We start from the raw sequence: 288,358 nt of genomic DNA on the forward strand, positions 1-288,358 counted from the left end.
AACCAATCCATCCCCAAGATTACATCGAAATCCATTACTGGTAGAGGAACCAAGTCTACTGGGAGAATCTTTCCATCCACTACTACTGGGCTACCCGGAAAAATCATATCTACATCTATGTTGTCACTAAGTGGGGTAGCTACAGACAAAGGGCATTCTAAAGTTGTAGGGTTTCTACCCAATCTCATGGCAAACACAGGGGAGACAAATGAGTGCGTAGCACCTGGATCTATTAAAACACGAGCCTCATAGGAACAGACCAAAGAATACACCACAAGCGCATTTGAAGCTCGAGCATCCTGATGGTTCAGGGTGAAAAACCGAGCTTGACCCCTACCCTGAGTGGCGTAACCACGACATCGACTTCTACCTCTGACCGCCTCCAAATCCACATCCCCCTTGTCCTCGGCCTGTTGGCCCCCACTGCCATGCGGAAGCACCGGATCTGATTGACGAGGAACATTTGCAATAGAACCCTGTGACCCCATCTGTGACTCACTGAACACGGGGCATTCCCTAGCAAAGTGACCTGGTTGGCCACACCTGAAGCATACTCCTGAACCCATCATACAAGGTCCTAAATGTCCTCTTCCACACTGTGCACAAGGTGCCAAGGAGGATCCTGAACTAGACCCAGAACTGTACCCCGAACTGTGACCACTGCTGGATCCGTACCCTAGTCTGAACCCTCGGGATTTGTGTCTAAAACCACTCCTCTTGTTCCTACTTCTTCCTCTGAAATTACTCTGGCTACCACTATCTGGAGCACCCATATGGGGAACACCTGAAGAACCCTCTGCTTTATTTTTCTTTGCTCTTCCGCTATCATCCGCAGCATAGCTAATCTCTATCTGTCTGGCTCGATCAACTACCACATCAAACAACTGATCAGACATCATGGCCAGGTTTGCATACCTCCTGTCAAGCCCCTTTAGGAATCCCTTCACCTTCATAGTTTCTGTAGCTACTGTTGTAGGGGCATACCTGCTCAATTCCAGAAATTCTGTAGCATATTCATCTACAGACCTGCCATTCTGTCTTAAGGCCTCAAAGGCCCATTACTTTTGGTCTGTGAAACTTTCTGGTACAAACCGGTTGATGAACAGTTCCACAAACTGAGTCCACGACAAACCCTCCATCCGAGGTAATATGTAGTCATTCATCCATTGTCTGGGCATAGGCCCCATGACATGCTGCATACACTCTATAAGTCTTCTATCAGTTAACTGCAATTCTGTTCCTGCCTGTTTGCAGGAATCCAAAAACCGATATGCATCATCTGACACATCATAAGTACCAGGCATCAACTTCTTAAAATTGATTATCTGTTTGTAAGGTTCCCCTCTTGGCGCGGTGGACTGCTGCTGCTGTGGAGGGTGGACCATATACTGCGCCATCATGTCAATAGTTCTCTGCAACCCAGCTAGAGTAGCTGCCATGGGGTCCATGGGACCCTGTGCCATGACATCGATCTGAGCTGTTGGCGGTGCTCTTCTACTTGAGCGACTCTAGGCCTCTACCCCGCCTCCTCGGGCGGGCACCTCATCTGGTGACACCTCGTCAGCACATCCAGTTACAGTGCGATGGCGACTCTCCTGATTCTACGCATTTTCCTGAAATTCAACAGTATTAGCCCATAAAATTCAAAACTACACATTACATAGCTTTATAGACTCATATTTACACACAATATATGAAGCAGAAACTAGAAGCAAAGATGACAATGCAAGACGAATGTGGACCCTATTTTTCCTCATGTGACTCCTAGTAGACTCTTCCTAACACTTTAGATGAACATTCCCTAAGAATCTGGAGCCTAAGCTCCGATACCACATTTGTCACGACCCAACCTATGGGTCGGACCGGCACTAGGACCTGGGCCAGCCTAAAGCCCCCAAGGCCCGTAGTAAGCCTAACTATTCATTAATCCAACTTTAAGGCCCATTTGGGCCCAATTTCAAGAAATCAACCGGACAGAGTCCGGCCATAAAGTGGACCTTTCAACGGGGAGTTTTTGACTCACTCGATCTGTAAACAAAATATATCATCAATTGGGGAGCTCAGCTCACCCTCCACATACTCAAATCGACATAAAGATAAATGGAAGCTCAGCTCCCTCATCCAGTCCATCAAACATGCATATAATAATTCTACAAGTTCACATAATAATTTATATTACAGACCCGAATCATTTAAATATTTCTAACACATGCGGAAACTCTATAAGTAAATAAAATTACACAAATATTGATGAACAACCTGCAAAGGAGAAAAGCAGGTTAACCACAATAAAATCCTCCTGTAGCCTGAAAAAAATGTTGAACAGGAGTGAGCGTTCGACTCAGAGAGTAAAATATCAATTTTAACCATAATCTCTATAACTATCTAAAACTAATGCACCCTGTAGAGTGAAATGCAACACCAGCAATAATTTCACATCATAATATCAAAAAGGTAATTTGGAGCACTCACACACCCAATAATATCAATCATAATATATGGAGTGATCCCTATCTGACTCTCTTAATTCCAATCGTGCGTGAAGAACTCAGCTCGGACTTCCACTTAATAACCAAATCGGGGTCCCAGTGAAGAACTCAAGCCGTGTCTACCCCGAAGGACCGGGTCCCAGCGAAGATCTCAAGCCGTGTCTACCCGTCCTATCCATAGTCCACACCACAGCACACTCACGCCAACGCACGCACACTGCTCCAAATTACCACAACAACATACATGGCACTTTCACAGTTATGAATGCAACATAAATCGTGCCTAAAGTTTATCTACATAGATATATGCATATAAGTGATGCATGGGCATGCTTGAACATATAATAATAGTGAAATTACAATTAAAATTAATATTTTACTCATAGACTTGACAATAGTCACTGTGGCGGCTGGGCGGAGGAAGAAGGCTGTCCCGGCTCACCTGACAATTACATTACAATTATTTAATACAAATGACTCAATACAAATCAAGAAAAGACCAAATACGTCCTAAGTCGTGCCGAAAATCCGGCAGAGTCTCCCCTATACCTAGGACCTACCCAACCTGCAAAAGGGCTCAAAACACACTTCTATATTCGCAACTCATACAGCCACAATTCAATCACATCACACAGCCCCTCATGGGCCCATCAAATCAGTCATCCATCACAATATGTAAAATTTCAATTTAGTCCTTATAATTGATCATTTTTGCAAAAACTACCCAAACAAGCTCTAAAAATTCTAAAACTTTTCCCCGCGGTCCTTAGCAATATTACTAGGCTATTGCAAAAAGAATCATAATTTTCTGAGCTACCACGAATATTTTATGAATTTTTAATCCTATTTAAGTACTAAAAAATTATGAAAAAGTAAGGTTCGGGTTTACCTTTGCCGATTCCGACTTCGGGAACGCGCTCGGGATGTCTGACAATGGTGGGGTGGCCAAAACCTCGATCCAATTCGGAGACTTTTCCTGTAGCGGGTCTGTCTGGCCTGAAATTCACAGACCCGGACAACTGTCGAATTTTCGTGAATTGAGGATACCTACACGAAGCCCACAACACGGGGGTTAGTACATAAATTTTACGGAATTTTCTAAGCTCATTTAATGCTCGGAAAAATACTGCGAAGTTCCGTGGGATCCACCGAAAAACGGTGTCGAAAAAATTCGAAATTTATGTCGCCGCGAAGCTCTCGACGAGTGGAGCGCTCTAGTACTCTCGGTTTTCTCGTGGGGTTCACGGTTTGTGAGAAATCTAGCCCAAAAGTCAAAATGGGCTAAAACTTCCCGGACAAAAATTGGACAAATCGCTCGATGGATTTCGGTGTTCTTGGTGTCTATGGAAAGCTTTTGACGAGTAGATGAGTTTAGACACAAGACTCGGTCCGATTGGTGGCTGGATCGGCCAGATTTTGGCCAGGAAGACGAACGGTCGCGCGCGTACGCGTCGCTTCAGGAGCTGTTTTCCGGCGTTCAAAGCGGCGGCCGGCCGTGGGGGAGGAGTGAGGCGGCGTGCCGGCGAGCTGGGGTGGCAGGGGAGGTGGCAGCGCGGCAAGGGGAGGAGGGAGGAGAGAGAAAAAAAGAGAGAAAGGGAGGAGGAGAAACGCGCATGGGAGAGGAAGAAAAAAGAAGAAGAAGGCCGGTCCCATTCGATCGGTCCGGTTCGATTCAGCCGGTTCGATTCAGAATACAAAATTTTAAATTTTTTACTCTGCCTCGGGACCGAAAACGAGGTCCAAAAATTTCGAAAAAAATTCCAAAAAACTCAGAAAAATTCGTATACTCCAAATATATTTTTAGTTTTGCCACGTGGTCTTTAAATAAATTTTTAAAAATCATCAAAGTTTATATTTTCGGAAAATCGAACCCGATTTTTAAAATCTGAAAAATCTCAAATAATTTCTTAAAATTTAAATAAAATTAAAATATCAATAATACTCATAAAATAATAAAATTTAAAATTTTGGGGTGTTACATTATTGGTTTATCTTCTCCCCTTTCCTGCATTAACAAGCACCAATCAAACTAACATATCATAACTATTTCCTTTTTCTTACAAAGATCATTCTAAAATTGTCATTTCTCTAATAAAAAGATTTTATCAAGGAAAATAAAATTGGAAATTTTGAATAAATTAATTTCTAGTTTTTCAATTTTTTACTTGAAAATGAAAAAATAGCAAACTTCTGTCACACCTTACCCCTCTGTAGGGCATAACATGATCCCGTAGAATACCTAATGAACTACCGAACTTCACCTACCGATAACTCATTAAGTACCCTACAAGGGATTTTAAAACAATTTTCTTATTTTTAATAAGTAGTGAGCATTTCTAATAAGTATTTTAAACATGTAATTAAGTTGAAAGCTAATTGGAAATTTTAGCCCATTTTATTTTTCCACAAATTTTATAAAAATTTTGACAGAGTTCCCTTTGTATTTTGAGAAAACAGTTCTTCAAATACCTGTAAAAAGCACTTCTAAAAATTTTCTCAACAACTACTTCAATTTCAAACTCAATCTCAAACAATTTCTCAACACATTTATCAACTTTCAATTTCAAATCCAGTATCCAATGATCATCAAAATACTAATAATCCATTTCATTCAAATTAAATGAAATAGTTCCATTCATATTTCATTAGAAACAAAACAATTTAAATAGATCATTACAAAATTTACATTAAGAGAATTTCAAACTACAATATATATTACAACTATATACAAATTTTATACAACTGCTCAAGACTCATTTTTACATGCCCATACATTTATGTGCAATTTATACATCAAAAGAAATATTTACAATTAGGGTATAAATTATACCCGAAGACTTTAGGCTGAATGATCCTCAATCTTTAGCAGCTCAGTCTGCTGCTCCTCTAGTCTCTGTATCTGCGACAGCAATAAAAGCTATCGCTGAGTACTAGGACTCAGTGGTGCAAAACATACTAAAATAATCTTTATGCAAAAATAAAATCACATTTATTCAAAAATTTGACTAAACATGAGCATTAAACACAAAACATGAATTATGAAATTTTAATGCAAACCAAGTTCATTTCGAAGTATCAAAACACATTTCATAAAACCCACAGTTAGATCATGCCATTCGAAACAAATAGAATCTCAATAGCCAGAGGCTAAAGAGAAATCACATCACAATGCTAGCTAGCTCAAATATATGGATATCCATTCACATCCTCTTCTACTGGCACACCTCAACACTTCTTCAGAGAAGGAATCAAAATTCGAAACTAATTACCCCCACTAGTCGTGCTAGTGAGGTATTCAAATATATGGTCATGACACTGTGGTTTCAAAACTTATCTTAACAATTTGCTAAATATTGCCATTTCAAATATACACAATAACTTTCACAATTTAAATCAAACATCCTGAATAAGATCACAATAAACTTTCAACAATTCAAAGCAAGAGTAAAAATGCATATTTCATTCACTTTATCAATAACTTTTAAGGCATAGTAGTGTTGTGCACAAACCTCAAGCGAGTCATCCCTTAGCCTCGACTCGGTTCCTCGGGTTCCTTCCCGATATTCTTTTCAACTGAAACACACAATTTTACAATGTTTCAGTACTAGAACTTAACACAAATCCAAAATAAATTTAGCTTCATATTTACCTAGTTCTAACGTGTTAAATTTGACGTTCTCGAAATTTTTGTGTTTCGGGTTACTATTCACTGCACTATTCAAGTCAAATTGTTGACTTTCTAAGGCTTAATAGGTATGGGAATTCCAAATTCACCCACATACCACATTTTGGTCACTAAACTTGTTGGTTTTGGTCATTTTCTCAAAACTTAGGTCTTTTAGGCAAAATTGCCAATTTTCGGTTTTGGAGTCCTAAGTTGCACTGTTTTATTGGCCCTTTTACTGTTGGAATTTGGCAAACCTTCCTTCATAGAAAATGTTCCTTATTGTCTTAAGTGTATTCTTATTTTTGGATCACCCCAATTGGAGTTTTGTAGCTCAAGTTATAGCCAAAATACAATTACTATTCACGTGCACTGTTAATGCTGCAATTTAGGTTCTGGCAAATTTTTTATCCAATTTCATTCAATAATTTGATCAAGTTAAGTCCATAATTTGGTCTAATTTCCTTCATACGAAATATTCTACTACGTCTTAGGTTTCCATCGGTTCAAGAATCGCCTAAATCGGAGTTTTCTAGAGAGAGTTATAGCCATTGGAACTTTACTGCTCAAATGGAAATCTGCAGTTTTGCAGGTTCAGTAACTCAATTTTGCTCAATCATTTGATTAGGTTAATGGCATAATTTGGGTTGATGTTCTTCATGAAAGTTTTAGATCTATATCTTATCTAATTACTGGTAAAATTTCAAGTCATTTTGACCTTCCTAGCTCGAGTTATGACCAAATGAAAAATTACTGTTCATTTGGTCAGTTTGTGCAGTGACAGCCTGCTCTCATTTCACTTTGGTCAATTGGTTCACTAAGTTTTGGTCAGTTTTTGGCCATGGTTCCTTAATGAAAATTGTGCTATTTTATGTCTATTTTCATCCCCAATTGGTGATATATCAATTGGACTTGTAAAATTTCTGTTTTGGTCCTTCAAAGTTGGCTTGGTCATGCTGCCAGCAGCATGACCATTTGCCCTCCGAATTTAACTTTCATTCTCACAATTTCCACACATCTCTTTTGGTCATTATTGACCATTTTTTATCTCAAAATAGACCAAAGTCATCATTTAAGCATTTCTCCAAAAATTTGCCTCAAAACCCTAGGTCTCCAAACCCTAATTACACTAAAATGTTGCATTTATTCCCATTTATGCATTTCCAACTTACTACCATTCTCATGCAAGCTTACTAACACATTTAATTCATTCAAAATACATCAAACTCTCCCACATCCATGGCTGGCTGAAATTCCCTTTGGTCCTCTACAATTGTTTTCTTTTGATTTTAATTAAATTTCTAGATTACTCAAACCATAAAGATAACCAATAAACTAAAATTTGCAATTTAGATTGCTTACGTCACTTGAAATTCCTCTTCCTCAATTTTCTTCTTTTTTTTTCCTTTCCTAATCTTGCTCAAACTTCCTTTCAAGTGAAATCAACAAGGTTTAAGGTTGGTAAATAAATTTTCTAGGTTGGGATTTAGGGTTCTTCAAGCTCAAAATGAGCTTTAATGGTGGTTTAAGTGAGAGAGATTTGGGAGAGGGAAGGGAGGCGGCAAAAGGGAAGAAGAAGAAGTGATTTTTTTGTTTTTTTTTTCTTTTCTTTTCTTTATTTATTTTAGTTATGGAAGACCACAAATTTTTCAATTAATTTATTAAATTAATTAGTCTAGTTATGGCATCATGCATGAGGTCATGCATGATGTCATCACCTTTTTACTTTTTGATTTTTTCCTTTTTTTTTCTATTTTTCTATTAGTTCTTTAATTTAATTCTCGATTCCGAAATTTTCTTTTCTCCGATTTTATTTGACAGTTAGGTCAGGAGTCAGCTCTCGGGGTCAATTGACCAAATTGCCCCTCGCCGGTTCATCCCGGTTTGCAAATAATTCCATATTTCTTTCGGTTCCCTGACCTAATTATTTGACTGACTTAACAGTTCTTTTTCGTGATTTTCTCTTTTCCACTGTGTCCATAAGGGTCCTAAGGACCGCAGCGTCACTTTTTACGGTTCGAAATTTGAGTTTAAAATGACTTCGCAGTCATTCCCGAGAAGGTCACCCATCGCTGTGACTCTCGGCTCGTTTAACTTCTTTTGTTCTGTTTTTCTTATTTATACTTAACTAATTGAACATTACTAATTATTTGTATTTGTGGCTTATCTAGTTGTCTTAAGTGTGGTTCTAATCCCCTTAACTGTCCGGACCGACACCGGTCACCGGAACAGTGAAATCTACCAAGCTATGTAAACGAGGGTGTTACAACTTCATCACAATATAATTAAAAACAATTAAGAAATGAATAAAAATATAATTTTACAATTTACAATAGTATGAGGTGTAAGCATGTAACAACCCTAATTTTTAAATTTATTATTTTTGGATAAATATTGATATTTTATTTTATTTGAATTTTAGGAAATTATTTAAAATTTTTCGGATTTTAGAAATCGGGTTCAATTTTTTCGAAAACAAAAACTTTGATGATTTTTAAAAATTAATTTAAAGACCACGTAGTAAAACTAAAAATATATTTGGAGTCTACGAATTTTTTTGAGTTTTCTAGAATTTTTTCAGAGTTTTTTGGCCTCGTTTTCGGTCCCAAGGCAGAGTAAAAATTTAAAATTGTATATCCTGAATCGAACCAGATCGAATCGAACCAGATCGAATCGGATCGGACCGGCCGAATCGGGCCGGCTCCTTTTTCTTCTTCTTCTCCTCTTCCCCCCCGCGTTCTCCTCCCTCTCTCTCTCTCTTCCGTTTTCTCTCTCCTCTCATCTTCCCTCGCCAGCCAGCGGCCTCCCCACCTCGCTAGCGCGCCTCCCTAGCCACCCCAGCTCGCCCACCGTCGCCTGGAATGCCGAGAAACGTCGCGTGAAGCGACGCGACGTGCAACACACCGCTTCATCTTCCCGGCCAAAATCTGGCAAATCCGGCCACCGATTGGGCCGGGTCTTGTGTGTAAACCCATCTACACCTCGAAAGCTTTTCATAGACACCAAGAACACTAAAATCCATCGAGCGGTTTGTCTAATTTTTGTCCGAAAAATTTTAGCCCATTTTGACTTTTGAGCTAGATTTCTCGCAAATCGTGAACCCCACGAGAAAACCGAGAGTACCAGATGGCTCCACTCGTCGAGATAAATTTCAAAATTTTTCGACACCGTTTTTCGGTGGGTCCCACGGAACTTCGTAGTATTTTTCCGAGCATTAAATGAGCTTAGAAAATTTCATAAAATTTATGTACTAACCCTCGTGTTGTGGGCTTTGTGTAGGTATCTTCAATTCGCGGAAATTCGACAGTTGTCTGGATCTGTAAATTTCCGGCCAGATAGATCGGCTACCGAAAAAGTCTCCGTATTAGATCAAAATTTTGCCTACCCCACCATTGTCAAATGTCCCAAGCGCATCCCTGGAGTCAGAATCGACATAGGTAAACCCGAACCTTACTTTTTCATAATTTTCTAGTGCTTAAATGGGATTAAAAAATCCATAAAATATTCGTAGTAGCTCAGAAAATTATGATTCTTTTTGCAATAGCCTAGTAATATTGCTAAGGACCGCGGGGCAAAGTTTTAGAATTTTTAGAGCTTATTTGGGCAGTTTTTGCAAAAATAATCAATTATAAGGACTAAACTGTAATTTTACATATTGTGATTGATGACTGTTTGGATGGGCCCAGGAGGGGCTGTGTGACATGATTGAGTTGTGGGTGTATGGTTGGTGGATATAGATGTGTGTTTTAAACCCATTTGCAGGTTGGGTAGGTCCTAGGTATAGGGGAGACTTTGCCGGATTTTCGGCACGACTTAGGACGTATTTGGTCTTTTTCTTAGTTTGTTTTGAGTCAAATTTATTAAATGATTGTAATAAAATTATCAGGTGAGCCGGGACAGCCTTCTTCCTCCACCCAGCCGCCACAGTGACCGCTGTCAAGTCTGTGAGTAAAATATTGATTTTAATTGTAATTTCACTATTATTATATGTTCAAGCATGCCCATGCATCATTTATATGTATATATCTATGTAGTTAAACTCTAGCCACGTTTTATGTTGCATTCACAACTATTAAAGTGCCATGGATGTTGTTGCGGTAATTTGGAGCAGTGTGCGTGCGTTGGCGTGCGTGTGATGTGATGTTGGCTATGGATAGGACGGGTAGTCACAGTTTGAGATCTTCGCTGGGACCCGGTCCTTCGGGGTAGTCACAGCTTGAGTTCTTCGCTAGGGCCCCGATTTGGTTTATTAAGCGAAAGTCCGGCTTGAGTTCTTCGCTGGCACAGGTTGAATTTAAGAGAGCTGTATACGGGATCAGCTCGCATATATTATGATTGATATTACTGGGTGTGTGAGTGCTCCAAATTACCTTTTTGCTATTATGATGTTAAAATATTGCTGATGTTACATTTCACTCTACAAGGTGCATTAGCTTTAGATAGTTATAGAGATTATGGTTAAAATTGATATTTTACTCTCTGAGTTGAACGCTCACTCTTGTTCAATATTTTTCCAGGCCACAGGAGGATATTTATGAGGTTAACCTGCTTTTCTCCCTCGCAGGTCGTTTATTAATGTTTGTATAAATCTGTTAACTCTTAGAATTTTCACATGTGTTAGAAGTATTTATTTGATTTAGGTCTGTAATATAAATTGTCAATTTGAACCTGTAAACTTATTATTTTATGCATGTGTGTTGGGCTGGATGAGGGAGCTGAGCTCCCATTTATTTTATGTTGATATGAGTATGTGGAGGGTGAGCTGAGCTCCCCAATTGATATATATTGTGTTTACAGGTCGGGTGAGTCAAAAACTCCTCGTTGAAAGGTCCATTTTATGGCCGGACTCTGTCCGGTTGAATTCTTGAACTTGGGCCCAAATGGGCCATAGAGTTGGGTTAAGAAATAGTTAGGCTTACTACGGGCTTCGGGGGTTTAGGTTGGCCCAGGTCCTAGTGCCGGTCCGGCCCATAGGTTGGGTCGTGACAAATGTGGTATCAGAGCTTAGGCTCCAGATTCATAAGGGAATAATTGTCTAAAAGAGTCTACTAGAAGTCACATGCGGAAAATAGAGTCCATATTCGTCTTACATTGTCATCTTTGCTTCTAGTCTCTGCTTCATATATTGTGCGTAAATATGAGTCTATAGAGCTGTGTAATGTGCAGTTTTGAATTTTGTGGGCTAATGCTGCTGAATTTCAGGAAAATGCGTAGAAGCAGGAGAGCTACCACTGCACCAGAACCAGATGTGCCTGACGAGGTGTCAGCACAGGATGAGGCACCTGCCCCGAGGAGGCGAGGTAGGAGGCCTAGAGCTGCTCAAGTAGAAGAGCAGCTGCCACCAGTTCAGGAATAGTCTTTTGTGGCCTCGGGTCCCATGGACCCAATAGCAACTACTCTAGCTGGGTTGTAGAGAACCATCGATATGATGGCACAGTATATGGTCCACCCTCCCCAGCAGCAGCAGTCCACCGCACCAAAAGGGGAACTTTACAAACAGATAATCAATTTCAAGAAGTTGGTGCCTGGTACTTATGATATGTCAGACGATGCATATCGATTTTTGGATTCTTGCAAACAGGCAGGAACAGAATTGCAGTTAACTAACAGAAGACTTATTGAGTGTGTGCAGCATATCATGGGGCCTATGCCTAGACAATGGATGAATGACTATTTATTACCTCGGATGGAGGGTTTGTCGTGGACTCAGTTTGTGGAACTGCTCATCAACCGGTTTGTACCAGAAAGTTTCAGAGATCAAAAGCAGTGGGCCTTTGAGGCCTTAAGACAGAATGGCAGGTCCGTAAATGAATATACTACAGAATTTCTGGAGTTGAGCAGGTATGCCCCTACAGCAGTAGCTACATAAACTATGAAGGTGAAGAGATTCCTAAAGGGGCTTGACAGGAGGTATGCAAACCTGGCCATGATGTCTAATCAGTCTTTTGATGTAGTGGTTGATCGAGCCAGACAGATTGAGATTAGCTATGCTATGGATGACAGCAGAAGAGCAAAGAAAAACAGAGCAGAGGGTTCTTCAGGTGTTCCCCACATGGGTGTCCGGATAGTGGTGGCTAGAGTAATTACAAAGGAAGACGTAGGAACAAGAAGAGTGGTTTTAGACACAAACCTCGAGGGTTCAGACCAAGGTACGGATCCAGCAGTGGTCACAGTTCGGGGTATAACAGCTCTGGGTCTGGTTTAGGATCCTCCTTGGCACCTTGTGCACAGTATGGGAGAGGACATTCAGGACCTTGTATGATGGGTTCAGGAGTATGCTTCAGATGTGGCCAATAAGGTCACTTTGCTAGGGAATGCCCCGTGTTCTGTGAGCCACATATGGGATCACAGGGTTCTGTTGCAAATGTTCCTCGTCAGTTGTATCCTAGTGCTTCCAACATGGCAGGCAGTTAGTTTAGTGGCCAACAGGGCCGAGGACAAGGGGGATGTGGATTTGGAGGCAGATCAGGAGGTAGAAGTCAGTACCAGGGTTCTGCCACTCAGGGTAGGGGTCAAGCTCAAGTTTTCACCCTGACCCACCAGGATGCTCAGGCTTCCAATGCAGTTGTGGCAGGTATTCTTCTAGTCTGTTCCTATGAGGCTCATGTTTTAATAGATCTGGGTGCTACGCACTAATTTGTCTCCCTTGTGTTTGCCATGAGATTGGGTAGAAACCCTACAACTTTAGAATGCCCTTTATTTATAGCTACCTCACTTAGTGACAACATAGATGTAGACATGGTTTTTCCGGGTAGCCCAGTAGTAGTGGATGGAAAGATTCTCCCAGCAAACTTGGTTCCTCTACCAGTAATGGATTTCGATGTAATCTTAGGAATGGATTGGTTGGCAACTCATTATGCCACTTTAGACTGCAGGAACAAAAAGGTGTATTTTCACATACCTGGTGTGGAAGAGTTTAGCTTTGATGGTAACAGGAGCGTGGCTCCATATAATTTGGTGTCAGCAATTAGTGCTAGAAAAATGTTGAGGCGTAGATGTCAAGGGTATTTGGCATTGGTAAGAGATACATCTGTAGAAGGTGTCAACATGGAAAATGTTCCTGTTGTCAGAGAATTAATGGATGTCTTCCCTGAGGAGCTTCCAGGGTTGCCACCAAGAAGGGAAATAGAGTTCTGCATTGATGTTGTGCCAGGTACAAACCCCATATCAATGCCGCCTTACAGGATGGTGCCAGCAGAATTGAAAGAGCTAAAGGAGCAACTACAGGAGCTTTTAGACAAGGGTTTTATACGTCCGAGCACTTCACCCTGGGGCGCTCCTGTTCTATTTGTGAGAAAGAAAGATGGGTTCTTGAGGTTGTGTATTGACTATAGACAGCTGAACAAGGTGACTGTGAAGAACAAGTATCCACTTCCTCGGATCGATGATCTGTTTGATCAGCTCCAAGGGGCTAGATTCTTTTCCAAGATAGACCTACGATCAGGCTACCATCAGTTGAGAATCAGGAATGAGGATGTGTCCAAAATGGCATTCAGGACAAGATATGGTCATTATGAGTTCTTGGTGATGTCCTTTGGACTTACTAATGCACCAGCAGCCTTCATGGACTTGATAAACAGGGTGTTCAGGCCATTCTTGGACCGTTTTTTTTTATCGTATTCATAGATGACATTTTGGTATACCTTCGGACCAAGGAAGAACACGTGTGGCACTTGAGGATGGTGTTGTAGACTTTGAGGGAACACCAGCTATATGCCAAATTTTCAAAATATGATTTTTGGCTAGAAAGCATCTCATTCTTGGGACATGTGATTTCTAGTGAAGGTATTCAAGTGGATCCCAAGAAAATTGAAGCTGTAACTGATTGGCTTAGGCCTACAACAGTCACTGAGGTACGAAGTTTTCTGGGTCTAGCTGGCTACTATAGGCATTTTGTGCAAGATTTTTCCAGGATAGCGGCTTCCCTAACTAAGTTAACTCGAAAGAATGTTCCATTCATTTGGACAAATGACTGTGAGGAGAGTTTCCAGAAGCTTAAGGAGTGTCTAACCACCACCCCGGTGTTGACACTACCGATGAGTGATGAAGGACATACCGTGTATTGTGACGCCTCCAGAGTTGGCTTAGGGTGTGTTTTGATGCAGAATGGAAAAGTAATGGCTTATCCTTCAAGGTAGCTGAAGAGGCATGAGCAGAACTACCCCACCCATGATTTGGAAATGGCGGCTGTAGTCTTTGCACTAAAAATATGGAGACACTACCTGTATGGTATGCGAGATATACACCGACCACAAGAGTTTGAAGTACATCTTCCAACAGAGGGATTTAAACTTGAGACAGAGGAGATGGATGGAGCTTCTGAAGGACTATGATTGCACCATCCAGTACCACCCTGGGAAGGCCAATGTAGTAGTAGATGCTTTGAGCAGAAAATTTTCTGGCAGTTTGGTGCACATTTCAGTAGAGAATAGACCATTGATTCAGGAAGTACATGAGTTGATGGATCAAGGTTTAATCCTAGATCTTTCAGATGAGGGGGTATTGTTGGCTCATTTTTTAATGAGGCCAGACTTGGTAGACAGAGTTAGAGTTTCCCAGCACAGAGACCAACAATTGATGAAGATCATAGAAAGAGTACAGCAGGGTGAGGGTGGTGAGTTTGGATTTGCCAATGACGGCGCCCTTATGTAAAGTTCTAGGATATGTGTGCTCGATGTGGACAATCTCATAAATGAAATCATGCGAAAGGCACACTATACACTGTACAGTGTCCACCCAGGTTCCACCAAGATGTATCATGGTGTGAAAGATAGCTATTGGTGGAATGGCATGAAGAAAGACATAGCAGATTTTGTGTCCAAATGCTTGACTTGTCAGAATGTAAAGTTTGAATACTAGAGACCGTTAGGGAAGCTGCAAGAGCTCCCTATCCCATAATGGAAGTGGGAAATGATTACCATGGATTTTATGACTGGGCTGCCTCATACCACCCGAGGATATGATTCGACATGGGTAATTATAGACCTCCTAACTAAATCAGCTCATTTCTTGCTTGTAAAGACTACATATTCTGTGACCCTGCTTTACATTCGAGAAATAGTCAGATTGCATGGAGTTCCTACTTCTATAATATCTGACAGAGGGCCCCAGTTCACTTCTCAGTTTTGGAGGAAGTTGCAGGAAGCACTTGGCACACAGTTAAACTTTAGTACTGCTTTTCACCCTCAGACAAACGGATAGTCCGAAAGAACAATCCAAACACTGGAAGACATGCTTCGCATGAGTGTTTTGGATTTTGGAGGTTAATGGGATGATTAGCTAGCTTTGGTGAAGTTTGCCTACAACAACAATTACCATTCTAGCATAGGGATGGCACCCTATGAGGCACTATATGGAAGAAAGTGTAGGTCTCCTCTGTGTTGGGTGGAAATGGGAGAAGTGAAGGTGCATGATGTAGACCTAGTGCAATAAACTTCAGAGATAGTTCCTTTAATCAGGGAACGATTGAAAACAGCTTTTAGTAGGCAGAAGAGTTATGCAGACCCCAGATGGAGGGATATAGAGTTTGCAGTAGGCGACTATGTATTCCTGAAGGTTTCTCCGATGAAGGGAGTCATGAGATTTGGAAAGAAGGACAAGTTAGCACCTCGGTATATAGGACCTTTTGAGGTTACTGATAGAGTTAGAGCAGTTGCCTACCGGTTGGAGCTACCACCCAACCTTTCTCATGTTCATCCTGTGTTTCACATCTCTATGCTCAGGAAATACATTCCTGATCCTTCTCATGTACTACAGCCAGATGTAATACAGCTGAAAGAAAACTTGACGTTTGAGGAGCAACCTGTAGCCATAGTGGACTACCAAGTGAGGCAGCTAAGATCAAAACAGATCCCTATGGTAAAGGTTTTGTGGAGGAGCTAGTCAGTGGAAGAGTGCACCTGGGAGTCAGAGCGGGACATGCATAGCAAGTACCCTTATCTGTTCAATGTGTAATCTTGTACTTTATTCTGCCTTGTGTAAAATTCGAGAACGAATTTTCTGTAAGGGGGAAAGAATGTAACACTCCTAATTTTTAAATTTATTATTTTTGGGTAAATATTGATATTTTATTTTATTTGAATTTTAGGAAATTATTTAAAATTTTTCAAATTTTAGAAATCGGGTTCGATTTTTCCGAAAACAAAAACTTTGATGATTTTTAAAAATTAGTTTAAAGACCACGTAGCAAAACTAAAAATATATTTGGAGTCTACGAATTTTTCTGAGTTTTTTAGAAATTTTTCAGAATTTTTGGGTTTCGTTTTATGTCCCAAGGCAAAGTAAAAATTTAAAATTTTGTATCCTGAATTGAACCGGCCGAATCGAACCGGACCGAATCAGACCGACAGAATCGGGCCGGCTCCTTTTTCTTCTTATTCTCTTCTTCCCGCACGCGTTCTCCTCCCTCTCTCTCTCTCTCTCTCTCTCTCTCTCTCTCTCCCATTTTCCCTCTCCTCTCACCTCCCCTCGCCCGCCAGCTGCCTCCTCAGCCTCCCCACCTCACCGGCGCACCTCCCCAGCCACCCCAGCTCGCAGGCCGCCGCCTGGAACGCCGGGAAACATAGCGCGAAGCGACGCAATGCGCAGCACGCCGCTTCGTTTTCCCGGTCGAAATCTGGTAGATCCGGCCATCGATTGGGCCGGGTCTTGTGTCTAAACCCATCTACACCTCGACAACTTTCCATAAACACCAAGAACACCAAAATCCATGGAGCGGTTTGTCCAATTTTTGTCCGGGAAGTTTTAGCCTATTTTGACTTTTGGGCTAGTTTCTCGCAAACCGTAAAACCCACGAGAAAACCGAGAGTACTAGACCGCTCTACTCGTCGAGAGCTTCGCGGCAATATAAATTTTGAAATTTTCTGACACCGTTTTTTGGTGGGTCTCACGGAACTTCGTAGTATTTTTCTGAGCATTAAATGAGCTTAGAAAATTCCATAAAATTTATATACTAACCCCCGTGTTGTAGGCTTTGTGTAGGTATCTTCAATTCACGAAAATTGGACAGTTGTCCGGGTTTGTGAATTTCCGGCCAGACAGACCGGCTACCGAAAAAGTCTTCGAATTGGATCGAAATTTTGGCAACCCCACTATTGTCAGACGTCCCGAGCAGGTCCTCGGAGTCAGAATAGACATAGGTACACCCGAAACTTGCTTTTTCATAATTTTCTAGTGCTTAAATGGGATTAAAAAATCCATAAAATATTCGTGGTAGCTCAAAAAATTATGATTCTTTTTGCAATAGCCTAGTAATATTGCTAAGGACCACAGGGCAAAGTTTTAGAGTTTTTAGAGCTTATTTGGGCAGTTTTTGTAAAAATGATCAATTATAAGGACTAAACTGTAATTTTACATATTGTGATTGATGACTATTTGGATGGGCCCAGGAGGGGCTATGTGACATGATTGAGTTGTGGGTGTATGGTTGGTGGATATAGAAGTGTGTTTTAAACCCATTTGCAGGTTGGATAGGTCCTAGGTATAGGGGAGACTCTGCCGGATTTTCAACACGACTTAGGACGTATTTGAACTTTTTCTTAGTTTGTATTGAGTCAAATTTATCAAATGATAGTAATAAAATTATCAGGTGAGCCGGGACAGCCTTCTTTCTCCACCCAGCCGCCACAGTGACCGCTGTCAAGTCTGTGAGTAAAATATTGATTTTAATTGTAATTTCACTATTATTATATGTTCAAGCATGCCCATGCATCATTTATATGTATATATCTATGTAGTTAAACTCTAGGCACTTTTTATATTGCATTCGCAACTGTTAAAGTGCCATGGATGTTGTTGTGGTAATTTAGAGCAGTGTGCGTGCGTTGGCGTGCGTGTGATGTGGTGTTGGCTATGGATAGGACAGGTAGTCACAGCTTGAGATCTTCGCTGGGACCCGGTCCTTCGGGGTAGTCATGGCTTGAGTTCTTCGCTGGGGCCCCGATTTGGTTTATTAAGCGAAAGTCCGGCTTGAGTTCTTCGCTGGCACATGTTGGATTTAAGAGAGCTGTATAGGGGATCAGCTCCCATATATTATGAATGATATTACTGGATGTGTGAGTGCTCCAAATTACCTTTTTGCTGTTATGATACAAAAATATTGCTAATGTTACATTTCACTCTACAGGGTGCATTAGCTTTAGATAGTTATAGAGATTATGGTTAAAATTTATATTTTACTCTCTGAGTCGAACGCTCACTCCTGTTCAATATTTTTCCAGGCCACAGGAGGATATTTTTGAGATTAACCTGCTTTTCTCCCTCACAGGTCGTTTATTAATGTTTGTATAAACCTGTTAACTCTTAGAATTTCCGCATGTATTAGAAGTATTTATTTGATTTGGGTCTGTAATATAAATTGTCAATTTGGGCCTGTAAACTTATTATTTTATGTATGTGTGTTGGGCTGAATGAGGGAGCTGAGCTCCCATTTATTTTATGTTGATATGAGTATGTGGAGGGTGAGCTGAGCTCCCCACTTGATATATATTGTGTTTACAGGTTGGGTGAGTCAAAAACTCCCTGTTGAAAGGTCTATTTTATGGCCAGATTCTGTCCGGTTGAATTCTTGAACTTGGGCCCAAATGGGCCATAGAGTTGGGTCAAGGAATAGTTAGGCTTACTACGGGCCTCGGGGGCTTTAGTTTGGCCCAGGTCCTAGTGCCGGTCCGGCCCATAGGTTGAGTCGTGACAAAGCATAAATAATATGCAAGCATACTCTATCACTAATTTTATTTATTTTTATTAATTTAATGGTATTAGGGTTTGGATTTTTTTTTCTTTAGTTAATTTTTTTTAGAGTTTATATAGATAGTGGCGGAGCTAGATATTACATTTTGAGGGGTTGAATATAAAATTAATAGATATAATTTTATATAAAATAATTTAAAATGTTTCATTAATTTTTAAAAAAAATTTTAAATATTATGTATTAAATAATTATCTTGTTTAATATATTACATATTCAATAAATGTTGTCTAAAATTTAAAGTAAAATTTCACTAATAATTTAATTATTATGTATTATGTTTAACTTTAAATTCACAAAATAAAAATAGCATAAAGAAGTGATAGAAAAAAATATATACTTTTTTAATGAATAATGAAAAGATTTAGTATAATATATAAATTTATTTGAATTTTCAAATAAAATAAATTAAAATTCTCGTAAATTAAAAAATATAAAAAACTATTACATATATATAATTTTTAAAAAATTTATTAGATAATGTTCACTAAATTACAACTCTAAATATGTTGCTACTTTTTATAATAAAATCTTAAATATTATTCAAGTCAGTTCTAGTATTCAAAAATTGATTTTTTTTTTTTATAATGTTTTGAATATTATTTTTAAAAATATTAAAAAAAAAAAGAAAGAAAAAAACACAATTTCATAAGAGCCACAGTTCCAAGCGGAGCCTTGCTTAAAATTTAAAAACAGAGCCCGCAACTCCTACGGTCCTACCCATATCTTACGTTAGGCTTAGGGTTTCACCTTTCGATCTTCAAAACCCTAATGGCGGCACCGGCAATCTCCCGGCCCAGATCCTCCAAAACCGATTCTTATGTCGACAATAAGCGCAAAGAGGACATCCGCCATGCCAACATCGTCGCCGCTCGAGCCGTGGCGGACGCAGTCCGGACCAGTCTGGGACCCAAAGGTATGGACAAAATGATTTCCGCCGCCAATGGTGAAGTAATCATCACCAACGATGGCGCTACAATTCTCAACAAAATGGAGGTCCTTCAGCCCGCCGCCAAAATGCTTGTCGAGCTCTCAAAGGCTCAGGACGCCGCTGCTGGTGATGGCACCACCACCGTCGTCGTCATTGCTGGCGCGCTTTTGAAGCAGTGTCTCTCGCTTCTTTCCAGTGGAATCCACCCCACGGTAATCTCCGATTCTCTTCATAAAGCATCTATTAAAGCTATCGATGTATTGACTGCCATGGCTGTCCCTGTGGAGTTATCGGACGGGGAATCCCTAATTAAATCTGCAAGCACTTCTTTGAATAGTAAAGTCGTGAGTCAGTATTCTACGCTTCTAGCTCCATTAGCGGTAGATGCAGTTCTCTCTGTAGTGGACCCTGCCAAGCCCGATTTGGTGGACTTGAGGGATGTTAGGATAGTGAAGAAGCTAGGCGGGACTGTGGATGATACGGAGATGGTTAAAGGCTTAGTTTTTGATAAGAAAGTGAGCCATGCAGCTGGTGGACCAACACGAGTTGAGAACGCGAAGATTGCAGTGATTCAATTCCAAATTTCTCCTCCAAAGACTGATATAGAGCAGAGCATTGTGGTTTCTGATTATACCCAGATGGATAGGATTTTGAAAGAAGAGAGAAATTACATTTTGGGTATGATTAAGAAGATTAAGGCGTCTGGCTGCAACGTATTGCTGATTCAAAAGAGTATTTTGAGAGATGCTGTCACGGATTTGTCACTGCATTATCTGGCCAAAGCCAAGATTTTGGTGCTTAAGGATGTGGAGAGAGATGAGATTGAATTCATAACCAAGACCTTGAATTGCTTGCCTATTGCAAATATTGAACATTTCAGAGACGAGAAGTTGGGGTATGCAAACCTTGTTGAGGAGGTTCCTCTTGGAGATGGCAAGATTGTAAAGATCACTGGGATTAAAAATATGGGAAGGACTAGTACGGTGCTTGTTCGGGGCTCTAATCAATTAGTTATTGACGAGGCAGAGAGGAGCTTGCATGATGCATTGTGTGTGGTTAGATGTTTGGTAAATAAGCGGTTTTTGATTGCAGGCGGTGGGGCTCCAGAGATTGAGTTATCCAGGCAGCTTGGGGCTTGGGCAAAGGTGCTGCATGGGATGGAAGGTTATTGTGTGAAATCTTTTGCAGAAGCGCTGGAGGTCATACCATATACCTTGGCAGAGAATGCTGGGTTGAATCCCATTGCAATTGTGACTGAGCTGAGAAATAGGCATGCTCAGGGGGAGATCAATGCTGGCATCAACGTCAGGAAGGGCCAGATTACAAATATCTTGGAGGAGAATGTGGTGCAGCCACTGCTTGTGAGCACAAGTGCAATCACACTGGCAACAGAGTGTGTACGGATGATTTTGAAGATTGATGACATTGTTACCGTTAGGTAGTTTCAAACTGGAGGTGGAATTTGCTTGACAAGCTATGCTTTGTTTCTGTTACATCTTTAACTAGTGGTGGTGGTTGTCTTTGGAAGGTTCGTAGCTAAAGCTTTTGATGATTGTTGTGTCTGGTTGGTTTATCTTTTACATGCTTTTAGAATTGATTACTATTGTTTTGTAGCTCCTGATATTCTAAACTTCAAGTTTGTGAACATTTTGTATTTGGTACGTGAAAATCTCTTTGAATAGTTCTGTCTTCTATACTAGTTGCGCTGAAATGAATACCTGCTGTGTATTAACTCGAAGACAATTCAGATTGATCCATCAAGCAGGTAATTTTCAAGTTTTACATGTCCAGAAAACACTTCTGATATGGTTTCCCACTTGAATGATGTCCTTCTAGTTGTGGATGGTAATGTCTGAATCGTGTATTTAGTTAATCTAGCCTGCAATTAAAAGATATGTGCGGTGAAACTTACAAATTCAGTTTCTAGCTTAGATTTTCAAATCAGTTTTGGGTTGTCTTAGCATCTGGTTTTTGGAATTCCACGGTATACTTGTGCTATTTCAAACCTTCCAAGTGTCTTTAAGCCTTTTTAATTACTCTGGGGTAATGGTGATCTAAAGCCTCACATTGTGAAAGAGCGAAGAGGTATTAAGTCTTGAGCCGAGTGCTTGGATTTGTTCATTGGTTAACAAGCAATTATCTTTCAGTAATTATTTGTGCGGTTGTGCCACTGACCACAGTGAGCATGTATCATGGAGAAGTTGCTTTTTTCATGCCTCTGTTTTTTGACAATAGAGTGCGGCAAGGCGATTCGATCACAGTAAACACTTTTTAGCCATCATAAAACTTACTCACTTTATTCATTTGGTAATGAAATTGATATGAACCTATGAGAATTACCTCTATATTTGACTTGGGACCTTAACTCCTGAGCATAAACACAATAATGGGATCCATATAGGATATTTTTTTTTGGTTAAATGAAAATTTGCTTTATTTTGATAACTGTATAAATCATAATCTATTCCCTGTGCATCATAGTTGTAATCAATTCTTGTGTATCGATTAATCTCGTTAAATTTCCGAGGTACCAATGAACACTTGTTTTGTTTCAAGAGGGTATTGGATTTATTTTAGTACATGGGATGTTTTTGTCCGTGATTGCAAGACTCTCTTTTACGTCACTAGAGATTGTCACGAGAGGATTAAGCCACAATCGGTGATAAGAATATTATTGCACACTCATTTTACAAAATTAAGAAAGTACTAAGCGTGCATACATATAAGGAAATAGCTGGAGCAATTATGGAAGTAATTAACTAAACACACTACTAATGTCCGTTTTATTCCGCAAACATGCACATTTTTTCCTTGTTATATTAAAGCATTTTATTCTCAGATATTGAAATCTCATCTTCATCAATCATCGTATCAATAGAGCTTCAGTCCCCATAATCGACAAATTGGTAATCCACGATAAGATTGCCCAGGGCATTGCCTGTTCCCAGGGCATTGCCTGTTCCATCTGTATCCAGTTGCTGGAATACGATGCAGGCCTCCATTGCTGCACTGATCCACAATTCTCATTGTTGCTTCAGCTCCGGTCCCAGTATTTGTCACCTGCAAGCCAATCAAATTTTCTTGATTATATTTGTACTTAACTACTAGTTCTACGCTGATCTATTCACAATTCTTTGATTTTGTGAAACTGTACTATTTAACTAGTTAATTAATTAATGTCATACCCTCAAGCACCTGCCACAAGCTTCTTGGCCTTGGGGTCCAACTGGTCCACAAAAGGCAGTCCAACCATATTTACTACGCCAATCATATGGTTTGTCAGCATCCCATGTTGAGCAGTAGGAACTTACAATAAGCAAGTCCCATCCATTATCCTCAGGGTTATAGAAATGGTATGCAGCTCTCACATTAGAAGCACTTTCACCTTTATCGTTAGGTCTAGCTTGCGCTTTCTGTCCATGGCGATGCTCTTGGGCAATGGCAGTAGCGACAAGACAGAGAAGGAGCATATATATGCATAGGCACATTAACCTAGAACATGTAAATCACTGTCATGTTCCTGAAGCTTGTATAGAACTCATGAAGCCAAACGCTGTGGCAAACTTTAATTTAACACAAACTTTAATTTAAAAGAGTAATGCTTTCTTTTAAATTTATTAGGATAAATATCATTCTCTACAGCAATTGAAATAGATTCTTACAAGCTCATGTTGTGCATAGTTGATATATATGGATCAAATTGGAATTATTGAGTGGCTTCAAATAGAAGGAATTGGGTTCATCCCAATGAACAAACCTGAAATAGGGGTACAAGTAAATAAAAGACCACATCATTACATAGTGAAATCTTGAAAATTGGCCTGCGCAGAAACATTTTCTTTTGAGAAAGTGGAGTGGAGATACTCATTATGGGAAATGGATCCTAAAACAAAACCAATGGTGCTCTCTTGGAGATATCATCATTACATATTTAATGCAAGTTAAAAATTGAATTTTTTTTTCTTTAAATGGTAAGTCAATGCATAAGAATAAAAATTCAATTTAAATAGATTTAATTAAATTTATGAGCCATGTGAATTAAATATTATAATATTTGAATTTAGTTCAACTCGATTTATTTTTTTAAGTATTGTTCAACTAAAACTCATTCATTGTCAAACAATGAAAAATTATTTCTATGGTTAGTATTCTCTGGAGAATTTGAATAGGACGCTTATTGTACTCATTCCGAAGATTGAGAAGCCACCTAGTATTTTTCAGTTTAGGCCTATAAGTTTATGCGATACTGTATAAAGTGCTTACAAAAGTTATTGTTAATGGGCTAAAACCTATTATGGGAAAGTTGGTTGGAGCGGCTCAAGTTAGTTTTGTACCTTGGCATCACATTTCGGACAATATGATGATTGCGCAAGAGGTTGTTCATTCTCTTCGGAACAAGAGAAGAAAGGGATGATTATTAAGGTGAACTTGGAGAAAGCTTATGATAGGTTGGGTTGGAGTTTTATCAAAAGCACCTTGGAGGGTGCAGGCATCCCAAACATTCTTGTTGATCCCATCACGAGGTGTATTACTACTTCTTCTATGAGGGTTTTATGGAACGGGGACTTAACAGATTTCTTTCGCCCCAATAGGTGTGTTCGTCAAGGGGATCCAATATCTCCTTATATTTTTGTGTTATGCATGGAGAAACTGCCTCAAGGAATATTGGATGCAGTGGAATGTAATAGCTGGAATCTTATCTGGGGGAGGTCCGCCAATTCCGCATCTTTTTTTTTGCAGACGATCTCCTTTTTGTTAAAGGTACTTACAGGTAAATGGAGGTGGTTATGGAAGTTTGTTCCAAATTTTTGAGCGCTTCAGGGCAGAAGGTTACTGTGGTGAAGATTTTATCAGGAATGTAGTAGAATTTGTAATTTATGTGGTTTTCAAAAAACTAATGACTTGAGGAAGTATCTTGGAGAACCCCTCTTACACAATCGGGCAATGGCAAGGAGTTATGATTATATTTTACATCGGATTAGATCAAAATTGTCAGTTTGGAGTGTTAGGAATTTGGCTCTAGCAGGCAGGATTACTTTGGCAAAACCAGTTTTAATGTCTATACCAGTTTATGATATGCAAACTACAACATTGCCAATCTCTGTTTGCAGAGATATAGAGAAACACTGTCGCAAATTTATTTGGGTTTGGTCTGATGAGAAAAGAGTGTTCCTCTTGTCAAGTGGAATGATGTTTACCAGCCAAATGAGAAAGAAGGTATGGGATTGAGGTATGTTGATTCTATTAATAATGCCTTTCTCATTAAGTTGGCTTAGGGTATTATGAGCAGGAGGAATGACTTATGGGTAAGGGTGCTCAGGGCAAAATACTGCTTATCTAATGAGTGGTTACCATGTTCTTTTAGAACTGCAAATGACTCTTGGTTGTGGAAGGGTATAAGTAGAGTTTGGGGTCATGTGATGGGAGGTTTAAAGTGGGCAGTTAGGGAAATGAGGCATATTCACTTCTGGGTTGATGATTGGGTTGTTGATTGTGGTCCTCTTCTTAATTATGCTATTATTCCTATAACGGAAGAAGAAGCTTAGCGGAAGCTTATTTCGTTTGTAAGTCCTAATGGGAGTTGGGATAGAAACCAATTTGCTCAGTTTCTTCCCAACTCTGTTTTGATGAAGATTCTCCTTTTAACGTTAGTTATTCTGATTCCATCTGTTTGGGGTATACCAGGAATGGCATGTTTTCAATTAAATCTGCTTATGAGGCTCTGGCTCAAGGTTGTTGTGTAGCTAGTTATCGCAAATGGAAGATGATTTGGAGCTGGGCAGGGCCAAAAAGAATCAGTTTTTTTTGGATTGTTCTGCATGGTCGCTTACTGACAAATGTTGAAAGGCATGGACGGCACTTCTTCGGGGATCCTTACTATCCTTGCTGTCTGTTGGATTATGAGGATTTGGACAACGAGTTGCGTAGATGTGTTGCGGCGAAGAAATTTTGGATTTCTTTAGTGCCTGCTAATATTTTATGCAACTTCTTTGCGGACAGTGTGGAGAGTTGACTTATTAGAGTAATTTGAATCTTTTAGTGGAGGGTATCAGTTGGAGTGTGCTATTTGGCATATCTTGTTGGATGTTGTGGAAATGGAGAAATGGAGTGATTTTTTAGAAGGATTTTATCAGGCCAAAAGATTGTAGCAATGTTGTTATTTCCTGCTTTCGTGAATTCATGTCTGCGGCTGAATTTCTAGCTGACAAGGGTATTTTGTTAAAACAAAGAATTTGTGTTTGGATTAGGTGGGAACCTCCTAGTTGTGATTGGCGTGAGGTGAACACTGATGGGTCCTTCCTTAGTAATAGCAATAAGGCAGCTGCTGGTGGCCTAATTAGGTCCCATACTGGGGCTGGGTTGGGTGGTTTTGCTGCTAACCTCAGAAGCTATTCGATTTTAATGGCTGAAATGTGGGGGGTAGGGTATTTCTTGGTCTTCAACTTGCTTGGACTAAAGGTTTTCAGAGGATTATGCTGGAGACTGATAGTCAAATGGTTGTGCATTGTTTGGAGAAGGATTCGGGCAGTGTTAATGGCTATACTAAATTGGAGTTGACTAGAGACTGAGTGGTTGACCTTCATTATTTCTATAGAGAGGGGAACTCCAATGCAGATAGACTTGCTGGTATGGGTCAACAACTACCATTGGGTGATCATTATTTTGATGTCCCTCCGCAGGAGCTCCATGGCTTGTTGCTGCATGATGTTAGTGGTGTAGCCAATGCTAGAAACTGTGTCATGTGATTCTGTATTCTTTGTCCCTTTCTTTAAAAAAAAAAAGAAAAAGAAAAAAAATATTTTCGTGTGTATATATATATATATATATATATATATTCGTGAAATTACTGGTTTCAAGAATCTTTGATGAGATGAAATCTTACAAATCCCTAGTTTTATGTTGGAGATCAAGAAAAGAAGTTATATTCTCATAGTTTAAAAGGGAAGAGTACATGAAATTGTGGCTTCATGAAATTTTAAAGAGGAGAAGACAATTTTACAAATCCTTAGCTTTCTGTTGGAAATCTTACACACATGCATGAGACCTAACAATTCCTGCATTTCTCACCTAAAAGATCTCAATACATCATTAAATGCATGCAGATCCATGACAGAATAATTAAATAAACTCCATTCTTTCTTTGCTTTTATAATCTTAATATATAATTCTTTGTAAATAAAATATAATAATGGACAACTTAATTCATATACCAATTAATGTAACTTAATATAAAAGGTATTTAATAAGGTTAATCTAAATAGTGAAAGTATATAAATCCTTTTCTTTATTAATTATAATTTAATTTGTCACTTAATAAATTATTATTTATTTTAAATATATTAAGATAATGAGAAAAATACACTATTAAAATTGCTTTAAGAATGAAATTTACTAGTAAATTGATCTATAAATATCTTTAACCGTACGTAAATATATAAAAAAGAAAAGTTTTGACTTCTTCTAATAATATAATACTTATGAAATATGTCTTTAAAATTTTATAAAATTATGAAATTTGCAAGGAAATTAAATAATTTAATGATATGAACACTGAAACAGAGCCTGTAAGTGTACTGAAGTAGATGCGATGCAAAATTACGACCAGACAACATAAAATAACACAATTCATGAATGCCCCCAACATCAAGCACATGGGCATGCTCCCTCCACCTTATCACCTTCTTCATCCACCTCTCCTTCATTTTGCCACCTCAATCACATTTAATTTTATACATTTTCTGATATTAATTAAAAAAAAAAAAGAAATTAAAGCTTGTTCATGATATTTAAAAAGTCTTGTAAACATCTCCTATATATATTATTATTACTCCATGTCTCTAACAAATCCCCGAATAAAAATTAAAAAAAAATTAAAAATAAAAGAAGAAGAACAAGAAACCATGATACAAAACATCCAAACTAGGAGCTCCATTCCTCTTGAGCGGATCTGCTTTCCTTTGATCCATTTCTTCTTCAGCCTTCAGCTCCTGTTCTTGCACTTCTCCACAGCTCTAGGAGCTGTGAAAAATTAAAAAAAGAAAATCAGTTAAGCTATTACCGAGTAATTAAGATGAAAATTTTGATCAATATACAGATGATAATGTATATACTAACCAAGTCCGATTGCCTCTGACCCCTTCATTATCCTTAATCGTTTACATGAATCCACGAACATTCTGCCAAAAAAATAAAAATTAATTAGTGATTCTTAATAATGAAATATTTTTAGAATTAATCGACTGGAAAATCAATGAACTTACTCCCATGGCACATCTCCTACAAGCATCCAGTCTCCATCTTTGTCTTCATAAGTTGGGACGTACTCAGAACCATTCAATAGGTCTATCAATTTGCTCTCGTTCATGAAATCTTTCACTCCTTGCGATCCACAGTTGCCTTCAAAAAAACATTCACTTTCATAATAAGATCAATTTTGTTTTGTGCTATTATATATGTATATAAATTTATTTTATTACAGTTCACTGTTTAATTTATTTTATTACCAATGGTAAAGGATCTGAACATTTTGCCTAAGGCATCAGAGAGTTCTTGGTAGCTCTTGTACAATTTCAAGTCCACTTTTCGTAAGTATGGCGCTCCATCCATGCTCACCTTCACAAATGCTACACCACCGCCACTGCTGCTACCCCCGGCAGCCGCCTTTTCTCCATCTTCATTGCTGTTTTTCTGTACAGACATGACATTCTTTCGGAATGATCGAATTGGTGGCCAACCCACGACTTGTGCCCTGAAATTATTTTTCTAACTCTATTATTAATAATATAAATCAATATTTTATTTTAGGTGTGAAAAATAGAAATTAAATAAATATGTAATCAATGGTCAACAAAAAGAGCGGAATTATTTTTTTTTTTAATTTGGTGAATTCGTACTACTGAATTATTTTATTCACACGTTTGTTTGGTTGCTTAGCTGTAGACTATCTATTACGTTTTCCCTTATCCTGAATTGTTTGGCTGTCGAGAAAAGTAAAGATTCCTTATGTTTTGTTCTTTTTCTCTGCTCCCGACAACCAAATCCAAAGCCATTAAAAATCCACATTTCAAGGAAATTAATCAATTCTGCTTTTCATGTGGAACAAATTATTAAAAAAGAAATTAACTCCATGACTGTTGAATTTATCAGTTTCACTGAAACGTTCTGCATCTCTGATATGATAGGTGATAAACTTTAAAGATCTACTTTCCAATAAATTCTCAAAACCGAGTTTTTATTCGTTAAATCGTATTCAGAGCTATAAAGTTATGAGCGAAAAATGGAACAACAGCAAGGTAAAATTAAGGAAATCAAGAGAAATCATGGAAAAAAGACTTACTTGGCTGGAGGCTTTGTCGGATCAGCAGAGGAAGGAAGAACATCAGCTTTCTCCTTCATCTTCTCCTCCCCAATATCATTCCCTGCTGACTCTTTGGTGGAAAGATTAAGCTTCAAATCCACTAGAGTCTCTGAGAATCCTCTCTTCCCATTACCCTTAGCAACCTCACCTTCAACTGCATTGCCTCCAGGTAACCCTAGACGCAATTCAGTCTCTTCAAAGTTAATCGTAGCATATTTGTCATGCTCTGTGCTCCTTAAACTAGTCATCTCGCTGTCGAAAACCCTAGTTTCAGCGTCTGCTTTGCTCTACACACACCAGTTTTTGTTCTTGATATCTCTTGGCTTTCGTGGTCTATAGAATTTGAGGTAACGCAATAAAAGTAAAATACATGAAAATGCCAGAAGAAGGGCCAAATTAGCTATAGTGTGATAACATAAGGTTATTTTTTTTTTGGGAATTGTTTTAGACGGGTTAGATGGTGCCACGCGGACGGTTCAGGTTGTTCGACAGTTCATGGTTTTGTCTGGAGAATGATGTCATGGATGACGCCGTTTTTCGAATGATTGTGGTGAGGTTAGTGGACAGTCCATGTTACCTCTCAATTTATTATTAATTTATATTTGAATACATGAAACAATAAATATTAAAAATATTAATCTTAATTTATATTAATATATTTTAATTATAAATAATTTTTTAAAAAAAATATTAAGTAAAATTAAGTAGAGTTGAAATTAGGAGATTGGCATTGAAAAAGAAAAGGTCCATTACTCCAATGGAATTCTATATATAGAAAACAAATACGGGTGTCAATGTCGTTCCAAGGTTCCATTCAAAATCTTTTCAATCTTCTCGTTTCTGCACTCCGTGCGGTGACCGTTGAAGCACCTGCATATTTAAAATATGCACTCAATTAATGTTAATTCAACTTCTTTTATCTTTATTTTTTCATTACCTAATTAATGACAAAATTAATTATAATAAAATTAGATCATACGTGATGAAGAAATTATAAGTATAATTTCTGCTATTAAAGTGAAACCCCTGCACCTAGAGATGAGTCCAAATTCTGCAACTATTTAGAGACCAATACTATCATTACCCATCTGGCTTTGCATGAAGTTTCGAGGAATCAAGTGCATACATGTGGAGCAGAGGCAAGTTTGTCAAAGTATGAAAGTCAGCAAGGCATGTGATTTTGAGATTGATTGGTAGAAAGTGTATATATTTTGTTGTGAGAGATCACTGCATCCTACCTCTGTACACTCTGCACGTGTTTTGCTTCATGAATCAACGGCTTCTATCCGTGCATATTGTCAGTGAATATCATTTCATACATGAATTTTATTAAAAAGATATTTATAAAATTTTAAATTTTTAAAATATTTTATAATATACATAATTTTTATAAAATAAAATAAAAATATTATTAATATTCAGCGTAAATTATAATCACATTAACATATTTATAAGAATTAATATGTGTAATGTAAGATATTTATACGAGTTAATTAATGTGTCATAAAATATATTAAAATTTTAAAATGTCACAAATTTTTTAATAAAATTTAAAGGTATACTTTTATATTTAACCTCATGGTGCATAATTTGGTCTCTATGGATATGGTATTTGACTAATTCATTAATTGTTGTCCGAACAAAGAGATATTTCGATATATAACATAAGAGACAAGAAGCATGTGGGCTATGGTCAACTTGCAGATTAGCGAATTAATGTTATGGATGTATGTGAATGTAATGATGGTAGATGGTCATGGCCAGCAAGAAGATTGATGAGAATTAAATATAAGAGTGAAAAGACGACAAAACACAAATATAATAAAAAGAAATTGGGATGTAAGGAGTGGAGCCCACTTTTCAAATAAACCAAACTAGGGACTGGAGAGGGAGGCCCATGCCAGCCAATCCCAACACTGAGATGTCCCCTCGTGTGGGCTGGACCCACAAAGCCTACTGTAACCTTTACCCATCAGACCCCACACGTGTGCAGTTTCTGCAGAGAGAGTAACAGCCTAATTGGTGTTCAACTGTGTGGGTCGCCAATCACCATCTAACACATACACTACACGTGTGGATATTTACAGTTCCGGTTTCCTCCTCCCCCAATTCAAACACATTTTACACAACAGAGAGCCCTTCTCAGTCCTTTTTCCTTGCAACCCAATCTATACCGTTCACTTTCCAATCATACTCTGCCACCTCATTACCCCAAAAGTCCCTCATTTTTTTCCCTCAAAATAAAAAAAATTTATATAATTATGATAAGTCTCACATAAATTTATTATAATTAATAATTAAAATTAAATTTTATACATAAAAATAAAAATTTCAAAATAAAACTCGTGCACTAACAATTTTTATGATAAATTTTAATTTATTGTTATTAAAAGAATTTAATTTAAATAAATTTATAAAAAATTTCATTTATTTATAATACATAGACTGAAATAAATGTGTTTTTTTATATTTATTATTATTTATAAAAAATAAATACAATTAAAATAGAGGCAGTTTGGTGATTAATAAAAAAATTATTAAATAAATTAAATTCATGCAAAATTATTTTTTTTTAATATGAATTAATTTCTTTCAAAATAATTTTTTTAATTAAAAGAATTAAATTATAGCAGTTTTAAACTTTCTAAACATAATATTTAATTAACTACATATCAATTGAATTGAATTTTTTCACTATTAGAATTTTTATACGTATTTTTAAATTTCACAATATCAAAAGAAATATTCAATTGTTATCTCCTATAGTCCTATTTATTTCAAGAAAAATAATTTATATATGAAAAATATCAAATTGACCTATAAAAATTGAAAGAAAATCAAATTTAATTAAAACTAAAAAAATTCCATGAGTAATTCATTATAATTGAATTAACAGAAAATAATGCTATATATATTTTATATTAATTAATTAATAACAAAAATTTATTCATAATTATTTTTATTATAGAAAAAGATAATAAATATGATTCATTGTTAATAAAAGAATAATTACAAACTAAATATCATCAATAAAATAAAAAAAATGTAAATAATATATTATATTAAAATTACAATTAATATATTAATTAATAACAATTTAAATATTTCAATTAATTTATTATCAAAACAATAAAAATTGAAGTTATAGTAAAAATTTTGGAATAAAATTTGTTCATTCAAAATTATTTTAAAATTAAAATCGAACAGACAATAATGTGGTGTGATTTAAAGCCTTTTCCTCTACCTTATCTAGACAGTGTAAGTGTATTGAAATCGGACGTCCATGTCTTGGCATTTAAAACCTTAACGTGGCAATGTTGAGTTCACGAGCGGATTTTCTCCCTATTACTCTAACATCATTTTAATCATAGAAAGCGATCCTAATTTTAAAACACTTCATTCTTTCCACTGTTTAAACAGGCATTATCTTTTCAATTATTAAAAATTTTTAATTTAATATTATTAAATTTTTTAAAAAAAAGTATGGTGATGATGATGATAATTAGCTGGAGGGGGTTATCATGGGACCCACATTGAATGGGGTCCAGATTGGCTAGCCATAATTGTAGGATAGGCTATCCTAGCCAAATACTGTAACAAAAACCTCACCGTAGATTCTATTTTATTTCCTTAATTATTTTGTTTAAAAAAATATTATATTTATACAAATATCCAAAATACCTTAAATTTTAATTTTATCGTAAAGTGCAATATTTCCTTTCAAATCAACATGTGTATAAATGCAATAAGTAAAATATGTCTTCCTCTTTCTTTCATTTTTTAATAAAAAAATTATAATTATAGTGAATCATTCATCAAATTCTAATGTCTATCTTGTTAAGACAAGATTTTGTGGGATAGGATAAGGATTTTGCTTTGGCTGCTATATATGGTCATCTAACCACTTATTATCGATTTAAAATATATATATTGTCATCAAGTTCAGTAACTATTATAATAATAAATAGTTATTAAAATAATTAAAATTACTAAACGTGACCTACTACAATATTAAAATAAATTTTGTGCCCATCAGACTAGTTTGGTATAAAGGTTAGTCAGTTGTTGTAATACATGTCAACGTCATAAATTTCCTAAGCGGTTAGGGTTACCCCAAGTTTCAACTAACATTATCGGAAATGAGAAATTTAGACAAAATTATAGACATTGTGTTGGCAGTGTCAATTCAACCCCGCAATCCAAAAGCAAAACAACACCTTTAATCAATGCTTAAATTTTTCAACCTAACATGATGAAATCTTATCGCAATTAGTATTTTGGATTCGCTTTTCAACCATACAAGCCATAATCATTATTAATTCAAGTGTTTCTGTGCTTTTTATGTTAATATATATATTTAATATTAATCGAATATTAATAATAAGGTCACACACCCATGCCATGGGTATCAAAGTGGGGCCAGGTAACATGGGATGCACCCAACCTCCAATGTTGATCAGACGGTGGATGTATGTTCCCGCGGAATCATTGGGTGCATGATGGTCGTCGGATCAGGAGTCACGGTCTTCAATATGGGCGGCTAAGCATTGTCCGAAGGCTGTCCCCAAATTGGAAGGACAATTTCCTTTATTTTGCTGTTCATGTGACAAACACACTTTGCTGCCAATGTCTAATTTCGTGCGCTCAGATTCCTTACCCATTTTTCAACCAAAAATTTTAATAAATATATATATAAATTACGCTTCTAAAATTTAATTTAAATATATATATATATATGTGTGTGGACTATAGATTATGGTTTAACATTTTTGAAATCCTTGCTAATAAAAAATCATTTTATATTAATTAAATTTTAATTAGAGTAACTATTATTTTCAATAATAAAATATTTTTTTTAGTTGCAAAAATATATATTATTTTAATGTGATAAGAAGTAAAATGGAGGTGGATTGCACGCGCTTTGAGTGATGTTGAAAACAGGTGTTCTTGTTTTCGTAAACCATGTCCTTCAATCAACAACTTTCCATCTATAAAATAACTTGCAATTTCCTTTAGTCTTGTCACATACTTTCTCTTCATCATCTTCTTCTTCTTTTGAATATAACCTCACCGGCAAAACAAGAATTCGGTAGCTACATCAATCTCAACCTTCCTTCATCTGATATATATCAAGTATCTAGAGGGAAAACTCAATTGCTTGATGTAGAAAAATTTCTATTTCATGATTCTTGCATAGAAAACAGATCGAAATATAAACAATGGCATTTCAGAGAGATGGTGATCTTAACCTTGAGGCTACAGAGCTCAGGTTAGGCCCTCCGGGCACCACCGAAGAGCCGGAAAAGCAAACCCATCCTACCACTACTGCTAAGTGCAACAAAAGATCTTTGCCTGACATGAACGAGGAATCAGCAGGCTCAAGGACGAACAACTCTAATGTCTCCAATGAGAAAAAGCACGACCGAACTTCTCCTCCCACCAAGTAAGTCTTCTTCTTTTTCTTCTTCGTCTTCTTCTTCAGTTTATAAGGTTTTTCCTGGTTTGGATTTATGGACTAATAACTATAGGGTTGATTTGTTGTGTGTAGGGCACAAGTGGTAGGGTGGCCACCAATCAGATCTTACCGGAAAAACTGTCTTCAAGCAAAAAAAATGGAGGCTGAGGCTGCCGGAAGTGGAATTTACGTTAAAGTTAGCATGGATGGTGCTCCTTATCTTAGAAAGATCGACTTGAAGGTCTATAAGGATTATCCTGAGCTCCTTAAGGCCTTAGAAGACATGTTCAAGTTCAAAGTCGGTGAGTATTCTGAGAGGGAAGGGTATAATGGGTCAGAATTTGCACCTACATACGAAGACAAAGATGGTGATTGGATGTTGGTTGGAGATGTTCCATGGGAGTAAGTTCTCTATCTCTCAAATCTCACAATTAATTATTAATCTCCTTGTGTAAAATTAATTAAAATTAATAATCTATAAATTAATCTTTTTTTTTTCTTGAATGTACAGTATGTTCATGAATTCCTGCAAGAGGCTGAGAATTATGAAAGGTTCAGAAGCTAGAGGCTTGAGTTGTGCTGTGTAAATTAAAAGCTCCTACCAGAAATATAAATATAAGAAGAAGAAGAAGATCGATAAGACCATGCATATGCATCTTCATGAACAAGAAATATATCCTTTTTGCCGGGGCTTCCACGAAGAAAAACCTGGATCTGTTTTTCCCAGAAAAAAAAAAAAAAGCAAAAAAATTCTTGATCCAGTTTTTTGTTTTTCAACTTATGAGATTGCAAGGTGAAAATTATAGGGAATTTTTAGGAGATCTTCGAAAGAAGATCACAGATCTGCATGTATAGTCTGGTATATATATTATGTACAAATATTAACGAGTGATGTATTTGTATATCTTCCAAAAGTTTTTTCATGCATGCAGCAATGAAATAATTGAATTATATATATATATTTACACTTTCTCAATTATCCTCTTATGAAATCATTTCAAATTAAATCAACCCAGCTGGTTAATAATTGTATTATTTTTTACACCATATTAGATTATTTTGTACATGTAATTAATAATATAATATTGTAATTTGAGGGATAAATCTATCTTTCAAATAACTTTTTTTGAAAGATAAAAGAAAAATTAACCAGTTTATCCCATAATCGACTCCAAATTACTCAAATGTGTCTAATTATCATTATTACTTCTAGTTAATTAGTAGTTACCATATCTCCATCATCCACGAATTTAGATTATATGACACATAACTATAATTAATTTTTTAATAATTTAATTTTAAGAAAAAAAATAAAATAAATAATACAACTATTTGAAAAATAAAATTACTGGATTGCCACCGTAAATGAAAAATTAGATTTCTAATGTAGCTTGGCAATGGTTGAATTTTGAATGGGTTAGTATGCAGAATTTAGGGTTCTGTTGGAACTGGAAGCCGGCCTGGGATGGGATCCGGTGATGGATGTGGCCCAACTAACCCGCATGTTGGGCCTCACTTTTGGATTATACACGCCTATCTCCCTCGCATTTTCTCTATCCTTTATGGCGTTTAACACTCGATTTAAATTAGGCGTAGCATGATTTATTAATATATTATATTATATTATAATTTATTAATATATTATATTATATTATATAATATATTTTTGTTTGTATATTTTTTGAAAAGCGAATCTAAGGGCTTGTTTTATATGAATAAAATTTAAGAAAATAAAAATAAATAAAATTATAAGAAAATTAAAACCTTTATAGAAAAGAAAATTATTATTTTCATTATGAATATTTCTCATGGTATGTTTTGTAGAATAAAAAGCTGAAAAGGAAAAATAATGGAATTATAAGAAAATTAAAATATTTATGAAAAGAAAAATTATTATTTTCCTTAAAAATATTTTCTTTAAAGAAAATTGTTACATTTTTACTATTATATCCACATTAGATAAATAAGGTTATATTAAAAAATAACTATTAGAGGGAGATAAGGACATAAAGGGGAAAAAAATAAAATTTAATATTATTTTCCATTCTTCTCCTCACAATTAGAATAAACAATAAATACACTCAAAATATGTTTTTTAGCATTTTTGACACAAATTCTCATCATTTTTTTTATTCTTATAAAACAGAGGAATTAAACTTTTATTTTTCTCTTTATTTTTTTTAACAAAATAAAAGAATTATCTTTTTTTTTTCCATATTTTCTAGGCCTAAATCAAAACAATAAATATAAGCCAATAGAAGATAATATAGTTGGTCCTCTAATTCTTACATTTTTAAAGTGTACAAAGAGTGGAAAGGGTTGCATTTGAGTTTTTATTTCCATTTATCCATTGTTTTATATCCTTTACAATGAGAATCAGAGAAAACAATTTTACCATTGAATAATAGATATGACAATTTTTACCCTCTTGAATAGAGAATTTTCAACCCATGAATATTGATAGGCATAAATTGTTTTAGACTCAGTTTAAAGTTAAAATTGAAAAGATTTGAATTTTCTTATTTAAAAAATTTATTTTAAATAATATTAAAAGATGAATAAAAAATTAATTAATAGTTGAAAAATTATTAAAATATATTAAATTTAATTTAAATGTTTAATTATATAACTAATATATTTTAAAAATTATTTTTTAATATTAAATTTTAGAATAATATCAAAATTCACTCTGCATTAATTTCAATAAAATAAAATAATTATTGACAATGAAATCTGTCTTGTTATTTATAATTTTTTATTCTTTAAAAAGTATATTTTATTTTCAGTTCAGGTTTAACCTAATGATAAGATTGATAATGCTCTAAATTCAATCTCTCTCTAATAAAATGTACATTTGATAATAAAAAATATATATTTTATTCTCTATATATATTATTTTTTAAAAATTTTTTATAAGCAAATGTAAATTTTATTGAAGGAAAAATAAATAGAAGGAATGAGAGCTCCATTCTAAGCCCATGTCAAACCAACAAGAATATATGAAAATGCCTATCTAAATTTATTAAAAAAAAAATGAAAATATGAAATCCATATTTAGAAAATAGAGGGGAAAGAAAAAAGATGGCGTGGCGAACAGGTGGGAGGGGGACCCATAGCTTGGAAAGTTGGATCATATATAGGCTATAATGGGTGCTTTTTTTGCACTCAGGAATCAGAAGACAAGAAGAGGGGTTAAATTCCATCTCCAAATCCACGCCCCCCTCGTACCCCCCCAACTCAACATACAGAAACCCCTCCTCTTTTCCCTCCTCTATCCCACCCGAACCCTAGATTCTAACATTTTCCATATGCAGATCTGATAACGCACTTCTCCCCCAATTAAAGACCCTAACTTTGGAACCTCTAACAACCGGACTAATATGGCCGAGTTAGGGCAGCAAACGGTCGACTTCTCTACTCTTGTGAGTCGTGCCGCCGAGGAATCTTTCCTCTCCTTGAAAGAGTTGGTTGAAAAATCCAAATCCTCTGACCAGTCGGATTCCGATAAGAAGCTTAGCCTCTTGAAGTACTTGGTTAAAACCCAGCAACGTATGCTCAGACTGAATGTTCTCGCTAAGTGGTGCCAACAGGTAAGTGGCTTAGGCAGCTGTGTACCCAATTAGAGTCGCTAATTCTGAGTTTAGGGTTCTTTTTTTTTGGTTGAAGACTTTGACTGATTCAGCTTCATTATATTGGGAAATTTGTGTTTCTGTCTTTCTAGGTATATTATAAGAAAAAATTTTGAATTTAGGTTTGTTTTACTGCACGCATTTTAATTTTGGATTGATTGTTCTTGCTGAATGTTATCAACTTTTGACTTTAATGATTAGATGGGTAAGGTACCATGGTGATTTGGGGGTTAGAGTGTGCCTGCAGAAATCAGCAGGAAGGTGGCCAATTAAGCAAAGGCGTTTGTGAGTTTGAGTTTGGTGGGACAAGCAATTAGTTTAGCAATTACGTTTAGGCCCAAAATCTCATTTTATCCTCCTGTGTGCTGCATACACTCTCTAGCAGATAAGATCATTCTTAATCCTATCTATTATCATGTTCCCTGACATTCATCTTAACATACACATTTCTGTCATATTTTTCTTCTAGATATAGTATTCATTAAATGCCCAAAATTCACTCTCATACAACATAGCTGTCTTGGCCATATTTTTATAGAACTTAGCACGCCCTTCGCACTTATCTATTTCATCTATCCTATTTTGATCATGAGTTACGTCATTATCATTATTCTGGATGATATAATTTAAATGCTTGAATTCATTGTATTTTGGTATCAAAATTCCATCAGATTGAACCTCACTCATTCTTATACAGGAGCTAAACTCGCAAAGTATATATTCCATATTACTTATGCATAGCCTAAAATCCTTATTCTCAAGAATCATTCTCCACAACTCTAACTTTTGTTTAACTGATTCACTAATTTCATCCACTAAGACAACAATGTAACTAATTAACTCATTCATAACTAAGGTAAACATATACGGACTCAAAACCAATATCTTATGTAAACCCACTATTATGGGGAGCTTGTCTGTATCCCCTCTCTGTTCTTACACTTGTGACCGCCTTCTCATACATGTCTTTAATGATATTTATATATTTGAGATTTGCTCTTTCCTTCGTAGGACCCACCAAAGAATTTCTTTGGGTACTATATCATAAGTCTTTTTCAGGGTCAATGAATACCATGTGCATATCCTTCTTAATATCCCTATAAATTTCCATTTATCTTCTTACCATAAAGATAGGCTCTGTTGTATATCTCCTAAATTGATTAGGGCATAAAATTTTATCAAAAAGGTAAATTGTGATCGTCACTTGTCACTGGTGATTGGCTCCAGCTGTTTGCTGGTTGCTAGTGAGTGGCTCCAGTTGGTGATTATATGTTTTCCTTATTGTTTCTTCCTTTCATGAGTTTGTGAAAGTTTTGAAACTGACTTCTAGTTTTCCGATTTCAAAACAAGCGTTAAAATTGCTTTATTTTCCCTTTACCAGCAAAACCTTTTCTGTTGAAGAATTACCGTGGGTGCACCAAACATATGGAAATGTCTATATGTTTTCTGGAGAAGTATTTTTTGTAAATAAACCGATCCTTAGAAGGAAACTGTAAATATGCTTGGTTATTGACACTGGCTAGATCTGAAAGAATTGTGAATTTAAATTGTTTATTTTTTAAAGAAACATCTTCACATAAGGTCATATCACTAAACTAATATGAAGAAACTTCCAAAAGTAAGCATAATAAAAGAGTAGATATCAACATTTGTGGTATTTATAATTGGAGAATGGAATACTGTCATATTCATCAATTGGAAAACACGTCATTGTAAAGAGAACTGAAGCATCATTTATGAGTGAATATTGCCAAATTTACTGGAGGAACCAGAATAAGTCATAAAACCAACGGCATAGACCATTGTGGAGAGTGGAGATCAGATAGATGGGTATCGATGCTCAAAATTTTATTTGATTGTTTTGGTTTGGCTTCAATCAGTATTTTGTATCTCAACTGCTCAAGTGTTCCTCCATATATGAGGTGGCAATTACTTGTCACATTCATATCATGTTAGTGACAAACTCGATAAATTGTAAGTGGAACCATTGATGGTGTTGGCTCCTTCCCCATGACATGAGATCACGAATCCATGTCCTTTGTGATTATACTGACATATTGAATGATTGGTTTAGACAAAATTGGACAAATTGCAAGCATAGACAGTTAGACATGTTGTTCTCTACTTGTCATTGTTTACTTTTGTATAGTCTTAAACGTAGCCTTGAACATCTGGAAAAGAAACAGAAATTTAGGAGAAAAGTCAACTTGCTATTCTTGTCCAAATCAAATGCACCATAAAAGCATGAGAAATTGTGAATGATCTCTGTTTATCAACGTTTCTGGATTTTGAAAAGTAATACCTTTATTAATGGAGTTTTGTTCTAATCTACTTTTCTGCTCAGTTTCATGTATGAGTGAGGTATTCATGTTCTTTTGTTCTTCAGGTTCCTTTGATACAGTATTGTCAGCAACTTCAATCTACCCTATCAAGTCATGAGGCGTGTTTTACCCAAACTGCAGATTCATTGTTTTTCATGCATGAGGGGTTACAGCAAGCTCGAGCACCTATCTATGATGTTCCATCTGCTATAGAAGTCCTCCTTACTGGATCTTATCAGCGTTTGCCGAAATGTATGGAAGATGTAGGTATGCAGAGCACATTAACTGAGGAGCAGCAGAAGCCAGCGCTGAAAAAGTTGGACGCACTTGTGCGTTCTAAGCTACTTGAAGTTACACTCCCAAAGGAAATATCTGAGGTGAAAGTTGCTGATGGTACAGCATTACTTCGTGTGAATGGTGAATTTAAGGTGTTAGTTACACTTGGTTACCGAGGGCACCTATCAATGTGGAGGATTTTGTATTTGGAGTTGCTTGTTGGTGAGAGAAGCGGACTTGTGAAACTGGAAGAATTGCGACGGCATGCTTTGGGAGATGATTTAGAGCGTAGAATGGCAGGAGCAGAGAATCCATTTATGATATTGTATTCAGTTCTCCATGAGCTTTGCATTTCACTCATTATGGATACTGTCATAAGGCAAGTACAAGTACTACGTCAAGGAAGATGGAAAGATGCTATTCGGTTTGAGCTCATATCGGATGGGAGTACTGGATCTACACAACTAAATCAAGATGGAGAAACTGATTCAGCTGGTCTCCGAACACCTGGGTTGAAAATTGTATACTGGCTAGATCTGGACAAAAGCTCTGGTACATCTGATTCAGGGACATGCCCTTTTATAAAAATTGAACCAGGACCAGATCTACAGATAAAGTGTGTTCATGGCGCTTTTGTTTTAGATCCAGTAAATGGTAGAGAGGCAGAATTTTCTCTTGACCAAAGTTGCATTGATGTTGAAAAGTTGTTGTTAAGAGCAATATGTTGTAATAGATATACTCGTCTGCTGGAAATTCAGAAAGAGCTGGGAAAAAATGCTCAAATCTTTCGTGCGGCTGGTGATGTTCTTCTTCAGACCCACATGGATGAACATGATGTTGACTACAAAAAGGTCAGTTCACATTTATTATGTGGTTGCTTGGTGCACGAGTTCTTAATGGTTCTCTACAAAAGAAACTGTTACAACATAAAGCGTGAAGAAATCTGTTGTTTAATATTTTAATTAGGTATATTCCTACTGCATATTTAAGATTATAATCTTTGTAAACTGAATTATCCGGTTTAAGAGATGAACCTGTAAATGCTTTAGTGCAATATTACTGAATTTCATGATCTCATATTTACTGATCATACCTGAATTTGTTCTTTTGCTTTCAATTTGTGTCTGCAGAAAGAAACTAAAACTGATGGCAGGGAATATGAGGGACAGGAAGTACTACTTCGTATTCGTGCCTATGGCTCATCATTTTTTACACTTGGAATAAATATAAGGTAATAACCGCCTCCCCCACCCCATTCATCAGCACTAAAATATATAGAAAATTCTTAGCCTTTGTAAATATTAGATTAACAATAAATTGGCAATTATATTGCACAAGTCTGTAGAATCAAAACCACTAAAAACATAAACTTATTGGTTGTACATTTACCATTTATCACATATGATGCCAATCATTTTGAATTCAAATTTCTGTCTGTTAGGTTGGTCTGTTTCAGAGATTCTAAAATAAAATGTAATTGCTTTTTGGTTAGAAACCATATGCTGAGAAATGGTTATTTCTCTTTTATATATGATGATGCATGAGGACGCAAATTTACCTTTACTGTAAATTACCCATTTTCATTTTGGATGCGCAGGAATGGCCGCTTTCTTCTCAGTTCATCCCAAAGTGTGCTTACTTCCTCAACATTGCTAGAATATGAAGAAGCTTTAAATCAAGGAAGTATGACTGCTGCTGAAGTTTTTATCAACTTGAGAAGCAAAAGCATTTTGCATTTATTTGCATCTATTGGCAGGTTTCTTGGCCTTGAGGTAAATGTTGTACCCCACCTCCGCACAGCTTTCTTTTAATTCAAATGTGAACATTTTAGAAGGAATAAGGATTATGGTACTACATTTAGAAATGCCATCAGTTAGTAATGAGTCTCTGATGTGAAAATTTCAGGTATATGAACAGGGTTTCACTATTGTAAAACTACCTAAAAGCCTTTTGAATGGTTCTACCATGTTGGTAATGGGGTTTCCAGATTGTGGGAGTTCTTATTTTCTGCATGTGCAACTAGATAAAGATTTCAAACCTCTGTTCAAGTTGCTGGAGACTCAGCCTGATCCGTCTGGGAAAGGTCATTCTTTTAATGATTCCAATCATGTGATGCGCATAAAAAAAGTTGATGTCAACCAGATGCAGATGTTTGAAGATGAGTTGAATCTAAGCCTACTTGACTGGGGAAAATTGACTGACTTTTTACCTGCTGGGGGTTCCAATCAGACTTCTGAACACAGCCTTCTTTCTGAATTCAGTCTCGAGGGTCCCATGCAAATTGCTGGATTTCCTATATCAAGTTTTTCTTCTATTGTTGATGAAGTATTTGAACTTGAGAAAGGGGCGTCAGCACCTTCATTTCCTCTTCAGAATCTTACATCTTACAATGCATCTCCTGCTTCTCGTTTTGGCTCTGTTCCGATTAATCTTCATGCTGCTAAAGCTGGAAATCCCTCTCCCAAGTGGGAAGGAGGTCTTCAGGTATCTCAGATGAGCAATGTTGTAAAAGTTTCAAGTACAGCTTCCCATTATAATGGTTCATTATATCCATCAAACAATCTGAAAGGTCCGATACACTCCAATTCATATGGTTCACTATCTTCTGGTTTAGGAAGGGGCACAACTGTAAAAAAGTTATCAGCTTCAAAATCTGATCAGGATTTGGCTTCTCTTAGATCTCCACATTCTGTGGAGGTTGGTTCTAGTTCCTCAGTTGATGAAGATCATCTGAGACTGCTGAATGAGACATCAATGGATGCCCTATCAGGGAGTAGATCATCCCGACTATTATCTCCATCTCAGTCTACTGGCCCTCGAGCCTCAACACCGGGTGCAAAACCCAGTGGACTGAGAAGCTCCCCTACTGGGCCTCTAGCTGGTTCAGTTAGAGGTACTGGATCAAGCTCATTAGCCACAACCCCCGTATGTAAGATACTTTCTCTGAGTATATTCTACTTTTGTGGTACATTAACTTATTTCACTTAAAAAAATTGCAATCTTTTCAGCTCAGGCAGCAGGAGACACTGCAGTCTTTCATGGCTCTGGTCATAATGTTTCCAAACCTGACAAAAATCCAAGAAAACGTACAGTTTCAGATATGTTAAATTTGATTCCGTCACTCCAAGATATTGATTCTAAGGCAGGATTTTCAAAGAGGAAGAAGACCTCAGAATCAACGCTCTCTCAGCAGCATTCATCGCAGATGCTTGTATCGTCAGAGATGATGTTTAAAAATGAAGGATACAGTTATGGAGATGTAATAGCTGAAGCAAATAAGGGAAATGCACCTTCAAGCATTTATGTCTCTGCTCTTCTACATGTGGTTAGACATTGTTCAGTTTGTATTAAACATGCCAGATTAACCAGCCAGATGGATGCTCTGGAGATTCCATATGTTGAAGAGGTTGGACTGAGAAATGCATCCTCAAATATATGGTTCCGACTTCCATTTGCCCGAGGCGATTCATGCCAGCACATTTGCTTGCGGCTTGGTAGACCAGGAAGCATGTATTGGGATGTCAAAATTAATGATCAACACTTCCGAGATTTATGGGAGCTTCAGAAGGGCAGCAGCAGCACACCTTGGGGCTCTGGAGTTCGTATTGCCAATACGTCTGATGTGGACTCCCATATCTGTTATGATCCAGAAGGTGTTGTTCTGAGTTATCAGTCTGTTGAGGCTGATAGCATAAAGAAGTTAGTAGCAGATATTCGAAGGCTTTCTAATGCTAGAATGTTTGCCCTTGGAATGCGTAAGCTCCTTGGAGTAAGACTGGATGAGAAATCAGATGAAAATAGTGCAAACTCTGATGCTAAAGTGCCATCTGGAGGTAAAAGTGGCGTTGAGGCAGCTGATAAGTTATCAGAACAGATGAGGCGGGCATTTAAAATAGAGGCAGTTGGACTAATGAGTTTGTGGTTCAGTTTTGGGTCTGGAGTGCTGGCTCGCTTTGTTGTTGAGTGGGAATCTGGTAAAGAGGGATGCACAATGCACGTTTCTCCTGACCAAATATGGCCGCATACTAAGGTGAGTTATTGTTATTTATCTTGGTCATTTATTCTTCTGTCTTGGGGCTCTAATTTAAAACTTGCTACCATTTTCCTTTTCCAATATAGATTTGGATGTGCTTGATGAAATTTCAGTAAGGCATTGTTTTTTTGTGTTGCATGGCTTTTGTTGATCTAGTGCCTTCTTTTTTTTGAGTGGTGGTTTGATATTGCTTTTTCTATTAAAGGGATATGAACTTATATGTCTGGACTTCGATATTCTGTGCAGTTTTTGGAAGATTTTATAAATGGTGCTGAAGTTGCATCCCTTTTGGATTGCATTCGCCTCACTGCAGGACCATTGCATGCTCTGGCAGCTGCTACGCGTCCTGCACGAGCTGGTCCTGCTCCGGGTGTCCCTGGGATAACTTCAGCTATTGCTTCTATGTCAAAACCGTCAGGGTATGTGCAATCCCAGGGAGTTTTGCCTAGCAGTTCTGCTAACAATATTACCCAGCCAACTTCTGGCCCTGTAGGGAATACCGTTGCATCTACTGGTACTGTTCCTCTTGGGAATATTAGTCTTCATGGTACTGCAATGTTAGCTGCAGCTGGTCGAGGGGGCCCTGGCATTGTTCCTAGTTCATTGTTGCCAATTGATGTTTCTGTTGTGCTACGTGGTCCATACTGGATCCGAATTATTTATCGCAAGCATTTTGCAGTTGATATGAGATGCTTTGCTGGAGATCAGGTTTGGTTGCAGCCAGCAACACCACCTAAGGAAGGCCCAAAAGTTGGAGGTTCACTACCTTGTCCACAATTTCGTCCTTTCATAATGGAGCATGTTGCCCAAGAATTGAATGGATTAGATCCGGGCTTTGCTGGTGGTCAACAAACAGTTGGGCTAACTAATTCTAACCCCTCAAATCCAGGTTCAAGTTCTCAGTTATCAGGTGCTAATGGAAATAGAGTTAACTTGCCTAGTTCTGCAGTACTTTCTAGGGCAGCTACCCAAGTTGCTGCTCTAAATCGGGTTGGAAATGCAGTTCCGGGATCTTCAAATTTGGCTGTCATGAGCTCAGGATTGCCTATACGTAGATCCCCTGGTGCTGGTGTCCCTGCTCATGTGAGAGGAGAACTAAATACAGCCATTATCGGTCTTGGTGATGATGGAGGGTATGGAGGTGGCTGGGTTCCTCTTGTGGCTCTTAAGAAGGTTCTAAGGGGTATTCTTAAGTATCTTGGAGTGCTTTGGCTATTTGCCCAGTTACCAGATCTTCTGAAAGAAATCCTAGGATCAATCTTGAAGGACAATGAAGGTGCACTCTTGAATTTGGACCAGGAACAACCAGCCTTGCGCTTCTTTGTGGGGTAAGATTGTAAAAAGAGTTCTGTTTAAATTTTCTTTTCTCCCACAGTTAATAAAAAAGAGATTCAATTATTTGTGGAGTCTTGCTGCTTGTTCATTAGTTAGTCACTTGTGTGCTCACAAGTATCATTAAATTTTTGAAGGCATTAACATTGCTTGCAACTTATTATTCTTTTTGCAGAGGCTATGTATTTGCTGTAAGTGTCCACAGAGTTCAACTTCTTCTTCAGGTTCTCAGTGTCAAACGCTTTCATCATCAACAGCAGCAACAACAGCAACAGAACTCCGTGACTTCTCAAGAAGAACTTACTCAATCTGAAATAGGAGAGATATGTGACTATTTCAGTCGCCGTGTAGCATCAGAACCCTATGATGCATCTCGTGTTGCATCATTCATTACCCTTCTCACCTTGCCAATATCAGTATTGAGAGAATTTCTAAAATTGATTGCATGGAAAAAAGGATTGACTCAGGTGCAAGGTGGAGAAATAGCTCCTGGACAAAAACCTCGTATTGAATTGTGCCTTGAAAATCATGCTGGGTTAAATGAGAATGACAACTCTGAGAATTCATCTGCAGCTAAAAGCAATATTCACTATGATCGGCCCCATAGTTCTGTTGATTTTGCACTTACTGTTGTTCTTGATCCTGCACATATACCTCATGTTAATGCTGCTGGTGGTGCTGCTTGGTTGCCCTATTGTGTCTCGGTGAGGTTGAGATATTCATTCGGGGAAAACAATAATGTGACTTTCCTTAGCATGGAAGGAAGCCATGGAGGAAGAGCTTGCTGGTTGCGTGTTGATGAGTGGGAAAAATGTAAACAGAGAGTGATTCGAACTGTTGAAATAAATGGATGTTCCACTGGAGATGTTACCCAAGGAAGATTGAGAATCGTTGCAGATAGTGTGCAAAGAACACTGAATTTATGCCTCCAAGGGTTAAGAGATGGCAGTGGAGGAGTTGCTGCAAGTTCTGGGGCAACATGAATAAATGCTTTCCTGCTGATGGCGTAGATCTTTGAAATAGTTGAAGGTGGATTTTAATTCTCTTTGGGTTTTGTGTAGATTTGTCAGTGTGGCATGTCCATTTCCAGTTTGGACAATTTTGTAACTGAAGAAACTGGCAGTGGGCAGTTATGGGGATGGGAGGGAAGTCATAATAACATTTCTCGGGGAAGTGTTTCGCAGGGTTCAACATTGTATCAAGGGCCTTTCTTCTATTCTTGTTAGCTAATATAATCCTCTAATGAGTAGGATATGTAGAATAATTTTGAAGATAAGGGTATGATTGTAGCTGCTGTTTTTCATTTGTACAGAAATCACAATTGCTGTCTGAGTGGGCAAACGTTTTAAAAAAAAAAAAATAACTCAAGATGCCCAAGGTTGTTATCCTCTGTTTTTGTCTTCAATTCAATTTCTCGAGTGGAGAACAGCTTCCATACTTCGCCACCGGTTCTGGCCTGAATATGCGATGCAGGGTTGAATAATGAACGAACTGGAATTGAATTTGGCTTTAGTTTATTTAAACTGGTTCTGATTTTGATCTGGGTTCCAATGGTTTCGGAAACTGTTACATGCTTCAGTTTTTTATGGTTTCGGAAACTGTTACATACTTCAGTTTTTACATCCATTTTGAAGATAAATTACTACTTAATATTTGGACATTGTAATTATGTATGATTTTGTCCCTTAATTTTATAATTAATTGTAATTTCATTTATCGACTTATTCTCATCATTCCTCTTCTCTCTCTCTCTCTCTCTCTCTCTCTCTCTCTCTCTCTCCCTCTTGAGAGACGAAAAGATAAAAACTAAGGTATAAAATCATAAATAAATACAAAATTAAAAAATAAAATAAATAATTATAATATGTAGAAATTAAACAAAAATTTATTTTAAAATACAAATGACAAAATAAATGAAAAGATTTAAATGAGTGACAGGAAGTAAAATCAAGGACTAAAACCTAAAGTCTAAATGATAAATTAAAAAAAAAAAAGGGTCAAATTATGAAAATTCCTATTTAGGATTAGAAGGATGAGACTGAAACCAGCCCCCTAAGGTTGAAGACCGGTCTGGGTCTACAAATTTTTTTATGAAGATCAGTCCGAATTTAACTCAGATCAAGCCCAATCCGGTGAACCAACTTGTAACTAGATCTACAGACGCTCCATGTTTCTAAGATACACTTTCAGCAACTAAGATGAGCATGGTGAAGGATTGTTGGCTCACAGTGCCGCATGTGAAGCGCAAAACAGTTGTGCCTTCCATTTACTTCTATAAAACAGCCAAGTTCTCACCGACTGTCACCAGAAAAGAATGCATCTTGAATACACCTACAATAGTGTATTTCAGCTGAAACAACACATGAGAATGGGACAATGCCTCAGTACGCAGACAGTATCTATAAAATGTTCAGCATCTATGTTGTTGAAGAGGCTGAAAGAAAAAAGCTCTGTCAACATGTGTCCTGTAATGGATGCATAGATTCCCCAGGAACATCAGCCCCTAACTTCAGTTCACTTGACAAACAGTTCAAAATGAGCTTTACCTCTGTCCATCTAGGGTGCCACTTATCTGCAGCCAGAAAATTGTGAATAACTCCATCAATAACTAGACTACTGCAACCAGCTGTCTTCTTCACTCCTCTGCTTTCCATGCTCTCTCTAATCTTGTCAGAATAACTCCACCTTCCATTGGCAGCATATATGTTAGACAACAGCATGTATCCGCCCTCTTCCTCAGGTTCTAACTTTAGCAGCTCCGCCAAAGCTCTCTCCCCCATTTCCATGTCTCCATGAGCTCGACAAGCATTTAGTATTGACCCCCAGATAGATCGACTTGGTTTCATGGGCATCCTTTCAATGACATCTTTTGCCTCGGCCAACCTACCTGATCGCCCTAAAAGATCCACCAAACATCCATAGTGCTCAATTCTTGGTTCCATTCCATATTCTTTCATACAATTGAAGGTTTTAAGCCCTTGTTCTACAAGTCCACTATGACTACAAGCTGCAAGAACAGAAACAAAAGTAACCTCATTTGGACTTGCATATTCTTGCATCTCTGAAAACAGTTCCAATGCTTTGCTTCCATAGCCATGAAAAGCAAATCCAGTAATCATTGTTGTCCATACTATGACATCCTTTTCAATAATTTCTCTGAAAACCAAGAAAGCCTTTTCAACACTTCCACACTTGCAATACATGTCAATCAATGCTGAACCCAAAAGAGGATCTATTTTAATGTGCATTCTAATTATCCAGCCGTGTGCCCACCTACCATGATCCAGAGCTCCAATTTCTGCAGCAGCTGAGATCAAGCTAGCCATTGTAACATTGTCAGGTGTAACATTTTCCACCACCATATCATTGAATAAGTTTCTTATCATTGTAAAATCACCTCTACAGGCATAACCAGCAATTAAAGAATTCCAAGACACAAGATCCCTAATAGGCATTTGATAAAAATATGTCCGTGCAAGCTCCAAGTTACCTGCCTTGGCACATCCTGCAATTATGGTGTTCCATGAAACAATATCCTTTTCTGTCAATGCAGAAAATGTCCTCTGGGCAAGATCCAACTCTTGGCACTTTACATACATATCCAAAAGAGCATTACCCAATATCAGATTTGATGAAGTCATGGACTTCCTTCTTTCTATCCATGCATGAACAGCCTTCCCAAATTGTGCCTCTTTCAATTGCCCACAAGAAACAAGAAGGCCTAACATGGTAAACTCATCAGGTTTAAGGCCTAAAGCGATCATTTCATGAAGCAGTTGTACAGCTTCTAAACTATATCCTTTCTTGGCATAAACAGCTATCATAATGTTGAACGAAACAACATCAGGAGCTAGCATCTGTTCAAATAGCTGATGTGCAAGCCAAAATAGTCCATTTTCTAAGTACATCATAATGAGAGAATTTTGCATATATCTATAGGTTGACAAACCCAGAACAATGGCATGGCAATGAATTTGCTTCGCTTCCAATACATGTTTAGCTGCAAGGAGTAGGTTAAGGAGTGTGTGTTTATCTGGCTCAATGCCAGAGCTCAGCATAGAATTATAGACAACAAAAGATTGACTAGTTGCCAAAGTTAGTGCAGAAATCATGGTGTTGTAAATATACAGGTTAGGATTAGGAGTAAAGTGATTAAAAAGAAGTAAGGCAATATCTAAATTCTCAGGGTGTGAAATTGCTGAGAAAAAAATGAGTCTACTCATGGGAAATGTTTGACCAATCAGATTGCTTCTCATCATCTGCCCCAAAATCTGTTTGAAATGATCCCTGGTATTGCTTTTCTCAAGCAAAAGAAGAGATGGGTGATTAAGTTCAAGGGAAACAGTAGGATCCCAGTTAGTCTTCTTACTTCTTGTGGCAGTACTGAGAAATCGAATAACTCGTCCACAACAATACATAAATGTTCAAAAACTATGTACGAGAAACAACCACCACACTGATTTTCAGGATTCTTGAGTTTTATATTCAACATAACTGAATTGAAATGATCATTCCAAAGAATGTGTAGCATTAAGCAGATAATCCCACGATTAAAAAGACACAAACATTTAAAAAAAAAAAAAAATCCCCTTTATCAAATGGCAATGGTATGTACCGGCTTAAAACTTCAAATAGGAACTGCATCAATGGTTGATGAAAAAAGATAGAAATATAGCAATCAGTGGCTCTCTTTCATGCTTAAAACCTAGCTTGAAGATACCAAGATGAGGAAAAGCGGAAAACCCTGTTGTAGGATCCGAATTTCTGGACAATGAGCTGTGGAACGAATCGGGTCCTTAAATCAGATCAGGTTTGGACTCTGTTTCATTGGATTATTTGAATTGTGGCCCAAAAACGCTATCGGCCCATCACACGTCTCATTAAATTCTTATAGTTCTAATTTCAATTAGCATTTATTTTCTTCCTTTTAATTCACTAGAAAGTTCCTACGGCATCGTTTCGATATTTTCAAATATCTAATCTCATTTAATTCTATTAAAATAAATTTAAAATTAGTTAACTTTAAAAATAGTATTCATATCAAATTTAAATTGAGTTGAGGCAAGTGGTAGACTACAACAGGTAACTCAAAACTGACTTCTCTACGAATTCTATTGGGAAGCCCATTCCAGAGTTGATCTTTTAACCAAATTCGGCCAACTTGATAAGTGTGCTTGATTACCCAACTTTCCAAATCCAAGGTCTTGATCATATGGATGTAACAGCCACAAGCTAGCGGTGCACAAGGCAAGCGAAGGTGCCACTAGCCCACAAGATTAAATGGGCTGCTAGGGACAGGTTATAGGCATCAACAACTGCTACATATTTATCACAGCTTCACAAGTCATCCATACACCAGTTCCCACCTAAAAAGGTATAAAAAGAAACGCCCAAGTGCTCCATTCACGTTTCTTCAAAAAAAAAAAAGAAAAAGAGGGGGGTTGAGGAGGGGGGGGGGGGGGGGGGGGTATGGGGGGGAAGAAGTAAAGAAGAAGAAGAGACCCTACAAACAATCTAACCACCATGTTCGACCCAAATCTATTTTAGTTAAAATTTTTTATTTTATTGAATACATTAATTTCTCCAGACAAAAAACCTAGGTCAGTGTTTGTTAATTTTCTTTTTTTTTTTATTCAAAATTTTTAATATTTAAAATATAAAAATTAATATTTTATAATTAAAAATTAATATTTTATAATTAAAAATTCAAGAAAATAACATTTTATTTTTTTAAGAAATTAAGAGTGCAAGGAATGATTCTAAATCTACTAAACTTTTGAATCAAGTTAAACTAGGCAAAAACTAAACTTGAATTAATTGGACCGACTTAATACCGAAAAATAAGGAGTGATTTGAAATTTCCTAATTATTGTCAAAACATGAAGCTTCCAACACAGCTTTATAAGACAAACTACAATTATCTATTTCAACTTGCATAAAAAGTTCTCCAAATAAATCGTACACAATACCCATCAATCCCTTTTGAAGGGCCCTACACTTCCACTATCTGAAAGAGAAATGATATAGTTCTCAGTGCTAATATATTTGGTCATTCTCCACTTACCCCACCACAGATATTGAAACGGGCAGCACATCAATGGAGCTTTTGAATACTTTGGCTTGGCTTGCCTTGACCATACATATAACACCAAGTGCCAGTGATTTTTCTTCCTTGACATGAAAATGACTCCTTTGACAAAACTAGAAAAAAGCGAATGAACAGTTGCAACCGACTGGGATGTGATTTTTGTTTGAAACTTCAACTGGGTGTTGCTGTAACTATGGGACCCAGATGCCTCCTGGGAGCGATTGATAAGCACGTGAAGGTAACTCTTGAGGTTTATGATGGAGCGTTTGATTCAGGCTTGACAATTGATGGTCCATCTGGTGGGTGAGTTAGGAAGATTGCCGACGCAAGTGATATGGGCATGATGCAAAGTGCCTTGGATTGAAGGAATTGCATAGCAGCACCAATGTCTTCTTCCATTAACTTAGCTACTTGATGCTCGGTGCCATCATTTGACCACTTCTCCCAAGCTTGCTGATTTGCCCCTTCAATGCTCTCTCCCTTGAATCACATTCATTTAAGAATTTAATAAACTGCACAAAATTTGGACAGAAGGGAAAAGTACCACGTGGACACATACATCTAAAGCACAAATAACGCAGGAGTTACAATTCTTCCAACTTATTACCTCAACTGATGATAATGGAACATCAGCTACAAGCTGAGCCACTGCACCTGCTGCCCCCAGTCTACTCATGCTCAAAACCTGTTGGTAATTGTTATTAGAACCTATTCTAGAGGCCTTACCTAGTAATGCAATCAAGAAAAACAAAAGTATTTCATTTCAAATGTGAGAAGAAATAAGTACAATAACATGTATCCATTTCTACTCCCTATTCAATAATGACTTAACTGCATTTTCTGAGATTCTGACACCAAGGAGTCATTTTCAGGAATTCAATTATGTCCAGGGTATTCAATATGATAGGGCCCAACCATGACATGAGGACCTACCAAGACTTTTGAGAACATGTGATGAACAACTTGTTGGAATCAGTTATCTTTTGGATAGGCAATCTTTTGAATCAGTTATCTTTTGGATAGGCAACATAGTCCCACCCCCCCCCTCTCTTTTTTTTTTTTCCTTTTTTCTTAGTCCTAGAAACCAAAAATATGATTTCACATTGTTAATGTCTATATGATTTAGTTTTAGATTGTCCTTCCAATTTTAATCAATAAAAGTGGGTGCCAAGATTTGATCTCTAAACCTTTTGATCTCTAAACCTTTTGATCCAGCAGGCTCAAATCATATCATGAAACCATCCAACCTAAAAGTTCAAGCTTGTAAATGCTTGTTCCTAAACTTTCTTTAAATTTAGGACACTAGTAAGGCTAAATCATATGTACATTAGCACAGATAATACAGGAATACAATCAATCTCCTATTGATAATGAATCTGTCGGTACTTTAAATTTTAATACCTTCACTTGGAGCCTTAGAAACTTCACATAATCCACAATTTCATCAAGCATGGCTGCTCTATCTGTCTGCATAAGAAATTTGGAATATATTAGCATATAGTTAATTTCAGTTTAAGAAAACATGTGGACAGGTAAAATGGATTTAATAGCTTCAAAAGGAAATGGACAGCTTTAGTTTGTAAACTTGCAACTCACATGAAATGAATGGATGCTAAGGTGGCGAGGCCAAAAAAGGATCGAGGTTCCAGTAAAAATTAAAAATAAAAGCAGAAACATATATATACACATAAAGTCATAAAGAAAGTGGCCTATATCTTCCAGTCAGATCATCTCAATTTCCTAAAATCATAGTATTCATAGGAACCTTATAAAACTCTCCTCCTTACTAATCCAATTTGACAACCAACTCATAGGAAAGTAACAGCAAGCAACTACAGTTGAATGCAAAAGTAACTACATCAAGGATATACTAACCTTGTTGGCAGTAGGCACTAACTCCTGCAAAGCCTTCATTCTCTCTGCAATCCTTTCCCTACGTAACTGGACCCAGAAGATAAAAAATCAAAAGCTGGAATAAACTACAGCAATGCAGAACAGCTATAAAAATTGTGAAAGAGTTGCACTCATTCTACTACTGCAACAATCAAGAATCTTTTAGAACAGTACAAATAGTCCTAGATTTCAAGAATAAGGCAAGGAATCTTCAAGCAGAGTTTTGATATTGAATCCTATAGCAAGTGGAAACTATGAAGATAATAGTCCCATTATCAGATATGCTCTGAACACACATATATACCTTAATTAATTCTCTGTCATGAGAAGCTAAAAGCTTTGAAACTTGCAAGTTATACATATTCATTGACTTCCACAAAGTAATATCAGTGAAGAAACACCAGATGATTCAATGACAATGAAGCCATGTTACAGGAGATTCTACAAGAGTAAAATGCCTGAATCTTTTTATTTTATTTCTTCCTTTCAACATGAAATGCTGCATAATGGCAAAACCTTCAGCATGTTACACGCTACATGGACACAATTGTGAATTCTTGCACCATTTGGAAGGACTTTTGCTGCAAGAAAAACTCTACATTTACGGATTCTAGAAACAAATGGAAATAAAGTTTACCCGCTCAGCAATGCTGTGAGGATCAGTGGCTTGTCCTCGTCTTGCTCGTACCCTTGGGCGAATGGCCGGCGGGTGTGCTACAGCAGAAACTGCTCCTGGTGTTGGCTGACCATGAAATGGCTGCATCAAACAAAAGATTTAAATCTAATCACAAATACAATGCAGCAGGAAAGAAAAAGGATGAAATTATCTATTAAGTAATGTCTACATCACCAACTTAAGAGAAATCAGCATTTTGAAAACACAGAACTACCTTTTGCAGGCCATTTAAATACATATGACCTCCAAACTATTATGTTACCGTGTTGGGATATCAGCATCATGTAAACAAGCAAAAGCATAAAGGGCACATTGACTGATGAAACTCATCCTACCAAAACCAAAGTACTTGTCTCTATTCTAAATCATTTATTCACATATTCAGTATCCCAAGTTCATACAATTTTTTTTTCCAGTTTTGTCTTTGTCAGTAAGTTCCAACATTCAGTGAAGGAGGATATCCAATCATCTAACATGCTTGTAGCTTTCCAAATTGCAGTACTTATGAATCACATCGGTCATGGAAGAAACATACAAATTAAAAACGATTTTGCATCTCAGGTTCAAATTTCAGCCGAATAAGATTGAGAGGAAATTTTTAAATGGAGAAAACTATCCCTTTATATTACTCAAAATTCAATTTACTATCCGAATGAATTAGACCAAGAGAAAAAATGCTACCTGACGTGGCAACATCCCATTTCATATCCATGCTTGAGACTTGTGTGAGGATGCTAATGTTATACAATTAGTATTAGCAGGTGGTATTAAAATGGATTCAATGAGTTTTAAGTTTGTTCTCAGAAAATCATGCCAGAAACCTGCAAATTGATTGAAGTATAAGTCAAACTTTTTCTTGACTATATACTCAACAAGGACAGGTGCGCGTACTCCCCACGGGCTACTGCAATTATAGCAGCGCGTAGCTATTCTTCCTTTTTGTATCAAATTGACATGGATTAAAGATTACCACTATGATTCTACTAATACCGAGGCTGAAAGAGATGTTCATCCAAAAAAAAAGAAAAACTGAAAGAGAAGGCCCGCACGTTTGATAATACTCGCGCGTGCATAACTATTCTGTATGTCAGGACTATCTCAAGTCGTTATCCCAAGCTATCTCAATGCGCGTGGAATGCACAACCAGCTATCAGACCAATATTATCCAAAGTTCCATTCTTGATTAGAAATTAGCATCACCGCCATTCACAAAGGGGAAAAAAGTTGTCTGTCTTAAGAAAATGGAAAGCAAGAACATGAAAGCGATTCCATTTGAGATCCTAGCAGACACAATATGGAATACCAAGAATAGCCTTGGAACATTAGACTATGGGAAAAAATTCGTGGCAAAGAAGAAGAAGGGCATTTTATGCTTTGGCCCAGCACACCAATTTTTACCTGGTGGAGCTGAGGTGCACCAGGTGGTGGAGGTGGTGGTGTTGGGCGGATTGACTGGGTTTGCAACTGTCCAAACGTTGGGAACAAACTCGCAATGTGAACAGAATTTCTCTCCTGCAAATAAAAAAAAAAGTAGAATTACCCATCAGCAAATACTCCACAATTTCTCATCTTTCCTTTCAAAATTTTACTCTGGTAGGTAATATTGCTGATTCTGAATTATGAGTTCATGGGCTGAACGAAAAATTCCCAAGAAAATGATACTGAGTTGAAGGAACAAAGATACAAGGAGAGGAGCAACTCCTGGGCAAAGTAGTGAATGCAAAAAAAAAAAAGCAGTATTTTTCCCTGAAATGGAAGACATTCATATCTGAATATGTTCGAACTTCTAAAGAAATCCAAAACAGACAGCCCACACGCCAATCCCACCGCAAACAAAACCTAAAACATGACAAACCAAATGCTTGTCCAAACACCAGCATAGGGTAAGCATACAGACAAACACATAAATCCACTTAAAACCCAACATTAAGTTATAGACAGATGGAGAAGGCAGACAGTAGACAAAAGACAGCAAAAACAGCAGCGTTCAGACAAAGAAACAGAACAAGCTAGAGAGAGAGAGAGAGAGAGAGAGAGAGAGAGAGAGAGACTTACATTGATTCCAGAAGTTGTAGAAGCATTATTACTGGCATGATTATTGTTATCCAAAGCACCACCACCATCTTCTTGTTGCCTCAAAAAGCCATGATGCTCTAAGTTCAGCCCTAAAGGCATCATTCCCATATTATTAGTCCTCAACCCACCACCACCAGGAGTCCCCAACTGCAAACCCATCATAGGCATGGTGGACCCCACCACCTCTCCTCCACCGGTGTCACCACCACCGCCATAGCCCGGCTGCACTGCCAAGATCTGCTCAAAGAAATCATCTCCTAGTCCCTCAGGTGGAGGATTTCCCGCCATGCAAAATTGCAAAGTAATAAATAGAGACAAAACACTTGTAGTGTGCTGTAATATAAATGGTAATAATGGCAAGAGCGATTATATTTTTTTAGTGTTTAGCAGAGAAAAACAGAAAGTGTGGATAGCGTCCCTTCCTCTGTTGGCTGTGTTTGAAAAAACCCAAGAAAAAGAGACTGTTGGTGAATTGGGTGGCAGATCCTGAACCCAATACCGGGGAAGCGAATTGGGGATTCCAAGATGGTTTATGGGAATGGCTGGCTGCCCTTATTTTGAAGTTCCTGTTTGGAGAGAGAGAGAGAGAGAGAGAGAAGAGGAGTGGGGGGGTGGGGGGCCGGAGGCCGCTTTGAAAATGCTGCAATCTCTTTTTGTTTGTTTTTATTGGTTTCCTGCTTTTGGTTCTGACTAGTGCTGCTGTGAGTGCTCTCAGCGGTGTGTGATATGGCCTTTTTTAAGGGACACCTGAGCGAGTGGGAAAGTTTTAATTTTCCTTTTCTACATGTACTCTTAAGTTCATGCCTAGGCATTGGGAAAAAAACAAAGGTTAGTAGTTCTCAATTTACAAGGTATATTTTTGGGTAAAATTGCATGCAATCTATTTTACTAATATGATATTTAGAATTAATTACAGTCTTGAATTTTATGTCGAGTCATTAATTTATGTTTACTCGTATAAATTTCACATTATAAGCGTGAAAGTATGTTAAGTATCATGTTTACTAAGATATTTAGTATAAATTTTATCTTCTAAATGTTCAGCCTTAAGAATAAAAGAGCGTGCTACATCATTCATCCGTTGAATATTAAACAAAAATATTTCATATATAACTCGGTAAATCTCTCTATAAAATGTCTTTTGAAGTAGAGTTTATTCATTTATTTTATATATTATGAATTATGAAATAGTGAAATACATAAATTCTTTCTTGAATTTTAACAAAAAAAAAATCTTATAATATACTGCACTTTTAAAACGTCTCATGATATGCCTTAATTCCTATAAACGTCCTATAACACACTTTAATTTTTATAAAATGAATTTAAGATATTCTTCAATTTGCTAATATAATGATTTATTGACTAAAATTCAAAAGTTATCTTAATTTCATTTTACGGTATACCATGGAGGGTTTATAAGAGTTAAAATGTGTAGTGGATTAAAAATTATGAGTGTCATGAAAATTTTTTTAATAAAATTTAAGTGTAAAAAATGAGCAATTACTTAGCCATATGCACTTGCAATGTATGTGACTCACCATTTTCAATACTATCTAACGTTTATGATATATGATTGAGGTTCAGAAAAGTAAATTTTTAAATATGTTAATTAAAAAAATATTTAATATATTTTAATCATAATAATTTTAAAATAATAAAATAATTTTTATTTAAATTTTTTTTAATAATATTTAAAATAATTTATTTTTAAAAATTATTATTATTATTTTTTATCTTTCAACCTCAATTCCAAATATCTATGCCCAAATGTTTCTAAAGCCCTTACACTTTCCCATCTATAATTTGAGTACTTGCAAGAGTTTTTCAGCTATTGATTAATGCCCATCTTTAAAGAGCTAAAGTTAAGTTTTCATCAATCTTAATTAGCTAAATTATTAAAAATATTTTATTTTTTTAAAATATTATTGAAAATTTAATTAATAATAAATTTAATAAAATATAATGATTTAATTAATAATTATAATAACTTTTTTAATTGAATTTTAATGACCATCAACCATCAACTATATTTTCTATAATTTTATATTCTAAAATTTACAATTATATTATAACTTAATTATCTTTTATAAAATATATTAATATAAAATTAATTTACTCATGAGTCTATAAATAAGTTAATTCAAGAATATATAAATTAAATAAATCAACTTACAAATTTATAAATAAGTTGGTTTGCAAATCTATTTAAGACCAATTTAAGCTTATTAATATAAGACCAATTTATTGAGTAAAAAAATTGAGTAAAGTCAAGTAAAGTTTTTAAACAAGGTTTGTATTATAAATCTCTAATTATAAATTAAATTCGAGATAAATGTAATTTAATAAACAAAACTCACCTATTATATCACTTGATCATAATTCTTATAAATTGAAATCCATTTCAACATTTTAATTAAAGCTAACACATTACAAGTGAGATTAACTAGAAAGGATGATATGTTCAATTCAATGATCAAAACAAACAAAACTTTTCAAGAGAAGGAAGAATAATTTAAAGTTTTGCTATTGCACATGATAAGATAATGATTAATTAGGATTGAAAAAGGCAAAGGAATTTTGCTATACTCATACCCTGACTTTGCTTATGATTAAAGTCTAAATGAGATTCATATTGTTCTTTTGGTTGTGGGTATCAAATTGATTTGTAAATATCATCACAAGCAAATGACATCATTTTCTCTCTCATTGCAAAAATAAAGATAATGGGAAAATGTATATTGCAATTGTCCTCTTACATGTGATGTTAGCATGACCAATTTTAGAGCTAAAGGAAAGGAAAGGCATTTGTTAAGAGCTTGTTTTATCCACCAATTCTTAGTGGGATTTGATAAGTGACAAAAATCATATACTCATTCCTCCAATTTTATACCATACAACAGATAAAAGTTTCTCTCTCACCAACTTTTGCCCTTCAGGCTTTATCAGTTCTTTACATTTTTAATTTTTTTTCAAAAGTAGTGTCTTTGTTTGATAAGGTCAATTAACACCAATCCCTTGTTCCTCTGGAAAGTTCACTCGGTGTATTGCCAAAGGTGGTTCAATTATTTAACAAATCATAACAGATGAAGCTGCTTTAAATTAATTCAACTTGGCTATATTTTACATTTTTATATTTCTGGTAGGCTTATTATTGGATTGCTAGTGTTTAAAGTGTTCCATCTTAAAGACTTGTCGTTCATTTTGGCCCTAGTTGGGAAATTCATTTAAATAAAAGTAGGTCAGAAATGAACTGTGAAGTTTGAATAAGCTTAGATACACCCTTAGGCTTCTTTTCAAATGTTTGAAGAAAAGACATTCCCATATTTAACTTTGAAATTTATATAGAAGATTTCAATTTTAGGTTGATGTCCTGAAATTAATAGGTCCTAAGTTCAAATTCCACTAGCATTGAGTTGATTAAATTTTCCCATTATTTGGTTGGTTGTTTTCTCACTGATCTACACTGCAACAAATAAATTGATATAAACACATGGGCATTGAATAAGAAAGTTGGGAAAATTGTATCAACCTCATATTTCTACAGACTCATACACTCTCCTTTGAGCTTGAGATTTCAACATCTTGTTTCTTCTCTTCACCGACTGCTGTAGGTTTTTCTCCTGGGCTTTCTGATACTGAATCAGGCTCCTTCTTAAGCTCAGATTCAAACTCTTTTGCAGCCTGCAAAATTACAGTGATTATATGCATCTATATTCCAATAATCATAAACAAAATGAACACTGCTCAGAAAAATTCAGAAGTAACTTTTAAACCATTAACTGGCATTACCAGATATAGCATTGACCCGCAGCATATAGGTTCAGAAATAGGCTTAAGAAAGAAAACATCAATACACTAAAGTATCTTTAGAGGGCAACAGTAAGAAAATCTAATTCCTTCCATATGCATGGCTGCTTACTAGCAAGCATATGATGTAAGCTACAAGAAATTTACAAATATCATTCCAATATTGATCAGTCAATTGCCATTTGGCTAATAGCTTAGTGGTCAATTGTGTGTAACATAACGTAAGAGTTTAACCACCACATCCTCTGTCCCACCCCTTGAATAATAATAATAATAATGATGATGATGATGATGATGATGATAAATTAATAACATTTCTGGTTGGAATAGGATTTGAAATGAACTCACTAAGCTCTTTCTTTGTGAGTTTTAACTGCAATGAGACTGTTATGGAAAGTCAATCACTATATTATTTCTCTGTATATTTTGTATTCTATATTCCTATTTAGGATTTCTTATTTAGGATTTCTTCCTAATTAGTAGAACACAATTATAGGAATCAATTGTATATATATACCCATGTACAGATTAATTGAAATCAATGAGAATCATCTCCTTCTACATGGTATCAGAGCAGGTCATCAATCTAGGGTGACTATTTGTTCTCACTACCCAGCTCAGGAGAGACCTTGGCCGCCAACCGGCCGTTTCAACCCTGATCACCCCTTCATTCCACCATTGTGTGCTGTTGCCTGATCCAGTATAACCATTAAAGGATTTCTGAGGTTTGGCTCCCAGATCCTATTTCAGTATTTGCTTGATTTCTGATTTTGGGTTATTTTGCTGCTATAAGCACTTTGGATTAGCGTTTTAGTTAGTTTTCTTTGTCTCAACAAATGGCAGACAATAAGAATGTTATTTCTGATGTGATTCCGGTGATGACTAAGATCACGGAACACAAACTTAATGGTTCGAATTACCTGGAGTGGAGTAAGACTGTTAGGGTTTATTTGCGTAGCATTGATAAGGATGATCACCTTACTAAAGATCCACCCACTGATGATACACGACAAACTTGGCTAAGGGAGGATGCTCGGTTGTTTTTGCAGCTTCGGAACTCGATTCATAGTGAGGTAATTAGTTTAATTAATCACTGTGAATTTGTTAAGGAATTGATGGATTACTTAGATTTTCTGTATTCTGGTAAAGGGAATATCTCCTGTATTTATGATGTTTATAAGGCATTCTACCGTGCTGAGAAAGATGATAAGTCTCTCACGGCTTATTTTATGGATTTTAAACGAGTATATGAGGAACTTAATGTATTGTTGCCTTTTAGTCCTGATGTGAAAGTTCAAAGAGCCCAACGGAGCAACTGGTCGTTATGAGTTTTCTTGCGTGCCTTCCTTCGAGTATGAGATCGCTAAATCTCGATTCTCTCCGATTCGAGATTTCCTCTTTGCATGAAACGTTCACACGGGTCCTTCGTGCAGAGTACTCAATCTTCACACCGCCAAGAGTGCTCTTATTAGCCGTAATCCAAATGGACAACAGTGGTAATAGAAGAGGAAGTAGAGGAGGAATTACAGCAATGTAAGTAATCAGCGTAATGGAGAGGCTAGTTCTAATCAGGACTCAAGAGGAGTCATTTGTTATTATTGCCATGAGCCTGACCATACAAAATATAATTGTTCGCAACTTCAAAGAAAAAATCAGCGATCACAGATAGTAAATATGGCAGCAGAGAATTCTACAGTATCTTCCTCTGAGAAAACTATTTTGGTATCTGCAGAGGATTTTGCACAATTTTCCCAGTATCAGGCATCTCTAAAGCCTACCAGTTCCTCACATCGCGATCATTGAGTCGTAAATCCACTACATGCCTTGTGTCTTCTTCATCCAAATGGGTTATTGATTACGTGCAACAGATCACATGATAGGTAATTCTAGTCTTCTATCCGGTCCTAATCTCACTTCCTCTACTGTTACTTTAGCTGATGGTTCTACTTCTTGTGTCATGGGTTTTGGAACTGCGAACCCGACTTCGTCAATTTTTTTGTCTTCTGTTTTGTGTCTACCAAAATTTTCTTTTAATCTACTTTCTGTTAGTAAACTTACTCGTACCTTAAATTGTTCTGTTTCCTTTTTTCCTGACCAATGTTTGTTTCAGGATCTTACGACTAAAGCATTATTGGTAGAGGACGCGAGTCAAGTGGTCTCTACTTTACGGAAAACCATGTACCGCGTCGCTTGTTTGCTCCAAAGACCTTAACACCTCTTGAAGCTCATTGTAGATTGGGTCATCTTTCTTTGTCTACCATGAAGAAGTCGTGGTCCTCAATTTCAGTCTTTATCGCACTAGAATGTGAGTCGTGTCAGTTTGCAAAACATCATCGTTTGCCTTCTGTGTCTAGAGTCAATAAACGGGCTTCATCTCCTTTTGAGTTAGTTCATTCTGATGTTTGGGGTCCTTGTTCTGTTACATCTAAAACTGGATTTCGTTATTTTGTTACTTTTGTTGATGATTACTCTCGTGTTACCTGGTTATATTTAATGAAGAATCGTTCTGAGTTGTTTTCTATCTTTTGTGCCTTTTGTAATAAAATCAAAACTCAATTTAATATTTCTGTGCGCATATTAAGAAGTGACAATGCCAAAGAATACTTTTCAGCACAATTTCAGCCTTATATGACACAAAATGACATTCTTCATCAGTCTTCCTGTGTGGATACCCCATCCCAAAATGGCGTGGCCGAAAGAAAAAATCGTCATCTTCTTGAGGTAACTCGTGCTCTTCTTTTTCAGATGAAAGTACCTAAACACTTTTGAGCGGATGCAGTTTCTACAGCATGTTTTTTTATCAATCGTATGCCGTCTTCTGTCCTTAATAGGGATATTCCTTATACTACTTTGTTTCCTACAAAATCTTTGTTCCCTATTGAACCCCGTATTTTTTATTGTACCTGTTTTGTGCGTGATGTTCGTCCACAGGTTACTAAATTGGATCCAAAATCTCTCAAATGTGTCTTCCTTGGGTACTCCCGGCTCCAAAAAGGGTACCGTTGTTTCTCTCCTACTCTTAATCGTTATCTTATTTCACATTTTTTGAGTCCACTCCATTTTTTCCTCCATCATCTGTGTATGAGAGTCAGGGGGAGGAGGATGATCTCTTAATATATACTGTCCAACCAATGTCTAGTCCTCTCCCATAGCCTGTTCCTTCTGTCTCTAGACCTACTCGACCTCCCGTTGTTCATGTTTATTCCAGGAGATTGGAGATTCCTGACTCAGATCCTCCACCAGCTACTTCGTTGGGAGATCCTGTACCTCATACTGATCATGATTCTGATCTAGACTTATCCATTGCTCTTCGTAAAGGTAAACGTTCATGTACTTACCCTATCTCTTCTTTTGTTTCTTATAATCAATTGTCTTCTTATTCTCGGTGTTTTGTTACTTCTTTAGACTCTGTTCCTATCCCTAATACTGTTGATGAGGCACTGTCTCATCCTGGCTGGTGTGATGCTATGAAAGAGGAAATGGAGGCTTTAGATGCTAATGGTACATGGGAACTATTGCCTTTGCCCACTGGTAAGAAAGCTATTGGTTGCAAATGGGTATATACAGTAAAGGTAAATCCTAATGGTTCTGTGGCTAGGTTAAAAGCACGCCTTGTAGCAAAAGGATATGCTCAGACATATGGGGTTGATTACTCTGATACTTTTTCTCCTGTAGCTAAACTTACTTCTATTCGCTTGTTTATCTCTTTAGCAGCTACATATGATTGGCCCCTACACCAATTGGATATCAAGAATACTTTCCTTCATGGTGATCTTCAGGAGGAGGTGTATATGGAGCAACCACCTGGGTTTGTTGCTCAGGGGGAGTTGGGTAAAGTTTGTAGGCTTCGAAAGTCTCTTTATAGCTTGAAACAAAGTCCCAGGGCATGGTTTGGGAGATTCAGTGAAGTAGTACAGGAATTTGGTATGCAAAAGAGTAAGTGTGATCACTCAGTATTTTATAGGCAATCTGAGGCTGGTCTAATTCTCTTGGTAGTCTATGTGGGTGACATTGTCATCACTGGGAGTGACTCTGCAGGTATTTCATCTCTTAAAACCTTCCTCCAAACTCAGTTTCAGACCAAAGACTTGGAATTGTTAAAGCATTTCTTAGGTATCGAAGTTATGAGAAGTAAGAAGGGTATTTTCTTGTCTCAAAGAAAATATATCCTCGATCTATTGACAGAGACAGGAAAATTAGGTGCTAAGCCTTATAGCGCACCAATGACTCCAACTTTACAATTGTTAGCAGGGGATAGTGAGTTGTTTGAAGATCCAGAGAGATACAGGAGATTGGTAGGAAAATTGAACTACCTTACAGTCACTCGTCCTGACATTGCTTATGCCGTTAGTGTGGTAAGTCAGTTTATGTCTTCCCCAACTATTGCTCATTGGGAAGCCTTGGAACAAATCTTGTGTTATCTGAAGGGTGCTCCAGGAAGAGATTTGCTATATGGTAATCAGGGGCATTTGAATGTTGAATGTTTTTCAGATGCCGACTGGGCTGGATCTAAGGTTGACAGGAGGTCAACTACTGGATATTGCGTTTTTATTGGAGGAAATTTGGTGTCTTGGAGAAGCAAGAAGCAGAGTGTAGTTTCTCGATCTAGTGCTGAATCCGAATACAGAGCCATGGCACAATCAGTATGTGAGGTAATGTGGATACTTCAATTACTAGATGAGACAGGTTTTAAGACCTACTTGCCTGCGAAATTGTGGTGTGATAATCAAGCTGCTCTTCATATTACTTCTAATCCGGTGTTTCATGAGCGGACCAAACATATTGAGATTGATTGTCACTTTATTCGTGAAAAGATTCAACAACAGATCATCTCAACAGGGCACATCAAAACTGGAGAGCAGTTAGGAGATATTTTCACAAAAGCTCTGAATGGAGCTAGGATTGACTACATTTGTAACAAGTTGGGCATGATTAACATCTATGCTCCAACTTGAGGGGGAGTGTTATGGAAAGTCAATCACTATGTTATGGAAAGTCAATCACTATATTATTTCTCTGTATATTTTGTATTCTGTATTCCTATTTAGGATTTCTTATTTAGGATTTCTTCCTAATTAGTAGAACACAATTATAGGAATCAATTGTATATATATATACCCATGTACAGATTAATTGAAATCAATGAGAATCATCTCTTTCTACAGAGACAGTGCAACTCTCTTGGGCACTAGCTTTAATGATTCACCGTGTGATTTCACCAAATGACATGTTTCCAAGATCCATAGTATCCATCTTTAACTTGCCGCAAAATGTCATGCTACCTATGGCTTTACTATTTATTGCTTCAATATTTATGGTATTCTATACAGCTCACAAGCAATTGACCATGCTGTCCCAACACAAAAAATTTTGAAAAAAAATTTATTATTTTTGCAAGATGAGTATAACCAATGCACTAAAAAAGATTACCATTTGAGATTAGCAAATGACTACCACAAACTATAAAAGCACCCAAATCCTGGAGTATGTAGCTTGAATCCTTGTTACTTGTTAGTATATGTCACCCCAAAAAAATCCACAAATACTTAATACAATTTCTTAAAGATAGAACACCACAAATCTACTAGGGTCCAATTCCTTCATTATAGAAGTCATCTACTATCATTGAAAAATGGCACTAAAAGCCACAATCATTGCAGTACGATACCATGTAAAAGCAGAGTGTTTAAGCACACCACAGCATACACATGTTAATTTGCCCTCAATAACCACATCAGTGTTAACAAAATCGAAAATGTTTATTTAAGTCTGAAAGGCCTTAAACAGGAGCAAAACATTGCCACATAAAAGTCATGAAGTGATTCCAGGCACATAGATCTACAGCAAACCTTTTCTATCAATATTAAGGAGTTATCAGTATTATTAATATAATTTCTTTGTCCCCAGAAACAAAGGAATAAGAACCTACTTGCAAACAGCAACTATTATAATCGTCATTCATGGTCCCCATTGCTTGTCCATGAAAATCAGCGCTCCAAATCCATTATTCAAAGCCAAAATTTTCTTTGTGTCCATTAAGAACAGTTTCACTAATATTTAGGGTGGATAATCACTGCATGCAAAACTTTGCTTATCCCAAAACAAGTTTTGCATCTGAAAGGGAGGAGTCAATAAACAAGTTCCTTTCATTAAAGTCAGTCTTTAACTGGCAATTGAAAGTTCAAAGTTCTAACCTCTCTCTCTCTACAGATTGGTACTCAGGAAGTGGTTATGGTGATTTATGAATTATCACCAAGTATGAGTTTACAAAGCAATGGTACTGACATGTCAATGTTCTACAGTCAGAAAGGCAAAGGAATGTGAGTTGATATGTTACACCAAGCTAGAGCTTTATCCACTTATACACACACAAATGGAAAGAGGCAAGCGGGCAATCGAACAAAGTCATTTTTGTATATACATATAATGAAAGTAGAAATGTGAGTGTATTTATTCACTTTCCATGCTCCCTGTTATCTTATAGAAAGGTTTGTTTTGGGTTTGGAAAAAACAAGAAAGACTTGTTAGGGTTTCAATGCAGTTATGACCAACTCGGTTAACTTATAATATGGTACATGGTTAGTCACTGTTGTTTCAATTTACTCCCTAACTTTGTGCAACTTTAGATTGAAAACTAAAGCAAAGAGGGAAGACCTTCAACAACATGGAAGCATCTAAGATGGGTGAAAAAAAGGGAGAGAAGGCAAGGAGCTAAAGAAAAAGGAGGATAGAAGGGGCATAGGATTTCTGTTCCAAATTCTCTGACTACCACTCAACCAAAAGTTCTTATCCATTGTAGAGGAAAGTAGTCCAAACATCACCACAATTCTGCAGAGCAAAAAAAAAAAACAACTCCCAATGACAACAAAAAATAGATAATCAACGAGCACTAGCATGGCCATTGATTCAGAGCTTGAAAACTAGAAGGAATTACCATGTATTGTATGTTGATTGATCACATTTCTAATTGCCGGGTTTCAGCTTGTTTTAGTGTATAGTCCTTGTGGTATGCAGTAGTGCATGTAGATAGAAAGGATAGACCAGACTAAAGTCCATCACTTACACCCACAAACCAGAAATCTCCAATGAAATGAATCTTAATGCAACTATTTGGGAAATTGAACCACAGCTTTTTGTCACATCAAAATCACATTGCAGAAACATGATGCAATTTTCTCCTTTTATCCAGCTGATTCTCCCCACCCACACCCACACCCACACCCCTCTCCCCCTCCCCCTCCCTCCTCCCTCTCTTCAAAAAAAAAAAAAATCCAAACCAAAATTAAACTTAATACAATCATCAAACTCAACTGGCTTTAGTCGCTATTTCTACGGAAAACCTAAACAGCAAAACCTCAAAGAAATAAACAATGAACAAAATTCATAAACTTAATAACTACCAACTGACTTGATGCAAGTAATTCTTAGTCTTTTCCTCTACACAGAAACCCCAATAGCATGACAAACAATGTAAAGTTGAAAACTTTCTATCCTATAATGGTAAACAAAACAGACCCACATGAAAAGACCAACCTGTTGGAAGCTCTTGACAGTCTTCCCAATACTCTTCCCCACTTCAGGCAGCTTCTTGGGCCCAAAAACCAAAGCAACCACTCCAGCAATCACAACCAACTCAGGCACTCCGAGACCAAACAAAGCATTGCAAGTGAGACCCTTTCTGGTTTTCTGAGTTCTGCTTCTGGTTTTACCAAGAACCAGAGCATTATTGCGAGACTTGTTGGTCGCATTCAACAGAGCGGCCCCGTGAAACAAGGTGGAATGAGAAGAAGAAAAGGGGAGAGCAAGTGGGGACATCGAGAAGGAGAGTGTTACAGACGAAATCTCCATGGTTCTGATTCTGTAATCTATATTTTATTTTTTGGGAATGGGTTTTGGAGATCTTGTTGGGTTTTGTGTGTGAGAGTCTGAAGAAGATAGATGGGTGGGATATGGCTGAGTGGAGAGTTATAGATTTTCGCTCATATGCCTTATGTGCCGGTTTGGATATCTGGGATTACAGATTACCTCTACTTTGACCATCATAGACAAATAAAAGCTTCCATTTTTGTTAATATTATTTTCTGATTCAATTAAACATAAATAATTTGTATCAAAAATTTAAAAATTAATAAGAGTGTTAGTTGTTTGGCCATTTGAATCAATTTTAGTTTGCATTTGATTTTGTTTTAGTATAATTAATTTTAATTAAGACTTTAATTTAAATTTTTCAAATTTTAAATATAATTTTAATATTATTAAATTAAAATTTATTTTTTTATTTTAATGGTGGAATGTATTAATTTAGATCATGAAATTAAAATAACAAAAATGGAATCAGTTAATTATGGGGAATTTTTTTTTCAAACATATGTGGAAACTTTGTTAGCCATTCTAAAACTGGAAATTGTGTTCAGTGGCAAAGCAGGGGATAATTGTTGTGTTCGTGGAAAACTGCCAAGAAACCTAATGAACTTTCAAGCATCAAAGAATGCATTTTCACAATTCACATCACATGTTGTCTATCTTAACCTCCCATTCTTGAATTCATGCACATGTATGAACTCCCAAGATTTAGGTGCCTCTCCCTCTTACGCTTAAAGCCAAAAACCAAACACCAACCCAACAAAATTCTTGCCCAATTAATCATCCATGACCTCAAATCACCTACCCTTTTGGCCAAGCTAATAGAGCAATATTGTTCTTTATCAAGCACACGCCGAGCTCAGTTGATATTCTCACACTTTCACTACCCAAACCTGTTTCTCTTTAATACTTTAATTAGATGTACCCAACCTCAAGAGTCGATACATATTTTTGCTAATTGGGTTTCCAAGCATGACTTAGTTTTCGATGATTTTACGTGCCTTTATGTTCTTGGTTCTTGCGCTAGATCTCCTTCATCGTCAACATTATGGCTGGGGAGACAAATACATGCGCAAGCCCTTAAATTTGGATTTATGTCAAATATATTGCTGGCAACTACATTTATACATTTCTATGCAAATAACCGGGATATTTGTTCAGCGAGAAAAGTGTTTGATGAAATGACTAAGAGAAGTTTGGTTACGTGGAATGCAATGATAACCGGGTACAGTTCACAGAAAGAGAAGGCCAAAGAATGTGCCCGTGATGCGCTACTGTTGTTTAGAGACATGGTGGTTGATCTTTGTGGAGAGAAACCAAATGATACTACCATGGTTTGTGTTCTTTCGTCAAGTTCTCAAGTGGGGGTGCTTGAAAGTGGCGTTTGTATTCATGGTTATATAGAGAAGACGATTTGTAAGCCTGAAAATGATGTTTATATTGGCACTGGTTTAGTTGATATGTACTCAAAATGTGGGTGTCTTGATAGCGCTTTAAACATCTTTTCTGAAATGAAGGTAAAGAATGTGTTGACTTGGACAGCAATGGCCACTTGCTTAGCCATTCACGGGAAAGGGAAAGAAGCATTGGAGCTCTTGGATGCCATGGCCGTAGGTGGTGTTAAACCTAATGCGGTGACTTTCACTAGCTTATTTTCAGCTTGTTGTCATGCATGCCTTGTTGAGGAGGGGCTTCATTTGTTTCACAATATGGAGAGCAAATTCGGGCTTGAACCTCAAATACAGCACTATGGTTGCGTTGTTGATCTTCTCGGCAGAGCAGGGCACTTAAAAGAAGCATACGAGTTCATAGCAGGAATGCCAGTTGAGCCTGATGTCATATTGTGGAGGAGTCTGTTGAGTGCCTGTAAAATTCATGGGGATGTTGTGTTGGGTGAGAAAGTGGCAAAGATGCTCCTCCACTCGCAGCAAGTAAAGAATTCTGTGGTTTCGTATTATACTGGTGAGGACTATGTAGCGTTGTCAAATGTTTTTGCTTCAGCAGAAAGGTGGGAAGAGGTGGAGATGGTGAGAAAGGAAATGAAAGTTAAGAAGATAGAAACAAAGCCTGGCGCTAGTTTAGTTCAAGCCATTAACCATCACCTTTTGGAAGTTTAAGTGTAGAATGGAGTATCAATTGGGCGGGTGATGCTAGGGATAGAAATTCAAGATGTGAACAGTAGAAAATAACTGGATGGGAAAATCATAAATGCAGAGACCGATGGAGATGGAAATAGATGGGCATAAAGACAGTATGATCAGAAAGAGTTATTGCAAGGTTCTAACAATGTAATACAGGAAAGAAAGATCCCACTTGCTATTCCCTCGAAATTGTCTGTGTAACAAAAGGAGTGAATTCATGCATTGGTTTTAGGTAAATACAAGATTGAAAACGTAGCACCTACTAGTTGACCTCTTGTAAGGACAATCCATGTAAAATTCATCAGATATAAAAGATGCTGGTGCTCAATGATCAGCAATTCTCCTGTGCTGATTTAAAATTGCAAGCTTAATCACTTTTTTGTGCCTGTGCCGTTGACATAACACTTTTAATCATTCAGGGGTTATGGATAGATTACCTGCCACATGAGAAGAGGAAAGAACAAATAATATGTTATAAAACTTTTGGTTTAAGCAATGCTTTCACAAAAACAGCCTAATGGCATCTTGTCCTGTAAGCCCTAACCATTCCAAGAAACACGTCAGCCTTGGAAAATTTGATGATTGTTTTGATGAACTATTCTAGACGGCAAGCTGCTGTCACATGATAAATTGAAGGTTAAAAATAGCTGTTTGATTCAGCATGTAGTTAAAGAATGGAGCCTTTTACATACAGCTGAACTGAAAATCATGCTAGAACAAATTGCTCCTTGACAATGTCCTTCTGTAAAACCATCTTCACACTTGGGGCCATTCTGTTTGTTACTGCTGCTCCCCATTGAACTGGGGCCCGAAAGGAGTTGCAGACCCGCGGATTCGTTTCTGCAAGTGCTCCAAGCTAGCCACTCTCTGCAAGGAAGCTGTTCGTCCCAACTTGTTCTCTGTTAGTCCTGCTGCTCCAGAATGTAGCTGCACATTTTCAACAGAAGAGACGTCTGCCAAAGCATTGTTGACTTGTGGATCATGAGTGGACATTGCGTTATTTGGAGGCTGATAAAAGTGATGCTTTGGGTCATCTTGGACAGGAACAGCAGCATCCGTTGATGTGTCAGAAGGGCTTCCATCAAAGGATGGCATGCTTATTGTGGATATCTCAGGCATGGCATGGAATATAGGATTCACCCCAGTAATCCTTTTGACTGTCTCCTCGGCCATCTTCACCTGGATAAGCAATCATCAAATGATAATATATCAGTTTTCTGCCTCCTTTTGTATGTGGAGATATTAACATACATAATATTCATGTATGTGTGCATGAATGCATGTGTTCGTGGGGGCTGGGGGGGGGGGAGGTGGTGGTGTTGTGGAGGAGAGAGGGAAGAGGGGGTGAGGGGAGAGAGAGAGAGAGAGAGTAGTGAGGCCCTACGAGCATTGAGTCTTAATCTTTAGCCCAGACGGGCAGATGAGTATTCAGCAAGCACTATTTAGGCAATTCTCCTGCCTGTTTTGGAGAGTAAACCATCTACCATGGTTCTCAAGTTTATTAACAACAATTTTAATTGACTTACCTTTGCTCTCAATGTTTCAACATCAGCTTTTAGAACTCTGTTATCGACAGCTGCCTCATTGTACTTCTGGTTAATCTCAGAGAGACGTTTTAATAAAGAAGAATTTTCAACTCCCAATTGAGCAACCTATGAACAACAAAGTTTAGTAGTCACACAGAATGAGATATTTATAAGTGAAAGTAAGTGGTCACTTAAAAGAACCAAACCTGTGTCTCAAGCTCAGTCAAATGGGCCTGTTTTCTTCTTCTTGATCGTCTAGCTGACTCTCTATTTGAAAGCATTCTGAAAAACGGCAAATGATTCACAGGGAATGAAAATTATTAAAGGCAAGCATCAGAAGAATAAAATTTATCAACTGTAATCAAATAACCAGGGAAAAACTTATAATGGGTGCATGTCTTGTTGTCATCATGTGCATTAAATATGACACCAACTACTACTTTCTGACTGCATGATATTAACCATTAAAGATAAAAGTACGTGGAAAACCTAAAAAAGACCTTCTTAGAGAAAGAAAATGATTTTGATCAAAAGGTCATTTGGGCATTATTTTAATCACGAGTGTTACATTTGACTTGCAACCTAACTCCTCCTGCATGAGATTCACACTGAGAACTCGCTGTAAAATTGGTTTTATGCATTGTCATCATATATAGTAAGAAAATAAATTTATGTTACATAAATTTGACTGGACATTCTCTTGATCACCTAGTCCAGCATGCCCGAATACATACTCTATTCTGCAGGTTTGTGGTAACAAAAAAAGAACAATTGCTACCATTAAAGATGACATCCAGAAAATATAGTCTTTCACAAAGTGTGTTTATCAAACAATTTGAACACAATTTTCCCATTGTATAGAGAAATAAAAAAGTCAATTTCAACATACTAGGAGGAACGAATATGTAATATTAGCAACAAGAGCATCAGAGACAATGGTTACCTCCTTACACGTTTTGCATCAGCAGGGTCCATATTCTCAGTTATTTCAGTTTCTCCTTCATTTTCATCATCTTCTGACTGTTCTCTTGATGATCCACTTGTTGTTGCCTTCACAGTAGCTCCAGAATTCTTTTGTGCGTTAGGTAAGGAGGAGATTCCAACTGGTCCATTAGCATCTACAAGTTGTGACCTGGATAAGTCACCTCCAGCCGCTGCCTCTGTATATGCAATTAAAAAAAAGATATAGTACAAGTATATTACTCATGAAGACATGTTCAACCTATACAAAGAAATTATGCTGAAATGAAAAGCAAACGGAAAAATGCATTATAAAAAATTTGGGCTGCTTGTGGCATACAGATGCAAATGTCTTCATATCATTGTATACTGCTAGGCAAATCCAGCAAGACTTACATTCCACAATGACCAAATTTTACCCTTCTCAACGACAACTCGGATTCTCCCAAAGATTTTTTTTTTTTTACCTGTTAAGTTTAGCCAATAGTATGAGCAAGACAAGTAATATTTAATGCTTCCAAGCATGGGTACAATGTTGGTTTGGATCTTATAAACTAACCTCTGGAAAAAGGTATTTGAAGGGAAAAGCAGTTGAAACTCTCAAGGAAGCTTACATTACATTTCGCGTTCACTTACCATTAATATGGCATGTGATGTGATGATTAGGATGACTATAAAACTAGCCGCATTTTCTCAAGTCTCACTGATTTTGCTAATTATGTAAGTTACTTTTAAAATTATAGAAGGATCCCTATTGAGAATACCTATGGCATCAAACTACTGTTGGTAGTTTCTTTGCCAATCACCACATCTAATATTTATTCAATTTATCCTTCTTTATTATAATGACTGGTTTCACATCCCGAAATGGTATGTATGTACATTTACACACATGGACATTGACTAATAGATTAAGTGATATAAACCTTTGGAAGTAGCATGAGATCCTAATTGTGAAGCATTTGAAGCCTGCGATCCACTGTCAGCTCTAGCAGAAGAATCTTGAGGTTTCTGACCAGATGCCTATTGATAAGAATATAACATATTAAATTAACCAAAATCTAACTATATAAGTAAAAGAAATTGTAAAGCACAAAGATGCCCTGAAATTTTCTTTACTGAAGAAAAAATAGAAAGTAAGATAAATGATAAAGCAAGTCGGATATACCAAGTCCAAGCTTCACCTGCAACAACTTTTAACAGTAAGAACCAAGGGATAAGAAGTGATAAAATATACCTGCAGCATATATAGAGTTATGCTACATAATCACAAGAATAAGATCGAATATCTGAATCACAATACATAACCCTGTTATGCAAACATGCATCTTAGAGCTATTGCTTATAAGTCTCGTTACTCCCATTTGCTAATAGTAAAATTTGTTCCAATTATCACTTTTATTTCATAAAATTGTGATTATACAAGGAAGCTTTCAGTGTTTGCTTTGTAAATCTGCATTTTCACATCAGCGAGCCAAAAAATAAAATAGTGACTTCTATATTCTATTTAGAATCTTGGGCTGCAGATTCTAAAATAGACATCAAGCTATAACTCTTTCACTGCAAAAGAAAATAGCTGTCATGATCCTTTTCGATCAACAATTTAAGCTATATTTTGACCATTAGTCATTCAGTTAAAAACCTTGTTGACTCATATTCACTTTGGTCAAGCTTCAACATGCTTGGCTACCTTAGCTTAACCTCTTTTTTTTTTTTTTTTTTTCTCTCTCTATTTCATATCTTTGGAATCCTACTAATGTGAGTGATACCAAAAGAGCTGCCTTTTATGACTTAGTGGGTTCTCTGATTAGTTTTGGTCAAGCTTCAGGCAAAGTTTCCTTTATACAGCTCATGTCCACTTTAGCTTTGGTCCTTGTCTCACCTCCAAAACATTTCCGCATTTCCTCTTATGATAGAAGTTACTTTCCCTAACAGACATCACAAAATGCCCATAACAAAAACCTTATAACTATCTCTAACTGGAAAAGAGAGGGATGCTATTAGAATGCCTATACGCATTCAAAAACTAAAACAGCTACTTTGAAAAGGCTAAATAAAGGCTACCGAATCAGTAAAGAACCCGTTTTTAAGTTTAACAACATTCTCCAACCTACAGAGCCCAGTACAACTATTGAACTATAACAAATACAAAACTAACAATAGCATTACTTGCTGTTTCTTTTCTTGCATTATCTCAGCAAACAATTACAACCTATAAATAAAAAGCTCCCAAAAACAATGAGAGGGAAGGGGCCACAGATAAAAGGACAAAAACAATACCTTATTTGACCACTTCCCAAACGGAGTGGCTAAGTTAAACAGATTTACCCAATAATAATAATAATAATAATAATAATGGAAACTTTTGCTTGACTATTTAAAAAAAAAAAATTACCAGGGACAGGGCAGCGGCGGCGCAAGCCAAGTTGAGTTTACTTTTCAGGAACGCCTGGTACTCCTCGGAATCCATAGGAATATTTGGAGGAGCACTGGGAGCCGCAGCTACATTAAACGGCGGGGTACATCGCCCATTGCTAAACGATGAAGATGCAGTCGTTTTGTCATTAGCAACAGAAAAAGAATCATTGTCCTTGTCCTTGATCTCAACGACTTCGCTTTTGTCGCCAGCGGGAGCTGAAGAAGATTGCGGCGAGGAGTCAGAGGCAGAGGCAGAAGCAGAAACAGCCACAACAGAAGCCTCTTGGAGAAAGCGTTGAAAGGCCCACTCAGAAGCGCTCCGGTTCATCTTGGAGGAATCATCCGGTTGAGCTGAAGGTGGCGGAGGTGGAGGCGGCGGCGGTGACCAGAACTGGTCAGAGATTTCTCCGACGGAGAATACCCTATCCATAAATGTATAGTTTGCTAACGAAAATGGTCCAATCCGGGTGTGAGATATGGGAGGAGATGGGGGTCGGCGTTGGTTTTTTTGGTTTTTACCGTTGATCTGATGTGGGTCTGAGGTGGAAGCTGATAAAATGGGGATTTAATGGTTTTTTGGAGGTGGGGGCCATTTTAAGAAAATTAATTAAATAATTATTTTTATATTTTTCAAGTGGGAAGAAAATATCCACAAGTTGCCTCGTATATAGAAATTTCATCTGTCTTCTTTGGTCCCTACAAGGAATTGAAATCTCATCGAAGGCTTCTTGCGCATATCCATCTGTTTTTTTTTTTTTTTCTAAAAATGAAAAAGAAAAAAAAGCATTTAAAGGAAAATTATAAAATACATAAAAAAATCTCTTTTATTAGCATAAATAAAAGATTTATTTTCATAATTTATAGAAAATATTGCTTATATTACTTTTTATAATTTTTATAGAATACCACATTTATGTCACTATAATTTTTTTTATGGGAGTCACTATAATGATTACTATTTTCTTGTATAATGAGAATATATATTTTTTTAATTTGAATTATTTCAATATTTAAAAAAAAAAAGATAATAAGAGTATAGGTAAATTGGAAATAGTTCATTTATGAGGTGCATCTCATAATTCCAAAACCCATTGAGGTATGAATATCTGTCTAACATTGGCATTGGTGACAGATAGGGTTGAGCAGAATTCGGTTCAAATCGAAAAATTGAATTGAATCGAGTAAATTTGGTTCAATTGGTTCTGTTTTAAAATTAAATCGGTTTGGTTTGATTTTAATTTATAAAAATTTCAGTTATTTCGATTCGGTTCGATTTTGAAGAGAAAAAAATCGGTTAAACCGAACCGAATAGTGATTTATATAGTCAAATCGAACCGAATTGATTTTTGAATTAATTTATTTTTATGAAAAATTTATGAATTATATTTAATTATATATATATATTAATTGTTTAATTTCATTGATTAATGGTTATTAGGTTCAAACCAAAGTTAAAATTAGATCAAATAACTTGAAAATCAAGTCTAAATTAAAAAATCAATCAAAAATCAAATCGATCAGTTTAAACCGAACCGAATCAAAATAAAGCGGTTTGGTTCGATTTTTCACCAATTTCGATTCGGTTCAGTTTCTAAAATTGATGGTTCGATTTTTATAATTTAATTCAGTTCAGTTCGATTTGAACCGATTGCTCACCCCTAGTGACAGATTCAATAGTAAAACTCGCATGTCCATTGTCTTTTTTTTTTAATTAATAATATATTAAATGTGAGCATAATTTTAATAAACTTTTATATTTAGGTCATAAATTTTTTTTATTAAAATTTTAAAAATTTATTTTTTATTGAATAAATTAAATAAAAAATTTAATGTGTATGTATTTTAGAAATTTTAGAAATTAATTTTTTTATTAGTTTAATTAAAAAAGTTTATTTATGACTAAAGCGTATTAAAAAAAAACTCCATATAAATATTGTATCAATCACTTAAATATTATATTTCTCCCTATTTAATATAAAAAAATAAAAAAAATATAGAGAGAAAAAAAAATTACTTATATCTCAACCAATAAGGTAAGTTCTCTATTTGTTCAATGCGTTGTAACTACAGATAAATTTTTTTAATAAAATTTAATATAAAATTTATAACTAATTATAAATAAAGATGGAAAAGAAAATAGAGAATATAAAAGAAAAAGTAAAAATTGGCCAAAGGGATAGTTTGCTCCTCGAACGACAAGTAATGCAAGGGGATGCAATGCGATCGGATTATTCGATCGAATCATTTAATTTTATAATTTGATTTGACTTATATGATTTGATTTAATTTTAATTGAATAGTGGATGGGAAGAGACGACTTTTTTTTTTTTTACGTGGCTGTGATTCGACGGCGCCGGTGGATAAATACTGAATCCGGCCCGGACACTGGTGGACCACCGCCAAGATATCATTTGGGCCCACTTTTTTTTTTCTCCCCTCAAAGCAACATCAGATTCTATTTGCTTGTCTTCCCTCCTCCATCTGGCCAACGACACTTTATTGCTTAGAGATAAATTATAAAAATTCCTTAAATGTTTATTTATTACACATTGTCATATCATATATTTTTATTATATTTTTTATGTATTTTTTTGTTATTTTAAATTATTATATTATTAAATATTTATTTCACTCAAAATTCTATGTTTTTTGCCTATGATAAAACAAGCACTAAAATGAAAAAAAATATATATTTAAATAATAAAAATTTTTTGACAGTGGAAATTTTACGGCTTTTTTTTTTAATTTGTTCATGTTAACTAAAGTGTTTTTTTTTTAAATAAAAAAAAAAAAACCACGGTCCTTCATGTTGATGCGATCTGCGTCAAGGATCTACAACAGTCTCTCCCACAGGAGAGAGGTCTCACTTAGATCGAACAAGCTCACTTTGGAGCCCGGCCCATCTCAGCATTCCATGGATCACCTGGGCCCACCAAAATTTCTCCAGTGATTAAAGTCATTCTTTTTAAGATTCGGGTTCCAGATTCTGAACGAAGCCTGCTCCTGATCGGCCCGGCCCAACATTGAGGTGGCAATGTAATGAACCTTGAGAAGTGGCATAATTTACATTTGTGGCACTGAGCTTTCGTGGTAGTTGCAACTAACTAGGAAAGAAATGAGGATATTAATCCACAAATCATTTTTGTGATATAATAAAAGAGTCCGAATGATTTGGATTTCTTCCTCTTTTTTCTAAGTTTATTTTTTCACGTTTTCTAAAAATTAGAATAAAAAAATTTTATTCACGAGTTGATATTTGAATAATGAAGACATTTGATGTTACTGAATATAATATAATATAATATTTGTAGAAAAAATTATTTAATGAGACTTCCTTTGCATAATAGTATCGATCAGAAGTAGGCATTCCCTATAAGGGTGGAATTAGAGGTTAATGAAATCATTTAATCGTGAATCTTTAGTATGGAGGATAATAATTGTTATATTTTTATATATAGATATATGAAAATAAAAAAAAAGTAGGGTAAATTTTATAGTTCGTTTTTTAAATTTATTTCATATTTTATTTTTATTTTTTAATTTTAATTTATTATTAAAAATTATAAATTGTATTTAAAAAAAATCTTTTTAACTTGCAATATGAGATTTTTAAATAAAAAAAAAAATTCTTTAAACTATAATGTGATGTCTATAAATATAATTTTAGCATTTTGTAATAAATAATTAATTCTCAATTTTTCTAAAAAGTGTTGTGATGGTATAAATATTTTTGTGTTACGTCCAAATAGTAATTAAAATGATTAGTGTATTTTGAGTGTAAGAGAAAAAGAAGTTATTTTTTTAATTTTAACTAAAAAAACTTGTTATAGCAAATTATATGAATTTTTATGAAATAAAAAATAAAATTTAAAGATTTTTTAATAATAATTTGAAATTAATGAGGAACGTGAAACACAAAATAAAATTCAATTACATACTATAAAAATTATATAAAAAAAATACTGAAATAATAATAATAATAATAAAAGAACAAGAATTTGTAGGAATTGGGGATTTGGCTTTGGTAAGTTCATGAGCTACTAAACTATGAGATATGCAGCTTCCATGTAATTTCCAATGGTCCCAACCATACAAACCTTTCAGTTTGAATGCACCTTCCCCGAATTTTCTCTTTCAGCACATGCTATTGCTAGGCCCTCCCTCTACTATTTTATTTTAATTATAATATATGACATCAACTTGCATATAATAGGATTTTTATTTAATTATTTATTTGAAATTATAAAAGCTGATTTGCTATAAATTATGATTAAATTTGACTCATTTGGATTTGGATGGATGAGTTTAGTATCCTTTCTGTACTGCCCTTAAAGAAGAGTAATTTTATAGTACCACTAGGCAAATTTAAAAAAAAAAAAAAAAAATATATATATATATATATATATATATATAGCTGATAAATGTGATATTGATAAGTGTTGGATTCAATAAAAACTTGAGTTTAGTTATTAGAAAATATATTATTATTAGAGACAGTCACGAACAAATATAAAAGAATATCTTAATATTATAAAAAAAATACATGTAAATGAAATTTATTACAACAATTTATGACATATAATAAAATAAAAAATAAATTATTTATTAAAAATTTATTATCTTATAGTATTTTAAAATCTACCTTTATTTATTTTAATTTTATTTAATAATTAAAAATATATCACTCATTTAATAAATTTAAATTTAAGTATTTACTATCTAATCAGCTACTAAAAATAAAGTACACTTTATTATCCTTAAAAATCGAATAATTTTATTAAATTATACCTGAGTTTCTTATTAAAAAATTTAACAATTTTTTTTTAGCTATAATTGTAAGAAAATAGTTAATGAGTTTATCATTATATTCTTACTGACATATGGAGAGAGAATCATGTGGAATATGGAATCTTTTAAAAATAAAGTTAGGCATAGTGCATTTTTTTATGGTGTCCTTACACAAAGCATGTGCATAAAATTTTGAATATATTTTATAAAAGATTTATATTCTATCTATTAAATTAAAAAAATATTAATCTTTAAATTTATGACTAAATAACAAAATTTCCTAACTCCAATAAGAAATTATCATTAAAAAAAAGCTCACCATTCATTAATAATCTAAATATAATTTTTAATTAAATTGAAAAAATAAATTTTTAATATTATATGATAGTAATAAATATAAAAATATGGCCATGTGGCTAAATGATATAACCTAAAAATGACATTATTGTCAACAACTACAATCTAAATTTTATTAAAATGTTGGTATGATATATGTATTTTAATTATTTTTTTTATTAATTCTAATTTTATAATTTTGGATAAGCCAAAGCTTGTTTATATCTATTTGAATAATAAATTATTATTATTATTATAGAAAATTAAAAAAAAATTTAAGTAAGAAAGATGAGGACTTTTTAAACATAACAATTATAGTATTTTTAAATTTGAAGTTCAAAGTTATTTGTTGACATTTTTTATTTAATTCAATTTCATAAGAAAAAATTTATTATTTAAGATATATTATTAAATAATATATATTTTGAGTCATTTATATTTTTAAATAAAAATAATATTTAATTATTAATATTAACGTAAGAATAAAATCGAAATGAGACCAAATCCTCTCTAGATTAACCAAATTCAACCACGCTCGGTGGTTAAGCTTTGAATGTATTAGGTGTGAACTTGTTAATAAATTATTAATAAATAACAACAATTCTGATAAGCAAATTTCGTCCCTTATCTCTCCTACGTCGCAGCTTATCTCTCTCTCTCTCTCTCTCAATCATGGGAAGTGAAATTATAAAGTATTAGTCCACCGGAAAAACAAAAAAAAAAAAGGAATGAGCGGCCTTGTTTGTCTGTTCTTTCCCATCTCCCCCCTCCCCCCTCCGTCTCTCTTTCACCTCCCTCTCTATATATAGCATGAGCATTATGGCCTTCTGAGTCACAGCCTTTTTCATTCTCTCTCTCTTTTTCAACATATCTCCTCTGCTTCCCGCTCTTACATTATCTTATTTTCTATTGCCAAGCTTCAAAAACCAAGTTTTTAAGCCTCACAGGTAAAGATCTCGACTGGGTTTTTGCTCTTCTGTTCTCTCACTCAATATCGTCTCTTCCTGGGATTTGTATACCTTTTTTTTCTTTATTGGTTTCTCGTTTCCTTTTGCTATGTTTTAAGGTCAGAAGAGGAAAATGGGCTTTGCTTTCACATCTGCGGATCCTCTGTTTTCATGATTTGTTAATTCTTTTTTCCTTTTATTTTTTGTTTCTCTGTACTTGTTTCTTCGTTTGGCAAAATGTATGTAAAGTCTAACCCTTTCTATATATTTTTTCTCTTAATTTAGTATCTTAGCTAAATTTCGTGTTCTTCATGAAATTAATGTTTAATGACATTGGTAGTTTGATTTTTGCCTTTTTATTAGCGAATATGAAATATAAACAACTTTCAGCAGTATTTTTCTTTTTTGTCAGTGATACCTTGCTCACTCTTTTTCAAGGCTTTTTCCTTTTCACTTGGTTAAAATGGTTTTTCTAATTCTTCATACCTGTTTGTGGATTAGGATTGTTTGGCTAGAATTGCTTCCTTTTCTCTTGCCTCCAGTTCTCTGCATTTTCTATAAAATTTTCTCCTAAGTAGATTCCATAAACTTTGACAGCGGTCTATTGATGGGTTGTGGGTTAGAAGCTCGAATTAGATTGTAAATACTGCTAGTTCATGAAAAAGATTTTCATATTCCTTTGAGATAGATAAGAACTGAAGAGTAATTATCACATCAGGAGTTGTGTCGGCTAGTAAGTTTACTCTGCTAATTCTTTTGAGGATCCCATATTGTAAAGCTTTTAATTCAGCAGTCTTTGATACTCAGTTACATACAGTGATTTTAACACGTTTGTGCTTTATCTGATGCATCTTGGATGTTATGTTAACTATTTGACTGATACAGTATGGGAAGCACTGAGGGAACCAACTATGGGGCTTTCACGTATGAGAATCTTGAGAGGGAACCCTACTGGCCATCTGAGAAGCTCCGAATTTCCATCACTGGGGCTGGTGGTTTTATTGCCTCCCATATTGCTCGCCGGTTGAAGAGTGAGGGCCATTACATTATTGCTTCTGACTGGAAGAAGAATGAGCACATGACAGAAGATATGTTCTGTCACGAATTCCATCTTGTGGATCTAAGGGTCATGGATAATTGCCTGAAGGTTACAAATGGTGTAGACCATGTGTTTAACCTTGCTGCCGATATGGGCGGCATGGGCTTCATTCAGTCCAACCACTCTGTCATCATGTATAACAATACAATGATCAGCTTCAACATGCTTGAGGCTGCTAGGATTAATGGAGTTAAGAGGTTAGTTGTTGTGGGTAGAGTATCCGTTGGTCTTGATCGGATATAAATTCCTATGCAAAATTGGAAATTGGAGTTCCTGTTTCTTGTTTGAAAAGTCTGATTTCTTGTTTCTGCAGGTTTTTCTATGCCTCTAGTGCTTGTATTTACCCTGAATTTAAGCAGCTGGACACTAATGTGAGCTTGAAGGAATCTGATGCCTGGCCCGCGGAGGTAGCTTACTCAGTGGTTACAACCATCCAGCATTCTTATTTCTGACTGGTAAAATAATTGAAAATAATCTAGTTTCCTTTCAATTCTTACTCTAGCCTCAAGATGCGTATGGCTTGGAGAAACTTGCTACAGAGGAGTTGTGCAAGCACTACACAAAGGACTTTGGAATTGAATGCCGTATTGGAAGGTTCCATAACATTTATGGTCCTTTTGGAACTTGGAAAGGTAACCTCTTTATGTCTGTAATTGCTTATCCATGTGTTTGATTCCCTTGCCTCTTAGATTTTGATAATTTGTCGCTTTATGGATTATATTAATTTTGTTGCTTTCTTGCATCTGTAACAGGTGGTAGGGAGAAGGCACCTGCTGCTTTTTGCAGAAAAGTTATCACTTCCACCGACAAGTTTGAGATGTGGGGAGATGGACTTCAAACCCGATCCTTCACCTTTATCGATGAATGCGTGGAAGGCGTGCTTAGGTAGCACTTCACGTTTTTATGTGGTTTATATGATTGAAATTTGCAATATTGTTCTTGAAATTTTTGGGTTTGCAATAATTTCAATACCACTTTGTTCATGGGCAGAGGAATAGAATAGATGAGAATAATCATCTGATAAAAAAGTTTGTTTTTGTCTATGCTTGTGATAGAACTGGAATATTGTATTCCTCCTTTTTGGTTCTACAAATGTATGTTCTCCACTGATGTTCATCCTGAAATAATCTTCCTTTTTTTTTTTTAGATTGACTAAGTCGGACTTCCGAGAGCCGGTGAATATTGGAAGTGATGAAATGGTTAGCATGAATGAGATGGCTGAGATTGTTCTTAGCTTTGAAAACAAGAAGCTTCCAATCCAACACATTCCTGGTCCAGAAGGTGTCCGAGGCCGTAACTCAGACAACACTCTGATCAAAGAGAAGCTTGGTTGGGCACCAACAATGAAGCTGAAGGTACCTCGCTAACAAGATCTGGTGTTGGTTACATTTTGAATGCAAGTGGAACTTACTCGGAAACAATTCGCAACAAGGCCATTTTTAATAGCTTATGTATTTTGTACTTGCTGCTTCACCAATAACGAGTCACATATGCTATTTTGCAGGATGGGCTGAGAATTACATACTTCTGGATCAAGGAACAGATAGAGAAAGAGAAGGCTCAAGGCATTGACTTGTCCATTTACGGATCATCGAAAGTGGTGGGAACTCAAGCACCAGTTCAATTGGGTTCACTTCGCGCCGCTGACGGCAAAGAATGAAGTGGTTGAAGCTACAAAGCACATTCGGTTGTGCTAAAGAAAGCCAAAATTTTCTACTTAATATGGATAATGGATTATGTGATATCACACTCAAGTTATCTATGGTTGTGGAGTAGTAGGTAGGCATTTGAGTATGGACTTAAAACTATTTGGTTTCTAGCATGTACCATGTTGCTACATTTCAGGGAAGTTACCATGCTCCCATTTTATCAGTTGTCTTGCAACCTGTTGCTTTGGTATTGTACTGGTTGGCAAAATTCTCTCATCCATGTTGAATCTTGTGGAATGGTTATGGAAGAAGCTGCAATTACGTGAATAAAATCCTTCAATTTGAGAGTGCAAATTATGCTTTTTGTGATGTTTTTAATAATCAAGTGGGCAGTGATACATGGCTCCACCATGTTCAACTTCCCTTTCCAGATTAGGAATATTCTTTTGTAATGTTTTTTATTCGAAATCAAGAAGCCAATTTCAGTATCAGTGGGCTAATATTGATTAATATCTTTTTTCTTCCACCTTTCTTAGCTTGGCTCCTGTTCAGTGAACAATTTTCACTCAAACAAGGTGCCTGCTCGTGTTTCTTATGCTTTAGACTATCCATGTGGGGATGAAATTTAGTCGCTAATTTGATGTGACAAATTCACCTGTAGATGGGTTGATGTCTGTCGGTGGCTTGGATATTCATTGTTCAGTGGTTCAGAATTAGCCGAAATTTGTAAGGCCTGAACTTCACGAGAAACACAGGGAACCCATCTAGTAACGTGGAAGCACAGAAGCACAAGATTTCCAAAAAAGTACTCCATGTACAATATAAACATTTTGTGGTTTATCATGCTAAATTCTTTGTCTGAAAACGACAACTTTAGACAATTTCCTTCAACCAGTCCATGTCTACAACAGAATCGAGCTTGAGAGATTCCCATATGGAGCCTCTTCCTTTTTTTCAAAAGGCGTTCTGCGTGTGACAAGTAATCTAGCATGATCTTGTGGCTCACAATTGATGAGCACTTGTTTCCTTGTAAAACTAATTAAGCTATAGTATAATTATTCCGAAATCAAATTTCATGTTTAAACACTGATTAGCATTAAGCACATGTATCATTCTGCTTATGCTGTGTCGATCAACATTAGCTACAAGCGAAGCCTAATGATGAAAATTTCACTAGCTGAGCTCTATGCATGTAAACTACACAACTTATAGGCATGCCATTCTACAAAATGGGAACATATGTAGCCCTTGCAAAGCCAGGATAAACCAATTCAGAATGTGACATCACATAATTCGTATACAGGCTCAGATCATCATTCAGGTAGATAATAAACCTAAGAAAGCAACCACCAGTAAATTTGAGAAATGTGAACCGTACATACTATGTCAATTCTTGTTTTTCTTTTCTATGTTGCAGGCTTTTGGTAAACTAAGCTATTCAAAGCATGTTATAGAAGAATCAAACCAAGATATAGGACTGATTTGACAATGTATAATGGTATGTATATGTTTGGATATAAATTTTTTATGTGAATATATATAAATATTAAAATGGAGAGGGTGATAATGTAATACTGCACAAACAACAATCGCTTAGCCAAACAACTCTTTATAAGATGTACCACCTTGTCAGTTGCCACTCCTCAATTGTCAAGATCACAGTAGACAGGATTGGCCTCAAGCTGCTCCGCAAACTTCTCAAGAATTTCCTTCACAAGGTCTCTAAATACATCCTCTGATTCTGCTGCACATTTTCCACTCTCTACATCAGCAAATACTGCATCATAAAGAAGAATCACTGCTTCATTAGCTTCTGATGGTGGCAAGCCCAACTCTTTTCCTTTTTGTTCCAGGAAGCCCCTGATTATTTCTGTATTCTTTTGGTCATCCTTCTTGCTACGTTTTTCCTGCAATATCTTCTCTGTGACATTGTTCAGTTGCTTCTCATCGGTCAAAAGCTGCAAATTTGTTCATTTAGAGTTCATAAGAATTTACACAAATACATCAAACATGTATTATACAATACAGTAGTTTCTACACAGTTCTTGTGTCAGGTTTCATTTTGAGCCAACAAGCTGCAGTCATTAAAATTGCTTCAAATAAAAGACCTTAACTAGCAAGTTATGAAAACATAATATTTCTTTAACTTAATATTCAATTTTTATTTGGTCTGAGCTTTCAGAATAATGTGATCATATTTTCCTATAGGACTTATTGATCAGCTGGAGTCAGTCCACTGATTACCTGTAGAACCAGCAGCATGGTAGTCATTTTTCCAAATATATTTGTTATTGGCCAGACTGAGCCAATGATCCAACTAGCTGAACCAACTTGATTTTAATTAACTGAAAAGCCAGTAACCCAATTTTATTAGGTACTTTGGTATCTCTTATATATCTATGAACGCCTGAACATTGCCAAAATCTTACATTATTTACAAACTTCTCTCACAATGTCAAATTCAAGAATACTCCCATGTTCACATACTTCCAGATTCTGAATTTATCACAAGAAAATAATGGTGAAGCCACAAGGAGCAAAAACAGGAGCAGTGTAGATAATTATTTCATTATCAGATCAAACAACACAAGACATTCAAAGAACAAATGTTGATCAATCCCACGAAAAATGAACATTAATAAACAAGTGTATTTTGCAATGCCAACATTCAGGGATTATTAACTTGAGGATAAGTTACTGATAATGATGTACCTTTCTAAGCTTGGAACCATTAACAATCTTAATGTTATGGATAAAAGCAACATGTTTTTGAGCCAAAGAATCCGCAACTTCTTGTAGAATAGGCTGAAGTAACTCAGCAAATTGTGATTGGCCCAATTCTTCTTCTCCCTCTGCTCCATGCTTCTTTAAGATGTCATTTAGCAGAGGAAATTCTGTTCAATCACAAGACACATTCATCAATATTCATGAGGTTTGAAGAACAAATTCTTTGGAAAAATAGACAGCATTGACAAGAAACACAATAAACACCTTTAAACACTTTAGTCAGAAAATGATGCTTAAGATAAGAAGTTCAAATACTATCAAGCCAGTACAACATAAATGCCAAAACCCAAGTTGATAACATCAAAACACAATCAATTCTTTACAATCTGAACACACACATTAACAACCTGTATACATTCAGCTTCAATTTGCAACATAAAGCAACAATACAAATATAAAGCAAAACACTCAAGAAGACAGCCAAAGTCACACACCAAAAAGAAATGGTTAAGGAAGCGAACCTTCGAAAGGAGGAATACCCATTTCAACTCCCATGTGAACAAGAGCATTCCTTAGCTCTCCCTTGCTGATCTTTCCCTTGTCCTTCGTATCCAAATCAGTGAATATATTCTCCGCTAACATTGCAAAATCGTCTTCGTCCTCCAAAAACAGCCGCAGAGTATTTCCATCCAAAATCGACACCACTAATGGATTATCTAAACATAATAATAGGAAAACAAAAACACATACAATTATCAAAAATATATATATATAAAACAAGATAGATAGATAGATAGACAGGTGAAAAAATTCTGTACCTTTTAGTTCATCAGCTATAGCAGTGAGATAGTCATTGAGCTTGGACGTTGCAGCTTCTCTGGTGAGTTCCGAACGCCGGAAACTGATGTCATCATCGACGTTGACGCGATGGAGAGCGGAGGACTTGAGACACTGAGGCAATGAAAGACCAAAGAGGGAATCAGAGGCTTTGGATTCAGCGAAATCGAGGACCTGAGCTCCGGTGAGAGTGACGTCGGAGTCCGGCAAGGACACCTGAAGCGATCTAAGATGGGTTCCGTCTAGGACAGTCATGCCACCTTCAGACATTTTTTTTTCTGACAGAGTTTGAAATCGGAAGCTTTGGTTTGGAGAGGACAATGACTAGAAATCGCAAAGGCTTGGAAGTGGTCTTGTTAAAGACCCAGGTAGGTGGCAATTGGCAACTGCTATGTTTTTAAGACCCTATTTGGCACTTTGATTTCACTTATATTTCAAAAATGCCACTCATGTCTTGTTTTCTAAAAAAAAATTAACTAAAATAAATATGGCAAAAATATAAAAATTTACAAAAAAAACTATATTGATAACAAAATTTCTATTCTAAGTGATTGTTTGATTCAAATTTTAATTATAAATTTAAATTCTTGATAAATCTAATTTGTATATTAATTTTAAAATTATTATTTTTATATAATTTTTGTGAATATATTTTTATAAATTTAAATTATAACCCGATTCGAAAGTTTCGTACTGCAATTTAATTTGGATAAAAAGTAAAATGTGTGGTGATAAGGAAGGGCAAAGGCTAATAGGTCTAGGCCTGAAGCCCAAAACTAATATAGTTAGAGTGCGAGGGCAACACCTCGCGGTATAGAATATTGTAATATTCTGTCATTTAAGATAAAATTATGAGATATTTAGAAAATAAAATGAACTTAGATTTTGAGAGTTATAAACGATTGTATCTTACTTTTTTTCATTATAGTGAAATTTTATTTCTCATCTTACTCATGAACGTAAATTTTATAGTCAAATCATATAAATTATGTATTATTTTTCTTCTTTTTTTTATATTATGTGATTGTAAGATTATGTATATACTTTAAATTTATGTGTCTGCTATAATAATTTTTTTTTTATATATTTATCAAATATTCTAAATCACTAGAGAAATAAAGAACTAAAAATAAGTCCCAACTAAAAATAAATATCAAACTTATTAGATATAAATTTAATAACAAAATATATGAAAATCGAAAAGAAAAATAATTTACCATTTAATTATAAATAATAAAAGAGTTATATTTATTTTTTTAGTGAGACCTAATTTAATATTTAATTATAAATAATAAATATACTTTTCATTTAGCCAATCCTTACAAATGTGATATATATGTGACACTAATAATTGTAAATTTTATTTTATTTAACAAATTTGTAATTATTTGGCTTATAAAATAAAAAGGGACTATTACATTGAAGCCACAATTTAGGTTAAAAAAAAATTAAAAAGGGACTTTTTGCTTGACTTTAGAGATCGGTTTGGTGTGTAGTGACAACGAAAGAAACTTCCAAGCCTGTTTGGTTGGAAAAAAGAAGAGGAAAAAGCTAAAACAGGGACTGGGTGTTCTCATTGTTTGGCTTTGAAGAAAATGGATGGAAGAGAATCATTATATTTTCCACATAAATTCCAAAATTTACCCCTCCATTGAATTTAATCAATGAACATTTACAAGGACTTTTCAGCCCACAGGATTTTGTATATATATATATATATATAGATGAGTTCATCTTTCATCATCTTCCTTAACAAATAAGCAAAGGAAACGGAAGGATTTGAAAATTTCTCGGAACGCCCTTCCAAACAAATCCTTAGAATAGTCAATTTGGTAATTAAAGAAAAAAAAAAAAGAAATGCAAAAGTATAAAGAGGAGTGAGGATTTGGTGGGGTCAAGTGGTGGGGAGTGGGAACAACCTCATCAATTATTTCCGGTGCATACGCGCATCCCCATTAATTTTTCTCACGAGATAAAGGGAGAACCATTCCATCTCTAAAGTTGACAAAAATGCCCCTGTTGCTTTTGGAAAGCCGAGGAGAACTAGAAATAAAAATAACGATTGCCATTGTCTGCACTATTTTGTTCAATCAACAAAAATTCAATTAATTTATATTTTCACTAAAAAAATTAATTTATATTTTAATATTAATTTTTAGTAAATAAAATAATATTCTAAGTATCTAATGACATACTATCAACCAGTGAAAGGTTAAAAATGCGTGAAATAGATTTACTGAAATACTAAAATATAGAATTAAGGAAGAAATGGGACATCAAACTATACCATTTTCTCTCGTCTGAGGGTTTGTTCTGAGGCTACATTTTTGTATTTTGTCATGTGTGGCGGTTTTGCTCTGCCCCTTTGGGTGGAGGGAGGCCCTCTCTCCCTTCCCTTTCCAATCAGTGGGTCTCCCTCCCTACCGATGGGTAGAGTTGTAAATAGCTTTTGGTTAGTAAGGATAGCGAGTGGTTAATAGTGAGGGACTTTTTATGCTGCCTTATGATGCGATCCTATGTTTTTAATTGCCTGTTTTTGCTTTGTCTGGGTCTTATGGCACATGAGAGTTGATTTTCGTAGATCTGCTCAACTCGTGAGGATCAAAGCCTTCAACACTCTCTACATCAGTGTATGCTTTGTTTTCTCTAGTCTAGCATGGAACAATTGTCTAGTGTGGCAACTTGCAAGATGTGATACAATAGATTGGCCTGTAATGTGTGAATGGGACATCGAAGAGACCCATCTTCGATGTTCTATGCCATGATGCAAATCTTTGTTTTGAGATTTTTATGTTGCCTCTCCTGTTTTATTGACCTAAAGTAACATGAGCTTTCTCTGTTTTTGGGCCCTGTAATTTGTGTTGAAGAACTCCTAACTTTTGAACTTGTGCTGCCTTTTTGATTAGTTTCTCTTGCCTGGAGCTATGCTGGAATGGCCATTGGCCATTGTTGTCTAAGTCCTCAACGATGGGAGAGTCTACAGCCACGACACTGGTTCAAGTTGGTAGCTAAATTTTTTATTCGAGTTATCTTTTGTTGCCCTAGTTCTTAGGTTTTGAGTTCTAAGCCCCTTAAGTTTTATGTGCTTAATAGTGTTGGGCTTGGGGTTTTTTAGAACTTAGAATTTTTATACAATTGTTAGGTTTTTTGGCATTGTCCTTTTATCTATATGTAATATTGGGCCTTTTTAAATAATTGTAACTCTTTAGCCTTCTAGGATATTTTAATGGTAAATAATCTTTAGGAAATGAGACATTTACATTTAATATTACTTTAAAATTTTAAAATTTTTTATTCAAGTAATGAAAAACATTTATAAATGAAATGAATTCTTGTCTGTTAAATACATTTTAAGTTATAATCAGTTTTTTTTTAATTAAATTAAACAGTGTCTGGAATAATTTTATGCATATCTCAACAAATAATTAGATTTTTAGAAGAGAAGATTCAATTTCAGTGTAAATAAATTAATTTGAAATTCCTTTAATTGTAAATTTAAAGAAAAGGAGACAAAAAAATATTTATCAATTAGGTAATGATTTCAAGATAAATGGCTTTGTGGATGTTGATTAATTTCTCTAATGTTGTTATCATTACAATATTATTTTTTATTAAATTTTAAGTGAGTTGTTACATGTTATTCCAAAGCAATTAAATAATTTCTTATAGATGAATAATGTCCAATATAGCAATGAATCCAAAGATAATGATTTGCTGCTTTTGTCTTAGAAATGAATATGTCTTGCTTTATGTAATATCATCTTAAGAAAATGGTCGAGTCTAATTCATTCAAAAGCTAAAAACGTCTAAGACTAATATAAGAAGCGCATTATCTCTACCCAAACGGATCTTAACAATTATTAATTTCTTAGGGAAAAAAAAATTAACAACAGAATCATAATGGAAGACTGCTAAAACCCATAGTATTTAAACGCCACCGACTATAGGCCTAGATCGTACACGAGACAAGTCTTCAGCAAACACACCCTAGATCGTACACGAGACAAGTCTTCAGCAAACACACCCTAGATCGTACATGGGTACGAACAATACCCAGGCATGAAAAATTCATCCTGCCGCGCGAGAAGAGAACCAAGCGTTATACAAGCAAACACTTCCTGGAAAAATTGGAAAATATCCTAGAAATGGTTGCCCTAGTAAGAACTTCTCGTCGAATGCAACCGTAGGTTTTCCCAGGAAGAAGACGAGTTCTTCACCCAATGTCATGTGGCAACCCTATCCTACCTAGCGTGCAAGAACCGCTGCAAAGCCATAAAAAGGCCATGAATGCTGAGTTTATAGCCCATTTCTTCTTTTACGATGCTTCTATATATGTATAGGATCACAAAACAAGAGTAATAATTTTATATATTAACTTGAATGAAAATGGGGTATAACAATTTTCAGAATCTGATATATTGCATGTTTTTGGTGCATTGGAATTAATAATATGCATTAAGATTTGACTTGCTCAGCTTATGATCCTGGCCAGGAACTAACTTTAATTTAATAACAAGTAGTAATTATATAAGTATTTTCACTAAAGAAGAAAAAAAAGGAAGCAAACAGCTGAGTCAGTCTATCTAGCCTCGGCCTTTTCTCTTTGTCTCCAACCATCGGAGCCCAAAACTCACGGTCATGTTCTCTTTCTGAAGAAATTTCCCAATCAGACAAAATTGCTTTTGGCTCAACACTAATCTAAAACCTGGCTGTTTCAGTCAATACGAAAAAATAAAATAAAATAAGTAGCTGATTGCATGTGAGAACAATTATTAAATTAAAATTTCAAATAATATTTTTATTTTTATTTAATTTTAATTGAACTCACGTAAAATTTAATGATATTTTATATTAAAATTTATGAATATGGATACATTTTTATATTAAAATTAAATTATTTTAAAAATATTATTTTTGAAATAATTTTCAAGAAAGTTGAATCAATTCAACTGATGTCATTGAATAAAGCTGAATGATGTTGGAAAAATAACTTAATTTAGCAAACATAAAAATGGAAACTTTAAAAACAATGAGATCATATGAACCTAAAAATTCTTGGACAGCCATTTTTTCCCATTGAAACAATGATATTGAAAAATGAAAATCAAGAGCAGTAATTATGGGGGTGCCGTGTCCATTACAAATTTGAAGAAAAAATCCCTATGCTATGCTTGGAAGCTGGGACCAAAAAATTCAATCAACCCATGACTGGAATGCCGCGTTTGATTGATTTACCTTTTGAGTATAGCCGCGATAAATAATCAAATAGATAAATTTAAAAGTTTGATAAATTAATATCAATGGCTTATTAAATATCAACTTTATTTTTAAAATTATTTTTTATTAGTTAATAATTATTTTAATTTATTTTTTATTTTCATCGTATTATCATTTTAAGAAATTTATTAATTATAAAATTTTTGTCTATTTAAAATAACTTTTTATATTAATAAATTATTTAAAAGTATAATAAATAATAAATAAATATAAAATATAATAAATATAATAATTATAATATATTATGTAATAAATTAATAATTATATATTTATTTTATTTTACATACAACAGTAACAGCTAATTTTACCAATCCTTAGCATCTATTAACTATAATCAAGCTATCAACTAAACCAAACATATCTCAATTAACAATTCATAGTTTTCTTATATAAGCTTAAGAAATAATTAACCATACAGGAAAAGTGAATCCGTGTTGAATTGGTCACCACCATATAAAATTCATCCGTCCGTCCTTTGACTGGTTATGGGCGGTTGATCATGACATTACAAATAACTAATTAATATATATATATATATATATATATATATATATATATATATATATATATATATATATATATAAAGTTTATTTTTTAATTTGCCAAGTAAATATATGAATTTCAAATCTGTATATAACTCCATTTTTATATTATTTTTATTTGAAATAAAAAATTTCATAATAATTTTCATGCATCATAGTGATCAATTGAACATTTTTTTTATTATTTTTAACAAAAATCAAATTATATACGCCAAAAATTTTAAAATATTTTTCAATTTAGACGTAATATCTAAAATTTAAATTTTTATTAATTAGTTGAAATCAAATCTACTTCCGAACTTGAATAAACCGTAATTTTTTTTAATAAAAAGCTTTCATTAAAAAAAATATAATGTAATTTTTAACTTCAAAATTCTATATTTCTCTATTTTTTTAATTAATAAATGAATATAAAATAAATTATTTATAAAATAATAATAATAATAATAATAATAATAATAATAATAATAATTATTATTATTATTATTATTATTATTATTATTATTATTATTATTATTTATAAAATTTCTTCACACCTCGTGATATGAATTCAAATGATATAAATGTTGGGGCATCCTCTACTTATGACGCGCTACATTGGAGCCCGGGTGTAGTGAAAAATATGCAAGGGTGTAGGGCGTTCACTGAAAGCGACGCGCCATGCCAGCGCCCGAGTGTGGTGTTAAATGAGTAAGGGTTCCCATATCATGGACGGGTGTGGGTAAAGAAGTTAGTCCATAGGACAGATAGTAGAACAGATAGTGGAATAAAACACAAGATAGGCATAGAGAACAATAGAAGATATCATAGAAGGAGATTAATTAGGAAGGAATAGGATATGAGGAGAATCAGGGTTGGTACCTGGAATGTTGGATCACTTACAGGAAAATTAATGGAGTTTATGGATACCTTGAAAGGAGAATGGTGAATATTGCTTGCATTCAGGAGACTAAATGGGTATGAAAGAAAAGCAAGGAAGTGGGTAATTTAGGGTACAAACTGTGGTTTACCGGAAAGGAGAGGAGTAGGAACGGAGTGGGCATAATCATAGATAGGACATTGAAAGATGCTGTAATAGCTGTAAAAAGAGTAGGAGATAGAATTATACTAGTAAAGCTAGTACTAGAAGGAGAAACAATAAATTTAATTAGTGCTTATGCCCCATAAATAGGACTAAATAGTGAGAGTAAACAAAGGTTTTGGGAAGATATAGATGATCTAATGCAAAGTATACCAAATGAAGAGAATGTTTTCATCGGTGGAGATTTGAATGGACATGTAGGAAGTGATAGACAAGGTTATGAGAATGTTCATGGAGGTTTTGATTTTGGCAGCCGAAATGAGGAGGGAAAAAGCATCCTGAGTTTTGCTATGACATACGACCTAATACTAGCAAATACCTACTTTATAAAAAGAGAGTCACATTTAGTGACTTTTAAAAGTGGACAACATAGAAGTTAAATTGACTTTCTGTTAACCAGGAAGACAAATAGAGCTTTATGCAAGGATTGCAAGGTCAATTCCAGGAGAGGCTTTAACAAGTTAACGTTGGTTAGTGGTCTTAGATGTCAAGTTTAGGAATAATTCAAATAAGGTTAGAAAAATAGTGTAGCTCAAATAAAGTGGTGGGAGTTCAAAGGAGTAAAGCAAGTGAAGTTCAAAAATGAGCTTCTCGAGTCCGAAGCATGGAAGTTGGATGTGGAGGCCAATGATATGTAGATACAGATGGCATCAAAGATTAGAAAAGTGACTAGAAAAGTAATTGAAGAGTCTAGAAGACATGGACCACCCTCAAAAGAGAGATGTTGGTGGAATGAGGAAGTACAAAAGGCAGTGAAAAGAAAGAGAAAATGGTATAAGAAATTACCTAAGTGTGATGATAATGAAACATATGAACAGTATAAGATAGCAAAGAAAGAGGCAAAAAAGGCAGTTAGTCAAGTAAGAGCGCAGGCCTTTGAAAAGTTATATGAGAAACTTATAACTAAAGAAGGGGAGAAAGATATTTATAGATTAGCAAGGAGGAGAGAAAATAAATGTCAAGATCTCAATCAAGTTAGGTGCATTAAGGATAAAGAAGGAAGAGTGTTGGTAAAAGATGAGGACATTAAAGAAAGATGAAGAAATTATTTTGATGATCTCTTTAACAATAGTCAAAGTGGTAATAGCGTGAATATAGGCTGCAGAGCAATAGAAAAGAATGTGACTTATAGTAGAAGGATTAGATCTTTAGAAGTAAAGGAAGCACTTAAGAGAATGAAAGTGGGTAAAGCCTGTGGACCCGATGGAATACCAATTGAAGTGTGGAAGTGTTTGGGAGATATGAGAGTGACATAGTTAACTAAATTGTTTAATAAGATTCTAAACTCAAAGAAAATGCCTGATTTTTGGAGGAGGAGTATTTTAGTACCTATTTTTAAAAATAAGGGAGACATACAGAGTTACTCAAACTATAGGAGAATTAAACTCATGAGCCATACTATGAAGTTGTGGGAGAGAGTTGTGGAACATCGATTACGTCATGACACTTCCATCTCTCCCAATCAATTTGGCTTCATGCCCAGTCGTTCAACTATGAAAGCGATCTTTCTCATTAGAAGCTTGATGGAGAAATATAGAGATGTGAAAAAAGATCTACACATGGTTTTTATCGATTTGGAGAAGGCTTATGATAGTGTTTCAAGAGATGTTTTATGGAAATTGTTAAAATAAAAGAGGGTATCGATTAGGTATACACAAGTGTTAAAAGATATGTATGAAGGAGTAACTACTATTATGTGCACAGTGGGAGGGGACACAAGAGATTTTCATATCTCAGTTGGATTACACCAAGGTTCAGCAGTAAGCCCTTACCTTTTTACATTAGTTTTAGATGAATTGACGAAAAATATACAAGAGAGTATCCCTTGGTGCATGATGTTTGCGGATGATATAGTTCTGATAGACGAGAAGAGAGAAAGAGTCAATAGAAAGCTAGAGCTTTAGAGAAGTATTCTAGAGTTAAAGGGCTTTAAGTTAAGTAGAACGAAGACAGAATATATACATTGCAAGTTCAGTGAATGCGGAACTGGTAATTGGGAAGGAGTTAGTTTGGATGAAGTGGTACTGCCTCAAAGTAATCACTTTAAATATCTTTGCTCAATCCTTCAAGTAGATGTGGGATGTGAGGAAGATGTTAGTCATAGGATTAAAGCTGGATGGTTGAAGTGGAGAAGTGCCACAGGAGTTTTATGTGATCACAAGATTCCCAATAAGTTAAAAAGAAAATTTTACCGTACAGTCATATGACCGGCCATGTTATATGGTAGTGAGTGTTGAACACTGAATGAGTCATATGTGTCCAAGATAAAAGTTGCAGAGATGAGAATGTTAAGGTGGATGAGTGGCCATACTAGACTAGATAAAATCCGTAATGAGAGTATTAGAGAAAAGGTAGGAGTTGTGCCAATTGAGGATAAGTTGAGAGAAGGGAGATTGAGGTGGCTTGGTCATGTGAAACGTAGACATACGAAGGATCCAGTTAGACAAGCGCTCACATTATGTTAGAGGATAGAAAGAAAATAAGGGGTAGATCTAAACTGACTTAGAGGAGAATAGTACAACATAACCTAGAATCATTATACATTTTCGAAAATTTAACTCAAAATCGTTTAGAATGGGGAAAGAGAATCCATATAGCCGACCCCAAATTCTCGGGATAAAAGCTTAGTTGAGTTGAATTGAGTTATTATTATTTTGATTTAAATAATCCAAATTAATTAATATAGTATTTAAAATGATCCATTGATAAAAAACCACAATTTAATGGCATTTAATCATTATTTGATTACATAATTTTCATATAAGTTAATCTTGATATGAAAATCATTAAATTTATCAAGATTTGCATACTCATATTCGAAGAAAAAATTAAAGCACTACATGTAACATATATAGATCCATTCTAAAGAGAAATTAATTATGTGGAAATTATTGAAAAATGTAAAATAAATAACTAACACATGTGGTTGGAGCGAAGTCAATAGCTAGCGATCCAGGCATTATCACCATTGGCTGTTATACAGCATATGCGCATCCATTTATAACTATCATCAATCTTCAATTCATGAATCTAGTGAAATGTATCTATAATTTTCTTATTTAGATTCGATTCACAGTAAAATATAAATATATGAGATTCATATATATATATTTAATAGATGAGTTATATTATATTTTAAGTTCATGATAAATTGAAATTAGACAAGAATTTTTTTTTTTATTTAGTAAACTACAGGTATCTCCTAACACACTAAATTAGGTTTAATCCTGTTAGTGCTGGTAGACTCATTATGAGGTAAAGCACTCTCAAATAAAGATTTTCTCCATTCATAAGAATCAACTATTTGATTTTGTTTAAAATACAAAATCCTTTATCACTTGTACCAATCCGTTGATAATTAGACAAGAAAAATTGATTAGTAATAACCACATCAAAATGGACTTCATAAATTTCCAACCTTAATTCTTGGCCGTACAACTTATTTCAAGACTTTTTGAGCTTCGACAGACAAAAATAACTTTGAAAATGAATACTCAAAAAGCTCCAGAAAATTAGCGTATATTACCAAAATATAAAATTCCAATACGTGTGGGCTTGACTATTTAAGTGTCTTCCTATTTCTAACCTTTGAACCCAGAGGATCATTCTATATAACTTCATTGATGGACAAGTTCTACCTACTTTGAGAAAGTGCACGTCTGAGTTGCTTAAGTAGTTGTGCCTTTGGGGGTGTGCTTTCTAATCTAATCTCAAGGTCTCTAATCAAGTTCACAGAGTAAAGATGGGAGATGTGTTAACTGAAGAGCAGATTACTGAGTTTCAAGAAGCTTTTTGTCTGCTTGACAAGGATGGAGATGGTACTGTATATTTTTTTTGTTATAATCTCAGATTCTTGGTGTGATTCTTATTATGATCTTCTAGCCGAAAGGATTTTTGTATAGTGATTGTTCACCATCTTTCGTTTTTTCATAGGGAAGTTTTTTCCTTTTTAAAGAACGATTTAGATGTCGAGATTATTAATTTCTTGATTTTATATATATATGTATAGGTCGCATTACTTTTGAGGAATTGGCGACTGCAATCAAGTCCCTAGAAGAGAATCCGACAGAAGAAGAATTGCAGAGCATGATCAATGAAGTAGATGTTAATGGCAATGGAACGATAGAGTTCGGAGAGTTCTTGAATCTTATGGCAAGGAAAATGAAGGTACCAAAAGTAGCTACGTACAATTAATATAAAATGAAAGAAAAAGAAAGATAGACAAAGAATTTAAAGGTCTCTGGCTATTATTTTGTGGCTGTTTGTAGGAAAGTGAAGCAGAAGAGGAATTGAAAGAAGCATTCAAAGTGTTTGACAAGGACCAGGATGGCTACATTTCACCTAATGAGGTTGAATAATTCTCTATCTTATATTTATATGCAGCTTTCTGTATTCTTCTTCTCAATTTTTTGTGAATGTCTAAATTCCTTTTTCTTTTTCCTCTAAATTTCACCATGCAGTTGAGGCACGTAATGATAAATCTAGGAGAGAAACTGACAGATGAAGAGGTTGAGCTGATGATCAGAGAGGCTGATTTGGATGGAGATGGCCAAGTTAATTACGAGGAATTCGTCAGAATGATGCTTGCTATCTGATCAAATCATGTTAATTATTACTTCCACTCACAGTTTCTAGCTTAGCTTGAAATAAATTAACATATCAAATCCCATTTATATGGGTCCATAGTATCATTTCTGGCTTGTCCATCAATTAATTTGTATATTTTTTTTTACGTTAGAAATCTTGAAAAGAAGATAAATTAATACAGTGGGATCTATTTATTAAATGCATAAATTTCGTATGTTATCTTGAATTAATGATAAACTGAATTTAAGTGACCTATATGCATGTCATTATATTATCTAACATTCAAAAATATGAGAGGTCTGCAAAACATTTTTATGAATGAACTTAAACTACTTGGTATTTTGTTCATTAATTGATTAGAATTATAATATACATTAATTCTTTTTTTCAACTGAAATCATAATTTCCAATTATGATAATATTAATGATTAAAGGGACAATTTATTATATATGACTGAAAATTTTGTTGACATAATTAATTGGTTTTCATATATATTTATAGGGATTAGCTTTAATACCTCTCTATGAAAGATTATAGAATACTTGTGGTACAAATAAGATAGTGCTTCCTTTTTTTTACAGAAAATGAACTCTTTTTGCAATATATAGAATGAGTTCCACATAATTATGAGAAATAATATATATAAACTAGGTGCACTTAATAATTTTTCATTTCAATATATTTGATTTTATTTATGGCTTGATGCTCAATTTATTTTTTATATTTATTAACCAAAGCCCTGAATATGAGTAGGGATCCTTGCAAGGCCAGACCTTGTCTTGACTTACCCCTGTTGGGCTGCAAATTCTAACTCATATAGGTCTCTGTGTGTGGCAAAGTATTGGAAGCAAAGTGTAAGAACTGAAAAATGCAAGTAAAACAAAGAGAATATTGAATGTAAATATAACATTGAAAGTACAAGTAAATAAAGATGATAAATTTAATAATAATAAAGTTTAAAATAAGTATAAAAATAGTATGTATATGCATGACCTTTTCAATTTTTACAATACAACTATTTTATAATTCATCTATATTAGATAAAACTATTTTTATATATTTTTTAATAATTTTTAATATAAAAATAATAAATTTAAATAAATTGTTGAAAGTGAAATTCTGCAATATAATTAATGTTTGCTGAAATTACAATGAGAAGACTTTCTTTTGTTTTAATTCCACACGCTTAATTGACCAGGGTCATTCTCTCATGGAAATTAAATTCAGTAATGGTAAATCAAGTCATTAAATTGTTCAAAGTGAACACTCATTGCATATTATAAAATTTATATATTTTTTTATTAAGTCAAGTCATGAGATTTTTTTTTTAATTTTTAAGTCTGAAATAAATTAAAAATTTGAGAAAAATTATCTTTGTGAGCTCATATTATATTATGTTTTAATTATAAAAAAGAATAAAGAATTAAAGCAACCAATAAGCTTTATTGCGACCACACATGCTTCAGGTGATGACCAGAAAAGGCATTATAGCCTTACTAGAAAAATAAGACATCTTCATAACACTTCTAGTCTTTAGATATTCCTTGTGCGTTTAATACTCTGAAAGTTAAAGATTAGTTATTCTAAACCTTTTTTCTTTCTGTTCTTCTTGTCAGCAGGAAAGAAAAGCACTCAAGACACATTTATCCATATATAGTTTACATTGATTGGAAAATTTCTAAAACTCTCCAAAGGTTTGGTGGAATATTCACTTTCACTAATAGTAGCACAGTGATTATTATGTTATGAGAAAGGCGATGGTAATATTATTCCTTGATATTCAAAATGTTCCAAACCTTTTTCCTTGGCATTCAAAATGTTCCATTCACATTTCTTCACAATATAATATGCCTGCACTCACAAATAAATGGAATTGGAAATGGAATCAGCATGGAAATAACATACTGAGGAGGTTGGGTTCCGCGTAAATATGAGAGTTTCTAACAATCCCGTTATTGGTGAAGATTTCAAAAGTTTTCAAATCAGTAATTGGCACAAGGAAAGTACTGCGCAAGTACCTGAATATATAGAGGAAGCCACAGCGAAAGTTGCCCTACTTCCTATGTGAGAATTCCTCTGTATTCTGTATATATAAACACATACCGAACCCTGTTAGATATATATTCATCGTCTTTCCAACATCTCTATTGTTTTCCAGTATCGTTATTGTTTTCCTTCCTCATAATGCCTTTGAGAGTTCGAAAGCATAACCAGACACCTATTCTTGATCCTTAACCTCTCGTCCCAGCCAAACGTAGGTAGCTTATAGCTTTCACAGTCATTTATTTTTTGAGGTTGTTTCTTTCCTTGTCCAAGAAAGTTTTGTACGAACAAACCAAGCTCTTGCGTTCACTTTCCTATGTTGCCATCCAAGTCGATGATGATAACCTCAATAGGGTCCATGTTGTTGGAATCAGATCGTTCTCATACACACATACAGATTGCAGAAGCTTATGAGGATAATGTTTAGCCTGAACTGCTATGTTTATTGAATAATGAAATGCCTAATAAATAGGCAATGGATAACAACCAAAGAGAAACAGATGCAGAAATAAATGCTACCACTTCCTACGTGCATACAAAGCACATGACCATTATGTACATGACTCTAACAACAAAAGAAAAAAAAAAGAATAAAAACTTTCTAAAGATCAGGATAACACGTTAATAGTTTTGAATCATATTTCAACACCCTCCCTTGATTCAAAACGATAAACTCCAAGCTGCTTTCTCATCTGCTCATGCTTGTATCCTGGAAGTGACTTTGTCAGTATATCAACTACTTGAGCTTCAGTGCTGCAGTACTCCAGTTTGATTATGCCTTTTGATACCAGCTCCCTGATGAAATGCACCTTGATGTCAATGTGTTTAGTGCGACCATGATGTACTGGATTTCTGGACATTGCTATAATTGACTTGTTATCACACAATACGTCAGTAGCACCCTCTTGTCCTTGTCCAAAGTCTTCCAAAATTCTTCTTAGCCATACTGCTTGACACGCTGAAGCGATTCTTGTCGCCATGTATTCGCCTCGATGAGGACAAAGTCATTGTTACTGCTTTTTGAGCTCCAGCTGACAGCTCCTGTCCCAAGGCTGAACAAAAACCCTGTAGTGCTTTTTCTGTCATCCATACAGCCAGCCCAGTCACTATCTGTGTACCCAGTTAACCTCCAGTTGGTACTTTTTCCATACCAGATTTCAAAATCAACAGTCCCTACAATGTATCTTAAGACTCTCTTGGCTGCTCCAAGGTGATGTTTAGTTGGTGAATGCATGAATCTTGATATCAAACCAACAGAAAAAGCAATGTTAGGTCTTGTATGGGTTAAATATATCAAACCTCCAACCAAGCTTCTGAAGAGTTCTCCATCTGCTGGTTCAGTTCCATCTTCCTTCTGCAACTTTTCATTCAAGTTCAGTGGCATAGGTGTTGTCTTGCAGTGAAGCATGTTAAACTTTTTTAGAAGATCACTTGCATACTTTCTCTGCGATATGAAGATTCCATCTCCCTCCTGCTTGACTTCAATTCCCAAAAAGTAATGCAGTGATCATAGATCTGACATATCAAACTCATTCTTCATGCTCGACTGAAACTCATGAATAATTGATGAACAAGACCCCATATAAACAATATCATCTACGTATAAACAGACAAACAAAAGCCCATTACCTTTCTTCTTCACATAGAGTGTTACTTCATTCTAACTTCTTGTGAATCCATTCTCAAGAAAATAAGAATCAATCCTGCTGTACCAGGCTCGGGGAGCCTGCTTCAAGCCATACAAAGCTTTCTTAAGCTTATAAACCATCTTCTCCTTCCCCTATAGAACAAAGCCTTCTGGTTGCTGCATAAACACTTCCTCTTCTAGGTCTCCATTTAGAAAAGCAGATTTAACATCAAATTGATAAACCGGCCAACTTAAATAGGTAGCCAAGGATAGAAGAATTCTCACAGTATCAAACCTTGCAACGGGAGAAAACGTTTCCTCATAATCTATTCCTTGCTTTTGTAAATACCCCTTAACCACCAGTCTTGCCTTGTACTTTTGAATACTGCCATCTGCATGGTACTTAGTCCTGTATACCCATTTAACTCCAATTGGTATTTTGCCTTCAGGTAGATCGACCAGCTCCCAGGTTCTATTTCTTTCAATTGCTGTAATTTCTTCCTTCATCGCAAATTTTCATTCATTTTTTTCTTTGGCTTCTTCAAAGGTTATAGGATCTGACACAAATAAGGCATTAGTTGTTGCATAAATATCATTTAAGGACCTGGTTTTTCTTGGAAAAGCTTCATCTGATGAATTTGAACTCCTCTACAAGGGAGATGATAGCTCACTCGAGCTTGAATCAGTACTGCTGCTTGCGACAGGAGACAATGGTGGTGTTGGTTGCTGAGTAGGCAGCAAATCTTCTTGTGTTTCAACATGAACTCCTCCTTCACTGTCTTCATGCCATATCCACCTGCTATATTCATTAAACACCACATTTCTGCTTATAAGAATTTTGCCATTCATGGGATTATACAACCTGTATGCCTTTGATTCTAAATAATATCCCACAAAAATACATTTTTCTGATTTGCCCTCCAGCTTATTGCGCTTATGAGCTTCAATATGCACATAACCAATGCATCCAAAGATACGTAAATGACTTACCGAGGGCCTTCTCCCTGTCCACAATTCATATGGAATCCATTCATGCACAGCTCTTGTTGGTGACAGATTTAGCAGATAAACTGTTGTAGCTACTGCTTCTCCCCAGAATTTTGTTGGAAGCCCTTTCTCTTGCAACATGCTTCTTGCCATTTCCATCACAGTGCGGTTCTTTCGTTCAGTGACTCCGTTTTGCTCTGGGGTGTATGGAGCTATTAATTCCCTTTGAATGCCATGTGCTTGACAATACTAGTTGAAGTCCTGTGAGATGAACTCGCCTCCTCTATCTGTTCGCAAGGCTTTGATGAGCTTCCCACTTTGCTTCTCCACAAGTGCTTTTAATATCTGAAATGCCTCAAATGCCTCTGACTTGGCTTGTAAGAAATACACACAGCTCATTCGGCTGCAATCATCTGTCAGAAGCAAGAAATAATGACTTCCTCCAAGTGTTTTAACCTTCATAGGACCACACACATCTGCATGTATCAAATCTAAGTTTTGAGGCGCTCTCCAAGACTCTCCTATAGGAAACGAGTTTCTACTTTGTTTCCCATATATACATCCTTCACATAGGTTAATTGATTCAATTTTAGGAAGGCCACACACTAACCCCTTTTCTTGCAGTGATTTTAGGGCTTTCATATATAGATGACCATACCTTAGATGCCATATCTTGGATATATCCCTCCCTTTTGTGATCATTGCATGCTTCTCCAAATGGGAAATCTCAAGAGGAAAAAGTTTGTCCTGAGTCATCTGCACCTCAATCACAACTTGATTTGTTTTTTTGTTTTTAATTACATAGGACATGCCCTCAAACAAAACTGAAAAACCAATGCTCATCAGCTGGCCAATACTTAGCAAATTCTGAGACAAACTAGGCACAAAGAAAACATTATGAATATACCTCATCTTTCCACTGCCATCTGCAACTTCCACAACTCCTCTCCCTTCTACTTGCATTTGTTTGTCATCAGCAAGTCTGACTTTGGCTTTTTAGGATTCATCCAAATCCTTAAACAATGACTGCAACCCTGTCATATGATTCGAGCAACCACTATCAAGAAACCAAGTGTTATCTGTACTTTGTGTTCCATCTTCTCGGGCCATAAAGAGTTTGAGCTTGTCTTCATCCTCCTGTTCTTCTTGTTTTTCTTCTGCGTAGTTTGCTTGCTCAGCCTTTCTCCAACAATTTGCTTTGATGTGGTCGAACCTTTTACAGTAATGACATTGCACGAAGGAGCCTTGCCCTCTGCCCCTCGTGCCTCTACCACGAAATCCTCCTCTCCCATGAGTTCTGCCTTCACCTGAATCTCGTTCTTCTTGCTCATCCACAGTTTCTTTCTGCATCGAAAAAGCTTTCTCCTCCACTTGCTCATTAGTTCAATTAATCCTTGCTTCATGAGCTAGTAGAGAACCCATTAGAACATGGTTAAATCCTTTGACTCCTCAATTGCAGCAACAATGTGATCGTACCTTGAGGATAAGCTTCTCAGAACCTTGGCTACTATCATCTAATCGCTGCACTTCTCACCAAGAGCTCGCATTTGGCTTACAATAGAGGAAACACGGGAGAGGAATTGTTGCACTGACTCCCCATTCTTCATGATTGCTGTCTTAAAATCATGACATAGGTTTTGTAGTTTCACTGCAATCATCTTGCTATCTCACTGAAACTCCTTTCGCAGGATAAGCCATGCCTCCTTTGCAATACCAAATCCCATAATTCATGGAAAGATCTCTTCATTCACCGCCTGCTGAATAAAGAACAACGCCTTTGAATCTTTCTTTCTGTTCTCTGTCAACCTTGCTGGATCATCCACCTTTGTGTATCCTTCTTCAACCAGCGTCCACAACTCTTGGGACTTGAACAGTGTCTGCATCTTAACACTCCAGAAGTGATATTTCTCTCCTGTAAAGATTGGGATGGAGGGTTGAGCAGTTGATAAAGAATTGGTTGTCATCCTCACTCAAACTCTCGTGTTTCACTCAGCCTTACCCACTCTTACGCCCAGAAGTAGAGATCAACCAGGCTCTGATACCACTTTTATTGGAATCAGATCGCTTTGATACAAACATACAGATTGCAAAAGCTTATGAGGATAATGTTTAGCCTGAACTGCTATGTTTATTGAATAATGAAATGCCTAATAAATAGGCAATGGATAACAACCAAAGAGAAACAGATGCAGAAACAAATGCTACCACTTCCTACGTGCATACAAAGCACATGACCATTATGTACACGACTCTAACAACAAAAGAAAAAAAAAATGAATAACAACTTCCTAAAGATTAGGACAACACGTTAACAATTTTGAATCATATTTCAACACGTGTCTTTGGTCAATATTGATCAGAATACACTCTCTCATATGCTAAAAGAGAAGAACCACCACTCCTTGGAGTTATGCAGGTTGCTGCAATTCTTCAGAGTGATGTGAAGGAAGGTGTCAGTGGTAGTGAAGCTGATCTTGCACATAGGAGAGATGTTTTTGGTGCAAATAAGTACAAGAAGCCATCTGCAAAAAGCTTTCTCAGCTTCGTCCTCGAAGCACTCAAGGACACAACCGTTATCATTCTTTTGGCATGTGCTATTCCGCCTTCGGCATCAAACAACATGGTCCAAAAGATGGCTGGTATGATGGAGGGAGCAATATTGTTGCTATCTTTTCTGTCGTGGCCATCTCAGCTGTGAGCAACTTCAAGCAATCCAGGCAATCTCTTAAACTTTCTGATGAAAACAGTGACATAAGGGTGCAAGTAGTGAGAGATGCAGGGCACAAGAATATATCCTTTTTTGATGTTACGGTGGGCGATCTGGTATCTCTGAAGATAGGGATCAAATACCAGCTGATAGATGGTTATTCTTTGAAGCTAGATGAATCTAGCATGACTGGTGAAAGCGACCACGTTGATGTAAACGGCACCACAAATCCATTTTTGCTTTCTGGTACAAAAGGACTGATGGCTTTGGTTTCATGCTTGTTACATCTGTTGGAATGAATACTGCTTGGGGTGAGGTGATGAGTTCTATAAGCCGCAGTTTGGATGAGCAGACCCCATTGCAGGCACGACTCAGCAAACTGAAGTCTGATATTGCAAAAGTTATACCGGTTCTTGCCGTTTTGACAATCCGTTATTTCACAAGAAACATTAGAGATGTGCTGAATTCAGTTTTTGATATTATTGCAGCAGCAGTGACTAACGTAGTGTTAGCAATTCCAGAAGCTCTATCCCTGGCTGTAACCCTAACTCTTGCTTACTCTATGAAGCAAATGATGGCTAACAATGCACTAGTGCGTAAACTCTCTGAATGTGAAACAATGGGTTCAGCCACAACAATCTGCACAGACAAGACAGCCACTCTCATTATGAACCAGATGAGTGTTTCAGAGTTTTGGCTTGGAAAAGAGCTAATCGAGCATAGTATTTCAATGGGAATGGATCCAGATTTCTCTTTGTTACTAGAAGAAGGGGTTGCTTTAAATACAACAGCCACTGTTAACAAACCACACTCTACATCAACCCCTGAGATATCTGGTAGTCCAGCTGAGACGGCAATACTCTCTTGGGCTGTCCTAGATTTGGGAATGAATATCAATGAAACAAAGCAGGAGTGTAAAATAATGTATGTGGAAGCCTTCAATTCAGAGAAAAAGAGAAGTGGGGTAATGATGAGGAAAAGCAATGAGAAAGCTATTTTCACACATTGGCAGGTATCTGCTGAGATGATATTAGCAATGTGTTCAACTTTTTATGTCAAAAGCGGGGAACTTGTGGACATGAATGAGAAAGAAAGAACGCAATTTATGGCAATAATTCATAGTATAGCAGCCAAAAACTGGCGATGGATTGCCTTTGCCCACAAAAAACTCGTAGAACAAAACAGGCAAGTCTCTGATGAGAAGCTTGAGGAAACTGGATTCACCTTGTTGGGGCTTGTGGCATTGAAAAACCCGCGTAGACCAGCGGTTGGAACAGCTGTAGAATTATGGAAGAAAGCAAAAGTGAGTGTTAAAATGATCACTGGTGACCATCCATGCACGGCAAGAGCTATAGCTATTGAATGTGGAATTCTTAATCCTGAAGAGGATATGGACAAAAAAGCAGTAGTAGAAGGTGTTGAATTCAGAAATTACTCAACTGAAGAGAGAACGACAAGGGTAGAAGATATCAGAGTAATGCAAGATCATCCCCATTTGACAAGCTTCTAATGGTACAGTGCTTGAAAGAGAAAGTCATGTGGCAGCAGTCACCGGTGATGGCAAGAATGATTAGCTTTTTACCGGGTGTATTGAAAAAGATAATTAACCAAAGAAAAAAATAATTAATCAAATAGGGATGAGCTTGAGGAAAATTATCAGAAGGGGTGAATATAAACGAGATGCTAATCAAATTAGCCGTTTTGTATTTAATTTATAATTTTTAGATTAAGACACTACATTTAATAGCGTTTTAATATTCAGACAGAGTTTAGGACATTACATATAATAGCGTTTAAATATTAGGATAGAGTCTGGGATGATAATAAAAATAACGTTTTGCATTTGTCAATTAAATGATGCTTGGACACTATTTATAAAATTAAAATGGCGTCCAAGCTTAGCAAAATTTTTTTATATTATTTTTAATTTTAATTTTAGAAATTATTTATTTTAATTTTATTATTATTATTATTATTATTATTATTATTATGACTTTTCTTAAGAAAAAAATTATATAAAATTATTTCAAGAATCGAGAATTATACTTAACTGGAATCGAAACAATGAAGAACTGAATTAAAACCGTATCAAAATTTTATTTCGATTTCGATTGCTAGGCAAACCATAAAATAAACTGAAACTGTATACCCCTAATAAAAACCTAATACCTTGGTCATTTATGAACTACTTTTTGCTCTAATTTTCTCCGGCTTACTCAATCGTATCTCTTTTGGCCGTTAATATTTAACTAAATTGGTGATTAAGTCCATTAATATTTTCACGAACAACGTATGTCATTAATTGATCACTTTTGATGTGATATAATAATAAATAATATATAATAAAAAAATTCACATATAAAATATAATAAAATAATATATAATAGAATAATTCATATAATAAAAAAATTATATAAAATTATTTCAAGAATCAAGAATTATACTGAACTGGAATCGAAACAATGAAGAACTGAATTAAAACCGTATCAAAATTTTGATTCGATTTCGATTGCTAGGCAAACCATAAAATAAACCAAAACTGTATACCCCTAATAAAAACCTAGTACCTCGGTCATTTATGAACTATCTTTTTCTCTAATTTTCTCCGGCTTACTCAATCGTATCTCTTTTGGCCGTTAATATTTAACTAAATTAGTGATTAAGTCCATTAATATTTTCACGAACAACGTATGTTATTAATTGATCACTTTTGATGTGATATAATAATAAATAATATATAATAAAAAAATTCACATATAAAAGATAATAAAATAATATATAATAGAATAATTCATATAATAAAAAAAATTATATAAAATTATTTCAAGAATCAAGAATTATACTGAACTGGAATCGAAACAATGAAGAACTGAATTAAAACCGTATCAAAATTTTGATTCGATTTCAATTGCTAGGCAAACCATAAAATAAACAGAAACTGTATACTCCTAATAAAAACCTATTACCTCTATCATTTATGAACTACCTTTTGCTCTAATTTTCTCTGACTTACTCAATCATATCTCTTTTGGCCGTTAATATTTAACTAAATTGGTGATGAAGTCCATTAATATTTTCACGAACAACGTATGTCATTAATTGATCACTTTTGATGTGATATAATAATAAATAATATATAATAAAAAAATGCACATATAAAATATAATAAAATAATATATAATAGAATAATTTATATAATAAAAAAATTTATAGAATAAATGTATAATAATGATAATAATAATAATATATAAGATTTAAATAAATAATTTTTAAAATTAAAATTAAAATAATATAAAAAAAAATTTTGGTAACCTTGGACGCCATTATAAACGGCGTCCAAGCAACATTTACTCAAAAAAATGTTATGCGTAGCTAAATTTGACAAAACGCTATTTTTATCAGCATTCTAAGATCGTGTCCCAATATTAAAATATTACTATAAGTAACTTCTTAATATAAAAATTATAAATTAAATACAAAACACTAATTTGATTAGCGTCTCACTGATATTCACCTCTTTTTTACAATTTTCCTCAACCTTGTCCCTCTTTAATTAATTATTTTTTTTCAACAGACCCGTACGATAAAAAGCTCAAGAATGATGCTCCTGCTCTTAAGGAAGCAGAAATTGGGCTTTCCATGGCAATTCAAGGGACAGAGGTGGCAAAAGAAAGCTCAGACATAATCATTTTGGATGATAATTTCACCTCTGTGGTAACCGTTTTCAGGTGGGGGAGGTGCGTCTACAATAACATTCAAAACTTCATCCAATTTCAGCTCACTATTAATGTTGCAGCACTTGTCATGAAATTAGTTGCAGCCATCTCTTCTGGTGAAGTCTTCCTAACTGAACTTCGGCTACAGTGGGTGAATTTCATTACTGGTCTAATGGGAGCATAAGCATTTTCGTCTGAGCAGCCCACCAATGAGCTTATGACAAAGCCGCCGGCAGGTAGGTCTGAGCCACTTGTAACCAAAATCATGTGGAGGAACCTTATTGCTCCTGCCTTATGTCAAGTAGTCATTTTAATTATTCTACATTTTAACGGGAAGTCCATATTTGGGGTGGATGACAAGGTCAATAATATACTCACCTTTAACATTTTTGCGCTATGCCAAGTTTTTAATGAGTTCAATTCAAGGAAGCTGGAGAAGATTAATATATTTGAAGGAATACTAGAGAATAAGCTGTTCTTAGTGGTTGTTGGATTTACAGTCATTGTTCAAGTGGTGATGGTGGAGCTTCAGGGAAGGTTTACTGGTACCACGAAGTTGAATTGGGGTCAATGGGGTGCTTGTATTTGCATTGCCGCTTTGTCTTTCCCAGTTTATTGTGTTGTGAAGTGTATTCCCATATCCTGAAAATGCATGGCTAGTTGGCTACTGATGAAGAAAATGCCTTTCTGTCCTTTTCTTTGTAGGGTAACTTTCCTATAGAAGAAAGGGGTTTTGACGCTTAGGCCTCCCGCAACTATAAAACCGTTATATATATATATATATATATATCAGTTTTATTATATAATTTTTCAACTTTTGTGATTGATGTATATTCCCATTTAAAATTTTTTTATAATAAAAAATTTAAAAAATTAGTTATAATAGTTAATTGGCGGAATGTTTGAATAGCCTCACTTATAGCTTATGTAAGGAGAAATTAAAAAAAGAGAAGAAAAACTAGCCAGTTTAGGGCTATCCAGACCGATAAACCATTAATCTAGAGCAAACTTGAATTTAATCCGAATCGATCTCGATTTAATTCTTAGTTCGAACTGCCCCTTACTGGACCTAACCCATTATCTAAAAATTTTTAAAGTATCAAAAATAGAACAAAACAAAATAAACATAACAAGGCGAGTATGGTTGTGGTGGTGGATAACGATCCACAACTTTTGGTCCAAAAAAGCTAAGCTAGCGTTTAGCCCAAATTTTACAAAAATCTCGGTTTTTCCGCCTTCCCACCCCTCTTCCACTCTATCTCTTCAATTCTTTACTCGTTAGTGGTTCCTGTTGACTTTTCGAGCTAATCAATATAAATGAATCGAGCCAAATTGAATTTTAATTTATTTAAATTTGGTTTGTTAATATTGATTCAAACTTGAACTCCAATTTGAGTTTAATTTGAACTTTAACATTAAGACTTGAGTTCGGCTCGTTTGAAATATATTAGATTCGAGCTCGACTCTCTTTAAGTTTGTTTATTATATTAACGAGCCAAATTCGAATTTGACTCGTGTCAAACTTGATAAACTTATTAAAACAAACTTGATAATGTCAAGCTTGATTCGAGTTCAACAAACTTGATCTTAAATTCAATAAGCTTGAGCTCCAGTTCGAACTCAAATTCGAGTTCAATAAGCTTGAGCTTGAGCTCCAGCTCAAACTCGAATTCGAGTTCAATAAGCTTGAGCTTGAGCTTGAGCTCGAGTTTGACTGTTATTATATATATTTTATATAATTATTTTTATAATATATTATTACATGAGTTCATAGTCATGATAATAGAAAATAACAAAAAAAAAAAACAGTTTAAAACATATTATAAGTTATTTTAGAATAACACAAATTACAATACTATCATAATTCAAGTAAAGTTAATTATTCTTTATTTTTTCAATTCAAAATTATATAGTTTTAAATCAAAATTACATAATTTTAAAATTACATTATAAATTTTATGTAATTATAATTAAATTATTATTTTATTTGTCTAATATTATTTTGATAAAATATATTACTTTTTGCATAATTAATTAATTGATACTGTTAATAAATTTTATTAATTTTTTATATAAATATATTATAATTTGAGCTTTTTAATTTATTTAAATAAGTTTAAAAAGATTAAATATATTAGATTATTTAATTTGTCAAATTTTAAATATATTAGATTATTTAATTTGCCAAATTTTATTTGGTGCTTTATACCTTTAACCAATACTCTATTTAAGATATGAATAAATTAATTTATATGGAATAAATAAATAATTAATATTAAGTACAAAAATAATTATGAAAGCACATATCTAAGTTATATTTAGAAAAAATAGGCTAGTGTTAAACTTAAATTTTAGCCTTTTAAAGGTTTACAGTTAAAAGAGAGATATTATAAAAATAGATACACGAAAAGGGATATTATAGGGAGTAATAATAATATATGGATAGATTAGTTAATATTTATAGAAAAAAATAAGTGAGAGACTGCAAAGAAAAAAAAATAATAATAATAATGATTAGATGAATTAGTATTAAACTTAGAGTTTAATCTTTTAAAAGTTCAAAACATAGAGAGAAGGAGAAAGAGAGGGATGAATTCATATTCTAAGTTATACGACCACCATCAAAATTACGCAATTAAATTTTAATTTATTTATTATTTTAATACAGATAAAATAGTTCAAAATAATTTTTATGTATTTGTTATATAATATCTTAAAGTTATTTCGCATATAAAATTAACTTAGTTTTTATAAAAATTATATTTAAAACACAAATAATTATATTTTATAAATGTACTTTTTATTTTGATTATATCATAATTTTATATGATAAAAAAATATTTAATAATATATTATTTTATTATATTAGGAACATATATTTAATATTCTGATTTTATTTTTATAAAAATTAATTTTATTTTAAAAAATAAATTATAAATAACTATATTTTATATATTAATTATATTATAATTTTAAATAATATAATTTTTATATATTATTTTTAAAATAATCATAAATAAAATAAATATATTTACAACATTATGAATTAAAATTATTAATATAAATATTTTTTATAAATGAGTTAATTTACGAACTGATAGACGAGTCTTAAAATGAGTTTATTAATGAACTTGTTTAAGAACTAGTTCACGAGCTTGTTTAATAAGCTAACTTGCAAGCTTATAAACGAGCCCATCTCGAGCTAAAGTAAAATAATGTTAAGTTTGAACTTGACTTGTTTATTAAATGATTATAAAATTCAAGCTCGAACTTGACTCGTTTATAAAATGAATCAAACCGAGTTGAGTTTTTATCGAGTCAGGCCTCAAGTAACTCATGAACGGCTTTGATTGATTTACACGGCCAGAGCCTGGGGACACGGCCAGAGATCAAATCTGTTTATGTAAGGGTGTTTAAGCTATGGGTGAGAGCTTCAGAGGACTGAGATGTTGAAGAGATCTACCCTGGTGTGTTCCCATGGAGCTCAACACGCCTAATAAGAACCATCTTATCTCCACCTCCATTTCTCAATTTGAGGTCTTTCTTCTTTAAACCCTAATCTCTCTTTCTTTATCAAATTAGTAAATCCGCTCCAATTAGACGATTTTTTCGGTTTTATAGCTTTAATTCAGCTTTTCATGTTTTCTTCTTGTTGAGGAAGTTGGCGAGAATCAAATTATGTGCTGCTCTTTAGGTTTTTCTTTTTTTCTGGTCACCATGATGTGCTCTTTTCTATAGTGGTGTGAATTGGATATGAAGTTTCGTGAGTTGGGATCTTTTAGTGATTTTTTTTTTCATTGCTCGTTTGATTGGATTTTGGAGTCCTTATATGTCCATGTTGTATTGTTTTCTCTTCCAACAGCTTTCCCTATGAGCTATTTCTACGATTTCATTTCTGCATCTTCTCAGCATATGAATACCTTGTTTTATCCATTATTTTCTTATTTTCTGAGCTGATTTTATTGCATTTTAATTGGTGGCTGTTGTGTTAATTCTCGGTGATGTTTTGATAAAAGCATTGTGCCTCTTGATGCAATTAGGACAGATACAGCGCCAGAATAGTTAGACAAATCAAATGAGAGACATTGCTTCCACGAGGGTGAAAAAAATTTGTGTAAAATCTGTCGAATTGAGCAAAGTGAAGATGAAGCAGGAGGTGATTGGGTGACGTTTATTTCTAATGTTGCTGATGCCTTGAACTTTGAATCATCCATCATTGAAGAACACACTCTGAGGAGCAGAAACTAATGGTGGATCCTGGCACAATCTCTTTTATCTCAAATGTACTGCAGATCCCACAGGACAGTAACAATGATTTCGAGAATATGAAATCTATCGTTTGTGATAATTATTCAGAACAGAAAATGGGAGAACCAGCTATACTTTCTGGCAGCCTACTGAATAAGCTAGTTGTTAATGATGTGGCTGCTGAAGTGGATGTCAAGGGGAAAAAAGCGTGAATCCAGCTGCAAGGTAAAACTTCAGATTACATTTGTTGACTTAATTAATTGGTTAATTTTCCCTTCACATTCATAGGGGATTAGCCCAGTACCTTTTAACATATTTGATTTTTATCTTTGGCTTAATGCTTAATTGGCTTCTTATATTTATCGGGTATGTTCAATTTAATTTATTTGTAAGTTAAATTAGTCTAAACACACACATTACAAATGAAACTCACACATATTGAAGATTAAAGATCTGTTTAACATTATTATTAAAATTACTGTCGAGAAAATCACATTTTTAAATATATTAATTAGAAAGTATTAAAAAATAATTTAAATTAAATTTAATAAATTTTAATAATAAAAATATTAAAATAATAAAATTATTTTTAAAATTATTTTTTTCAATAACTTTTAATGATATTTTTATTTAAAAAAATAATTTCAACCCAAATGTTATAAAGGCACTAGCAAACTTAATTTTTATCTTTATACATCATGAATAGAGATCCGTGCAAGGCCAGGCCTTGTCTCGACTTACCCTTGTTGGGCTACAAAAAACATATATATGGCAAAGAGCAGTATTGAAATTTTAAAGCAGAGTGTAAGAAATGATAAAGATAAAAGTAAAACAAAGAGAATATTGAATGTAAATAAAACATTGTAAGTACAAGTAAATGAAGATGATAAAATTCAAAATAATAATAATAATAATAATAATAATAATAATAAATCTTAAAATATATATAAAAATGGTGTGCAGGTGCATGATTTTTTTTAAATAAATGGCAATGGTTAGAATGCTCATAAAATGAAAATCACCTAGTTCATATTTAAACTCAATTAATATTTCCAAAATATGAATCTATCTAAAATTTAATTATTATAATTTAAATAATTTAAGAATTCATTTAATTTTATATATTTTAATTAATAAACTACATATATAAATTTTTTTAATTTATAATTTACATTTTAATAATTTTATTAAATATTTAAATTTTATTTATTTAAAATATAATATATAAAAATTTATAAATATTATTATAAAAATAAATTTTACATATAATTAATTATTTATATAAATAGGTTCAAGTAATAGATATTCAATATGCAAAATCTGAATCCAATATAGTTATTATTTCTCAAACTCAAAACTTGATTATATTCTATCTAAATTCTTTCTATTAGGTTTGGTGAAATCGGATACTTGAAAATAACCGATTCGTTGACATCTCTATTTCATTTCTTGTAGTTTTATGCTAAATTATATAGAGTATAAAATATTTTTAAATCACATAAAAATAATACTCTCTCACAAAAAATGTGAGTCTTTTTTGTGATATAGAAAAGAGATTTCACATGATTTAGAGAGAAAGTAAATATGTAGTAAAAAGACCTAACAGCCTCTCAATTATGTGTTATCAAGAACTCGTTAACTCCCCTGAAAACGTTTGGCAATTTATGCCCTAATTAGGGGTATTATGATTTAAAATTTAGAAGGATTAGAAGCCCATTGCAAAGTCCCATTAGTTTTAATTAAATTTAATAATAGTAATTTTTTATTTTTTTAAAAGGAAAAAAAATCAAATCAATTAATTTAAATTAAATTAAATCAATCGAATTCTAATTTCAAAAAGAATGGTTGCCAAGCGCAGCCCCAGTTTCCATGGACAGTCGTTTCTTCTTCTGTAAAGTTGGTCAAAACAAAGGCAATTGAGTGAGTCAAGAAATTCACGAGGAAGGAACTTATTATGACGGAGGATTCATTAACTTTTACAAGCATCAAGAAAAAGAAAAAAAAAATTAGATGAATGAAACTTTCCAGCCAATAGAAAATCATTCAACTTGTTGGTTAATGCTTCTTTTTCAAGCATTATTATTAGTGGTGAAAGAAAAAGAAAAGCTTGAGTCACAGATGATCTGCATGAACATAATTGCATTCAGTCTTTACACTTGGGGCATGGAAAATGCTTGACAACGGGATAAGCATTTTATAGTTTCATTCATGGAAAATGTTATTTTCTCTTCGTAAAGTAAGGGTCAAGTAACGTATACGTATTTTTATTATATTATATATATATTATATCATCCAAAAAACGAATGATATAATTTATATAAAAAATTTATAAATGTCATTATTATATATATATATATACCAAGATCCTTATATATTTTAATTGATTTTACATAATTTCAATATAAAAGAATTATTAGACTTATTATATAATATTGAAGCTATATTAGATATATCCATTTTTTATATTTTTTCAATCATTTTTAATATAAAAATAATAAATTTAAATAAATTGTTGAAAGTGAAATTCTGCAATATAATTAATGTTTGCTGAAATTACAATGAGAAGACTTGCTTTTGTTTTAATTCCACACGCTTAATTGACCAGGGTCATTCTCTCATGGAAATTAAATTCAGTAATGGTAAATCAAGTAATTCAATTGTTCAAAGTGGACACTCATTGCATATTATAAAATTTATATAATTTTTTATCAAGTCAAGTCATGATATTTTTTTTTGAATTTTTAAGTCTAAAATAAATTAAAATTTGAGAAAATTATATTTTGTGAGCTCATATTATATTATGTTTTATTTATAAAAAAAAATAAAGATTTAAAGCAACCAATGAGCTTTATTCAATAATATGAAATTATTTTAAAACCGTGAGATTTCAAGTTGTGAGTTTCTATAGGAGTTAATTATATAAAAAAAAATGTTCAAAATGAAAGAGTAATTAAATCTAAGAGTGATATTCATATTTAAAATTTTATGCTTCAAAAATACAACCGTTTCCATGCAATAGTCAGAAATTCTTAACAATATTGAGTCGGAGTTACTTAATATTTTCATTTTAAATATACATTTAACTTTTTAATTAGATGAATTGGAATAACAATTTTCCTTTATAAAAAAAGAAAAACATTACAAGGCTAAGACTTAGTGTGTACATAAGATCTTAATAAGTTATGATTTATTAATCAAAAGTTTTTGTCATCTCAAAACTTTATACTTTCTTTTTATAAAAGCAAACTTGCATTGCAAGGCTAAATTGACATCAGATCAGAGTTCATAGGGGTGGCACATAGCCAATTACATGGCAACTGATTATGAAAATTAAGCTTTGCTAGGCTATAAGCAGCCCCATTTGCTGATCTACAAACATGGAAGAATTCCACCAACTCAAAAGTAAGGAAAAAGTGAAACAATGGCTTGCTCTGTAGCTTGAATTTCCCACCGGTGGACCTTGAGAGGGTTCCTTAATGCTCCCATAAGTTCGTACTTGTTATTTCAAAAGTTTGCATTTTTTTATTTATTTATTAAAGTATTCCTTTATTTGAGTTAAAAAGTGCAATGAATTAAAGTTTGCACTTTTGCAAATACTCATATGAGCTTTTTTTTTTTTTTTTTTTGCTTTTTTTTTTTCAAGAGAACATAAAATGGTTAGAGTCGTGGATTAACTGGATGCCTATCTTGCCTCATGGTTTAAACTTAATACTGATAGAGCCTTCATAGGTAGTTTAGAATAATAGAATTAGCCTTTGGCGGTGATCTCCTTAGGAATGATGTTGGTAAGTGGTTGTGTGACTTTGTTTTTTTGTGTACTGTGATGACGTGATAGATTAAATTTACTAAAAAATATTTATTTTTTTTTAATGGAAGAATTAGGTATTAAGTTGAGGTAATAGATAACTTTATTTGGTGAAATAAAAGGATGAAGTTTACGATTAATCGAGTCTAAACAAAAACTTTCCATAAGCACTAAGTTTTGACTTCTCCGTCAAGAGTCAACGTTTAGTGTACTTAACGTCAGATTTAGTTGGAAAAGCGCCTTTTCCGTGAACAAACTTAGAGAGGAGGAAAACAAAATTACCAAAAAAAAAAAATTCAAATTTAATTAATTATAATTTATTTCAATGACTAATAAATAGTTTTTCAAAACAACTAATATAACTTTATATTTAATAAAAAATATAAAAATATAAACCATTTAGTTTTAAAATTAAAAATAAGTGAATGAATGAATTATTTTTTATATTATGACAATAAATAAACAAAGGTAAAAACGAAAAATACATATCCACATGGCGAATTTTTAAGTATCGATGCTACTCTTAGATTTTAAATAAAAAAAATGTTTTTAACAATAATTTAAATTTCATAAATAATATTTTAGTGAATAATTATTTAAATATATATTAATATAATTTTTAAAATATAAAAATATATTTATATTTATTATAAATAATGAAAACCTTAAAATCTTAAAATAATTCATATTTTTTCTAATTCAATTGAAAATTTAATTAAAAATTTGATTTTCGTAAATATATAATATAATGAGTAGCGACTTAATTATAATGCCCTTAATTGTAAAGTTAAGAATTTTAAAATTCTTAATTAATAGATATAATAAAAAGAATTTTAAATAGTTATTTAAAAAAAATTAGATAATTATTTTTTGTATGAAATAAAATTTTAATAGTTAAAATTTAAAAATATTTAAATAAAAAGAACTTTTTATAAAAAAAAATTATAAAAATAAAGATAAAAAAAGTGGTTGTGCCACATGATTTGTTTAAGGAAGCTTAATGAATTAGGTGAAGCTATTTTTAAAATTCGGCCTTAATATATATATATATAACAATTATGTAAACAATTAATGAGCAATGCCACAGTCTCTCAACATTACCTATCCCTGGACTTATTTAGTTGTAACATTACAGTCTCTCAACTTAAAAATGTAACATAAAATCTCATCAACTTTCAAATTTTGTACAATAAAATCCTTCTAACCTCAAATTACCAGTTTTTCAATTAGATGCTAACCTAGACAATTTCAGTATGAAATTTAGTCAATATTTCTCTTTTCTCTCTCAAGTTATGTGCAAATTGAATCATTTCTCTCTCTATAGACAGAATAATTTTTCATGCGTAAAGAAAATAATTTTATACTTTGCATAAGAAATAAGAGAAAAATGTTGACTAAGCGTCATACGGGAGCTATTCACATTAGTTTTTAACTGAAAAATTAATAATTGAAAGTCAAAGGATTTTACTATACAAAATTTAAAAGTTTAAGAGGTTTTACATTATATTTTAAAATTAAAAGATTGTAGCGTTACAACTATATAAATTTAAGGATAGTTGTTGAAATTTATCCTATCTTTCATGTAACTTCTTGGCATCTTCTACTCCTCCAAACCTTTGCATGGTCTACACGAAAAAGAAGAATTGCAGTTCCAGTGCAAGATAGTGGGGCAGGCGATTAACATCCTCTTTGCTATTATGAGATAGAGAATTTTAATTTAAATGTAAATGGTTAAGATGTTTAGCCAAAAGGGTTTGCAATGTTTAGCCAATAGAATTGAGAGATTTTTAAAAAAAAATTAAAAGTTAACTTTAAATTTACATTTTATCAATAAAACTTTATTTTTGTTTTTGCTTTTTTTTTCAATAGAACATAGAATGGTTAGAGTCGTGGATTAACTGGATGCCGATCTTGCCTCATGGTTTAAACTTAATACTGATGGATCCTTCATGGGTAGTTTAGAATAATAGAATTAGCCTTTGGCGGTGATCTCCTTAGGAATGATGTTGGTAAGTGGTTGGGTGACTTTGTTATTTTGTGTACTGTGATGACGTGATAGATTAAATTTACTTAATATATATATATATATATATATATATATATATATATATATATATATATATATATTTTTTTTTTTTTTTTTAATGGAAGAATTAGGTGTTATGTTGAGGTAATAGATAACTTTATTTGGTGAATATGAAAGGATGAAGTTTACAATAAATGGAGTCTAAACAAAAACTTTCAAGGAAGCACTGAGTTGATTTCTTCGTCAAGAGTCAACGTTTAGTGTACTTACGTCAGATTTAGTTGGAAAAGCGCCTTTTCCGTGAACAAACTTAGAGAGGAGGAAAACAAAATTACCAAAAAAAAAAAAAAAATAGCACTCGATTCTCTTTATTTTATTTTTATTTATTTCCTTAATTAAGAAATAGTTATTGTCTAATAAAATAATTCACACTAAGTATAAATAGATATTTATTTTAAAATTATTATTAATTAATTAATTTTTTATTAAAGGAATAAATCAAATTATAGGTAAAAAAATTTTTTCATACATATAAATATAATAAAATTTCTTTAAACACGCATAATACCCGTGAATATAAAAAAGAAAAATCATGTATTTAATAGAATATGAAATACACGTGATTGTATTTAATAAAATTAAATTATCTATTTATGAAGTTATATATTTCAAATGAAGGTGAGGAGTTTTGAAAAAAAAAATCGTGAAAATCAATTTTAATATCAAATTTAAATATATTTTTATTTCAGATTATTAAAAATATCTTAATTATATTAAATTTTATCATGGGATGGAGAAGATTATACAATTAACTAGTGGTTTTACCTGCGTATTGTATAAATTATTTATTATATTATTTTAATAATATAATTTAATATTTATTTTTTATTTTTTATATTTTCAAAATGACACTATAAAATTTTACTAATGATGAAATTCTTAATTAATTATAATTTATTTCAACTGTTAATAAATAATTTTTTAGAGTAACTAATATAACTTCATATTTAAAAAAATATATAAAAATATATACTAGTTTTAAAATTAAAAATAAGTGAATTAATAAATTATTTTTTATATTATAACAATAAAATAAACAAAAGAAAAAACGAAAAATACATATCACATGACAAATTTTTAATTATCGATACTACTATTAGATTTTAAATATAAAAAATATTTTTAACGATAAAATATTTAAATTTTTTAAATAATATTTTAGTGAATAATTATTTAGATATATATTAATATAATTTTTAAAATATAAAAGTATATTTAAATTTATTATAAATAATGAAAACTTTAAAATTTTAAAATAATTCATTTTTTTTTCTAATTCAATTGAAAATTTAATTAAAAAATTGATTCTCAAATATATATAATATGATGAGTAGAGACTTAATTATAATGCCCTTAATTGTAATGTTAAGAATTTTGAAATCCTTTATTAATTGATATAATTTTAAATAATTATTTTTTAAAGAATTTTAGATGATTATTTATTGTATGAAATAAGATTTTAATAGTTAAAATTTAAAATTATTTAAATAAAAAAGAACTTTTTATATAAAAAAAAATTATAAAACTAAAGATAAAAATGTGGTTATGCCGCATGATTTTTTTAAGGAAGCTTAATGAATTAGGTGGCTTAATCTTCTAAAGCTATTTACAATTAATGAGCAATGCCACAATGGCAGAGGAAACTTCAGATATCATTCATGTAACTTCTGGGCATCTTCTTCTCATTCAATGCTTTGCATGGTCTACACGAAAAAGAAGAATTGCAGTTCCAGTGCAAGATAGTGGGGCAGGTGATTAACATCCTCTTTGCTATTATGAGACAGAATTTTAATATAAATGTAAATGCTTGCGATGTTTAGCCATAAGGGTTTGCAATGTTTAGCCAATAGAATTGAGAGAATTTTTTTTTTTAAATTAAAAACTTAACTTTAAATTTACATTTTATCAATAAAAATTTTTTAATATCAGTCATATAAATTACAAGTCAAGTTAGAAATGCATAAATATTACATATAATACAATATAATGTAATATACCTGCATTCACAAATACATGGAATTGGAAATGGAATCAACTTGGAATTAATACACTAAGGAGGTTGGATTCCACGTAAATATGAGAGTTTCCACTTTCCACTCTCCAGCGCAAGAGGATTTTCCGGTAACAGGTAACAAACAATCCCGTGATTTGTTAAGATTTTCAAAAGTTGTAAAATCAGTAATTGGCAGAAGGAAAGTACTGCGTAAGTACCTGAATATTGTACACGAAGCTACAGTGAAAGTCGCCCTACATCCCATATAAGAATTCCTCTGTAATCTCTATATATACACGCGTACCGAACCCTGTTACATATATATCCATCGTCTTTCCAATATCTGTCGTTTTCCAGTATCGTTTGTTTTCCTTCGTCAAAATGCCTTTGAGACTTCGAAAGCATGACCACTCACCTATTCTTGATCCTGAACCTCTCGTCCCAGCCAAACGTAGGTGGCGGATGGCTTTCACAGTCATTTATTTTTCAAGGTTGCTTCTTTCCTTGTCCAAGAAAGTTTTGTACGAACAAACCAAGCTCTTGCGTTCACTTTCCTATGTTGCCATCCAAGTCGATGATGATAACCCCAGTAGGGACCATGCGTCTTTGGTCAATATTGATCAGAATACACTCTCTCGGATGCTAAAAGAGAAGAACCACCACTCCTTGAACCAACTAGGAGGACTTATGCAGGTTGCTGCAATTCTTCAGAGCGATGTGAAGAAAGGTGTCAGCGGTAGTGAAGCTGATCTTGCACATAGGAGAGATGTTTTTGGTGCAAATAAGTACAAGAAGCCACCTGCAAAAAAATTTCTCAGCTACGTACTTGAAGCACTTAAGGACACGACCATTATCATTCTTTTGGCCTGTGCTATTCTGTCTCTGGCTTTCGGCATTAAACAGCATGGCCCAAAAGATGGTTGGTATGATGGAGGAAGCATTATTGTTGCTATCTTTCTTGTCGTGGTCATCTCAGCTGTGAGCAACTTCAAGCAATCCAGGCAATTTCTTAAACTTTCTGATGAAAGCAGTGACATAAGGGTGCAAGTAGTGAGAGATGGAAGGCACCAGAATATATCTATTTTTGATGTTGTGGTGGGCGATCTGGTGTCTCTAAAGATAGGGGATCAAATACCAGCTGATGGGTTGTTCTCGGATGGTTATTCTTTAAAGGTAGATGAATCTAGCATGACAGGTGAAAGCGACCACGTTGAGGTAAACGGCGCCACAAATCCATTCCTGCTCTCTGGTACCAAGGTGACTGATGGCTTTGGTTTCATGCTTGTTACATCCGTTGGAATGAATACAGCTTGGGGTGAGATGATGAGTTCTATAAGCCGCAATTTGGATGAGCAGACCCCATTGCAAGCACGACTCAACAAACTGACATCTTACATCGGAAAAGTTGGATTGGCAGTGGCCATCCTGGTTCTTGCTGTTTTGACAATCCGTTACTTCACAGGAAACACTAGAGATGATCATGGACGTCCAGAATATAATGGAAGTAAGACAAAGGTCAATGATGTGCTGAATTCAGTGGTCGATATTATTGCAGCAGCAGTGACTATTGTAGTGGTAGCAATTCCAGAAGGTCTACCCCTGGCCGTAACCCTAACACTTGCTTACTCTATGAAGCAAATGATGGCAGACAATGCATTGGTGCGCAAACTCTCAGCATGTGAAACAATGGGTTCAGCCACAACAATCTGCACCGACAAGACAGGCACTCTCACTATGAACCAGATGCAAGTTTCAGAGTTTTGGCTTGGAAAAGAGCTAACTGAGCATAGTGTTTCAACGGAAATAGAACCAGAGTTCTCTTTGTTACTAGAAGAAGGTATTGCTTTAAATACAGCAGCCACTGTTAACAAACCACATCCTACATCAACCCCTGAAATATCTGGCAGTCCAACTGAGAAGGCAATACTCTCTTGGGCTGTCCTAGATTTGGGATTGAATATCTACGAAACAAAGCAAAAGTGTGAAATAATGAATGTAGAAACATTCAATTCAGAGAAAAAGAGAAGTGGGGTGATGATGAGGAAAAGCAATGAGCAAGCTATTCACACACACTGGAAGGGAGGAGCTGAGATGATATTAGCAATGTGTACAACTTATTATGTCAAAAGCGGGGAACTCATAGACATAAATGAGGAAGAAAGAATGCAATTTAGGGCAATAATTCATAGTATGGCAGCCAAAAGCCTGAGATGCATTGCCTTTGCCCACAAAAAAGTTATAGAAGAAAACAGGCTAATCTCTGAGAAGCTTGAAGAAACTGGATTCACCTTGTTAGGGCTTGTGGGATTGAAGGACCCATGTAGACCAGGGGTTAGAACAGCTGTAGAATCATGTAAGAAAGCAAAAGTGAGTGTTAAAATGATCACTGGTGACAATCCACACACAGCAAGAGCTATAGCTATTGAATGTGGAATTCTTAATCCTCAAGACGACATGGACAACAAAGCAGTAGTAGAAGGTGTTGAATTCAGAAATTACTCACCTGAAGAGAGAATGGCAAGGATAGAAGATATCAGAGTAATGGCAAGATCATCCCCATTTGACAAGCTTCTGATGGTACAATGCTTGAAAGAGAAAGGTCATGTAGTAGCAGTCACCGGTGATGGCACGAATGATGCCCCTGCCCTTAAGGAAGCAGACATCGGGCTTTCCATGGGAATTCAAGGGACAGAGGTGGCAAAAGAAAGCTCAGACATAATCATCTTGGATGATAATTTCACCTCTGTGGTGACAGTTTTGAGGTGGGGGAGGTGTGTCTACAACAACATTCAGAAGTTCATCCAATTTCAGCTCACTGTTAATGTTGCTGCTCTTGTCATCAACTTTGTTGCAGCCATCTCTTCTGGTAAAGTCCCCCTTACTGCAGTTCAGCTACTGTGGGTGAACCTCATCATGGACACCATGGGGGCGCTAGCATTGGCGACTGAGCAGCCCACTGATGAGCTCATGACAAAGTCTCCAGCAGGTAGATCTGAGCCACTTATTACCAAAATCATGTGGAGGAACCTTATTGCTCAGGCCTTGTATCAGTTAGTCGTCTTACTGATTCTACAATTTAAGGGCAAGTACATCTTTGCTGTGGATGAAAAGGTCAAGAGTACCCTCATCTTCAACACTTTCGTCCTCTGCCAAGTATTTAATGAATTCAATGCAAGGAAGTTGGAGAAGAGGAACATATTCAAAGGCATACATAAGAACAAGTTGTTCCTAGCAATCATCGGAATTACCATAGTGCTTCAAGTGATGATGGTAGAGCTTCTGAAGAGGTTTGCTAGTACTGAGAGGCTGAGTTGGGAGCAATGGGGAGCTTGCATTGGCATTGCAGCTGTATCTTGGCCAATTGGTTTTGCTGTGAAATGCATTCCGGTTTCTGGCAAAGAAGCTTCCAAGCAAAGAGCTTCTGGAATATGAAAAAAAGGCACAGATCAGTTCTAGCACAAGTGCATACATAGGCATTTTAGGTCTAAATCTAGTGTTTAACGTTCATTACTGTCATTGTCATTAGCTGTGATTCAAATTTGAGGAACTATTGAATCTATTTACCAGTTATTACATCTTTACGTTATGAAAGAGAAACTACAATATTTCCATTTTCTATGCTTATTTCGCTTTCATCTCTTGTTGCTTTACTTTCTGTGCAACGCAGAAAAAGAAAGATGACCCAGAAAAAGAAAAAGAAAAAAAAAAAACACTCAATGATGAACTTTGCAAGATAAAGTCTTGAAGGGATTTCTTATATTTTCCTTTTCTTTTCTCCGTCTATAAATTAAAGTATGGGAATTTCCAATAGGAACTGTGTTGTTTGCATGAAAAATTTACACTAACCATAATAGCTGTGCTCAGTCCATCATACATCAAAAGGCTTGTTTTTTTTTTTGAAAAAAAAAAAAAAAATTTCCCTCTTCTTTCTCTTTCTTTCAGTGGCCAAATCCATAATCAAAATTGGCAAGTTAATATTGTACCTTATTTCTTTTTGAAATCACTTCAAACAAGTAGTTTCAGTTTCACTAAATAATGAATATTTTAGACAAATCTTAGGATAGATATCTAAATAGCACAATTTGATTCCCATGAAATTGCTAAAAAAGACACCAGAAAAAACACAAGGACCTAGAAGTTTTTGAAGCCGATTCAACATATGCTAGAGCTCAACAAGCAAATATTGATGAAACTATTTATGTATACATAAATTGTATACTTTTCACCATTATTGGGATGTGGGGACAAGGAATGTCTCCCCACCCCTCCTAATTCGCATTCCTACCTTCCCCTAAGAGTGTGCAACCAGTCAATTTGGCTCAGAACTGAACCAAATTGATGAAACCATATAGACCAAAACCTTTAGAATAAAAAACCAAACAAAACCAATTTTCACAAGGAATCAAACCGAATTCATTTGGATAGATTTGGTTCGATTTTATAATTTGGTTTTGAGGGAAATCAGCTCAATTAGGAGCAGAACGAACACTCTCAATCAATTCAAAACTAAAATGAAACAAAATCCTCGACTGCAAACAAACCATGGAAACCATTGCTCAATTTCTTTCCAAGTTCCAACATTATCCATTGGGAATTAAAAAAAAAATCATATATAAAAAAGAACAGATAGCCCACAAATCATATATGAATGAAAAGACATCATTATAGTTCGTAAATTTGCCTTCCACACATAGCAATCAAATTTCCAAATCAAAGACAATAGATTTTCCAAATAATAACAAAATCCCACAAGTGAATTCAGAAACAGTTTTCTTATGCATAGTGTAACATTCTTGGCTAGTGGCATTCCTAGCAAATTGAGTAAGTATTTGCAATTTCTCCATTGCGGAATCACTGAGCAGCACAACCTTGAACACGTAGTCTATCATGGCTTGAATATTTGTACCCTCCTCCACTCGCCATTACCAGTCTCAAATATCTCCCTCAAAAGAACTAGAAAGCTCAATTTCTCTCTCTCAATAACAAGAAGAACAATGAGATCCATGAATCGAAGTGAAAGAGAGAGCGACAGAAGAAGACAAAGAAAAGGAAAGTGAGGGAAAGAGGAGGAAAGGAAGAATTGAAGAAAGAAGGCAAAGTGGAGGAAATAAGGGGTCGAGGAGTTGAGCGGCTGGGTCTTTTGTCGGGCTATATATATTATATCAGTTCGGTTTGGTTATTGTGATTTTTTTGAATTTGAAAACCGGATCAAACTAAAATAACCAAGATATATATAAAATAAAACCAAATTGAACTAATTAACAACCAAACCGAAAAACTGAAATTGATTGTTGCAGTCAATTTTTATGGTTTGAAGAGTATTCTACTCACCCCTACCTTTGCCACCATAATAGGGTTGGGCAATCCACAAGGCAAGGAGTATACACCCCATCCCCATCCCTGAGGGTGGAAAAATGGGAATTAATAAAGGTCATCTAGCTCCTTTAACCACGATATACCATGTCAAAATTTTATCTCATCATTGAATTTAAGTCTTAGTCACAAACCAAACAAGCAACTGAATTCGTAGTTATTGCATCTTAGAAGAATTTGAAAATACTAAAACTTAATCGTAAAAAGAATTAGAATGGCTGCATTAATGATCAGAGACATACAGAGAAAAGAGACATGCAGCTTAAATGATTTAAAAATTAGGACACAAAACCACCATTTCACATTATTACACTAACAGGAAATGTCCTACCTGATGAAATAGGAAAAGAGATAGAGTCAACACTCAACAACTATGTTTTGTCCCTTGTTTATCTACATGGTTTATCACTTCAAAACTTTCTCAATTACAATCCTTCATGAAAAATGAAGTTGACATAACTTACATTGGACGGAAGCCAACTTTATAAAAGGAAGGAAAACAGAAAGTCAATTCTGTTTGAGACCAATTCCGTATCAATATCAAAAACTATAAATCTTTTGATATTATTTCCCTCCATGTTAATATTTATTGCGACAACGCATGCTTCAAGTGATGACAAGAAAAGGCATTATAGCCTTATTAGAAAAATAAGACATCTTCATAACACTTCTCTTTAGACTTTCCTTGTGCGCCATTGTGTTTGTTTTTAATACTCTAAAAGCTAAAGATTACTTATTCTAAACCTTTTTTCTTTTAGTCCTTATTGGCAGCAGAAAAGAAAAGCACTCAAAACACATTTATCCACATATATGTTCACATTGATTGGCAAATTTCTAAAACACTCCATAGGTTTGGCGGAATATACACTTTCATTTTATACAGATTCAAAATTAATTACTTTGATCTAAAGTTTGTTAATGGCTCAATATACTTTGGTCTCTTATGTCTCAACTAGCCCTTGAGATTTTAAAATATAGTTACAATTCAGTCTTTGGATTATTATATTAGGAAACACTGGAATTCCCCAAAATCTTAAATTTTTCACTAATAGTAGCACAATGATTATTATATTATGAGAAATCTTTAGGGATTTCTAGTTAACCTATGTTAATCTTTATTCCTTGATATTCAAAATGTTCCAATCCTTATTCCTTGGCATTCAAAATGTTCCATTCACATTTTCTTCACTATCTTCTAGTAGAAACTCATTAATTTTAATGACCACTGAATCATGGAAGATTATAAAATACACCAGTACATTAAAAAATAATAGTGCTCCCTACAGAAAGATAAACAGTTCTTTACTTAATTTTAGAAGGTAGGTCTTATGTGTTTTGTGAGAGGAGTATAAACTCCCGGTACACCTAATAATTCCTTATCAATCATTGCCTGATAAAATTATTCCACTCAAGAAAACATAACCCAATTTAAAATTAACAGATGTGTAAAACGAAATATTGCATAAATAACCATGGTGGACAGGTCCTTTTCAGCACAAAACTGAGTGACAAAGTACATGTATTAAAAATTAATTCCTGTAATCCTCTTGCATTGGAACTAATTAACAACTATATAGCAAAAATGAGAACTCAGATTTCTAGTACAAAATTGAAGTGCTTTCGAAGACCAAGCCATGAGTTCCACGGGCACTTCAAAGAAAAAGTTAAAATAGTACATCAGACATAGAAGAGAAATAGGTTACCTTTCTACGAGAAATTGGGAAATTGAATGCCCCACCTCCGTGAATTGAAGACATTGGAACCTCTCAACAACATGGAGAAGGGACCCAGAAGAACAGCGGGTAAAGCCCTAACTGCAATCTCTGTACGGTGTAATAATCTAGGGTTTCGCTTGGCACTGAGACAATGACAGAACCTGTGGTTTCTTCATTTCCACATCGAATGCTAAATTTCCCTCTTAAACTCCTTACACACGTACAATTTTCTTCAAAATTTTTTGAGCTAATTTAATATATAAATTTATAATTTAAGTAAGATTAGTTCTAATTATTTATTTTTATTTAGTCCAAATAACAGCAAAATTTTCTTTTACAATATTAAATTGTGACCTTAGAAAATTAATGCGTTTATTTTTATTTAATTTATATATAAATTTCTATAAAAAATATTATTAATATTCTTTTTTTTTTTAACGGTTACATACTTACCTTTCAATTTCGTTTTAGAGTCTATTCCATTGAAATATGATTTTTTTTTTTTTCAGTCAATTAATATTGAATAATATCAAATAATAATTATTCAAAAAGAAAAATAATCAAATGAAGGCCTTACATTACACGTCATGAATAATTAAGCTTTGAGGTCCAATCATGAGAGTGATTTTGTCGAAAAATAGCTTATTTTATGCATACAGATTTCAAATCATCTTAAAAGAAAATAAGCTTCACATTTTCTTTCCTTTTTCTCAATTATAGTGATTCAAAGTATTCTTCGTTTGATATTGAAATTTAAATAAAAAAATTATTTTAAATATTATTAAAAATTAAATTTTAATATTTTTATTACTAAAATATATTTTAACTATTCTATAATGATTACCATATCAGATTCTTAATATTATAGTAAAATATCATTTGAGATAATATATATATATATATAACTTATGTATTTAAAAGTTTATTTACTCTTAAAATTTTACTATGACTTTTAATAATGAGTTTTATAGAAATAAAATAATATAATTATAAGTGTGATAAATTAATAAATGATTTTTAGTTACTTATATAAATATATATATATATATATATATATATATATATATATATATATATATATATATGTTACAATATCTACAGGTTCAAAAATATATTTATTTTTTTTATTTATACAAAACTGTAATAGCTGGTATGAATATATTTCATATTTATAGTTTTCTTCTATTTAATAAAAGCTCTCTTGTTTATTATTTTAAAAAAAATAAATAAATTATCAAATTCTGAAACGCACTTCTTCCTCAAGAAACACGCCCATAAATCATAATGCCTTTGAAGTTACTCATGCACCAAGTGAAGCGCGGAGTCCGACCCTTTAATTCTGTTCAAATAACTTTCATTGAACTTACGATGGACATGGACTGGAGGTCACGATGTAAAGTTTCTTGGTTAAAAATTGACAATGTCTTTAGAAAATGAAAACTGAGAAAAGATTATTGTGATTTAATTATAATGATTTATTGTATTTTTCAAAAATAATTTTATCTACTATTGTAAATATTTTATTTTATTTATATATTTATTTTTTAAGTAATACATATTTTTAATTGAATCATCTAACTAAACTTTCTGCATTCGTCACTGTTCTCCTCAATAAATTTAATTTTAATTTTTAATTATTTTTTTTATAGACTAGGAAAACTTTGTCCAATGGATATAAAAGACAAGTTTTGATTTCTTATTCACCCTTGAAGTTTGGAATTCTATTATTTAATATCAAGGGTGCGTTTTAAGTGCAAAATCTCGAACACTAATTCTAATATCAAATTTAAATACATTTTCATTTCAGTTTACCAAATAGATCCTAATTATATTAAATGCTGCAACGAATGAGTTGGATTTAAGATAAAAGTTTGAAAAAATGAACCACCTAATTATATTGAAGCAGGACGGTGAATTATTGAATGCTCCTAATGTGCACCCTCACTCACAATGCAATGAATCCCACTCTCATAATTAAATTCGAGGAACAACTACTTCTTTATAAGTAATAGGTACACCACTTGGAGACTTCAGATATCTTTCTGACTTTCATGTAACTTCTTCGCATCCTCATCTCCTTCCTTAGCATGGTCTACACGGTAAAGAAGAATTAAAGTTCCAAGCAAGAATGGCATTAATTCCATTAAGCAGGTTGGGATTCCAAGTAAATATGAGAGTGTCTGCATTCTAGCGCACCATCTTTTCCGGTAACCCGATAATGAACAAACCCCGTGATTCGTGAGATCTCATAATTTGTAAAATCAGTAATTAGCAGAAGGAAAGTACTGCGTGAGGTACCTCAACATAGAGGAAGCTACATTGAAAGTCGCCTATTTCCTCTATAAGAATCCCTCTGTAATCTGCATATATAAATACATACCGTACCCTGTTCCACACATATTCATTGTTTTTCCAATATCTCTATTGTTTTCCAGTGTCTTTATTGTTTTAATTTCCTTCGTCAATATGCCTTTGAGAGATCGAAAACATTGCCAGGCACCTATTCTTGATCCTGAACATCTCCTACCAGCCAAACGTAGGTTGCGGATGGCTTTCACAGTCATTTATTTTACGAGGTTGCTTCTTTCCTTGCCCAAGAAAGTTTTGTGCGAGCATACCAAGCTCTTGCGTTCACTTTCCTATGTTGCCATCCACGTCGATGATGATGCCCCTGGCAGGGACAATCTGTTTCTGATCAATATTGATCAGAATACACTCTCTCGGATGCTAAAAGAGAAGAACCACCACTCCCTGAACCAACTAGGAGGAGTTATGCAGGTTGCTGTGATTCTTCAGAGTGATATGAAGGAAGGTATCAGTGGTAGTGAAGCTGATCTTGCACATAGGAGAGATGTTTTTGGTGCAAATAAGTACAAGAAGCGACCTGCAAAAAGCTTTCTCAGCTTCGTCCTTGAAGCGCTCAAGGACACAACCATTATCATTCTTATGGTCTGTGCTATTCTGTCTCTGGCCTTCGGCATTAAACAGCATGGCCCAAAAGATGGCTGGTATGATGGAGGAAGCATTATTGTCGCTATCTTTCTTGTCGTGGTCATCTCAGCAGTGAGCAACTTCAAGCAATCCAGGCAATTTCTTAAACTTTCTGATGAAAGCAGTGACATAAGGGTGCAAGTAGTAAGAGATGGGAGGCAACAGAATATATCTATTTTTGATGTTGTGGTGGGCGATCTGGTGTCTCTGAAGATAGGGGATCAAATACCAGCTGATGGGTTGTTCTCGGAGGGTTATTCTTTGAAGGTAGATGAATCTAGCATGACTGGTGAAAGCGACCACGTTGAGGTAAACGGCGCCACAAATCCATTCTTGCTCTCTGGTACCAAGGTGACTGATGGCTTTGGTTTCATGCTTGTTACATCCGTTGGAATGAATACAGCTTGGGGTGAGATGATGAGTTCTATAAGCCGCAATTTGGATGAGCAGACCCCATTGCAAGCGCGACTCAACAAACTAACAGCTTATATTGGAAAAGTTGGATTGGCAGTGGCCATTCTGGTTCTTGCTGTTTTGACAATCCGCTACTTCACAGGAAACACTAGAGATGATCATGGACGTAGAGAATATTATGCAAGACAGACAAATGTCAACGATGTGCTGAATTCAGTCGTTGATATTATTGCAGCAGCAGTGACTATTGTAGTGGTAGCAATTCCAGAAGGTCTACCCCTGGCCGTAACCCTAACTCTTGCTTACTCTATGAAGCAAATGATGGCAGACAATGCATTGGTGCGCAAACTCTCAGCATGTGAAACAATGGGTTCAGCCACAACAATCTGCACCGACAAGACAGGCACTCTCACTATGAACCAGATGCAAGTTTCAGAGTTTTGGCTTGGAAAAGAGCTAACTGAGCATAGTGTTTCAACGGAAATAGAACCAGAGTTCTCTTTGTTACTAGAAGAAGGTATTGCTTTAAATACAGCAGCCACTGTTAACAAACCACATTCTATGTCAACCCCTGAGATATCCGGTAGTCCAACCGAGAAGGCAATACTCTCTTGGGCTGTCCTAGATTTGGGAATGAATATCAATGACACAAAGCATAAGTGTGAAATAATGTATGTAGAAACATTCAACTCAGAGAAAAAGAGAAGTGGGGTAATGATGAGGAAAAGCAATGAGAAAGCTATTCATACACATTGGAAGGGAGCTGCTGAGATGATATTAGCAATGTGTTCAACTTATTATGTCAAAAGTGGGGAACTAATAGAAATGAATGAGGAGGAAAGGATGCAGTTTGGGGCAATAATTCATAATATGGCAGCCAAAAGCCTTAGATGCATTGCCTTTGCCCACAAAAAAGTCATAGAAGAAAACAAGCAAGTCTCTCGGAAACTTGAAGAAACTGGATTGACCTTGTTGGGGCTTGTGGGATTGAAGGATCCAAGTAGAACAGGGGTTAGAACAGCTGTAGAATCATGCAAGAAAGCAAAAGTGAGCGTTAAAATGATCACTGGTGACAATCCACACACAGCAAGAGCTATAGCCATTGAATGTGGAATTCTTAATCCTCAAGATGACATGGACAACAAAGCAGTGGTAGAAGGTGTTGAATTCAGAAATTACTCACCTGAAGAGAGAATCGCAAGGATAGATGATATCAGAGTAATGGCAAGATCATCCCCATTTGATAAGCTTCTGATGGTACAATGCTTGAAAGAGAAAGGTCATGTAGTAGCAGTCACCGGTGATGGCACGAATGATGCCCCTGCTCTTAAGGAAGCAGACATTGGGCTTTCCATGGGGATTCAAGGTACAGAGGTGGCAAAAGAAAGCTCAGACATAATCATCTTGGATGATAATTTCACCTCTGTGGTGACAGTTTTGAGGTGGGGGAGGTGTGTCTACAACAACATTCAGAAGTTCATTCAATTCCAGCTCACCGTTAATATTGCTGCCCTTGTCATCAACTTTGTTGCCGCCATCTCTTCTGGTAAAGTCCCCCTAACTGCAGTCCAGCTATTGTGGGTGAACCTCATTATGGACACCATGGGGGCACTAGCATTGGCCACTGAGCAGCCCACCGATGAGCTCATGACAAAGTCACCTGCAGGTAGATCTGAGCCACTTATAACCAAAATCATGTGGAGAAACCTTATTGCTCAGGCTTCGTACCAGGTTGTGATCTTACTGATTCTACAATTTAAGGGGAAGTCCATCTTTGGTGTTGATGAAAAGGTCAAGAATACCCTCATCTTCAACACTTTTGTCCTCTGCCAAGTATTTAATGAATTCAATGCAAGGAAGCTGGAGAAGAGGAACATATTCAATGGCATACATAAGAACAAGTTGTTCCTAGCAATCATTGGAATTACCATAGTTCTTCAAGTGATGATGGTAGAGCTTCTGAAGAGGTTTGCTAGTACTGAGAGACTGAGTTGGGGGCAATGGGGAGCTTGCATTGGCATTGCAGCTATTTCTTGGCCAATTGGTTGTGCTGTGAAATGCATTCCAGTTTCTGGCAAAGAAGCTTCTGGAACCTGAAAACAAAGGCACTGATTAGAATAAGTGCACACATTTACCTTTTGGGTCAAAGTATAGTGTTTTAGCGTTCTTAGCTGTCAGTGCTGTTAGCACTTTCTCTGTAGAACATCTGGATTTAAATTTGTGACTGTTGAAGCCATGTACTAGTTATTATATGTTTAGGTTATGAAAGAGAAACTTCTCAATATTTCCATTTTCTGTGCTTATTTTGCTTTCATCTTTTGTTGCTTCAATTTCTGGATAATGAAGACAACGAAAGAAGAACAGAGAAAAAAAAAAATTCATTACCAAGGTTGCAAGATAAAGTCATTAAGGGGTTTCTTGTCTTTTCCTTTTCATTTTCCCTGTCTTTCTAATAAATCAAACTATGGGAATTTCCAATAGGAACTGCATTGATTGCATGAAAAATTTACTGTCACACTTTACCCCTCTGTAAAGCATAACATGATCCCGTAGAATACCTAATGAACTACCGAACTTCACCTACCGATAACTCATTAAGTACCCTACAAGGGATTTTAAAATAATTTTCTTATTTTGGATAAGTGGTGAGCATTTTCTAATAGGTGTTTAAAACATTTAATTAAAGTAGAAAACTAATTAAAAATTTTTGGCCCATTTTATTTTTCCGCAAATTTTATAAAAATTTTGACAGAATTTTATCTGTATTTTGAGAAAACAATTCTTCAAATACCTGAAAAAAAACACTTCCAATAATTTTTCTCAACAACTACTTCAATTTTACAATCAATCTCAAATCTCAAAATTCAACAGTAACATTTCTCAAATTCCAGAATTCAATATTTACATGTCCATACATTTATGTACATTACATATATCAAAATAAATTTCTACAATCAGGGTATAAAATATACCCGATATAACTTCAGGATGAGTCGCTCGATAATCCTCAGCAGCTCACTCTGCTGCTCCTCTAGTCTCTATATCTGTGACAGCAATAACAGCTATCGCTGAGTACTAGGACTCAGTGGTACACAACATACTAAAATAATCTTTATGCAGAATTTAAATTACATTTATTCAAAAATTGGACTGAATATGAGAATTAGATACAAAACATGAATTATGAGATTTTAATCCCAAACAATTTTATTTTGAAGTATCAAATCACATTTCATAAAACCCACAGTTATATCATGCCATTCGAAACAAATATAATCTCAATAGCCCGAGGCTAAGGAGAAGTCATATCACAAGGCTAACTAGCTCAAATATATGGATATCCATTCAAATCCTCTTCTACTGGCACACCTCAACACTTCTCCAGAGAAGAAATCAAAATTCGAAACTGATTACCCCCACTAGTCATGCTAGTGAGGTGTTCAAATATATGGTCATGACACTGTGGTTTCAAAACTTATCTTAACAATTTGCTAAACATTGTTATTTCAAATATACACAATAACTTTCACAGTTTAAATCAAAACATCATAAATAATGTCACAAATAAACTTTCAACAATTCAAAGCAAAAGTAAAATACATATTTCATTCACTTTATCAATGAATTTTAAAGCATAGTGATGTTGTACACAAACCTCAAGCGAGTCGCCTCTTGGCCTTGACTTGATTCCTCGGGTTCTTTCCCGGTGTTCTTTTCAACTGAAACACACAATTTTATAGTGTTTTAGTGCCATAACTTAACATAAATCCAAAAATAAATTTAACTTCACTTTTACCTAGCTCTAACGTGCTAAACTCGACGTTCTTGAAATTTTGTGTTTCGGGGTTACTATTCACTACACTATTCAAGTCAATTTGTTAACTTTTTAAAACTTAATAGGTATGGGAATTCAAACTTCACCCACATACCACATTTTGGTCACTAAATTTGTTGGTTTTGGTTGTTTATTCAAATTCTAAGTCTTTTAAGCAAATTTGATAATTTTCAGTTTTGGAGACTAAGGTTGCACTGTTCCATTGGTCACTTTTCTGTTAGAATTTGGCAAAACTTCCTTCATAGAAAATGTTCCCTATTGTCTTAAGTTTATTCTCCTTTTTGAATCACTCCAATTGGAGTTTTGTAGCTCAAGTTATAGCCATTTGAACCATGGCTGCTGGATTGGACTCAACCCAGATTTCTGGGTAAATTTTGGTTCTGGCAGTTTTAGGTCACCAACTTTGGGTGGCCAAATGACTTGGTTAATAACATAATTTGGGTTTGTATTCTTCATGAAAGTTTTAGGTCTATATCTAAACTGTCCACTGTTAAAATTTCAGGTCATTTTGACTTGCCTAGCTCAAGTTATGACCAAATGAACAGTTCATTTGGTCATTTTGTACAGGGCAGACTGAGATTTTTCAAGTTTGGTCAATTTGTTCACTAGGTTTGGTCACTTTTTGGGCATGCTTCCTAAATGAAAATTGTGTCATTTAGTGTCTATTTTCATTCCCAATTGGTCTCATACCAATTGGACTTGTAAATTTTCATTTTTGGTCCTTCAAATGTAACTTGGTCATTCTGCATACTCAATCCGAATTTGCTTTTGATTCAAACACTCCTAACATACCTCATTAGGTCACAATTGACCATTTCTCTCCTTAAACTAGGTCCAAGACATCATTTACAAGTTTCTCACATTTTTTTCTCTAAACCCTAATGTCCAAAACTCTAATTCACACTAATTGTTGCATTTAACTAATTCAATGCTTTTAACTATAATCACTCAACTAATTGAGGTTCATATACTCATTCAAATCCATCAAACCATGCAAATCACACTCCCCATCATGCTGGCCGAAATTTCAGTTTGATCCTCCGCACATATTTTTATTTCATTTCATTAGTTTCTAAGTTCATTTAAGTAACTAAACATGCATTTAAAGTAGAAAATTGAAAGTTAGCATACTAACCTTAGGTGAAGTCTTTGATCTTCACTCTTTGTTCCAATTTCTCCCTTTTTCTTTCCTCTATTCTTCCTTTCTATGGTAATTTAGAAGTTTTCTAGGGTTCAAGGTTTAAATTTATGGGAAGGATTCAAGTTATTCAAGCTTGAATAACTCATCAATGGTGGACAAACATGGAGGAGGGAGAGAGAGGGATTTCGGCTAGCAAGAAGAAGAAGAAGCAAAAATAATTTTTGTCTCTTTATTTTGGATATTTATCCTTTAATTGACTTAGTCAAATTATTAAGTAAATAAAAATTATTTATGACTTCATATGTGATGTCACCATGATGATGTCACTACCTTTTTAACTTTTCTTTTTCTTTTCTTTTTTTCTATTTATTTTTCTATTAGTTATTTAATTTAATTCCCGACTTTGAAATTTTCTGTTCTCCGATTTTATTTGACAGTTAGGTCAGGAGTCAGCTTTCGGGGTCAATTGACCAAATTACCCATCGCCGGTTCAACCCGGTTTGCAAATAATTTAATATTTCTTCCGGCTCCGTGACCTAATTATTTGACTGACTTAACAATTCTTTTTCGTGATTTTCTCTTTTCCACTGTGTTCGTAAGGGTCCTAAGGACCGCAGTGTCACATTTTACGGTTCAAAATTTGAGTTTAAATTGACTTCGCAGTCGTTCCCGAGAAGGTCACCCATCGCTGTGACTCTCGGCTCGTTTAACTTCTTATGTTCTATTTTTTTTATTTATACTTAACTAATTGACAATTAATAATTATTTGTGTTTATTGTTTATCTAGTTGTCTTAAGTGTGGTTCTAATCCTCTTAATTGTCCGGACCGACACCGGTCACTGAAACAGTGAAATATACCAGGCTATGCAAATAGGAGTGTTACATTTACACTAACCAAGACAGCTGTCCTCAAACCAGGATATCTCATATATTTTTTTTCTTTTAACAATTTCCCTCTTTTCTGTCTTTCATTGGCCAGAGCCATAATCACAACTGACAAGTTAATGCTGCCATGAGAACTAATGTTGCAACCTATAATGCCTGCCTTATTTCTTTTTGAAATCACTTCAAAAGGTCGCCCCCTATTGGGTCGTGCTATTAAACCAAGTAGTTTCACTTTCACTAAAGCATGAATATCTCAGACAAATCTTATGATAGATATCTAAACAGCATTATTCGATTCCCATGAAATTGCTAAAAAAGACACCAGAAACAAAGCAAGGATGAAGGACCTGTAAGTTTTTGAAGCAGCATTAAAATATGTTGGAGCTCTTTGAGCAAACACATATGAAACTATATACATATACATGAATTGTATACTTTTCACTATTATCAGGGTCGGGGACAAGGAATGGCTCCCCAAACCATCTCATTCCCATAACTACCTTTGCCTAGGGTTTGCAATCAGTCAATTCGGTTCAAAATCAAACCAAACTGATCAAATTGAATAGACTGAAACCTTCAAAATATAAAATTGAATGAAATTGATTTTCAAAAGGAACTGAATCAGATCAAACCGAATTAATTCTGCTAGGTTTGGTATAGTTCGATAATTTTTTTTTGAGAGGAATTAGCTCAATTAGGTATAATCTTAATGCCAAAATTACATATATATATATATATATATATATTAAATTAATAATCAAATTAATAATAAATTAATAGTAAAATAATCAAATTAATAATAAATTAATAATTCCTATATAAAATGAACAACTAATTAAAAAAATTAGGAGCAGAATAAATATTTTCCCCTTTTCTCCCAAATCTTAATCTCAATTCTCTAGAAATCAATTCAAAAACTAAAGAGAAAAAGAATCCTAAATTGCAAACAACCCATGAAAACCATTGTTCAATTTCTTTCCAAGATTCAAAATTATCCATTAAAAGAAAAGTTGTAAATCAAAAAGAACATATAGGTTAAAAATCATATATGAACAAAAAGACATCATTATAATTCATAAATTTGCTTTCGGCACATATAGCAATCAAATTTCCAAATCAAAGGCAGTAGATTTTCCAAATAATAACAAAATCCCACAAGTTAATTTAGAAATAATTTTCTTATGCATAGAGGAAAACCATTCTTCGCCAGGAGCGTTCTTGGAAAATTGAGTAAGTATTTGCAATTTCTCAATCAAGGAATTCCCAACCAGCACAAAGTATTTGCAATTTTTCAATCGAGGAATCCCCAACCAACACAACCTTGAACACATAGTCTATCTTCTGGCTTGAATTTTACTTGCCATTACCATTCTCAAACATTTCCCTCAAAAGAACAAGAAAGCTCAATTTCTCTCTCTCAGTAACAAGAAGAATAAGAAGATCAATAAATCAAAGTGAAAGAGAGCGATAGAAGAAGACTAAGCGATAGAAGAAGACTAAGAAAATGAAAGCGAGGAAGGAGGAGGAAAGGAAGAATTCATGAAAGAGGGAAGGATTGAAGGAAACAAGGGGCTGAAGAATTGAGCACCTCGGTTATTGTGATTTTTGGAATTTAAAAGCTAAACCGAACTAAAAGAACCAAAATATTTATTAAATAAAATTGAAATGAACCAATTAACTATAAAAACCAAATTGAAAAACTGGAATTGACCGGTTCAATAAGTTTTCCAGTTTGAACCATATTCTACTCAACCATGCCTTTGCCCCAATAATAGGGTTGGGGAAATCCATAAGGCAGGGAGTGTACACACATCTCCATCCCTGAAGGTGACAAAAATGGGAATTAATATAGGTCAACTAGCTCCTTTCACCACAATATTCCATGTCCAAATTTTATATCATCACTGAAGTTGTAGTTGTGTAGCAAACAAGCAAACTAAATTCTTGATTATTGCATCTTAGAAGAATTTGAAAGTACTAGAAATGTAACCATAAAAAGAGCTTAAATTCCTTAAAAAGTAGGACAAAAAAACACCATTTCACATTATTACACCAACTGGAAAAGCCTTAAATGATGAAATAGGAAAGAAGATTGAGTTAACAACTATGTTTCTTCCCTGTGTATCTACATGTCTTATCATTTTGACACTTTTTCAATTACAACCCTCCAGGAGAAATGAAGTTGACTTACGCTTACACTGGATGGAAGCCGACTTCTAAACTATGTAGATCATAAAGCAAGGAAAATAGAAAGTGATAAACTAAATGCGAGAAGAAAACAAAATACAGTGAAAATAAAATGGAAAATAGAGAAGAAATTAAACACCATGTTAATATTTATTGTGACAACACATGCTTCAGGTGATGACATTATAGCCTTATTAGAAAAATAGGACATCTTCATAACACTTCCGTTCTTTAGATTTCCCTTGTGCCTCATTGTGTTTGACTTTAATACTCTAGAAGCTAATTTGGAAGTTGGAGCTAGAGAAGTTATTTTTAACCTTTTTTATTGTCCTTGAATAGGGGTAAAGCTGCATACATCAACCCTCCCTAGAGCCGACAAGTGTGGGATGCTTCATGCACTGGGTCACTATTTTTTTATTGACTGCATAAAAGAAAAGCACTCAAAACACATTTATCCATCTATATGTTTATATTAATTGGAAAATTTCTAAAACCCTCCAAAGGTACGGTGGAATATACATTTTCATTTTTACAGATTGATAAATTAATTATTTTAATCCCTAAAGTTTGTTAATGGCTCAATATACTTTAGTCTCTAACTTCTTAATTAGCCCTTACACTTCAGTTTCTGGATTATTATATTAGAAAACACTGGAATTCCCCGAAATCTTAAGTTTTTCACTAATAGTAGCATAATGACTAAAATTGTTAATTTTGAAACAGCAATGTATATGTTATGAGAATCTTTGGGGATTTCTAGTTACTTGCCCTATATTAAATCTTTATTCCTCAATATTTAAAATGTTCCAATCCTTATTACTTGGCATTTGAAATGTTCCATTCACATGTTCTTTACTATCTTCTAGGAGAAACTCAATAATTTTAATGACCACTGAATCATGGAAAATTGCTCAATAAAATTATTCCACTCAAGAAAACATAACCCAATTTAAAATTAATATATGTGTAAAACGAAATATTGCATAAATAACCATGGCTAACGGGGTCCTTTTCAGCGCAAAACTGAGTGACAAAATACATGTGTTAAAAATTAATTCCTGTAATCCTCTTGCATTGGAACTAATTAACAACTATATAGGAAAAATAAGAACTTGGATTTCTCTTATAAGCATAGAATAAAACCCAGACATCAAGTACAAAAGATAATCTAAAGCTGCAGTCTTTCAATGGCTTCTAGTGCTTTCGAAGACCAAGCCATGACTTCCACGAGCACTTCAAAAAAAAGTTAAAATAGTACATCAGACATAGCAGAGGAATGGGTTTACCTTTCTACGAGAAATTGGGAAATTGAATACCCCACCTCCGTGAAGTGAAGACACTGGAGCCTCTCAGCAATGTAGTGGAGACCCAGACGAGCTGCTGACAAAGACCTAACAGCAATCTCTGTACAGCGTAATAGCCTAGGGTTTCGCTGAGCACGGAGACAATAACAGAACCTGCGGTTTCTTCATTTCCATATCCAATTTTCCAATGGATAAATTCTATATTTTGGATTAATTTTAATTATTATTTTTTTAAATAATTCTAATTATTTTTAATTAGTCCAACTAATAGTAAATTTCTTCTACAGTATCAAATTGTGACCTTAATTTTTTTATGAAAAATAATTATTATTATGGAAAATTAATTTGATGTATTTTGAGTGAATTTGGGTTAATATGAACTGATTAACAATAAATTATAAAATTATATATATATATATATATATATATATATTTTAAATTGATCAAAAACTTAATTTGAGACTACATTAAACATGCTTGACAAATAAAATTTAATTTTAATCTAATTATTGGATTATTTTTGAAATAATAAATATAGATGAATCACCTAATTTAACACATAAGTAATTTTTCATGGATTATTATTATTATTATTATTATTATTATTATTATTATTATTATTATTATTATTATTATTATTATTATTATTTACCCCACAAAATGACTTTGAGAGGTAAATTTGAAATTATAAAAAATGTTATAGTCAGCAGTAAAAACTGTTGATAGTAACTTTTTCCAACAAAATAAATAAAAATTATGCTCATAAAATATTATTATTTAATTTTTTTTCTTGTTATAATATTTTATTTAAAATGCTCATTTATGCTAAAATTAAAATTTTTACAAGAAAATATATATCTAAAAGTATTTAAAAGGAGAGTAAAACATTAGATATTTCACAACCCTACTACTACCTATTTAAATTGAAAGTGCAGCAATAAAAGATTAAAATTTATATAAAAATAGATTTAATAATTATTAAATTAAATATTTATATATAAATTTATAAATTTATTATATATTTTTTAATTAATTTTTTATAAATATTTAATTAATCGTTATCATATCGATTTTGGTATACAATGACAACTTAGATTGAATAAATTATAAATTAAAAAGTTAAAACCGTACCATAATCCACATTGTCACACCATTTGGGCCTTATTTGTTTTATATGCTTTAAACATATTTATTTTCTGAAAAATCAAATGATGGGGGAGTGATATTTCTTTAAAAAATTTTAATATTTGATTTTTGCAAATATTTTCTTATAAAATTAATGTTTTATATTTAATTTATATATAAATTTCTCTAAGAATATATTAAAAATACAAATAACCCTATATTATTAATATACTTATTTTATCAAAGTATCCAAGTATTATTTTTAATAATTTAATTTTACTTTTTTTATTAGAACATGATTAGAGTTTATTTTGAAATTTTAGTTTCGAAATTATTAATTTTTTAAATAAATTGAAATAAGATTTTTTTAGTCAATTAACATTAAATAAATTAAATAATAATTAATTTAATTCAAAAAAAAACAAATAAAGCCCGTAAATTACACATCACGAATTAATTAATTTTCAATAAATTACTTCACATTTATTTCTTTTACTCAATTATTTAGAAAATATAAATTTAATTATAAATTGATTTTTTGAAACTGATTGACTTACTTGATCTCTCTAAGAAAATTATTCGAAGTATATTCGTATAATATTAAAATTTAAATAAAGTATTTAAAAATATAACTTTTTTTATTATAATTAAATCATTCAAATCAAGATAACAGTATAATTTATAATTTTTCTCTGAAAACTCTCTTTTTCAAAGAGAAAAAAATAATTATCAATTAATAGAAACACATTTCTCCTTTCTCATGCACCAAGTCAAGCGTGGAACACAATTCCTTTAATCCTGTTCAAATAACTTCCATTAAACTTGGATTTTCTTTTTTTTTTTTCTCTAAATCCGCCATTGTATATGGCATCAAATTCTACATAATTAAACAAAGTTAGTGTAGTTCCATTCAATGACACGACATCATTATTTACATTCAGCGCTGGCATCTCCTAAGCACTAATTAATATATTTTAATTGATTATGCCTCTTCCTTGTTTTTCATCATTATTTGAAGACTGAGGAGAATTGGTCACATAGACAGGGCATCATTATTTACCTTCTGATTTTCTTTACTGTCTCCTAGGAAAAATTTCTGTGCTTTTTATCAAGTAATTGTCTTGTAGTTTCTCTACACAAAGACATTGTGTTACTGTCTTGTAGTTTCTGCAGAAGTAAACATGTGTTCTCCTGATACATTGTGTTCTCCAAGTAATGAAATCCCCTTCCCTGATTATCTTTAGATTCATTGTGTTCTCCTGATACTAATAGCTGATAAGGATGAAATTCTCAATTACTCTGCAAAACCAAGCACCAATATTATAATGCTCAACTGGGATGGCTCCCAATGCCCTGTTTTCCCAACAGAGAAGCAAGAATAATAAAACCCAATTAAGGAAGAGGGGGGTGGGAGGGGTGGGGAAGTCATTAATTTATAAGCGTCTAAGCGGTACAAGAAAAAGTTTTAAGACACAGAATGTACCTTCTTGTCTGAAACCTTACAACCATAAAATGTCCCACCTCCCCTGCTTTCCCTTTTGAAATATTGAATGGAAGCCTGTGGAGTGGGAGTGGGGACCCACGACTGACATGGAGCTTTGACTTGTTTATCTGTTTAGGGAATTTTTTTTTAATTTTTTTTCTAAGCTTATGGATATTATTGAGTATTGTGATGATAGTGGAAATGGTTTTATAAAACCAACACAGATGGAGAATCACCTCTAATTCTATTTTCCAGAATCCAAATGGAGAGAATTCCAAGGCCCAGCAACCAACATAAGGAATGCAGAGTGTTGATTTGTTAGGGCCTTTTTACATTTATGCTTTGGGTTGATTTTAGGAACTACTTAAAATGGGGTCGTACTAAGGCTTGTTCAGAGTGTGGCCCATACTAAAGCTTCCATTTCTAGCATTTTTATTTCAACGTACCACACTCTTGGTCTTCTATTTTTGGCACATTGAACCTTCAATTTTTCATTTTGTAACCAATGGACATAATATTTTAATGAATCATCCAATAACAGTAAAGCTCAAAGTTAAATAAGAACAAAAGAATAAAAATTAGAGCCACGAAAAAACTCTCAAAGTCTAAATCAAATTCATCGGTGCTTAGTTTTGCTCCGATGATCGTCGAGAATCATAAAATCGGATACTTGTAAAATGGGCAAAGAAAAACTTATCGGCGAGAGGAGGAAGGGACTCAAGGGAGGGTTAGGCTAGCCATTTCTAGAGAATGCGACACAACACGACTAAAGTTGAGGCAAAGGCACAGGCTGAAGCGACATCGAGGCTGAGGCGTAGAGGCTAAGAAACTGAGAATTAAGGAATGAGAAGGAAAGAAAGAAGCGGCTGCAGTGGGGAGGAAGGAAACTGAGAGCTGAGAAAGGAGGAAGGAGAAGAAAAATGAGAAGGGAGAAAGGAGTGCTTAGGGCAGCAAACGGGAGAGCATGGAGACAAAGAAGGGCTTACGTATCACTAACCGAAACGACGATGTATTACAGATAAGAAATCAATTTTGGCCGATTTGATTAGTTTTTTCTTAACTGAATTAATTAAATTAAAAAATGAAATAAAATTAAATCAATTTAATTCGGAACAAAAGATTTACCAATATAATCCTTTATAAAAAAAATCAATATAAAAAATTTTTTAAATTAAAAAGATTTAAATTCTTTTATTTTTAAATATGAGATTTCACTAAAAATAAATTAATTGAATTAAATTATTATAAAATTTCTCGTGAAGTCATTGAAATTTGATATCACTCTCAAGATCAGTACAAAAAATATTATGCTAATAAAGCTTATACTTCTTCTTGCTTCAAATATCCATGATCCGAGACCACTCAAAAAGTCCCATGGCAGCCCCAATATCTATCAAACGATGATAAGTGATTGATATAAGCTTAGCCACCCCAAAAAAAGTCAAGAAACGCCTTCTAGGGTTACTTCACTTGACACTTCATCGTCTGAAAAGCCCCATTAAATATTGATGGCACGTAACAAACCCCACTTGAAAGATCGTGACAAAAAAAGAAAATCCCATAAAAAGACATAGCCCAACTCAATCAGCTGACGTTTCCTATAGGTGGCCGGCTTCAGGAATCTTGTGAAGGTTTCATGGAGTCTAGCTAACTCAAGCTTGCAAACAAACGGAAATGAAACATTGATAACAACCAAATTAATGACAAAAAAACTAATTTATCCATAGATTATATATTTAATACTTTCAAGCGAGAAATAGATCTGCGTATGTAAGCCATGATACCATAAAACATAGTGCAACTCACAAGTATTATTCAACACAAACAACACAAGCAGATCAAAGATTCAAATATTCCTTAGAGGAGTTAATCTTGCACATTAGGTGGCTGTATATGAGATTCATGGTGTTAAATATTGACTGCAACTTCTGAGAAATTTATACTTGTAGTCAAAAGCTACAAGCTTTGGAGATCAATTATTGCATATATAGGACGTGTGTCCAAGGAAAACAAAAGAAAGAAATGAAATTATTGATTTTCACGAATAAGCCAAATTTATTCAAAAGATAATGTATGCATATATGTTTTGTTAGGTCTTTTTCACAAGGAGGTACCACATTCAATATATATATATATATATATATATATACATACCAGGTTTGCATTTTAGGCTAGTGCTTGATGAGAAAATTAAAAGGATAGAGCCAGTCAGCCAGGACCAGGTAGCTGTTGTGCCTTAGAATTGCAGACACCCTAATGGTCCTCACAAGAACTTCTCTTATAATTAAGAGAAGAGTTGCAGTGGGTGTCAATGAGCATAAATCTTTATCCTATTTATGTATATATGTAATTCAAATATGGAACTAAACAAATATAATCTTGACATGCCTTGGACCCAGTTGTTTCCAATTTTTAAGAAATGGAATATAATGTTTATTGAAATGAAGAGCTTATTAAGAACATAAAGTGCTAATGAAAGGTACATAACTGATCACAATTAAATTAGGATTTATTTAGGCATTGTTAGTTGAATTGGGATGAGATGGTCCCCACAAATTGGTTTTTACATTCATTGAGTATCGTGGAAATAAAATGGTCCTCACAAACCACTTCTGAAAATAGTAGTGATAAAGTTCTGGTATGGCATACTAGCTTTGTTTCTCTACAGGCTAAATTCTTGTAGGCTTCAAAATCCCCTAAACGATGTTTGATTTGGATCTGCAATGAGAAAATAGATATGGGTTCTATGCATTTGTTTCATGCAATAGGAAAATTCACTGAAAATGGATTTTCTCTGAGAAAATATGATCTCATTTGTATGCTTTAATTTTCCTCAACTGTAATGAACATGAAAACTAAAAGAAAAGTCATTAATTTCCTATTAGATCTAATTAAGCTCTATTCATTTCTCGAATTTTTCAACTCAGCATATTTTGTTGGTTCACTGTTTTAGTATTTCATGCATATTTTTCATTTTCATGATTATTACAAATGCGACCTCTAAATGGGAAAAAAAATTACTATTCCATCCCTATTGTCTTAGTAGGAAATCAATCTCAATTTGACAACTAATTAACCACCAATTCTAATGAAACTTATCATCTTTAATTTGGGTGGTAGAGAGAAAGAGGAGGAGGAAGAAGAAGACAATAATTAATTTAATTTTCTGTATTCTAAATAGCATTTTCTGTTTCAAGATGATCTATCACTAAGGATTAAAACCTAATTAATTTAAAAAAGATATAAAGAAAATTCAAAATCATGGGTTATGAATAAACAACAAGACATGAGTAAAAAAGAATGCATAAACAAAGTAAATTGACAAGAACAGCACATGAAAGAAAATATTAAAGCACTATCTTCAAGGCAAGAGGATAGATCTCAAAAGAACCAACCAAATTAAAAGACAGCAATTCTGTCACTCAAGACCTTAGCAACATCACATACCTGCTAATAAGATTCTCCACAAACCTTGACATAGAAAAGAAGAACACAACAACCAGATATTATTTAAAAAAAAAAAGCAGATTATGAGAGAAATCAGAAATAAAACACAAAGGGGAATACCCATATCAATGAAAAAATCAATTAGATGTGAATTGATAAATATATGGCATACCTCATCTAGTGTGTTTTTCCATGATAAAGCGAGTTGTCAAAAATGGATCGAGGCAGGAAATTAGGGTTTAACCTGATTAGGGTTTTTCATGCTACCATCAACAGGTGAAGCAGCCACATGATCTAGTCTCTCCTCTGGATCGATACAAATAGGATAATTAAGGAAAGCTCAGATCATGCTGGCAGCTTCAACTACTAATGGTGCACGAGAAGAAGATCATTTGTAAGGGGTTTACATACAAACAAATAATTATATATATACACATACATGAGAGAGAGAGAGAGAGAGAGAGAGAGAGAGAAGGCCTTTGAAACCTTTTTCTTCATCATCTTCTCCGTTTCTTCTCTTCAAATTTGAGCGCTTCATAGATAAGGAAGGATAGGAGGGTATAAATGGAGAAGAATACTAGAGGTAGAGGACTTTTATTTCTACTATGTCCAGCCATATTTTCCTACTTACAATCTCATAATATTTTGTCTCATATGTGACTAGGAAAAATAAAGGCATTGGAAATAGCAAAACTTTCGACAAAGTTTTTCTTGTTTTCAGCCTAACTATGTATAGCATTAAAAAAAAAAAAAAAAAAGTAGAAGTGGTCCCCAAAGAAGGAAATTAAATATTGTGACGCCTGCCCACGCCGTGATAACTGATAAGGTAAAACTATTTTTTCAAAAAAAAATATTATTTTAAATATTATTAAAAAAGTTATTTAAAAAAATTATTTTAGTAATTAAAATTTATTTAATTTAATTTATTTTATTTTTTAATACTCTATATTAATATATTTAAAAAAAAATTCCAACAATAATGCAACCTAAAAGGGCTTTTACAACTTTGGTTGGATGAGCCTTTCATGTCCCTGTGTATGCCTGTGGGTGTGTCGTTGTAAGGTAAGCATCAACAAAGGGCGGAGCATAAAGTGGGCAAAAGGTGTCCATGCCCTCAGGGAAAAAAAATATTTTTTAATATATTTATAATTACAAAAATATAAAATATAATCTAAAATTATAAATTAGCCCCTTCAATTAGTAAATTTAACATTCTATTATTAATTTATTTGCAACTACACCGCAAAGTAAATTCTTCATAATTTTTTAATTAATAAAGAAAATTAGAAAGTCAATTTTTTATTAGTAAAATAAATTAAAAATTTAAAGCATTTTTTACTTCCATTAAATTAAGTAATAATAAATTTTAAAACAATAAATTATTTTTTTGTATTTTTTAAATGTCATTATTCATAATTATGAAAGAGTTTTAATATGGTTCTTTTCATTGGTTTTAATTAGCCCCCATCAACTAAGAATCAAAAAGAGTCTGCAACACAACCAGCTTATGGGGGCCAGTGTATTTTTTTTTTTCTCCTTTTTAATAATTTGCATGGTTTCTTAATTATATGTTGCATAAGGTTCATATAAAAAGGAAAAAGAGAAGAAAAGGTAAATATAAAAAGCATCTCTAAACCTCTATAATGAAAAAGAATACTTAGATGAACTTAGTTAATCACATTCCAAAAAAAAAAAAAACATGCATTTTTCCTTTAAATAATTATCAATGACTTTGAAATATGTTGGAAATTCATTTGTAATTGAAAAAAAAAGGGCTTTTAGAAAAAAATATACAAGATTTTCCTCTCTGAAATTTACCAATATATTTCAAAATCAATTGATAATTAAAAAAAAAAAGATTTTAAAAAATAAAGTTTGAATTTTCCTCTTTAAAATTTACTACCAACGATTTTTGAAATTAGTTGGTAATTTAAACATTAAAATTTTGTTATCTTATAATCTGTCAACAATTTTTAAAATCCATTAATAATTTAAACATTATTTTTTTTATTTACAAATTATCAATAGAGTTAAGTTAGTAATATAAATATTAATTTTTTTTATCTCATAAATTACTGACAGATTTCACATCCATTAGTAATTTATTAACGAATTATAAAATTTATTGGTAATTTAAATATCAATTTTTTTATCTCATAAATTATCAATGTAATTTCCGTTGTTATGTGGATTGATTTTCATAATATATTATTATTATTATTATTGATGTGATTATTATTTATATATTGAAGAAGAAACTGCAAGTTGAAACCAATAATGTGCTTGCAAAAGTCTGGTTTTGATTGGTTTCAGTTAAACCTTCAAAGCAATTATTAAAGACATTACGACTGATTAGATGACAATTGGAACATTAGTCTGCAAACTTATCTTTCTGTCTAAGGAAATTGAAGAAATTAATTGCATCAACTTTGTTTTGATTTACACCTTTCCTATTCTTCTTCTTCTTCTTCTTCTGCTTTCTTGATTATTCTCCAATAGTAATAAATTGCTCTCATAAAATGTGAGGCATATTATTAATTATTTATGAACCCACATATAAAATAAATTAAGGATAAAATAGAAAATGTTGACTAGCTTGGGACATATAGCCAATCAATAGAATAGCTAGGGAGGAGGGTGGCATCATTACTCAGTAGTTTTGCCATTTCATTAAAATATGTCAATTAAGAGTCTTTTCACAGGCAATGCATGTTTTCAATCTACTTCCTTCTATAAGATGACAACATACCCACTTTTCTCTCCTCCAATAACAACACTTCTTCATACAGTGATAGTGTTCCTTACTTAAAGGTGTGTTTAAGTGAAAAAATAAAAAAAATTAAGAGTTAAATTTTAAAAAAAAATAATTATTAATTTATATTTTTTAAATTAATATTTAACTTTTAATAATATAAATATTAATAAGGTGAAAAAGTTAATATTTTTTAAAATTTTTAAATAATGAGAATTAAAATTTATAATTAAACCATTTTAAATTAATAGTTTTGACTATCAATTAGAGAAGGGTTAATCATTAATTTGCAATTATGACTTCTATTTTTAAAAAAATATTAACATAATTAGCCTTTTTTTATTTTTCATTAGAAAAAGAAAAGGAAGCTATGCATTGCATTGTGGTGAACCATGCAATCTCTCCCAATTTGTTTACCCAATAAAATAAGCATATGATCTGCCTCCAAAATGAAAGCACAAACACTCACAAAAGTTGAACAATCATTTCACCAAGAAGGTGGAGTGTTGCCATATAACCCTACTTTTACTTTGATTGCTTTAGATAAATTATATAATAATATATATATATATATACATATAATCATTAATTTTCTTTAGAAAAAGTTATCTTTATATAGAGGAATTATTATAAAGTATGTATTCTTTTCAATCAAATTATCAAAGTAACGTGTCTTGAATTTATAGGATGATGTAATTATTTATCTCTAAATAAAAGTATAAGTTTAATATTGCATATGAAATTTGATGTTGTGAAATTCTCTAACTCAAAGAATGTGAATGACAATCACCATCTATCCATGCGTTAAGTTTGAGTTACCTCTGTTAATTAAAATTACTTAAACCTATTTAGTTTGACTTTTTCGTACTCTATATGTTCTTCATTTCGTTTTTTTTTTCCCTCCAAATGTGGAATAGCAACACTTTCATTAGATATAATTGTACTGAATTTAAGTTTATAAATCAAATTATCACTTGTATTACATGCGGTGGCTCATTTAAAATCTAACATTCTTCTTTTTTTGTCTTAATTCTATGAGTCTAATTCTTTTTATTATTCTATGGATTCACTTGAGTCTAACAGCATTACTTATCATACTTTTTCGAGTCTCGAGATATAGTTTACTCTTGTACCATATGAAATTTCTCTTACCTGAATAGTGCAAACAATTATTTAATTTGAAGTTGTCTCATCAAAATTGTTTAAGCCAATTTGACTTGTATTTTAAATTTTTTTCGGTTTGCTTGTCTTTTTTTTAACCTAAACACCAACAGATTTGTAATTTTTTTGTATTCTCATATATTTTTAATAGGAGACTTCTTGAATTCCAAATATATATGGATTGAAATGAGATTCATACATGCAGATATATAAAGGATATGGTGTCATTTTAGTTCATTCCTTGTTTGTCAATTTTGATGGGCTATAAGGTGGTGTGTGTATTGATAATTAATTAGGAAAGTAATTATGCTTAATTACATGGTGACATAATGAATTACCTACTGAAATAAAATGATTAAAGCACTAACCTCCTAAGAGAAGAAATGATGTTGGTCTTCCTTTCTAAAGGTGTGTTTAGCTAAACAATTGATAAAAATATTATCTCAAAAATATTTATCAAGAAATTTTAAATTAAAATTTTAATTTTAAAAATATTTTAATCATAAAAATTTCAAAACAATAAAATAATTTTTTAATAGCATTTAAAATAATATTTTAAAAAAAAATAATTTCCAACTGGCTTTTTAAGCCTCTCAACCACAATCTCTGGTATGGATATTACTATTTTACACTTTAATTAAAAAAAAAAAAAAAAAGAAAGTGAAGCCAATTCCAGAGCAGAGGTCTGTTCTTGTTTCTGTGGTTGGAAAATACAAGAATTTCCCTTGTATGATGTATCCATAATATTCATTATAAAAATATGACACAAATATATGGGTTACACCATGTATAATGTGCCTTAAATTTATGGTAGACTAGATTTAAATAAGTTTTTCCATTGGTAATGCATGTAAACTATGATTCAAAGGTCGTAATCAATCCATGGCAAGAGGAAATGAAACAGAATGAGAATAGGGAAAGATGGCATAGTTGAGATTTGTGATTCCATGAGTAAAGCTTTAGTAACCAAGGACTAGAAGTAAACCAATCTTCTGCAATTACAATTTCTTCAAGTGACAAAACTTAAACCAACTTTTTTAGACTTTATGTAAATACCATTCTTTAAATTATTGATGATTATAACTTTATAACTAACCTTTGACCACTTAAAAATTGATTTAGCAAAAATTACTTTCTTTTTTCTTATTTCAAGTATTTAGAAAAATCTCAACATCAAACAATAATATATTAGTTTATATTTTCATTTGTCAACATCTTAATATTGGCAAATGAAAATTTGTCTAAACACTGTTTTGAGGTTAGTTTTATGTCATGTTATTTATTTTGATTTGATATTAATTGATTAGAAATTCCCTGACAAAAGATCATGCGTGACTAACAATGTTAATGTAATGATTCTTAATTTATCCGAAACAGGAACCTGACGTGGCTTCTTTCTTGAGTGATCAAAATCGAGAATCCAATCTCCTGGTGTTGATGGCTTTCCTTTTGCGGAGTATATGGAAAAATCAGAAATCATTTTATTTTCAGGAATGAGACGAATTCCCATCATGTAATCTCGTCAGCTCTGGCAAATTATGAGGAGTTCATTTCTGCTACCACTTTCTCGTCAGCACCTCAAATGGAAATCCATCAGCTTCCTTCAAATTGGTCATCCCCGCCTCAAGGAAGCTCAAGATCAACTTTGATGGAGCAGTCAACCAATCAAAGAATGTTGGCGCAATTGCAGTGTTAGCGAGGAATTCGGCAAGCATACCTGTAGGTTGGAGCTGTATGAGGTTTCATATGGAATCACAGATCCTTTAATCTTGGAAGCCTTAGCCTGTAGGGAGGCTGTTCTTGCCAAAAATATGAACTTCCAAAGAGTATTGGCAAGGCTACGGACCTTACACCAATGAAATCTCGGTTGAAAAGGTAAGTGTTGAAACAAGGAATATTTAAATTATTCCATCGAGTTTCATACTTGCTTCTTGCAGGCGTTGAAGCAGCCCAGAGAAAAAAATCCAGTTGGCTGCAAAATTTGGCGTTGTTACCAGCCCGAACTTAGATTTTAAAGATGTTTCAATTAATGGAAATCCTAAAAATGCTGTGAGGCTAGCCTAAATCGTCTTGGAGTTGAATATATTGATCTCTACTGCCAACCTCGCATTGACACCTCAGTATCAATAGAGGACACAATATGGTCTTTGTGTTTTGAAGGAGATTAATATTATATATAGATTTCCAATTTCGTTAATATCTAATCTAATTGGTTTTTGGGTTGGCAGATGGGGGAGCAAAAGAAATTAGTGGAAGAAGAAAAAATTAAGTACATTGGATTGTCTGAAGCAAGTCCTGACACAATAAGGAGAGCGCACGCAATTCATCCCATTACTGCAGTGCAAATTGAATGGTCACTTTGGAGCCTTGACATCGAGGAAGAAGTAATCCCACTTTGCAGGTATCTCTCTAGTCTCTACCTGTGTGATTTCCTTATTCTCTGCTGTGTAGACTTGCATTTAGGCCATGAGCAAAAAGATTTACGGACCGAAAGATTTGAAGGAATTCGTCCAATCTTGAAATAGAATTGCAATCATTGACTAAGTGTTGGCTTGAAAGGAGATAAGGCATGAGCAAAAAGACTTGCGGACTGAAAGAGCATAGTTTCATCACGATCATCATGTTATATGATGAAAACAAAATATGAAATTAGAGGCAGGTTTATTCAAAAAGAATGGAAACTGAAAATGAAAAACTTGGATTATCTGAAGCAAGTCCTGACACAATAAGGAGGGCGCATGCAATTCATCCCATCACTGCAGTGCAAATGGAATGGTCCCCATGGACTCGTGAAATTAGGCAAGAAATAATCCCACTTTGCAGGTATCTCTTACTGCGACGTGAAACAAGTAAACAACTTCCTGCTGAGTTTTCCAAGAAACAAGCTAATTGCATGCATTATTTTGTTTTTTCCATTCATTTGTTTTTCTTTTGAAAATCTATTCATATTTTCCCTACAATTTATGAGGCTCTTGACTGTGCTACAATGCAGGGAACTTGGAATTGCAGTAGTTCCTTATAGCCCTCTTTGGTCGGGGTTTTTTCGGTGGCTAAGCAGTTGTGGGAGGTCTGCCTTCAGTGACCTTACTGGTACAAAACTAAAATTAATTACTTTAACAGCTAATTCTTGAGAAGCTCCTGAAAATTGAACTTTACACAAATTATTTTTGTGTTTACATTGTGACCTACTTTGTCTTCGATCTACAATGTCCAGTGTACCTTTAAGTTTGTTAATACACCACTGCCTAAAATTATCCAAGCTGCACCTGATATACATGTGGGAGCAAGATGGTGCAAGCAAAACTGTATTCAAGATAGATTTCCTCTGGAACTGAATATGGAGGTGAAAATAAACAGACAATAATTGCTGCCTTGTAATTTATCTGTTTCACCCATGCATTCCTGTGGGAAGAACATACTCGCATGTATATTTTTGGTTCTTGGCTAGTAGAATTACTCCCCATATCTGTAGAGGATTACTTTATAAAATACACTCTCGCAGCTCTAGAAATAGATTGCTGATTCCCTTTATTTACCTTACAAACACAACCTCAATGAAGAAATGCTCCATTACTTATCCATCTGAAATTACTTGGGGCTTGAAGCAAACCTTACGAAGAGGGTTGAATGCAAGAGGCAGAAAGGTACCGAGTAACCTCTCATTAATTTCATTCTGATAGCAATTTTTTTTTTTTTTTTTTTATAACAAAGGCCCTAGTATCATTGCAAGTAGCAACTCTGATAAGTTGCAAATAAACTCGGTATAAATTATGCAGAGCTTGTGCGGCCTAGATAAGGTACAGAGGACATTCTTTCGGTTGGAAGGCGGAAGACTTGCCGTCTCCAATAAGTTTTCTATAATTTTGGAGGTCGAGCTACCAGCAAGGCACCAGTGGTCTAGTGGTAGAATAGTACCCTGCCACGGTACAGACCCGGGTTCGATTCCCGGCTGGTGCATTCTTTTGCAATTTTGCGTTTATGTTATTTCAAATTTTCAACCTTTGTTTGTCTGCACTCACCTGCTACATTATATAATGACAACTTCACCCAAAAGAATACCAGTTTTCCAACGATGCTGAGCACGTGAACTTCCAAGTTCCAGGTAGTTGAGTCGTGTCGCGTAAAATACCAGACAATCAAATGCATGATTTTGTGCCCTATGATGTAAGCCTGTTTGATAATTATGTTGCCAGGCATATGCCATCATGGGAATGGATTTCTTCTGCATTAGTTCAGTGGTGCTAATTTCATACTGAATGCTTGTTCAGATTATTAGCACCCAAGGAAATAAATCTCATTGAGAGGTATTATCATCTACAACCATGATCAGATTTGAGTATTTCTTCACAGGGTTCTTGAGGGAAGTGATAATGGCGGATCCAGTTGGCAAATTTTGGATAAACAGATTTCTCAGGTTTCTGCTACGGGCTGGGAAGAACATTTACCAAATAATCGTAGAACAAGAGAATTGGAAAAGAGCTGCTTGTAACCTGCAGCAGCTTCCACATGAAAGTACAACCAGGAAAAATATATCAATATGAAAGGAATTTGAAAAAACCTAGTTTTATCCTTGAGGTTGCATCAAAAGATATCCTGAATCCTTGGATAATCAAGTTGTGCCAAAAGCCAAAAACATAGCAAGTGTGAACAGACAATGGGATAAACCATAAATAGGAAAACTGTGGCTGCTGTTGAGAAACTCATGTTTTAAGGCCAGAAGTATGACCTAAGCTAACAATTCTCCTGGGCCAGTATCAACATTTCGTATCTGAAAATACATGATAAACCAAGTATTACAACACAGCTCAAATGCATATGTAACTGAATAAGACAAGACCTTAGATGCAATCATGCAGGTAACTGTTTGATATTGTATAATAAGGGGGCAGATTTCCAGGACGAGAGATTGAAATAACAGCCATAAAACTTTCAGGCACCAAACTGTTTGATATTGTACAATAACTGGTTGAAACTTAGAAAAACACAAATGAGAAATTTAACATTGGTTGCAAGAAACTTCAACCCTTTCTTAACACCCCCCTTCACTGTCAATGATCCTCAATCTTCTTCAAGCCCTTCATGTCCGTTGTTTCCACCCTGCAATAAGGAAAAACACTCATCAAATTAATGTGGAACCCCGAGAGGATCAAACTTTTATAAAAATAGAACAGGAAAAAAAATGGCAACTTTGAAAGTTAGATACAGAATATGTTAAAAATATATGCACTGTTCTTGCCAAGCTGATCATTTAGAATACAAAGTTAAAAATGGATGTGCAGGTAAAGGTCTAAAGGATGCTTTAATTGTTATCTTCACTCAAAACAAGCAAGCATGACAACTGCACATGCAATTGACCCGTCTTCACTGTATAGCTTCTGTACACTAAGTCAAAGTTGATCACAGGATCAAATCAATAATTAATCTCACTATTTCTTTCTACTACTTATTGAAAGAAGTCAGATGATAGTTCACCCAACAACAAATCATATGAACTGCAAATAGCTCTTGGTTGATAAAACATGATTTGTGTGTTAAGAAGTTGGTACACCGAACAAAAAATGAGACATAATGTGCAGAAAAAAATCTAATCCTTATCCTATTATTTATGCAAAACTGGAAGTAGTGTGCATTCAGCTGATAAACAAAAGCAGTATTATTTGACAAAAACATTCCAAATTCAAATTTAACTAGTCATTAGAATTTACAGGTTTTCATAACCTAATAATCACTATAAAATTGCTACTTCAAAATGATCAAAATCAAAAGACATCGTAATTGCTAAAGAATAAAGTAATGACACTAATTCACTAGATAGGAACCCAAGTACATATATGACAAAGATATCCACAATAGGGGAATCTATGCCTAAGGTTCAATGATCATTCAAAACTTACGTTGTTCCAAACAAAGCAATTTTTTGGACTTTGGTGATGTCAGAACCTGACTGGTTATCTTCGATGAATATTGTCAAACTGATTAAAAAATAAGTAAAATTAGCTGCTAGAAGATATCATGATGAAAAGAGAATGGAGTACAACACAATAACTTCAGATACCTGCGAACATTCTGAAACTTAACATACTTCAAGCCTACTGGTTTTCCCTACAGAGAGGGTAATGAAACATAAATGACAACATGAAAGATTCTATTAACATAATTTACAAAAACATGGCCTCAAAATCATAGTAGCAGCACAGGATAATGACAAACCTTGAGATTATCTAGCGATAAAATTGCAGTGTCACTAGGAGGGAAGTCATTGACATTACTGCCGTTATCATATCATGGAATTAAAAAATTTATAAGTTTGTATTTTTTTTTTGTCCAAAACTGTAATCAGTTGAGAGTTGCCAAATAATACCTAAATCCCATATGCTCCTTGTTTGAGAAAAGTTTTACAGTCTTGGGACCTGGGGAGACACCCTTTTCATTAGAATACTAACCATGCGGATGAGACCATTTTCACTAAAACCTTTGCAAAGTGGAACTTGTAGATTAAACCTATGAATGATTAAATTTCATAAAAGATGGTGCTGTTAAAAAAATGAAAAGGGTTTATATTAACAGATACCTTCTTCTTCAGGTCCTTGGACGACAACAGAGTACAGTTTAACAACTTGAGTGAAAGGTATATAGATCAGCAACTGCTCATCCGCATCACTCTCTAGATTCAAACCATCATCTTCTCTATATCCCTAATTTGTGAAATGCGAACAAAGTACAGTAATATAAAACATGGTAGCCAAATAAATCATGTTGTTTACCGTTGTTGATAGCATTTGAGGGGAGAAAAAGCAAGGACATCAGACCCAAAAAAAAATCTATTGAGGAATTATTTCTTTGAGAATGATTCAAGTGAGCATTATGCTCAAAACAAATCTTATTCCCCTTGTTTGGTTTGCAAGAACTCAATTCAAATGATTTCTTTTTGGCTAATTCTCACGTTTAGAAGGAAAGAATTCAATTCTTTTTAACTTAAAAAATTTTTCATTTTAAAAGAAATAGATTCATGCATGATTGTGCGAGTCTTTCTTGCAAATGATTTATTCCAAATGAACCGGTAAGCATCATATCAGTCAATTTGAATCCCAAAACTTTGTTGCATTGCAATTTAAAGAGGGGGGAAAAAGAGAGAAGGGAAAAAAATTGCACTCGGTTAAGCATGACGGAACTATAATGCAATTAAAGAAAATCCAAACAACATATCCAATGCATAAAAGTGAAAAGTTTCTGCTGTTAAATTTACCTGTTTGAGAGCATTGGGAAGAGAGTGGCCGGAGTTTTGATTAAGGCATTCAACTCCAGACCAATCAACGAAGTCCACTAGATCAACCTGATTCATCAAAAAGATTGAGACAAACAATTGACAAATCTCAATTCAACCTCCAAAACCCAGTTCCCAGATTCGAATAATTCCCATAAATTCTCTCTCAAGAACCCAACAAAGGATGGAAATGAATAAGAAAAATTGAAAACAAAAACTCTTACTTGGCTTCTTTGAATTGCACTGGCTGATTCTGCAGACATGGTTTTGTAAAGAGAATATAGGGAGAGGAAAATTTATTGAGAGAGGGAAAGAGAAAACAAACGCAAAGAGAATAGAGCGCTGTTAGGACAAAAATCATAATATATCGCGAACAACAGGGCAATCTCGGAGGAAAACGGAATTGGATAGATTAAACGATACCGTTTGATCCGTGACCCGTTTCCTCTGAAATCTCAACATTCGGGTCCTCATGACCCAATTTGGGGACCCGAACTCTTGTGGTGCTGCAGAGTCTGTGGTTTTATCATAGGCTAAATTATTATTCAATCTATGTAATTTAACAAAATTAATTATTTAATTTTTATATTTTAAAAAATATATTATTTAATTTTTTATATTTTATTATTATTAAATTATTTAATTTTTTTATTAATTAATAATAATTAAATTATTATTTAATTTTTTTATTTTAATAAAATTAATTAATTTTTTTATTTTAATAAAATTAATTAATTAATTTTTTTAATAAAATTAATTAATTAATTTTTTTTTTAATAAAATTAATTATTTTTTATTATTTAATTTTATTAACTATATAATTTTATAATTATTTTCTATATCTAAACTGCTATAATTATTTTTTTTATTTCTTTTCTATTCTTCTTTAATTTTCTCTTTTTATTCTTCATTTCATTTACATCCACGTCTTTCTCTATTTATTTTTTTTTATTTTTATTTATTAATAAAAATAATATAAATTATCTACATAAAAAAAATAATCAGTGTCCTTAAGCTTTTAAATAATTAAAGAAAAATTATTTACAATAAAATAACCTAAAAAATCCAAGAAATTTAAATTTAAAAATATATATAAATTCATAATTAGTCTTTACATAATAAAATTTTTAATTTTATCAAATTTTATATTTTTAAAATATTATATTTTTTAAGATATATAAAATAATTAATTAATTTTACTTAAAAATTAAATAATAATATTTTTTAAAATATAATTATTAACGAATTAATTTTCTTTAAATAGGTGAATTAAATAATAATTTTAATAACATAGATAATAAAAAAATTTAATGAAAGAATTAAATAATTTAATAAAATTAAAAATTAGGACTAAATAATATAATTATTAAAATATTAAATTAAATAATTAATTTTATTAAAATATAAAAATTAAATAATAAATTTTCTATGTCGCAACTTGTTAGTTAATGGGTTGAATTCCAGTTAACCACTGCAGTAGTTAGTTACTTTTTTATACATCAGAAAGAAATAATTGTTAATTACTACAATAATATGATTATATTAATTTATACCTCCACCAAACAATGATTAAATTATATAAAATATTTAAAATATAAGTTGAATGAGAGATAAATGAAGATTTTGAGGAATAATTGTAATTGAAATTACATTAAATTTTCTAAAATAAAAAATTTGAAATATTTTTTTAAAATTATCATTAAGAGTAATTGTAAATTTTTATCATGTATAATTCCTACTTAATTTTTATAACAGTAAAAATCAAATGAACTAAAAAAATGTATTTTTAATATAATTTTTATCTAATTTTTAATTATTTATATATTAAAAATGTTTGAAACACAATTATAATTAGATAAATTAAAAAAATCTAATTTTAATATAATTCCTACTTATTTTGTTAATAATTTATTTTATTTATTTATTTTTATCGATCTTTTTTAAAAATTATTTTATTTAAAATTATTTATTACTTTATTAATTTTTTTCTAATTTTATATTTATTTTATTAAGTATAATAATTATTGTAATTTATTACAATTAAGAATAATTTTATTATAATTTAACTGATTTAATTATTTTTTTAATAATACTAAAAAATTTTAAACAATAAATAAAAATAATTTAAAAATTTATTGCAATTAATTTTTTATTAATTTTATTTTTTATAGAATTTTTTAAATAAATTATTTTTAAAAAAAGTTCAAATGAATTTCCACATAATTATATTTAATTTTTAAGATAAAAAAGAAATTATTTTATTTTAAATTTAAAAATTGAATTCAATTTTAAAAACAATTGCTTAAAAATGTGAAATAAAAGAATGTTTTATCAAAATAAAAAATCCAAAGACCAATAACCAACCAGAAGTCCCATACTCTCTATCTTTCCTTCCAATGTAGCACAAAACCAAACAGAGCCAAAAGCCCCACCTTTCATTTCCTCTCTTCCATTCCCAACTTACAACAATGGCCTCCTTATCCCTCCTTCCACCTCGCTCAACTCCCACCACCACCACGTCCTTCTCCTCCTCCTTCTACCACAATGCCTCCAACCTCCTCACCCTGCGCACCCGCTCCATTAGTCTTCGCTCCCCCACCAGGACCTTCTCTATCAGAGCCCAATCCGCTCCTATCCTCACCCAAGATGACCTCAAGAAACTCGCTGCCGACAAAGCCGCCGATTACGTCAAATCCGGCATGGTTCTCGGCCTCGGCACTGGCTCCACTGCTGCCTTTGTCGTTGCTAAGATCGGAGAACTCCTAAAATCTGGTCAATTAACCGATATTGTTGGTATACCCACTTCAAAACGCACCGAAGAGCAAGCCCGCTCGCTCGGGATCCCACTTTCAGTTCTCGATGATCATCCTCGTCTTGACCTCGCTATAGACGGTGCAGACGAGGTCGACCCTGTTCTCAACCTAGTCAAAGGCCGGTGTGGGGCCCTCTTGAGAGAGAAAATGGTGGAAGCAGCGTCTGAAAAGTTCGTGGTCGTCGCCGACGAGACGAAACTGGTAACCGGTCTTGGTGGGAGCAAGCTGGCAATGCCGGTGGAGGTCGTGCAATTTTGTTGGAAGTACAATTTGGTGAGGTTGAAAGAATTGTTCAATGAAGAAGGGTGCGAAGCTAAGCTAAGATTGAATGAAGCTGGCAAGCCTTATGTGACCGATAACTCCAATTACATTGTGGATTTGTATTTCGAGAATCCGATTAAAGATGCATATGCAGCTGGGAAGGAGATTTCAGCTTGTGAAGGAGTGGTGGAACATGGGTTGTTTTTGGATATGGCAACAGCGGTGATTATTGCTGGCAAGAGTGGAGTGGAGGTCAAGGCCAAGTGATATTTTCAAGGTAGTGAGAACTGAAATCTCTTATGATCTGCTGCTCTGCTATTGTTGTTGTTAATTACTTCTTTATGGTGATTTTGAGCTCTTTTAGTGTAACCTCTTAGATGGGCATTGTCTTAGTGCTTGTTAGAAATTTTGTATGCTATATGGTTTGTTGGGCATCTTATAAGGATTTCGCTCAATTAGCATAGGGAATGGAGATATGAAATAATGGGAAATCAATGAATTTTTTCATGCTTATAATGTTCATGTGAAACTACATTATTTTGACATAGTCTTTTGCAAATAGAGGATTTAAGAAATAAATTGCTGACAGCAACATTTTGTGCTTCTTCTGTTTACTCTTTTTTTTTCCCCTTCCCTTTAGTTGTCATTCCATGTAGAGTAGTGCTTACAGTAATGTTCCCTTCTACATCAAACCAATGACAGTATTCTTCACTATGTTATTTGTGCATTGTGATATTATTAATACTGTCCATGTGAAGTGAGAAACTTAGAATTTCAAATAGAAATGGCTGCTAGTGTGTAGGAGTGCAAATTGGGAGTTCCTTTGTGACTACTAGTGTGTAGGAATGCTAATAACCTGACCTACCATGGTAAATTGGTTCACTGATTGAATCTTGATTGTGTGGAAGCACATCACAAGTTTTCAGTGAATAACTTCTTTCTTGAGCGATTGAGCAATATTTCCAGGAACGCGGGATGGCCTTCAATTAATTGTTTTCATTTTTGCACCTTGGTCTTAGATCTAATAATGCATAAGGGTGCATAATTGTAGAAAAGTCATATCCATTAGTTACAAATGTTGCAGAATATGGAAATGAGGATTTCAGATGTATGAATCAATCCTTTGTTAGGCAAATCAGGAAATTTCTTAGTGCTCTTGTGACAGAATTGAGGACTCTTCTGAGATGGCTGAGTTTCTTTCTGCATTTTGAGATGTGGGACATCATGTTATGTGAATTCCAAGCAAATGCCAATGTAACCGTGGCATAGAGTCTAGGTGGGGAGACACTAAGACAAAAACAAAAGCTATGGCATCTTATTATTGCCCTTCTTTTTTTTTTTTTCGTTATGTTAAATACTATAGTTGTGAGCTAAACTTAACACCAGGCCTTTTTGTTTTTGAGGAGATCAGTTGATCATCAAAGACTGTAGTTATTAGTGAGAAATTGATAACAATTAGATTTGATCACTTCCTAACTTGTTGTGTTTGTGTTGACTTTTTGGAGTATGTTATGCATTCTTACTTGTAAGGGACAGCTCGTTTGAATCCACAAATGATTTTTTTTTAATTTTTTAATCAAATAGTGAGTCGCAACACCACATATTGAAAGTAACCAACTTGTAGTAATATGTTGCTTTGTTAAGCAAGCCCAAACCTTTCTCTTTGATCTTGATGTGATTCTTGGGGCAGACCTGGGTGGTTATTGTATCCCCAATTGTTTTCTAACTTACCCTTTTTTTTCTGTGATAACACAATTGTTTGGCATGGAATTGAGAAGCCTTCTCTTAGGAAAGAAAGTGAAGGGGAAAATTACATGTATTGTAGTGTCAAATATGTGGCCCATTAATTTTAGTTATTAAATTTTATAGCCTGAGTGGATCAAACTTTCATCCGTAATTGCTACTACGGTTAAATTTGTTTGAATGTATCAAACTCAATCACCATTGAGAAGAAGCATGTTGCCCAGAAGCTACCTAGACGTTGTTATTTTCTTTCTGAGACCTAGGTGGTTATCTATTTAATAAAGTCGTAAAGTCATCTTTTCTGCTGATGAGATTGAGATTTTATTATTATTATATGACAAGGACTTGTATGCACCTAACTCAGAAGTGTTTTATTAGGAAGAAAGTGAAGGAGAAATTTACATTTGGCTGGTGTGCTGCTAATAACTTGTTGCTGTTAAATTTGTTAATATTATATACCCATTCTATTTTTTGTTGCAATCTAATTGTTTCCTTAAAGAACAAAAACAAGAATTGATAAATTGTATGTAAACAAAGAAATTTACATGCTCAAAACATGTGTACTACCTAAACAAATCACCCTTGCCTGTCGTCTATATTTTATTCAACACAAACTGAATTTCTACACAAGAATCGGTAGAATAATCAAAACCAAGTAAATTTTATTTCTAAGCATAAATTACTATAATATGGAGAAAATAGAGGCTGGTGAGACAGTGCTTTTCTCCTACTTCCGCAGAACCATAATCATAGACACAAGCAATATGATCATCCAGTGGAACTTCCCAGGCATAATTGAGCTACCTGGATAACGAACACAAAAATCAAGAGGCTTCAGTATCTGAAACATTTATCATCCTTACATTTTTTTTTCCTCAAATGATGGCTTTGCTAGCTGTCTTTGTGTTGCCATTAGAATTCAAGAGGTCTCAAGATTTCAAGTACATTAATTAATTTGCAAGGCCTTAAAGTCAATTGTGTGCAAAAGGATATTGTTGACATATAAAATGGAGTCAATTAATGGTGAAAGACTTAATCATCTAACACAATTAGTAGATATTTAAAAGAAAATTAATGGTGATAGTAATAATGTAAATAGGGTAGAAAACAACATTTCTAAATTCAAACACCATTAATTAATTACTTAAATTCACAAGTTTGCCTTTTGATATAGGACAAAAACTAGAAGAGAAGTTGAATGCATAGTATCATCATCATATGTTTACCTTAATCATCTACCGGAAGACAACCTTGAATTTGATAAATGTTTCATAAATTTAATATCTTACCATGACTCCCTGCAGGAGCACCACCAGCAGTATTATTTGTTGCCTGTGTATTTGAAACTTTAATCCCAAGGCTGGAACAATCAGATCCAATTGTACCTAACAATCAAAAGCCATAGCTCATATCAGCTGAAAGAAAAAGGTAATCATATCACTGAATCGTTTGAGTTCGTGTCTCAGTCGTAATCAAATGGATAAAACAAGACAAGGGCTGGCTCAATTAGTAGTCTCTAAAGTTTTTACATTCGCTGTAGCATGGGAAGTAAGCGATGTTGAGAAGGTTGAAGAATCCAGAGTTGCATGTGCACAAGTGAGTATATGTTCCATTCTTTGTGCAGGTACCTCCTCCACAGTAGATCCAATAGCAAGCTACATATACATAAAATCAGGAGTCTACTTGGTTAAACTTTCTTCAAAAACCTGAATATGAGAATAGAGAAGTGTGATATAATTATTGGCAATTACGATCGAAGGCTGATGCATTCCAGGGAACAGGCTTCTCTGGAGCTGGTTTAGGGGGATCCTGGCAGTTACCATAGTTGAGAGTACCTGCAAACAATTAAGATCAAGAAAATGGATTACAACCATGTGCTTTATTAGTTCCTGATCAGAGATCTTGTATGCAAGTTTTGGTCAATTATCAGAAAGAGAAAAGCTTACAATTTGGGATGACACAAGGAAGGAACGTGAGATTATTATTAATATCATCATTTGTGGTTCTGGTCCAACCACGATCACATTGGCACTTGTACCCTAGTGGGTATGTTATGTTTGCTACGCATGTTCCTTTCCCACATTCCACTTCATCGCATATTTTCTCTGCAAGTCACCAAAACCCATCATGTATCCGTCTTACGAGTTCAAATCCTAGTTTAAGTCTAATAGAAAAAAATCATGCATCTTTAAGTATTCATGAGTGTATGTGTGTGTTTGAGAGAGAGAGAGAGAGAGAGAGAGAGTACGAAGGTAAGGAGTTAAGGGATCATCTCCTAAAGCAATCATAGGCAGCAACACAAGAAGCAGAGCAAGAAAAGGCAGCGCTCTAAAGAAGGCCATCTCTTCCAGCAGAGAGAGAGAGAGAGAATGCAATTTGCAGTTAAGGTGAAGGATTTTTTTTGGGTTTTCAAGTTGGTAACACAGATGGTATATATAAAGATCAGAATGACTTACCAAACTCATCAGAAAATATTTAAGGACTTTCTGTGGAGTTAGGTTGAAATTTTCTATATTTCGATGACCACAACAAGAAGTTAAGCTTATTTTCTAATTTCTCCGTAGAAGCTTCAGTGCGGGCATCCGCAAAATTATCATTTCTGCAAATCTTTTCTCAATGCAGTCCTTTTCCTTCAGCCATTTTTTTATAGTGCCAGTTTGAATAAATCAAGCATTTCATTTTTTTTTTTTTTTAAATTAATAAAACAGTTGATTTTATTATTTGGGTTAATTTTCACACATACAAGTAATTTTTTAATGACAACTTTACCCCTCCATTTAATGTCACTTTTAACCAATGCCAAGTTTTGTTTGAGGGGGCAATTTGGGTATATTAAGATGGACAAGGAAGTCAAATGAGAGATTGCGGTCCATAACAGCAGTAACACAGTTCTTCTCGTGCTCATTGAAACCTCAAAATGAAAGAGAATGTTGTCGTAAAAAAATATTATATAATTTATTTATATTTTTTGTATAATAATAATAATAATGGGAGTTATACAAGAGGTTTTTCTCCTTAATCCCACCAAAACTAAATTTCAATTCAAACTCTAGAGGGTATTGGAGGAAATTGTCTTAGAATACTTGGTCTAGCTATGACTTGGCTTCCAAGAATCAAAATAATCAATCTCATTTGTTAATTGTATTTATTATTCAATTCATTTTAAGAAAGTTATGTCAAAGATTCTTATCATAGATTTTTAATTTATAAAATTTTCATTGTAAATATTAGAGGTGTACGATTTCGATAATTTTGTTTCGATTCAGAATCTATTTACAAATTAAAATTGAATTAAAATTTTGATACGATTTCGATTCGGTTTTTTATTATTTGGGTATAATTCATGTTCTTTAATTTTGATTCGGTTGAGTATAATTTCAGTTTAATTTTTAATTTTTAAAATAAGTTTATATAATTATTTTTTTAAAAAGTAATATTTAAATTAACATTTAAGTTTTTAATATATTATGTAATATATTTTTTAACTATTTTTAAATTATATAATTTTTTACTATAAAATGCATATATAATTTGGGATTAAATATATTATATAATATAATAGTATAAATATATTATAATATATATTTTAACTATTTATTAATTATATAATATTTAACTGTAAGATATAAATATAATTTTAAATTAATATATATATATATATATATATATATTTATAATTAAGAATTATAAAGTAATTTAATATATTTATAATTAGAACTATTAAGAAAGTATAAAAAATAAATATAATATTAAGTTATATATATATATTAGGTTTTCAGTTTGGTTTTGATTTGATTTTGGTTCAGTTCTTAATAAAAAATAAAAATTTAAATAAAATATCAAAATAATTTTGATTCGGTATAATTTCTATTGATTCAGTGTGTTTTTTCAGTTTTGTTTAAAATATGAAAAACTATGCATAGCACTAATAAACTGAATTTTTCAAGAAAAAGACGAGGGAGAAAAAAAAAATTAACTCCTTAATTAGTCCCATGTAGACCACAAATAAGCACCATAAGCTTCCTTCAGTTAATCATGAATCCACTGAAAATGAAGGAAAATTTTGTGCTAAGCAGTATTCTTCTTAGAGTTGTGCCCTACTACATGATTAACTTGAATGAAAAAAAAAAAAAAAAAAAAATTAGTTGCATGAGAAAAATAGTGAGAATTTTGATTTATATATAATTCAAGATGATATTGAAAAAATAAAAAAAAAAGATCATGATAAATTTGATAAAACTAACAAATATTTGAGTGTATAATATTGTAAAACAGGGGAAATTACTTTTTTTTTTTTTACAAAACAACAAAATTTGGAATATTCAATAAAATATTTTAAGTTTAAATTCCATTTAAATGAAAAGAAATTAGAGAATTATATAGAAAGAGACAATTATTTTGGTTATGTAATTTGTTTAGTTTCTAAATGTGAAATAAAAAAATATATATTCTAGAAGATTGGCAATATAAAGATAAAATCAATGGAGCATAGAAAGTCAAAATTTCACCAAAAGTAGGCATAATAAAATATATAATAGCTATTAAATCAAGAAGAAAAAATAGAAGAGATTTTGTAGAGGTTGAAGAAGTCAAAAAAATTAAGAGAAAGAAAAATCAAGCATTTCAAAGATTGCTTATAAGTTATAATCATTAGTAAATTAAGTATAAAAAGGGTTAAAATATAAAGAAATTAAAAATATACCCAAGTTGATGCATTTTACAAATGGGCTAAATGAATGAGAATAATCAAAGCTGTCGTATACATTCCCATGGTAAGATGTATAAATTAAATAATAGATTTCTTCTTTCTTTCAACATTGCGAATTCAATGCTTATCTTTTGCTTGGCAAGGTCAATCATTTTTTTCATACATTTAATCCCTATTTAAATGGAAACAAATTTTCTTTCCTCCTATTATGAATTACCACTGTTTTTACTCAAATTAATTTAATTCGATAGCTAAAAACATATTACACACTTTACATACTCAAATTCGAGTCCTCACTCACCTATCACTTTATTAAAAAAAAAAAAAAAACTTATTTTTTTAAAAAAAAAAAGAAAAAGAAAAGAAATTTGCTTTAGCGTTTCCAAAGTAAAAATGTTGGAAATGAAGTCATAGAGGTAGATTCTCTTTTTAAGCTTCGAACTTTCAATGGCATCTAGAAGTTCAGCATTAGACTTGCTGATGAAAGGTGCTCCAACAAGGTATGATTTGTTTTATTTTTTCACCATATAAAGGATTGTACAAACAGTTGAATTCCCAATGGGATGGTAGAGATTTACTGATACTAATTTTTGGCCAAACGTCTCCCAAGTGTGTTCGTAGACCATGGATCAAACACACAGATCAACATACATAGTTATTGAATCCTGTAAATAGTTGTCTATAAACGTTTGAAAGTATCTTTCGTTAAAAAGGGAAATAGCCAATCCCATCTTCTCCAGGTGACAAACACCAACTATAAGCCGACGCGCTGGATATAAAGCATATGCATACAGGACTACCCAGATGCTTTTTTTTTTTTTTTTGTACAGGCAATATTGATATATTCAATCACAATGTGTAAATGTTGGGTACGAGACAATAACGGAAACAAAAAAATATACTCCAAATTCTTGAGTAGGCAAAGGAAATATCCTCCATATTACTCATCCATTCTCTCTCGTATCATTCCTCTGGTATGCACACTGGTATTATTACTCATTCATCCTCTCTCATACCCAGATGCACTTACATAAGCAGATCATAAAGTTTCATGCAGGGCAAAACCCAGAGTCCTCCGACTACATTTATAGGTAATGCAACAAATCACACTATCTCATTCATCAAGCCATACGCAAATAGATGTTACCCTCTTTCTCCCACCCTCCAAACCCACATCTTTATATCAGTCCCCAGTAAAACCTAACAGGACACGCTGAAAGAGAGAGAGACGGGGAAAGGAGGAGGTTGAAGGGGAGAAGAGAAAGGAGGAGCCATGTAGACATTTGACATTTATAATCCAATAATTAACAAATTGTACTACCAAATGCCCAATCCATTGCGCAGAATCATTAACATTTTAAAATCTCATCTTATTATTCTGATTAACATATGGAATAAAACAGAAAAATAAAGCAGAGAGCAAGAGAAGACAGAAATCAAATTGTGAATAAATTATTCAGTTCCATCTATTTTATTTTTTGGGGAAAGAAGATCCAAAGAATTACCAACACAAGATTTTCAGGATTGATTGTGGCAAAAACAGTCTGATTATGCTACATATCTAGTCGGTCAACATAAAATTATCCACTGCAAAAGTAAGTGTTTTTGACTTTGGACTCTTGCATTCTCCTGGCAAACAAAGATTGGGGCTAAACAATAACAACCATCAAAGACACACTTTCCTTCAAGATGTCTGGAACTCCCCTTCATGAAATTATCCCTTTCTTGGATTTCGCAATCCTAGAGCAACCCCACACACAATCCTCTTTTCCAATAAGTAGAGGATTATAGGCCCCTTTGTATAAAAAAAAATGTAAATATGCAATTGTCCATTCACTCTTCTTCCATATCTGAATGCTGCACATCTGTGCATAGCAAGATTTAAAAAGTCCACATAACTTTGTTCTTGTATAAAAACATTATAAGTTGTTTAAAAAAAAAATACCATAACTAGAACTCCCTAAAGAAGCCCTCATTCAACTTCACCCACACCCAGTAAAATCTTAATCAGCATATTCAACCCTAATAATTCCGGTGTTATTGAAACAAGAGTACGTCTAATACTTTATTATCTTAGACATCAAGATTATATTAGGGATGCACAATTAGCTACTAGAATGTCAGTTGATGCTATGAAAATTTTATCCATTAACACAATCACTTTTGACTTGATCAGTACCCTGTGGTAGATGGTTTCGTAGATTGCATAAATTCACAACTATTTGAGTGTGAACTCTTAAAACACAAATTAACAAAACATGCTCCCATGTGTATTATTGTTCTATATTTCTTCCAAGATAATCTGTTATTTGCAACACTATTCGTATTTCCCAAAGATGGAACATAAACATATCCAACAATTCTTCTTGAACAGCATTGATCTGCATTTTTCCAATTTGGACGAACTATTTTGAGTGTTTTCCCCTATTTGAACTACTCCAGAACATTTGTTCATTCCTTCTAAGCTCTCATTCATTTCCCAAAGCAAATAACAACCGAATTCAGTATGAACAACGTTGATCAGTATTTTTCCAATTTGGAAAAATGAACTGTTTTCCCCTATTTGATCTATTCCAGTACATTGCATATATCCTCTCATTCATTCCCCAAAGCCAACATCAACTGAACTCAGCATGTCCCCTGCCCACAATTAAGATTACCTAAAAGAAAAGCCAACATGATACCAATACAACATAAAAGACATGACACATAATATTAACCCCACACCTTCCAACACAAACAGGTAAACAGAAAAATACTAGGTTAACATGACAAATTAAGCATCATCGAGGAAGTTGAATGCACAAAAACGAAAGAGCAGTTCATCATGGCACCATATATATACAAAATTATAGAAGTTCAACCAACAAATCAAAATTCCCATCAAACAGGAACATGTTGGCCAGGAAAGACCATGAGATTATGCAATAAGAATAATAATCACCGGCAATAATCCCATTTTCTATCAAATTCAATGCATAAATATAACAACACGATAATACATAAATTTTTAATCGCATGTAACTGTTCATGCCTTCTCGTAAACCAACAATTCAATAAATGGATAATGGAAAAGCCCAAAATTCCTATCAATTATCAAACAGGACATCAAGAAATGCTAAGTCGGCAAATTGGATTGTGAAACAACAGTAATCGTTACAAGTAACGATCCATATTATACCAAAATCCTTTAAATCAAATAATCTAACTTTGCCACCCAAGAAAACCCGCTAATCCTATATCTGCCTAAACACAGCCCCTCCAAATAGTGCCCCCAAAACAAAAATTTTCAAATTTTCAAATTTTTTTATATGGGCACGTATCTCTTAACAACCTGCTTTCCCGCAACAGCAGTAGCCGCCGCGATCCCTCCAATGGCCCCTGCTATAGCCGCCGATCTCGGCCCCCTAGCCGCACGATAAATCGCCCCAGTCCCGAGCCCCGCGAGAGCCGTATTGACCAAATCGTCAGTATCTCTATAGTGAATCAAAGCACTCTCAAGGCCAGCAAACATCAGCCCCAACACACCCAAATTGTTCCCAAACTTCCGACCCACGTGTCCACCTGAGTTGAGAATCCTATTGACCCGCAATTTCATGGTGTCACCAGGCTCGGCGGCGCGTATGCCATCCAAAGAACCCTTAGCCCCACCGATAATCGCTCCGGATAAGTAGCCAGTTCCGGTATAGTATTGAAGGTTTTCACTCCAGCTGCGGCGCTGATGTGCAGCTTCTTCATGAAAAAGGAACTCAGGAGAAGAGGGCAATTTATATAGGCTCTGAGCAGGGACGTTGTAGAGATCCTGATATGGGTGATACTTGTAGTATTTCTGATCGTTTGAATCATCCATTACTGAACTGATTTTTAATAGAGGAAGATTGGCAGGCTCGAATGGTAGGGTTCTTTGGGAGACGAAGGTGGATTTTTGGGGGATTTGGTTTCTATGATGCGTCAAAACTGGAAAAGTCTGCAAACAACGAGAAGAGCCGAGAGGGAGGCTTCGGGGAAGAAGTCATATACCCTATTTTAAGGCTCTAGGGTTTAACGGCAAAGAAGGGTTTCTACTTTTTACGCTGACTTGGCCCTCAAGACATTCTATGGCCTCGATATTTTTCCTTTGCAAATTATATATTTTAAATAATTTTATTTTAAAGTATTTTATAATTTAATCTCTCTGTTTTTTAATAACAAATAAATTGCATCTTTAAAAAGTTTATAAAGTAATTCTTTTATTAAAATTTACCCTTTAATTAATAATTTCAAATTTAAAAATTAAATTATTATAAATATTAAAATTTTTAAAATTAAAAATTATAAAAAAATATGATAAATTAAACTATTATAACTTTTTATTCATTGATACTAAATTTTAATAAAAATTTTATTTTGTTAACAAGGAATCGTGTCTCAAAAATTAAATTATTTTTCATAAAAAATATGATTATTGCTATAATTTAAAATTAAATTATAAATTATTTTTTATTTCACAATTCTTTTATTAATTTCATTAAATTTAAAATTACGTTATAGTTATTTAGTTTTTGGCCAAAATTTTTCATATTTTTTATTATTTAACGTGTTCAAATAAATTTAAGAATATAGCATTCATAACCAATTTATATATTCAAAATGATATATTAAGCATTGATTATAAGAATCAAATTAAAATTGAAAAACTTAATTAATTATAATTTGAAATCATCCTCCTCGTAATATTATATAATTATTATTTTAATTTTTATAATAATAATAATGTGGAAAAAATAGTATAAAAATCTGTAATTTTTGTTATTTGATGTAGAATTGATTTAAATATAATTGAATGATGAATAAAATATCAATAAGAGTATGCTCAATGTCATCCTATTGCTATGCGATCAATAGATGCCACTGAGAGTGCTGCAATTATGGATGGAATATGCTCACTCCATGCAAAGCAAGGATATATTTGGGGAGATTGGAACCACCCATTGAAGTGGTGGCATCATGCAATGCAGACCTGGCCACGGCTTGGTTCGGACCATAATCAGATTGGGATCAGTTCGAGTTAAATTTGAAATCAGATCAGATCAATGAATCTGATTTTTAAAAACATATCAGGATTAAGTGGGATGTTCCGGTTACAATTCCTCTTTAATGAAATCAATAATCATATTATGAGTTATTTTTTATTTAATTTTAATTGAAATTTAAAAAGAATACAATATTATTAAAATAAACTAATAGTATTAGAGTCATTTCTCAAACTACAGAGAATTTAAATTACAATCTTATGTATATAAAAGTACTTTCTAATTTATATTTTCTTTTTTTTTTCTAATTAGTTTAGTTGTTTGGATAAACTATAATTTTAAATTAAAAATTTCAATACTTTTATAATGGATAAAATAATAATATTTGAAAAATAAACTGAAATGATAAAAAATTAATTAATTAATATGTATGAAGAAAAAAGGCATTACATTTATGGCAAATTAAGTTTAATATAGATTATGCCCAGTTTTATTTATTGATTGACAGTAGAATTTTTTTTTTTTTTTTAAGAATGAAATGGAAAAAAAATGTAAAAAAGTGGGGAAAATATAAAATTTGAACACCTGAAAATAAATTTATTTTATGTTATATTTTTTTTTCCTTCAATCCAAACAAGAAGTAATTAGAAAATAAAAGCTTAAATTTGAAGCCCCAGAAGAAAGCCTAGTCCAAAATATATTATCCTCCTTCTGGGGAAGAAGAACCTCTGCAATCCAAGCAGGCCCATTGTCTTTTTTTAACTTTCTACATCTCCATTTTTGTTAGATCTAAAAGGATATATGGGCTAATAAAACATTTATTTGTATTTTAGAAATTATTAAAAAATGAGATTGCCATAATTTTAATTAATGATTTTTTATATTATGTTAATAAATTATTAAACCAATAATTATTCTTATTTTACTTTTATTTAAAGGAAAAAAATATATATTTTTTGATGTTTAAAGTATGAGCTAATAGTCATATAAGTTTTTAAAGTGTTTTGAGTCTAAATAAAGTCTATAAGTTTTAAAAAAATCAAATAAGTCTTTTAAATTTTAAAAATAGATCAAATAAACTTTTTTATTATTTTAGAGATAAATAAGCCATTTAATTTTTAAAAATAGATAAAAAAAAGACTAAATTATAATTTGATTCTAATATAAATTTAATTAAGGCCAAAATGGTATAGTCCATGGGTCCTCATTAGTAATCCAACAAATCTAATTTACAATATTCTGATAATTATCCATCGTACTTTTGAGCAAATTAATAATTATTCTTTACTAAATAATTCAATAAACTTCTATGAGTTCAAGAAACTATAAGTTTTTTAAATCATTATGTAAATAATAACTTATTAATTTGCTATAAGAAATAGTTGATTTCTATTATAATATTGTAAATCAGATATGCATGATTATTGATTAAGACTCCAAGCACTAAAAAGTTTTCATGTATTAGCTTTTTTTAATCTATTTTTAAAAGTTAAAGAATCTATTAACTCATAAAATTGTAAAAATATTTATTTGATATGTTTTTAAAATTTAAAAGATATATTTAATTTTTTTAAAAAAAGTTGAATGACTTAATTTGATTCTGAAATACTTTTAACATAATTTTAAGTGTTTAAATAAATTTTTTATCTTATTTAAATACGTCTATTAAGATTATATACAAAACTGAAAAATTAAATTAAAAAAAAAAATCATTTAGTGATGTCTTATGCTGGATATGGCGAAGGGCAAAAGATGTTAGCAGGAAATTTTGTTTAGAAGCAAAAAAAGTGAGAAACTTTTTCTGACCCAAAAAGTGGAATAGAAGCAGAAAATAAAATAGAGAAAACACATTCAGAAAATAAAGCCATCAAAAATAATGTCACAATTATGAACAATGATGGAAATTTCTTATATATATATATATATATATATATATATATATATTAATAAATTATAATTTTAAGTAAAATTTATCATAATTTTAAATAAAATATTATAATTTTATATAATATAATATATTTAAATTAATTGAATATATTCACTAGAGTATGAATAGGAATCACAAGAATATGATTATCCTCAAATGGGAGCTACAGGCGCGCACGCACACCCCAGCAGTGTAGTCTTGAGTAGCATGTGAAAACAATCTCCTCTCCCTCTCCTTAAATAATTGGTCCCAGTCTCTGCATGTTTTCACGTGTCCTGTCATCCCTCTTGCCGTTAATTACACCATCATGAGCATCAGCTACTGCATAGGATTCTAAAAGGACCCCTTGATACCCCCCAAGCCTTAGCCTCTACAATAATAAGTATCATTTTCTTCCCTTTTTCTCCCATTCTCATCTCTCATCTGTGCATTTCACTTTCTCTAATCATTGCCCACGAAACCCCTTCTCATTTACTTTGATTGGACTGTGACTTCACTTCCCTTCACAAAGTGTATTGACTTCTATCTTCTCTCTTCTATGATAGGACAAAGTTCTTGATAAATGAGAGAGAGAGAAGAGGTTGGTGTTGTAATTTTGTGAATACAGTACCATGACACAGAGAGAGAGAGAGAGTGAGAGGGAGAGGGGGAAGGAGGGAGAGGGAGAGGGAGAGAATTAAAGAAATTAAGTAGATAGAACATAGACACAGGGGGAAAAAAACACAAGCACAAAAACACACACACACCAGCACAAAAATGTTTGAAGGAGTACCAGACCAGTTCCACCAATTCATAGTTTCAAGAACATCACTCCCTCTCCCTCTCTCTTTCCCACCTCTTCATGGCTCCTCTAGTACTAGTACTGCTACCTTCCCTAGTTTTGATCTCTACACTTCTAATCATCATCAATATCACCATCAACAGCTACCCCTGCAGCAGCCCAGTTTCTTGCACCCATTGCACCATAGTTCACCACCGGCCACCACTAAAAATGAAGACAAGCAAGAAAACAGCATGGTACTTGTGAATTTGGAAATTGAAAGAGACAGATCAACGCAGGAATCCATCGATCCATGGTCTAATGATGAAGTGCTTGCACTGTTGAGGATCAGATCTAGCTGGGAGAATTGGTTCCCAGAATTCACTTGGGAACATGTATCAAGGTATAATTTAATTCCTTCAATTTGCTCTTCTCTTCATCCGTTCTTGTTACTTTGGTGTGCAAATTAAGAAAACATATATCTATATAGAGCACAATGTTTTCAAATTGTGCTGATATTTTTGAAGTGGATTTTCCTGCACTAGACAGTGAAAAAGATCAATGAAGTAACTAAATCTCTCAATAAACTTGAACCCACCATCTCTTGAGTCTAGTCTAGGGAGTGGAGAATTAAAGAAAGTAAGAAACCCTTCTTGAATATTTAATAACTGAGTATGAAAATGAAGAAAATAAATGCTAATGATATGTAGGTGGCTTTTGTTTTATACATATTTATGGTGGGTACAGGAAGCTTGCAGAGCTTGGGTTCAAAAGAAGTGCTGAGAAGTGTAAGGAGAAGTTTGAAGAAGAAAGCAGATACTTCAACAACATTAATTACTCCAAGAATTACAGGGATTTGGGTGTGCTTGAAGTGCTTTACCGTGATGATAATCAAAACCTTCAAGAGATTGCAGCAGGAAAGAACAAAAAAATGGACAAGGCCACCGAAGAAGAAGACAAGATGGAACAGAATGTGAAAGAAGATTCAAAAATTGATCAAACAGTAGGAAACCCAGCTGAGGATAATGGGAAAGAGGATGAGAAATCCAAGAGCAAGAAAAGAAGAAGACAACAAAAGTTCGAGATGTTCAAGGGCTTCTGCGAAGATATTATAAGCAAAATTATGGCTCAACAGGAAGAAATGCATAATAAGCTTCTTGAAGATATGGTGAGGAGAGATGAAGAGAAGTTAGCGAGAGAAGAAGCTTGGAAGAAGCAAGAAATGGATAGGATAAACAAGGAGCTTGAACTTAGGGCACAAGAACAAGCTCTTACAGGTGATAGACAGGTAAAAATAATCAACTTCTTGAAAAAATTCTCATCATCAACTGGTTCTTGTATTGAAATTCTCGGAGAGACAAATATACAAGATCTTCTTAAAGGACCAAATAGTTCAAATCCTTCCATTTCATCTTCTTTGGTGTTACCGCAAAACCCTAATAACAACCAAAGCAAATCAGAAGCACCCATATCAACTACCATAGGTTTAGGTCATCAAAACTCAAGCTCATTGCCAGCCAAAAACAATCCAATTGTACCCACTTCAATGTCAGAAAACCTAGCACCTCAAAACCCTAGTTCAACACTCGTGCACAGTTCATGCACATCCTCATTACAAGCTCCCCAAACCCAGACCCCAAATGATCTCACTTCCCAAAGCAATCCACTGCAAACAGAAACTGTGCAAAAAAAGCCCACATCCAATGATAAAGAAGACCTGGGAAAGAGATGGCCAAAAGACGAGGTATTAGCTCTGATAAACCTAAGGAGCAGTCTCTACCACAGTAATGAAGACAAGGAAGCAACAGTGAAGGCTCCTTTATGGGAGAGAATCTCACAAGGGATGATGGAGTTGGGTTATAAAAGGAGTGCAAAGAGGTGCAAAGAGAAATGGGAGAACATAAACAAGTACTTCAGAAAAACCAAGGATGTTAACAAGAAAAGATCTGTGGATTCTAGGACGTGTCCTTACTTTCATCAATTAAGCACCTTGTATAATCAAGGAACACTCGTAGCACCCCAATCTGAGGAGCCGGAAAAACTACCGTTGGCGGCTTCTTCGCCGGAAATTACCACCCCGCCTACAGCAGGCTGATTGTTAGTTCATCTCAAAATGGGTCTAGTAATTTAACAATGCATAACGTTGTTGATGAAGGTGAGAAAAATCTGGTTCAAGCACCAGGCCTTAGATTTTGATATCTAGTTTTGCAATTTTTAAGTGGGGGCTTTGCTGTGATAATAATAGACTGATTAATGAGATTTTTTTTCTTCTTTTTCTTTTTCGTTTAGCAAAACGACATCAGATAGTGTGTGTGTACACATATTTATATGATTTGAGATTGGTTTTATTCATATCTTCTATATATCTACTGGAGGAGACATGTGAGGTTGTATTTTAGTGGGCACCGACAAAATAAGAAAAATAAGGACTCAAAATCTCTGGTGAGATTATATATAATATATTATAAATTTTCTATTTCTGATGATAATTTTTCTGTTTTTATTGAAGTTTTGTTTTCCATATTGGGGAAAGAAATATTCTTTTAAGTTTTAGCCAAATAAATGATACAATGTGAAAAGAAAATTTGGAATCTTTTCAACAAAAGAAAAGGGAGAATCAAATTAATTTGCATTGCACGTTGATCACTAAAAGGAATATATATATATATATATTAATTTAAAAAAATTAGGATCAATATATAAAAAATAAATAATAAAATATATAAAAAAATATAATATTAATATCTTATAATTAAATTTACTCTAAAGATATCGAAAATTATAATATTATTAATATCATCAAATATATCTCTTTTTATATAGGTGATTAAGTAATTATTTATCAATTAATCACACTTGATTATGTAATTTTAATTTGATAAAATACTATTATACTCTTATTTAATTTTAAATTTTATAAAAAAGAGAATTCAACTGGTAAATTTATAAGAGATTAATTTAAATAAATACATATATATATATATATGGAAAAATTTTTATTTTAAAAAGAGGGAATAATTGACCATCTTTTTATGAAAATATATAGAACTAATTTAGAAATAGCTCATGTTGAATTGAAAAGTTTATGAATCTCATATTTATAAAAAAAAATATATATATATTTTTATATGAATTAATAAGTTTTTTTTTTATAATATTACATCCTGTAAATTTAAATATTTAGAAGTATTTGATTCGACAACAAATTTAAATGTAGTATGAGTTTATCAGAAAACATTAATCTTCTAAAAAGTAACTAATTTAGCTAAATTAATTGAATCGAAATGAGACTATCTTAAAGAAAAAAATCCAAATCAAATATTTTAAAAATTAATTTTAAAATATAATAATTTTTTAATAAATTTGTTTTTATATGATTATATTTATGTATATTTTGAAGATTGAACCAAATCACCAACTTACATGTAAATTGCTATGAGACGACAAGACTATTATTATTATTATTATTTTCAAAACATCCGGGAAGGCTATTATTTGTTAGTTTTATTTTCTTAATTATTCAAATAAATATGTGGTATGTATCATAGTAAAGTTTTAAATTTAAATTTTAATTAAAATTAATTATATTATAATTGAATATATACTAATTAATCAATGTCATTATCTGTTAGCCAAAGTGAGACCCTACACAATAATAATGTTACGATACCTTTCTAAAATTGGAATTCATATTCTGTTGGTTGGAATTTAGTGGTTAAATTAATTTAAAATTATAATAAATAGAATATGAATAAAGAAATTTTAAAATTCTAAAATTCTAAATTTTAATTAAAAAAATAAAATAGGCAATATAAAATTATAAATATATAAAAAAAATCCGCAGGTGTGATACCGACTGACTTAAGGCTACGCTACAGGAGCTACAACGACAACACAAAAACATGACATAATGTGTCTGTTGGGAAAGGGTCCCACCACTTGACCAAAGAAAGAATACAGTGAATGTTTCTATCTCCAAATTTTTTTTTTTAATTTTAAATCGAATTTTATAAAAAAAAAAAAAGAAAAAAAAGAAAAGGAGTGGTTTAGTCTCATTGTCTTTATGAAGACGCTCAATAGTGACAAGACTCACAGTGGGTCCCATGTTCTTCGACGCATCAGATCTGATCTAATCTAATCTAAATCTAAATCCTATGCAAACTGATAGGGTGCACCACATCAATGTCAAACGTGATGGTGTTTAGGACGACTCAGGACAGAGCTGTGACTTTGCACCGGTTGTTGCACTGCAGCGTATGAATAAACAAGGCCGAGTCAATTCAATCGACTCTACCTAAAATTCTAGCGGCTCAGACCTTGTAAGTCCAATCCAAATTACTATTCTTAAAACTGGGTCCATGGTTGAACTATTTAGTCCTCAATAAACTTTCGATAGTTATAGTTATAGTTAAAACTTGGTTTCCATTTTAGACTTAGATCAGCTCAATAGAAAGTTTCTTGAGGCCCAAATATATAGGCCCAATAGTTATATATAGGTTTCCATTTTAGACTAGATCAGCTCAATCGAAAGTTTCTTGAGGCCCAAATAGTTCAACTAGGCCCAATAGTGTTATATATATATATATATATATATATATATATATATAAATAAATAAAGAGAGAGAGAGAGAATCGAAGGCAATTCTTAATGTTTTTTGCTTTCAGTCTCTCTCAGATACATTCATAAATACTACTTTTAAAGTTCTATTTGATAGTAGTTTTTAAGTTATTGTTTAGTGTTTTAACTATAGTTAAAATATTACCTCACCTATTTATATTAGTATTTAGAAGTTAAACAGTCATTCATAAAAAGTTATCACTTTTAACTTTTAGAGGTTGAGAGAGTATTTTGATCATAGTATGATACTATTATTTTTATATTTAATTGCTAATCCAACTGTTATTTTTATTAAACACTTTTATTTTAAATTAATATATAAATAGTTAACTGTTAGTAAAATAAATGACAGCTACAAAAACAGGTAACAACTATTAAAATAGTTAATATTGTCGAATAGAGCCTAAATCAAATTTTTCAATGTTTATAAGTCTAATTCAGCCCCTCAACTATAAGAAAAAAGAAAGTAAACTCTAACCCATAATTTTTAATTAAACTCAATTTAATCATTGCTTTAAAAAAAAAAATCAATTAAGTCATTAATTTAGGATGCTTCAAAAAAAGTCATTAATTTATGATAAATTAGTTAACTGTATCCATATTTTTTTAAATAATGAAATTAAATATAACTAATGAGTTTTAATTTATTGATATTAAGATTATTTTTAAAATTAAAATTTAAAAATTATAATAAAAATAAATAAATAAATTAATTAAATATAAGAGATGATTGAAATTGACATTAACATTCTAAAATTACAATGATATGATTTGGACAATTAAAAGAAATGGGGCTAGAAAGACAACCAATAAAGTTGTAGATTTATTAAAATTGATTTGAACAAATCTAAATTAGAATTTATTTTATTTGACTAAAGACACTATTAAAAATTTAAAATTATTAATTATGCGGTGACTTTGCTTGTTCTGGCAAAGGAGAAACACTTGGGTCATCATCACCCAAACTACCACTAAAATGAAGTGATCATTAGGTTGTTGAAACTCAAACTTGCCCTTTTTTCTCTTCCGTGGACAATGGAAACACCAACATGTTTGCTTTATGCTTAGCAATTCTCAAGTAGCTAATTACTTGTTAAAATAGCTGCTTAATTAATAATTAGTCTTCATTAATCCTTTCTTCCAAATAAAATTTATTTTATAAATTTAAAAAAAAAATTATTTAAACTAAAATTCAATACATAAAAAATTAAAATTTCTATATTTTATAAGTAAATTTTATTATATATATATATATATATAATGAATTAAATTTAAAGCAAGAAAATCCATCTCAAAAATTACGTGCAAGTCAAACATTTCCGCGTCTAACATTTGCTCCTTTTAACCGAGGGATGGAGGAAAGCCTAGTTTTTTAAGCATTCCTTTATTTATTGATTTTTTTCATTTTTAAAACTTTATTAGCCAGCTGCCAATAAGGACATGAGCTTGACAACTTGAGTAGGTGAGTATTGCATCTTGTGATAATGGTTGTGGGTTGCTGATGTATGTATTTTATATTATTATATAAGTATAATTTTTATATATAATTTATTTTTATTTATAGTTATTATTATAGATATTAGTATATATTTATATTATTATGTAGGTATAATTTTTATACATAATTTATTTTTATTTATAGTTATTACTATAGATATTAGTATATATTTAGTTAATTTTATTTTTTTATACTTTTTAGCTTAATTTTTAGAATTTATTTATTTTGTAGGTTAAATTTAAAAAATTTTAGTGCATTTTGATCAGAGTAATCATTTGGAAGAAATTAGAGTTGAATTACAAAATTTTAAAGTTGAGTTAAAGAAATCGAAAGTTGCACAACCTGTGACACAACTTGTGTCACAGGTTGTGTCGTTGTCAGATATGAAGTTTTTTGTAACACCCCTGATTTTTTTATATATTATTATTGGGCTTCGTGTAGGTATCATCAATTCGCGGAAATTCGGCTTGTCGGATTGTGAATTTCCTACGCATGCACTACCATCGGAAAAGTCTCCGAATTGGATCGAGGTTTTGGCTACCCCACCATTGTCAGGCATCCCGAGCGCGTTCCCTAAGTCGGAATCGGCAGAGGTAAACCCGAACCTTGCTTTTTCGTAATTTTCTAGTGCTTAAATAGGATTGAAAATCCATAAAATATTCGTGGTAACTTAAAAAATTACGATTCTTTTTGCAATAGCTTAGTAATATTTCTAAGGACAAAGGTAGTTTTATAATTTTTAGAGCTTATTTGAGCAGTTTTTGCAAAAATGATCAATTATAAGGACTAAATTGAAATTTTACATATTGTGATGAATGATTGATTTGATGGGCCCAGGAGGGGCTGTGTGATGTGATTGAGTTTTATATATATGGATTGTGGATATAGAAGTGTGTTTTGAGCCCTTTTGCAGGTTGGGTAGGTCCTAGGTATAGGGAGACTCACGGATTTTCGCACGACTTAGGACGTATTGGGTCTTTTCTTGATTTGTATTGAGTCATTTGTATTAAATAAATGTAATATGATTGTCGTGAGCGATACCTTCTTCCTCCGCCCACCGCCACAAGAATTTGTCGTCAAGTCTGTGAGTAAAATATTAATTTTAATTATAATTTCGATATTATTATATGTTCAGCATGCCCATGCATCACTTATATGCATATATTTATGTAGTTAAACTCTAGGCACGATTTATGTTGCATTCATAACTGTTGATGTACCATGGATGTTGTTGTGGTAATTTGGAGCAGCAGCGTGCGTTGGCGTATGTGTGATGTGGTGTGGACTATGGATAGGACGGGTAGTCACGGCTTGAGTAATTGGGACCCGCCTTCGAGGGGTAGTCACGCTTGAGTAATTCACTGGGACCCTCGATTTGGTTATTAAGTGGAAGTCCGAGCTTGAGTAATTGGCCGGCACAAAGTTGGATTTAAGAGAGTCAGATAGGGGATCACCCCATATGTTATGATTGATACTACAGGTGTGTGAGTGCTCCAAATTACCTTTTGATGTTATGATGTGAAAATGTTGTGTATGTTTAATTTCACTCTACATGTTGATTTAGTTTAATATAGTTATAGATATTATAGTTAAGTTTGATATTTTACTCTCTGAGTCGAACGCTCACCTGCTCAAAAATTTTTACAGAGCCACAGGAGGATATTTTGTTCAGGTTAACTCGCTTTTTACCTCGCAGTTGTTTATCAATATTGTGTAATTTTAATTACTCCTAGAATTTCCGCATGTGTTAGCGTGAATTATTTGAAATTGGTCCGTAATATTATATTCATGTTGGACCAGTAAACTTAATATTTTAAGTCTGCTTGATGGATTGGATGAGGAGCCGAGCTCCCATTTATTATTATGTTGATGAGTATGTGGAGGGTGAGCCGAGCTCCCAATGGATTGTTTATTGTGTTTACAGTGTCGGGTGAGTCGAAAACTCCCGTTGGAAAGTCCATTTTATGGCGGACTCTGTCCGCTTGTTTTCTTGATATTGGGCCCAAATGGGCCTTAGAGTTGGGTTAATGAATAGTTAAGGCTTACTACGGGCCTCGGGGCTTTAGGTCGCCTGTGTCCTAGTGCTTGTTCGCCCATAGGTTGGGTCGTGACAAATGTGGTATCAGAGCTTAGGCTCCAGATTCCTAGGGAAAAGTTGTCTAAAGTGTTGGGAAGAGTCTACTAGGAGTCACATGCGGAGTATAGGATTCTGTTTCGTCTTTTCCTGTAATTCTTTGTTTCTAGATTCTACGTTATACCTCGGGAAATATAAGATTACCTCAGTTAGTGTCTTGATTTTCGTGGAGTACACAGAAATGTGAAATAGAGTTAGTAGACATGTGAGATCTATCATGAGGATACGTACTCCAAGAAATGTTATATTTTTGTCAGTATGGGTTTAAATGGTGTGCCCATTTCGTGTAAGACACGAGTACATAAAAGTGAGTCTTAAAAGTACAGTTGCCCTAGATAAGGATGAGGATACCACTACTAGCAGTCATCAGTAGATGACCCAGTCAGAATAAGTTTGTGATAATAGAAGATTCAGGAGAGATAAGGAATTAGGAGACCTAGTCTGTCAGGACGTATCGTAGTAACTATACAATGTTCTCGATGTCTGCTCTGTAAGCTGCAGATTACAGTACCGACATGAGATTATTGTGTAGAGCTGCGTGCATCCCCGTGGTGCTCCATAATGAGGATGTTGCAGGCAGTCTCTATTTTGGTACAGTAATACCAGAACAGAGTTCTATATCTGCAAAGGAGTTGGGAACTCCTGGTTAAGAGTCTAGAGCTAGAATATCGAAAGGTCACAGTTGGGTGGTAACTAGAGTCAGTGACTCAGTTACCCTAGCATGAGCTAGAGTTACAGTAAGAGTTGCCATCAGACCAGAGGTTTCGGACTAGTTGCAAAGTAAAGTTGATACCTATAGAGTGAGACCATCTAGTCTTCGGTATGGAATTTTGGATGGTTTTTGCAGAACGATAGACGTTTTGCTTAGAACTTAGTGAGAATAGAATACCTTGTGTGTATCAGTATGGAATAAAGTACAACCCTACTACTTAGAGAAGGTCGAAACTATGAATTGATGATTTACAGAGCTATGATATGATAAAGGAGACATTAATTTGACAGGGTTTTGGGCAAGGTGGTAAATGTAGTACCTTTGTTGCAGCAAGTTAGGGTATAGTCCTATCTTTTCAGAAGGGATCGAAAGTTATTATTAATAATGGTGACCAATAAAATAGTGCCCCAGATAGGACTGTAGAGTGTGGTAGAGAGTAGTTGGCTCGGGTATCCTGCAGAGGATACAAGTTTCATTATAGGAATAATATATAATCAGATCACGATGGATGTAAATCCTTTGAATTGGATGACGGGTTTGGATGTCCTAATCTTAATTTAATAATAATAATAATAATAATAATAATAATAATAATAATAATAATAATAATAATAATAATAATAATAATAATAATAATAATAATAATAACAAATAAATAAAATTACTGCAGAGTCAGTTCTCGAGGTAGTAAGGGTATTATGTAAACTAAAGGATAAGAATAGAAATCATACGATAAAGGTATGACTGCAATTTCCTGAGTTCCTTTCTAACTTCATATCGTTCAAAACAATAGTATAATCTAATTATAATAGTGTCAAGAGTAATAAATTAGCAAAGATAAATTATAGAAGACCAATGGATAGAGAAAGTGCAGAATGAAAGTTTGGACAATTGATTGCAGATGCAATATAATCTAAATGCTAGTGGAAGTACTAGCTAGAGTGGTCAAAGGACTAAATCTGAGTAGCACAGACATATGATAACGCGATAGAGACTCTGAAAGATATAGTTAGCAAGTACAGCTATTATGTTAGGAAGAAGAATGGAACCAGGGATAGAATAGTCAAGTTCTATTTTGGGTAAGACAAAGGAAATAAATGAAAGGACAACCTAAAGAGCGCATAATAAAAGGAACAAAGTTAAGATATAGGATAGGCTAAGTGTTATTCTTGGCAAGGAGAATGACAAGGATGGAAAACCCAAAATGGGACCACATTAGTGAGAGAAGTGATGGAGGTATGGAATACAATAATAATGAGTAAATGTTAGAAGGTGTGCGATGGTATTGCGGACTACCTAAATAGGTAGAGAAAGAGAAGTTAGTAAGCAGTAAGTTGAATAAAAGTCACCTAAGGGATCAAATAGGTATGATGAGAGGAAAATAATGATAGATAATGATACATATGCTTAGTTTAGACTTTTGAGATAGTGAAAAGGTAGTTAGAGGTTCGTTATGAATGTCAGGCAAACATTGTTAATGTGATCAACAGAATCACTTTGTAGTGAAGCAATAACGACAGGACAACAGTAGGGGTAGAAAAAAAAAGAGACAAGTTTGGGTGGTTATAAATCACTAGAAAGTTCAAGGATCAAATTAATGACCATAGATAAGGGTGGAATTAGTGTTGGAAGAATTTATTAGTGAGAGAAATCTTTCAGGAATCAACAAAAGTTAAGGGCACAATAAAAACGATGATATATATGAATCATAGGTCGAGTATAAGTAAAGTTAATAAATTATAAAATATTATGTCAAGAAGGAAAATGGTACGGTAAAGGGTTCATGCAGATGATACCTTATAGGTAGAGCATAATTGTGCTAGGAGATGATGAAATTTGGAGAGAAAGACCAAGAAACTTAGGTGAAAAGTTATAATATGACAATCGGGTGTAGTTGAATATAAGAGGATATTTTCTTTCTTTTCAAGTTTAGCTTGTGCTTTTGGTTCTAGAAGGTTATATAAGGAACAGAAACTGAGTCAAGGAGACCTAGTTATTGAGAGTTTAGTAGGCACAAATTCATACATAATTTCCTGATATGAGAATGACAGTAAGTGCATACCTAGTATTAAGTATGAAAGGACGAACAGAGTAATGATAGGAGTTAAATTGAGTTAGCTACTAAGGCTTGCAACTGTTTTAAACTATGAGCTGGAGGAAGTACTGTTTATGGTTGAGATTCAATAGATGAAATTGTTGCTGATGGGTAATTTGAGGTTGAAGTTTAGAAAGCTATGGGCAGTATATATGATTATATTAAGGAGAATGAACACGTGAAGTATCTTGTTTGGAATTAAGGCATGACACATATTTCCTACAAATAGTGTTAGTTCAGATGGAACTTATAGTTTATGGGGCTCATATTCATCCAGGATAAGCAATTTCCTACTAAGGCTGATAGGGAATGATAATGTTCTGATAGTTAAGTTGGAAAAAAGGGGATACAAGAAAAAAAAAATTTTCTATGGGTAATTATAAGTGTTACATAAGGTGAAGAATGTGCTGGTAGGAGTAAATCATAGGGTTAGAATTCTTGAAGTAATGAAACTAGTATTCAAGATAAGACTAAGAAATAAAAAGAAAGTTAAAGTTGATGATGGGATAAACATCTTTGAAGGAAAAGGTGTAAGGATGAGATAGGACTAAAATTAAGGAATAAGTACAGCAGGTTGAAATGATACCAACAATACCAAAAATAGGAAAAGGGAAGTGGATAAGATGCAAAGGACAGGAAGAGAGCTCGATAGAGTCACTTATAATGATGAGGATAAGGAGTGTCTAACCACCGCTCGTGTTAACACTACCTATGAGCGGTGAAGGATACACCGTGTCTTGTGGACGCCTCAGAGTTGGCCTAGGGTGTGTTTTGATGCGGAATGGAAAAGTAGTGGCTTATGCTTCAAGGCAGCTGAAGAGGCATGAGCAGAACTATCCCACCCATGATTTGGAAATGGCGGCTGTAGTCTTCGCACTAAAAATCTGGAGACACTACTTGTATGGTGAAGTGTGCGAGATATACACCGACCATAAGAGTTTGAAGTACATCTTCCAACAGAGGGATTCAAACTTGAGACAGAGGAGATGGATGGAGCTTCTGGAAGACTATGATTGCCCCATCCAGTACCACCGGGAAGGCCAATGTAGTAGCAGATGCTTTAAGCGTAAAATCTTCCGCGCTTTGGCACATTTCAGCAGAGAAGAGACCGTTAATTCAGGAAGTACATGAGTTGATGGATCAAGGTTTAATCCTAGATCTTTCAGATGAGGGGGTCTTGTTGGCTCGTTTTTCAGTGAGGCCAGACTTGCGAGATAGAGTTAGAGTTTCCCAACACAGAGACCAACAATTAATGAAGATCATAGAAAGAGTACAGCAAGGTGAAGGTGGTGAGTTTGGATTTGCCAATGATGGTACCCTAGTGCAAGGTTCTAGGATATGTGTGCCAGATGTAGACAATCTCATAGATGAAATCATGCGAGAGGCACACTATACACTGTACAATGTCCACCCAAGTTCCACCAAGATGTACCATGATGTGAAAGATAGCTATTGGTGGAATGGCATGAAGAGAGACATAGCAGACTTTGTGTCCAAGTGCTTGACTTGTCAGAAGGTGAAGTTTGAACACGAGAGACCGTCAGGAAAGTTGCAAGAGCTCCTATCCCGAATGGAAGTGGGAAATGATTTCTATGGATTTTGTGGATCGGCCGCCTCGTACCACGCGAGGATATGATTCGATATGGGTAATTGTAGACCGCCTAACCAATCACTCACTTCTTGCTGTGAAGACTACATATTCGTGGCACAAGATGCCCGGCTCTACATTCGAGAAATAGTCGATTGCATGGAGTTCCTGGCCCATAATATCCGATGAGGGCCCCGATTCACTTTTTGGTTTTGGAGAAAGTTGCAGGAGGCACTTGGCACACGCTTGAACTTCAAGACGGCTTTCTACCCTCGCATGCACGGACAAATTGAAGGACAATCCAAACATCTGGAAGACATGCTTCGCATGAGTGTTTTGGATTTTGGAGGTCAATGGGATGAGCACTAGCTTTGGTGGAGTTTGCCTACAACGATTATCACTCCAAAGATAGGGATGCCACCCTATGAGGCACTATATGGAAGAAAGTGTAGGTCTCCTCTGTGTTGGACGGAAATGGGGAAGCGAAGGTGCATGATGTAGACCTAGTGCAAGACACTTTAGAGGTAGTTCCTTTAATCGTGAACGATCAAAACAACTTTCGAGGCGTAAGAGTTATGCACCCAGACGAGGGATGTGGAGTTTGCAGTGGGCGACTATGTATTCTCAAGGTTTCTCCAATGAAGGGAGTCATGAGATTTGGAAAAGGGCAAGTTGGCACCTCAAGATATTGGACCTTTGAGGTTACCGATAGAGCTGGAGCAGCTTGCTCACGGTTGGAGCTACCACCCAACCTTTCTCACGTTCATCCGTGTTTCACATCTCCATGCTCAGAAATACATTCCCGATCCTTCTCATGTAATCGCAAATGGATGTGATAGAGCTAAAAGAGAACTTGACATTTGAGGAGCAAACAGAGCCATAGTGGACTACCAAGTGAGACAGCTGAGATCCAAACAGATCCCTATGGTTAAGGTTTTGTGGAGGAGTCAGTCAGTGGAAGAGTGCACCTGGGAGTCAGAGCGGGACATGCGTAGCAAGTACCCTTACTTGTTTAATGCATAATCATGTGATTTATTCTGCCTTGTGTAAAATTCGAGGACGAATTTTCTGTAAGGGGGGAAGAATGTAACACCCCTGATTTTTTTATATATTATTATTGGGCTTCGTAGGTATCCTCAATTCGCGAAATTCGGCGGTTGTCCGGATTCGTGAATTTCTCGCCGCATGCACAGCTATCGGAAAAGTCTCCGAATTGGATCGAGGTTTTGGCTACCCCACCATTGTCAGGCATCCCGAGCGCGTTCCCGAAGTCGGAATCGGCAGAGGTAAACCCGAACCTTGCTTTTTCGTAATTTTCTAGTGCTTAAATAGGATTGAAAATCCATAAAATATTCGTGGTAGCTTAGAAAATTACGATTCTTTTTGCAATAGCTTAGTAATATTTCTAAGGACAATGGTAGTTTTATAATTTTTAGAGCTTATTTGAGCTTTTTGCAAAAATGATCAATTATAAGGACTAAATTGAAATTTTACATATTGTGATGAATGATTGATTTGATGGGCCCAGGAGGGGCTGTGTGATGTGATTGAGTTGTATATATATGGATTGTGGATATAGAAGTGTGTTTTGAGCCCTTTTGCAGGTTGGGTAGGTCCTAGGTATAGGAGACTCACGGATTTTCGGCAAGACTTAGCACGTATTGGGTCTTATCTTGATTTGTATTGAGTCATTTGTATTAAATAAATGTAATATGATTGTCGTGAGCCGATGCCTTTCTTCCTCCGCCCAGCCGCCACAGTAATTTGTCGTCAAGTCTGTGAGTAAAATATTAATTTTAATTATAATTTCGATATTATTATATGTTCAGCATGCCTATGCATCACTTATATGCATATATTTATGTAGTTAAACTCTAGGCACGATTTATGTTGCATTCATAACTGTTGATGTACCATGGATGTTGTTGTGGTAATTTGGAGCAGCAGCGTGCGTTGGCATGCGTGTGATGTGGTGTGGACTATGGATAGGACGGGTAGTCACGGCTTGAGTAATTGGGACCCGCCTTCGAGGGGTAGTCACGGCTTGAGTAATTCTGGGACCTCGATTTGGTTATTAAGTGGAAGTCCGAGCTTGAGTAATTGGCCGCACCGTGTTGGATTTAAGAGAGTCGTATAGGGATCACCCCATATGTTATGATTGATACTACAGGGTGTGTGAGTGCACCAAATAACCTTTTGTATGTTATGATGTGAAAATGTTGTGTATGTTGCATTTCACTCTACAGGTTGCATTAGTTTCAGATAGTTATAGAGATTATAGTTAAGATTGATATTTTACTCTCTGAGTCGAACGCTCACTCCTGTTCAAAAATTTTTACAGGCCACAGGAGGATATGTTGTGATGGGTTAACTCGCTTTTTACCTCGCAGTTGTTTATCAATATTGTGTAATTTTAATTACTCCTAGAATTTCCGCATGTGTTAGCAGTAATTATTTGAAATTGGTCTGTAATATTATATTCATGTTGGACCTGTAAACTTAATATTTTAAGTTTGTTTGATGGATTGGATGAGGGAGCTGAGCTCCCATTTATTATTATGTTGATGAGTATGTGGAGGGTGAGCTGAGCTCCCCAATGGATTGTTTATTGTGTTTACAGGTCGGGTGAGTCGAAAACTCCCCGTTGGAAAGTCCATTTTATGGCGGACTCTGTCCGTTTGTTTTCTTGATATTGGGCCCAAATGGGCCTTAGAGTTGGGTTAATGAATAGTTAAGGCTTACTACGGGCCTCGGGGGCTTTAGGCTGGCCCAGGTCCTAGTGCCGGTCCGGCCCATAGGTTGGGTCGTGACATTTTTCTTAGGCAGAAGGTTTCACAACCTGCGATACAAGATGCGACAAAACCGATTAAGCTTGTGTCGTTTTAATAAAAATGGCTGACGTGACACTTTTGTCCATCTGATTTAATACATCATTTTCTCCATAATCTTCTATCTTTTTACCCAATCTAGGGCAGACCTCTGAACCATATAAAAACTTCTTTTTCTTTTTCTTTGAACAAGGAGAAAAATAAGAAGATTTTGCAAGAGAATGAGAGACGAATGAGAGAAGCACGTGAAATCTGGTCTTGCTGTAGCAAAAGAGACGCCTTCTGCAACATTCCAGCAGCAGATTCTTCATCGTTTTATTGAGTTTTTCTGTTCCTTAGCTTAGATTTTCATTATTTCTTCATTTCTATACTTGAGTTTGTCTTGAAACCATGATTTGTGAGTAGATCTTTGAGATTCTAGAGATGGGTCTGTAAATATTGCTTTGTATTGTAGTTTTTGAACTGATTTAGTTATTTAAATGAGATTTGCTACATTTTGATTTATTGTTTGTGAGCTTGTTGCCTTGCTTGATGAATGGGCCCTTATTAAGTTAAGTTTTAATCCTTGACAGATGGACTAAAAAGTGAATGTTTGGGATAATAATTTTGTAATAAACTTAGTTTTCTTGGTGTTAGAGATAAGCTAAGAGGATTAAGGGGACTTTAAAAAATCAACTAAAGCTTTAAATGTGTTTTTATCAGGTTTGAAATACCGTAAAAACAGGGTTTGATTTGATGAATACTAACTTTGAAATGCTTGAAAAAGGTTTCAAACAACTAAGAATTGATTTCCCTCAAAATTACAATTCTCATGTATTTAGCTAAATTTGGGATAAACCACATGCAAACAATATTGAAAACCCTATTTCTAGAATCACTTTAATTTTTATTGAATTTAAAATTAAATTCCTCCTAATTTCATTATTAGCAATTTCAATTTAAATTTTGGTAATCTAGTCTAATTAATTAGTTAATTGTTTTATTTAGTTTAAATTCCTTAAATACCAATTTTAATTTTAAATTTCATTTTTAATATCTTTAAATTTTACCACTCTAATTAGTTTATTCTTTTAACTCTAATTTAAGCACAATTCCCTGTGGGAACAATATTTTTAAAACTATACTACTGTGACCCGTGCACTTGTGGAAGCTATTTCACAGCTAACACATCAAGTTTTTGGTGCTGTTGCCAGGGAATTGTTTGTTTTTAAGTTAGATTTTAATTGTTTTAAGCTGATTAGAATTTTTATTTTCTTTTATTTTCACTGTTGTTCCTTGTGTTTTTCAGGTACTTTTCTTGTTTATGAGATGATCGAAAAGCACGAGTGATACTCAATTGTTGTTCAACCCTGAAATTGAAAAATTCTGTCGAGCCAACAAAAAGGAGTCTAAGAGGAGAAAGGAAGCAGAAAAAGAACAACAAAGGTTTGAGCAAGAGGAGAAAATTAAAAATATGGAGAATCAAAATAGAGCTATTGATGAAAATAATGAAGGAAATAAGCAAAACAGGCAGAATAAAGTTGTTAATCAAAATGATCATCAGAGAAGATCCATGTTAGATTATGCTTTTCCTAGATGTGCAGATGTGAGAGATAACAGACCTATTATTGGAGCTAATTAATTTGAGTTAAAGACTGGTCTCATTCAAATGGTTTAGAAATTCACAATTTGGAGGTAGTCCACTTGAAAATTCTCATTCTCATTTAAAGAAATTTTTGATGATATGTGGCACACAAAGACAGCCTGAAGTTTCAGATGAAGTAATTCGGCTCACCTTATTTCCATTCTCTCTTCGGGATTCAGCATTAGAGTGGTATGACTCACTTCCACAAGCGACTATAGCTACTTGGGAGCAGCTATCTCAGGCTTTTCTATCTCAGTTTTTCCCACCTGGGAAGACCACTCATTTGAGGAATTTGATGGTAGCTTTTAAACCAAGGGATGATGAAACTTTGTATGAATCTTGGATGAGATTTAAAGAGCTCAAAAGGTAATGTCCTCATCACGAAATGCCCAAATGGATGATTGTTCAGAATTTCTACACTAGAGTTACTCTAGCCATAAGAAACACAATTGATTCACAAGCAGGAGGAGATTTCATGAAAATAACAAGTGAAGAATGCTATAATCTATTAGAGAAGATTGCTCATAATACCCATTTGTGGGGAAATCCTAGAGCAATTGAGCCAAAGAAGGCTGGGATTTATGAACTTGACTCAGTTAGCTACATGAATGCAAGATTTGATAAGTTGACTCAACTTCTTAGTGATTTTTGCACAAAGGCAACAACCTCAACTCCTACAACTATGCAACAAGTTGCCTACACAGATGGAACCCAAAGTTGTGGAGTTGATTACTCTTCTTATGGTGATGATTATTTGTAAGAACAAGCTGCTTATGCAGGAGGTTATCAATAAAAACCTATGGGAAATTCTTACTCTAACGTGAACAACTCAACATGGAGGCCACAAGCAACTTTTGCTCATCAAGGTCAAAGCTCAAATTATGCTCATAACTAGCAGTATATGCAGTAGAATAGGCCTTAGTTTCAGCCTCAATTTCAGCCCACAAGGTAGCCACAACCTGGATATCAAGCAAGAGCACAACAATCCCTTCCACCTCATGAACCGAAGCCAACATTGGAAAGCATGATGGAGAAATTTTTTGCTGAACAAAGCAAGATAAATAGCAAATTGGAGGAAGAAATGCAACACATGAGACAAACCATGGATCAATTACAAGCCCACAATCGTATGTTGGAGACTCAATTAGCTCAACAAGCAAGCTCATCAAGAAGTAAATCCTATGGCAAACTACCTAGCCAACCACAAAACCCTCATGAACAATGTAAGGTTGTGACCTTGAGAAGTGGTAAGAAAGTTGGTCAAGAGGGTGAAAATAAGAGAGAAGAAAAAGAGAGCACAAAAGAAGAAAATTCAGTTGAGAGCAAGAAAAATGAAAAAGAAGAAGAAAGCAAAAGTGAGCAAGATGAGGGAGAAACCATACATCCCACAGGCCTTACAAGCCCACCCTTCCCTACCCTCAAAGATTCATCAAGCATAAGCTAGACAAACAATTTGGCAAATTCCTTGAAGTGCTAAAGAAGTTGTATATCAATGTACCATTCACTGAGGCACTATCCCAAATGCCAAGTTATGCTAAGTTTTTGAAGGAGATTCTTACCAACAAGAGAAGGTTTCTATTATGATACCATTAACTTGGGAGAGCAATACAGTGCTATAATTCAGAAGAAGTTACCTCCCAAACTCAAAGATCCTGGTGTGTTTTCCATTCCTTGTCATATAGGTGATAATTATGTAGCAAATGCCTTATGTGACCTTGGAGCTAGTGTCAGCCTAATGCCACTTTCAGTATATGAGAAGTTGAATATGGGAGAGTTCAAGCCCACAAATATGTATGTTTCATTAGCTTACTGTTCAATTAAGTATCCAGAAGGCATTCTAGAAAATGTGCCTATCAAGGTTGAAAAATTCTACATTCCGATGGACTTTATCATTCTAGATATGGAAGAAGACACAATAATTCCTATCTTGTTGGGAAGACCTTTTTTGACAACAGCTGGTGCATTAATTGATATAAAGGGTGAGAAATTAACACTTAGAGTGGGAGATGATAAAATGATATTCAACATCAATCCAGCCATGAAAAGGAAACATGAAGAAGTTGAGTCTTGTTTGTGGGTAGACATTATTTATGAGATTGTTCAAGAGCATTTCAGAAAAAGCTATCCATAAGACCCTCTTGAAAATTGCTTAATCCATGGTGGGAGCATTGATGATGACAATCACAACATAGCTGTTTTTGCACAACACTTGGAGAGCTTTCCACCACATCCTGAAGCCACAATTTTTCAACTTGAAGAAGTGCATACTTTGGAGATTAAACCACCATCATTGAAGGTAGAGGATGCCCCAAAGGTAGATCTTAAACCTCTTCCTTCCAACCTCAGGTATGCTTTTCTTGGACACAATGGAACATATCATGTTATAATTAATGCATCTTTGACTGATATTGAGATTGAAAAATTGTTGAGAGTTTTCAAAGAATATAGGAGAGTTTTGGGTTATGCAATTGATGATATAAAGGGAATTAGTCCAACAATCTGTATGCATAGGATTTTCCTAGAGTCAAATAGTAGACCTTCTATTGAACACCAAAGAAGATTAAATCTGACAATGAAGGATGCTGTGAAAAAGGAAATCCTAAAATTACAAGTTGCTGGTCACAAAAGATTTTTGTAACTTGATGAGTTAGAAGAATTGAGACTTGATGCTTATGAAAATGCTAAGATCTATAAAGAGAGAACTAAAAAATGGCATGATAAGCACATCTAGAAAAAAGACTTTAAAGAAAGAGATTTGGTGCTCTTATTCAATTCAAGGTTGAAATTTTTTCCAGAAAAATTAAAATCAAGGTGGTCAGGTCCATTTAAAGTTGTGAAAGTTTTCCCTCATGGTGCTGTGAAAATTTTTGGCGAAAAATTTGGTAATTTCAAGGTAAGTGGGCAAAAGTTAAGGCATTATTCAGTTGGTGAGCCAATTGAGAAGAAATCAAACTGCTATCTTTCTCATTCTCTATAAAATTTTGATTGAATAAGGTCAAGTTAAAGATATAAACTTAGCATTTCTGGGCATAACCCACAATTTTTCATTGATTCTTTATTTTTTTTATATATTTGTTTTAAGTTTTTCTATACTCTTTATTCAGAGTTTGACATTGTTCTAATTTTTTTGTGCAGATAGGATACAATTCATTGCAAGCAAATAAGCATTAGTCATTTTGTTTTTGTTCTAGTTTTAAATTTTAGTTTTAAATTTATTTACTTATACTTTTCATCTTTCTGTTGTTGATTATTTGCTGATGGATTTTGCAAGACTCATTGCCCTTTTTGTTAATTTTAAGAGGAAGTTTTTTCCAAACATTGTCATCTTAGTTTAAAAAGAAAATTATTTGAATGTGGATGTGTGAATTGGTGCTTTAAAATTTTTTTTTTTAATGAGTGTTTGATGAACATAGCAGGTTGAGCAATTAGAATTCATGTTATGAATGTCTGATTACTTACAATCTAATTTGTTTCAATTTTTTCAGGTACTGTGTAATTTTATCAAATTTGGACACAATCGATTTTGGTTGTGTCGTAGCTTGTGTTCACTTGGTGTAATTTGGGCAGAAGGTTTCACAATCTGCGGTACAATCGATTTTGATTGTATCGTAGCTTGTGTTCATTGGGCAACATTTTGGTAGAAAGTTTTACAACTTCCAGCACAACTTACATCCCTGTATTATAACTTGTGTCGTTTATTTGGTTTTGCAGGTTGACAACCCAATTCACCAGAATGGGCCCGCAACCAACCCCATGCCCAAAAGCCCACTAACCCATTTGATTTAAAAAAAAGAAAGAAAAAAAAAACCACTTACTAACTAAACAAAACCCATTCCCAAGAGCCCATTATCATTTCCTTTTTATCAAAAAGCCTACCGCTAACTAACAAAGCCCAAAGCCCATAACGCATATCCAAAACCCCTCACTTTTACTCCCTAACCCGAACCCATACTCGATACCCAAAATCCCCACTACCCCCTTCTTTCTTTCGCCATAACCCCTGACACAACCATAATCTCCGCCCTGTTCCTTCCCTCAAGCCACAATCCTCGTCATAACCCACGACCCACAACCACATTCTTCTTCTTCTACTCCTTCCTCGTCTCCTTCTTCTTCTTTTTTTTTTTTTTTGCTTCCTCTCTTCCATTTTCGCCATGACCGATTCTTCTCTTTCCTTCGAAAACTCTCCTCCCCACTCCACAGCAAACACCAAAAGCACCACCACCTCTACCAGATGGCCAGGGCAAAGGAGTTATCATTCGTTACTTACCAGCCTTTAGTTTCAATTTACATATTTCATGTCTTTATTTTAGTTGTTTAATTAATTAGTGTTTTTAGCGACTTGTTTAGTTAATATTTTGCTTGTGTTGTTTTTTTTTTTTATTTGAAACATTTGCTTATTCAGTATTTTTTTTTAGTTACTCATAAGTATATTTTTCTTTTGAATCTTTAGTGCTTTGCTCACTTGCTTTTGATATGCTACTTTGGAATTTCACTTGATGAGTGGATATCTCATGGTTATATTTTTTGAAGCTAAACCTCTCTATTTCAACTTTTTGAGTTTAATTGCTTTAATGGATTCCATTCCACTGTTTGTTTTGCAATGAGTGCAGCAGCTGTCCAAATATTATTTAATTAAATTGGTTGCACCTTTAATGAGGTAACAATTCTTATCTCAGCTTGTGTCATTTTCAGCACAAGTTGTGCTACCACTTATGAAACAGGGTACCCCTTATCCACTTTAGGCTTACATATCCATTCTTTATGCACATATTAGCCACCTATTTCCTGCACTGTATTTGAGAGAACCCATTGAATTTATAACCAAATTATCCCATTCATTGCAATCTTTTAACATTGAGGATAATGTCCAATTTGAGTATGGGGGAGAAGGTAAATTTTTTGCAAAAATTATTTTTCCTTTTCATTTTCATATAGTGACATACTCATTCATTAATTCATATTTGTACATATTCACATATATACACTGCATATAGCTTCATATACTTAGTTATACATATTTAGTTGCATATAGGTTGATTATACATTTATATATTCATGCATTTCATTTATTCATTTAAAATTTTTAGATTTTTAAATCAGTCTTTGAATTTCAAAAGTTGCTTATTCAAGTAATCTAACTTACCTTTAGATGGTTAATGGAATGAAAGTTTCCAGTTGGGTACAAAGTTTTAAGCATTATTCTTTCTCTTACTTAATAGCTGAAAATTAATATATTCATCTTGGTATGCAGATTCTGATTAGTTATTTTGAGTTTTTGAGTGTCTGAATAAGCTTTTAAGGAAGAAAATGGCCATTGTCATCTCACCATTCCTACAACAAACATCTTAGATCTTTCAAAGCAAAATTTTTAACTTGCATTTGATAAGAATATGATTTAGCCATTCCTTCATATTTTAAACCTCATATTTAGCCTTAACCTACCTTAATTTCATTTCAACCCTTGCAAACCCCCCTTGAACCTTAATTCCCTAATTTCTTTGGAACCCAAATAATTTACCTAGCCATAAAACCTAAACACTACCACCTATTTATGAGAATAATATTTTAGCAATTAAGTGCACATAAAAAAAAAAAAAAACTTAGAGGATTGAAACATCTTGAAAAGTGCTAGAGTAATTGTGAAAAGCTGATAAAAAAAAAGGTCACCAAAATATCCCAAAGATAATTTTGAGTCTGACATAAAATAGGGACAAGTACAAAATCAAAAGAGTATAAAAAGTAGTCCATTTATATAATCATTGTGATAGCACTTGAGATTCATTGTGAATTTCTTTCCTCTTGATTTAAAAAAAAAAAGAAAAAAAAAGAGAATATTGGATGCACTTTGAGTTTCATAATTAATATTATTCTCATATTTTGTTTTCCTTATTCCCTTTCTTTGTTAACTATAATTTTACCTTATTTAACCCCATTACAACCCTTAAAAAGACCTAATATTTTTTTGAAAAATGCTTGTTACATTAGTGGAGTTATATCTTTTACGCTTGCATATGGATTTGGCAATATAATCATCCATACATTACTCACCATCTATTTGAGACACATTGGCTATCTATTTCATTTAGGTTTGTTTAGGCACAATTGACTCTTGTAGCTGGTTGGTTTTTGTTGCTTGGGTTGATTGGTTAATTCTTAGCTATTTTGTAGTTGTTGAGAGTGATTGCTTCATTCTTTATGATTTGTTAGTGGGAATTTGGAATGTTGGTGGCTAGAGGTAAGTTGATGGTTTGGGTTAGTGATTTTTGTGTTTTCAAAGAATGATTCTATTCCCTTCCAAATGAGTTTTAATGAAATTTTTCTTGGGGACAAGCAAGAGTTTGAGTATGGGGGAATTTGATGCATGTATTTTATATCACCATGTATGTATAATTTTTGCACATAATTTACCTTTGTTTATAGCTATTATTATAGATATTTGCACAAAATGTTTTCTTCAATGTATCCATTGAGAAAAGCTGTTTTGACATCCATCTGCCAAATCTCATAATCATAGTATGCAGCTATTGCTAATAAAATCCTAATTGATTTAAGCATGGCAACAGGCGAGAAAGTCTCCTCATAGTCTATTCCTTGCCTTTGGCGAAACCCTTTCGCTACTAGCCTTGCCTTATAGGTCTCTACCTTTCCATCAGAACCAATTTGCTTCTTGAAAACCCATTTGTTCCCTATAGTTACAATACCTTCAGGTGGGTCAACAAGATCCCAAACTTGATTCTTATACACGGAATCAATCTCGGATTTCATAGCATCAATCCATTTTGAAGAGTCTATATCTGATATAGCTTCTTCATAGGTAAGCGGATCATCTCCATGATCTACTTCTTCATGAGTAGACAACTCTTGTTCTTCTTCATGAAGAAAACCATATCTCACTGGTGGGTGAAATACCCTGGTTGTTCTACGAGGAACAGCTGTAGATGTTTCATCAATGGGTATAGGTTGACTAGATGAATTTATATCCATCTGATCTGTTGGTTGGTCAGAATTCTCCAATTCTAACTCTATTTGCCTTCCTTTGCCTCATTCTTGAACAAACTGTTGTTCAAGAAATGTGGCATCTCTACTTATCACAACCTTTTGTGAAGTAGGCAAATAAAAATAATATCCAAAACTATCTTTTGGATATCCAACAAATCGACCTTTTTCTGATCTGGTCTCCAATTTATCAGTGTTCAGCTTTTTGATATAAGCTGGACAACCTCAAATCTTAACATGCTTTAGACTTGGTTTTCTTCCATGCCATATTTCATAAGGTGTGGAAGAAACTGATTTTGATGGAATCCTATTCAGAATATACAAAGCTGATTCTAATGCAAATCCCCAAAAGAAGATTGGCATATCAGTATAGCTCATCATACTACATACCATATCCAATAGGGTACGATTTCTCCTTTTAGATAAACCATTCAGTTGTGGTGTTCCTGGAGGAGTCAGCTGAGAAACAATGCCATGCTCTCTTAAGTATTCATCAAATTCAATACTCAAATATTCACCTCCACGATCTGATCGAAGAGCTTTAATACTTTTTCCTGTTTGATTTTCTACTTCAGATTTAAATTCCTTAAATTTTTCAAAGGATTCATGTTTGTATTTCATCAAATATAAATACCCAAACCTTGATTTATCATCAGTAAAGGTAATAAAATAATGAAAGCCCCCTCTAGCCATTTCTTTAAACGGACCACATACATCACTATGTATTAGTTCCAAAATATTTTCAGCTCTTAGCCCTTGTCCAACAAAGGGTGATCTAGTCATTTTGCCTTGAAGGCAAGATTCACAAGTTGGAGTAGGCTCAGAGCCCAATGAGGATAGAATCCCCATTTTCTCTAATTTTGCAATCCTATCTTCTGCAACATGACATAACCTTAAGTGCCAAATATATTTTGAACTTGAGTTGATTTTCACCATGGCATTGTATTCTTTTAGATCACTTGCATTCAATTTGTGTTTGTCATTATTATCCAAATAATAAAGACCATCATTCATATAACCCGAACCAACATATTTATTTTCAAAATAAATATTGCAAACATCATCTGTGAACTGAAATTCATAGCCATTTCTAGTCAAACTAGATATAGAAATGATGTTCTTAAAAGCATCAGGTACATATAAAATATTATCCAAACACAAAACATGTCCAAACATGTAAAAAGATTTAGATCCTATGGCTAAAGCTTCAACAGTTGAGCCATTGCCAATCCGGACTCTAATATCTTGAGAACGCAAGCTGCTACTATTTGCTAGTTCCTGCATATAATTAGAAATGTGAGAACTGGCACCAGTATCTAAAACCCAAGCTGTAGATGAACTATGAGTATCATCAGAATCTAAATAACAAGATATGGACATACCTTCCGAAGGTGTATCCTTCTTGTCCTTCAGAGAAGCAAGATACTCTGGCAGTTCCTTTTCCAGTGCCCATCCTTTTGGCAGTGGAAACACTTTCCTTTGCCTCCATCAGCTTTAGTCTTCCTTTTCTGTTTAGCTATTTTCTTGGAAGGACCAGGAATCTGAGGTTTCTTTTTCTTATTGCCCTTCTTCTTGTTGGACTTTCCATCAGAAGAAGATGCAACCAAAGCTACCTCTTTTCCTTTATTGCCTGGCATATTCTTTTGGGCAATAACCAGCATGTTGAGTAAACCAGCTAAGGTGCATTCCTGTTTAGTCATATGGAAATTTGTCACAAAATTCCCAAAAGACTCAGGAAGGGACTGAAGGATCAAATCCGTTTGTAGTTGGAAATCCATGTTGAAGTCAAGATGTTCCAACTGCTCAATCAACCGAATCATCTTGTGGACATGATCCCCAACATTCTATCCCTCAGACATCCTCATACGGAATAGCTGTCTAGATATCTCATACCTAGCATTCCTGCTGTGCTCACCATACAACTCTTGTAGGTGAAGGAGGATCTCACTCGCACTCTACATGTTCTCATGTTGCTTCTGTAACTCATTACTCATGGAAGCAAGCATGTAACACTTAGCTCTCATATCATGCTCCTTCCACTTGTCCAAAGTTTCATGTTCCTCTTGTGTGGCCTCTGGAGGTAAGGGACCAGGAACATTTGAATCTAGAACATATCCTATATGTTCAAGGTTCAGGACAAGTTTCAAATTTCTTAGCCAATCAGACAGATTAGGTCCTGTCAACCTGTTGTGATCAAGTATGCTTGCAAGGATATTGGATGGTGGTGGTTGTTTTGTGCTCATTTTTATCGTAAAAATTAACTGCAGAAAATAACCAAATTAATTAGTAAATGTATCATGTAATTAACCAAAATGATTATGGTCTTTTAATCAAATTGGTCCTCCCACTAACTTAGCGAATCCTACACTTCCAGAGTAGAAAACGTAAATCCTAGTTGGATGGATTTCTAGTGGGTGATTGAATTCTTATAATTCTATTGATCATCCTCAGGTACATCCATTATTGGAATTACAATAAACTATAAGTGAGCAACTCCTTGCCCATCACATCTCATGTGAGGTTCAATCCTTTACCTAGCCCCTAATGCTCAAAATCTTTGGTACATCCATTATTGACTTATCTTGCATTAGTTAAGTTGATCCCATTGAGTCAGTAATTATGCAAATAATTTTAATGTCCTCAGGTACATCCAATATTGGCCACCAAACCATTTACATATTTACAACATCTCATGCTTAACAATTATTCTTAAGAAAATCTCTTAAATTAATTGCATCTCATGCAACTATTTAAAATTTCTTAAAATAATTGCCCCAATGGAGGGCTTATGTTATAATTACTTTAATTATAGCATTTCCAACTTAATCATTTGTTTGGAAGATTTTATAGCCATCCTTATTACTATTAAGGTCTCACTTTGCACATTATCCATTTAGCATGCATATATCATATAATTGCATGCATTCCCATACATCTCATGCATTCATGGATAAGCAGTAAATATGGTATGATCATGGACTTTCTAAGGGATTCAATTCTGAGCCACCAAGAATTGAATCAGGGCATTCCTAGGTGCATTTCATTCATTCATTTTACAAGAGTTGCTAAAGGAGTACATAATCAACACTTGATATTGAATTCCTCCCACTGGTCCCACCAATGCTCTTGACCTCCTTGAACTTCTTGCAATCCAATATTACATAGTAATCCTTGGCATATCAAGGCAAATTTACAAGAACTTAAATAAATGAAATTACAACCCAAACATATTACAAACTTAATAATACATGCCCAAAATAAATTAAAATAAATTAATTAATTTACAATCCCAAAGAAACATAAAAGAAATAAATCCAATCACATTGGTCTTTTATAGTCCATGATCATCCATCATGCATATTACTATTTAACAATTAAATAAAACATACATACTTAAATTAAATTGAATATCTCATATTCAACTTAAAAATCCAGATTTGAATATGATTCAAATAAATTTAAAAATTCAGATTTGAATCTCATTCAAATAAATTTAAAAATTCAGATTTGAATCACATTCAAACAACTTCAAAAATTCAGATTTGAATCACATTCAAACATTTTTTTAAAAAATCAGATTTGAATCACATTCAAATATTTTTTAAAAAATCAGATCTGAATTTTATTGAATCAATTTTAAAAAAATCAGATTTAAATATGATTCAAACAACTTTAAAAATTCATATTTGAATCACATTCAAACAACTTTTAAAATTCAGATTTGAATCACATTCAAACAATTTTTAAAATTCTGATTTGAATCATAATTTAATTGTGTGATTAAAACTACTAATTAAACACTTTAATTAGTCAAAGAATAGGCCTTAGATCATACAACAATTTCAGAATCAAAAGCCAAACCTTGAACCACCCATGGAACCAATGTTGCCGCCACCAATGGTGGCTTCACCATGTGTGCCGCCACACCTCTTGATCCAACCAGTAATGAATCAATCATCTCATGATCAAATCACACAATTAAATCATATAATCAACAATCTAAATGGCAAATATAGTGGCTCTGATACCAATTGAAGGAACGGAAGCGTGAAAAACACAAGATTATACCATTGAATTCAAAAAATTTCACCTAGGGTCACATGCACCATGCAAGATTTATTTTTATCTATTTGATTTCAATGATAACCAACATATTAAAACTCTTTTAATATGTTTTTGGATCTGTATTTGCCATTTAAGATTTTAAAATTAATCAGATTAATTTTAGAACCCTAGATTAAATCAAGAACGATTACACTAACCTCTTGATGCACTACAATATGTCTGCGCTTTGAGATTCGTCTTGAGACACCAAATGTTGTCCCTCTAGCTTGTCCACACCAAGAACACCTATGGCAGCCCTTGAACAGCCTCTAAAGCTTTTTCTATTAATTAGAAATTCAAGTTCTGCCTTTTAAGAGATTAGAGATGTAAACAGGACACTAAAAACAATTTCTAGTGTTCTTAATTCAAGAGATTGATGGCTAATCTCTTTGAATTGATGAGAGATGAAGAGAAATAGCTGGAGAGGCTCAAAGTGGCGTGACAAATGAGAGGAGAGGCTGCAGGTTATTTTTTCTTTTCATAACCACACTTAAATAGCTAGGTTAACACATTAAACCCTAGCCACATGTCACCTTTTGATTAGCTCTAGGTTTAAGTGACCCAATCACATTGTGCCAAGTGTCAAACCCATATTTAATCTTGATTTTAATCATCTTACATGATTAAAAAACATTTGGCAAGCTTATGTGTAATCCCATGTGTCACCATCTCATGGTGCCACATGTCACACTGTGAAATGACCAAAATGCCCCTGTGTCCTTATTTTGAGTTCTTAACCCAAAATAATTATTTTCTTCTTCTAATTAATTTATATCAAATATAAATTAATTAATTAATCTCTATTAATTAATTTCTCATCAATTAAATTCATATTTAAACACTTTAAATATAAATTTAATTTATACTACACATCCAATAATCTAAATTTGGTTTCAAGTCATGCTAGGGACTTTGCAATTTAATTGCAAACCAAACATATTTAATTAATCAATTAAACTCTTTAATTAATTAATTAAATCATATTTAAATAGGTGATAACTTGTGTATGTATGTGACTTACTAGGCTCATCACTAATTGGCAATGAGACATGATATCAACTCTTAATATCATCAGAACTCTTTCTTACCATAAATGATTTCTCTAAATCATTTTATGAACCTCATAGACCATGGTTAACACCTAGCATAGCATGCCATGGCCACCCAATTAGTAATAAGATTTACCTTAAATGAACCTATAATCATATGTTACCATGCACTAGAATCTCTCTGTTACAAAATCCCAACTCAAGCTGGAGTCATGGTTTATGTCAAACTCTATTTGCTATGAATATTATGTTCTCTTTTAATTCCAGTTCATGATTAAAAAGATTTTTCTCATCAGAAACTCTTTTCTGAATAAATCTATCTGTCCTGGCCAGGAACTTGAAACATCAAGAACAATTAAATGAACATAGGATTTTATCTCTATTTACTTAGAGGAACAGATTCCATCTTGATCAACACCTACCTCCATATATAACTAGCAGGAGCCAACACATGCCCATATACCCATACATAGTACAAGTATGAAAGCAATATCAAACTCAAACTATCTATATACAAGATAACTGTGCTATCTCAGGTCTAAAGATTATATGCACTGATATGATTTATAACAAAACATTGACAAGAGTAAAGTCCATGTGCTTGTCATAAGTGTCACTGGTTCGGCCTACTTATCATTTATAAGTGCCTATCATGTTTGTTATATGGCATGAGACTCACCATTCCATCTTATTTATATCTCATATAAATAACTTGGGAACAAACATGAATACAATCTTTCTGGATAAGTCATGTCCTTATTATGAAGTATCCTCGATTGTGAACCTATTTATGATACTTTGTGCTAGAAATATTGTCACTCATATTCTTAACAACTTAAGAATAATATTTCTAACAAAATATCAATGGACCTTTTCTATTACACATAAATATATTATGTAAACGGAAAAGTGGAAATGCCTTTTATTAATAAAATTATGTACAAGATACATACTAAATGATATGCTCTAGGGCATACTACTAACAGCTGCAGCAAAAAGGATGCCTTCTGCAACATTCTAGCAGCAGATTCTTCATCATTTTACTGGGTATTTCTGTTCCTTAGCTTAGATTTTCATTATTTCTTCATTTTTATACTTGGGTTTATCTTGAAACCATGATTTGTGAGTAGATCTTTGAGATTCTAGAGATGAATTTGTAAATATTGCTTTCTATTATAGTTTTTGAACTGATTTAGTCATTTAAATGAGATTTGCTGCATTTTGATTTATTGCTTGTGAGTTTGTTGCCTTGCTTGATGAATGGGCCCTCATTAAGTTAAGTTTTAATCCTTGACAGATGGACTAAAAAGTGAATGTTTGGGATATATAATCTTATAATAAACTTAGTTTTCTTGGTGTTAGAGATAAGCTAAGAAGATTAAGGGGACTTTCAAAAATCAATTATAGCTTTAATTGAGTTTTTTTATCAGGTTTGAAATGTTGTGAAAACAGGGTTTAATTTGATGAATACCAACTTTGAAATGCTTGAAAAAGGTTTCAAAGAACTAAAAATTGATTTCTCTCAAAATTGCAATTCTCATGTGTTTGGCTAAATTGGGGATAAACCACATGCAAACAATATTGAAAACCCTATCTTTAGAATCACTTTATTTTTTATTGAATTTAGAATTAAATTCCTCTCAATTTCATAATTAGCAATTTCAATTCTAATTAATTTAGTTAATTGTTTGATTTAATTTAAATTCCTCAAATACCAATTTTAATTTTAAATTTCATTTTTAATATCTTTAAATTTTACTACTCTAATTAGCTTATTTCTTTAACTCTAATTTAAGCACAATTCCCTGTGGAAACGATATTTTTAAAACTATACTACTGTGACCCGTGTACTTACAGAAGCTATTTCATAACTAACACATCAATTGCACTACCGATCCTCTACATCCCTAGTCACACACACATTTATAGATATATTCAATAATTCTTTATCTAAATTTAGATATTGCTACATACCACCCTGTAACACCCTCCTTGTAGCAACTCCGTACATTCTACTGTTCCGGTGACCGGTGTCGGTCCGGACAGCTAGAACGTCCGGAAAAATATCTAAATTAAAGTCAGGAACCATAATTAACTCAAATATTAGTAAGCAAAATTTAGTAAAAATTTTAGAAATAAAATACAAACAAGTTAAACGAGCCGGTGCCCTAGCGATGGGTAACCCAGAGGGAAGTTGCGGTTCTCTCAACTAGGAGCCCTAGACCAGAGAGAAAAATCATAAAATAATTTTTGAGACTCCAGAGAAGGGTTACTGAGGTTCCTATGGCATTAGAATGCCAAGAAAATACCTAGAAAAATTTTTCAATCGGTACAGACAATTTTGACCCTTTAAGCCAAACGGAGGGCATTTTGGTCATTTCGCCTTCAGAGGTGATTTTTGGCCGACTTGTCCAGTTGAGTAAATAATTAATGTGACATAAAATATGAATGCATTACTAGAAATTAAATTGAAAATGAGTAGTGAAGAAAAGAAAAGAAAATGAGGAAAAAGGCTTATTTATGACATTATGATGATGTCATTTAAAAGCTATAACCAATCATATTTAAACAACCTATTAACTAACAAATAAAAGAGACAAATTGAGACCAAAATAAATCAAAAAGTTAGCAGCCATCCCCTTCCCCAAAACCAGCCGAAATTCATACCCTAGCCCAACCTCCATTGACAACTTCAAGCAAGCTCTATTTCCCTCTTCATTTCACCATAAACCCTAGACACCTTTCACAAAAATTTATCCTTGCACCGTGCATAACCTTTTGGCAGCCAAGAAAAGGAAAAGAAGTGAAGTTTTGAGCTTGGGAAAAATCTGCCTACAAAAGGTTAGTGCACATATGTATTTAAAACTCATTAATTCCATGTTAGAGATTTGTAATAGGTAAGAAATTATGAAATAAATGAACCAAACTCATGTGTATGTCCACCATAGAATTCGGCAGCCTTAAGGAAGGAATGATTTTGATTGTTTTGATGGACTTAGAGTGGACTAGAAATGATGTTTAAGGTATATATCTACATGGATAATGAATTAGTGTGCTAACTAAAGCATCTTGTATGAATCATAATGTGAAGCTAGGGTTTTGGGAGTAAAATGTGAACTTGGCTTACGAAATTGTTAAAGAACATCCTAATGGTCAATTAGTGACCATTTGAGAAAATTTGACCATAATTTGGACAGAAATATAGCATGGCAAAGTGAATGAGTATGCTGCCTAGTGAATGCAGCAGGGTGGCTGTGATTTCAGCCCACTTAGACCGCCATATCTTTGGCTGTGTTGGTCCAATTGGAAATGAAACTAGGCTTATAATGGCACATTTTTTCTGAAGAAACTATGCCCCAAAGACCAAAGCAATAGGACCAAAAGTTGGCCCTAACTGATACCTCGCAACAAAGACTGCAGAAATGACCAAATGAACAGTAAGCCATAACTCACTGTAGATATGGTCAATTGACCTGAAATTTTTACAGCAACAAGTTAAGACATAGACAAACAACTTTCATGAGGAAACCTATCCCAAATTATGACCAGAACTTAACCCAAATGGCAGTCACAGTCACTGTTCATGGTACTGTAGATTTGGTAATTCTGCAGTTTGGCAATCCGGCCAGCTGTGGTTTTTGGACCATATCTGGAGCTAAAAAACTCCAAATGGAGTGATTCAAAAAAGGAAATTCAACTAGACAAAATAAGGAACAACTTTCATGTTTACCATTTCCTCAAATTCCCACTGCAACAGGGCCTAATGGAACAATAAATTTGGGTCACAAAAACTGAAAATTCTGCTCTCTAGGTTTTAGGTTTAGAAATGGATTTAGGGGTTAATTCCAACAAGTTTTAAATGCAAAATGTGGTATGTTGGGAGTGTCACAACCAATATACCTATTTTCTATCCAAAAGTCAACATTTTTGTTGACCAATGGGATGAATAGTGACACCAAAACTTGAAATTCACAAATTGAAGAATTTAAAAGTTTCAAATGCCCTAGTATACCTAACAAGATTGGTTTGGATAGTTTGGCATGCCAATAGGGTTCGATTAGCGATCGCACATGGTAATATGCCATTCGTGATTTTATGGCTTTTAGCCATTCGACCTTGTATTGAGATTTGGCCTTGTGTTCGATGTTATCACAGCTTGTTAGTCGCTCACACACCGGGAGATGCATATGTGACCGATGGTGTGACGGCCCGAGGTACTTGATATCCAGTGCCAGTTTACCCGTTTATCCAGTCCAGTCATCTAGTGTAGGTTACTTGGGCAAACAAATGAATGAAAGTGGACAAAGTTAATGATATACAAATTCAAAACAAATAAAACATATACATTCACTACATATTTATTTTCTGCTATTTTTTTTATTTTATTATTGCACCACTAAGCATTATTGCTTAGCGCGTTGCTTTTGCTACGCGTAGGTTCTGGAGATACAGATCGTGAGCCCAGTAGACCGCAGACTGGGTGAGTCCATCCTGCAACTCTGCACAGTGTCCGGGTTACCTCAACTTCTACAGTGCATTGGTAGGACACTAGGTGTCATTTTGGTCTTTTGTAACTAAATTTTTATTTTCTCATATGTATTTAGAATTATGTAATGTATTTTGATGTTCATGTAAATTATGAAAATTGTATTTGTTAATGGAAAAGTAAATATCTAATTGTGATTTATACTTGATTATCACATGTGATGGATGATTGAGAACTGAAATTGAAGAATGTTGTTGAGATTTTGATATTGGAGTTTGAGATGATGAGACATGAATATTGGAAGTGTTTTTCACAGGTTCCGAAGAACTGTTTTCTCCATTTTTAGCCGGTACTCTGCCGGATTTTCTTTAAAATTTTCGGAACCTCAAATAAATAATACTTTTGATAAATGACTTAAATAAATTATATTTCATAAACTATATTCAAAACCATGATAAAAATTAATTAAGGTATATTAGAGTGTGCCGATACACCGTGTGACATTGCTTACTCGGGTATACTGTACACGGGTATGGGGTGTCACACACCCTACCATATAACCAGTTTGTCTAGCTTAAAAAAAAAAAAATCAGAAATTGGACTTATTTCCATTAAAAGTGGGTTATATGAACTTATCATATTCTTCTTAATTACGTAATTATTTATCAATTAATGACAATCTATGCACCTTTTAAAGTGAAACAAAAATCAATAAAAAAAAATACTTCATTATATAGTTGTTGGTAGAGGATGATGAGATAAGGCTCCATTATGAAGCTCACAAAAAGGTAAGCTTTTTTTTTTTTTTAATTCATCACACACTTCATGGGCGATCCATCACTTTTTTGGAATCTAGTTGAACATTAATATTTCTCTCTTTAATAGAAGAAGATGTGACGTTCCCTTTGTGAAGCAACTCATCTCAATCACGGAAAAGGGTTCTTTTGCCACTTAAACTAGAGTTAATTACCATAAGTTTATTAGCAAATAGTTATGATTTTGGGCCGACTGATGATAAGAATGTCTCAAGTTCAAATATTCTCGTTTATCTTTTATAAGATAATTCACTAATTTATTGGGTTTTCATAAAATAATACTACTAATAATAAATTATAATTTTGTGGGGGCAAGTCATGTTGATTGCTGGTTCATATTTTTGCATGATGATGAGTCTGCTAAGGAAGAAATGCTTGCCTACGGTTTTGATGTGCATTTCTCCAACTTTTTGTCCATAAGTTTTTGTTTTCTTCTTTAGGAACTTAGAACTTTCAATATTCTTACATGTGATACGGAGTTAAAAGCTGGCATTGTTGATTACATTTGGGAAAAAAAATCTTTCCTTCCATTTGGGGTATTATTATTTTTTTTCTTTTATAATATAAATAATCTTTTAAAATATTTTTAATTAAAAATATTTTCAATAAACTATATTAAGGAATTTTTTTTATATCATTCTGATCCAATCATGATTCAATATAATTTTATATTAAAATTTATTTTAAAAAAAGAAATTAAAAAATTTAACCGTCAAATTTAATTAAAATTAGACCAAATATAATTAAAAAAAATGAGCTACAACTAAGCTGAAATCAAATTAAAATTAGAATCGAGATCAAAGAAACACAACTGAGAGCCAATCCAAAAATTTATTTACTATGTATACATTTTTTTGACAATATAATATTTAAAAATATAATTTTAATATTAAAAAAAATAAATAACTTAAAACCCTTCTATTAATGAATATTCATGATGCAGTAATAAAGCATAAAAGCAGCTTAGTCTGAGTTGAATGTATGTCATTTATTTATTAGCCTACTCTTTCAATTCTCCCACTAAAATTCTGAGATCATGTGATAACTACTAAACCTTAGCTTTTATTTTTCCTTTCTCTGCATCTTTCGTATGCTTGTTTCTTTCCAGTGTCTGCTTCTCTTGTAACTCGACTAAGGGCTGTTGTCAGCTTTTCTTTGGCTGATAGTGGCCTTTTGCTCTTCTTTTCTTTGATTTTTTTTAGTTATTCCACTGGTTAATAAGATAGTTCTTCCAGATTATTGATTTACTTAGGTTTTTCTCCTTTTAATGGAGTTGATTTGGCTTCTGGTTCTCTAAGTTTGGTTTTTACAGTGAACAAGAAAATTTTCAAGCAAATATCAAAGTAGACTTATGTGATGCACTAAATTTTGGATAATAAAAAAACATTTAGATTAATCTATTTGGAGATTAATGCGTTTTTTACCTATTTACATGACCTATATATGTAAAAGTAAATATAAAAATATATGTGTTTAATTTAATTTATGAAAATTAGCTTATAAATATTTAATACTTATAAATTAATTTGAGTTTATAAGTATTTAAAATTTTAAATAGTTACATATTTAATTAAAATATTTATAAATGACTAATAAATAGTTAATCGATAAAAAAAATTATTAATATATTTATTATTAATATAACTAAAAAGATGCCAATGAGATTTATGATAAAATTTTAAAATAAAATAAAAATAATATAATAAAATATTTAATTAAATTAACTTATAAATATAAAATTTATAAACACTAAAATAAAAAAATTAAAACTCACACTCTTTTTTTTAGCTTTTAAATTTAATTTATATATCTAAAAATTATTATAAATCTTATTTTTGGAATTTGTAAATTAATTTGCTTAATTTATAAGTTAAGATAAATAATTCTTTTATTTTTTGCATATTTGTAAATGTATTTTTTTTTTCCAATTTTTTTTATATGTTTGAATAAATTGATGGGTTTTATTCCCATGTAATGAAATCTTCTATTCTGGAAAAAAAAAATCCTACTAAAAATAATAAACAAACAAATAAATAAAGCAGAAAAAAATATCTGGGGAGGAAAATGTGGAATTAGAAGAAAGAATGGAGGGTATTTTGGCCATAAGGATGAATGAAAAGAGCGCCGGATTATTAGCCTCGTGATTGCAGATCCAGGGAAGGAGCTATTGGGTCCACCTTTAACTGGAGAATAAAATTTAATTTAAACCCCTAAAAGCTGACAAAATTACACTACTTCCACTATTTTTTTCTAGCTTACTCAGTGTCTCTCCTTTTTAGTTGAACAAGCACAAAATTAAAGTAGAAAAATACCCTCATTAGTATTCATGAATCATTTCTCATTTTGACCCATCACTATTCACTGCCCCCTCTTCCCTCCCTCTCTCTCTCTCTCTCTCTCTCTGGATTTTATGCCATTTTCAACTAAAAAAAATATAATGCCCTTATTTCCTCTATTTTTTTAATATCATCATTAACAAGATACTTTTTTTTATATATTATTAAATTTGTAAGATAAAAAAATGTAATATTTTATATTAATTTTAATTAAAATTTTAATTAGGACTTTGTTTATTTTAAAAAAAACATTTTCTATAAAATATTTTTTAAATTTTTTAGTGTTTAGGATAATTAAAAAATTAGTCAATGAAAAATATTTTTTATTAAAAAAAATTAAGTTATTTAAAAAAAATATATTTTTTTAAAAGTAAGTCATTTTTAATTTTTTAAACTTTAATAATCTTATTAAAATGTAAAAATATTTATATGTATATGAAATAAATACATATCATTAATTTAGTATTTCAATCAAATAACAAAATATATTTTCATAATTTTTTTTTAATTTTATATATAAATTATTTTTTATAAAATAAATGGAACCTAAAATAGTTAAAATTTAAATTGTAAAATTATGAATTTAAATACTTAAAATTTTTCTTTAAATTCTAAAGGGTAAATTTCAATAACTATCTCTAAACTTATATGGTTGTGACACTACAGTCTTTAAACTTTAAAATATAACATAAAATCCTTTAAATTTTTAAATTTTGCACAGTAAAATCCCTCTAATTTTTAATTACTGATTTTTTAGTTGAAAACTAATATAAACAGCTCCCATATGACTCTTAGTCAATATTTTTCTCTCATCTCTTATTTAAATTATAAAATTATCTTCTCTATACCTGAAAAATCATTCTGTTTACAGTGAGAAAAATGATTCAATTTGCACATAACTTGAGAGAGAAAAGAGAAATATTAACTAAGTTTTGCGCTAGAACTGTTCAGGTCAGTGTTTAACTGAAAAATCGATAATTAGAGGTAGAAGGATTTTATTGTGTAAAATTTAAAAATTAAAGAGATTTTATGTTACATTTTTAAATTTAAAGACTACAATATTATATTAAAAAAGTTCAAAGACGATTGTCAAAATTTATTCAAATTCCAAAAGATAGCTATTAAATGAACATGTCATTGTCTTGTTTGATCCAAATTATAAGTATTTCCGACTTAACTCAATTATATGACGTGTGTTAACTATTTAATATTATTAAATAGGGGTGTACATGGATTAATTTGAGCGGGTTTGATATGTGTTATTAAACCAAATTGAAAAAATTAGTTTTGATAGTATTCAAATCGAAATCAACAGATTAAATTATAAAATTACATATATTTTGATTTTTATAATAAATGGATTGGGTTGGGTTTGTACAGTTTTTTTTTTATTTTAATACTTTTTATAATTTAGCTCTTGTTAAATCTTTTATATATATATATATATATATATATATCAATTTGAGTTCAATTTTTATTATGCTAATATGAAATCTAAATAAAAATTTAATTTATAATTATTTTTAAATTATAATTAATATTTAAATATATAAAATCATTATTTTTAATTTAAACTTATTTAAATTGATCGGGTTAATTAGTTTGTGAATTTCTTTGCATATCTTTACCATTGAGATGCATAAAATTCCTTTTAAGAAAACCCCAATAATTATTAATTTTTAATTTTAACTATATCTAGTCAAGAGTTAATTTCTGTACTCAATTGGACTTGATTTTGATTAAATTTAAAATCAATGTTGATTAAAATTTTTATCGAATCAATTGAATTAAATTTTAAAAATTGATTAGAATTGATTTCAATTTAATTCCTTTCTTATACTATTGACTTCAATTCAAGCTATATCAACGGCAAGATATATGTAAAATGGATGCCATAATTAAATTTAAATATACGAGAAAAAAACTAAAGTAAAATCAAATAAATGAATAAAAACGTTTTTATCACAAGACGACCGCCTCAATGTGCTAGAATCTTTTTTATTTATTTATTTTATTTTTAATTGATGGAAAGTGGTTTTAATCTCTCCCTCGGTTTTTATTTTTGGCTATAAAACGGTGGTCCAATTATCTGTTTCCTTCTTAGCTCTCTTACTGAAATTTGTCCCTTTCTCACTCTCCCTTTCTCCAGAAACGCAGCATGTCCCCAGAGCTTCTCCTGCTGTCGCTGCAACTTGCTCCTAAGCTCCTTCTTCTACTTCTTAAACGCTGTCGTTTCTTCGTTTCTCTGAGAATGTTAAATTCTGCATTCCTCTTCCTCTCTCTTCCACGCACATTGTGATCTCCTTCTTCGATCCATTCATTTCATATTTACACACATTCAGGTATTTTCTTTTCCTTTTATTTCACAGTTTTTAGATTTGATTTGCTTTCTTTCTATTTAATTTCTTCCCCTTTTCTCTGCTGCACTGAAAGATTCACTTTGATTTCTGATGCATTTTTGCTATTTTTGGAATTTTGATTTGAAGTGCAAGGAGTTCAGTTGGTATTCTTGTGGTCTTCTAGTGCTCTTTTAGGTAGATATTTTTTTTTTGGTTGCCTACTTTCTCTCTCTTGAACTTTCCTTTTCCGTTTTTTTCGTTTGGATAATGACAGCGTTTGGTTGCTGGGAAAATGTGGGGGAAGGAAGGATACTAGAATTTTGAATCTCATATTATTCATTTCTGGTGTTTGGTGAGACATTGATTGTTTTATTAAGCTCAGCTTTTCTAGTCTTGAATGGTTTGGTTGAATGTTTTTATTGGCTAATTTGAGCCTTACAAGTATGAAAATGAAAAAAAAAAAAAAAAATTATATATTCGGCATTTTGTTTTCCTTCTTCACTCTATTTTGTTGGCCAAATATTATGCCATAAAAATCTTAGTCAAGAATTTGACTTAATTTTACCTAGAATTTTGAGTTTTTCCTTTTAATTTTTTTTTAAATTTCGCTGTAAATCTGGCACGCTTTAATTAAGTTTGGTCACTTTAATGTCCACCTGCTTATTTGAATCTGTGAGTGCTTAAATTCATGCAATGTAACCTACTAACAAATGCTTTTTTTTTTTGGTTTAATTTTCTTGATTATTTACAATTTATTTCTTTTGTTGAGAGGTTAGTTTTTCATTTTAAATTGCAAGGTACATTTCTTCTCACATTTTGCAGTAAAAAGGGTATCTTAGATTTGGATTTTTCTTGTATTTCTTGACTTTCAAGGGTTTTTTTTTTATTATTTTTTACTTTTTAAATTCTTCAGATGATCTGATTTCATTTTCCTGCGGTTCCTTTTCTTTATCACTACTCACTAGCTTATATTACATGCATTATCTTGAGTAACTTCACAGATAGAGTAACTTCTTTTTGTTGTTACTTTGCACATTACTTATCAAAGTACATTTTGATTTATAGATGGGTATCTACAATATGCAGATTTTCCCTTTTTTTTTTTTTGTGGAATTAATGATTTCTTTTTGCCTTAGAGCAGAGAAGCAAGTCCTTTGAATAGTTCACATGGAGCAATATGAAGTACTGGAGCAAATAGGCAAGGGATCATTTGGTTCAGCTCTTCTTGTGAAGCATAAACATGAAAAGAAGAAGTGAGAATGAGCCTAACACTCTGCTTTCTATCTTCTTATTTACTTGCCATAAGAAATTCTGTGCTAAGAATGACAAGCGTATCTAATACTGTGCTTTCTTAGAATAAATTTAATTTTTTATTTCGAGTCTTTTGTTTTGTTAAGGTATGTGCTGAAAAAGATCCGTCTTGCCCGGCAGACTGATAGGTCACGCCGCTCTGCACATCAAGAGGTTAGAGTCTAATTTGTCTCGATTGCCAGGCCATTTGTCATCTTATCATCAGAATGTCTGACATTATCTCTGTCCCCATATATGTCCCCATACGTTTCTTTTGTGTTGAAATTCTGCTATGCTTTGTTCATGAGGGAAAAAGAAAAGCATTTGCTATTGCTTTTGTTGTTTCTCCCAAAAAAAAAATCACAGTGTTAATCAAGGGCCTGAATTCAGTGATTTTGTTCATATGCCTCTTAATATCTTTGAACAGGGATTTTGGGACCTAATTATGGCTTAAACTTGTTAGATGATAATTGGATGTATATGCTCAACCTTTTTCCTGTTCCATGCAGAAGGAACTCATTTCTAGAATTCGAAATCCATTTATTGTAGAGTACAAAGATTCCTGGGTAGAGAAGGTACTTACTGCTTATAACTATTTCTTAATTACAATGCTTCATTTTGTTGTGGCATCCTTTTGCCTTCATTTTCTTTTTTCCTTGCCAATGGTTTGCATGGATGGACGATGAGTTTGATTGTGGTCTTCTTGGCATTTTATTGTTTAGATTTGAGCTGAAAGGTGTCCAAATCATCTTTTCCTTTTAAAATTACATATCTAACTAGTTTGTGTGTTTTCAGGGCATTGCCTAATTCCTTTGGCATAACATTTTCTTTTCTAGGAACCATCCTTAAAATTAATGTGCACTTGTGCTTTGTTGAATGCCCTTGGCATAGTGTGATATATTTTTAACATATTTTTTCAATATTCATTGTCATGAAATTCCCTGAGATCCATGATTTGGTTTTTTATGGCTTCTTTCTTTTAGTTAGGCCAGTTTTTGTATCATTATTATGGTTCAGAACTCTTTAAGTGGATAGAGTGGATGGTCTAATAGTAGTTCAATTTTGATACTTTTGACTCAGGGCTGCTATGTATGTATTATCATAGGTTATTGTGAAGGAGGAGACATGTAAGTTGGATTCTAGCCAGAGTTAAGATCTGTGGAACTATAAATTCATATATCCATTCATTTGAAATAAGGATAACCTCAGGCACTTTTGCTATTTTTCTTTTTCATGTCTTACAGGGCAGAAGCTATAAAGAAAGCTAACGGAATGCTTTTCCCAGAAGAGGTTTGTTTTTCCTTTTTGTTCTACTCATTTTAACAACTTTTGCACTTAAAATTTAATTACAACTGATTCTTACATCTTAGTTATTGAATATTTTTCAGAAGCTCTGTAAGTGGCTTGTGCAACTTCTGATGGCACTTGACTACTTGCATATGAATCATATTCTTCATCGTGATGTCAAGGTTAGCGGCATACTTTTGTACTTGGGTTAAACGATGAATTCTCTCTGAAGTTGCATTGTATTGATAATGTTTAATGATTCCTTCAGTGTTCAAATATCTTTTTGACAAAGGAACATAACATTCGACTTGGTGAGTGATCTGATTGTTATCTTCTAATTCTTGGTCAATGGCATTTTGATTTCATTGAACAAATAATGATCAACAGTGGTGCAGGTGATTTTGGACTTGCCAAAATTTTGACTTCGGATGACTTTACTTCCTCTGTAAGTATATTTGTCCCTAAACAGGGATAATATTCCAATTTCAGCTTCTTTTTCCTAAATGTCATGGTCGTGAATTCAGGTTGTGGGGACTCCCAGCTATATGTGTCCTGAGCTTCTTGCTGATATACCTTATGGTTCAAAATCAGATATTTGGTCATTGGGTAAGTTGTAGCATGTGTTTGCAGAAGTTACTTAGCTTTAATTGCTCTCTTGATTCTTTAGTCACATGTTTATATTTTTTTGAAAAATTGGTCAGGATGCTGTATATACGAAATGACTGCTCTGAAGCCTGCATTTAAAGCCTTTGTGAGTTTTATGGACTCTGATTATATGCATTGTAGGTCTATTATCTATTTCTCATAGCTCTTTTTAATGCATGTATAGATGTTGGACTGCTACAAGTAATAGCAAGCATCATGATTAGGTTAATTCTCACTAACAATTATTCGACCTTTTTGTGTGTAATTTACACTCTTTGGAATTCTGATTCTTTAACCTAAAGTTTGGTGATTATACATTTAGTGAAGTTGTGCTGTTGGAAACATAAAAAACCCCTTGTGGTGTGGTTTCTTTGCATCTACCACCTTGTGGCTTTTTGGCACATCTTGTGGCCTTGAGATTTGTGTTGTTATATATTCTCTTAAAATTAGTGAAACTCTCCAGAAGAATTGCTTGATTTCTTTTACAAAATAGTTTAAAATTAAGGGAATTTAATTCAGTGCTCATTATGACTTTTGTTAGCAGGTTTACTTTTCTTGCTCTGAAATCCCGAAAGGGAGTTTTATTTCCAGGTGCAAAATGTAATGTACCAATCTATGAAAGAATAAGTTACCTTGTCTTAATCAATAAAGGACATTGCCATTTTCTTTTGCACATTTTGCCAGATTGGACTTGTCAGCTTTGTTTTTAATGCGGCAATGCACTTGGATTAGTAGCCCAGTGGTTGAATTAGGGCTGAGCAGAATTCAGTACAAACCGAAAAACCGAACCGAACCGAGTCAATTCGGTTTAATCGGTTCGGTTTTAAAATTAAATCGGTTCGGTTCGATTTTGAATTATAAAAATTTCGATTATTTCGGTTTGGTTCGGTTTTGAACAGAAAAAAAATCGGTTAAACCGAACCGAACTGAATAGTAATTTATATAGTCAAATCAAATTAAATCGAACCGAATCGATTTTTGAATTGATTTATTTTTATTAAAAATTTATGAATTATATTTAATTTTATATATGTTAATTATTTAATTTCATTGATTAATGGTTATTAGGTTCAAACCAAAGTTAAAATTAAACCAAATAACTTGAAAATCAAGTCTAAATTCAAAAATCAATAAAAAATCAAACCGATCAGTTTAAACCGAACCGAACCGAACCGAAATAGAATGGTTCGGTTCGATTCGGTTTTCACCCATTTTGGTTCGGTTCGGTTTCTAAAATTTACGGTTCGGTTTTTATAATTTAATTTGGTTCGGTTCGGTTCGGTTTGAACCGAATGCTCACCCCTAAGTTGAATGCTATCAATAAGTTAGAGGTTCATATCCTGGCAACTGCCCTAAAAATTTCCAATATACCAAAAGAAAAAAAGAAAAAGAAAAACGGAGCAATGATTGACTGACTGTTTGACCACATAAATGGTCAGAAGATGTTCAAGGAGACTTCAAGTTGACTTAAATTAGGAGTAGGAGATTCAGGTTTGAATTATTGTATTGCTGTGTTGATCATACCTGTTATTTCCTGTGTGGAGACTGTAGGTTCTACTACACTAATTTTTCGAGTCCCTTATGTGCTTGGCATGGTGAATGATAGGAGGCTCTTCTTCACATCTCCATTTGTGTTTGAGCTGTCTTTAACTGTTTTAAATTTCTTTTGGTGTCTGATTCTGAGTCTTTTTTATTGTATTTACATAATTTTGCTTGTCTTTTGTGCAGGATATGCAAGCTCTTATTAACAAGATAAATAAATCAATTGTTGCTCCACTTCCAACTAAATATTCTGGTGCCTTGTATGTTCCGTAACCCTTCATTTTATAACCGCTGTAGCAGTTCATTTTTATAAATGATTGATTTTTAGTAAATGTTAATCATGTTCCTGCTTAATATTCCAGCCGAGGTCTTGTCAAAAGCATGCTGCGAAAGAACCCAGAGCTTAGGCCAAGTGTATGTGTAATCTCCTCTGATATCTTCTTGTGTGAAATATGAAAATCCTTCAGTGCAAGTTCATAATTGTAGGCTTTGATAAAGATGATCTACGAAGTTTCATTTTATTGATTCTGCGAGTCTGCAACAAATTTTACTCTTCTCATAGGACCATACAAACGTTTATTTGCCTTTGCTCTGCGAAGTAACTATCAAAGTAATAAGTTACTTTTCTTGCTAACTTTCAAAAATGAAAACAAAGCTTAGCCAAATTAACGGTCAGTAGACTCGGTGCAACTGCTATAAAATTTTTGGGTTATGTTTTGGCATACTTTGATAAATGAACCGTTGTCAGAGAAATTTCAGTGCATGTTTGCCTGTGCATGCCTGTGTGAACATGAGTTTGTGCTAGTAAATTAATGTGTTTTCTTCTATATGAATATCAACGGTGGCAGGCTGCAGAGCTTCTCAGGCACCCATATCTTGAGCCTTATGCCTTCAAGGTTCATCTTAAGATCAACAGCCCTAGACACAATGCACTTCCTGTCCAGTGGCCCGAATCCAATTACATAAAGAAAACACGATTTGCAGATCCAGAAGATCTCTCTCTTAAATCTTACAGGAAGAAGCGACATTCATTCAGCAATGATAGGGCATTAAACCCCAATATATCTGCAGGAGAGCAAGACTCGTTGTGTTCTACAAAAGGAATACATGGTAGGTTATCAGAATTATCCATTGGAAGTAATGAAGGAACAGTTATTTGTAAATCAATCACTGCTTCAAAACCTTCAAATGTTGCCAAGGCTTCAAGAATTACTCCCCCAAAAGCTTCTGTCACAACTGGGCGACCAACTGAGACTCTGAAGAAGCGTGAAACTGTAAGATAATAGGACTCTCTCTCTCTCTCTCTCTCTCACTCTCTCTCTCTCTCTCTCTCTCTCTCAAACACACATACCACATCCAACATGCTTGCACACAGCTTCTCAATTGCAACTTTAACTAGTACTTCAAATCTGGATCTTGTGTGTTTTTTTGTTTTTCAGCTACCTATCACACGCACTCCAACAAAAAAATCAGTCCCTACAAATCGCAGAGCATCTTTCCCACTGCCAACAAGATCTGCAAATATCAGTATCCTTCACGATATAAAATCTCCAGATGTCTCTGTCAATGCTCCTCGAATTGACAGGATAGCTGAATTCCCACTAGCTTCATATGAAGAGACATTCTTTCCTATCAGGAGAACTTCATCGACTTCAGCTCAAGGATCATGTGGCACCCCACATCACGGTGACCACTCAATCACAAAGGACAAATGCACAGTTGAGGTTGACAGAAGCTCTGCCAAGCCCAATTTCGCTAATGCATGGCAAGGAATTGAACATGGCGTGTTTCAGGTAGATGAAGAGGAAGGAAGCAATTCCTCTAATCAAAATGCAACAGCAGGTGCATCGAGCCGTACCTCGTCGGACACAAGGCGCTGTAGGTTTGACACCTCATCATTCAAGCAACGAGCTGAAGCTTTGGAAGGGCTGCTTGAATTTAGTGCAAGATTACTGCAAGATGAAAGGTACGAAGAGCTTGGTGTGCTACTAAAGCCTTTTGGGCCCGGTAAGGTTTCCCCCAGGGAGACTGCTATATGGTTGACAAAAAGCTTCAAGGAGAATACTCTCAAACCTGAAGATTTATAGAAACCGATTCAATGTGTACCATAGTGACAGTTTTAGAGCTTGATCTATCAGCTTTTCATCGATGATCTGTGATGAGGCACAAGATAATTAGGTAGATGTTTTTTAGGTTGTAAATTTCAGTGCCCCTCTCTTCTCATTCTTCCTTTTTCTTTCTTTCCTTTTTTTTTTTTTTTTTTTTTTAAATTGAGATAGGCAATTTAGTTTTGTCATGTTAGGGATTTAAACTTTTCTGCAGATGAGTTTGGGCAAGGTACTAATGCTGTAATTTGACATTATGTGATAGATCCATTGCGAATTTGCAGTTACTAGACGTGTCATTTGGTCACTTGTGTGTCCTCATCTTCCTAATAATTTCTTAAAATTGTTTGGATCTGTCTCTGGATGGCAATGCTATGTGCTTTTGTCTCGTATCTTCTATTGGAAAGCGTCTACCATTATGTATCAATGAGCTTTCAATCAATAATCTTGGAGTTATTTTCAGAATGATTAGATCTCGATTTAAAAGAATACCTTGGTATTTATTAGCAATGGGTAGATATTTTGAGAATCATCTCTGTAAGGGATGACCCATAATATACCTATGACTGCCAGTTTTAAGAATTGCATCCACAAAACATGTCTTCTCATTTTCATAATTATTACGAGGCCATGTTTTATTCACATTTAAATAGCAATCTCAGCCAACCTTTTGGTTTTATCTATTTTAATTACAATTTTGATTTAAGATTATTATATTATATTTGATTATTATAAAAAGATAAAGCTGGATTGGAAACCTTAACACTATAAAACGATGATTTCCTTTACTACTTACAAAATAAATCAATTGTGCCCTATATGCTTCACCTAATGAATTCAAGAATTGGGTGGTGGAGGTGGACTCCTAAATTTCGAGGACGTTACCTAGCAAAGAAACACTAGTAGCGTAGAAGGTTTCATCGGAGAAAGAATCTTTGCCTGTTATTTTTGGGAAATGGAAGATGGGTTGATGAGAGGAGACTTTTGCAGGCCCCTGCCAATTTTGTATAAAAAAGTGGATGGCCTATGCCTTCGCTGAGTAATTGGAGAGGAAGACAGGTCCAACTGGCAACCCGTAATCACTTGGCGAACATAGAATCTTCTTCTAGGGCTCAATTCAGATCACAAAAGTGAACCCAAATACAGACCCAAAAGGAGCATGAAACCCCAAGGCAACGGAACAGCTTCAACAAATGGAGTGCCCAGCAAGATGCTCAGATTCAAGGTTCATCCTCACCCAACACCCATTGCTTATGAAAACCAAGACCATCACGCTCTATAAACCAACCAGATCAAAGGACAGTGACTGTGATGCCAAGAGCCCAACCAGCTCTAGTTTTCCCAACCAAAGCAAACTTTTCTTGTCCACAAACGATCTTGGAAACATTTTTGTTCCAAGTTTTCTGAATTTTTTGACAGCAGCCCCATTTGAATCTATACAAATTGGTTATCTAAATTCCAATGTGGTTCTCTACGCCAAACAAAGCTTTTGGAAGGAATAACCAAAATACAAAGTTGGTTGCTACGATGCTATGCTATCAAAGAAAAACGCCAGCTAAAAATTTATGAATCCAGTGTCGCTGCAAGGGAGCATCAAATTTAAGTTCACCCATAAAAACTTTTTACATAGCAACTCTTCTTGTGAAGCTATGAAATCAGTTTCATTTGAAGATTTCTGGCCACCAACAATTGCAGACAAAGGAAGAATGCATCCTCTGCAGCACAAAATTACACACTAAGATTCCTTGGAATTAACATAGCTTTCCTTTCTGAGGGGAAAAAATTAAAGAAACCAGATCGTTGGCATATAGAATATCATAGCTAGATGACTTGTGTAAAACATGATCTTTCATGAGAATCATAGAAAGAACAATAATTTCATTGTTTATTTAATATGTTAAATTATTTAATAGGTTAAAGATACAACATACAGGAACAATAGGTGAAATACCAAAATTTTTTTTCCTTCATTTGCAAATAGTTAATAACAGCTTTTCCCAGAAGTGTCACAAGCAACAAACTTGAACTTTAATCATCCACTAAAACTAACCTGCATGTGAATCGAATTCATGAGTTGGAGAAGGCCTACATATACTGCATACTGCTTAACAACACTATGAACATTTAGGCATTCACTGTGACTAAAACAGGGTAGGGCGGTCCCTAAAACTCATTTTCCCAGAGAACAGGTTTGAGATCCCATCTAAAATAGCTTCAAAATCTGTTATAATACATCACATTGGCCAAACATCCAACCAGACAGCATCATGACGAACATATTATAAGGCATATGTTATAAACAGGTATAGTTTATAAGTGTTTTAGAAACTAAGCTGAGTATTACAAAGAGTCAAGAATCATATGTGGATGTGGGAAGTCAGATGAATCAGCTTGTCAGAAAAAAAATGAAAGGAAAAAAAAAAAACCTATCTTCCATTTAATAAGATAGAATCTTATCAAAAAGCGGAAATTGTTAATACAGAAAAAGAGTGAAACTTATTTGCTCTAGTAATTAGTACCTTTGATCTCCGAAAAAGCATAATGTCAGTTTGGACACCACAAATGTCTATGATCTTACTGGTTTAATGTTTTGTGGAATGCAACCTGAAATTTTCATGAAGAAATTAGTTAGATATGTACGTATACCAATATTTAAAAAGAAGAAGAAGAAGTCTGACAGTGAATAGTTGTAAAATATGACTAATAAACTATATTGATGGACTTATGGGCCATAACTGTGTTGGGGTAAAAAGTTTAACCTATATTGAAAATATACATATATAAACTGCAAATACATGTATCTGGTATTTTGACCAAGTACCCACATGGCACGCAGGCATAAACCTTGGGATTCAAGCACTTCAAACAAATTTCCAAATTTAAGATTGTTTCAGCAAATTTAGAGAATACAAATTTAAATAGAAATACTTACAGATGTTGATGTCTTCAGCAGCTCTCTAATGGCCATTGTTGCATAAGATGAAGCTGGAAGAGTGAAGCTTAACTTGAGAGCCATTTGGGCTTCCTGTGAATTAGAGTTGCATAGAGACTCAACTTCTGCTCGCCCTACTTCTCGCTCACCCTCAGTCTCATTATAATCTGTTGATACATGTATATTATTTTGAAAGCTCGCTGGTGGTCCCATGCAATCAGATGGGTTTTTATTCTCATCTCCATTGGCTTGTTCTTCTTCTTTGAATAAGCTCTTAGATTTAACCTTGGCAATTCTGTCAAAATCTGTCTCTGCCAATGGTATATTACCATCAGTATATGAGAGTAATTCCCTGCAAAAAAAGAAATAACCATGATTGGTCAATTAATTACCCAGATTCCAAATATCCAGACCAACAAAGCTATACAGTGAGAAAAGCAAGGAGGCATGCCATTCAAAGTCCATTGGCTTCTGAAAAACACGCCTATAACTTCCAGTCATGCTAGTTATTGAAAATTCCCTACAAAAAGATACAAATGCGTCACTCCAATTAGAATAAAGTATGCAGTTGTATGTGTAAAACACACACAGAGAGAGAGAGAGAGAGAGAGAGAGAGAGAGAGAGGATAGGAAGGCAGTATCATAAAGTATTCGAGGGAAAGCATTGTGTAAAGTACTTGACACTATGCACACTCTCAGCCAAATTGATAGCATCCTGATCAAAACAAATAACACGGTAATTAAAAGAAAAAAGAAATTAAAAAAGGTTCTGAGAAGGCTAGAGTTTGAACTTTGAATGTGAAATAAGTAAATAAGTTGAAAGAAGAGTGACAGCATGACTCCCCAAGGGGGCATGCTTCCTAACTTTGGAATAATAAAAGCAGTCTAACTCCCATGCTTTGTAATTTGTACTTCCTAACATGGAAGGATAAAAGCAGAGATGTATGCACCTTGGTTGTATTGAGGGGTTGAGCCCAAGGTGCTCTTCCCCAATAAATATTAAATTTTCATGATGATTGATAAAACATTCAAGGACTTTCCAGAATCCTTCTTATACAGAGGTAGTTGATAGATTGTTAAGTTATTTCAGACCTTCTTTGACAAATCATGATAAACTTTGGCAATGTCATTTGTTGGATAAGACACCCTAGAGCTGCCAAAACAAAAAGTGTTAATTTCATTGTTGACTTGTTCTTTTTAATTTAAAAACAGGTAAGAGCAAGATTGGTTTCGCCTTACCCAGGCACAGGAAGGATCACATCATCAATAGTATAATTTCCAGAAGAGATATCTTCTGCAGTTACTGCCTGCCAAAAGATAGGCAATCATCTTTAAGTTCTCAATCTTACATTAAACATATTCACTTTATGAGTGATATATAATCAGATTAACAACAGAGAGCACCACAAGCAAAATACTATTCATTGTAAACTTCACATACATGATAGGGAAAAATAAGTGATCCAGTACCATTACTCTAAAGATTGGCACATATGTACAGAAAAGGAAGAAATAGTTTTGTGAGAGCTATAATATAGAATTGACCTTAACAGGAGTGTTTTTCCATTCAGGAACATATGTTCCAGAGGTTTCATCTAAATTACTGCAATCATACATGTCATCACAGCTATGATCTTCACATTCCGAATTAAATCCTGATGTCTCTCTTGCAGTATCATCTCCTTTGCAATACACCAAGTCCCCCACCACAACTCGGTCAATTCCTGCCACATGATTATAAGGTGTAAAAAGCCTTTTCTATTCATTTCCAAAAGCAGTAAAAAAGGTATGACAATGCAGATGGTGATAACAGTGACGGCAATGACAGGCAAACATATGCTTTAATCACTATGCACATAGAACAACAAAAAAAAAAAAATCAGAAAACACGTCAGTTTACCATATTTTTGTACTCTCACACTTGCGGCATGGTTCCATAAATAGCTTTGATAACTGTGCACATACCTAAAAAACCACAAATATCTAAATAAAAAACCATACAGTGAAAATACAATAATTTCATCATACATGATGCATTTGTCCATAATCTCGTTATAGTAAATCAGTATTGCAGAAAAAATATTAGTATGATTGTAGCTCCAAAGGCTAAAGTGTTGATAAAGTATTGGTCTTACATTAAACACTACATATACCTCAACTTCCAAGCACACACACAAACTCACAAGCAATATACTTCCTTCCTGCAGGCTAAAGTGATATGTTTTCAAATTAACATTACATCTGAGATTGAAATAAACCATATTGGATTATTAAGCAACATTGGCATTTACAAATGCATTCATGTGTAAGCAATAAATTGTCTAAATAAAATTCACTTCTAGCACAAGTTTATTCAATGATGACGAAGGCCCAGAAGTGCTAATGATTCTTTCAGAAAATGCTGAACACAAACCATCTTACAGGTCAATGGAAGATATTATATTCAAACATTTCTAAATAAACACTTACATCATCCTCAAAGTTCTAGGTATAGCTTTCAGGGCCAGCAAGTAGTTCCCAGGACATTTCTTCAAACACTGAAGCTGCACAACATCAAAAATTGGCAAAAAATGTTAATCAAGAGGCTGTCTTACAAGAATGTAAATTCTGTTACTAACATGATGACATAAACAAAAATTGAGAAATATGTATGAGAAAAAAATTAGGAGAAAGGTTAACAAGTTTGACATTAGATTAACTTTTACTCTTTTAAAACCTTTATATGGAATCCAACTAAATATTAGAAGCACCCAATGCAGAGAAAGTTATTTGTGAGCAGTGCTAGAGGAGGACAACTCACTATGGCCCTTTCAGCAATCAAGTGCCGAGGTAATTGCCTTAGGGTCCCTTCAATATCATTGCTTTCTCTATAATATTCTCGTGCCTTCCTCACCACATCTCTTTGTGTTTAAAGATATAAGTTGAGAAAAACAACTGCTATTAGCTCTAGCAGCATTGCTTTACAGTTGGAAGAAACAAACCATTTGAATTAGGAATCAGCTATACAGAAAAACTCTCTGCATAAACGCAGAATCAATAAAAGGATATCCCCTTCTCTTGGATCAAGGATCATGCTTGCAGCACTTTTCCACTCTCCTCGGAGCAATGCAGCCCCAATTAGATGTGTTGGCACAGAACCACTACCAAAACGCTGAAAAGAACAGGATATTATAAAGTATACAACAAAATCACAAGTAAGAATCTAAGAAAAAAAGATATAATATGTATTTTGACTCAGGGGTCAGCATCAAAGATCAGTAAGCATTGCTCAGCCAACATTTCTGTAAGGATGGCTGATCAATTGCATTTGACTAGAGCAAATACAGAAATGTAAACTTGAAAATTAGAAAGAAAAGGAAGCCAACACACACATATCATATTTATGATCAAGGATGTACCTGTAAACCAAAGTAATTGATGAAGCCATGCCTTCCTAATGAATCTGCAGAACCTTTGATGGTAGTTTCAGAATCTGCAATGACTCCTCTAGGGAAATGTAAGAGCTGTGAGACCATGCCACTAGAGAAATTGGAAAATATAACCAGCCAACATAAATGAAATCCATGAAAGAAAGCACACATACCGTAAGGTGACTGTGAATCTGTTACCTAGGAGCTGCCCAAGAACAAGTCCTTCCTTGACATGGCTGCACAGTAATGCAGCAATAATAAGAAAGTGCTAAAACATAATTTTTCAGGATGAATACAAACTAAAAATTTGACCTTACCAGAAGTTACCCACTTTGATACCAATCAATCTGTCATTAAGAGCAGCTAGTCTACTAGCATGCTGCCTGAAAACAGTAACCTGGAAGCAGGGAAAATTTTTTTTACTGAAACACTCCTCCCCTTTGACTAAAATAAATTAAACTAGATGATTTAGCATCCCAGCGCTCACATGCCACACTCATCTTAGTAATAAAAAATACCATTTCAAGCAACACCTAAAGTGAGCAATACAATACAGACCAGTGTAAATAACCTTTGTAAAGAGGCAAACTGCAATAAACGGATTTACAACAGAATTATTGATTAATGATAATGGCTTACCCTTTGGGTTGACACAGAGCGCTTATCCTTTGTGCCCGCAAACCCAAAAGATCTTGGCTGTGAAACAAAAATATCAATCAAATAGAAAACATTTACAGGTATGATAAACAATTTGGATTTTCCAGAGACGGCCTATCCAGACGGGGAAAAATAAGAGCAGTTATGTACATTTTCACCAAAAAGATTAAATAGGAAGAAAAATACTATTGCTACCATTACTGCTTAAGCACCATCCAACTGTGAGCAAAAAGCTTTTGCTTTATCATCTTTCATGATCACAACAGTAGGCAAACCAAAATTATGCAAAACTTGACGTACCTGAATGCCAAGCATCTTTCCTATTAATCCTATGGCTTCCTGTGTATCTTTATTCTCCTTGTAGAGGTGAAACCTGAAAAAAATCTAAATTCAGTCCCTTTGGATGTTTGAAAACCCACACCATACATCTGCTCCAAATTCGAACGGGTATGAAATCAGGATTTTGCTATCTATACGAAAGCATAAATTGAAAAGCAAATCACCTCATATAGCTACTACCTGAGAAACTTGCCAAGGTGCTCTGGCCAATGATATGAACCTCGGCTATCAAAGGGCTTACCACTTCTGTCCTTCCGTTTCTTGGAATTTCTACCTCCATTGTTATGTCCTCCAGGATTCAATCTCACCCGAATACATTTAGATGAAGCATCAGGTCCATCAACCGTATCAGTAACAAGGAACTTGAACTTCTCCTTGAAGAAATTATGCATTGCCTGAAAGATTCAAGACAACGAATTAACTTATATCATATAGTAATTTTTTTTCTTTAAAAAAAAACTGAAAAACAAACCGTTCGATGGGCCTTATCAGAATCCGGAGAAAGAAGGATTGGCGAAATGTTATTGCTTTCTTCACTTCCCGCAGTAAATTGAGTGAGAAAAGCTTCAAAACGCTCCCCATCAGAATCACCAGCAAGTGACCTGAACGCTTCGATTTCAGAAGCGTAACTTTTCCCAATTTGATTCGATACCTTATTCTCTCCCTCCTCTGCGGCCTCAGCAAGCTGAAACCGCACAAAAAAAAAAAAAATTTAACAACACAAACCGTCTGAATCGAGTAAAAATTTTTTTGAATTGATGATGAAATTCACCTGTGCAGGAACTTCCAAAGAGGTCAAATGAACTACATTTCCATCGTTATCAACTTCGTTCACTATAAAATCGGAGTATCTTTGCTTGAGAATCCCGCGAAAGCCAGGGAGTTGAGAGATATAGCATAAGATGCCAACGTCAGATTCATCTGTGGTCGTTTTGGCGGTTGCCATTAGAGTTGCTAAGAAACAGCAGGACAACGACTGGTAGGGTTTTACTACTGAATACCGAAAAGCACCGCGATGACACTGGTTGTGTCGCTGCACTACGCGGTTCTAGGCTTTCAGCTTACACGATTTCTCCAAAACGCGACGTTTTGGTAATGATTTATATAATAATAAAAAGTAAATAAAGTGAATCATATAATTCAAACAAAAATAATATATTTGAGGTCTAATGGGTATTTTCGAAAATTTATTTTCTTTTTTATAAAAATAATTTTATTTAAATTTATTATGTCTTTTTTATTGTGATATTGGAGTCTGTTTTTAATTTTTAGATTAGGAGTGACATTTAATTTTTATATTTTTAATTGCTGATTTAATTAAATCATTAAAGATTGAGTCGGAGTGTTGCTAAATAAAAATTTCAATTAATCAACTCAAACTTTACATAATAAATAATAAATGATTCAAATTATAATTATAGAGCTAAGGATAAAATTATCACTATTTTTGGTCATTTCAGAAAAAAAAAAAGTTTTGGGTATTAATATATCAATATTAAAATTAAAGTATATACAAAAATTTATAAATAAATATTATTTATTTAAATAATTAATTTTAAAATATATTATTTATTAGCCAATTGACATTATTTGTTATTGATTTATATAAAATACTGAGCTCATTTGATTTTATTTTATTTTTAAAATTTCAAAGTTTATTTGATATTTTAAAATTCGAAAGTTATATGGATTTTAAAGCATGTTAATGACTTTTAAGTTGTTGGTGTTATTTTATTTTATTTTATTTTTTGATATGGTCCGATTGTGATGGTGGACCGGCCTGATACATGCCCTTGGATCAGCCCTCAACCCGTCAACCGCACAAAACTGGGACGCTAGCGCTTCTGAGTCAATTCACACTCTTGTCTCCTCCGCCCGTTAACTAGTACAGATCCGAGAACCGGCCACAGAAGCCTTAACGCAAACGAAGAAGGGGAGACCAATATGGTGACCAAAACAGAGGAGACGCAGTTGAATAGGTTGGAGGGTCAGGTGGAGAATGGAGGTGGAGGAGCTTGGGACTATCTCTGCTTCGTCAGGAAGCTTAAGGTTAGGCGCTCTGATAAGGTCTTGAAGTATGGTTTATCTATCTTGAATGACCCCAAGAAGCGATCCAGTCTCGGTCCTGAAGGTGAGCGTTTCTGGTTCCTTTCTCTATCGATTTGCTCTATTGGCCATTGGGTTTTCCTTAATTGTGGTGAATTTTCAGTCTTTTTTTTCAATTTTTTGATGAGTTCTATGTTTGTGGATATGAAATTTTTGGACTTTGGGGCCTGATTTGGTTGGGTCTGAGTAAGAGTTACTGTTGGTAGTACAAGTTGATGAAGTTTTTAAACTTGTTTGAAATTGAAATATGTGACGTTGAAACTTGGCGTTGATTGATTACGCATATAGATTCTATACGAAACACTGCAAAAGCGTCAACCTTTTATCAGTTGAGTCGGGCTATGTAGGAGACGCTGGGTTGGGCTGCGTATGTCTAATCTGTCTGATGGCATGGAGAAACTAGAGAACACACGAAAGCAAACCTCAAGCATGTCTAGCAGAGGGGAGCAATACTTCCATTTTGATTATTGTGTGAGATTCTGCACAAAACAGCGGATTGCCCCAAGATTAGAGATTTATTCAATCTTTGTTAGGAGCGCTTTTTCTCGATCTTATATTTGTATGTTGATCGTTGTTTCTAACTGGTTTGGAGTACTTTAGCATATTTTATTTTAGTATTGTAGCCTGAGATTGCTATGGATTGAGTTGAATATTTTTTATATATATATTTGAAAAGAAAATATCCTGCCTGAAAGAGTTCCTGAAGATTTTTGCTTTTCTCCACCCCTCCTCCCCTTTTTAGGGAGGTATGAAATTATAGGACAGTACTTCTAACTAGTAGGTGTTGATTTCTTGATGCAGAATGGACTCTTTATGAACAGGTGGCAATTGCAGCTATGGACTGCCAATGTTTTGATGTTGCAAAGGTATTGCCTTCTTCTTCTTCTTCTTCTTCTTCTTCTTCTTCTTCTTCTTTTGGGTCCTTGTATCTCTATAACTTTGCCTTATTTTCATTCTAGACATCCTGGCAAATGTTTCACTGATGAGGTGATATATTTCATTTGTATCTTTGCCTCATAGTCAAGTTGTTTGTTTAGGTGATATATTGCATAGATGACATGATAAAGTATCATCATGGATTTGCAATCTTATGATTGGCTTATTCATTTGATTTCTAACGCCATTGATTTTTTCACTTGGTCACTTATCCTAGATCGCTTGTGACAACACTGATTGCCATCTTTGGCATTGGACCTCATTGCTTGAGATGTCATCGGTTAAAAGTACCAAACTCATATCCATGTCAAACTCTCCTTTGCTCTTTCATGTGAAGTGTAGCATAATCTTTGGATATAAGCAAGCCAATTCATGCATTTTCTTTATTGTATCTTGATAAGCAGTTCAATAATTGAATTTTATCGAGTATTGAAATAGATGGGCGGTATGAAATTTGTTATATTAAAGTTGATGCAATTATGTTTTGGAACCTTTTGTAGGACTGCATTAATGTGTTGCAGAAGAGATTTCCAGAGAGCAAAAGAGTTGGTAAGTTGAAATAACCCGTGTGTACATCACTATGATTTTGTGCTGGGACTGGTGGCTTGCCTGCTTGGATTTTCCTACTCATGGATCAGTCATGAGCATTAAGAAATTCCAACATCATAGGTTTTTTAATTTATTATTCCCATGGGGCAAGGGAAGTTTTAGGTTGTTTTCTGGCAATTTTGTGGTACTAAGGCACACAACTTGAAAGAGAAGTATGCAAATGTTGACATTTGTGTCACCGTACTTTTCTTCATTGCAGCCCCCAACAACAGCAATGAAGAAAGATAAAGATAAGTTTGCAAATGCATCACTTTCTTCATCATTTGACCACAACCTACTGTCAAGAGTCAACTCGGGGAGCGCCAAAAACTGTAGCAATAAAAAGAAGGAAACAAATCATGAAATAGATTAATCCTAATGCCTAATATAATTAGAAAACAATTAATCCTAATGCGTAATATAATAAGAAAACAAAATGAGCTCTAAATAGTTAAGTTTCAAAGTTTTTCTTAAAATAACTAATTCTAAAATTCTTGACTGTTGATCCAATATCGATATTTCTTTGGGTTTAGTTAAATTCCTAAAACTCTTCGTTAGACTTTCAACATCCAATGGTTTGGTGAATGGTGATAGAGAGGGAGGACTTCCTTTCATGCATCCGTGAATGATAGACTGTAGTTTGACACTTTGATCCTTGAATGGTGCCAAATAGATTTCAGGAAGAAATACACTTCTTGAACTCATTGATTTGTGATGGCTGAGTATTGTTGATTTGGCATAAATCACAGGCAGACTGGAGGGCATGTTACTTGAAGCCAAGGGGTCTTGGACAGAGGCAGAAAAGGCTTACTTAAGCCTGCTAGAGGACAATCCATTGGATCAGGTATGACCAATTTTTAATGAAATGAAACATTCATTTCTTAATGATGACTGTGTTATCTTTCTAAATTGGGAAATGTTCTTTTATTGAAATTCAAAACTAAATGTAAAACTAATGTTGGTTTTTTAAAGCAGGTAATACATAAAAGGAGGGTGGCTTTGGCAAAGGCACAAGGCAACATGTCAGGGGCTATTGAATTTATCAACAAATATCTTGAAACGTGAGGAATATCTCAAAACCCTACTTTCTTGTGTTCTGATAATGTTTTAGTGTAACACACAGATGGGTTTTGTTCTTTTCTTGTTTATTCCTTTCCAACTTTGGTAGATTTATGGCTGATTCTGATACCTGGAGAGAACTTGCTGAGATATATGTTTCCCTACAGATGTGAGTTTTCCTTTCTAAGTTATATCTTAAAAAAGCTAATGTCTACCAAATTCCTTCAGTTATGTTGCAGCTGAATACTTTCTCAGCAGCTTAATCTATGTCTTCACTTCAATATATTAGGTATAAACAAGCGGCATTCTGCTATGAAGAGTTAATATTGGCACAGCCTACAGTTCCACTATATCATTTAGCCTATGCTGATGTAAGAGACTTCTCTGTTCTGCTTACTCCTTTTGTTCTAATTTCACATTGGCCTTTTTCCTCTTGGTTTTCATGGTTTAACAAATTGATGCAATTATACGCTGTATCTTATTTGTGATTAATATAGGAAGCCAGCAGCATCTTGCATTCACCATCTCCTGATATTACGATGCAACAAATTTGCTCCTTATTTGAAAATGCTAAACTGAAGAAAAGCACATCAAACCATGCAGAAGGAAATGAGTGATACAATTCCTACTAAAACCTACACAGAAAGCAACATTAACACAAAGCTGGTGGATTGGCATTGCATGATGCCTTCTGCTGTTTCCAATTTTTTAAAGCATTGACTGAATTGAAGTTCCTTGAATTTGTTAGCTGAAAGTGTTTGATGCCTCTTGAAAATAATTAGGTTGAATACATAAATTAGCCTTTGAACTATTTGGAAAGGTTCTATGCACCACTGATTTTTTATTTTGACCCATTGCAGCCTTGAATTTTTATTTTTAACCTTGTACACCCTTTAATATTTTCTTTTTCGCTTTATAATAGATTAAACTTGACAATTTATTCAATTTTTTATTATTGAGTTGAAAAAAGAAATTGTGCTCATTGATTATAAGAGTAAAAAATTGAAGCGTGCAATAGATAAAAAAAATTCAGGGATGTAATAGGTCAAAGTAAAATATTAAGGGTGTATTAGACTTTTGCCAAATAGTTTAGGGACTAATTTATGTATCAGGCCAAAAAATTACTCATGCAACACATGCAAATTAGAAGTGATCACAAAAAGAGAGAATTACTCAGCCACGTACCTACTTCCATGGGGGCCATTTTTTGCCTGCAAAGGAGAAGATTGTAAGAGCCTTTTTATAGAGATACTAGAGTTTTCCTTGGGTAGATGTAGGACAAACTCGCAATTGCAAAAATATCTCCCACTAGATTATCATTTCAGAATTTTTGATGTTGCATCATATTCTGATTAGGGCCTTAGGCCTTGGATATAAAATCTATTGGAATGAAGGGAACAAGAACACAGGTGACTGACTGATTTCTGACACTATACATTAAAATGCTTTTGCTTTCTTGGTTTAACAGGTGCTGTACACACTTGGTGGACTAGAAAACCTTCAGGCAGCTAAGAAATATTATTCATCCACAATAGAGTTGACTGGGGGCAAGAACACCAGAGCACTTTTTGGTATTTGTTTGGTGAGCCTGCCCCCCTTTCTTCTCCTCTTCTTCTTCTCCTTCTCTCTCTCTCTTTCTCTCCAGATGAAGCAAAAAGGCATCTTGCATTCAAATTTATTTTAATGATGTTGGCATGCAATTTCATCAGTTAGGTTTTCTTAATCTGCATGACTAAGAGAATGCTATGATCCCTATTATCCAGTGTACATCTGCCATCGCACAACTTACAAAAGGGCGAAACAAGGAAGAAAAGGATAGTCCAGACCTGCAATCTCTTGCAACAGCAGCCTTGGAAAAAGACTACAAGCAAAGAGCTTCCGACAAGGTTTCTGTGCTTGGTTCGGCATTGAAAAGCTTGAAAGTTTCATCCTAACTTCTTCGCCATTGAATCAAGCTTTCTATTGTTGGCCCAGATGCCAGGATCTTCATCACATCCTAAACAGAAAGCTGGAAATCTACTAATGTTTTAGATTTTAAGTTTTGATTTGCTTGAACTGTTCTAGAATGCTCCATTGAGCAGACTAGGAACATTTTGAGAGAAATGTTTTTCTCCTTTTGCATAATTTCAGATGTACTTGACCTTCAATATCCTGGTTATTTCTTCTACCTTGGGTTGGTGGATTTATCTTGCTATTTTTAAGTTAAGATTTTGGCATTGAATCCATGACTTTCAAGTGTAATAATCCATAGGTATACTGATTCTGTTAACCCAAATTCTTTTCTTTCAATTTGTGCTATAGGCATTATATTTCAGGTTTATAATGTTCACTATATATATATATAAAGTTCAGATAAAAAGTAGGAGTGTTACCAATTGAGGATGAGTTGAGAGAAGGGAGATTGAGGTGGATTGGTCATGTGAAGCGTAGACATATGGAAATTCCAATTAGACAAGTAGAGCATATTAGGTTAGATGATAGAAAAAAAAAAAAAAGGTAGACCTAAATTGACTTGGAGGGAAGTAGTACAACATGACCTAGAAGTATTACAAATTTCTGAGGATTTAATCCAAAATCGTTTAGAGTGTAGAAAGCAAATTCATATAGCCAATCCTAAATTTTTAGGATAAAAGTTTAGTTGTGTATATATATATATATATATGGCCACTTGGACGAAAAAAGATAAATATTATATTCAAAACTTTTAATTTTATGTGAAATATTTAAATCTTTAAAGTTTGTTATAATTGTATCTTGAATTTGAAAAGTTAACGGTGAATTAAATTGAAGAGAATAACAAAAATATATAATTGAAAAAAAGAATATATTTCCCATGAATTAATATTTATGAATAATATTTCATGATTTTAATGGTAAACACATTTGTGAGCTTAATCTATTTTCAAAGTACACAGAAATTCGAAAAATCATTTTTCCCGTTTGAAGTTCTTTTTTTTAATTCAAATAAGAATTAAAAAAAAAAAACTTGCAATCATAATAACACTGCACGCTAAGAAAGCATTTAGCTTTGCATATGAAAAATTTTTATAAATTAATTTGAACTTATAAAAATTTAAATTTTTAAGCAGTTATATATATAATTAAATTGCTTATAAGTAACTAATAAATAATTAATATATTTAGTATAAAATAACTTATAATCACATTTATTATTAAAATGTCTCAAACAGATATCAATTAAGATTTATAATAAAATTTTAAAAATTAAATAAATATAATATAATAAAATACTTGATGAAGCTAATTTATAAATATCAAAATAAAAAGTTAAGCCTCTCCAACTTTTTTTTTAGCTTATAACTTGTACATTCAAAAATTATTATAAACAAACAGGCCCGTCTATATTTAGAACTTATAAATTAATTTAACCATTTATAAACTAAAAACACCCTAAGTTAAAAAGAAAAAAAAAAAAAAAAAAAAGGATTATTCACCATCCGCTACCAAGTTATGCAACCAACCAAAAATCCTCGAGAAAACTATAATGAAGCATAAGATTGTAAAAACATTATACATATGTATTAAAAAGTTAATTGACTTGGTATCTAAGAAACCACTCATATAGGTCATAAAAGTAGACCATGCTAGTTCCGCAACTCAATCTGAACATTTCTAATTTACTGATTTCTCAAAACCAATCCACACAAGGCTGAAAAATGAAAGGGCTATCACAACCTAAAATAGAATTCTCCTTAGGCTACACCAACGACCTCATTCTCTCCCTCTGCCATTGTCTCATCAGCAGGCCTCTCCAACTTCACACCAATATCATCCGCTGAGTAGTCACCATGGACCTAGACAAGAATAGCAGATCAAGGAGTCAACACACCCGCATGAGATGTATACTGTAGTTCATGAAAATGGTTCTCATGTCAAAATGTATATTGTTCATTGGCATGAAGTTTACTCATTGATTAAGATATTTGAAATTCGTAGCAAGTTGTGGTAGAACATGAAACCATGAGAACAGTGCGTGGAACATACCTCCATCAACTTGCCTAGGTCAAATTTGGGAGCCTTCAGGATCTTGACCTTTCGAATGAAAACATTTTGCAGAGGGTATATGCTGGATGTTGCCTTCTCAATCTCTCGGCCAATCATCTCAGGGATGAATTTAGCCACCAGTTCTTTCAAATCACATGATGAGGCCTGATTAATAATAATTTCCCTCATCTTCCGACGAATCTGATATCAAGAACAAGGCAAGAAGACCCTAGCGTTAATAAGTGCAGCAGTTCATTATCAACAAGAAGAACTCCAGGTAAAATATAAACCTGACGGATCTGACTGGACTGGGCATAGCACGTCCTCTTGACCTGGTTTGCACGTCTCTTGGTGAAAGCAATGCAAAATAACCTCAAGGTGTAATTATCAGTAGTCTTCACATCAACATGGGCTTCAATCAGTGTCTGCCACTTCCGCACCAGTGACCTCAGCTTGTCTGTAGTGAAGTCCATTCCCTGAAATTTTTGGGAAACAGATATTTGTGTGATTGAAAAGAATATGACATCAACAGGCATATAAATAGCTTCTCATCCCAAGTTAAAATTGCCTGTGATGCTACCTACCCAGAAGTTTGTCAGCACATTCTTCCCTTGCACATCCTCTGCTCTAAGGCGAATCTTTCTATAGGCATGATCCTCATCCTTTTGAAGATCAGCCAAAGATACTTCAAAAACTCGATGTTTCAGCCCCTCAGAAGCAATCTGTTAACAAAGGCAAGCTCCTAGGTGAATCAGAATTGAATACACAGAAGAAATTCCAAATAATGAGACTTTTCAACTTTATGCATTGCTTTGGAGGCACTGTAAGTAACATACCCTGATCTTACATAAAGGCCCAAAGATAAATGCAACGAATATTCAATTAGTCTTCTTTTTCCCTTTTGTAGAGTTGTTATTCTGCTCGAACATTACTCCAAATAAACTCTGAATGCAATTCATGATATTAAAGTCTTCCAACAAGTAATGGATTCTGAGCATAATCATAGTCATACAATTGCAATATGATTGCTGGACAACAAATTGTCATGCCTATCAAATTTCCATTATGGGCTCGTAGAAATATTCTACTATGGACAAGTATCTCATGAGCCGACTCTCAATTTCAGTAACTAAATAGGTTATTAAAACAGAAAATTACATATAAGCCTCCACAACATAACAAGAACTGCATGTTCATGTACATGTAAAAGATAGAGGAAAAAAATAGAGTAAAAACCTTGGTTCCCTGGGTTCTGGTGACAAGGGTCTTTCCAATATTTCTGACATTGAAGACAGAAGGTGCCTTAATATCGTACCAGTCCTTCTTTGCAAACGGATCAACTCTGTTTCATTTATTCACCATCACAAACAACCAATTCGTCAAAAATAAAAACAACCCATTTACAAACACATACACATCTTCAATTGAAAATGTAAATAAAATCATCAATAAGAATGCACACAAAGACAAACAAACAGACAATTTTATATCCAATAATATAATCAAAATTATCACTTGTTTAATCAGGACATTGAAACAGGAAAAAAATGAGAGGGTTAGTGAGAATCTACTCACGCCTTCTTCTTGCCTCCCTTCTTGCCCTTTGATATCCGCTTGTTCTTCCTGCGAGAAAAAGTATCCCAATATAGATAAATGGAAAATTAGATAGAAAAAGCAAGCGATAACTGAGTCGGGAAAGACAGAGGAGTACCCAACGGCCATGTTCTCAGAGCAGCTGCAACTAGAGTTTGGCTGCCGTTGAGAAGATAGAGTTGAACTAAGCAGAACTAAATCCAAAACCCCTTAGGGTTGGCTTTTATATCAATCAGGAATTATATATGCCACCGCTTTACTTATTAATTTACCAAAATGCCTCTCATTTTAATTATTAACTATAATAAGACTTATAAATAAATATATAATTATTATTTTAAAAAAATTACTTAAAATTTTTTTAGGCCCACTCATCTATATGTCACTCATTGGAACATACACACACATATATTCATTCATAATTAGATTATTATTCCATAAAAAATATCATAAATAGAATAATGACTTTATTATATAATTTTTCATAATCCTTCTAATAAATATCCAATTCCTTATCTACATATAATTAATATAAATATAAATGTAAAAAATTCACAAAAATCATTCAATCTAAATTTAATTTCAATTAATATTTTTAAATATCTAAATTTATTACAAATCTAATTAAAATTTATCATTAACTATTTAAACTCACTTCAAATTCGATTATTACTATTAAAAAAATACTCAAATGTGTTTAATTTTATAAATTTTAATTAATAATCTAAATAAAAAATATTTTTAATGATAATTTATATTTCAAAATTTTAATAATTATATAAAATATTTAATTTTTATTTATTTAAAATATAATATATAAAAATTTATAAATTTTATTATAAATAATATAATATTATTATCTAATTTCCATTTCTGAGCGAAAAGATATGATATCATGGTAAGGGCGGATTGGATGCCATCCCCATTAGAGATGCGTAAAATATGGGACTGGTGAATGTCTGTTTACAGGTAAATTTACAGGGCTTTGAAGGTATGCTGCAGGTACTGCTTTTAACTTGTTCAACACAAACTATTAAAGATACATGGAATAGACTTACATTACATGAATATTGATGGTGCCATGGAAAATAGCTTTCTCAACGGCAGAGGTGATTCTTATAGTTACTATTATACATGTTTGTCCCATAATACAACATGCCTCAGCATCATAAGTATTGGTGTTTTACCAAAGGTTTTAGTCATTGCTGACGTGGTGAGTTAAGAGATGGGAAGGGTGGGACAGATCTTAGAATCAACTTTCTGCTGCACCTCCAAATAGCTGATGAACCAAAACCTTGATGAGGAGGTGAAACCCTTTTGCCGTTTGGAGAGGCTGATTTCACACCATTTGCAGGTGGGCAACTGCTAGTCAGTATCTCAGGAGTTTCTTCTTCTGGAATCGCCTGAAGATGAGTTTCAAATTTAGGCTGGCGAAAAATGTCCTTTCCATGCTTTTGGCTGGGGCACATTTGAGATGATGCACCAAAAGCAGGTAGAGATCTTGAGAGCCTCCCACCAAAAGTCATTGGCAGTTGAATTGAAGACCTAATATATGTCAACCTTTGTTCTTTAGAAAGAAATCTATAACAAGAATGTTGTGTTGATTTAGATAATATGTTAATCAAGAGAACCTGGCAGTTTCAGAAGGTATTGGAAGATCTGCACCCTCTTCTTCACCGCTTTCGATTCTATCACATAAAGTAACATCTGATGCTTTCTTCTCAAGCACTTCAGATTCACCACCTTCAAGTTCGTTTTCGTCTAGTCCTGTAAGGTGTTGAAAGCAATAAATCAAATTATGAAGTATACACCCATCTATCAATGAAAAGGTTGGGCCATCTTTGCAAAAACTTCCACAATAGGATAATTTGGAAGATAATGTTGTTAATCCCCCCATTTAGATATGTAAAATGCAAAATAAAATTAAGATAAAAGGTTTCTGATTCATTAAAAAAAAAATCCTACTGTTAGGATATATTTGTACGGTAACCTAAGACAATATAATAAACACTCACCATTCTTGGTACCAAAAGTGTTTTTACACCCTTCACATCTACAGTTAGGAGAGCAACCAACGCCACCCTTTATACACAAACAACATTCTCCACATAAGATCAGGTAAAAAGAATGCACAATGAGAGAGACAAGTGGTGAAACCTGGAAGCATTCACAGTATTTCTTTAAGCAGCTTGATTTTTTACAATTGCATCCTCTTTTATGCCTGGCTGAAGCTGGAGTTTTGTTAGTTTCATCCTGCATGAACAAAAAACAAGCAATGTAGTTTAAGGAAATTAAAAAAGGCTCAGGCATAGTATGACAAATTGACACCAATTAAAATGGCACCACAGCCTTCAAAATACAATCCTCTTCATGAATTTTCTGAGGCACCACCTCATTGTGGGCTTTACCTTGCAAATAAGACAATGCTTTAACAAAGTATGAAGAGTATGGTATATGATTGCTGAGACACCAACATCCCTTGGGGAAATTATTCAATACATCCAGAGCACTATATTTTTGTGCTCTACATTCACATAATTGTTGGCCTCTCCATAAATTAAGAAAAGTGGGTCCCACATCTATGTAAGCGAAAGAACACATGCTCTGAGTGTATTATATAATTCGCCTGTTACTTGTTCTCAAATAAAGTAACTATAGGGAGGATTTCTAACCCCAAATTCAGAAACAAAATCTGTGCTTCTAATAACTTTTGGAGCAAATGCGAGAGGATTGCGAGATTCAATCTGTTTCCGAGTCTCTAGAACAGTTTCTTCATGAGCAGGCTTGTTAAAACAATCTTGACATGAACAAGGCTCAATACAGTAGAGTCCAGCAGCAAAACATTCACAATAACTGTAGCGAACCGCATAAAATTCACAGAAATTGTATTAAAGAACATGAATGGAAAAATATATGGTAACACGTGAAAATTAACAATAGCTATACATTGTGAAAATTACAATAAAATCAAGACAAGCAACTTTTTTCTGACAATAAAACAGCTAGTAATATATATAATTGATGTTTGTGGATTAAAAGTACCATATATCCCTCGATATGTTATTAGCTTTCTCCAAAACAACTGAAAAATAGTACATGGAGACTAAAGATCATTTCACTGATTCACATTAATTTGATCTCTTAGTTACAGCATTTATCATGTTACTGCAAATGTAAGAATTAACATAATGCATATAGATTTTGAGGGCTTCAAATTTATATGCATAAATTTAGGAGAATAATGAACTTACAGCTTCAAGCATTTTGACCTCTTACAATTGCAGCGCTTGCAGGCTGCTCCAGCATGTTCAATTTTGTGCCTGCAAGTAATTAAAATTAAATTGAATATTCTGTTCCTGAAATTGATCTCACCCTTCAGAATGTATTAATTCCAACAAATACCTCTTCATTTTAGGACTACTAATGCCAACTTCATCTCTAACAACCGTCAATATTTGTGGAGCATCTTCTGTGACCTGATCTTCACTGTCACAGGGGACCAAACCTGTCTCCACAGAGGTTAAAGGTAATGATTTAATTAATAACAGGATCTTGACCAGATGCCAAATAATCAGAAGAGGATGAAGGTTGGCTTACTCATTTCTTGCTTTGTAGAAGATGTCTCAGTCTTGACAACTTTATTATCACTTGAAGTAGTTGCAAAAGCATTCAAGTGCAAACCAATACCTCGTCTTGATAGCATGGATATTCTTGGAGTTGAATACTTTGCAGTGTGGCCAACTTCACAATCTGATTGCCCTGAAATTGGAGAAGTACTATTTTCTTGACATACTGATTCCTTCTTATGAGCCCCTGCCATCTCAAAAACCAACCTTCGTATTCTATTCTGCTGCTAGAAAACAAATGAAGATATGTTAACTGAATAAAGCTTAAGTTGGTTTTAATAGCATAGCTACTTGTATTTGTAATTGTGCATGATGGGAAAATAATACGTCAGATAGATAAAAATAACGCTATAAGAAATAAAATCAACTGAGCATCTGCAAGATTAGCCAATAGGTAAAATGTAAGAAATTACGTATGAGGTGACTAATCATTTTCATACCATTAATAGTGTTCAAAGAGCCACAAGTGAAGGCAACCAAAGTCTCAGATTTGAGAGAGAAAACAGAAGGAATTACGTAAATTTTTGCATAATTTGGAAATGTGCCTATGTCCCAAAAGGCTTCTGTTTACCTTTCACAATTAGGAACAAACAATACATAACCATCCGTCACCACCTTGATGCTGTGTGCAACTATATTACTAAATTAAAACCCTTTTTTTTTTTTCAAAAAAGAGAGTTTACACGTACATAGTTGGTGATTGCTTTGGTTACAGATTCTTCCAGTTCTTAAATGAACTGCTATGAACCTTTTGATGCTAAAAGGAACATTATGATAGTGGGAAAATGGACATAGGACTATGCTAATACTAATAGTATACAAAACGAAAAACACTTTGAGATTGAAAAATCATACATCTTCTAAGATGAATTTATGGACATTTATCAAGATAACTCAAGTGTAAAAGGCACTCAGAAAACAAATTTCAACAGAAGGTTATCTTGGTTTTTGTTGTCAATTTTCAATTACTCAAATAAATCAGCTAAAGTATTATTTATATTGTATCAAAAGACCTCCAGGGCAAACAAATGTAATCTTAAGTTTTACCTTGCAGCTGGATTCACGCTTTTTCCCCTTTACATCCACTTCTGCTGCCGCATCATTAACAACTAGCTTATTCAGTAGACTGCCAGAAAGTATAGCTGGTATTTCATCGGCTTCCTTCTTTTTTCCTAATACTATTGACTGAGATCCTGGTTCTCCCATTTTCTGTTCTGAATAATCATCACAAACAATAGATTCCCCATTCTCCAAATCATTGGTACTATCTTGTGGGATCTGCAGCACATTTGAGATAAAAGAGATTGTGCCAGGATCCACCATTAGTTTGTGCTCTTCAGAGTGTTCTTCAATGATGGATGATTCAAAGTTCAAGGCATCAGCAACATTAGAAATCAACGTCACCCAATCACCTCCTGCTTCATCTTCACTTTGGTCAATTCGACAGATTTTACGCAAATTTTTTTCACTCTCATACAAACAATGTCTCTCATTTGATTTGTCCACCTCTTCTGGCGCTGTATCTCTCCTAATTGCATCAAGAGGCACAATGCTTTTATCTGGGCTAGTACTATCACATTTCAAGGGTTCTGGAAGTTCAATTGCTAATTCCAAGTGTTCATTGAGCGGCTCAGCAGTAACATCTTTAGGTGAACTGCTGGAAGCCAAGCATCCCAATTGTTCAGCAGACAAGTTGGATAGTTCAACAGCCTCTGAAACCCCTTCACTCGTATTGTTGTCATCTCTAATTTGAGAAGGCCTGGGTTTCAATGGGTCTGATAATTGACGCCTAATAAAAAAAAAATAACACCATGTAAAACTCGACTCAGGAATAAACATAGGTACTCTTTCATTTTCATTTAATAAAGATTGGTGATTTGTTTTACCTTGTAATAAAGGATCTTGTGTCTCTTTGGGAAACAAGCTTAGGGGAAGCAAACACCGATGGAGGGGATGAAAAAGCTAGAGAGTTAAATGTTTGATCGCTGTGCACAGACTTGACTAACTCAATGGGGGAGAGATTGTTGATGTAATTAAAGACAGGAGAATCCTGAAAAATCACAAGCAACATTTCTTTGTACAGTACTATATTATCAAAACGTCACCGAGAATTAACACAACAGCCACCAATTAAAATGCAATAAAATAAGCTCAGAAAATAAGAAAATAATGGATAAAACAGGGTATTCATATGCTGAGAAGATACAGAAATGAAATCATGGAAATAGCTCATAGAGAAAGCTGCTGGTAGGGAAAACAAAACGACATGGATATATAAAGACTCCAAAATCCAATCAAACCAGCAATTGAAAGAAAAAAATTCACTAAAAGATCCCAACCCACGAAACTTCAAATCCAACTCACACAACTACAGACAAGAGCACATCATGGTGACCAGGAAAAAAGACAACCTAAAGAGCAGTACATAATTTGATTCTCGCCATAAGGATTACGGAAAGCTTCCCCAACAAGAAGAAAACAAAAAAGAAAACATGAAAAGCTGAATTAAAGCTATAAAACAGAATAAATGGTCTAATTGGAGCGGAATTTACTAATTTGATAAAGAAAGAGAGATTAGGGTTCAAAGAAGAAAGACCTCAAATTGAGAAAGGGAGGTGGAGATGAGGTGGTTCTTATTAGGTGTGTTGAGCTCCATGGGAACACACCAGGGTAGATCTCTTCAACATCTCAGCCCTCTGAAGCTCTCACTTCGTAGCTTAAACACCCATACATAAACAGAGTTGCTCTCTGGCTGTGTCTCAATCTCTAGGCTCGAAGAGTCAACAGGAACGACTAACGAGTAAAAAATTGAAGAGATAGAGAGATAGAGGGGCGGGAAGGCGGGAAAACTGAGATTTTTGTAAAATTTGGGCTGAACCCTAGCTTATCTTTCTTCGTTTTGTTTCTATTCTAGCCTCTACTAAGTATGGGCCCTAAAGCTGTGGATCGTTATCCACCGCCACAACCACACTCGCCTTGTGAGATTATTTTGTTTTCTTTTATTTTTTAATTCAATACTAAAATTTTATAAGAGTTTATTTATTTATTTTTATATTTAAAATAAAAAATTTTAATTTAAAATTTTTTATTTTAATAGAAATAAAAATAAGTATGATTGATTTATTTGAGAATTTAATTTAATTTTTTAAATTATTTATTGTAAACAAAATCTAAAAATTTATAATGGGATTAAGTTTAATAAGGGACTGGTTTGAACTATGAATTAAATTAGGATCAACTCAAGTCAAATTCAAGATTGGTCTGGATCACTAGTTAATTATAGACAACTTTAAATTGACACTAGAGGTTAATTAAGGATTCACTCCCCCAGTTTCTAAATTAGAACTCGTGATTTGAATTATTAGTTTTGACTCAGTTGAAATTAGAATAATTTTTTTTTTTTAAATGACGAATTTAGAAGGTGCAAATCAAAATTGAAATTATTAAAAAGTAAAATTAAAACCGAAATTGAATCGTGGGCAACCAGTTCAATTTCAATTTATCTCCTAATCAGATGTTGAACCGCCAATTTAACTCGAAACTGACACGAACTGAACCAGTGATTAGGCAAAATCGGGGCTGGCTTCTAAAATAATTTAACTTAATTTATCTTTAGTTAATTTTGCAGTTGTCTTCTTTTCTATTTTGGAAAAATAACTTCTTCCTCAGTTTTCCATTAATAGCAATGTACGGATAAGATCAATTCTTGATAGCTCCCTAACCTTGATAATATAATTAAAATTTTACTTAATAAATAATATAAATAAATTTTAATATATAATTTTTTTTTCTAAAGATACAAAATATAGAAAGTATGGGCCTAAAACTTTGACCTAAATAATGGATTGAAAAGAAAATGCGTATGGAATTTCAGTGGCGGATTTATAATTTTTCTTGTTTCTGAGACCAATATTTAAAAAATAAATTATAAATATTACTAAAAAAATATAATATTAATATCTTATAATTAGATTGACTATGAAAAAAAATCAATAATTACAATATTATTTATATTATCAAATATAGTTTTTTTTTTTTATATAATTAGTTTGGGTTCTACAGAATGTTATTGAATTCGGCCCGGATATTAAATCGGTAGAAGGATTAGGTGAATGAATTATTTATTTAATTACCGGGACAATGACTCAATTAATAGGTCATAAAAATATTAATTGAATACTAATTTAAAATAATTATAAATATTTTTCAATCTAATTAGAGATTCACAAATATGGTCAAACATAAAATTAAAAGTATTAAAATAATAATACAAGCCAAATTAAATTATAATTAAGTTCTAATATCAAAACCCAACTTCAGTAAATTAATAGACTTGATTTTATCACTCTAATTCCAAAATAAATAAATAAAATTGATTTTAAAAAATAGATTAATGTTGTATAATTTTAGATTCAATTAGGATAGCCTACCTAACTATGCTTTGTGAGTATCCATACAGGGCATAACCTAAGAAATATATATATATATATATATATATATATATATATATATATATATTGGGTGAAACAGGCCACAGCCAGTGGCAACTCTGAATCAGCAAGAAAAGCTTTGGATCGACAAGGAACATGAAAGATGCTGTAGGTTTTAAAAAAACTTTGAATCTGGAAAAAGCTTTATGTCTTAAAAGACAGATAACCGGACGTGTAAATGAAGAAAGAACAGTGAATGATGGAAATGAAAGAGCTTGCAAAGTACATAAAAGGTATCATTTTTGGCTTAATGAAGGAACTTGCCCAAGTCGAGTGGTTCAAGGCTGGGTCAAATGGTTCTTTTTTATTATATTCCTTAAGCAGTTTAAAAGCTAACTGAGACTGATTTTAGGTCCGGTTCACCAATGCTCCGAGTTGACCCGCTGATTCGGTTTGGGTTGAATAACACTGGTTTTACTTTTACTCTCTTTTCTGCTTTGTCTCTAACATAGTCTTTCTGCAGGCTCGGAGAAAGATACTACATGTGCAGAGAAAAATTAAAGTGTGTTCGTGGAAGCTATGTTTGTTTTTTTCTTTAGAGAAGCTATAAGTGTGATACAAGCTCATGAAATCATAAAAATCAATTTTTATATGGTACAAAAAAAAAGGAAAATGGTAATTTTTTTTTAAAATATAAATAAGATAATTATACAGAAGCTACAAGTATCTTACAAGTGGGAACATGCATCCATCTCAAATGTTGATGGGTGGAGTATGCGACAAAACGCGTTTTTTCTACAGTAAAGGTGGCCAACAAAGAGAAGGACAGGAACGCGTTTTCTTCCGAACTCATTTTAGTAAGTATTTTCGGGGTACAGAAATACACTTCACAACACAACCAATTGGGAAAGACAAGGCGGCAATGCAAATACAAGCACCCCATTGACCACAATTCAACTTCGTGCTACCGCTAAACCTTCCCAGAAGCTCCACCATCAACACTTGAACAATGATTGTAAATCCAATAATCACTAAGAACAGCTTATTCTCAAGTATCCCTTCAAATATATTAATCTTCTCCGGCTTCCTTAAATTGAACTCATTAAAAACTTGGCATAACACAAAAATGTTAAAGATGAGAGTATTTTTTACCTTGTCATCCACCCCAAAGATTGTCTCCCCTTTAAAATGTAGGATAACTAAAATGACTGCCTGATATAACGCCTGAGCTATAAGGTTCCTCCACATGATTTTGGTTATAACTGGCTCAGACCTACCTACAGTTGGCTTTGTCATGAGCTCATTGGTGGGCTGCTCAGAGGAAAATGCTAGTGCTACCATTACACCAATAATGAGGATCAGCCACTGTAGCTGAACCGCAGTTAGGGGGACCCCACCAGAAGAGATGGCTGCAACTACGTTTATGACAAGTGCCGCAACATTAACAGTGAGCTGAAATTGGATGAACTTTTGAATGTTGTTGTAGATACACCTCCCCCACCTCAAAACGGTCACCACAGTGGTGAAATTATCATCCAAGATGATTATGTCTGAGCTTTCTTTTGCCACCTCTGTGTTGAGAACTGATTCAAATTTCAGTTTTTTCTGTTCCTATTTTCCTGCTGTGTTCCCTGTTTTCTTTTTTGTTATTTGAGTCATGCGCATGATGTTAAGTGATTCCTTATTTTTCTGAATTAGTTTGTTATTGTTATCTTTTTTTTGCCTATTTAATAGGCAGTCTTGGTATCAAATAAAAATACAGCAGAGAGAAGTTTCTAGCAGAAAACTTTTGTGCTTATCTGTTATCTTTCAGCGTTTGAATTTTGTAAAAACTCTTCTAAGTTCCCAACAAAGTGGTATCAGAGCTAGGTTGGGTCTTGCACTAGGCGATTGAGAAAAGTGAGTTACGAGAGATTGAGCGATGGCAGCAAACACTATCTCTTCCTCTCAGCCTCTTATACCTGTCTTCAATGGAGAGAAGTACGAATTCTGGAGTATTAAGATGAAGACTTTGTTTAAATCTCAAGACCTTTGGGATTTGGTTTAGAATGGATACACTGATTCAGATGATGAAGCTCAGCTGAAAGAGAACAAGAAAAGGGATTCGAAGGCCCTGTTCTTTATTCAACAAGCAGTACATGAGAACATATTTTCAAGGATTATGGTAGCAACTACAGCAAAGGAAGCCTGGAGAATTTTGCAAAAGGAGTTTCAAGGGGATGCAAAAGTTATTGCTATAAAATTGCAGTCTCTTCGTCGAGATTTTGAGACATCAATCATGAAGAAAGAGGAGTCAGTGCAGGACTTCCTCTCTAGGGTCTCTGTAATTGTTAGCAAAATGAGATCCTTTGGTGAGGCAATTGAGGATCAAACAATTGTTGCAAAGGTTCTAAGGAGTCTGACCCCGAAATTTGATCACGTCGTCGCTGCCATAGAGGAATCCAAGGATCTGTCTGCATTTTCATTTGAAGAATTGATGGGATCCTTACAAGCACATGAAGCAAGATTGAACCGCACAATGGAACAAAGTGAAGAGAAGGCTTTTCATGTGAAGGGAGAATCTTCAAACAAACAAGAAGACTTCAATCAGTATGACGAACAGCCTTGGACCCGTGGAAGAGGAGGATTCCGTGAACGTGGCCGTGGCAAAGGAAGAGGCAGAGGTCAATTTGACAGGCAACAAAGGCAGTCCAATGAGCAAAGAAATAACAAGAATGGCATTCAATGTTATCACTGCAAGAGATATGGTCATATAAAAGCTGATTGTTGGTACAAAGATCAACAAGTGAATTATGCAGAGGAGGAGAAAGAAGAGGAGGAATTCAAGCTTTTTATGGCTAAACTTGAAAAAACAGAAGTTTCAAGTAACATTTGGTTTCTGGATAGTGGTTGTTCTAACCATATGACAGGTTTGCGTTCGTTGTTTAAAGAGCTAGATGAATCTTATAAGATCAAGGTGAGGCTTGGAGATGATAAACAAATGCAAGTGGAAGGAAGAGGCATTGTAGCAGTTAGTAGCGGTGGAGATACAAAGCTTCTACACAACGTGTTTTTTGTTCCCAGTCTAACGCAGAATTTATTGAGCATAGGACAATTGGTGGCCAACGGCTTCTCAATACAGTTCGAAAACTCTTCATGCGTGATCAAAGATCAGAAAACAAACCAGATTGTAGTTGAGGTATGCATGACTCAAAACAAGCTGTTTCCTCTTGAAATCTCTTGTATTGAAAAGCATGCTTTAGCTGTTAAAGGAAAAAATGAATCTAAATTGTGGCATTTAAGATATGGGCACTTGAACATGAAAGGTTTAAAATTGCTACATCAAAAAGAAATGGTGTCTGGGTTACCTAACATTGAATCGGTAGATTTGTGTGAAGCATGTGTATATGGGAAACAAAGTAAAAAACCATTTCCTATTGGTAGATCATGGAGAGCTTCAAGTAATCTAGAACTTATGCATGCTGATCTATGTGGCCCTATGAAAATTGAATCCTTTGGAGGAAGTCGGTATTTCTTGTTGTTTACAGATGACTATAGCAAAATGAGCTAGGTGTATTTTCTTCAACTCAAATCTGAAGCTTTTGGAGCATTCAAGAGGTTTAAAGCGCTAGTAGAGAAGCAAAGTGGCAAGTGTATCAAGGTGTTACGAACTGATAGAGGTGGCGAATTTACCTCCAAAGATTTCAATGATTTCTGTGAAGAGCATGGGATACATAGGGAGCTAACAGCACCATATACACCTGAGCAAAACGGGGTGGCAGAACGAAAGAATCGTACGGTAGTTGAGATGGCAAGAAGCATGTTACAAGCAAAAGGATTACCGAATCAATTTTGGGGAGAAGCGGTGGCTACATCAGTTTATATATTAAATTTGTCCCCAACAAGAGCAGTACCAAATCAAACACCATATGAAGCCTGGACGAGAAGGATACCTTGGGTAAGTCATCTAAGAATCTTTGGTTGCATTGCATATGCATTGGTTGACTCCCATAAACGCAGTAAGCTTGATGAGCAATCCGTCAAATGCATTTTTATGGGTTACTGTTCTAACACCAAAGCCTATAGACTATACAATCCTATCAATAGTACAGTAATCATTAGCAGGGATGTTATCTTTGATGAAGAAGCTAGATGGGAATGGCATGAAAGTGAAAATGGAGTGCAATTTGAAGTTCCAATAAGCATCGAGGCTCATTTAAATGAAAGACAATTGCAAACACCTCCAAGATCTCCCTCAACTTCAGCTTCCCCAAGCATGTCAGCCTTGACAAGTCCAGGAAGTAGCTCCTCCTCATCGCAAAGTTCATCTGATGATACTTCTCCACAAAAGACAAGGTCTCTAAGAGAAATCTATACAACAACACAAGCTATGTATGTGGCTGATCCAACTACCTTTGAAGAAGCAGTAGAGAAAGAAGAATGGACAAAAGCAATGAATGAAGAACTTGCAGCAATTCAAAACAATAAGACTTGGGAGTTGGTGGATCTTCCCAAAGGCAAGAAGGCCATTGGTGTAAAATGGATTTTCAGAACAAAGTTTCATGCAGATGGGAGTATACAGAAGCACAAAGCACGATTGGTAGCAAAGGGATACTCACAGCAACAAGGTGTGGATTATGAAGATACATTTTCTCCTGTTGCTCGGTTTGAGACCGTAAGAACCTTACTTGCCTTAGCTGCTCAATTAAATTGGCCTATATATCAGTTTGATGTTAAATCTGCTTTTTTAAATGGAGAATTAGAAGAAGAAGTTTATGTTTCACAACCAGAAGGCTTCATTGTTTCTGGAAAAGAAGAACAGGTTTACAAGTTGAGGAAAGCCTTATATGGCCTAAAGCAAGCACCTCAAGCTTGGTATGCAAAAATTAATTCATATTTCTTGCAGAATGGATTTGAAAGAAGTAAGAATGAACCCACCCTCTATACAAAAATGCAAGATAAAAATTTCCTTTTCGTTTGTCTCTATGTTGATGACATAATATATATGGGTTCATCTCCCTCTCTCATTGATGAATTTCGACTATACATGAAGAAGGAATTTGAAATGTCAGATTTGGGTCTATTGCATTACTTTCTTGGAATTGAAGTGAAACAAGCTGAAGGAGGAGTGTTCATCTCACAAAGAAAATATGCTGCAGATCCTCTTAAACGATTCAACATGGAAAATTGTAAAACGGCAGCCACACCCATGAATGTGAATGAAAAGTTACAAGTTGATGATGGAACTGGATCAATGAATGAAAAAATCTTTAGGAGTTTGGTTGGTGGACTAATCTACTTAACACACACAAGACCAGACATTGCATTCTCAGTGGGAGTGATCTCAAGATTCATGCACTTTCCTTCAAAGCATCATTTTGGAGCAGCAAAAAGAATTCTGCGTTATGTAGCAGGAACAATTGACTTTGGTATATGGTATGGCTATGAATCAAATCACAAATTACTTGGGTTTACTGACAGTGATTGGGCAGGCTGCATGGACGATAGGAAAAGCACTTCAGGGTACATTTTCAGTCTTGGATCAGGAGCAATTTCGTGGAGCTCAAAAAAACAAGCAACCACTGCACTATCATCCCCAGAAGCTGAATACGTGGCTGCAACTTCATCAGCATGTCAAGCAATCTGGTTGAGACGACTTTTATCAGATCTTGATCAGGAACAAAAAGAAGCAACTGAAATTTTTTGTGACAACAAGGCTGCAATTGCAATGTCAAAAGATCCAGTCCATCATGGAAGAACGAAGCATATCGACATTCGGGCTCACTTTATTCCTGATCTTGTAAAAGATGGAGTAATAGCCTTGAAGTATTGCAGTATAAATGAGCAAGCAGCTGATATTCTTACAAAGTCACTTTCCATAAGCAAGCATGAATACTTAAGAGCTCAGATTGGAGTCTGCAAGTTTGAATCAAGGGGGGGTGTTGAGAACTGATTCAAACTTCAGTTTTTTCTGTTCCTATTTTCCTGCTGTGTTCCGTGTTTTCTTTTTTATTATTTGAGTCATGTGCATGATGTTAAGTGATTCCTTATTTTTCTGAATTAGTTTATTATTGTTATCTTTTTTTTGCCTATTTAATAGGCAGTCTTGGTATCAAATAAAAATACAGCAGAGAGAAGTTTCTAGCAGAAAACTTTTGTGCTTATCTGTTATCTTTCAGTGTTTGAATTTTGTAAAAACTCTTCTAAGTTCCCAACACTCTGTCCCTTGAATTCCCATGGAAAGCCCAATATCTGCGTCCTTGAGAGCAGTGGCATCATTCGTGCCATAACCGGTGAAAGCTACCACATGACCTTTGTCTTTCAAGCACTGTACCATCAGAAGCTTGTCAAATGGGGTTGATCTTGCCATTACTCTGATATCTTCTACCCTTGCCGTTCTCTCTTCAGGTGAGTAATTTCTGAATTCAACACCTTCTACTGCCGCTTTGGTGTCCATACCCTCTTCCGGACTAAGAATTCCACATTCAATAGCTATAGCTCTTGCTGTGAGTGGATGGTCACCAGTGATCATTTTAACACTCACTTTAGCTCGCTTACATGATTCTACAGCTGTCCCAACCCCTGGTTTACACGGGTTTTTCAACCCCACAAGCCCCAACAAGGTGAATCCAGTTTCTTCAAGCTTCTCACCAGAGGCTTGCCTGTTTTTTTCTACGACTTTTTTGTGGGCCAAGGCAATGCATCGCTGGTTTTTGGCTGCTATCTCATGAATTATTTCCCTAAATTGTATTCTTTCTTCCTCATTCATCTCTACAAGCTCCCCGCTTTTGACATAATAGGTTGAACACATTGCTAATATCATCTCAGCAGCTCCCTTCCAATGTGTGTGAATAGCTTTCTCATTTCCTTTCCTCATCATTACCCCACTTCTCTTTTTCTCTGAATTGAAGGCTTCTACATACATAATTTCACACTTCTGTCTTGTTTCACTGATATTCATTCCCAATTCTAGGACAGCCCAATACAGTATTGCCTTCTCAGTTGGACTACCAGATATGTTAAGGGTTGATGCAGCAGAATGAGGTTTGTTAACGGTGGCTGTTGTATTTAAAGCAACCCCTTCTTCTAGTAACAAAGAGAAGTCGGGTTCCATTTCCACATGGTCAATTATCTCTTTTCCAAGCCAAAACTCCGAAACCTGCATCTGGTTCACATTTTCGATGCAGATTGTTGCGACTGAACCCATTTTTTCACAGGCAGAGACGGGATTTTTACCAAAAGGTGTAATAAAAAATAAATATATACCACAAGAGTTTGAAAATAATTATTAAAAATAAGTGAATTATATTGAGAAAGACGAGCGCGAGAGCGAAACGCTGAAAATAAAAAAGTTTGACACTATTTATAATTTTCTTATAAATTTTTAATATTAAAAAAAATAAAAAAGTTAGAAGCGTCCAACTTTTAATTTTTTTATTATTTTATTTTATATTTTAAATAAAATATAAATATTATTTTAATAAATAAAATTATAATATTTATATTTTATAAATTTTTTATTTAAAATTAAATTAAAATTTAATAAAATAAAAAATTAATATTAACAAAATAAAATAATTAAAAATTTTAATAAAAAGTTAGATGCTATTATGAGTTCAACTTTTTTTTTAATTTTAAATTATTTTATTTTATATTTTAAATAATATTTATAAATATTATTTTAGTAAATAATATTATAATAATTAATTATTATATATTATAATATTTTTATTATAAATATTATTTTTTATTTAAAATTTAAAAAAATTAAAAATTAAAAATTTTTAATAAAAGTTAGACGCTGCATACAGTAAATAACGTCCAACTTTAATTTTTTAATTATTTTATTTTATATTTTAAATAAAATATAAATATAATTTTAATAAATAAAATTATAATAATTAATTATTATATATTATAATTTTTTATTTAAAATTAAATTAAAATTTAGTTAAAATATTTTAAATAAAAATAAAATTATTACTTAAATAATAATTAAAATAATTCAAAATTTTAAAAAAATGTTGGATGCTATTATAAGCGTTCAACTTTTTATTAAAATTTTTAATTATTTTAATAATTAATTATTATATATTATAATTTTTTTATTTAAAATTAAATTAAATTTTATTTAAAATATCTTAAATAAAAATATTAATTAAAATAATATTTTAATTAAATTTTAATTTAATTTTAAATTAATTAATTATTGTAACACCCCTAATTTTTAAATTTATTATTTTTTGGTAAATATTGATATTTTATTTTAATTAAATTTTGAGAAATTATTTGAGATTTTTCGGGTTTTAGAAATCGGGTTCGATTTTCCGAAAATATAAAACTTTGATGATTTAAAAAAAATTAATTTAAAAACCACGTGATAAAACTAAAAATATATTTGGATTCTACGAATTTTTTTGAGCTTTCTAGAATTTTTTCGTAATTTTTAGACCTCATTTTCGGTCCCAATGCAGAGTAAAAATTCAAAATTTTATATCTTGAATCGGAACGGCCGAATCAAACCGGACCGGATCGGACCGGTCGAATCGGACCGGCCTTCCTTTTCTTCTTCTTTCCTTTTCCGCGCGTCCCGACCTCTCTCTCTCTCTCTCTCTCTCTCTCTCTCTCTCTTCCCTCCTCCCCAGGCTGCACAGCCGCCACCCAGCCTTCCCCACCTCGCCGGTGTCACGGGTCCAGGTTTTAGCCCTCACTTGGAACCGTGCGGCACTTGGCTTGAACTCTTTCAAGACAAGTCAGCCAAGAGAATCTGTTCAATATGATGAATATATTAGTATGGCTTGGCAAGCCAATTGGGAAAAACATCACAAGCATCACATTTCAATAAGCATCTCAAGCATAATAAAGAACAAGGCACCAGTATATCAAGAACAGGCTACTTCTTTCATTCATTAGTCATAATCGATACAATTAAGTTGGTTGTCCATACATCACTTGTAGGCAGGGGGAACCTACAAGGAGTAGCGGGACAAGTACTCACCATGCCAGTGGCTAGCTATACCGGTTGCTTCATGGTAGTTAACTAGTCACTCCCCCCTAAAGAGCATTAGGAACACAATGAGGTGTGACAAGAGGAGACATCACTATGCTTGAGCCATCACACCCCAAAATTACATAAATAGAAAATAATTACAAAATATCCCCTTTAGTCCCTGAAATTTACATATTACTACTTAAACTTTCTAACCCCCTTACATTCTCCCCCAATTGAACGGTTGACGTCCTCGTCGACTAAGCTTATGGCAACTCTTCAATCTTCTGTGCGCGATAGGATACTGCCTCATTAAAAAACCTTGACCAAGTAAAACCCAGTGGGAAAAAACCTTGGTGAAGGAAAAATAGTGCAGTGCGCATTTACAACCAGGATTGCACTTGCAAGAACTCTCCACTGTACTGCCTTTGTGGTTGTTTGTCTGTTTCTAATTTGATGAGGTACTCCTTGTATGCCTGATGCTAGGTGGTTTTGATAGCTTGCTTTGGTAGGATTTCTTCTACAGCTTGGTTGACTAGTGCTGTGTAAATGAAAGCTAATCTGGCGGGTTTATCACGGCTAGGATGCATCTCTTCTGCATGATGTTGCTTTGTACTAGTAGCATGGCAAAGTGATTGAATCTTCATCCATTTTGATATCTCTGCTCTGTAAGTTAGCTAGTCGACCCCGATAATCAGCGACATTGGCTTCTCATCCTTGTGAATTAGTCTCTTGTACGCATTGGTTCCGTATTTTTGGCACTCCTTGTGAGCTGCTTATGGTCCTTAGCTTGCATATGTCCACTTCTTCATAAGTCTGTATGCTTGAGGAATCTTGCCTTTGTTAAACATATGCCTGAAGAATTTGACTTTGGGTTGCTTTGACATGCCTTTCTCTCTCTTGTAAAAGAGTTTATTCTCTTACACCTTCTCAAAGCTAAGTAGAGATATTTCTCTAAAGTGTACGTATATGCCATGGTATCATCAAGGTGGACCACCACAACTTGTCGAGATAATCGTAAAATACCTGGTTCATTGAAGTACAAAGATATCCAAAACATTTGTTAGTTAAAAAGGTACAGTAAGAAGTTTAAAGATACTTATACCGTGTTTCACATGTGGTTTTGGGTTCAATCTTCCCACACACATTAGTTTCTTTAAGCTTGCTTAACGCCTTCCCCGAATTGGAGAGAATCAATATCACTTTCCTTTCACAGATGGTAGTATAACTTGTAAGCATTGCACAAGGTCGGTCTCCTTTGTTCGATAGCTAGTTTCAACTTTTGCTTCTCCAAGGCTCTTACAGAACATATGGTATCTATCATCAATGGAGCACTATCTTCTTCCCTTGTTCTCTCTTTTGGGACCCTTCTCCTCTTCTTGGATGGCCTTTTAAGGCATTCAAACACCTTTGTAGGAACATTATAAGATGCAATATACTCCCCACAAAGAGAAACACTTTTGATATTCTAAGCTCAGCTACTGTTAAGTTGTTTGATCTCTAGTATTGATTACTCTACAATCTTGCACCATAATGTTCTCTCCCCCGATTGATTAGCTTGTCTCCCTTTATTTCTCTAAGAATGGAGTTGTTTTTGGATTACTCCCCCACTTAAAGCCTTGCCCCATTTTCTAGGGTAGTTGTCTTAACTTTTCTATCATGATCGAGCTCTTATTTAGCTCCTTCACTTACATCTAATTAACACATTCTTTGCCAATGTTTCACGTCTACTTTACCATACCTTTGCTATCTTAGCATGAGAGTCACAAAGGTCCTCACATATTCCTAGATTGGATCTATCTATTGTATCTCATTAACCCGCATTGTGTGTTATGTGCTACCTGCATAAGGTAAGGATGGTGCATCCAGTTCTACTATTATTCCTTCCACTTTATCATGCCACCACAGTTTGCCCTCCTTTAGCTAAGTACATTGGCACTATCTTTTTAACCTGTCTTCATGAAAATCATTTTGAGTAGCATTGGAATATAATTTCATGTCATATAAAAGGTTATTTTACCTCTCTCGCATTGCGAGTACCACTAAAGCCTTTGATTTCGAAATTTCCTCACATTAGGATTACTGATAGTGCTTACCAGCAGTTCACCTCAAAATTGTGTTCTTGGTCTCCTCGACCTTATTGCTAATCTCGACCATAGTCCCTACAAGAGAATTGTGAGGAGTGGTAATAGATTTTAAATTTTCCACAGTACCTTTTTACATGATAGGCCACTGCTTTAAGCTCTCGCATATGTTCTCCAAGTTGCTCAATTAATCCTTTCCTGCAAAAGAAATGGGATTTTGGATGGCCTCAAGCTCTATTGGCTCACCCTCACCCTTGGAAAGCATGGCTAACATAGCCAGAAGATATCTCATGTAAGCATGGGATTTTGGGAGGCCTCAAGCTCTATTGGCTCACCCTCACCCTTTGAAAGCTTAGCCATCATAGCTAAAAGATATTTCCTGCAAGTATGGGATTTTGGGTGGCCTCAAGCTCTATTGGCTCACCCTCACCCGATATAGCTAGGCTACAATAGCCAATGATATTCAATTTTCTCATTGCTCAAAGAGCGAGGCGGACTGACTCAAGCTCTATTGCCAGCCCCCTCAAAATTGTCATAGGGTCATTACCCTCTCTCCAAAAGATGCAGCTGATGGAGTGTGCAGCATCCCACTTGGGATCATTACCCTCTCTCCAAAAGATGCAACTAAAGGAGCGTGCAGCACCCCGCATTCTCAACCAATGTGTAACTCAGTCACCCTGCCTACTCCTCTCAGAGCGCTTGGCATGACAATCAATGGGAGGAACTTAGTCACCCTGCCTACTCATTTTTAGAGCGCTTGGCATGACAATCAACGAAGCATCCATTTCCTTTAGTGAAATCACTTCGATCCCTTTTCTCGAGGGTGATAATACTTGCACAGTAGATTCCTTCATGCTCTCCACCATTCATGGATCGGTGGTTGCTCTGATACCAACTGTCACGGGTCCAGGTTTTAGCCCTCACTTGGAACCGTGCGGCACTTGACTTGAACTCTTTCAAGACAATTCAGCCAAGAGAATCTGTTCAATATGATGAATATATTAGCATGGCTTGGCAAGCCAATTGGGAAAAATATCACAAGCATCACATTTCAACAAGCATCTCAAGCATAATAAAGAACAAGGCACCAGTATATCAAGAACAGGCTACTTCTTTCATTCATTAGTCATAATCGATACAATTAAGTTGGTTGTCCATACATCACTTGTAGGCAGGGGGGAACCTACAAGGAGTAGCGGGACAAGTACTCACTATGCCAGTGGCTAGCTATACCGGTTGCTTCATGATAGTCAACTAGTCACTCCCCCCTAAAGAGCATTAGGAACACAATGAGGTGTGACAGGAGGAGACATCACTATGCTTGAGCCATCACACCCCAAAATTACATAAATAGAAAATAATTACAAAATATCCCCTTTAGTCCCTGAAATTTACATATTACTACTTAAACTTTCTAACCCCCTTACAGCCGACGCGCTGCCCCAGTGCCTCCTCACGGCCGCCTGACGTCCCAGGCAGCCGGAAAACGCTCGCGAACTCCTCCCCTGCATGCGCGCGATGTCTCACCTTCCCCGCCAAAATTCGGCCGATCCAGCCACTGATTGGGCCGGGTCTTATGTCAAATACCATCTACACCTCGAGAGCTTTCCATAGACACCAAGAACACCAAAATCCATCGAGCGGTTTGCCCAATTTTTGTCCGGGAGCTGTATTTCACATCTCTATGCTCAGGAAAAACATACCTGATCCTTCTCATGTGCTACAACGGGATGTAGTAGAGCTGAAAGAAAACCTGACGTTTGAGGAGCAACCTGTAGCCATAGTGGACTACCAAGTGAGGCAGCTAAGATCAAAACAGATCCCTATGGTTAAGGTTTTGTAGAGGAGTCAGTCAGTGGAAGAGTGCACCTGGGAGTCAGAGCGGGACATGCGTAGCAAGTACCCTTATCTGTTCAATGTGTAATTCTGTACTTTATTCTGCCTTGTGTAAAATTCGAGGGCGAATTTTCTGTAAGGGGGGAAGAATGTAACACCTCAAATTTTTAAATTTATTATTTTTGGGTAAATATTGATATTTTATTTTAATTAAATTTTGAAAAATTATTTGAGATTTTTTGGGTTTTAGAAATCGGGTTCGATTTTTTGAAAATATAAAACTTTGATGATTTAAAAAAAAAATAATTTAAAGACCACATGGCAAAACTAAAAATATATTTAGATTCTACGAATTTTTCTGAGTTTTTTAAATTTTTTTTGAAATTTTTGGACATTGTTTTCGGTCCCAAGGCAGAGTAAAAATTCAAAATTTTATATCTTGAATCGGACCGGCCGAATCGAACCAGACTAGATCTGACCGATCAAATCGGACCGGCCTTCCTTTTCTTCTTCTTTCCTTCCTCGTGCGTCCCGACCTCTCTCTCTCTCTCTCTCTCTCTCTCTCTCTCCCGTTTTCTCTCTCCTCCCTCCTCCCCAGGCTGCGCTGCCGCCACCCAGCCTTCCCCACCTCGCCGGCGCACCGTCCCAGTGCCTCCTCACGGCCGGCCGACGTCCCAGGCGGCCGGAAAACGCACGCAAACTCCTCCCCTAAGCGCGCGCAACGCCTCACCTTCCCGGCCAAAATTCGGCCGATCCGGCTATCGATTGGGCCGGGTCTTGTGTCAAACACCATCTACACCTCGAGAGCTTTCCATAGACACTAAGAATACCAAAATCCATCGAGCGGTTTGCCCAATTTTTATCCAGGAAGTTTTAGCCCATTTCGACTTTTGAGCTAGATTTCTCGTAAACCGTGAATCTCACGAGAAAACCGAAAGTACCAGAGTGCTCTACTCGTCGAGAGCTTCGCGGCAATATAAATTTCAAAATTTTTTGACACCGTTTTCAGTGGGTCCCATGAAACTTCGTAGTGTTTTTTTGAGCATTAAATGAGCTTAGAAAATTTCGTAAAAATTATGTACTAACCCCCGTATTGTGGGTTTCGTGTAGGTACCTTCAATTCGTGGAAATTCTCTGATTGTCTAGGTGCAGAATTTCTGCATGCACAAAGCAGAAAAAGTCTAGGAATTGGGTCGAGATTTTGGCTACCCCACTGTTGTCAGATGTCCCGAGCACGTCCCTGGAGTCAAAATCGGCATAGGTAAACCCGAACCTTACTTTTTCGTAATTTTCTAGTGCTTAAATGAGATTAAAAATCCATAAAATATTCGTAGTAGCTCAAAAAATTATAATTCTTTTTGCATTAGCCTAGTAATATTGTTAAGGACCGCGGGGCAAAGTTTTAGAATTTTTAGAGTTTATTTTGGTAGTTTTTATAAAAAGGGTCAATTATAAGGACTAAACTATAGTTTTACATATTGTGATTGATGACTGTTTAGATGGGCCTAGGAGGGGCTATGTGATATGATTGAGTTGTGGGTATATGGTTTGTGGATATAGAAGTGCGTTTTAAGCCCTTTTGCAAGTTGGGTAGGTCCTAGGTATAGGGGAGACTCTGACGGATTTTCTGCACAACTTAGGACATCTTTGATCTTTTTCTTAGTTTGTATTGAGTCAAATTTATTAAATGATTGTAATAAAATTATCAGGTGAGCCGGGATAACTTTCTTCCTCCGCCCAGCCGCCACAGTGACTGCTGTTAAGTCTGTGAGTAAAATATTAATTTTAATTGTAATTTCGATATTATTATATGTTCAAGCATGTCCATGCATCATTTATATGTATATATCTATATAGTTAAACTCTATGCACTTTTTATGTTGCATTCACAGCTGTTAAAGTGCCATGGATGTTGTTGTGGTAATTTGGAGCAGTGTGCGTGCGTTGGCGTGCGTATGATGTGGTGTTGGCTATGGATAGGACGGGTAGACACGGCTTGAGATCTTCGCTGGGACTCGGTCTTTCGGGGTAGACACGACTTGAGTTCTTCGCTGGGACCCCGATTTGGTTATTTAAGTGGAAGTCCGAGCTGAGTTCTTCGCTAGCACAGGTTGGATTAAGAGAGCTGTATAGGGGATCAGCTCCCATATATGTATTGTTTGACATTATCGGGTGTGTGAGTGCTCCAAATTACCTTTTTGCTGTTATGATGTGAAAATATTACCGATGTTGTATTTCACTCTACAGGGTGCATTAGCTCTAGATAGTTATAGAGATTATGGTTAAAATTGATATTTTACTCTCTGAGTTGAACGCTCACTCCTGTTCATTATTTTTCAGGCTACAGGAGGATTATTGTTGTGGTTAACCTGTTTTTCTCCTTCGTAGATTGTTTATTAATGTTTGTGTAATTCTATTAACTCCTAGAATTTCCGCATGTATTAGAAATATTCGTTTGATTTGAGTCTGTAATATAATTATCATGCTGGACTTGTAAACTTATTATATGTGTATATGTTGGATTGGATGAGGGAGCTAAGCTCCCATTTATTTTTATGACATTTGAATATGTGGAGGGTGAGCTGAGCTCCCAATTTATTATATATTGTGTTTACAGGTCGGGTGAGTTAAAAACTCCTCGTTGAAAGGTCCATTTTATGACCGAACTTTGTCCGATTGAATTTTTGAAATTGGGCCCAAATGGGCCTTAGAGTTAGATTGAGGAATAGTTAGACTTACTATGGGTCTCGGGGGCTTTAGGCTGGCCAAGGTCTTAGTGCCGGTCCGGCCCATAGGTTGGTTCGTGACAATTATAATATTATAATATATAATAATTAATTATTATATATTAATTATTATATAATATTTTACATAATAATTATATAATATTTTATTAAAATATTATAATATATAATAATTAATTATTATAATATAATTTATTAAAATAATATTTATAAATATTATTTAAAAATAATGTAAAATAATTCAAAAATTTAAAGAAAAATTGGACGCGTATAATTTTTTATTAAAATTTTTAATTATTTTATTTTTTTAATTTTAATTTTTTATTTCATTATATTTTTATTTAATTTTAAATAAAAAATTTTTTATAATAAAAATATTATAATATGTAATATAAATATTATAATTTTATTTATTAAAATAATATTTATATTTTATTTAAAATATAAAATAAAATAATAAAAAAATTAAAAATTAAACACCACTATAGACAACGTCTAATTTTTTTATTTTTTTTTAATATTAAAAATTTATAAAAAAACTGAATGCTATTATAAATAAATAATATTGAACTTTCCTATTTTTAATCTATACATTGTTATGAATGACACTCTATTCTTACTTCGTTCGCCTCAACGCAATTCATCCTTTTTAATAACTATTCTCAAACTCATTTTTTCTTTATATATTTATTTTTTATTACAACTTTTGGTAAAAATCCCAGCAGAGACTTTATGCAACAGCACATTGTCAGCCATCATTTGCTTCATAAGGTAAGCAAAAGTTAGGGTTACAGCCAGGTGTAGACCTTCTGGAATTGATATCACTACAATAGTCACTGTCGCCGCAATAATTTCGAAACTTGAACTCAGCACATCTTTAACCTTCGTCTCACTTCCATTATATTCTCGACGTCCATGATCATCTCTAGTGTTTCCTATGAAGTAACGGATTGTCAAAACAACAAGAACCGATATGGCCACTGCCAATCCAACTTTTCCAATATCAGATTATGTTGTGTCAGTGGGTGTAAAATAGGCTTTGAGCCATGATGAATCACTATCTTTAAGGTATTAATTGCCCCCATTAAATTGCTGCAAGGTTATGACAATATACCTCCAGGATACAACAAAGCCTGAAATCTGCAAACAACAAATTCTGAAGATTTTCCTTAAAAATTCTTTATACAAACTGAATTTAGAGAGACTAGAAGAAAAGAAGAAGAAGTAGAAGTACTATATATCTAGATTGAAAAACTCATCCATATTTATAAAGAATGAAAAGTTGTGGCACATTTACTAGATAAACACATCTGTCTATCTCCAATAGATACAACTGTTTATGTAATAGACATGTCTGTTTATTAAAAAACACCTATACAAATAGTTTTGTGACTATTTGTATAGACATATCTGTTTATTAACAGACACCTATACAAATAGTTATGACTTTTTGTATAGAATAGACATGTCTGTTTATTAACAGACACCTATACAAACAGTTATGACTTTTTTGTATAGAATATACATGTCTGTTTATTAACAAACACCTATACAAACAGTCACAACTGTTTATATAGAATTGACATGTCTGTCTATTAACAGACACATCTACTTGTTAATAAACACATCTGTACGAGGAATTATTAGGTGCACCCGGTGCACATACACCTTCTCTCACAATCATGTGGGACCCACTCCCTATATAATAGGAAGAACCCACTTTTTGTGAGAGAATGAACACTATTTTTAAGTGCTCCTGGTGTACCTAATAATTAGCCTATCTGTACATAATTTATTTATAAAAATTACAATATGATAATTATTTTATTTCACACATATACGTGCCAAGTGCCATAATAGAATAATATATATTAAATTATATATATACAATTCTATACATATTTCACTCTTGTCATTCCCTTATATTTTAACAATATAGGAATTCTTTCTCTCTATACTATCTAACATACAAGCTATTTATAACAATCCCCCACTTAGCTTGTATTGTTAGATTCCATTGTTTCATGCATAATGAAAAATATCTTTCGATTTAAACTTTTCCTTAGTGTAAGTATTTCAAAGTTTTAAAGAAATCATGGTGGCCTTAGCTTAAACCTAGATTCTTATTAAATAAAATCGGAAATACTACACACACGAATCAATTAGTTCGACTTAAAAAGTTCACCAAAATTTTAGCACGAATATGGCCTTGTGCTACCTCCTGCTTTTCATGAACATTTACAAAAGTTATTCTCACTTTTGTTGAAGCGGCACCACTTCCTATATTCATATAGGTGAAGTTTCCTTTGTAATAATTTTAAACTTCATTAAGAGTATAAATACTCATCCTCATTCCATTAACTTAGTGCACTAAGTACTTAATTATAACATTTACTAATGACTTGTTGTTACCCTTTAAACTTTATTTAGTAAATAATACTATAAAGTAGGGTTCCCATCAGTAGTAAATTTAATGGAATATTCTAAATCCTAATCAGCACATGTACTTATGATCATAACTCTCGAGAGCCCTTTTATTAAAGGATTTGCTAGATTATTATAGGTTTAATATAAACATGGTAATAACACCATTAGAGACTAATTGTCTTACATTTTCATGTCTTAAACTTATATGTATATACTTTCAATTGTATATTTTACTATAAGCTGAGCCATCATGATTTTGACTATCACAATATAAAGAAATAGATGGCACAGGTTGTGGCCATAACTTAATATCCGATAACAAGTTTCTCAGCTATTCTACTTCTTTACCAACATTCGCCAAAGTTATAAATTTGGATTCTACCGTAGAATGAGTTATACAACTTTGTTTCTTTGATGCCCAAGATATAAAACCTCCACCTAAAGTGGACACCCAACCAAAGGTTAACTTATTATCCTTAGTACTACTTATCCAATTGGCATTTGTATAACCTTAGGATCTCCACCATATTTGTTTCACTAGTCAACCATATAATCACATGTTTATAACATGAACTACATAAATAATTCATAGTCTAGATATGTACCTCATTTGTATAAATAAATTGCTCCATAACTTGTTTAAAATGAGAGTATTCAACAATAAAGAACTAAGCTAAACTTGTACATACAAACAAATGCTTACTCATTTGTCATTTTGTCACTTCTTACAAATGACTTGTAAGGCTCTTATATTTACTACTCAAAATGTATTAACCTTTTGGCCAATAAATTCATCTCTTCATACATGTAACTATTAAGAAAAATTGCATCTTTTTATTTAGTTACATCTTTTGGCCAAGGGACACAACTCTTTGCACGAATATAACTCTTTATATGGTTTTAGCACAATTGGAAATTTATCATAGAATAATCTATAGTTTATAATTCTTTTTTTTTTAAATATCCAAAAACCCTTGAAATTTCTTTCCAGTATTTCATACTAATATTACTAGTATAACTTGATAATTTAAATATTGCAAAAGCAATATCAGGTCTAGTGCAATACATAACATATATTAAGCTATCAATAGCATTAGTATACTCAATTTGAGTAATTATTCTACTAAAATTTCCAGTCAATTTACAATAAATATCATATGGAGTATTTGCTTCCCTTAATATAATGAAATTGACAAAGAATAAAACCCCCACTATGTTACAGCTAGGTAGTTTAGGCAGATCCCTCAAGTATAATAACCAAAATATAAATCTAGACAGTAATTTTAAAATTCTCCAAAGAATAAATTAAAAAATAATAATATTGATTGTAGGTAAAAATGAAGAGAAGAGACAAAAAAGAAAAGTTAATAGATTTTTATTCCAAATTGCTATTTATAAAGCATTTGCATCTCTTCAAACACATACAATAATTCACTTTGTATCTATTAGAATAATTATATCTGTTCATTTACACCTTTTAGAATAGATACAACAGTTCACTTTATATCTCTTATAACAATTATATCTATTCTCTTATACCTTTTACAACAGATACAATCGTTCACTTTGTATCTCTTAGAATAATTACATCTGTTCACTTATACCTTTTACAACAGATACAATTGTTCACTTTGTATCTCTTAGAATAATTACATATGTTCACTTATGCCTCTTAGAACATATTCAACCGTTCATTATACCTCTTAGAACAGATACAACCATTTACTTATACCTCTTAGAACAGATACAACCATTCACTTTGTATTTCTTAGAACAATTATATTTATTCACTTATACCTCTTAAAACAGATATAACTATCGGTAATAAATAATTCATTTTGATGCCTTTTAATGAACATACATAATTCTTTCAAAATGAGACAAATTTTATTATCACTAATATTTTTAACAATATCCCCACCTAGTTAGTGATAGACACAATTAATATGAATTAGGATTTATGCATATAAAAGTGTTTTTCGACTTATGCACATAAATCTTATTATCTTCTTTAACACATTCACCATAAGATTTAGCATCATAATATAACCTTATATTTCTTCTAATTATAAGCATGTCATCAACATAAAGACAAATTATCACATAAAAAACTTTTCATTTGTAAGTGTTTCTGAATCTGTTTAAAAGAAAAGTTGTATGTGGCATACAGTAATTTCTTCTTATAATTATTCAAACTAGAAGTATGATGTGCTATTATTCCTCCTAATTGTATTTATTTAGGAACTACCGCTTTCAATTCCTTAAACTTTGAAACAAAGATATGCAACTCATGGACTTATTCATAACAGGCATATTATCAAGTATTTAGAATTCAAAATATTTTATAATAAGAAATTTATCCATACCTTTTTTTTTCTGTATTATATTCGAATTCTAACGAATTCCAGATTTCCTTTGGAGACTTGACAGAGGTAAACAAATCTTATAGCCTATCTAATGAGTTATTGAGAATATGACCTCTGCATGGCAATTCATCTTCTTTTCTTGATCTGCTTTCACCTTCTCAGTGAATATAATTTGTTCCTTAAAATGATCAAGTTTCACGAACTCTTGATTCATCACGGAAACAGCCTTAGACTCTATTGCTATTAATACCTTAAAATTGTTGAGGCAGTGGGTGTAGAATAGACTTTGAGGCGTGATGAATCACTATCTTTAAGGTATCAATTGCCCCCACTAGATTGCTACAATGTTATGACAATATACCTCTAGGATACAACAAAGCCTAAAATCTACAGACAATAACTCCTGAAGATTTCCCTTAAGAATTCTTTATACGAACTGAATTTAGAGAGACTAGAAGAAAAGAAGAAAAGAAGAAGAAGTAGAAGTAGTATATATCTGGATTGAAAAACTCATCCATATTTATAAAGAATGAAAAGTCATGGCACTTTTATTAGATAAACACATCTGTCTATCTCCAATAGATACAACTGTTTATGTAATAGACATGTCTGTTTATTAAAAGATACATATACAAATAGTTATGACTATTTGTATAGACATATTAATTTATTAACAGACACCTATACAAATAGTTATGACTTTTTGTATAGAATAGACATGTCTGTTTATTAACAGACACCTATACAAATAGTTGTGACTTTTTGTATAGAATAGACGTGTCTGTCTATTAACAGACACATCTACTTGTTAATAAACATATCTGTACGTAATTTATTTACAAAAATTACAATATGATAATTATTTTATTTCACACATATACGTGCCAAGTGCTATAATAGAATAATATATATTAAATTATATATATACAATTCTATACATATTTCACTCTTATCATTTCTTTATATTTTAACAATATAGGAATTCTTTCTCTCTATACTGTCTAACATACAAGCTATTTATAACAGATTCCACTTTGCTGAGTCGTGCTTGCAACGGGGTCTGCTCATCCAAACTGCGGCTTTTAGAACTCATCATCTCACCCCACGCTGTATTCATTCCAACGGATGTAACAAGCATGAAACCGAAGCCATCAGTCACCTTAGTTCCAGAGAGCAAGAATGGATTTCTGCCGTTTACCTCAACATGAACATTTTCACCAGTCATGCTAGATTCATCTATCTTCAAACAGTTGCCATGCGAGAACAGCCCATCAGCTGGTATTTGATCCCCTATCTTCAGGGACACCAGATCGCCCACTACAACATCAAAAATGGATATATTCTGGTGCTTCCCATCTCTTTCTACTTGCACACTTATGTCACTGCTTTCATTAGAAAGAATTTGCCTGGATTTCTTGAAGTGGATCGTAGAAGAGAACGCAACAAGAAGAAAGAGAGCAACAATATTGCTTCCTCCATCATACCAGCAACCAAATAACAACGACAAGAGAGCAAAGACCAAATCAATAATGACGGTTTTCTGCTTGAGTGTATCGAGAAAAAAAGCTAAGAAAGCCTTTTGGAGGTGGTTTCTGATACCTATTTTCTGCAAAGCAATTTATTCTTTGTGAAATGTCAATTCTCTGAAGAGTAGCAGCAATATGTGGCACTCCTCCCAGCTGATTCAGGGTTTCCAAGCTTCTCTCTTTAATCATACCAGTAAGCGTTTTCTGATCGATATTCATCAAAGACCCACCATCCTCATTTCCATTATCATCTTGGACAGGGATAGCAATGTAGGAATGAGAAGGCGATCGGCTAGTCTGGTTGTCATTAAGAAGCTTCAGAACAAGAAGCCCAGTGTACTTTATGGCTATGAAAGCAATCCTCCACCTTCGCAGGAAGAGTTTTGCAGGCAAGGTAGTTTCTTGATAACGCATGGCTTTTCGACTGGGTTTTGAGAACTGTGAGAGGTGATAAGATAGAAAAAAAAAAGTTGAAAATAATGAAGGTCGATAGGGAGGAAGCAAAAAGTTCAGAGGCTGAGAGATTAGGAAAGTAAAAATACTTCGACAGTGCTTCTCCATGGATACTGCCTTTTAAATATAAAATTATTATATATAAATAAAACAAACAACTTTTTACTGTTCCTGAAAGACCTTTTACTGTTAGTTTAAGGGGATTTTACTGTTAAGGACAATTTTATCCTTTTCCTTTTTGTTTTGAAAAAATTTAATAGTCTCAAAATTATAGCATATTAAAGAGCAGTGTGTATATATATATATATATATATATATATATATATATATATATATATATATATATATATATATATATATATTATTTACCTTTTCAAATTTTGATTTCAATTTTAATTATTTTTAAATTATTTAATTATTATTAAAAATAATTTTATTTATAATAAAGTGAATTACATTTTATTTTATTTGTTTTGATTTTTTATTTTTAATATTTAATTTTTAAAATTATTTTTTTATCATTAAAAGTAAAAACTGTCTTTTCAAATTTTTAATGATATATTTTGAAATCTTTTAAAATGTTAACTTATTATTATTATTATTTTTTAATTTGTTGAATCTTTTAAACAAAAATAAATGAGCCCCTTCAAGTCATCTGAATATTTTATTTATTAATTGTTTTCAAATTTTATTAATTTATTTTAATTTTTAAAGCTCCCAAAATTATAACATATTAAAGAGCAGCATATATATATATATATATTTTTTTTTTTTTTGCCTTTTCAAATTTTAATTGTTCTTAAATTAATTAATTATTATTAAAAATAATTTTATTTATAATAAAGTGAATTACATTTTATTTTACCTGTTTTTAAAATATTTTAATTTTTTAAAATATTTTTTTATTGTTAGAAGTAAAAACTTTTTTTTCAATTTTTTAATGATATATTTTGAATCTTTTGAAATCCTAACTTATTATTATTTTTTTCTTTTTTTAATTAATTGAATATTTTAAACTAAAATAAATGAGTCCCCTTCAAGTCACTTAGATATTTTATTTATTAATTGTTTTTAAATTTTATTAAATTTATTTTAATTTTTAAAGCACATAAATCCAAATTAATTTTTCTTTTTCTTTTTTGTTATTATCATTTTAATTTTTTTATTATTTTATTTTATTATTAAATTTACATTTGTTATTATTATCGGTAATTTTATTTTATGATATACTGACTTTCACTTTATACATTAACATTATATAAATGAAATATCAAAATTTCATATTATATTATTAATCTATTTTTCTAATATTACTTACACCACCTTTTTATTTTTATAAACCACGATTTTAAAATAGTAATATAGTAATTATTATTGTGTAAAAAATATTAAAAAAATAATATCTATAAAGTTTTTCATAATATTTATTTGGAGTTGTTCAGTAAATTAAATATAGGACTAATCATTTGGTTCGAACCAAACCAAACCGAATCATTAAAACTGAATTAACCGAATTATCATATTTTAAAAATCGAACCAAATTAAAATGAATAAAAAATGAATTGAAGCAAACCACTCTATTTCGGTTTGGTTTGATTTAAACAGATCAGTTTTTGAGTTTGGATTGGTTTTTTAATTTATATTTATTTTCAAGTTATTTGGTTTGATTTTGACATTTATTTGAACCTAATAACCATTAATCAATGAAATTAAATAATTTATATATATATATAATTACTCATAATTCATAAGTTTTCTATAAAAATAAATAAATTAAAAATAAATAAAGCAATTCGGTTCAGGTTGGTTTAACCAATTTTATTCTCTTCAAAACCAAACCAAATCAAAATAATCAAAATTCTTAAAATGTAGAATCGAATCGAACTAAATTATTTTAAAAATTGAATTAAATTACTAAATTAAGGCAATTTGATTCAATTTATTTGGTTAAAATTGAATATCATTCGCTGCTAATTAAATATGTAAATTTAATTTATAAGTAATTAATAATTGAATTTTATTTACTTTTAAATTGATTAAATGATTTTAATAATTATTAAAAAAATAATTTTATTTATAAGTATAATAGTTATATTATTATTATTATAAAATAAAATTAAATATATTTTTAACGTAAATATATTTTTATTTATTAATCATATTAAAAAGTAAATAAAAAATAATAATATCCGCATCACCGTGCGGACATTTAGAGCTTGTTTCTCCTTGTTTAAAGCCTATCAATGTCTACAACAAGGGCATTAGGGTCATATCATATCAATCAACTGGCATTTCTTTTTGTTAAGAAAAAAGTGGGCCTCTGAAAGTGGGGGTTTCCCCAAGAACTACGCCAAGATGCGAACAAAGAAGAATCAAATTTTGGAAGTATAAGGTAGTTTCTGCCTGATAAGGCTGCAAGATATCTAATTTAAATAAATAAAAGAGATGCGTATGCTATTGGCACGCTATTCATACACCTATGGTACTTGTGGTCTCGCTGGGTGATTAGGTTAGTTCCTTAGACCTGAGCGTAAGGGGCTTTCTACCGTATCAGTGCAACGCAGGAAGGAAAAATACTGTAACAGGGTCTGACTTGCACAAATTATCAAACCAGGGTGAAGGGTCAACGTTGGAACACTGGACGCGAGGGAAATCAGTGTCCAGTGTTGGAATGCTAGCCTTGATGGCGTCCACAGTCTGGACACTATCCTTAATAGCGTTTAGAACTCATTTGCAATCATTCTCTGCATGACATTAAGTCGGGCGCAGAGAGAGAGAAAGGAATAGGGACGCCATTCAAAGTGGTATTTGGAGGCGGAACACAAATTAAAAAAACGTCCAGTGTTTTGATCTGACCCATCCCACCAGGCCCTAAAAAGTTGGGACGCGATTTATATTAGCATCTGGCATTCGTCCATTTTCATTTTAGCGGCACACTAACCTCGGACGCTCTCATTTACTGCACTCTCTCGTCCCTCTCTTCTCCCTTCTTGTGGACCAGTGTCTGGCTGGTTGAGTCAGGTGGTGGAGCCAGCTAGACCAGCAAGGAGAGGACGAGACCAGCAAAAGTGCTAAATAGAAAGTTAAAGAGGTGATTTCTGAAGATATATTACACTATTAAGGTATTTATTTTGATTGTTTAAGAAAATAAATATGTAATATATTTATATTTTTGAGTGTTTCATACGTTTATGTTGGTAGAAAGTTGATAAAATATTTGTTTATGCATGCATGTCTGCTTAGGTAGTTTTTCATGATATTTTGTTAGTGTAGGTAATATTTTCATGCAGTAGTAGAAAAATGAGTGATTTTTTGTTAGTATTTTTCATATGATTTTTTTTGTGTGATATATATTTAATTGTTATTGTGATATTTAACTAGTGTATAGATAATCTTAAAAATTATAGAAAATATTTTTAAATATATAAAAAAATATAAACGTGTGTATATATATATATATATATATATATATATATATATCAGTAATAGTATAATAGTTTCATAATTAGTGAGAAAATATAATATATATTTAAAATAGTAAGATAAAATTTTTATAAAAATTAAAAATCTAAATTATGGACGAAAATAAATATAATGTAAATTAGAAATTTAAGTTCAATAGGAAAAATTAGTTTAATGTAAAATAGTAGTTTAATTTAAAAAAAAAAAACCAGTGATAGGTTAAGATTCCAAAGGATAATAAAAATATATAAATATATATACTTTGAAAATTTGTAAAAATTAATGAAAAAGGAAAAAAATTAATGGGAAATATAGTTTATAATATATTATATTAAAGAATGAAATAAAAAAGATAATATGATATTATATGGTTAATATACTAATTTATTCCAGGGTCCTTGCAAAGACAATGCTATTGTTTTGCGTATAGATGGTACCCTTGTGGCTCCTTCAGATTACAAGGGCATAGGCAGTTCTGGGAACTGGCTGATCTTTGAACATGTTCAAGGGGTTACGGTTTCTGGTGGGACTCTTGATGGACAAAGTACTGGATTGTGGTCTTGCAAGGCCTCTAGCAAGAGTTGCCCTGCCGGTGCAACGGTAAGTACGTTATGTGTGATACAATTGTTACTTCATAAGGGACTATGCTCCACACATAGCAATGCCACATTAATGCATCTCAAAACTTGGTCTCTTGGAGCTGAGTCCCTTATCGTTGGATCTAATATTTCTAATGCATCCCCTTTCCATAGCTCCCATGCCTGGAACAAAATTCCCATTAATGTGTTAAAATATTTACTATATTGCAAAAGTATAATTATTGCCATTCTTATGTATAAAATTGAGTTTCGTTCACTCTAATTTAATCTGGTTTGATTTACAAATATAACTCAAAATTCTCTAGACTGGTAGGAAATGCTATAATTACTCGGATAAACGGTCTGAATCACCTAATGTATTCAATTATATGTGTTGAAAAAACAAATGAAATGATATCTGATTCGATTTCATTTGATTTAATTTAACATTACAAATCCAAATTCTCAAATCAGATAAGAATCACAATAAATTTCTAGATGAACGGTCAGATTCACCTGATGTATCCAGTTATATTTCTTACAAAAAAAATTTAATAAATCAAACCAGATAATTATCTGATTCGATTTCATCCGGTTTGATTTAATATCTATGACGTGTCAAGTTAGAACACTGGATGCTTCTTTAATTCACGTCCTGCCTCCAAACGCCACTTTGAATGGCGTCCCGGTTCCTCGCTCTCTGCCCGACCTGATTTAATGCAGAGAATCTTTGCAAATGAATTCTAAACGCTATTAAGAATAGCGTCCAGAGTGTGGACGCCATCAAGGCTAGCATTCCAAAACTGGACGCTCGGGTCTCGGTGTTCCAACGTTAGCCCTTCACCCTGGTTTGGTAATTTGTGCAAGTCAGACCCTATTACAGTATTTTCCTCCCCGCGTTGCACTGGTACGGTAGAAAGCCCGAACATAAGTGGCGATTGGCCCTATTGTATCTAATTCGGGGTATTTACCCCATACATTCAACATCTAAAATTTTACAATATAATCGTTCAAATGTTAGACTACGTAGCATATAAAAACATAAATCTATTGAAATATTTTATTAATTAAAATAAGAAAATTTTATTAAAAAAATTAATTTGATATTAGAATAATAAAAAAATACTATTTATGAAAAGATTAACACCTAAAATTATAAAATTTATATAAATTTTAAAATATATATATGTGTCATTTTAGATTTATTTTCCCCAAATTGTCCTTTTCTTTTATACTCTTGTTTTTAGTAATTTTTTTTTTATTTTAAAGTAATCTAAATAAATATTCACACTTTATTATAATAATAATAATATATTATTATTATTATTATAAAATAAATATATTATATCTACAATATATCAAATTAATTTTTTTAAAAAAATTGAGGGAGAAAAGTTCACCTTATATGCCCTCTAAAATAAAAAGGTATTATAATTTAAATACATAATATATATATTTTTTAAAGTAATAGGCTGAGTCCGCCCTTATCTTTCACTTGATAAGATATTTTATTTATATTATAAAAACTACCATTTTTTGCATTTTTTTTAGTTATTTGTATATAAAAAATTGATTTTAATGATTATTTTAAATTTGCCATCTTTTCAAAATATTTTTAATTATAAATTAAATTTTTGTCTATTAAATTTTCTAATTAATCATATATATATATATATTAATTATTAAATTATTATAATTATTAGATAGCATCAACTTTAAAGTGTTTAAATAAATGTGATCTGTATTTTATATTTTAATGAGCATGATTCATACAGTACTTCTAATATTATCTTTCCATGAGTCTATTTATAGTAACAATAATTATACAAAAAAATAAAATAGTTAAAAATAAATCATTCTTATTATTTTAAATTCACACAATTATTAATACAATTTTATTATAAATTTCAAATGCGCTTGCAACATAATTCCAATGGCTAGTTTTAGAGAGATTATTATGCTTCCTTCCTCACAATAAATGAATACATAAATTTTAGATATTTGTATATTAGGTTTATTATAGAATGGGTCTATATAAAAATTATAAATTCATTATTTGAAAACTACAGAAATTTAATTAATTTTATCAAATTATATATTTTAAATTTAAGAAATTTGTTTGACATATTCATTATTTATGAAATAACTTGCATTTTTTTTTAATAAAAAAGTTCATCCACTTTTTTATGCCATACGTGTGTTTGTTGATTGGACATATATAGTATCACTGAGATATATGACATGAAATGGTTAATAAATAATAATTAAACATATATATTAAAAAATATAAGATAATTATAATCTTTTAGGACTATATATATATATACTCATTAATATTGGGTTATCATTTTATGTAGATCATTCCACGTGAAACGTTGGATGAGTCATATAAATTTTACGTAGTTCGCCGTTGCAGTGTGTAATTTACCATCAACCCATCGAAAATAAAAATTTAAGTTCTAGCTGATTTTCCTTTTGCCAATGTTTTAAGGAATCTAGGAATCTTTCAAAAAAAAAAAAATCTAAAAAAGAAAGTTTCAAGGAAGATGCTAATAGCACTGTAGAGTGCAGCTTGATCGCAGCTTCACTGCATGAAAAATGAAGCCATAATTGCCAGAATTTCCATTATTTTAAGCAAAATATCCATGGAGAAGCATTGTTGTGTATTTTTACTTTCATAATCTCACCCTAAAATTCTTGCTTCCTCACTATCAATTTACATTATTTTCCGCTTTTTTCCTACCTTATCAACTCTCTTACGTCTCCAAACCCAGTTAAAAAGAAATGCCTTATTGTAGTGTCTGGAACATGATCATAAAAGGTGCATCTTGGTCAGTGGGTAACGGTGATAAGGTCAGGTTTTGGCTTGACTCTTGGCTACCTAAGGGAATCATCCTCCGTAATGTTGCCACTTCAGATATGAGTTCTCTGTCTGCTTTTGTTAAAGACAATGGTGAATGGGACTGGGATAGGTTCAAGCATTTGTTAGCCTCATCTATTTTGCTTATCATTTTTACCATGCATCCCCCCGTCGGCTACTTTAGGAGAAGATAGAATTTTCTTGGGGAAGATCCAGTTCAGGGTTTTTTTTCTATCAAGTCTGCTTATTCTCTATTGCTTAATAGATGTGATAGAGTGAGTAATCACATGTGGAATTTAGTGTGGAGTTGGCCTGGACCCCAAAGGGTGAGATATTTTCTTTGGTTGGCTCTGCATAATAGGTTACTTACTAATTAGGAAAGAGCTCGACGACATCTTTATAATGTGAATACTTGTGACATCTGTTTGGGCCATATAGAAACTGTGCTCCATGTTCTTAGAGACTGTACCATTGCTAGGAGAGTGCTTTTCTTCCTCTGGACAGAAGGACTTCTTTCTTTGCCTATCATTGGTCTCTGCAGGGTTGGCTTCAGGTTAATCTTAAACCTAGTAATGGTTTCGTTAATAATCTTCCTTGGCATTTTTTATTTGGTTTCATCTGCTGGTATCTTTGGGGAAGAAGAAATGCAATTTTATTTGGCTCAGTGGACATTAATCTTGACTCTCTTTAGTATGCTATCAGCTCTCGAGCTTTTGAGTATTTTAATGCTACCAGCTTGATTCCCATGGAAGGAAATTTACATGCTAATAGGGTTGAACATGATATCTATTGGGTTTATTCACCAGAGGGTCATGTGAAGATCAATACAGATGGTTCTTTACGAAGCTCAGATAATGGTTCTTTACGAAGCTCAGATAAATTTGCTTTTGGAAGGGGGCTTGTGACGCCCCTTACCTGTCTATTGTATAGTCGAGCAAGAAGTGCCACATTCGGTGCCGGAGCACCCTATCTTGTCTTGTCATGTCTATTGTAAATTTTAATGTCATTTAAATCAGGTAATTTATGTGTAGAATTTTTTTTTTTTTATATATATATATCTTATTTCTGGAGACCGGATGCATCCTCCTCTGTTTTATTAGCATCTGGCGGGTTCCACTATCACGTGTTAACATATTCATAGTCATCTCACATATTTCCATATCATATTTTCTTTTATCATATCATTCACAACTATTTATGAGATCTCAAAATAAAGTGTCATCTATTGCATTCATATGAAAATTTATAGATAATAAATTATAAGTTTTCATTTCAAGTCCAAAATAAAATACATCATAAACTAGTAACTACATCATGACTAGACATAATGAACCAAAATACTAGTCTACACATGGGCCCTACCAAAATACAAAAGACTGATGAGGTGACTCTTATCGGTGGCAGATCTGGTCGGAACTCTGTCCGAATACTACCGTGGCATTGCGATCTTGATACCTCACGATGGAAAACCAACGCGCTAAGCATAACGCTTAGTGGTGCATAATTTATAATAATAATAATTAAACAATTGAAATAATATTTACAAATCATAAATTCTGGGTCTTTTACATTTTTTTACACTTTGGAATCAATTAAAATTATTGGGGTCTTTCCTGTTTACTTATTGTATATTCAGTATTAATTAATAATTATCAATGACAAAGAAACCTATAACAAATAATAAAAGCTGGATACACGGAGTATACGGGTTAGACAGCCATATGTCTACCTCAGTATACATCCATGTGCACGAGGCCACCGTCGCACGGACACCATTGTCGAGCTTGTAAAGCCAGAAATAAAGTAGGCACAATGGCCAGTAAGTAGGCATATAGCCTGTAGAACAATCATATCAGACATATATTGTCAGTTCATGATTTGCTCTATAAGCAGTACTGCTATCTGTGGTCCCTAATTGGTATACCAATTTATCCAAACTAAATAAATAAGTCTAGGTATACTATGGGCAATTAAACATTTTTAATTATTTTAGCACTATTCACTGTTACTATTTTTTAGTACTGTTCATTGGTACCATTAATTTCATATTAATGGGACATTAGTCCCAATTTACATATTCATATCATTTTTAATATTTAATTATCCTTATGAGTATTTTAATTATCATATATAGCATTTTTCCCATGAACCTTCCTTTAGGTTTATGTTGATGTGTTATCTTTATCTAGGAATTTGACTAGGTTAGGATGTCTATTTAGTCACACTTACTTCATAACAATTGTTCCTCCATGTTTAAACTTGAATTTCAGTTTTTGAATCACTGAATTTGGAGTTATAGAACTCAAGTTATGGTCAAAATACCATAACTGGTCCCTTTGCCTCTAAGCTGTCCAGAATTTACAATTTATAGTCAATAAACTTTGACCAGTCATTTGATCATTTTATTGTCATTTTTAGACTCAGGTTCCTTCACAAGATATGTTCCTCTATGTCTTAGGGACTCCCAGGTACAATTTCATAATTTTTCAAGCTTGGTATAGTGAGTTATGATCAATGTAATAACCTGGACTCTCAGTCCTATAAGGGCAAAAATTAACTTCAGGGCAGTATGTTTGACCCTCTTTTTAGGGTCTTTACACTTAGAATTTGGCAAAGGTGTCTATATCAATATTGTATCCCTAAGTATCATGTTTCTAGATCATATTGGCAAATCTCAAATGGAATTTCCTAGTGGGAGTTATGGCCAAATGAACACACAGGTATCAAATGGCATTCTGGGTTCAATTTAACATTTTCTAGATTTCAATTCCTAACTTTGGCTAATATTTTCCCTAGGATGCAATGGTTTCTAGAGCTTGGTCAAAACATAAAAATTGTTGTGCTATGTCTTATAAAACTTTTGGCACTAGTTTCACTCAATTTGCAGCTTTGGAGACCAAGTTATGGCATTTTTGCCAAAACTGGTCAAGCATACCAAAGGAACAGTATTTTGGTCATTTTCTGGGTTGGCAGTTTCAGTGACCCAATTTGTACTAATAATTTGAATTGGTTAAAGGCAAAACTGGGTTAAGTGGTCTTCATGAAAAGTGTAGCCCTATGTCTAAACTTTCCATGGGTGAAATTTTAGGTCATTTGGACCAGTATAGAGAGAGTTATGACCAAATGAACACGTACTGTTCATTTGGTCATTTTCTGGGTTGGCAGTTTCAGTGACCCAACTTGTGCTAATAATTTGAATTTGTTAAAGGCAAAACTGGGTTAAGTGGTCTTCATGAAAAGTGTAGCCCTATGTCTAAACTTTCCATGGTTAAAATTTTAGGTCATTTGGACCAGTATAGAGAGAGTTATGACCAAATGAACACGTACTGTTCATTTGGTCATTTTCTGGGTTGACAGTTTCAGTGACCCAACTTGTGCTAATAATTTGAATTTGTTAAAGGCAAAAATGGGTTAAGTGGTCTTCATGAAAAGTGTAGCCCTATGTCTAAACTTTCCATGGTTAAAATTTTAGGTCATTTGGACCAGTATAGAGAGAGTTATGACCAAATGAACACGTACTGTTCATTTGGTCATTTTCTGGGTTGGCAGTTTCAGTGACCCAACTTATGCTAACAATTTGAATTTGTTAAAGGCAAAACTGGGTTAAGTGGTCTTCATGAAAAGTGTAGCCCTATGTCTAAACTTTCCATGGTTAAAATTTTAGGTCATTTGGATCAGTATAGAGAGAGTTATGACCAAATGAACACGTACTGTTCATTTGGTCATTTTCTGGGTTGGCAGTTTCAGTGACCCAAATTATGCTAACAATTTGAATTTGTTAAAGGCAAAACTGGGTTAAGTGGTCTTCATGAAAAGTGTAGCCCTATGTCTAAACTTTCCATGGTTAAAATTTTAGGTTATTTGGACCAGTATAGAGAGAGTTATGACCAAATGAACACGTACTGTTCATTTGGTCATTTTCTGGGTTGGGTGCAGGGAAATCCGAATTTGGACAGTATTTGGCTCAAGTTTTGGACAGAATTTGGGTATGGTTTCTTCATGGAAAATGGGCTATTTTGGGTCTAGTTTCACCTCCAATTGGCCTCATATCAATTGGGGTCACACAATTTTATTTATGGCCTAAAATGTACACTGCTCTCAACACACACAACCTGCAGAAAATTAACACTTCTAAAACTCAATCTCCTCCAACTTCCTTACTTCAATTTGCATGCAATACACTTCTATAAGCAACAATCTCATCCCAATAGGTCAATTTCAACATTTTACACAAAGTCCTCAACATTTACACAAACCCTAGTTTTCATAGTTTCAAATTTACACAAACACTACACAATCAAACACCCAAACATTTCAACTAATTACACATTCTCATGGAACCATTTTTCATCACTTAAAAGCAATAAACTTCAAGTTGCATGGCTGCAAAAAATTCAAGGGTTCTTTCCTCTAGATTTTCTTTTTGTTTTAATGGTATTTATGCTTAGCTAAACATGCTTTTCATGTTTAATAAAGAGAAGAAGAGGGATTAGTGCACTAACCTTACTTGAGCTTCCCAAACCTCAACTTTCTTGCTTCTTATGGGTATCTATGGCTTCCTTATGGAGTGGGGAGTATTTTTTGTGAAGGGTGCTAGAGGTTTTGATGGGTAGAAGCTTGGGAAATCAAGCTTGGAAGCTTGACAACAATGGAGGAAATGAGGGAAAGAGAGAGAGAGAGAGAAGAAATGGAGGAAGAAGATGGAAGTGGGTGGGAATTTGTCCTCTAGTGCCTATTTATATACATTTTTTTTCCTAAGCCTTTTCTTTTCTTTTCTTTTCTTTTCTTTTCCTTTCTTTTCTTTTCTTTTCTTTTCTCTTCTCATTTTCCTAATCTATTTCATAAATTTTAATTAATGTTAATTATTTTATTCTCTATTTTTTTTTATTTTGACATTTAGGTCAAAATTCATCTTTGGGGGTGAAATGACCAAAATGCCCTTAGTAGTGCATATTGGGTTATTTTTATTTTTTTTGTACCAATTTATAAATTCTCTAAACTTTATTTTATTTTCTCTAATTTTTTTTTTTAACATCTTAAATGTTATTTTTATCTAAATAAACCTTAAATTTGGTCCCAAAATTATTTTCTATATTTATTAAATTTTCTTAACATTTATTCCATCAATTTATGCCTCTTCACTATAGTTTAAGTGTAGTTCCAGACATTCTGACTGTCCGAACAAATATCAGTCGTCGGAGCAGTGAAATGTACTGACTACCTATGGTGAGGGCTGACGAAGTAAAAAAATTAAACTTGTTTTTCTTATTTTTTTATTTTACTGCATTACTTGTTATTATTAATAATGAGTCAAACACCAGCTAGATAATAGGAGTTTTTAGTTAGAACTGATCAGAAATAACAGGAGGTATTATCGCCACTTCCTCCTAGTTTGTAGTTCTATTTTTGTCAATTTACTGATATATAAATGGTGTGCTATCTGCATTAAAAGATATCACCACAAAAAAAGAGTTTAAAAAGAAATCTGTATTGTTCTCTTATTATCTCTACTATTTTGTTGTTAACATTTGGTATCAGAGCCTCTTCGATCAAGGCCTGAAACATGTCTCACCTTGAGATTGAGAGAGCAAGGAGAGAAAGAGAGCAGAAACAAAGAGAGGATGCTTCCAGCGATACTTCAAACAGAGAAAGCTTGTCGAGTCAAGAGAAGGAGGGCTCGGTTACGCTAAAATATCCCATGTTGACAAAGAGCAATTATGCAGCATGGGCTATTAAAATGGAAGTGTTTATGATGGCTCAAGGTGTATGGGAGCCAATCGAGTCTGAAGGTCCAGTTGATAAACGAAGAGACAAGATGGCATTGGCGGCTATCTATCAAGGTATAGGTGAAGATACCTTACTGCAACTAGGGGCCAAGAAGACTGCCAAGGAAGCGTGGAATACTCTGAAGGTTATGAACCAAGGTGCAGAGAAGGTGAAGGAGGTTAGAGCTCAAACTTTATGGAGAGAATTCGAGGCACTGAGGATGGGTGATTCAGAAACTGTAGAAGATTTTTCTGGAAAACTCACCATCATTGTCAATAAACTAAGAAGCCTTGGTGAACCAGTTGAAGATGAAAAGGTGATCAAGAAGATGTTGCGTTCTACTTCCTCAAAATTTCTGCAGATAGTTTCAGCCATAGAGGAATTTAGTGATCTAAAAACCAAATCGGTAGAGGAGGTAATTGGATCACTAAAGGCTCATGAAGAACGTTTGCTCGGTTGTGGAGGCGATTCGGTGAAAGCAGTCCTTCTCACAAGAGCTGAATGGAAGGCCGAGAGAGGAGGCGACACTTCCATAAAAGCTCGAGAATAGCAGCGGTGGAAAGGGGCGAGAGGTCGAGGGGCGGCGTGATGAAGGAAGAAGCAACAGCGATTTCCGGAAAAGCGGTGATGATGAGTCAAAGCCGCAAAAGAAAGATAAGAGCAAGATCAAGTGTTATAGCTGTGGCCAAATGGGACATTATGCCTCAGAATGTCCCACGAAAGAAAGAGATGAAAAGGCCAATTTAACACAAGAAGACGAAGGACCATCATTTCTGCTGCTCGAAACGTGTGTGCAAGAATTGTTACCAGAGGAGTGCGAGATAATTATCTGCAAGAAAATACCAATGAATCGAAACAAAAGAAAGTAATTGGTATTTGGATTACGGTGCAAGTAGCCACATGTCGGTGAAAACGCTTTGTAGAATTGGACCTTACCATTACTGAGTAAAGTGAGATTTGGTGATGGGTCCATGGCTAGCATTTGTGGACAAGGTTCAATCTTGTTTGATTGCAAAAATCTGAACACACAACTCTACAGAATGTTTATTATATTCCAAGGCTTAAAAGTAACATTATAAGTCTTGGACAGCTTGATGAAGCAGGAAACTCAATTGTGATTGGCAGTGGACACCTGAAGTTGTATGACAGGAGGAGCAGGCTAGTGGTGGATGTTGTGAGAGGAGCAAATCGGCTTTACATTGCAAACTTAAAGCTTGCTACACCAATAAATTTGCTTGCAAAATTAGACAATGAATCTTGGGCATGGCACGCTAGATTCGGTCATCTTAATTTTGATTCATTGAGAAAGCTCAGTAGAAAAGGCATGGTAAAAGGACTGCCCAGTATTGATCAAGCAAATAAGCTATGCGATGGGTGTCTTGTGGGGAAACAGCACAGAACTTCATTCCCGAAACAAACAGAATTCAGAGCAAGCAGACCCCTGGAGCTTGTTCACAGTGATTTGTGTGGTCCAATATCACCAACAACATGTGGAGGTAATAATTATTTCATGTTATTGGTGGATGATTTTTCCCGATTTATGTGGGTATATATGTTGAAAAGCAAGGATGAGGCTCTAGCTAATTTCAAGAAATTCAAGATATTCGTTGGCGAATCGATAAAAGCTAAGAGCAATCGAGCCGATCGGGAGGAGAGTTTACTTCCTGACATTCAAATTATTTTGTGAAGAACAGGAGTTAAGCGATTTCTTCGCTCCATACTCACCGCATGACAAAATGGTGTAGTGGGCGTAGAAATCAAACCGTCGTAGAGATGGCGAGATGTATGTTAAAAAGCATGGAGGTCCGTCGAAATTGCAGGCGAAGCGATAAAAAGACGGCAGTTTACATCTTGAACAGAGCTCCTACGCAAAGTGTTTCTGAAGCAACTCCCTATCAAGCCTGGTTCGGTAAGATTCCAAATATACATCATTTGCGTGTGTTTGGGTGTGTAGCACACGTAAAAGATGTAACTCCCAATCTTACTAAATTAGCTGATAGAAGCAATCAAGCGATAATGATTGGTTATGAAATTGGGTCTAAAGCTTACAGGTTATTTGATCCAATTCGAAACAAAATAATTGTGAGTCGTGATGTAGCTTTCGAAGAGGGAAGAAAATGGCAGTGGAATGATGATTCAGGTGAGAGAATCAAGGAAGCCGGAGAATTTACTGTAAATTTCAAACAAGCAGTAAATCCTCATCCAGAGACTCCTTCTGAAATTGGAACTCCGATCTCCTCATCCAGTACGCAATCTCAAAGCTCGAGCACTAGTTCCAGCTCAAGTGAACCACGGAAATACAGATCTCTTCAAGAGATTTACGACAATACTCGAGAAATAGAAGAAGCCAGCTTATGTTTTCTTTCTTTGGAGGAACCCACCTCTTTTGAAGAGGCCTCTAAGAATGAAAATTGGAGAAGAGCAATGGAACAGGAGATTACTTCAATACAGGAAAATGGTACATGGGAACTTACTGAATTACCAAAGGGTCACAAGCCAATCGGTTTGAAATGGGTGTACAGATTGAAAAAGGACCCAGATGGCAAGATTTTGAAGCACAAAGCCAGATTAGTGGCAAAGGGCTATGTGCAGAAACAAGGCATAGACTACAACGAAGTGTTTGCACCAGTCGCAAGATTGGAAACTATAAGGGTCTTATTGGCAATTGCGGCACAAAAGGATTGGGAGGTTCATCATATGGACGTGAAAACAGCGTTCTTAAATGGTGAATTGGAAGAAGATGTTTATGTCACACAACCAATTGGATTTGAAGACAAGAGAAATCCATATAAAGTTTTAAAACTACATAAAGCTTTATATGGGTTAAGGCAAGCACCCAGAGCGTGGAATTCGAAGCTTGATGGATGCTTGAAGGCACTCGGCTTTAAACAATGTCCACATGAACATGCTCTCTATAAAAGGAAAGATGAAGGAAAACTTATGATAGTTGGTGTCTATGTAGATGATCTTATCTTAACAGGAGAAAATCAAGATGTCATCGAAAACTTCAAATCGTAAATGCGTGAAGTTTGATATGGTGATCTTGGTTTGTTGAGTTTTTATCTTGGTATTGAGGTTAAGCAAACTACAACCTCAATTTCCATTTGTCAAACAGGTTATGCCAAGAAGATTTTGGAGAAAATGGGAGTAGGGGAGTGCAATCCATGTAAGCTTCCTATGGAGCCAAGAACAAAGCTGAGTAAAGTTGTTGATGGTGAAGCATTGGTTGATGCAACCTTATGCAGAGCTTAATTGGAAGTCTTAGATATCTGGTTAATACACGACCAGATATCACTTTTCTGTCGGTGTTTTAAGCGGGTTTATGGAGAAGCCTACAACAACCCACATGGCGTGATAAAGCAAGTTCTTGGTACATCAAAGGTACCTTGAACAGTGGTTGTGTCTACTCAAAGAAGCAACCAGATATGAGTCTTGTTGGCTACTGTGACAGTGACCTTGCTGGTGATATCGACGACCGGAAGAGCACTACTGGAATTTTGTTTTTTCTTGGCAGCAGTCCAGTAACTTGGGTCTCGCAAAAACAAAGAGTTGTAGCGCTTTCGTCATGCGAAGCTGAATATATCGCTGCAACGGCAGGTACTTGTCAAGGGATTTGGCTAAGCAAAGTGATTAGTGCAGTTGAAGATACAGAAGTAAGAGCAACTCTTAAAGTGGACAACAAGTCAGCCATAGCCCTTGCTAAAAATCCAGTATATCATGATAGGAGTAAGCACATCGACACTCGCTATCATTTTATTCGTGATTGTGTGCAGGCTGGAAACATTGAGTTAGTGTATGTGAATACTGAAATTCAATTGGCTGACATGTTAACAAAACCTTTGGGAAGACAACGGTTTGAAGAGCTTCGAGAGAAGTTAGGAATGAAGACAATTGGTCAGAAAGAATGAACAAGTTTAAGGGGAGTGAATGACGAAGTAAAAAAATTAAACTTGTTTTTCTTATTTTTTTATTTTACTGCATTACTTGTTATTATTAATAATGAGTCAAACACCAGCTAGATAATAGGAGTTTTTAGTTAGGCGATCGAAATAACAGGAGGTATTATCGCCACTTCCTCCTAGTTTGTAGTTCTATTTTTGTCAATTTACTGATATATAAATGGTGTGCTATCTGCATTAAAAGATATCACCACAAAAAAAGAGTTTAAAAAGAAATCTGTATTGTTCTCTTATTATCTCTACTATTTTGTTGTTAACAAGGGCGTTACAGGGCTTTATAGGGATCCTACTGGGAATTGGCTCTTTGGTTTTGCGGCTTCGTATGGCATCTCTTTTGTTCTTGGAGCTGAGTTATGGTCTATGTATGAGGGGCTAAGATTGCTTATGATAGAGGCTATAGAAAAGTTTTTTTTGGAATGTGATAACTTGACTGCTGTTAATACTGTTCCGTGTGTCTCGAATAATCAATGCATTTTATGCTGTCTT

At 33.7% G+C, this 288,358-nt stretch overlaps 25 protein-coding genes, 2 long non-coding RNA genes, 2 other non-coding genes and 3 pseudogenes across 42 annotated transcripts; 16 read left to right on the forward strand and 16 right to left on the reverse strand.

Moving 5' to 3' along the window:
- Positions 1–19,578: 19,578 nt before the first annotated feature.
- LOC110662559 (T-complex protein 1 subunit delta) lies at positions 19,579–21,510 on the forward strand. The gene has a single exon (XM_021821569.2). It carries the CDS (start codon positions 19,670–19,672, stop codon positions 21,269–21,271), a length of 1,602 nt encoding a protein of 533 aa, XP_021677261.2. The 5' UTR covers positions 19,579–19,669; the 3' UTR covers positions 21,272–21,510.
- A 1,201-nt stretch (positions 21,511–22,711) lies between these two features.
- Positions 22,712–24,213, reverse strand: LOC110662627 (pathogenesis-related protein PR-4-like; annotated as a pseudogene).
- Positions 24,214–27,615: 3,402 nt separating this feature from the next.
- LOC110662560 (auxin-responsive protein IAA16) lies at positions 27,616–29,576 on the reverse strand. Its single transcript, XM_021821570.2, has 5 exons — positions 29,167–29,576; positions 28,334–28,578; positions 28,091–28,226; positions 27,945–28,006; positions 27,616–27,848 (listed from the first exon to the last, which is right to left on the reverse strand). The coding sequence occupies exons 1-5, from the start codon at positions 29,433–29,435 to the stop codon at positions 27,811–27,813; spliced, it is 750 nt and encodes a 249-aa protein (XP_021677262.2). The 5' UTR covers positions 29,436–29,576; the 3' UTR covers positions 27,616–27,810.
- Positions 29,577–34,192: 4,616 nt separating this feature from the next.
- Positions 34,193–35,618, forward strand: LOC110662561 (auxin-induced protein 22D). Its single transcript, XM_021821571.2, has 3 exons — positions 34,193–34,630; positions 34,736–35,044; positions 35,154–35,618. Exons 1-3 carry the CDS (start codon positions 34,407–34,409, stop codon positions 35,227–35,229), a joined length of 609 nt encoding a protein of 202 aa, XP_021677263.2. The 5' UTR covers positions 34,193–34,406; the 3' UTR covers positions 35,230–35,618.
- A 2,171-nt stretch (positions 35,619–37,789) lies between these two features.
- Positions 37,790–47,776, forward strand: LOC110662562 (mediator of RNA polymerase II transcription subunit 14). Its single transcript, XM_021821572.2, has 8 exons — positions 37,790–38,232; positions 40,658–41,719; positions 41,999–42,099; positions 42,466–42,640; positions 42,774–43,797; positions 43,877–44,898; positions 45,148–46,229; positions 46,409–47,776. The coding sequence occupies exons 1-8, from the start codon at positions 38,023–38,025 to the stop codon at positions 47,214–47,216; spliced, it is 5,484 nt and encodes a 1,827-aa protein (XP_021677264.2). The 5' UTR covers positions 37,790–38,022; the 3' UTR covers positions 47,217–47,776.
- A 283-nt stretch (positions 47,777–48,059) lies between these two features.
- LOC110662563 (pentatricopeptide repeat-containing protein At3g04750, mitochondrial) lies at positions 48,060–51,023 on the reverse strand. Its single transcript, XM_021821573.2, has one exon. The coding sequence runs from the start codon at positions 50,649–50,651 to the stop codon at positions 48,687–48,689; it is 1,965 nt and encodes a 654-aa protein (XP_021677265.2). The 5' UTR covers positions 50,652–51,023; the 3' UTR covers positions 48,060–48,686.
- A 1,041-nt stretch (positions 51,024–52,064) lies between these two features.
- On the reverse strand, positions 52,065–57,677 carry LOC110662564 (transcription factor UNE12). 2 transcript variants are annotated; one of them, XM_021821574.2, is made up of 7 exons: positions 56,946–57,668; positions 56,289–56,402; positions 54,852–54,971; positions 54,197–54,262; positions 53,723–53,788; positions 52,929–53,006; positions 52,065–52,801 (listed from the first exon to the last, which is right to left on the reverse strand). In XM_021821574.2, the coding sequence occupies exons 1-7, from the start codon at positions 57,252–57,254 to the stop codon at positions 52,574–52,576; spliced, it is 981 nt and encodes a 326-aa protein (XP_021677266.2). In that variant the 5' UTR covers positions 57,255–57,668; the 3' UTR covers positions 52,065–52,573. The 2 variants fall into 2 exon arrangements, with proteins under 2 accessions (XP_021677266.2, XP_058000465.1); XM_058144482.1 differs by lacking the exon at positions 56,289–56,402 and having other exon boundaries at positions 56,946–57,677.
- Positions 57,678–60,446: 2,769 nt separating this feature from the next.
- Positions 60,447–68,824, reverse strand: LOC110662565 (sec-independent protein translocase protein TATA, chloroplastic). The gene is made up of 2 exons (XM_021821576.2): positions 68,310–68,824; positions 60,447–60,650 (listed from the first exon to the last, which is right to left on the reverse strand). The coding sequence occupies exons 1-2, from the start codon at positions 68,622–68,624 to the stop codon at positions 60,516–60,518; spliced, it is 450 nt and encodes a 149-aa protein (XP_021677268.2). The 5' UTR covers positions 68,625–68,824; the 3' UTR covers positions 60,447–60,515.
- A 304-nt stretch (positions 68,825–69,128) lies between these two features.
- On the forward strand, positions 69,129–71,127 carry LOC110662566 (pentatricopeptide repeat-containing protein At3g18970). Its single transcript, XM_021821577.2, has one exon. It carries the CDS (start codon positions 69,323–69,325, stop codon positions 70,754–70,756), a length of 1,434 nt encoding a protein of 477 aa, XP_021677269.2. The 5' UTR covers positions 69,129–69,322; the 3' UTR covers positions 70,757–71,127.
- Positions 71,128–71,250: 123 nt separating this feature from the next.
- LOC110662567 (light-inducible protein CPRF2) lies at positions 71,251–76,229 on the reverse strand. Its single transcript, XM_021821578.2, has 6 exons — positions 75,662–76,229; positions 74,193–74,289; positions 73,250–73,466; positions 72,513–72,588; positions 72,307–72,432; positions 71,251–71,959 (listed from the first exon to the last, which is right to left on the reverse strand). Exons 1-6 carry the CDS (start codon positions 76,112–76,114, stop codon positions 71,561–71,563), a joined length of 1,368 nt encoding a protein of 455 aa, XP_021677270.2. The 5' UTR covers positions 76,115–76,229; the 3' UTR covers positions 71,251–71,560.
- Positions 76,230–81,557: 5,328 nt separating this feature from the next.
- Positions 81,558–84,857, forward strand: LOC110662568 (GDP-mannose 3,5-epimerase 2). 2 transcript variants are annotated; one of them, XM_021821580.2, is made up of 7 exons: positions 81,558–82,488; positions 82,641–83,051; positions 83,168–83,261; positions 83,357–83,486; positions 83,607–83,739; positions 84,002–84,209; positions 84,359–84,857. In XM_021821580.2, the coding sequence occupies exons 2-7, from the start codon at positions 82,642–82,644 to the stop codon at positions 84,512–84,514; spliced, it is 1,131 nt and encodes a 376-aa protein (XP_021677272.2). In that variant the 5' UTR covers positions 81,558–82,488; position 82,641; the 3' UTR covers positions 84,515–84,857. The 2 variants fall into 2 exon arrangements, with proteins under 2 accessions (XP_021677272.2, XP_021677271.2); XM_021821579.2 differs by having other exon boundaries at positions 81,560–81,755.
- Positions 84,858–85,832: 975 nt separating this feature from the next.
- LOC110662569 (uncharacterized) lies at positions 85,833–88,429 on the reverse strand. Its single transcript, XM_021821581.2, has 4 exons — positions 88,049–88,429; positions 87,752–87,946; positions 87,216–87,397; positions 85,833–86,461 (listed from the first exon to the last, which is right to left on the reverse strand). The coding sequence occupies exons 1-4, from the start codon at positions 88,335–88,337 to the stop codon at positions 86,147–86,149; spliced, it is 981 nt and encodes a 326-aa protein (XP_021677273.2). The 5' UTR covers positions 88,338–88,429; the 3' UTR covers positions 85,833–86,146.
- Positions 88,430–98,573: 10,144 nt separating this feature from the next.
- LOC110662511 (calmodulin-like protein 8) lies at positions 98,574–99,752 on the forward strand. The gene is made up of 4 exons (XM_021821485.2): positions 98,574–98,785; positions 98,977–99,134; positions 99,236–99,316; positions 99,428–99,752. The coding sequence occupies exons 1-4, from the start codon at positions 98,710–98,712 to the stop codon at positions 99,560–99,562; spliced, it is 450 nt and encodes a 149-aa protein (XP_021677177.1). The 5' UTR covers positions 98,574–98,709; the 3' UTR covers positions 99,563–99,752.
- A 1,733-nt stretch (positions 99,753–101,485) lies between these two features.
- Positions 101,486–111,281, forward strand: LOC110662628 (calcium-transporting ATPase 12, plasma membrane-type-like; annotated as a pseudogene).
- A 2,704-nt stretch (positions 111,282–113,985) lies between these two features.
- LOC131178557 (uncharacterized) lies at positions 113,986–115,228 on the forward strand. The gene is made up of 2 exons (XR_009147462.1): positions 113,986–114,172; positions 114,681–115,228. It is a non-coding gene; the product is annotated as an uncharacterized LOC131178557 (long non-coding RNA).
- Positions 115,229–123,102: 7,874 nt separating this feature from the next.
- Positions 123,103–126,577, forward strand: LOC110662570 (calcium-transporting ATPase 12, plasma membrane-type-like). Its single transcript, XM_058144483.1, has one exon. It carries the CDS (start codon positions 123,149–123,151, stop codon positions 126,197–126,199), a length of 3,051 nt encoding a protein of 1,016 aa, XP_058000466.1. The 5' UTR covers positions 123,103–123,148; the 3' UTR covers positions 126,200–126,577.
- Positions 126,578–132,321: 5,744 nt separating this feature from the next.
- Positions 132,322–135,507, forward strand: LOC110662629 (putative calcium-transporting ATPase 13, plasma membrane-type). The gene has a single exon (XM_058143406.1). The coding sequence runs from the start codon at positions 132,322–132,324 to the stop codon at positions 135,355–135,357; it is 3,036 nt and encodes a 1,011-aa protein (XP_057999389.1). The 3' UTR covers positions 135,358–135,507.
- Positions 135,508–146,435: 10,928 nt separating this feature from the next.
- Positions 146,436–149,255, reverse strand: LOC110662573 (uncharacterized). Its single transcript, XR_009147745.1, has 2 exons — positions 149,154–149,255; positions 146,436–149,033 (listed from the first exon to the last, which is right to left on the reverse strand). It is a non-coding gene; the product is annotated as an uncharacterized LOC110662573 (long non-coding RNA).
- A 5,180-nt stretch (positions 149,256–154,435) lies between these two features.
- LOC110662513 (probable aldo-keto reductase 1) lies at positions 154,436–157,069 on the forward strand. Its single transcript, XM_058143407.1, is given in 7 exon segments — positions 154,436–154,455; positions 154,622–154,717; positions 154,808–154,981; positions 155,573–155,609; positions 155,611–155,670; positions 155,795–155,871; positions 156,931–157,069. Coding segments are annotated over 7 exon segments (603 nt in total).
- Positions 156,467–156,537, forward strand: TRNAG-GCC (transfer RNA glycine (anticodon GCC)). Its single transcript has one exon. It is a non-coding gene; the product is annotated as a tRNA-Gly (tRNA).
- Positions 157,070–157,431: 362 nt separating the features above from the next.
- Positions 157,432–160,224, reverse strand: LOC110662574 (PITH domain-containing protein At3g04780). The gene is made up of 8 exons (XM_021821582.2): positions 160,069–160,224; positions 159,827–159,913; positions 159,152–159,275; positions 158,942–158,990; positions 158,791–158,848; positions 158,636–158,682; positions 158,475–158,552; positions 157,432–157,677 (listed from the first exon to the last, which is right to left on the reverse strand). The coding sequence occupies exons 1-8, from the start codon at positions 160,105–160,107 to the stop codon at positions 157,629–157,631; spliced, it is 531 nt and encodes a 176-aa protein (XP_021677274.2). The 5' UTR covers positions 160,108–160,224; the 3' UTR covers positions 157,432–157,628.
- A 1,987-nt stretch (positions 160,225–162,211) lies between these two features.
- LOC110662575 (probable ribose-5-phosphate isomerase 3, chloroplastic) lies at positions 162,212–166,858 on the forward strand. Of its 5 annotated transcripts, XR_002496310.2 has the most exons (3): positions 162,212–163,195; positions 165,966–166,089; positions 166,286–166,858. XR_002496310.2 is itself a non-coding variant. In XM_021821584.2 (2 exons), exon 1 carries the CDS (start codon positions 162,313–162,315, stop codon positions 163,183–163,185), a length of 873 nt encoding a protein of 290 aa, XP_021677276.2. In that variant the 5' UTR covers positions 162,212–162,312; the 3' UTR covers positions 163,186–163,195; positions 166,286–166,858. The 5 variants fall into 5 exon arrangements, 4 of the variants coding, with proteins under 4 accessions (XP_021677276.2, XP_021677277.2, XP_058000467.1 ...); XM_021821584.2 differs by lacking the exon at positions 165,966–166,089; XM_021821585.2 differs by lacking the exons at positions 165,966–166,089; positions 166,286–166,858 and adding an exon at positions 165,040–165,141.
- On the reverse strand, positions 165,161–167,081 carry LOC110662576 (uncharacterized). Its single transcript, XM_021821586.2, has 6 exons — positions 166,910–167,081; positions 166,608–166,766; positions 166,413–166,496; positions 166,191–166,316; positions 165,951–166,046; positions 165,161–165,465 (listed from the first exon to the last, which is right to left on the reverse strand). The coding sequence occupies exons 1-6, from the start codon at positions 167,001–167,003 to the stop codon at positions 165,389–165,391; spliced, it is 636 nt and encodes a 211-aa protein (XP_021677278.1). The 5' UTR covers positions 167,004–167,081; the 3' UTR covers positions 165,161–165,388.
- A 5,186-nt stretch (positions 167,082–172,267) lies between these two features.
- LOC110662577 (mitochondrial import inner membrane translocase subunit TIM23-2) lies at positions 172,268–173,477 on the reverse strand. The gene has a single exon (XM_021821587.2). The coding sequence runs from the start codon at positions 173,217–173,219 to the stop codon at positions 172,677–172,679; it is 543 nt and encodes a 180-aa protein (XP_021677279.2). The 5' UTR covers positions 173,220–173,477; the 3' UTR covers positions 172,268–172,676.
- Positions 173,478–176,798: 3,321 nt separating this feature from the next.
- LOC110662578 (trihelix transcription factor GTL2) lies at positions 176,799–179,420 on the forward strand. Its single transcript, XM_058144486.1, is given in 3 exon segments — positions 176,799–177,471; positions 177,816–179,136; positions 179,139–179,420. Coding segments are annotated over 3 exon segments (1,854 nt in total). The 5' UTR covers positions 176,799–177,064; the 3' UTR covers positions 179,265–179,420.
- Positions 179,421–194,446: 15,026 nt separating this feature from the next.
- On the reverse strand, positions 194,447–194,552 carry LOC131178991 (small nucleolar RNA R71). Its single transcript, XR_009147998.1, has one exon. It is a non-coding gene; the product is annotated as a small nucleolar RNA R71 (small nucleolar RNA).
- Positions 194,553–217,389: 22,837 nt separating this feature from the next.
- On the forward strand, positions 217,390–223,469 carry LOC110662579 (serine/threonine-protein kinase Nek2). Of its 2 annotated transcripts, XM_021821589.2 has the most exons (14): positions 217,390–217,546; positions 217,691–217,757; positions 218,093–218,158; positions 218,664–218,710; positions 218,828–218,873; positions 218,972–219,052; positions 219,139–219,181; positions 219,266–219,315; positions 219,395–219,476; positions 219,572–219,621; positions 221,244–221,317; positions 221,420–221,471; positions 221,906–222,331; positions 222,497–223,469. In XM_021821589.2, exons 1-14 carry the CDS (start codon positions 217,461–217,463, stop codon positions 223,142–223,144), a joined length of 1,818 nt encoding a protein of 605 aa, XP_021677281.2. In that variant the 5' UTR covers positions 217,390–217,460; the 3' UTR covers positions 223,145–223,469. The 2 variants fall into 2 exon arrangements, with proteins under 2 accessions (XP_021677281.2, XP_058000472.1); XM_058144489.1 differs by lacking the exons at positions 217,390–217,546; positions 218,664–218,710.
- Positions 223,470–223,921: 452 nt separating this feature from the next.
- On the reverse strand, positions 223,922–231,566 carry LOC110662580 (multisubstrate pseudouridine synthase 7). Of its 5 annotated transcripts, XR_009147747.1 has the most exons (21): positions 231,273–231,564; positions 230,973–231,185; positions 230,681–230,895; positions 230,462–230,534; positions 230,144–230,200; positions 229,822–229,901; positions 229,678–229,740; positions 229,493–229,580; positions 229,142–229,245; positions 228,895–228,997; positions 228,564–228,637; positions 227,995–228,059; positions 227,640–227,818; positions 227,334–227,401; positions 227,187–227,247; positions 226,772–226,809; positions 226,546–226,614; positions 226,095–226,446; positions 225,682–225,766; positions 225,114–225,212; positions 223,922–224,877 (listed from the first exon to the last, which is right to left on the reverse strand). XR_009147747.1 is itself a non-coding variant. In XM_058144487.1 (19 exons), exons 1-19 carry the CDS (start codon positions 231,444–231,446, stop codon positions 225,737–225,739), a joined length of 2,106 nt encoding a protein of 701 aa, XP_058000470.1. In that variant the 5' UTR covers positions 231,447–231,564; the 3' UTR covers positions 225,431–225,736. The 5 variants fall into 5 exon arrangements, 2 of the variants coding, with proteins under 2 accessions (XP_058000470.1, XP_058000471.1); XR_009147748.1 differs by lacking the exon at positions 225,114–225,212; XR_009147746.1 differs by lacking the exon at positions 223,922–224,877 and having other exon boundaries at positions 225,026–225,212.
- A 714-nt stretch (positions 231,567–232,280) lies between these two features.
- Positions 232,281–237,478, forward strand: LOC110662581 (uncharacterized). The gene is made up of 9 exons (XM_021821593.2): positions 232,281–232,631; positions 233,408–233,472; positions 234,043–234,091; positions 234,880–234,974; positions 235,106–235,191; positions 235,299–235,358; positions 235,479–235,560; positions 236,658–236,771; positions 236,953–237,478. Exons 1-9 carry the CDS (start codon positions 232,445–232,447, stop codon positions 237,121–237,123), a joined length of 909 nt encoding a protein of 302 aa, XP_021677285.2. The 5' UTR covers positions 232,281–232,444; the 3' UTR covers positions 237,124–237,478.
- Positions 237,479–238,658: 1,180 nt separating this feature from the next.
- LOC110662582 (40S ribosomal protein S3a-2) lies at positions 238,659–241,029 on the reverse strand. The gene is made up of 7 exons (XM_021821594.2): positions 240,906–241,029; positions 240,770–240,817; positions 240,431–240,536; positions 239,779–239,916; positions 239,485–239,670; positions 239,195–239,395; positions 238,659–239,004 (listed from the first exon to the last, which is right to left on the reverse strand). Exons 1-7 carry the CDS (start codon positions 240,914–240,916, stop codon positions 238,903–238,905), a joined length of 792 nt encoding a protein of 263 aa, XP_021677286.1. The 5' UTR covers positions 240,917–241,029; the 3' UTR covers positions 238,659–238,902.
- A 651-nt stretch (positions 241,030–241,680) lies between these two features.
- On the reverse strand, positions 241,681–247,265 carry LOC110662583 (protein tesmin/TSO1-like CXC 3). Of its 3 annotated transcripts, none has more exons than XM_021821597.2 (11): positions 247,010–247,265; positions 246,300–246,463; positions 245,461–246,202; positions 244,385–244,634; positions 244,190–244,292; positions 244,039–244,107; positions 243,460–243,640; positions 242,945–243,040; positions 242,803–242,869; positions 242,419–242,554; positions 241,681–242,332 (listed from the first exon to the last, which is right to left on the reverse strand). In XM_021821597.2, exons 1-11 carry the CDS (start codon positions 247,067–247,069, stop codon positions 241,987–241,989), a joined length of 2,214 nt encoding a protein of 737 aa, XP_021677289.2. In that variant the 5' UTR covers positions 247,070–247,265; the 3' UTR covers positions 241,681–241,986. The 3 variants fall into 3 exon arrangements, with proteins under 3 accessions (XP_021677289.2, XP_021677287.2, XP_021677288.2); XM_021821595.2 differs by having other exon boundaries at positions 244,385–244,640; XM_021821596.2 differs by having other exon boundaries at positions 244,385–244,637; positions 247,010–247,264.
- Positions 247,266–249,692: 2,427 nt separating this feature from the next.
- LOC110662631 (putative calcium-transporting ATPase 13, plasma membrane-type) lies at positions 249,693–271,208 on the reverse strand (annotated as a pseudogene).
- Positions 271,209–288,358: the final 17,150 nt, after the last annotated feature.

The sequence above is a fragment of the Hevea brasiliensis genome, chromosome 3 (genome assembly GCF_030052815.1).
Source record: "Hevea brasiliensis isolate MT/VB/25A 57/8 chromosome 3, ASM3005281v1, whole genome shotgun sequence".
In the NCBI taxonomy this organism is placed as follows: domain Eukaryota; kingdom Viridiplantae; phylum Streptophyta; class Magnoliopsida; order Malpighiales; family Euphorbiaceae; genus Hevea; species Hevea brasiliensis.

Bases quoted from the DNA above. Each gene is read 5' to 3' on its own strand.
- LOC110662559 (XM_021821569.2), top strand. From the start codon at position 19,670: ATGGCGGCACCGGCAATCTCCCGGCCCAGATCCTCCAAAACCGATTCT.
- LOC110662560 (XM_021821570.2), bottom strand. From the start codon at position 29,435: ATGACTAGTTTAAGGAGCACAGAGCATGACAAATATGCTACGATTAAC. The intron at 28,579-29,166 runs GTAAGTCTTTTT...AAATAATTTCAG, and splicing joins CCGACAAAGCCTCCAGCCAA to GGCACAAGTCGTGGGTTGGC. The intron at 28,007-28,090 runs GTAAGTTCATTG...TTTTTTTGGCAG, and splicing joins GTAGGAGATGTGCCATGGGA to AATGTTCGTGGATTCATGTA.
- LOC110662561 (XM_021821571.2), top strand. From the start codon at position 34,407: ATGGCATTTCAGAGAGATGGTGATCTTAACCTTGAGGCTACAGAGCTC. The intron at 34,631-34,735 runs GTAAGTCTTCTT...TGTTGTGTGTAG, and splicing joins CGAACTTCTCCTCCCACCAA to GGCACAAGTGGTAGGGTGGC. The intron at 35,045-35,153 runs GTAAGTTCTCTA...TTGAATGTACAG, and splicing joins GTTGGAGATGTTCCATGGGA to TATGTTCATGAATTCCTGCA.
- LOC110662562 (XM_021821572.2), top strand. From the start codon at position 38,023: ATGGCCGAGTTAGGGCAGCAAACGGTCGACTTCTCTACTCTTGTGAGT. The intron at 38,233-40,657 runs GTAAGTGGCTTA...TTTGTTCTTCAG, and splicing joins TCGCTAAGTGGTGCCAACAG to GTTCCTTTGATACAGTATTG. The intron at 46,230-46,408 runs GTAAGATTGTAA...TTCTTTTTGCAG, and splicing joins GCCTTGCGCTTCTTTGTGGG to AGGCTATGTATTTGCTGTAA.
- LOC110662563 (XM_021821573.2), bottom strand. From the start codon at position 50,651: ATGTATTGTTGTGGACGAGTTATTCGATTTCTCAGTACTGCCACAAGA.
- LOC110662564 (XM_021821574.2), bottom strand. From the start codon at position 57,254: ATGGCGGGAAATCCTCCACCTGAGGGACTAGGAGATGATTTCTTTGAG. The intron at 56,403-56,945 runs GTAAGTCTCTCT...TTTTATTTGCAG, and splicing joins CTACAACTTCTGGAATCAAT to GAGAGAAATTCTGTTCACAT. The intron at 52,802-52,928 runs GTAATAAGTTGG...ATGTGATTCAAG, and splicing joins TTCCATTATCATCAGTTGAG to GGAGAGAGCATTGAAGGGGC.
- LOC110662565 (XM_021821576.2), bottom strand. From the start codon at position 68,624: ATGGAGATTTCGTCTGTAACACTCTCCTTCTCGATGTCCCCACTTGCT. The intron at 60,651-68,309 runs GTTGGTCTTTTC...GTAATTTTGCAG, and splicing joins CTGTCAAGAGCTTCCAACAG to GCTGCAAAAGAGTTTGAATC.
- LOC110662566 (XM_021821577.2), top strand. From the start codon at position 69,323: ATGCACATGTATGAACTCCCAAGATTTAGGTGCCTCTCCCTCTTACGC.
- LOC110662567 (XM_021821578.2), bottom strand. From the start codon at position 76,114: ATGGATAGGGTATTCTCCGTCGGAGAAATCTCTGACCAGTTCTGGTCA. The intron at 73,467-74,192 runs GTTTATATCACT...TTGCATATACAG, and splicing joins ATCTCATGCTACTTCCAAAG to AGGCAGCGGCTGGAGGTGAC. The intron at 72,433-72,512 runs GTTTGGTTCTTT...TGTTGTTCATAG, and splicing joins TGACTGAGCTTGAGACACAG to GTTGCTCAATTGGGAGTTGA.
- LOC110662568 (XM_021821580.2), top strand. From the start codon at position 82,642: ATGGGAAGCACTGAGGGAACCAACTATGGGGCTTTCACGTATGAGAAT. The intron at 83,262-83,356 runs GTAGCTTACTCA...TTCTTACTCTAG, and splicing joins CTGATGCCTGGCCCGCGGAG to CCTCAAGATGCGTATGGCTT. The intron at 84,210-84,358 runs GTACCTCGCTAA...GCTATTTTGCAG, and splicing joins CACCAACAATGAAGCTGAAG to GATGGGCTGAGAATTACATA.
- LOC110662569 (XM_021821581.2), bottom strand. From the start codon at position 88,337: ATGTCTGAAGGTGGCATGACTGTCCTAGACGGAACCCATCTTAGATCG. The intron at 87,947-88,048 runs GTACAGAATTTT...TATTATGTTTAG, and splicing joins TATAGCTGATGAACTAAAAG to ATAATCCATTAGTGGTGTCG. The intron at 87,398-87,751 runs GTTCGCTTCCTT...GTGATTGAACAG, and splicing joins GGGTATTCCTCCTTTCGAAG to AATTTCCTCTGCTAAATGAC.
- LOC110662511 (XM_021821485.2), top strand. From the start codon at position 98,710: ATGGGAGATGTGTTAACTGAAGAGCAGATTACTGAGTTTCAAGAAGCT. The intron at 98,786-98,976 runs GTACTGTATATT...ATATATGTATAG, and splicing joins GCTTGACAAGGATGGAGATG to GTCGCATTACTTTTGAGGAA. The intron at 99,317-99,427 runs GTTGAATAATTC...TTCACCATGCAG, and splicing joins GCTACATTTCACCTAATGAG to TTGAGGCACGTAATGATAAA.
- LOC110662570 (XM_058144483.1), top strand. From the start codon at position 123,149: ATGCCTTTGAGACTTCGAAAGCATGACCACTCACCTATTCTTGATCCT.
- LOC110662629 (XM_058143406.1), top strand. From the start codon at position 132,322: ATGCCTTTGAGAGATCGAAAACATTGCCAGGCACCTATTCTTGATCCT.
- LOC110662574 (XM_021821582.2), bottom strand. From the start codon at position 160,107: ATGTCTGCAGAATCAGCCAGTGCAATTCAAAGAAGCCAA. The intron at 158,683-158,790 runs GTTTGTCATTAT...CCCTCTCTGTAG, and splicing joins TATCGCTAGATAATCTCAAG to GGAAAACCAGTAGGCTTGAA. The intron at 158,553-158,635 runs GTATCTGAAGTT...TTTTTTAATCAG, and splicing joins AAGTTTCAGAATGTTCGCAG to TTTGACAATATTCATCGAAG.
- LOC110662575 (XM_021821584.2), top strand. From the start codon at position 162,313: ATGGCCTCCTTATCCCTCCTTCCACCTCGCTCAACTCCCACCACCACC.
- LOC110662576 (XM_021821586.2), bottom strand. From the start codon at position 167,003: ATGGCCTTCTTTAGAGCGCTGCCTTTTCTTGCTCTGCTTCTTGTGTTG. The intron at 166,767-166,909 runs GTACTCTCTCTC...GGTGACTTGCAG, and splicing joins TCCCTTAACTCCTTACCTTC to AGAAAATATGCGATGAAGTG. The intron at 166,317-166,412 runs GTAATTGCCAAT...ATGTATATGTAG, and splicing joins GAATGCATCAGCCTTCGATC to CTTGCTATTGGATCTACTGT.
- LOC110662577 (XM_021821587.2), bottom strand. From the start codon at position 173,219: ATGGATGATTCAAACGATCAGAAATACTACAAGTATCACCCATATCAG.
- LOC110662579 (XM_021821589.2), top strand. From the start codon at position 217,461: ATGGAGCAATATGAAGTACTGGAGCAAATAGGCAAGGGATCATTTGGT. The intron at 217,758-218,092 runs GTTAGAGTCTAA...TGTTCCATGCAG, and splicing joins GCCGCTCTGCACATCAAGAG to AAGGAACTCATTTCTAGAAT. The intron at 219,053-219,138 runs GTTAGCGGCATA...TGATTCCTTCAG, and splicing joins TTCTTCATCGTGATGTCAAG to TGTTCAAATATCTTTTTGAC.
- LOC110662580 (XM_058144487.1), bottom strand. From the start codon at position 231,446: ATGGCAACCGCCAAAACGACCACAGATGAATCTGACGTTGGCATCTTA. The intron at 229,902-230,143 runs GTAAGCCATTAT...CCCTGCTTCCAG, and splicing joins GCTCTGTGTCAACCCAAAGG to GTTACTGTTTTCAGGCAGCA. The intron at 228,998-229,141 runs TATCCTTTTATT...TCTTTAAACACA, and splicing joins CTTGATCCAAGAGAAGGGGA to AAGAGATGTGGTGAGGAAGG.
- LOC110662581 (XM_021821593.2), top strand. From the start codon at position 232,445: ATGGTGACCAAAACAGAGGAGACGCAGTTGAATAGGTTGGAGGGTCAG. The intron at 234,092-234,879 runs GTAAGTTGAAAT...CATAAATCACAG, and splicing joins TCCAGAGAGCAAAAGAGTTG to GCAGACTGGAGGGCATGTTA. The intron at 235,192-235,298 runs GTGAGGAATATC...CAACTTTGGTAG, and splicing joins ATCAACAAATATCTTGAAAC to ATTTATGGCTGATTCTGATA.
- LOC110662582 (XM_021821594.2), bottom strand. The intron at 240,537-240,769 runs GTGAGTAGATTC...TAAATGAAACAG, and splicing joins AAGGGAGGCAAGAAGAAGGC to AGTTGATCCGTTTGCAAAGA. The intron at 239,917-240,430 runs GTTTTTACTCTA...CTTTGTTAACAG, and splicing joins CCAGAACCCAGGGAACCAAG to ATTGCTTCTGAGGGGCTGAA.
- LOC110662583 (XM_021821595.2), bottom strand. From the start codon at position 247,069: ATGGAGCTCAACACACCTAATAAGAACCACCTCATCTCCACCTCCCTT. The intron at 243,641-244,038 runs GTAAGTTCATTA...GGTTCGCTACAG, and splicing joins AGGTCAAAATGCTTGAAGCT to TTATTGTGAATGTTTTGCTG. The intron at 242,333-242,418 runs GTTCTCTTGATT...GACATATATTAG, and splicing joins ATACCTTCTGAAACTGCCAG to GTCTTCAATTCAACTGCCAA.